The sequence below is a fragment of the Anser brachyrhynchus genome (assembly GCF_964034855.1).
Source record: "Anser brachyrhynchus genome assembly, chromosome: 18".
NCBI lineage: Eukaryota > Metazoa > Chordata > Aves > Anseriformes > Anatidae > Anser > Anser brachyrhynchus.
Window position 1 is genome coordinate 3164276 of NC_137711.1, and position 288358 is coordinate 3452633.

The 288358-nt window shown below is 39.6% G+C and overlaps 3 protein-coding genes across 12 annotated transcripts in view; 1 reads left to right on the top strand and 2 right to left on the bottom strand.

The window, feature by feature from the left end:
- Positions 1 to 10987: 10987 nt before the first annotated feature.
- Positions 10988 to 174313, bottom strand: CEP112 (centrosomal protein 112). Of its 9 annotated transcripts, none has more exons than XM_080560593.1 (27): positions 173581 to 174311; positions 172619 to 172739; positions 171406 to 171596; positions 170467 to 170633; positions 164286 to 164382; positions 162951 to 163022; positions 156273 to 156320; positions 156058 to 156132; positions 143284 to 143370; positions 141303 to 141402; positions 140117 to 140235; positions 138850 to 138993; positions 134874 to 135028; positions 134414 to 134543; positions 133908 to 134000; positions 132950 to 133009; positions 130159 to 130238; positions 115633 to 115768; positions 112078 to 112185; positions 100161 to 100343; positions 74763 to 74993; positions 58130 to 58192; positions 54151 to 54300; positions 29407 to 29496; positions 15086 to 15187; positions 12738 to 12802; positions 10988 to 11426 (listed from the first exon to the last, which is right to left on the bottom strand). In XM_080560593.1, exons 2-27 carry the CDS (start codon positions 172716 to 172718, stop codon positions 11423 to 11425), a joined length of 2850 nt encoding a protein of 949 aa, XP_080416719.1. In that variant the 5' UTR covers positions 172719 to 172739; positions 173581 to 174311; the 3' UTR covers positions 10988 to 11422. The 9 variants fall into 9 exon arrangements, 8 of the variants coding, with proteins under 8 accessions (XP_080416719.1, XP_080416717.1, XP_080416718.1 ...); XM_080560591.1 differs by having other exon boundaries at positions 156058 to 156135; positions 173581 to 174307; XM_080560592.1 differs by lacking the exon at positions 173581 to 174311 and adding an exon at positions 173396 to 173543 and having other exon boundaries at positions 156058 to 156135.
- Positions 174314 to 178194: 3881 nt separating this feature from the next.
- Positions 178195 to 185135, bottom strand: APOH (apolipoprotein H). The gene is made up of 9 exons (XM_080560613.1): positions 184990 to 185135; positions 184539 to 184654; positions 183759 to 183935; positions 182878 to 182974; positions 181413 to 181489; positions 180648 to 180836; positions 180150 to 180329; positions 179430 to 179627; positions 178195 to 178600 (listed from the first exon to the last, which is right to left on the bottom strand). Exons 1-9 carry the CDS (start codon positions 185007 to 185009, stop codon positions 178530 to 178532), a joined length of 1125 nt encoding a protein of 374 aa, XP_080416739.1. The 5' UTR covers positions 185010 to 185135; the 3' UTR covers positions 178195 to 178529.
- Positions 185136 to 197768: 12633 nt separating this feature from the next.
- PRKCA (protein kinase C alpha) overlaps positions 197769 to 288358 on the top strand; it is a 154317-nt gene continuing 63727 nt past the window's right edge. The window contains exons 1-3 of one of the 2 annotated variants that reach the window (XM_080560601.1): positions 197769 to 198117; positions 200932 to 200963; positions 256178 to 256260. In XM_080560601.1, the coding sequence (XP_080416727.1) occupies positions 197945 to 198117; positions 200932 to 200963; positions 256178 to 256260 (288 nt within the window). In that variant the 5' untranslated portion in view covers positions 197769 to 197944. The remainder of the gene's footprint in view (positions 198118 to 200931; positions 200964 to 256177; positions 256261 to 288358) is intronic. The other variant, XM_080560602.1, reaches the window with a different exon arrangement.

Consider the following 288358-nt stretch of genomic DNA (forward strand, 5'->3'; position numbering starts at 1 on the left):
AGGATCCGGCCCCGCGCGATATTTGTGCGTTATTTTCCTTGACAGCTGCGGTGCATAGTGGTAAGTGCATGTTTAATTCATTCACAATTTATGGTGTAATGAGAACAATGAGTGTGTCTGAGGGAATAATTGCTTCACGGCGGGGAGCTGGAGAGTTCAAGTTGGTTGGCACCTGGACTTTGAATCGGGGCCGGCGGGGATTGGCTCCGCCGGCCCCACAATAGCACTGGTAACAAAGCTGCCGGGGACGGGGAGGGGGCTCGCAGCCACCCCTGCGCTTCGCCGCTGCCCGCCCGAGCTGCCCGCGCCTTTCCCTGGGCGTGCGGGGCCGCCGGCCTCGTCCCAGCCGCTCCCCACAGACCTCTCCAGCCCCACCGTGCTGGGCACCGGGCAGAGCTGCGGGGGCGCTGAGCTGGCCCCTTCTCACCCTTCAATTTTGCAAGCAATCTGCAAAGCCGTGCCCCCTGGAAAAATGTTCTTTTATCCCACCCCCGCCCCAAAGACCTCTCCAGAGCTTGGTCCTGGCCGCCCGCTACCGAAAACCTCCTTTTGTCGGGGAGGGAAGGGACATAGGGAGGGGGCTGACCCCTGGCAGCGTCCTCAGCAGCCACATGGAGTTTCGGAGGCCTCAGAGGTCAAGAGCATCCATATGGAGGGCCCGGCCGCGCCGCGCGTCTCCCAGCTGTCCCCACGGCAGCTGCGCTCGCAGCCCAGCACGGCTCCCGCGGGGGCAGCTCCCCGAGGGGCCCTGGAGCCCGACGGCCTCGGGAAGGCTGCGGCCGGAGCCGTGCCTGGCTCCGAACCCTCTCTGGGGCACTAACAATCCGCCAGGCTGAGCACCGGCAGATCGCGTTATCCACCACGGGTGCTTTCATGCCGTGTCCGAACGGGGCCGGGTTTAGAGCCGGCAATAAAGAGACGCCGACAAAGCGTTGCTCAAGCGGCGCGAGGTCTGTAAGAGGCTGTGAGCAGCTCGTGCCTCTTGGCACCCAGCGGAAGCGCAGATCTGATTTCTCCACCAGACGTGTCAAAGCACGAGCAACAAATCTTCCGTGCCACAAATCCACCCCGAGGAGATAATCTATCAAGACGGGGCTCTTGGACAGAGCATCACACTTCGGAGGGGAACGGGCTTGTAAAGCGCTTAGAGAACCTCGGGTGGAAGGTGCCATGTAACCACAGGGCTGTTGTTCATTACGGCCCTGTTATATTGGGGATCTGCGCTAGAGACTATCGGCGCTCGAGCTTTTCCATACAAGGACCGCACGGGATGGAGCTGGGACTCCATGCCCGGCCTCCATATGGGAAAGCCGTGTGCTGGGGATGTGCTCGCCTTGGACATCGTTCAGAGATGCTGAGCTGCGAGTCCTGGTACACATTAATCCCCACGCAGGGCTCGACAAAACGCTTCGAGCATGGATGTAACACTTGGTAGTGAGCGGAGCCTGCTGTTAGCCGGGGCAACATCTGGGTGTGAGCAGATGCGGGCCATGCGGATGGGCAAGGCCCTGCGAGGGCTTTCTGTTAGGGACCCGGAGGCATTTTGCTAAGTGTTTAAATGCCTTAGGCGCATAAATTCAAAGCTGTCACTTGAGCTGGGAACCTGAGTCAGGCTGAAAGGATCAGGACTTCAGGCTCCTGCGTCACACAGGTCCCTCTGAAAATATCCCACCTGTCTACATGATGGAAATAGGCACAGATAGGACCGGGAGACAGAGTTTAAGTGCAGACAGAAACACGGATTTGCAGTCCTGACAGCGAGTCGCGTTTTATCCCATCTCGTCTGAGGTTAAACACAACGTTCTGTCAAGCCACATACGGAGGAAAGCATGGTTTGGCAGCGGCGTCTTGCGTAACCACGGCTGAACATGGCATACCTCCGCGGGGCCGCCGCTGCAGCAGCGCGATTTGCATCGTGGGGAGCGACTGCCAGTGTGACTTCCATCTGCGCCTTAGGAACACCGAGGGAGCAGAGTAGCTGTGCGTACACCAGCCCTTACGTCCGCCCTGTAACGCCGCATCTCAGCACAGCAACGGCTGTTCGTTGTAAGCGCGGGTCCCTCTCTGCACGGGCAGGAAAAACTGCAGATGCTGAGTGCTTGAAGAGAGATGCTACCAGGACGCTGCCTGCATCTGCCCTGGGCAGGGAAGGCTGAAAGCAAGGTGTGGCCGCAGGCGTAAAATGGGAACGGGGCTGGGGTGCAACCCCCTCGCCCTCTGCTCCGTCCCTTCCACGATGCTGAGCCAGCGCTGTGCTCAGCCATGGCCAGAGCCCCCCAAAATCCCACCTGGGTGGCATTCAGACACAGCCTGGAACCAGAGGAGGATTCAGACCCATCCCCGAGCCCAATCTCTTCTCCCGTCTTCCAGCATGACAAACCCAGCCCAGATGGCAGGTCAGGATACAAATAAAACCACCCGTAATTGCACGTGGTTAATTACCGAGGGTGGTTGGGTTTCTTGGAGAACATTAGGTTGTGAAGAGTCTCAATCAGAGAGCCCTTGGGGCAGTCAAATCAAAGCAAGCATCAAAACCTAGAGCTGTTTTGAAAACACAGCTTCAAATGCATACTGCGGCGGGGCAAGGCTGCAGCGGCCTGCCCAGCGAGCAGCACGGCGCTGGAAGGGCTCCTGCTGCAAGGCCGGGCCACACGCGAGGGCAAAGGCTGCGACCTCTGGGCCACAGACATCTGCAGGAGCCTCCAGGGAGCCCCAGGACTCCACCGAGGGCGATTCCAGCCATGCCACAGTGCCCCAGGCGAGCCGGGGAGATGTTTCCCCTGCCCTTCTCCCCGGCCGACCTGTCTGCGTGCAGCTCTGAGGCTGGGCTTGCGAGAGGTGTGCTTTACAGAATTGTCCTTCACCAACTTGCAAACAATTAGAAGTTAATTTGGGAACGTTATTCCTAATAAAGAAGTTTAATAAATAAATAAGTTTTCATAAACTCACAAAAAATTGTGAGTGATAATTGCAAAGTCTGCACGTATTTTTAGACAGCCCGAACCAACGCATCTTGTATTATCAGCTTTTTGGAATGACGTAGCAGTGTTACAGGCAAGGACAAGGTGCAGGGAGGGTGAAAGCAGCACTGAGTAAAATTAAAAAAACGCAAGTGAAGAAAGAAGGCGCTGCTTGGCCTGGCAGGGCCCCACGGGCGTTCCCAGCTGGGGAGCGGGCGCTGCAGCCCTGGCGCTCACGCGGGGCGCCGGGCGCTCAGGCCCATCTGTCGCGGTGGCATCGGGCCAAGACACAAGCAGGCCAGATCCTGCACGATGCTCAGGCTCACAGGCCAACTTCGCACTGCCTGTTGCAGTGAAGAGGGCTCACCTCAAGAACAAAGCCTAAAATACGCCTTAGCATTGCCTAGAGCGGAAGGATCAACCCCCAGCCTAAAATACATGAAAGAAAGTACGCTGCAGCCCATTTCAGACCCGTGGCAGAGGGTAAATACCTTGATTCCAACCAACATCACAATGTAGTACATCGTGCGTCGCAGCAATCACAGACCCACTCCACGTGGGAAGCTGCTCTACCTGCACGAAAGAAGGCAGAGATGTGCCCAAGCGCTCGGCCCCGCTGCTGTTGGGACAGGGTGTGGGGCGGCAGCTGGGCCTCGTTGTAACCGGAGCTGGTCTGCAGGTGCCTGGTTATTTTTTTACTACACCCAGTATTTATATTTCAAACTGTAGCACAACCGCCCAGCAGAGTGGTTTATGGCACCCATAATGCCGGCACAAAGAGCCATGTCAAATGCCTGGCAGAGCTGCACCAGAGCCACCGCCTGCGTTGGGGTCGAACCTTGAGTTGTGGGAACGGGGCTGCAGAAGATGCTCCATGGTCGGCTGCTCTGCTCCCTCCCTGCTGCAGAAAGGGGGTCTGCGTGTTTGCTGCCCTCTTGTTTAAATTTCTCCCGCTTTTACAGCAAGGAAACTGGGCCACGTCCAAACCCTTTAAACTCAAAGATAAACTTCCAGGAGATTGAAGTTGGCTCTGGGTGGGAAGCCGTGTGTCCCACTGCTCCTTGCTCAGGAGCGAGCTGGGGGAAACACAACTCACGAAGGCCCACGTGCTGCACTCTGTGCCCACGGGAGGCTCAAGGCCCTCCCTCTACACTAAATGCCGCAGCGACAGGAAGGTGATTTTGAACGGGTTGTGTGACACAAGCCCCAGGAAGGGGACCAGTTGGCCAGATGTGCAGATGTGAGCCCAACGGGCCCACTATGTCATGGCAGATGTGTCTCGCTGCTTGCTTTGCGCTAATTCAGATGCAGCCACAAACAGTGCCCTTCCTTCCAGCCGTGCCCTGAGCAGCACAGCAGGTACACGCACTTCGTGCCTGCCTCCAGCAGAAGGCCATGTCCACCCCTCATGTGCCCAGGAAGAAGCCAAGAGAGCAAGGGGGAACCTGCAGGGACAGCCATCGGGGCAAAGCACTCATGCAGCTCCACGTCCCCAAACCTGCACCAGCTCGATGCTGCTGCTCACAGCATTTCCTGAGCACAGCAGCACCAACCCCCTGCTGGAACCTTTGCAGGAGATGGCAGTAACATAGGTGGTCCTCCAGAGCGAGCTTACAGGGCTTGGGCTACAGCCAGCCGCGGTCTCCTGGAAGTTTGAGTTTAAAGGGTTTGGACTAGGCCCAGCTCCCTAGCTGTAAAGGCAGGAAAAGTTTAAACAAGAGGACAGCAAATACAGTGACAAAATTGGATCTCTATTACAAAGTCATGGAAGAAAATGGAGACTCACGGTGCGCAATTCAAAAGTGCCTGCATATCCTTCTGAGAGAGGCAAAGTAGGTGGTGGGACCGCTGCCACCCCTTGCAACCTGGCTGTTGCCTTGACCGAAACCTGCCTGTGTAGTTTCTCTATCACTTTAGCTATGAGACAGCTGCATTAAAAATGTTGCATTCCTTTTCTCTGCAAACTGATCAGTCCTATGGGTTACTTTGAAAAAAAATACAAACGGTCAAATCATTTGTTTTCTCCAGGCGTTGTGCAGCAATCAGTGAAGAAAGGTTGAAATTTCAGAATCATTTTGAGGGGGCCAGGTGACTTCTGGCAGGGGCAGACTCCCTCCCTGGCTATCCCAAACCCTTTCTCCCTCACAGCTCTCACAGCTCCATGGCAGTGACCTCCTGGCACCACCACCTTGAAAAAAAAACACCTTAAGGACAGGCAGAGGCTCACCTGAGGAGGGCCAGGGCCTCTCCTTTGGAGCCAGGGCTGAGTCCCCTTTGTTGAGGGTTTTATCACCTCATTGCATGGAAAGCTGGGTGGGGCTTTTTGTTTAATATTTTGGCAACTTCAGCTACCATTAAGCCATTAGCTCTGCAGGACTCTGTCTCCTAGTGGGTGGCAGGTTTTCTTCCCTCCTGCTTTACGGAGAATTACAGGCCCCGGTGAGTGATTTTGCTCTGTCAGAGCAAATTGCCTTCACTGACCTAACATCTAATAAAATGGAAGATGTTTCTCCAATTATTTCAAGTGCAAAGCACTAGATTTTGTGTTATTTCCACTTACATTTGAAATATATATATAGAGTGTGGATAAATTGAAACAACCTAATTTTAGGACTTCTAGCAATTTTTCCATAACTACCTCTAACTGTAGTGCTCACGCTGCTCTGAAGAAACACAGAAAAAAGGAGGAAAAAAAAAATAAATCTCCTCAGCACAGGTCACTGACAATTTCAACTCTAATAGACAACTATATTAGGAGCAGTAATTAACGGTAAATGGAGCCTTTGAGTGTCTGGTCTGCTCCGGATCTGTGCCCTCAGTGAGGCCTCGGTGCCCAGCGGCTAAATCATCTGCTAAACAGGTTTTTAGTGCTGTAAATACACCGTGGGCTGGGTAAACATGTGCTGGGGTGACTCGCCCTTTCTGGTGCTCAGAGCACCCTAAAGATGGTATTTTGCTGAAATAGCTACAGACTTTTGAGAAGTATTTACATTTTGTACAGTGCTAGTCTGGACTTTAAACGATTTTTCAGGTCCCTGAATGCCCGAGTTTCGTGTTAAGTACCCAGTTTTAGCAGCTTTGTGGCAGGTCAGTGAGCTGAGCCCCAGGTTCCCTAGCTGCAAGGCAGCACCCTGACCAGTAAATCTTGCACAAATAGGCTAAAAATCTTCATTAAGCAGAGAAATGAAGAAATAGAACTCACGTTTCCTCACTCCATTTTACCAACGCGTCTTCACACAGGCCCAGCTCTTACTCTGTTCAGATAATCCAGCTCTGAATTTCACTCGAAGAAAGCAAATGGGGAAAAGCAACAGGGGAGGCATCTGCCTGCTCAGCCTGCAAAGTTCTGAGCTCGCACTGTCGAGGTTTCATCCAGCCGAGCATTACCAAGAGGAACCTCAGCTCCTTCTAGGAGCAGGCCGCGTGAGGCGGCCTGTCATGGCGCCGGCACCCAGCACAGCCAGGCCCAACGCCTGCTCCTGGCCCCCTGTGCCTCACTGAGGAGCCCGGGACGAGCAACATTTCATCCCCCGCGGCCCTGGGAGGATGAAGGAGAGGGGAGGAAGAGTTGATTAAAATCAGAGTTTTCTCTGTAGATCCAAATCTATACTGAAATTAGTCAGCCAGTGACCTCATCCAACAGCGATGAGCAAACAAGATGACAAGCAAGTGTCGATAAGTCTCAGAAGACGTAACATCATTCCTGAGCACAATTAAACACAGCCTTACAAACATTCAGGCTCTGAGTGCTCATGAAATCCATATGGAGTCATTAGCCTTCTTAGGTCTGGCTTCCCACCACCCTCAGATGCAGAATGAGCGCCTGGCTGCATGCAAAGTCACCAAGATTTAGGTTGGCTCTGAATTTAAAGAGAAAGAGCCATTTCTGAGGAATCCGCTGCTAAAATACTTTCTCTGGAAGAAGAGCGGTCAGCTGTGAAGCCACGGGCCATCTCAGACAAACTCCCTAACAGACTTGCCACATCTTCAGCCTTGTGTTAAAAGGCTGACTCTGTGCTACACCTAACGGTGGGGTTCAGCAGTAAGGAAGCCAGCAGGTCAGTGACTGCTTCAGTATTGCACCTTATGGGGTGGGTGCCACCCCTCGGGCGATACGGACTGTCACAGGCTTCGGCTGGAATAAACTTCACCTCTGATCTACAACAGCTTCATTGCAAAGCCACTGGGAATATGCACATGTGCTGTGCCAGACAGTGAAGCAGAGGGAGCGGGATACACCTGGGGCCGCCACAGAGTACAGGAACCGTACTGGCTGGCTTTACAACACCTGATGGTCTTCACTGGAGGTTCCTGGACGCCACAAGGCACAGAGATGTTTGGTATATACATAAGAACACATGGAACCCCACCCTTGTGCATTTTATATGACATCTGTATTATTAAAATAAACTGCTGTTAAATTAGTGGCGGAGAGGAGGAGAGAAAAAAGAAACCTACCACAAGAAAAAGAGTGGGGGTTACTTTAATATCCACTGTTTTCAAAACTCTTTTTCTTCACATTTGTGTTTTAAAGAATAAATCAGCTGAATCCCACTAAACATGTCCTGCACCCTCCAAGAGTTCTCATCGCTACTGGTCACATGGGGAGAGACAAGGGCACTATTACACAGTCCTTAGTTTCAGCTCAGGATCACTTTGATATTTCCTGTGGATTCTAGGTCCAGAATTTCACTGATTTCCTTGAAGCCTTTGGGCAAAACTGGGCAAACTTAACTTTAGCATTGGCTTGGCTAGTGAAGGAAGCACAGCGTGTAATGACTGGTAACGAACAGGAGGGATTCACAGGATAAGGCCTGGATCAGCAGAGATCTGAGGCCCTTTGCTCATGGACTGCAAAGCAAGTGCACGATGCAAGGTCTTCACTCTTTTCTGCTATCATGTTTGTCTGTAAATGCAGTGGAGATCATCTCATGGTAGCAAATGGTAAATAAATGATATTTTGGCCAGAGGCTTGACTTATTTATACTATTACAAATTTCAAATACCATGAAAGAGAGCTGCATAATTGCTATGTAGAAGTGTTACAAACTGCTCCCAAACACAACACATGCACGTTCACTTGCTTTCTCACACACAAGTTAAATTTTCACAGGATCAGATCCTTATTCACGTCCTTCAATGCTGTTTCACAAAAAATAATTTCTAATTTAGGGAGGAAAAGTTTTATTTAATTATCTTCTTTTCTTGATTTGAGTTGACCAACTGCATATCATCCACTGGCTTTATCAAAGAAGCCACCGGTACAAGAGCACATCTAATTTTAAGCAGGCTTTAGTTGGCAGACTTAAAATTGATCATGCATTTTAGTTTCAGTAACTTGCAATTTCTTGCACTCTTTGATAGCACACTTTAAAGAACAAGCCTTCTTTAATGACAAAGGCTTAAAAGAAATGACCCTTCTGAACAAAATATCAAAGCTTAGAACAGATAGTCCCTCAAAAAAAAAAGTCTGAATTAAAATGACCTTGTGTTCTGAAACTTTTTCATACAATATCTGACGTCTTACTTTTCCTTTGTACCCTCAGAATGAAACCAACTATAATTCAGTAGTATGTGGTGCCTCCAGTACATTTTGTGATTTGGGAAGAACTTGCAGTGCGTTAAGATAATTTAAAAAATAAAAATAATCAGATCCCATATATACTCTCTGTCAAGACTGCTTGTCATTAGTATCAAAGCTGTGTATGTTTTCCAGAAAATTCAATAAAACACTGTAATATATTAGAGCAATCACAAATATTTCTTCTAGTTACAGTAAAATCTTTTTCTGTGCAGCAAAATCATTCCTCAGTTTGAAACCACAGTTTGCAGAGATTTAGGGGGTATCTGCTGTGCTGCCCCCATCACAATTACAATTAAAGCACTGTTGCAGGACAAAGCAAAGGGCTGGGAGAAGGATGGAGGTTGCGTCCCTTTTCTTCCGACTGCACCAGAAATGAGCCTATTTGTTACATATGACACAAGAACTGTGAGCAGCACTGAAATAAAGTTTAACCTTGACTCTAGTGAAGAACATTATATAAAAGTGCACAAAAAATGCAGGATGGAGTGAAACTATCTTCTCTCATACAGCAAAATTCAATAAAATAATAATAACAATAATAATCCGCTAGAAATGAAGTTCTAACCATACTCTAGCCAGTTTTGCCAGAGCTCGTTTTACAGGCTATGAAGCCAACTGCTGGCAGCTGGCAATTCCTTACCTAGCAGGTGAAAAGAGAGACAGAGAGCAAGTTCCGGACAGGAGAAGCTCTCCGACCTTGCAGTTTAGACTCTACCTGTTACATAAGCGATCAAATAAATGCTAACAACTACAAACCCATCCTAGGCAGTGTTGAGTTTAATTGCTAATCAGGTTTATAAGCACCTTCAAAATGGTTCTCACACTGTACTTGATGTTAGAGAGTTTGCTAGAGTTTTAGAACTCCCAAATTGACTAATTCCTACTTTTCCCAAACTGTTTTTTTCCATCATCAATTACATCAGCAACCCAATCCCATAGAAAAGAAGGAAAATCAGGCCTGAATTTAACAAACTACGCAGGGAAGAGCATACAGAGGAGGCTCTGTGCGTTACCTCATGGATGTACCCACCCTCAGCACTTTCAAAAGCCCTATAATCACCCAGTTATCGTGCACAAACGCCAGCAGAACACCAGAATCAAGATCTCCTCATTTCCTCTGTGCGTGAGAAGGGAGATTTCGCTATCCCACTGCCTGTTGTTTAAGGACAAAGCAACACCCAACCAGTAAATCACAGCCCGCAGCTCTGGGAGCTCTCAGTGCTCCTTCTGTAGAGCCGAACCATCGCTGCCATGCATCTCCCTGAGCAAATACATTAAATTTTACTGCCCACAATTAACTGCATGTATCCTAACAAATTCTTCCTACGAAAATTCACCATTGCCCCAGGCGGGGCTTTGTGGCACCTGCCGCAGCACTTCCTTCCTTATCAGAGCCATGACAACCCCTTATCTCTAATTAGAGGAATCACCTGTTGATTCAAGGAAGGTGGAAAACCTGGGCAGGCCCAGGCCGGGCTGACAAGCAGCAAAGCACCGAGCGAGGCCGGGGCCTGCGTTTGGCAAGGAGCTCTCTGCCAGCGCTGCCAGGAGGTGGGGAGAATGGAGCCCAGCCTGCCAAAGCCTTTCCTCATTGATCTCCATGCCAGGTGGAGATAAGAGCGCAGCTGGGGCTCAGCAGGACAGCCACCTCCTGCCACAGGCACTCAAGCCGTTGCTTGAGCCGTGCACAGGACCCTCTGGACCATGGCACTGAGCACCGGGTGAGGGAGGACAAGCGGCCGTCCCCGCCTGCGGGGACAGGGAGAGCTCTGCTCCCGCAGCCAGTGCTGCAGCTGGACCTCGAAGAGAGGAATTCCTGGCCCCCTCTCAAGCACTCAGGCCATGAGCTGTGCCCTGATACGAACGCTGCCGGCAGCACGGTGCCTAGGAAGAAAATGGCTATTCTTGTATTCAGCGTATCTAAATTTACAGATTACAAATGTACTCGGGTACATTCTTGCTCGCGGATGGCCAAGAGATAAGGAAGCTCTGTGCTGGGGAGGCAGAGAGAGCTACGAGGATGGCTCCCTGTCCAGGTCCTTTGGCTTTCCCCCACTTCCCACACCTCATCCTCTGAAAACCCTGGGGCACCTGCTTGGAGGTACCAGGACGTTCAAGAGAGCCTGCGCACGCGCCCACACAGAACCGGGGCCGTATCAGTTATGACTCTTTTTCAATAACGCCGCATAACTGTGTTATCAGTAAGTGACAAAGGACTTTCCTGTGACCGGTGCATGCAACCCCACTGGTAGCTTTATATGCTGTTAACTGGCAACAGTGGCTGCATTTGTCATCATGGTGTTCTCATTCATGCTACAATGCTTTCCTTGAAATACAGCACGGAATATTTTCCCAGTTAAAAAAGCCATAAAAAAATATCATATGCACTGTGGCTATTTAAGTGAGTGAGATGCCCAAGCAGGACAATAATGGCAAAACAAAATAGTACAAAATAATATTTTAATATTATGTAAACACATGGACACAAAACAATGTCAAAATATGTTAAAATATCTTGGACAATAATAATAGAAAATGGGATTTTCTTCATGTATAAAAGTGAAAAGAATGGTACTAGGAAGTAATAACAAAAATATTAGTAGAGGAAACTTTTCCTCTTGGTAAGCAAGCACAGAGTCAAACACACAGTATATCAAAAGTATAAGTCTGTAATAAGATGATGATAAAAGGTAATGGAAGGAAAATACAACTAAAAAAAATCTGGCACGAGCAATGGATGTGTTTCCATGAACTTCACTGCATTTTGTATGCTAACAAAACAGCCACTGATCTTTGCATTTTAATTACAAGAGCCAAATCTTCAAACCTATTCAAAGCAGTCCATTTGGCAATCGAAGAAATCCAACAGCTCCAGCAGCTACCTGAAAATTAAGAGATTCTCATTAGTTCTATCTTACTGTTCTTGCTACAACACACAACAGGCTGAAATCACGGTTGGGCCCTGTCGCAGCGGGCTCGGTTACGGCTGTGACCACATCTGCAGCCATAGGCACAGGCAGGCTGAAGTTAGTTCTTCACTGACAGATGTCCAGTGTCAGCAAAAAAAAAAAGCACAATTTCAGTGAACAAGGGTCTGGTAACTTCAAAAACAAAATTTTGCATGAATGTAGTCTTGGAAAAATATTTGATCAGGACCAGAACTTCTCTGAACAGAAGCACAGAAGCTCCTCTCCTGCTCGCTCTGTCCCCAGCCCTTCCTCTCCACTGGGACGTGCACAGGGCTCCTTCCACCCTCGACTTTTGGTCACTTGTGACCAGGCCTGCTCGATGATTATTCATCGTTTTAAATAGCTATTTTCCTAACCGTGAAGACACTAACTCAAAAAAATTTGAGACAAAATCCATCCCTTTGCAGTGCTACTGCTGTTACTGGAGAGTCTTGAAACTATATTACAGCTTTATATTTACCTAGTTTTCTTTTTTTTTTCTGAATTTACCTACGCTGGACATATTACCAAGAATTTATGACATTTTCAGCTTCCAATTAGCTTTATCTAATTCTTGTTAACAAAAAATTTTGGATTAACATTTTCAGACAACTTCCACGCTGTTAACATCTTTACAAATGTCCAATTATCTTACACATTTTTACACTAATTTTACAAGCCCGCATTTTTATTTGCAGAACACCTCATGTGCAATACGAAAGTATCAACAAAGCCAATAAATATAAAAAGACGGAGTGAGTTTACTAGGAAATTTCCTTTTACTCACCTATCCATGTGAATCACTTACTCTAAAGGCACAGCAAGTCTTTTTATTGCTGCAGCACTTGCCATAATTTATATTGGAGGGTGTAAACGTTTGAAAAAAGCTCAGGCTCATGAAGATCCGGTACTTTGAAGATGTGATCTGTAATATTATGCATTGCATCATTGTTTTCTATCTTAAAAGGAGGTGGCATCACCGCAGAGCTGCAGCTGTGCACTGAGCCACTGTCTCATCATGAACATCGAGGCAAAGCCCAGACTTGCAATGCACCTGCAAGTTCTCTAATCTTGCTCTAATAGTACTGACTAAGCACTGGGAAAATTCTCAGACGCTTGTTTACTGAAAATAAGGATCTTTTAAAACGGCAACCATATTTGAGTGTTTTAATTAAGCCGTAAAACTTCAATAACTGGGATCTACAGGTGTGAAATGGTACAAATTAATCAAAGATAATCACGTACCTCCTGGTGCGGTAGGTATTCAGCTCGGCCTGTAGGGCAGAGGCTCTTTTCTGCAGAACATTTACCTGTAAAATACATCCCAAATGAAAATGTTGTACAAAATTCTAATAAATAAATCTGCACTCATTTCATAATGGTGTTTTTCTTGCCTATCGTGCCTAAGTAAATGCAATAACATTTTAGCTGCGTACTGGAATTAATCACAATACTTTATAGAAGATTGTCAGCATGGCCTTCCTGGCCTGCATATCCTCAACACACCAGCTGCACACTCCCTACTTTAAGAACAGAGTCAAAACAGTTTTGAAATTCAGCTTGCGGTAGCATATCGATTACGCGAGGGGTTGGGAACTCCAGTTGCACCCTCAACGCCCATACGAAGCCTGTGCTCTGATCCCTGCACTTCTCCTGTGGTGTGAAGATACTCACCTGTTCTGGATGGGTGTGAAAATTAATGTTTATTAATACACCGTGGCCACTTTTGGACAAATCAACAAGAGCTGGCAATTGGGCAGCGTACTTTATATTTAGCAATGCTTTTCAAAAACTTTGCCTAAGCATCCAGTATTTTCTTTTTGTTTATTTTTATCACTGCTCGGGCTTTTACCCAGCCCATGTTCTTCATCCTCCTCCAACAATAAATAATCCTGACAGGTGCAGAGATTCCATTGCCCTTCTTGTCTGATGTTTCGAAACAGGAATTTCAACAATTTTCAAAGACGAGGACACCTGTGCTTCAGAAAAGAGCCCTGCTTACTGAGTGGTCTGTGACTACAGCGTACCACTGGAAATACAGCCAGCAGCTATGTATTTCTGGGATAACACCCAGTTTTTAGTGTGTGTAGTTACTTTTACTCTTTTGAAATGCTGCTGATGCTTACAAAAGCCCTGCAGGTAGATATCAGATTCTGCTTTTTTTAACTCCTTAGAAGGTGTGATACTCTTACATTAGCTCCAGTGTAACGCTTCCTACTAGACAGTGCTAACGGTCAACCACACTTTAAAAATAGCTTTTTACTATCAACTGGAAATAGATTTCCCCACTTGATCCTTAACTCTTTATTTCCCACAAATATTTAAATGAAAAAGAGCTTCACTTCCATTAGGAATCCCTTGACATGTGGGCAGAGTGCCTGTAACATAGTGTTGAAGTTTTGGCACTAGCCGCACATAGGAATTTGAAACTTTCCCCTACGAAAATTTCCTACTTCTATTAAAGGCAAACTTTGTCAGTGAAGTGTCTTGTGCTTGGAAGAAAATGCTACATAATAACCCTTATGCATTGTACAGGAAGGAAGGAAGGAAGCAAGGAAGGAAATAAGGAAGGAAGCGGAAAAAAAAGGCAATAAAAAGCAAATACATGAAATTACTAACTATCTCCGTAGAGAGATTGCATAAGAAAGAGAAATTGAGAGTTTGTAGATCTATAATAGCTTGAAAAACGGTCCTTTAAATTGGTATAAGGCGTGTGCTGGTGTCAAGCCTAAACATGCATGCTGTGTCCTCAGGGCTTTTGCTCTTCTCTGAGCCCTGGGCAGCTCTGAGCCACCACCAGGACTGCCACGGTGTTTCCTCATTTCTTCCCTTCAGCCCAGGACAGATTCCAGTCCTTCCGACCCATGCCTAAAAGCAGTCCTGCACTGGGCCATGTGCCAGCACTGCCTGTTTTTTTTGGAGTACTGTTATTTGACATCTATGATCACTCCTCTTTATTGTTATTTATCCTTCCTCAGACCTTTATGTGTCTGCGAGTTCAGGCAATGATGATACTTTGCTTTCTTCCAGCTCCTAATATAATATAATATATCCTAATAGGACAGCACCAAATGACTTCTTTGGGAACCCCACACTAGAAACATAACCAGTTTATTATTTACAACGTAGTTCCCTATTTACAATGAGATTTTGATATTTCTGTTAGCCAGTTTTATGCCTGTTTCATATAAACAATATTGATTCTGCGTTACTGTAGATGAGCTAGTGTTTTGAAACATTTAAGAGAAAGCATTACAGAAGTCCATTAGAATCTCTTTCTACAGGAAAACCTAGAAATAATACAGTAATCACTGGGACTACTGTCTTAAAAGAAATATCTCACTTGCTTCATTATATAGGCTGAGAAGAGAACAAAATGATTTCTCACTCTCTTTCGCATCCTTTACAAGCATCCTTTAAACAATTCCTCTAGGAAAAACAGGGTAAGAAAAGCGAGAGCAAACTGTATGCTGTATTTGAAAGGCTGTGAAAATGCTACTGAACACAGCAATATTTTCTACTTTTGACTCTCAAGTGGAACAAAATCTGGCATCAAAAGATACAATATGATAGATAAATGGATAAAGATTTACCTGAGATTTTAAAGATACAATGGTGTCTTCAAGTTCCTGTCTCAAAGATGCTGGCATCAGACTTTTGAGTGTGTTTTCATATTCTTGTCGTATATGGGTCATCTGTAAGAGAACAGAAAAATACATAAAGAGACGGCTACTTTTGGAAGTTAGAGAATAACTTTTTTGCTTCTTTTGCCCTATTTGGAGTTCAAGTAAACTCAGAATTGTTAGATCAAGAGAAAGTTAAGAAGAGAGAAGAAAGATCAGCCAAGACCTGTAAAGAGCAAAAGCGGAATAAAAGAGGAAGAAAGGAAAAAGAAAACATGAAAAGGAAATAGTCATGAAAAGGCAATGCTAAGGCATTTGCTGGGACATAGTCAGAAGAAGGAATACTACTAGCTTTCCTAAATCTATCTCGGTAGAGCATTTAAGCAGACAAACTGCAGATCGTTAGTCAGCAGGTTTCTAGCTCACAGAAGTTTCTTTTTTGTCTTTAATGGGATCTTAATCAGGTCAGCGTGTGATGTTTGCCCCTTACTCCCTTAGACAAGGTGACTTACTGTTTCCCGAGAGTTTTTACAAAATTTCTCAACCTCAGGGATCTTTTAAGGCATTTTTTTGTTCACTGTGCACCCATTTTTCATTGCACTTTGCATCTTCCTGAATTTCATTCTTAGGTGATTGAGGGATATGGGCAAAAGGTTTCATGGCCTGCCAGTACCAGTGCAAGTATTTAAAAACCTGCTTTAAAGTTATTATACACAAAATCTGCAAATTGTTCTTTGCCCCTTCTCACAGATCATGGTTCAATCATGCTTCATGAACTAAGGCAAACCAGTTTATCTAGTAGTTTTACAGCGTATTGCACATAACCTGATAAAGATACCTGACCAGTAAGAAGATTCTGCCTATTTCATCACATAAAATAGCAATATTATCATCTGTACAATTAACTCTCTTCCCATAAGGTGGATACAATTGTATTCTAAAGTGAACTACCAAGTGGAGTAGCACGTGTTAGAAATTTGCAAGTAAACAATAGGCAAAAATGTTAGCTTGTTTTATTGTACAGCTGGGAGACCTCAACCAACAGGTTCCAGCATCTTCGACATGTTAGGAGAGGAGATGTTTGCATAAAAATCACTACAACTAAAGAAGAACATTTTACTCTGTAACCTTATCCAACAGATGTTGAATTTACAGTACAAAGTGGCGTTAGGTGAGGACAGCTCAACTGGAAGGATTGTGCTTTGGTACTCTGTGCTGTGGCTGTACTTGCTGAACCTTGGCGCATGAGGCCCGAGAGCCTTGCTCAGCTTTGCATCTCGCAGGACTATTTGCACGCCTTATTACTTTGCTGAATCAGGGCCTCACATCTGTACTCACCTTCCAATAGGATTAACTGCTTAATTCAAATTAACCAAGCACTTAGGTGTTTTTCTGGATTAGCAGCTGAATATGTAAATAAAGGATGAAAGGGATTCAATATCAGATTAATTTATGAAGTATCTTTAAACTTTCAAATTGATTCTTTTTTCCGATGCATCTACACACCAATGCCATTTTGTGCCGATTCTACTTTAGATACAAAATTTCTTAGATCTGCCATTGTGAGCACAAATCAAAACCTCGGTCTCACATCTGAAGAAGCCGTAAGATCTAACTTCCAGCTCCCAGCCTGCTTACACACATGCTCACACACGTGACGACTGAGCCCAAAGTTCACCCAACAATGTGCCAATTACTATCTTCTGGAGAAAGCAGGGCATGCCAAGCTACGCATTATGCTCAGTACAATTATCGATGTAAGAGGAATAAAACAATCTGATGAAAATTTTGTCTGTGAGTCATTCCAACGTGCAGGAAGAAATCTCCAAATCTCTATGCAAATAGGCAATTAGAGGCTTTCCTTGTGAACTGCAAGTGATGCTACTATGCAAATACAAAGAAATAACAGGAAAAAAAACCACTGTAAGACAGGAAACCTTGTTTGAACTCTGCTTGTATATAAGCCAGTGATCAAAATTTATGCTTTTTAAAGTTACTCCAATAAACTTATTCTACTCTTTCTATAAAGGCTTACAAAGTTCTGAATAGGTGCTTTGCCAGCATAAATACTTTCCGAGCCAACTGCTCATTTGGGTGGGGACCTTGATACAGCAGAAACATGTATTTCAGTTAATTCACATTTCTTACATTTGTTCGTGGTGAGAAAGGAGTAGAAACAGGCAGCTAGAACCGCAAAATGCTTTTATTTCCTCACTGTGAGCGATGAAGGTATATTTCACACGTCCGAGGGTCTGGATGGCTATGCTGGTTATAAATCTATTCCCACTGCCAGCCACGTTCAGCGGAGGCTTCAGGCGTGGGACGGCTCGGGGAGCTCTGCGGGTGCTGGGCTGGCACCGCCGGTGCAGCCTGGCCTCTCCGTGTGCCACAGCTGAAGCCATGGGCACAGCGCTGCCACTTCCCCCGAGTTTTGGGAGCCCCTGAACACTTGGGCTTGTTCCCCGTCCCTAACTGCATTTGAAGTCAGGACAGACTCCCTTTCACTGCATACGGGCTTAGTGCACGGACCCAATCCCATCCACCACGAACCACCTTTGCTGCACAGCTTTGCGGTGGGTTTGAAGAAGCCCCCAGGCAGACAAATGTCCCTTTTAATTACTCAAACTGTCTACAGGCCACGTTCACTTGAGGTTCAAGGCTACGTTCGATCCAACACTTCCTACCACCTTGCTACTACACTGGGGTGACCCAACCAGCAAAGAAAGCCCGGCTTTCAAGCCAAACTTGCCCTTAAGCTCCCCATTTACAGTCAATGGGGACGCGAGGAGCTGACCCCGGTGTAACACACTACACCATGACCCAGGGACCTGGGACTCACACCAGCTTCCTCGGGAGCCAGGCCCGCAGCAGGGACCCCTTACTGTAATTTTTCCTAGAGGAAAGTCAAGAAGGTTTCATTCTAAATAGACACAACAACAATTTGAATACAGCTCCATGAGTGAAACAACAATGATCTCATTGAGCGCGGTCATTTGACCAGGTCGTTGTTTTTAATAGATTAATCTGCGAGTGTCCTCCAAAGATGTCGCTTTCCCAGTGCTCTTTAATGCTTGCTGTTAGCTCTGCAAAGCACCAAGGGGATTGTTGCTTTTTGATGAAGGTGTTTCTTGGAAAGTCAGGAAAAACACGTACTGTGCTTTAAAATACAGTTATGTATGACCGGGTCGGCTGAAAAAGGAGAAAGAAAACGAGAAGCAAGCCCTGGTAGCAGAAGTATTGCTTGGGGCTGGTCTCTTACTCGGTTTTGGAGAGAAGACGCACTTCTTGCAGTGCAAACTGTTCTTTGGCATACAACTGCAATTTGTTTGTTCGCTAAGACAAAGTATGTTACTTTCAACTGTGCTCACTAATAATTGCATCACAATAAGATGAAAATAAGATCCCAGCTGTTTCCTGTCATAATCTGATAAACAACATGCTGATATTTTTGGCGGAGGTTACTATCAAAGTTTATTGACCAAGAGATTAACATAGTGCATGGCAAAAATCTGAATCACTTCTTAGAACTGACAAATAACACATAGTGGGCTAACATACACTGATTTTAATCGGGGAAGGTTTTTTATTTTTTAACCTTTATTTTTGACCAATGAAAGCTACGTCTGCAGGGATTGTGTGTGTGCATGTGTGCCTTAAAGGCTTTTTTGTTCTTTTATAGCCTCAAGCCGCCGCCCTAGGATCCACAAATACTGTGTCTCCTCTTGTGCTCGAAAGATGTTTAAAATTGCAATTCTTCAGCCCTCAGGAGGGTTTTAGTCTTCTGGATGAGGATAGCTCTATTTCATTTACTGTTGTGTTCATTTTCCTTCAGTCCTGAGAAAGCCTTTTTAAAATTCATTTTGGTGAGTTGATTTAATCCAAGAACCCCCAGGAAGGTTTTATAGCTTTTAATATTAAGCTGCCACACTGCTCTTTGTTTATTCAGGTTGGTGGCTACCATATGAGGTTTAAAGTTTTACCATCAATCATCTTTGGTGTCAGTAAAACAACCGAAAGCTGAAGTTGCCATGCAGAGATCACCTATGGTTAGTCACAAGAAATTAGAATAAAAAGGAGAGAAATCTTCACGCAATTATACAAAGTGATACAAAAAGCAGGGAAGTTGTAACTGCACAGACTACAACAAGATCTTGTCATAGCTGGTAACCAACCGCTCCCAAAAGAGATAAAAGTTGGATTCAGTGCTCAGCAGAGAAATACAGCACTGAGTTTCCAAGCCGAGCAGTCAGGCCTGGCCCAAGAGCTTTTCAGTAGAGTAAGACAAATTTCACTTTTAATGCTTCTCCCCTGTGCTTTGCTCTACAGCCACAGCCACACCTTGTCAGATTTAGGTTGCTCACAGCCAGCTCTCCCTTTCTTTCTTTCGAGAGATCTGTGATGCCAACTTTATCATCCGGAGCATAGCGGCCCTGGGGACTCCAGGTAGTGCAACATCCCCCTCTCAAAACGTTAAAAAAGAACACACCACAAATGCAATCTCCTCCAGATCTCCCAACTGTAAATTACTTGATTTGAACCAGAGGAACATAAGGGAAATGCAAATGAAACACTGGAGTAAATGTTGCCAAAGCAAAGGAAGCTACCACAAGAGAGTTGTTGAAGTTCCAATTAAAAAAAAAAAAAAAGTCTCGTCTTGAAGGGCATGAAGTTAACTTTTTGTTTATGTCAGATAAGAACTGAAAGGCAGCTCACCTAACTTGGGTTTTGTGGTTTTTTAGTATCTTAATTTCTGCCTGCTTGTAATATTTGTGAAGGAGGATAATTCCACGTGTGCCAGGAAATACTAGGATAGTGACCAAAAGGTATAATTAGGATCAGGTAATTATTATCAAATTTTCTCCACATTTCAGGGGAGTAAGATGAGATAAGCTATTTCCTGTCTCTCTCAAATTCTTTCCTGCATTATTTGAAGAATGACATGTGGCGTAAAATGATGTTATAATGATGTTCAAAACAGAAATCTCTTTAAAAAGTTTGTGCATCTGTTCTGCAGAAGACATGAAAGATGTGTTGTAATAAATCTGAAGACAGGTTAGGGTACCAAAAAGGGAAAAATAACTCCTTCAGCCTTAGGCAAACCATTTAATCTCTGACTAAAGTCTCATCCTAAATGAGGATAATAATAATATTGCACAGGTCAACTTCATTCAGGCGATGTGAGGATGGCTGAAGTAATTTTCGGAAAGCAGTTTGAAAAGGGCAAGTGAAGGACAAATTACCACGATGCCATCCCAATTAAACAAACAAAACAAAACAAAAATGCACACTCAACCTCCCCTCCCCCCCAAAAAAAACCCAACCAACCAACCAACCGCCACCAACGAAAAAAATTATCAAAGTAATGATTAACTTCAGTCTGTTTCTGTTCTCCCTAATTGCAGAGCCTCCTCTGCTTCTCAGCACTCCTAAGCCCTACGTGAATACAGCTCTGCTCCCCCCGAACTGCTGAGAACTGTACGGGCGCCTTCCTCCTTCGGCCCGCCTGGGGAAGCTGGGCCATCCCTGCAACCAAGGAACAAACTGCACCAAAAGCTGCAGTTCCTTTCCTTAAGGTTCTGATCTCTCACAGTTCTGCTGTGGAAGAACAATTATGGCTTGAAATCTTCTCAAACAATTTTTGATAATGACGAACCAAGTGATGTATTAATTTTTTTTTCAATGGAGAACAAGGCCACTTCATTTGTCATTTCACAATACAGGCAAATACAAATATCCGCTGCTTTTCAGTCCTCATCCTCTCTCGTTTCAGCCAGTGGGAGCTTCTATTCTTACTGTGAAATGTATGTTGAAATATGGTTCTTACGCATTTAAAGAAATATTATGCAATTTGATACAACCGTTCTCAAGTTCTTAAGGAAAGTAATGAACACCATAAATTGCACGAACACGGTGTGGCTAAGAACAGTAACTAAGCAAGATCAGCTGAGCAAGTTGTTTTGTCAAGTGTGCACCATGTTGTTCTCCACGGAGAAAATACTGCTGGAGAACCTCATCTGTTCTGACAGTTTCAATAAAACATAAATTGGTAGCATAGCTGTCCCCTTTGTTTTTCTGTCTTTAGCTAGTAAACCATTTGAGCGTCCAAAATATTCTTGCCTTGGTGTTTCACTAACCCGCAGGGACCGCCGGTTATGCCAAGCTGCTCGCTGCACACTGAGCTTTCTGCTCGGTTAGTTTCTTCCAACCTGCGTTCAAGAGGCCTTATTACTTCAGGGGTTTGTATTTTGATATCTTTCTGTTCTTAACCAAGATCTCCCACCTGGAAAATCCTCTGTTTGCAGTTAGGCAACGCGAGCCTATATAATTCATAACTGCAGAGGAAGGGAAGTCAGGCAAAACTTTTAAAAAAATGCAGTGGGCTGCATATGGCAAGAACAGCATTCTTGGGATTACGCGAGTTGGAGAGGAATAAAAGCTTTCACTGTCAACACCATGGAACAACCAGGAATGCTGTGGCTAGAAAATTCACGCTGTTCTCTCAACCTCCCCCTCTGAAGGGCTCCTCTATTGTTCCAGTTGGGATTTGGAGGATCCCTGACTTCTCCCCTCCTTCGAGATGACTCAGTGCAGATGCCATCCCTGTCCCTGAGCGGTATTTCCTTCAGCTCTTGTCAGTGCCATCCTTTCATCGGCCGGAGAGGTCATAACTGCGCAACAAGTGGTCCTCCTCGTGTAAGAGCAGGAATCGAAAGCAGCCCGGGAACCGTGGGGCCAAATCTGAAGACACATGGTACTCATTTATGGCTCTGTCGATGGCAGAGAATTTTAAATAGGCTATCAAGATAATTAAGTCTGAAATAAAGCTATAAGCATCTTTGACACTGCCATGGGAATGTATTTCTGTATTTCAGTTTTACATTCCAGCATGTGTTACCTTCTACATAATCCTTTCCATCCTGGGGTGGTTCAGCAAGTCAAGGTTTCGGTATCTGATAGGAGAGGTGCTGAGTGCTCACTAATGACGGCAAGAGCTGACAAAGCTCAGCAGCGTGCGGGATTAAGCTCAGTATTTTCACACTGTCTGTGTGAACACGCAAATCTTTGTAGATAAGCTACTTTTACTATCACCATTTCCCCTCTTTCAAGAAGGAAAATTTAACCAGCATCTCAACTGGAAAGCAAGCTGCCGGATTTACGAAGCATCACAGCTGGTAAGTCTATAAACTTTGAGCACAGGTGAGCAGGGTAGCGCGGGAGAGAACTACGGCGGCACCTCCCCAACCTACTTCTGAAAGATGGCACTTGGTGCTGATCAAACTGCAAACAAAATAATACTTTAAAATTCAGATGATGTTAAAATCAGCATTAAGCTGGCCTTTCTTCAGTCCTTTCCAGTTCCATCCAAGCACCTCGTCACCTGTTAAAAATGAACAGGGTAATTCGCTAACCGACCACACGTCACCGAGAGCCTGACCTGGAGATGCGAGGTCCGTGTTCTTTTCTGCTGTCATCCAGCTGGCTCCTCCATGCAGTGCCACTTCTCCTCTTTTAGTTCCCTGCATTAAACGCCACCATCACTGTCCTTTGTAGTTGTACTTAAAACTACCCCAGGCACACTTGTGATAGAACACAATTCCTTTAATTGATAATGCGCAAGCAAGCCACAGATGCTCTAAAATGATATGCTGCTCTTTTATAAGTAAGCTTTCTTTCTCATTCACTCCTATTTAAGACGAAGAGCTAGAAAACTGTCAAGTTAAAATACTCTCTAATTCCTGCATGCTGGCATATGCTTCTATTCTTCTTTGGCGAAAATATTTTTTCTCCTTTCAACTGTTTGTTCTTTACTTTCTGTGTTAGTCTCTCTCTCCAGCTGGCCACTTCATTCCAATAATTCATTCAGTCCTATGAAGTAGGCATACATTTGTGTTTTTTCCAGTTGTGTCTGATTACCAAAGCTAACATTTGATCGCTGACTTCCACACATACATTATCATCATCTACCTCTTTTCCCTTTGACAGTCTCACAGTTGGTGAGAGCCTTCTCTCCTGCAGTTCCTGCCATATGGAGCTCCCGGTAACTTTCAACTCTATTGATTTCCAGTTCCTTTCAAATCCCACCTGAAAATTTGTTTTTCTGTGCTTGAATCTGAGCTGCTTCTTCCTTCTGCTATTTTGAAACTTTATGCTATACAGCATGCCACATTCTGTTTAATTCTGCTTTCCTTTCATAGTAGGCTGTTAAAGAAAATCCTATACAAGACGCAAAATATGGCAAATGCAAAGTTCTGATTTATTGTAACAATCTCAGACTTAATTAAAGATTGGAGGGGCACTATTGTATCAAAGTGATTAACGAATATAACAGTGGAATTGTATGCATGGTAGGCATGAACCTACTAGAAGTAGTAGAATCAGGCTCCAAATAATGACAGTACTGATTTTATGGTACCGTAGTCAGCATTGCCATGCACCTACAGCTGCACCTATATCCGTGAAAGGTCCTTCATGAAATATAACCAAGGTCAGCGTCATTCTTCCTGAACAGCCTCCGTCAGGAAGTGCCAAATAAGAAAGAAAATGTAAGAAATAGATGTCTTTGTCTGCATATGCCAAACAGACAGACCAGCTGCTCTCACTTATATCAGATTCTTTGCTGCTTGTATGTGGCCCTCCAACAACTCCTTTTCCATGAAAATATTTTAAACTTTAAATTTGTCCACCGTAAGTAGTCAGAAAAGAAATCTGCTGTCTGCAGATATTGAATCAGTAGATCTTCAGGTGCCAGCCTGCGGGGAGCTATGCCATTCGGGCTGCTCTTTTACATTTTTCACAAAACGTATACTTTTCTTGAAATGCTTTATGAAAGGAAAAAAGCTGAAGTATGCAGTACCCTCCTGTTCGGGGTGCTGGCAGAGCAACAGATGAAACAGAAAGGAGAGAAGCAAACGGGCACGGAGGGAAGGACCCTCCCTCAGCACCCGGCGCTCTCCAAACTCAGCCTCCCCGGTACGTGCTGGTCGCATGCAGAAACCTCAGGAGCTGTTTGAACGTGACATTATTCGGTGTCGATCTTCTTGCAAGTCACAGTAGAAAATTCTTTTGGATTCTCACCTTCTTCCCCACTGCAGCCCCGATGCCAGCGCAGGCTGCCCGTGGGGTTAACTGGCAGCTGCTCCGCAGCCAGCGCCAGGGCTCCTCGCTGCGAATCGCTTCTGTGGTTAAGATCGTTCAGATCTACACTGAGCTTCCCATTTCTGTGGGAGCACAAACGGGTCTCTGGGGGAAAATTCTGGAAGGATGTCAACGCCGTGGGTTGAAGCAACCAGAGCAAATGGCAGAATTTCATCACCACCTCCAGTGCGTGCTTACTGTTTGTTTCTCAGTTTCCAAAGGGCTCAGCAGCTCTGCAAAACAAATACTGTCTGAATCCTCTTCACCTGCAGATTGGCCACAAGGCAAAGATTTTAATTTAAATGCCCAACCTAGAACCACAGAATCATTTAGACAGGCAAGGACCTTTGAGATCATCAAGTCCAACTATCCACCTAAACTACAGCTAATTAACCTGGTTTTAGATGACTCCAGCGTGTTCTGAGAAAGACAACTCTTTGAGAAAGTCTGGAGATCCAAGGATCACGTTTTAATCATGAGAATTCAAGGCACGGGCCCTGGCGTTTGCAGTTATCTGAGGCACCTGAGCTGGAAGTCCTCATGCGACAGGGACGAGGCTGGTTTGGAAGCAGACTTCCTGCTGTGGCTCACCATGGCCAGATGGAGGAAATTCCTCTCCTTCCATGTCATTTTTCCAGCACATACATAAAGCTTTGGCAAAGTCATGGGAGCAGCCGTGGAACTGTAAAGGCAGGCCAGGACAATGGAAGTGAGGGCAAAGATTTTCTGTGAATTTTCTGTGCGTTTAACACTCTATGGTATATTTGAAATAAAAAAATATGGAAAGATGGACAAAAAGCCCTCAACAGAAGGGACAATATTACTCAAGCCTTCCAGCCTTTGTTGCCTTAAGAATTATTTGGGGCGCATACCCTGGACATAGGCTTATCTTGCTCATCTCTGTCTTACTGTTTCTTTACTCATAGCTCCTGAAATCTGCAGACAGTAACACCATTCCCATCAAGGATAAGGTGTGGCAAATGTTAGAAGTTCCCTGTGCTACACAGCAGCTAAAATTTCAGAATGATGCATCACAGCATTCATCTGAGAACAAATATATTTAGTTGGCATGGAAACAGTACGTTAGGCTGAATGTGGTAAATATCCAGCAGTCATAAAATATTGAGCAAGTCAGAATAATAAACATTAAAAATGAAAACTCGCTGAATGCTTTTGAATCATAGCTCTTTTACAATTATCACTCCTGTTGTCATTTGAACACAAGTGAAATCCACTTAACAAACTAAGCCGTTCCATTTTACTCCAAATACTTCTAGAGCATCGTTATTCAGATAACTCTTTTCTCCCTCTTTAATAATCTACTTGAGAAAAAAGAAGTTAAAGGGCGGGAAACCTATATTGGCATTCCCCTTCCTTTGTCAGTAATATTCATGAATTGAACATAATTGATTTTCTGTTTTCAGAGAATCTCTCTCCTTAAGTCTCTAATTGTGACTTGGCAGTTTGGAAGACTATTCCTATGGCTCGAATACCTGTCATGATGTTACCTTGATTGTTCATGAACACGACAAACTTTTTTTCCCCCTGTATCATCCCCTTATTAGAAATTTTGTGTCATACCCAATCCAGCCCTATAGCTACAAATATTAGACCGAGGAATGAAAAGAATAGACGTGCTCTTTCTGAAGAAAATCTTGCATCCTTTCATGCAATTATCTAAAGAAAGATTACTGGAGTTTCCTACTGTTCTGAGTTGTGTTGATTATCCTTACCAAAAGGAAATTGAAATTAAATGAGGTATTTTAAAGAAATCTAGGTAATAAAGCAAGAACAAGATCACTACCATGATTTTTTATACAGGCCCCAATTCAGCAAAATTCTTTGCACATGCTTAAACTCCCATACTCATTGAGGCACATGCTTAACCTCTTACTGATGCGTCATATTTAATTACACATACACAGGATGTGAAATCTGCTGTATGAACAATTTGGATTTTTTTTAACTATGACTGACAACCGCATCAAGCTGTATAATTCACGGAAGAGAAACATTTTTAATAGAACGAAAGGCATTTCTGTCAGATATCTTGTCTTGCATTAGATCCGCGCACATATCAGAGGCAACCACGCAATACACTACAAGAACTATACTGCAAGTATGGTACAGGAACATAATCTAAATGGGATCAGTTTCCATATTTTACATATTACTGAGATATAAGAAACTTCATCATTGGTTTGCAAGGAAAAGGTTTCGGTGCACCCAAATTTTCTAGGAACCTTCTTAGACTGCTTTAACTGCCTAGGGACTATATATCAAGAAACATACATATATAAAGCTCTATATTAAGGGTGAGTTACACTTTATTTACTGCTAGCTTGTCACTTGCCATGAATGCACTTACATACATCTCAAGAGGTCAGACATCTAATTTTCGGAAAACATCCAGCATTTCAACATGAAGACAGACGATATAGCCAATTCTAAGACTCAAGTCTAGAAATAACAGTACTGACCATGGGCACCATTGCCCTATATAGGCATGCTTAGCAGAGACTGGAGATCCTCTGTTGAAGGGATGCAATGATTTAAGTTAGTCAAAATGGGAATAAAAGGTAAAAGTATTGGAAACAGTACAATGAAAGAAAACTGCTTTTGACAAACGTACGTTCATTGGGACTGCAGCACGTCATTCGCATAACGTTGCCATGCTGCAGCACGACAATCTGTCCCACTGGTGAAATGACACAGACAGACCGTGATTGCTTCTACTCACACCGTAAGAAGATTGAAAAAGTAAACAGGAATAAACACCAGTTCACACAATAACATGAAATCCTGGAATGAAAAGGCTCCATAAAAACAAGAGCTCCTCAGAGCTGCAACGCCACGCTCACCCCCAGACAGCTCACGGCTTGCCATCAGAGTCCTCCTAACACGCTTCTCCCCTGCTATTTACGGGACAGTTTATGTCAGTGGGTTGACTCTGCCTCTCCGGATAATTATCATACGGAAAGGTTAACTCTGTGCAATCACCAGAGGGTTACTGGCACAAAGAGCTAAGCTCTGTGGGTCTGCCAGTCACTCCTGGAGCCTGAAGAGTTATAAGGACACTGCACTGAGAAGAGACAAACATGGAGCACTGAGATACCACCCAACTAGCCATAACGAGAAACAGCTTTTTATTTTTAATTAAAAGCACAACAAAATGTTTTTTCATGTCTCATTCATTTGTTTGTTGTTGTTATAGAATCAAAACACAAGATTTTTCCTTTTAATGAAAAACAGAAGCTGTTTAACCCTCTCTCCTCCTTATTTACAGACATGTAAAAGCTCAGAAGAGTGGCCTTTGTAACAGTGCCAGTGCAAATTTTGATGTTTTATGCAATCCTGACGCAGGGAATATTTTGTAAAAGCAAGAAAGCAAGTTGTAAGTTACTGCCTTAAATATTTCGGCTCCCTAATCAGCTGAGGAGTCATCAGCTGCTGTTAAGGCTTGATGAACGTGCTCACAGGTAGTCTGTCCTCAGCATAACGATGGGGAATACACCAGGGCTGTCACCTTTGCCTTTTTCTTCTGGACAGAAAAGCGTAACTAGGGGATCAACCAGTCACAGAGGAGACACGCTAACAACTTGCAAAATGGGTGTCTGCCTAAAAAACCAAAGGCACCTAAGCAAGAACTGTCTCAACAGACGCAGCCTGTTCAGGAAGTCTCAGTGCAGGAGTGGCAGGGGCAGCACTGCGGAGGCACTCGGATGGGAGCACCACCACAGATCCCCCAACACGGTACTGCTTTGCCGAAACAGCTCTGAGCTGGGTGATGCAGCAGCATCATTTAAGTAACATTTCTGATCCATTTATACTGAGAACTGTTCCCTCCCAGCAGAGCTGGTCCTTCATTAAATCCACCCGGGCAGGATATTCCTGCAGGTGGGTTTGGACACAGAAATCTCCTAAGAGAAGACCTCTGAGGCAGAAAGAATAGTCCACGCTGCCAATCCACGTGCTTTTACCTTTTTCCTTGGTATTTCATCAGTCATTTTTTGTTTCTCCTCCTAGATACCCTCGCAGAAAGGGTCAGAAAAAATGCCAAACAGCAATACCAAAGATTAAAGAAAAAAATAACAAAAATAAGGCATTTGCTAGAGTACCGTCACTTCACAGCATTCAGGCCAATGTTGTTTCCCTGGAGGAACAACTATGCACCAAATAGCTAATTTCCCTTCTTTTCTGGGAGGCTGAAGCTGAAATGCAATGCTTGTAGGCCGGCCACCAATTACACTGAATTCCCCATTGCAGCTAGGGGTGAAGTGGCCCAGCATCTACGTCTGTGAGGCAGAAGTGGAGAGAGAGAAGCAAAGCTTATCACTGGTTTTCCTAAGCACAAGTACCTGCGGGTAAACATGGGGGGCGAACGAGGGCTCCTATCCGCAAGCAGGCTAATGACAACTGGGGGGAAATATTTGCAATTCATCATGATTCCTTTTACAGCCACCCCAAGTTACTCCACATTTATGGATACTGTTTGTGCACCGCCAAATGAAGTTCTGAAATGCTGCAAAACCTCATTTGTATTGGAGATCTGTAAATCTGTATGCGATTCAGATATCCACAACCTCGACATTTTCCTGAATGCATCGATTTAATCCGGTTTAAAGGCAGATCATTGGCTTTCTGTTTCAATACCACTCTGTAAATTACATGCACTCTTTTGCTTGAAGCACACTAAATCTCTGATTTCACTGAAAGTGTCCACATTAATTTTAGCAGTATTAATCATATGGAAGTGTTTACAGACAACATGCTAGGACAATGAATGCATAAGATCAGCAATAAAGATTATTTTTTTATCTCAGTTATTGTCCAATTATAATTCTCTTAATACAAGCCATTAACAAACAGGTTAGAATAGTCCCAGGAACCTATGGTAAAACAGTGCAGTCACTGGAAAATAAATGCATCATTTAACAGCTAGAATAGTTGAAATACCAACTTGAAACAGAGAGCAAGAGATAAGTATTTGCCTGTAGGGCTCAGACGGTTTAATTCTCTTTTATTAACAAAAACAGAAAAGAAAGCTAGCTGAAAATTTTGCAGGAAAAGATGTGCTTTTGCTTTGAAGCAAGGTATTATTTTTAACCATCGAACCCCCTTGCCCAAGGGGAGAGGACTGGGGAGAGCAGCCCTACCTGCATGTGGGCCTGCAGCTCCTTGTGTTGCAGCTTCTTCTCTGCGGTGCGCGCCTGGCTGCGGTAACTTTCCGCTTCGTCCTGCAAGGCCTGAAACAACACCAAGGGGTGCAAAGCACACGTGAGAAACGTGGAACGACACAAAAACTCACAGGCAACACGGCGCAACGATCAGTTGCGGGATCTCTGTCAGGTTTTGGTTCGTGCCTCATTTGTGCAACCTGTGCTTCCCGGGAAGGCTTTTGCAGTGTACCAAAAACTCTTCCTCAAAGGCAGAAGAAGAGCCCTCTGGAAATCCCTGGCTGGAATTTCAGTGAAATCGCCTTCCGTGCTACTGCAGTGGGAAACTCGCTGAGCCGAGGGGCTCCCCTCCTGCCCTGCAGTGCAGTCGAGCATGTGAGCAACAAACGCAGCATAAATGGCAATAAATAAAGGGAATATTACGATCGTGTCACTTTACCACAACCATCCAGTCTCTCTTTAGTTCAGAAATAATCACTTCTAAACCGAGCTCGTAAAATACATTGACAAATTTATTTTGTCATTATTGTTCTTCTTATATATTTATTTCTATTATGGCAGCCCCTCAGAGCCTTGATCTTTTTGTTATGTGCTTCACAAAAGAAAAGTCATGCCCCAAGGAACTGATAGTCTGTGTTATTTCTAACAGATACACACCAAACAAACAATACAAAGTTTCAAAGATTTTTTTTTTAAAGTTTCCTAGCCATTGTTGGATGTTTGAATACACACTTAACGTTTACTTACACACTTACTAAAAGCTTAGTTATGTTGTCAGCCTGAATAAAGGCATTGTTAACAGCAAGTGCTGACTTGAAGCAAAGTGCACAATGTGGATGTTAGATTGACATCAGCACAGAGGCGGCTGTGGCAGCAGAAAGGGAATATTTTGAGCTATCTTTTGTATGCCAGGAAATCAGGGCACAGCTACCCATCGGCTGAAAAGCGCGGAGCAGGGTGAGGACCGGCTCTGAGCAGGGACCTGCCCTGGGGATACGCTACCAGATCCACTGAGGTGCCTCCGGGGTGGCTGTTTTAAAAGCTGAGCTGCTCGGAGAACTTGTGCGGGGTGTGCTGCAAAGGAGGGACCAAGAGTCCCTGGGGTCCTGGTGCCTCTTGCAGGACACGTGGCGTGGTTCTTGTTCTCATGCTTCCTTTCTCATTCTCCTTCGCTTCCTCAAAGCAGAATGCCCGTTCGTAAATCAGGATCATGAAAAGTACACCAGTACGAAGATTTAACAGAAAAAAACCCTTGCTCCTTCCACAGCACTGAAATACTGTGCTCTCAAATTATTTACGGGATAAAATTGCTATGGAGATAAGATAAGAGGACTACTTATGATAGATCTTGCACATTGTTTTGAAGTGATGCCAGGCATTAACTTTAAAGTCTTATAGCTATAAGACTATTACATGTTCCAATGCCAAAAAATTTAACCAGACCCAAGCATGAACTTCAAATCTGCCCAGGGACTTTTATGCTATCATCACTTCTGAGAAATGTTAAAATCCAGTCTTGAATATATGACTGATCTTCAACACTCAACAAGTTTTGCAGTACCATTCATTTGCATGAATATGATTAAACATGTGTGAATTGGAGGCTTTTATTTTGTACATTTAATATCGTAACTTAAAATACAAACAAGCCGACCTTGTTTTAAAACTTAAAGTGATCAGGTTGTGCAACGTGGAAATGTAACACACAAAGAGCAGGGCACTCGGTGTATTGGAAAGATCACTAAGGACCAAAGTAATTTGACAAAATCTTCCCGCAACGCCCAAGTGTCCAGGCATGACCAGTACAGGCCAGCTCTGAGCAGCATTCACAGAGCACACCTGGGTAAACTACAAAGTCAGATCTGCCTTCTGCTGCTTCCACGTGACCGGGTTATAAAATCCAAACAGCTTGGCACGGTGAAAAATAAGGATTCCCTCCAAGCACTCAGGAGCAAGTTTGACTCTCACACAACTTTGAAGATGACCAAGGCGTAGCGTATAAACACATCCACTTCTGAGTGTATGTGCATGCACTTGTCTCAGAGAACAGGTATCTAGCACACTCCCTCACGGAAATCCACAGGTACTGAATACAAAACGGATGGATTATTTTTACTTTCCTACAGCAGACAAACATACTTTGCAGAGCATAAATTGAGAGGTTCCCCTATAACTGAGGGTTTGTGATGCATCTTGAAGTAATTTCATTTGGGAAATTCAGATGACACACAGTCTTTGTTAGGTCCACCTACTCTAGGCAGTATTTGTCAGCATGGCGCATACATATTCCATTTCACTCAGAGAACAATGTCTTAAACAAGTACAATTTAAAAATATATTTTTTTAAACTATTGCATACAAGTATAACAAACTATGAAGTCTTATAATTATCCATTCATCAGTTGCTGAAAGCAATATACTGTGTGAGTTTACAAACTTTTCCAATCACAACTAGCTGTTGGCACCTTTTGTATTGGGGCTGCAGAAAAGACTAAGGCCTCCAATCAATCACAGATGCTTTTAACTTTACCATTTTTTGACTATTGATGGTGAACCTAAATGTGTTGCACACGGGCTCTCCTGCCAGTCACTTTGTAGTTTTGTTTATAAAGGCTGCCCTAGGAGTAATTCAGAGTGTTCATTTGGATATTTCAGCCTTCGACTCTGCACTAGGACAACCTAGCAAAACCAAAAGATCAGTACTTGATCAAAGCCATGTGAAAAAAAAAAAAAGTAACATCAAAATCTCATGGTTGCTGTAGATTCCTGCATGTGACTATCTCTGAAAATAGTAATTAGAAGCAAGCAAGATTGTTGCCCATGATTTTAATTTTCTAGGAGGAATCATGATGGCTGTCATGAATAATGCACCCTTTCGAAGATCACATTGAAAAATGTCTCTATTGTCAAAAAAGCTTAACATGCAGTGGTCAGAGGCTGAATGCTGATAGCGATTCCTGAAGCCACCCACCTCCACCAAATCTTTCCTGTGTCTGACAGATAAGTTTTCACCATGTAGAAAGCTCTTAAAAACAGCAGATGACTTATCCGAGGTACGCCAGAGAACATCTCTTTTGTAAAATTAAACAGTTTGGTTTGGTTTAGAAATGCAGTTTTTATTCCACAGCTTCAAAGTGTCAGGTTTTGCCCAAAGAATAACAGTGCTTATGGTTAATAGCTATTGAGATGAAGAAAAGACATAGAAAAAAGTAAAAAAAATTGGCCAATTTTTGAGTGTCAGAGGTTTTTTTTCCCCTGAATGGAAAACAAAGCCTAACTTAATAAGTTCAGTTTTTCCAGGTACAAAATTAATCCCCTTCTCTCATCTTTGCTAAGTTGGCTTACATCACTATTATAAAGACAGTATTTTTTTTTCAGTTAAACCCGCTTTCAAATGCCATGTAAACATGTTTGCTGTTGAAAGTCTACACCATACCTGACCTTGGAAGTGCTTTGTGTTGGCCTGAGAACAAAGAAATGAAATGTTTTGCTTTCCAGCCCAGATATCCTACGCTTTGAAAAGCACTTAAAAATGTAAATGAGATAATAAGCTCTACTGCAACAATGTGGGTGAATTACAGCTGTATAAAAGGAACATTCATTTGATTTATTTCTAAAAATGGAAAGGATCCTAAAATAAATGTATAATGTAAATGTTTTGGTCACATACGACATTGGGAGACATGAGAGGGATGGAAGAAAAATGTAATGGTTTTGAGAGTATGCCACTGAAATATTGCTGTCATATTTTGGGACCTCAAGTGGAGCCGGTGGATGAGTCCAGTATTGTCACTGTGATAGATGACATGTTTGGTTACCGGCTGATCTGAAAGGAGAAATGAACAGCTGAGCTTCATTTCCAGCGAGGCACTGTTTTCCTATTATTCTATTGTGGCTTGATTATCATCAGCAAAATGGTTAATTAAATTTTATTTCAAACTCAACTTTGCTCATGGTAACTGAGAGCACTTGGGAGACAAGAGAGAGGCACATGTGGAACGAGTGCTGAGCTTGGCCTGTGCAGCTCGCAGAGATGATGATGCATGAGACCAGAGGAATTCAGCCTGGCTTCTGGATGCCAGACTGAGGCTGCAAAGGATTTCTTAAAAAAACAAACAAAGAAACAAACAAACAAAAAAACCCCTAAACTTGTAAAGTGTATAGTCTTGACAGGGAGCCACAGAGAAATAAAAAGGTATGATGCCAGCATTACAAAATCCCCTTTCATGGCAGGAATACGTTTTTGGCATTAGTTACAAGGCTTAATCTAAATCAACTAAAAGCGGGTAAGAGAAAGATTTCTACAAATCACATGAACAAGTATGAAATGGGAATATATGAAGGATTTAGTCCTTAACACATGAAAACTGATTTGATTATCCTATAATCATAGGATATTTCAAAAGAGAAGTGCTGGATTCACTGAAAAAAAATCAGTTCTGGAAGAATTACATAAACAGAAATCATAATTACTTTGAATTGCTCAGTATTAATCGTTACTGTGGTGATGCCGTATTTACAAAAGGTGCAAGATTTCTTCTTCTTTGACCTAAAATAATGTCATATTTTTGGTGGGCTCCTGAGTGTAGACAGGGCATGATTCCTGCTCCCATCACACCAACAGCAGGTCTGGGATCACGATGAACCTGGTAGATGTCTCTCTTTGGTACTGAGGGTTGAATAAATAAGGGGTATTTACATGGAAAGGAAAATCTTCTAAAAATGTTAAAAAAAAACAAAACACATTTTTATTTTGAAACTAAAAGTGTCTGCAGAAAAGTCATAGAGTGTCGTGCTCAGATTATGCCAGGTAATAGCCCAATCTTTTCTTGATAGACTTATATAAATCTTGTTGGCTCTAACAGCACCTCTGCACACACAGATGTGCATCTGTATCAAGAAGAGACTTCAATATTTATGACCAGTGCAAAGTTAATACTACTACTAAAGGTAGTAATAGTTAGCACTTTTCATCTTCAAAGAATTTTTCAAACATTACCAAATTAATATAATTAGTTAATGAAAGATGCAGTAATAAAAGCTACCATAATTACCTACTGTAGTTTTAATTATCTCCTTACTAATGTGCACAGAAGAAGGCTTCCACTTTACATCCTCAAAACATGTGCCAACAATAATTTTGAATGCAGGCCCCTCTTTAAGTGTCTTCTAAATTCAAATTACATCCATTGATGTGTTTTCTCTCCCTGTTCATGAGAAGAAAACTTAGCTCTGGAAGCCTAAAGTAAATCCATGTGAATGTTAACAAAAATTAAAGCAAATTTTGTTTCAGAAATATATATGGAGATGCTTTACAATTATGTTACAGAAATGCCTGATCTTGAGTACCTTTATCTCTCCATGCAGCTGTAAGCATGAGCTGTCTGGGCAAAAACTTCTTTATACTAGGTGGTCTCACAATTTACAGTGTCAAACACAACTCTTATTTAAAGAAAGCAGGCCAAGTATCCCATCAGAATTAATCTCAGGTATTTATTTTCTACCTAACGTTCTATACTCACATATGTTTTTAAAGCAATCATTATCTCCTTTAAAGTATTTTATGGAGATCAGCAAACGTGTTTGGGTTTATTCCTATTAAAGACAGAGAGTGAAAAATATTTATGAAGATCACCAATGTAGGTCCACCAGTAAGAGCAAAAAAAGTGTATTTTTAAGATGCAAAATACTGATGTTTGGGCCAAATTGTGGACGCATCATCACAGGGTTTTTTTTTTCAGTAGAGCTTTGTCCACTGACCCTGCTCTCCTCGGACACGCTTGTTCTCTGCGCTGCATTCCAGCACATGACTGCCTGAAAACCTCTGTACTTAACTTCTCCCTTGTTTTTGGTGGAAAGCAAAGGAAATCTTATGGTTTTAACCTAATACATATGTTTGCTGTTCACATATGGAAAAATTCCTTTCTGGTGGGAACTTTTTCGCTGTTGCTGCAACACACTATATATCCAAAAAGTCTCCTTTGATGTTGAACTATTGCTCCACTACTCATTATGCTACTGATTCAATATGAAAGGCAAAAATTCTGTGGCTTTTGTTAAAACAATAGCTTTGTTTTTGCAAACAAAGTTTTCCACAACCTATATGCAGGGGCCAACACTGCTGCAACAGAAAACTAAAATTTATTATTTTATACCGAAAATAGTTATGACATTTAAGAACTCAAGCTATTCTTTCATCCTATAGGTAACATTACAATTACTATTATGACTGGACAGAAAATTTATGCTTTATTGTTCCCCATGAATAGAAATTAAAACACCGTGAGCAATATGTAAAACTTCTTGAACACATTCCTTCCCGTGACCTTCTAGCCTTTTGCCATCAGTTCAACTTCATTACCTGGGTGAAGCTGTTAATAAGTGGGTATGGGTGAGGGAGGGAGAAGTCCTGCAAAGGCCGGCTTGTCCCTGTCCTACACAATGACAGAACTGCAGATCTGGGAATTCTCATGCCTAATGTATAAAGTCAGCTACTAAGCGCTATTTCATGAATAGTGAACATGAATTACAACATGGGATGAAAATGCAAATGTTAGCACCTTTTTAAAAGTGTCCCTGAAACAGCTGGTTGCCCATTGTCTACTGTCACTATAAGGAAAAAAAAAAAGTTCCTTTGGCCAGGAATCAGATAAAAGGGGCAATTTCCAAAGGCACAGATGCCCACTCCCACTTGGAATAACATGAACTCCCATATACTGAGATTTGGAAATCTGGCCCGCTTTGCTGACATTGCAAAATGGGAGTGGAGATCTTGCAAACTGAGCCCTCGCTGTCGGCTTTGCCCATTTAAGCACACACATTAAGCCGTTCCTTACTGAGCTAGTCTCTCTTGCTTCTAAAATTTGCCAGTAGGAGATGCCGTTGTGAAGTACAAGAACTTCTTCCCTTCAGGGAGCGTGGGAAGAAAGAAAGGGGTTCAGGACGGAAGCGAATAATTTGGCTCGAGGACCAAAATTAAGTCTCTCCAGTAGCAGTGAAAAATTTTGCAAGTAGGTCACTTAACCTACACAAGAAGCACATATCCAAACATTTTTCCAATGTGGTAGGGTCTAATGCTACACACTATTTGAATTGTTCATGATTTATAGGCAGGAGATTGACTGCCAGTATATTTTGTGTTTTGGCCCTTGAGTAGATCATTAGCACGAGTTCCTGAGCAGTCCCTTAATGACTTCACACCAGACGTCATCTAGACCAGGGTCTTTTGGAGATTCCCAAAGTGCTGTTAGTTTTGTCAACGTGCAGCCTCTTTCCTGCTCTGTTCCTTTAAGACACCATTGTGTTTTTGGCATTTTCTCTACATATCTAGTTTTGGTGATCAAAGTTTTTGGACCATTCTTTCTGCCGAGTCTTCAGCTATATACCCCTAAAACACACTGACGCCACCAGCGGAGCTACTCATGAGCTTAAAACTAGGCAAGGGCCCAAGCATTTTGCTGAGTCTGGACTTCACCACATTGCACTATAAACTGAATTCATTTGAAATGCAAAGGGTGTCATGCACAGAGCAGTCCTGCAAAGACAGCGATTCAAAGAAAAGAGCCGGATAAACCGTAACGTTCGGCATTCAGTTCCGAGAGAGCCAAGGAAAGAAGCATTTTCACTTTGTTTTTAGTGGCACAGGTGACAGGACGGGGGGAGGCGAGGTTCAAAGAGCAGCAATAAACTTGCTTTCATCTGGCTTTCTCAATGAACCACAAAACCCAACAAGCAGTTGCCATGTGCAAGCATTGTTTGGTCTATTACCGGAAAGTTTTCAGGTTGTCGCAGTGAGGTCATTCTGAAACCCTGTCAGCTGGGGAGATTTACTGTAAGATTTACCTGGAGTATCTTGTTTGGTTTTTCCTTTTCTGCTGCCGACACTCGTCTCATGGCCAAGAGCACCTGCATGAGCTCCGGCTGCCGCGAGGACAGCGGCTGAACTTTTTCCCCCTTTCACTCTCGGAGGTGCAGACAGAAACACCGACAGTTCGCGTATACCAGATAAAACGAATCTTTTAAACCCAAAGATACCATGACATCTTAAGCACACACTTATGAAGGAAAAGTTCAAAACTCCATTTTAAACCACTTATGAGGGGATTTACCAAGATTCTGCCTAATGTTCAGCTGACGCATTGTCAAAAACATTTATCATGAACCTTTTGAAGTTTCATAGCTCCCCCCTAGTTATTAAAAAGGGAACTGCAGAGTTTGTTATCAGCCTCGGAGCACACAGAAAATACTTCAGGTATTTTTTAAGCCAACCTTTCAGTCTGATTTTGAGACTATTATACGAAATAAAACATCCCCAATCAGGTTACCGCCTGACATGCTGAATGACAACGTCGAACAGAGATACCTGCTACGCCTAATCGAGCCACGAGACGATCTTCATTTTCTAATTTGCTTTTTATTAAAAACTTAGCAATCAAAGGAAATGGTGAGGAGTCTGCCACTCCGAGAGCAGGTTTCCTGTGAAGACCTGACATCTCAGCTTCAACATTTTCAGATTACTTCTTGAATTTTTGATGCTATGTCATAAGAACAAAATGTTGCATCAGTGGAGATGCTATGCGAGTGAAAAATTGCTATTGTGCATACAAATTAACAAGTAAAACATCTGGGTTTGCTGCTTGCTGTATTCCTACTAACAGCTCTGCAAAAACAAACACCAGGGGATCTAGCAGAGTTTCCTGAACATCTGACTCATGATAAAGCATATTTATCAATCGCTTGCTGAATAAGGCAATCTTCTCGCTGCCGGGGGCTTCATTCCCAACCCGGTTTATCACCAAACTGCCACTTTAAGTGAGTGTCCTGAAACTTTACACCTGGAGACCCGATCAGGGTTTCAGCAGCCCCCCGGTGCTCTACGAATGTCTCCTTGAAATGCATTCCTTGTCACAGATGCATGAAGAGCTGGTAATATAAACATTTCGAGCAGGCTTTACAAATCATCTTATTTTGCTACGCTCTTTTTTAAAAGTAAATACGAAAGGCTGAGATATGTCTAATCAATAGGCTAATCTGATTCCCAGTAAGAACAAAAGAAAACTATTTATTTTGTGCAATGAACTAGCAGGCTGCCCAACACTGCTGGAATTCTCCCCATTACAGAAAATAACACACACTCCCTTACACACATGCACACACACACACACAAAAGAGAGCTAATAATGTCTTTATACCTTTCAAAGTAACCTTAATCGAAAATATTAGCTCACAAGGCAAACCACTACTTTTTGAACTGAACAAGAGCTAGCTTGACTCACCAGCGCCTGCACATTCAATACATGTAAGATGTGAGAGGCAACAAAGTAATATCTTCTAAAACGATGTCTCTGAGCCAAAAACGGGATGATTTTTGACAGAGGAGGATGTACGCTTGGAAACTTAGAAATTCTTTCATTCAAAGTTTTGAAAAAAAAAAAAGACCTCCAACCCAATTACATTTGCAACAAGACATGATAGTGCAATTGCTCCTATTTAAATGTATATGCAAAAACTGAGCATTTTTGAAGCTTGTTTTTTTTTTTTTAATCGTATTGAGATGAAGCTCATTTACTTAAAAAGAAAAAAATGAAAAAGAACATCCTCTGCAGCTGGTCAAACAGATTACGAAACTCTAATCTCACTAGCCTGAGGAAAACAAAAACTGTTTTTCAAGTATCTATTTTACAGAGCACTGACTTCATACTTTTTAAAAGATGCATTAATAGAAGTGATCAGAACATCCCAGAATGTTTCTGATCTAGTTTAATCACATGACATTATGACAGAGATGCTTGCTGTCCTAATGCCAGTGATTTTAAACATTTCTAAAATCCTTTACATTCATATTTTTTCAAAAAATTAGACATGGCTTAAGATCTATCCCAGCTTCTTTAGAAGTTTTTCCTCCCATTTTAGGGCTCCAGAATACTCATACGAAATATTTCAGACAGTGGGACAGACACATGCACACATAGCGAAGAACAATGTAAGGCTCCCCAACCTATTTAAGTGTTTCTGGTACCTATTTATTCAAAGCATTTTACTCCCTCTCCTACATAACTCCTTTCTGGGAGCACCCACCACTGTATTTTTTAGCTCTAATCTTTTTCTGCTGAACTGGAATCATCAATAAAAAATTAAGAATTTGGGTAGTTTAAATTTATTGGCCATGCTTTCCTTAAAAGCAATTGCTTACAACAGATATTTGGCTTTATAAAAACGTGCAGAACGCATACTGGATGGGATTTTGATCGCATATTGGAGGGATTTTGCCTGCAGATTCCCAGCAGGGCTGTGCCCCCTCCGAGCTGGCTCTGCTCAGCTCAGACGGAAGGGACACCTGGGCAGAGAGCACTGCTGCGCACATCCCTGCAGGAGGCCACTGCCTGGCTGCTGGTACAGCAAGCCCCTGCACTTCATTTTTTGACGCTGATAATTTCACCATCATAGGTCAAATTAGGCACAATTTATATATAGGTGAACTAGGAAGAGGACGAGAGGGGAAAAAGACTTGCCAAAGCTATTTGTGCCCAAGATACATTTTTTGTGGAATGTCGAGGGCGCTCGTCACACTAATGACACGGCAGGTCTGATTTCAATGGAGTTTTGACGTAGTTTTTTTCTCGGTTAAGTCTTACCGACCCAGTTTTGAGCTGAATGATGGCTGAAAGACGGTGCTAATTCAGTTAGCTGACCTTTTTGTAGTGGCAGAAAAGTCACGTGTGGAAGGATGGGGACTTGGGTGCCACCCAGCAGAAGTTTTTCTTACTTGTGACCCTAACCAGCATCCCCAGATATCCCCCTGCCTTCCTTTCCAAGAAACTTCACAGGATCGTGACAAGGCAGTTAAAATACTCTTGATGGTTCAATCTCTCACCTCTCAATAAGAGAGTAAGTAGATTTAGTATCAGTGCCACTTACAGGCAGAAATGTGGCTTGCATTACATTGCTGATGGGCTGAAGATTGTACAGGCTACTTGGTGCCCTGGTGCCTGGTTGAAACGTGATTTACAAGGAAAACAAAGATGAAAGGATAAAGGATGAAAGGATCAAGAAAGCCCAAAGGCTTCTGTCAGAAGTGGTACCTTTCCACTTTACTCCCTTGCTCTCTACAGGTGTTTCTGGATTCTCCATCAGCCTTTATTCCTCACGTGGCCTAAAGCAGATTTGAATTCATTAAGACAATTTTTAATTCGAGGCAACTTTCATACATTTAAGCCCAAGCTCCTCTCGCTTTGTTGATACTATTAGGTGTTTTCCACATTACAGATGAATTTATGAAAAACACATCACTAAAATATAAAAACAACCTGACCTATAACTAAGTAGAGGAAAATGTTGAGCCACTGCAGTGCCTGTACCTTCAACTCTATTTATGTCTTGTTCTCACCATCTCAAAATGATATACCAAACCCAGAAACCACAAATAAGGAACACTTTGCCTCAGATCATCATGGGCACTACGGGGACAAGGGGCACAGTGACCGCCCAGACCCCCAGAACAGAAATCCAGCCAAGACTAAGTGAGACATCACCCCTGGCCCAGCAGCAACTTAACCTCATCCTGCTGGAGGGTAGGAGAGTATATTGAGGAAATGCCCCTAAATCTTCAGTTTGTTCTTGTCATCTTTTCTGGGTGTCTGCTATCAGATATCATGTTCCACAAAACCGAGCCCGATGGACTCTGGTTTGACGCAGTACAGCCGCTGCTATTTTCCAAACCTCTTTGGGGTTTATCTTCTAGAAGACTTTCAGGCCTCCGAATGACAACTGTCAAACCCCACACTACACTTCAGTCATCATCCAAAATGCTCTGAACAAGGAAAATATCCCAAACCAATGTTCTTCTGGTTTCAGAAATGCTTGGTGAGAACATTCCTGTGCAGGTAGAAAAGGCTACAAGAGCTTGAATGGCTGAGCACTGCTCCATCAATGCTAAGTGAAGGCCTGCCAAACCTGCTTGGCACGTCTAAAAGGAAGGCAGGCTCTTTTCATTTTTCTTTCTTTTTTTTTTTTACGTGTAAGTAGTTCCAAATATTCTTATATAGATGACATTTTTAAAATGCAAAAGCATTAAAAATAACAGAAAACAGATCAAGTTCTGAAGCACCACCGGTTTCTCATTTGGGCAGTTACACACTAACGGCTCTCGTTAGACCTGCGCAGCACGGAGAGCAGAGCTTTCCAGCTCCTTCACGCACACTCAGAAAACTATCCCTTACCACAAATGAGACATAAACTGCAGGAAAAACAATATATGATGAAGTACGAAAGAACACAGAATTCCAATATTGTTGAAGCGGCATAAATCTTGATCTAGCTTCAGGATCAGATAAGAAGCAAAAAGAAGCTTGTCCTCTGCAGAGGTTTTGCAAACAGCACGTTGCAGACGGAGGAGGCGCAGCAGCCCTCACCCATCTGGGAAGGAGGCTGGCTTATTGGAGACAGGTGCCAGCAAATGAGTTTGCAGCAACGTCAAACTTGACTTGCAAATGCACATTTCACGCTATTTAAGATGGAGGGGAGACCTAGTAGAGGACATTAGCAAGGAAAAGGCAGTATTTAACACTAAAGGAAGGCATAAACATCAGCAGTGACAACTTGGACCTCTGTTTTCTTTGCCAATCGATCTTTGTCGATCACAATCGACACAGATGTGAGCAGGTGGGATGCGTTATTCTGGTAGGAGTGAGAAGATGAAACATCAGGTGTGAGTCGCTCGTTGGAGCTTAGAGCAGAGCTGTGGTCAAAGGTGTTTACAGGTATGCAGACAATTAAAATCCACTGATATGATTCAAATTGTTTCCCTTCCCTTGGTAATTGCTGTTTTACCTTGCTGAGTTACAAGTGCAATGCTGTAAAGAATACAAATGCTACTCACGTTAGGAACAAAAAAATAAGGAATTTAAATATACCCAGAAAAGCAATGCTTTTTCTGAAGGCAGATGGAGCCTATACGCATTTTAGATTTCTCCTTCAAGCCACCTGCAAAAGCCTGGCTTGGTCCAAGCCGTGCAGGTGTTCCTGCAGGTATCTCACATTTGGTAGCCCGAATTTTTATTTATACAGTTTCATTCTGACACTCCCAAGCTTCTCTGTAAGTAAACAAACTCACTTTTCATGTTCAGTTTTCTCTTGTTTGTACTTTCACCCTCTCTTACATAACAAGCTTGGAACAACAGCAGCACAGACAGCGCCCGGGGCTCCTGGCATGCGTGCCGCGGGTAGGACAGTCGCCTGCGGGCACCATCGCTCCTTGACTAAGCACATCCTCTTCCCGGGCCTCTTCCAGTTCGGATTCTGCTGGTGGGAGGGTGGATGCTGGGTAAGAAGAGAGTCCCAGCAGCACCAGGAATAAGAGGGCCAACGTGGAACACGGCAGAACACACAGGGGTACCCACGGCAGTCCCCGAGCAGTGACGTAGAAAATACAGAGGAAAATCTTGCAGTGCTTCAAGCTTTAACGATTGTTTGACAGTTCTAATACAGACAGATAATGTCACTTTGTAATCAGGTGAAAACGTTGCACTCTTGAGACTGTGACTCTCCGTAGCCTGGGTGAATTCTGCACTGCCACTGCTGCCCGTTCGGCAGGAGGACAAATCCTGTCTTAAACTACGGCGTATCTGCAAGAAGCTTCAGCACTGACATGCCCCAATTAATTGTTTCCCAGAAGGGACCGTTTTGTGTTGTCCTGCGCAAACTGGCCCTAGAAGGATGTCAAGCCATTCATTTCCCAAATAACCTGAACACGAGCCCACGATGCTTTCTTCCCTCCCTACACAGCAGGCGTTATTCCTTAGTGATACTCTACAGAGAGAGCAAATCCCGGTGCAAAACTGTGCTACAACTTTACGGCAGATCCCAAAAAAAAGGGAGTTAAAGGTACACTGAATGTTTTGTCTTCCAAAGCTGACTCAGACAGGTTTGAAACCCAGATCTCATGCTGTGCTGGGCCAGGAAAATGGCACGTTCAGGGCAGAGGTTTCCAACCTAAGAATACTCGTGAGCTGATCTGATGTGACTCTTCCCCTGCCAACAGTCCTGGCAGAAACCTAAACAGGTTCTGGAGAAGAGCTGCTGCTGCAGGCAAAGGAGGAACCATGAAAAGCGTTGCCCTGACCTGTGAGGAACTGGCCTTTTTGCTTTGAACTTCAACAGATCTTAATGAATTCTTCATAACTGGCAATCCAGTGTTTTCACTGAGGACACGGCTCTCCTGGGGTGCCAAATGCAGGAGTCACATTAGAAATACAAATTTTGGGTTCTCGTGAGTGGTTGGCCAAGCTTGTGAAGGCAGTTCCAGCAGGTACCTTCACCGCTACCGCAGGTAACTGGTTCTGTTGTATCAGGGGATCAGATTCAGACACAAACACGCACCAGTGTTGAACGACTGTTTCATAATCATTAACATATTGCCAACTGAAGTTATTGACTTCGGTGCCGTGAAAGCTTGAACTAAAAATAAGCAGTAGCAGTTTTAGTAATGGAAGAAGTTAAAAAGTGGTTGTGTCAGAGGACTGCGGGTTTTGTTGTGCTTGACTAATCTGACTAATCTCTGTTTTACTGCTTTTCCAGTCCTTTCTTATCTGGCAGTTGCAAAGGGAACTTTTGCCAAGAAGTTCATTGAGAGTCCTAAATCTTATCCTTTAGGCAACACTCGTTTCAGTTTCCTGGGAATAAATGTAGTAGATAGACTCCTGAAGAAGAAAACAGGTGAATTCTTTAAGCCCCATGAAACAGTCTCCTCAATGGAGGACCTCAGGCTTTTTGAAGAGGTCAAAGATACAAATCTCCTGATGTCTGCACAGAAGAGCGAGCTTATGAAAAAGCTTCAGCCTTGAGGTTTCCAGTCTTCGCTTCAAGCTTCAACCTCAAGTCTAGTCTTCCTAATGCATGTTTTCAAGGCTTAACAAATAAGATATTTATTAAATTGAATCCTGTTCATCAATGAAAAGAATCAACACAATGTGGGAGGTGCCTGAATCAGTAACAGCACACCACTCCTAGGGAAGACCTCCCAAACGCCAGTGCAAGATGGAGCATGCAAAAGGCTCAAAGAATAATGCAGATTGTCAATGAAACCAACGTAGTTTTTTGCCTTATGTGTACTATATGAACGCATACAGTTTTCTTTCAACTGCACGGTAGCAAGGTGAACCAGGACTAAACGAAAGTGTTTACAGTACAAATTTTAATGGGAAAAGGGGCAAAATATGATATACAGGAATAGAATATCTTCTGTTTCTGGACTCTAGTACTATTTTGGATGCCAATAGTACAAAAAATTTCCACTGAAGGGCAAGTCAAACCAATTTCCCTTGGGATGAAGGCATCCGAAAACTTACTGAAGTTATTATATTAGTGCCTACGCATTCTTTAAGCAGATGAACTGCTTCATTTTGAATCCATGTCAAGCCACAAGAACTGGCTGATAATAACATTCAATTAAAATGACCTGGTTCTTCCAGAAAAAATTTGGCTAACTGCTCCAGCATACATTTTCTAGCAGGGCACAATAGAGCGATTGATGCTGGAAGGAAACAAGATAGGTTTATATCTACATTTGGAAGGGTCAGGTTTGGTGACAGTATTTGTAGGTTTAACCTCTTACACAAATTTGTCAGATAGATGAAAAAGGCACTTCTGCTGAGCTTGAAACTGTGAGAAAGTCGGAGCTAGAGCTTGCAAATATATAAGTTGTGCTAATTAGACAGATGTTTTTAAAACCCCAAACTTTACACTCAATGCATATTTGTGTCTTTTGATGTACTTGGTGCTGCTTCACACCATGCAGAGCTTACTGAGAAAAGCAGAAGCTGCTCCCCTGCTAGGCTGTCTGGGTGAGTTTGCCATCTGATCTACTGAATACGCAGATAAAAGTCCTCGCATACTTTTTTCCTTTTCAAGTACAGTACTGTAACTTGGAAAGTTCCTTTATTCTCAACTCCACTGATGCAAGAAAGTGGCAAATATATAGCCGCTTTGGCTGCTTTCCTTTAGTCTTTTTTTTTTTTTTTTTGTAACTAATCTTTTACTACTCAGGAAACTATACATATTTTCATCTGTATGGAAAATAACGCTTTATAGAAAACAAAGGCAATACCTTCCAAAAATTGTGCGAGTGCTACTGACCCCTCAATTCTACTGCTACTCTGTCTTTAAATACAGATAAATAGTTACCCTGCACAGCTATCAGATTCACCAGGTTTCTCTTGTTACTTTCAAGAAAGGCTCAACTATTATGCAAAAAATTGGAAAATTTAATAAGCAGATTTCTATTTTCCTGTGATCTGCCATTCAAAAGTGTTTGCTAGTCATTTTTTAAAAATACTCTGATATTTGATCTGCTAGAGTTTCAGAGCTACATGCAGAACTGGAGAGCCAGCAGAAAATTGTAAATGGAATCTGAAGATTTCTAAAGTCAATAATAATTTTGGCAAGAACATTTTAATGTATAAAGCTGAAATCCTCGGTGGCTCTCTCCTGCTGATACCCCTGGAGCAGCTAGCATCACAATTAGTACAGAAACGATAGCAAACTGTATTAGAACATACAGCTTTGGGAAAAATATTTACACAAACACTGGAAATCATGTCGGCATGCTGGGATAAACCAGTGCATTCTGTTGCTATTTCATCTCACTCCTGGGATCAGCCACACCATCAGAAAGATATCTCAGGGAAATATATGCTGATAAGTAGACCAGGTCTGCATCCCCAGATCTCTATTTGCCAAACCCCGCAACTTGCGTTACTTTGCCAGGCTTTAAAATCTTTACTACAGAGTCATAAATGTTTGTGGACTATGGAAGGTTTGCTTTGAAGATGTCATTTTCCCCAGCAATCTTTTGTTGGTTGAATATATAGTTCACACATATTGTGTTTCCACCTACACGGCTGGAGAAGCCCTGCAGTCAAGGCTGTTCCAGGAGCAGGGAAGGAGGCTGCGTTCCAGGAACTCACTGGAACTGGAACAAAGAACAGCCCTTGGAAAGTCTACACAGTCCTATGCACAGACTGTTTTACAGATGCCCTGCGTTTGGAGGACATTAGACACTTGTTTTTATCTTTATCTTTTTTTTTTTCTCCTCTTTGAGTAAAGTCCCAGGCTTTTGAGCGCAGGCTCTTCCTCCCAGGCAGTCTGCCTCGTAACTTCTGGATATCTCCCCAGCTCTGTCTCTCTAAGCACCACTTTCTCCTCCTCATAAAAGTCCCTGTGCTCTTTGGAGAGAAAGCGTCTTTGAAATGAAACAGTACAGTAAATTGTAACTGTCATGGCAGCTTTAAAAAAAGCTAATTTACAATTTCTTATATTGCAGAGAAAAAACATCCTCTGCTCTTCTTTATTAACTGCACAGGCTCATGTTGGTATTATTTAACACTCGTTAATTAAGAGTGTTTTCTCTGTACCTTTCTCATAGCCTAGGACCCCATTCAGTGTTATTACTCCAGTTCAGTCAGTCAAAAACAGTGATTTTATGGCTTGCTTTGAATTTCTTTTTGCCATTTTTCCAATGCAAAATTACCGTAGTCCAGCTCATTAGAAGAAATTGATAGCTTAGCTATATGAGATTTTATATTTTGTTATGCATTTATGGAATCTTTAATTCCACAGTTTGGAGACTGGTAGATGTAAGGTGCCCTCCCTTCAGGGCTGAGAAAAAAGAACGAGGACTTCATGCAGCAAAGTGCCTTCTGCAGGGAAAGCAAAACACTGAAGACAATGGCGTAGGAAAAATCCAAACTTCTAAACCTGCCGGATAAAATTGGACTGCAGTTCAGAGGCTAGGCAAGCACTAGTTCTAGTCTTTTATAAAACTTGTAAGTATGATTTTGCTGTTGGCCATGGTAAGTTCTTCAATGTGTTGAGACATGAAAAGTCGAGAAAAATGCCAGAGTGCAAAGCTTGCTGCGGGAAAAAAAGATGACTCAATTCTTTGTCTCACAAAGCATGTCAAAGATATTATAAAGTACTTACAGATGCTCAGCCACTCAGATTGCCTGATTGGCTAAACATCTGAAACCCTGTAATTTTGAAGAGAAGGTACTATGCTTCAAACAATGAAATAATTTGTGGCAACAGAAAAAGATATATGATTATGAAAAGAAGATATTTTTTTTTAAATCAGTCAGTTGCTATTAATAACTTTAACAAAAAGGTAAACCTATTTTTATTACCATTTATGATTGTGTTGATACAGCTTTTTAAAGATAACCTTGTAATGGAATCAAGAGACAAAACACAAGCAGCAGTCAATAAGCTTGGGGCTAAACCCTCATTCCTCTTACGGACTGAATTTGTGTGAAACTAGTATTCACATAAAGACAGACTGAAAAACAGGTACTTCAGAGCTTGGACCCCATGTAGAAGAGAAAGCAAAACCATAAAAGCCCTGCAGATTTCATTTACCTATCCTTTTGGAAGACCTGACTTCCTCTGCTGATCAAACAGGATACAGGAAATTATGAGCAAGATAATGTTATTTGCATGGTAAATTTTCATGACTACTTTACAATGCTAAGGTACAAAATTTTATATGTTGGTGCCTTGTAATTCCCCGCTAATAAAAGACACTGCAGAGTTATTACTATTATTATAGACTAAAGTCAGCAACAAAGAAATAGAGATCCATGAAAAATGACTAAATGTATTTAACATCAAGATAGTCCCTTAAAAGTCTTTATTTCACCATGCCAAATGATTTAGGATGCTAATGCTTAGCCTCAAAGGCAATTAGATGGATTTGAGATCCCTCTGGAGAACTTTGTGACATACCCAGCTCTGAAGATCTTCAGTGACTGACAGAATTTGGCATGTCTGTGGCCATCGAACCATCACAAACTGTAATGCATGTTCTGGCCAGATGTCTTATAAGACCCGAGTCAGTGTCAGCTTCAACAATGAAATGCTGACATCATTTTACAGGCGCTGTTAGCTTAAAAATATTCATCTAAATTAAAATAAAAAATTACAGTAAAATTTCCTAAAATATTTATAAATGATGTGAGTCTCATTGGCAAAAGTTTATTAGGCAGCTATTCGATGGCAGCCTAGATTATAAGAGCTACCCCTACAGCATCAATGTGTGCTGCAGAAGAGAGCAAGTTAAGACTTACTTGACAGAAAGTCACTGAAATAGCATGTCTTCACTTCAGCTTAAGGTTTAGGTTTCAGTTTTTAGTTTACACCAAGCTTTCAGTCTTTTTTTTTCCTAATTAATGCTCTCAGTGCTATCAGTTACACATGGCCGTAGCCCTCTGAACAGATAGCCATTACAGTCTTTCTGCTGAAAATACAAAGAAAATGCTGAACATGTAAATTGTTCCCCCCTTATTTGCCACAGCTTGGAAACTTGTCAGCAGCCTTAACAAAAAGAACTGAACTGGCCTGACTTTCTCAAAGGGGTCTGACCAGACTGCAAGTGTACTCGTTAGATGCGGTTTTAACACTGGGCTATCTCATTTCCAAAACCCACTCCAACCGTGGAGCACCGCACAGTTTTGTTACTGGTTGGATCCTGAAACTGTTCTCACAGAAGGGACTGAGGCACTGATCTGGAGCTCGGGAGCTGGATTTAATCTCCAGCTTTGCCACAAAGCCTGGACAAAGTCAAGGCTCTGCGTTCCACTGTCTCATTTCTACGACAGGACCAAAAATGCTCCTTTTCTGTACTCCAAATCAGGTCAATTTAGGTTGTATGCTCTCTGATGTATCTTCTCCCTTCATAAGCATTAATAAAACATCTAGAACACTGACAGCTAGCTTTGCTTAGGACTTTGAAACCAAGAAAATGTAATTAGTTATTTCTTATTAAAAACATCATTGGCAATTGCAAAGCACAATAGTGGTACTCCAAAAGGTATTTTGAGGACAACAGACTAAATACTTCTGCAGGACTGCAGTCACGCAGTTAATGTTTCATAGCTCTGACATACTTTTTGTTTTAACACTAAATATTATTTGTAATTACAAGTGGAATTTGCTAATAACAAAATATAACTAAAAGTAGTTTTTTCACAAAATCTTTAAGAACATTTTTGCTGATATACTGCATTTTAGAGGGGCTTGTAAATTCCATCGGGATATTTTGCTAACTACTTTCCGGAAACAAAGATATCAGGTGCCCTTAAAGAAACGTTCTGAACGCTTTGAACATCCCAAGCTTTAAAATGATTTGCTTTACTTTTAGCTGGAACCAAACGTGAAAGGGAAGGGGGATTAAGCAAACCGAAGAAGAAGGGCATGCAGCCCTGGTGCCGCAGGATGCGGGCAGAGCGGAGAGCACCGAGCCCAGGAGACCACGCGCTCTCCTGACAGGGAAATCTGCTGGCACAGCATGCCAAAACAGAGCAATATCCCTGTAACCCCCCCGGCTCCCCAGTGGAAACAGCATTCCGGAATAAAGGAAACTGAGTACCCCACACGAGGGCCGACTCGCGTATAGCTATAGCAGAGTATTTTGGTATAGTTGCACCAAGAAATTTCACCGTGTTGATAAACCCTCAGCCCAGCCTTGGCATAGAGGAAGTGATTTTCTTGCTCCAAGGTATGGCAGCATCTGACAAATATATGATGATGTTGATGAGCACATTAGTCTGAACAGTTTAAAACCAAAAGTTTTCTCCTTTGTTCTGTTACGGCTATAAAACACACTATTGATTTTTTCCCCCTCAATATTTTAAAACCTAACAAAGAAAAACAACTGTTTCAAAATTTTTTCACACGAAGGGGAACATTATTATATGACATTCTTTCCTAGAAATCTTTTAAGTTCTATTTATTAACAGAATTAATCTGATCATAATCTGGCTGACAAACAAAGTGTTGAAATATGTCATCTTCAAAACATGTTTTGCTAATGAAATTTTGGTGTTAATTCAGGGGATATAACAGAATCCTAGAATCAGTAATGTGAGCCAAACAACAAATGTGGTTCCTCTGGCAAAAAAGCATCATTCTCTCCCTTTTCTGTTGTGGGTTTGTCACTGCGTGCTCTCCATCATCCATTTCTTTCCAGAATCTGCTTTTTGATGTGGAGTCCCCACTTGGCCATCAACTTATACATTAAAGCGCTCTGAACATTTTGCAGTTCTGCAGCACTTTCAATCCCAGAATCCAAATGGATTTCATAAAGAAAAGAAAAAAAAAGTTAGGATTTCATAAATAACCTGAAGGTATCTCTACAGTGCAATCAACTTCATGCTGGAGCTCAGTCCAGCCAGTAACCACTGCCAAGTGTCGGTAAAGTTAGGTAAATGCCCTGACCACTTGAGTGTGCTGAGCTCTGGGTTGCTGTGGCTAGATTGCTATCAGGAAGCAAGACAGCTAGTTTAAATTTAGCCTTAATAAGTTTACACAACACTTACATCACCAACACAGCTCCTGCATAGGCATTCTCAAGAGTTCAGCACCCAAAACCTTACTGAGAGGTGCCTTCTGAAGTGCCAGCAGAAAGCATCACAAATGGGTTAACAGACATTGCAATTTAAGCAGCTTTTCCAACCATCTGCAGGGCATGAATATAATTGTGCTCTCAACTAATCCTGCGGTCTAACCCAATGGTTCCCAATCTTTGAAGTGTAAGTACATTACAGGAGAGGCATGGCACAGGGACCAGGTGGGCCTTGCTGCGTTTGCCCCATGCCAGGCCAATTGCAGCATCCTTGTACTGTGCTCCAAAGAGTGCAAGTCCTGGAAAGTTCAAAGCAAAGATATCCACCCGGCAGTGAACAGCGAGCTGTGCTTCTGGGACTGCTCTCTGTGCCAACACTGTCGTAATCCCAACAGGCTCAAACTCAACAACAGCAAAAAGGCAGTGGCAGGAGTCACCTAGTTGTTCAGCGCTTTGTCAGACCACATCTACTCAGATATTTGCTGTTAGATGTTGTAATTTGACGGCATCCAAACCTGTTACCTTATAAGCCACAAAAAAGGAAGTTCCTGAGCCAAACTTTTATCCTGATTCTATGACTCTGACAGCCCAAACTTTGACTTGCCCTAGGCCAGACAAATCACAGCGCAATACAGAATGCCAAGTACTTTAAGCATGTCTCAAACTGACCCAAATTGAGGCCATCTGAAGCCAAAAAGGGTTCCTCAGATTGGATTTTTAGGTTGTCAAAAGAAGCAAAACGTTCTTAAGTTTCATTTATTCTTTTTCACTAATGCTTAAGATACTATTAAAAAAATCAAGACAATCATGAAATAATAACAACTTAGAGTCAGGAATTTGCATTAACATCAAAATCATGTACTATGGTATCCACATCTGGATATCACTTTACTGACTAAACGTGAAACTTCTCCGAAAGCCAGTTGGTTTCTGTAAAAATGTATTTCTCCCTTTGAAAGGAAATAATAATTGGAAGGTCTTACAGGAAGTCACCCAATACCATAGAAAGGATATTGCAATCTGTTCCTCGATGTTAGTTTAAATCAATGTTATATTTAGCAAATGCCTGTTTTTCAATGACAGTCTTTTCAATAGCTTATATTAAGTCTTCAGAAAGGATTATGCTATATTAAGAATTGCTTTGTCCTTAGATGTTTCTTTAATCATCTCTCATGGTCTTCAGCTTACCCTGGGTTGGATGTTGTTCCCCATCTCTAGTACATCTAGGATTCCACTTTCACCAAGAACAACTTTTTTGCCCCAGGCTAATAAAAAGCCAAGTATTTCTACATATGGTCGTCTAGAAAATATGTGTGGTTCGTAAAAAAAAACAAAAAACCAAATGGTTGAATATTAAAAACACCTTCTTCTGCTTCCAGAAGCATATGCAGCAGTTCACCTTCTTAAGAATTTTCTGTTTGGATATCTGGCTTTCAGTACATTTCCATTAAGTCAGTGGTTTCAAAGGAAGATTTTTTTCAAGTACAATACTAATGATACTAAAAAAAGTTCAAGATCTCCAAGCATAATATCTCCTACAATTTATTCCCCAAGTTGACCAAATCTTAGAAAACATACTTAGAGCACTGGAGCTAAAAATTCACTGGGCCACTACAAAGATTGTGCAGAATTCCCCAGGTTTATATGTATTTCATTATATTTTGAGTCATAATGTCTACATTAAGCCTATAATAGCTGAACACACATTTACATGGGGAAGGATTTCATACAACCTATAATCATTACTGTTCAAAAATTGCTGTTATCAACAGCTGAATTACTTCCACTAAACGTAATTTAGTTTAGTGAATCCATAAATTCAACAGCAGCATTTGCACCATGTGCTGAGAAAAAAAGCTGGCAAACAGCCTGAAATGTGTTTTTCAAATCTGTAACTCAAGGAGGTATAAAACATGATAACTGTTGAGTATCGATATATTTCTGACTATATGGAAGACTACTCCACTGTCACAGGGTTTCTGTATACCCCATTGGCCACTGGAAAGCTGGAGAACTAATAACGCAATCTCCTAAGTGGCAAAACCCAGCCTATACCCCCAAATAATGTGACTTAACTATGCTCTATTTACAGATCCTAGATAATAAAAGCTACCTCTACTGATTCAATTTGGATAAAATATTGTAGCTAGCATTTATATGTCTATACCTTTGACAGAAGAGGCTAAAGAACGGCCAGAACGAGAATTCTGTTCCTCAATGAACAAACACAAAGAAAGGCAGACTTGTTCCTCGAGAGAAAAGTACTATTAAATGATTTATGAAAAAAGTAAAAAGAACGCGCTCCAGATGATGAGATAGTAAGGTCAACCTAATTTCATTATGCAAATCACTCAAATACAGAGGACAACATTAAGTGTACCATAACTGAACAACGGACAGGTCCAACATGTAAAAATTCCCATTGTTTCTTTTTCAGCACAAGAAGTTAGAAAAACTGTAGGACTTAAGTTTTTTTCACAAGTTTCTAGATTTAACAACGTAATTCTTTGTTTGGTACTAGTAAATGTCCTTACTAAGAAGAAAGGCATTTCCTTCTTCTACACAATTTTAATGAAGTGTTCTTGTTTTCAACCCTAGCAGATTGCACAGTTTCAAAAAATCCTCCATTGCCCATCACTACTCTGAAAGAAAAAATGTTTAAAAAAAAAATTGTAATTCTACTTGCTCCAGCAGGATTCTCTGCAGCCACTCTGAATCAAGGTGTCAAAGCAGCGACACAATCTGAATATTCAAAATCAGCAGTATCTTAAAGCTTCTTAAAAAAAAATATATATATATATAAATGTAATTTCAAAAATACTTGATTCCATTCATATTTACCAAAGACTTTGCATATAGTTTCCAGTGGAATTTGGAACATACTTTCCTTCATTGTGTCCTTAACCATGAAAGTTGCCATCACCTTGTGAAAACCAAACCAAAGCCGGTGTGATGCTGCTGGCTGTCAGGTGGTGCAGCTCCAACCTCGTATTTTTCACCTTTTTTTCCAAGTACTGAAAGCACCAAGTAAAGGTGCTGAAAATATGTTAAAATATCTGAGTCAACATTAAAAGAAAGAGAAAAGGAAAGTTTCAAGTATTTGACTGAAGTGGATGGATTAGACTTGCCAAACCCAAATTTTTTATGCAGGCGTATGATCAGCTAGAGGAAAGAGAGCCTGAGTCATCCAATACATCAAAGTCAAGGTCCAGTGAATGGAATTAGCGAGTGCCGTGCGAACAGGAATGATACCTGCATTCATCTGCCCGCTGCAGAACTTTTAATTACACTAGAACAGCTAGTAGCATCAGTGACTAAAATCCCCAGATTACCTTGATTGCTCTGTTATTATCTGTAATCAGCTGCTGCTTCTTATCTTCAAACTTTTGTACAACTTCCTGGAGCTGCTGTTCCGCGGCAAGCTGCTGCCGGCTGTTCTCCTCTGTCAGAGAGGAAATGGTTGTCTTAAGTTCAGCTATGATCTAAAAAGAAAACAGCATGCTAAATCTCTCTTCAGTAACAGGCATGTACTTTGCATGTTCTTATGCTTGGTGAAACATGGCATTGGCAAGCACTGCTGCACAAATTAAGCATTTTAAATTAACATATTGCACACCAGCAAGCATGAAATTTCATACAGAGAAAAGGAATATAGCAAGCCTGCGGATGACAAAAATTGCTGAACACAACATATTTGGAAGAGATTTCCACTACGACATTCCAAAATATTTACTCATAAGAACAAAGCACATCTGTGATCTTCAGAATATAGGATTTTTCCAGTTTTCCACTGCACTGAAAGAGTTTTGCAAGTTTACAGAGGGATGGTGGTGTTTGAATTCTAAAACGATATGGAACGGCTCGATATTGTAGAGAAGAAAAGGCCCCAGTGTACACACTGGGCTGAAATGTTGAACTTAACGGTGAAATTTCTGAGCTGCTGAAAGGAACGTGCTCTGCTCAGCAGTGCAGTGGGGACCTGATTCAATGTCCAGGGCCCTTGCAGCAGACCTTTCGCGTGGTTCACTCGTGACTTGTTGAAAGGTACTGGTTTCACCTTTTTTGTCACTGTGGGAAGTCATAACCAAATAAAAACCTGTAAATAAGCCTGAAGGATTTTATGCTGACGTGTAAGTAACTCACCAGCAAAGCACTTAAACATACAGAGAGTTACTGAAGTTAGAGTGCATATCCAAGCTTAAGATTAAGCTGCTGTAGCAGGAAAATACAGTCTAATTCAGAAAACACCTGAGCACACAGCAGTGCAGGGAGAGAACACCAGAGCACGCAGGCTCATGTGCTTGCAAGGCCTCCTCATTGTCACGGAGACGTCAAACTATACTAAGGGCACAGTTATTTATTTATTTATTTATTTTAAAAAGGTGCTTTTTTAAAACAAACAAATTAAAAAAAAAAAAAAACACAACAACCCTACTAGTAGGATAGGACTGATGCAGTAATACTCTACAAGTGAAGGTACCAGAATCACTGGGAAAGAGGAAAAGGAGTTAAAGAAATAAATTCAGAGTAAAGTTCTATTATGTTTTACTAGCCCTGAAGATCCTACAGTGCAATGCAGCTTATGAGTAAAACCTAGGTGGATATTTCCACATTTCTTTTCTAAAAACAAATACATGCTAAAAAAGATAATACACCAATCAAAAGGAACACTATTTGTTCTTAATGCGATCAATGGGCCAAAGGTTAGAAATTACCTGGATAGGTGCAACTCTTTACACCCTCATTAGGCAGAATTCAGCAGTATCAGCTGTTTTGCAATTTAGATCATCATTTACATGATGCAATTTGCACAAATTTGGCTTGTCTGGGTGTGTAACAGTGAGGAAGTAGGAGAAAAAGTGATGAATCATAGGAATTATTAAGATAACTTAAAGGCACAGAAGCCTACACCATTTTGTGTACATCCTGTTCTGTCACTTTTTAAAAAAGATAACTAAATAATGAACCAAATAATATAATCAAAGTGAGATTTAAAGCTTTTACTGGGTTAAGACCCCAGACTAGCATAGGAATTCTGAAATGCAGGCAAGGGACTATTAGCATGAATTGATGGAGAAAGATCTGCTTTGTGCAGTACTTTTCAGAGAAAAAATCTGTTTACTTTGTATAAACTTCAGAGGAAATTTCTTGAAATATCTTCTCTGTGTGGGTGTTAAAAGTGAATGTTCCAAGAGGCCACAGAGCGTAAGATTAGACGGATGCTGTCAGCAACACAACCACAAGAAAAGTTGCAATTGACCTATTATTAATACTGAGCTAGAAAAAAACTATGTTCAAGTAACTTTAGGGATTTGATTCAAACCCACAAAAGTAAAGAAATTCAGACATCAGGGTGAAACTCCTTTATTGTGCCAAATAGCCCTGACATATGATGTATGTGTTGTGTCTGCCACAGAAAGCACAGAGGGATGCCAGGTCTGGTCACTGGGTCCATCTCTCCCCAATAAAGAGAACAGTGTATTAGTTACAGCAATGCCTAGCTTAAAAAAACATGTCTCCAAATTTTTCCATTTGAGACTATTCTACAGGCCAATAAATTTCAGCCTGACAAAATTTATTATGACATTTAGGTTAGATATTTATTACCTTGCCCGGTGCTACCTAGCTGTTCCCACTGTAACAATTAAAGCAATTTCCCTCGCCCCTTGTTTAAAAATTCAGAAATGCCTGAATTAGCCCATCTGTAACAAATGGACCAAGACCCACTTTTGTTCTGGCACAGACAGGCTGACTTTGGATTATGGTCATTAGGCACGACAATAGTATAAAAATGACAAACAAAAGGTAAAATGGAGTTAGCAATGAAAAGGATCTCTTCCTTGAGGTCTGACAGGCATGAAATATTACTTTTGGGGTTTTACAAATTTTCTGCTATTCAGGTTCAGATGGCAGAATAATATAGTTTTTGTCTTTTTATAAGACTCTCAACAAATGAGTAAAAAGGCATTTAGGAGAGGATTCTCTCTGAAGGACTGCAGAATCATGGAACTGGAGAGGTTGGGAGGGACCAGCTCAAAGCAGGGTCACTTAGAGTGGGCTGCCCAGGACCCTGTCCACTCACATCTGGAATATCTCAAAGGATGTAGACCCCACAAGGATGGACACATCTCTCTGTGTGCAAATAGATGTGCAGAAAACACACATTTATTTTTAGAAATTTAATGTAACAACATATTTACCAATGATCCTGATAAATGCAGTCTCAAAGAATATAGTGTGAAAAAACAGGGTAGTCCAATGAAATTGCTCAAACCATAATTCTGGTCAAGTTTGGAGAGAATGAGGCCCAAATGTAGCTGAAAAGTGGAAATTAAGAGTTTTAAAATTTTTTTAAGTGTTTTGCAAACTTTAAAGTTTGCAGTTTCTTGTCATTGTGTCACTGATCACTTCTGTCTAGTCTGGAGGCTCCTAACCCCTTTATTATAGTGTTTTTGTTGATTTTAGAAGTGTGGTAGACTATTATTCCTACTGCTGAAAACACCTTTGAAAGTATAAGGAAGGCATTATGCAGTGGCCTGGAGGAATGAGAAGAATGACACCTCCATATAAATCCTCATGGCAATTTTCTTATTATTCAAAGCTTAACTTCTGGTTGCATCTCCACCATTTTTCACACTTCAGTACTGCCTGTCAATCAAAAAAGCTGAAACATTTAAAAGTCATCCTGCCCTATCATTTTTGCATATATGCAAATTCAGCGTACACTTTCATCTTTCATGTTCTAAAGACTACCCTGAAGAACAAAAACTCAACTCAAAAACAGTTTGCTTTCAGGACACTACATTCTTCCAAATGTTATTTTGGGCAAATATGCTGAACTGGCTGGGAGCAATGATAAACATCGAACCGGCACAGTCGGGACTGGAGTCCTGTCATCAGCTGCGTGGGCAAACACCACCTTGTCCCACGAAACACAACTCCTGATTATGCAAGGGCTCCTGCCCCTCCAAGCTGTGCTGTTCTACAAGGGCTGCCTGCTGGGGCACTTGGGCTTCAGTTCCCACCGACTGTGGAGGACTCGATCCTCTTGGGATATAAAAAGAAGAAAGCTCAAAACAAAAAGAAAAAAAAAACCAAACAACCACAATCATTTTTTCTGGTTAGTTGGATGTTCTGTATTTTTTCTAAGGTTAACATCTGTAAGAAAGACTTTGTATGTTTGATTTGGGAAACGGTTATGGCTTCTCTTGATCATAAAGACCTACACTTCAGAGCAGGAGCAATTACACTTTTCATCAAGTCTCCAAATCAAATGAATCCATGGGAAGTTCCTGTCTTCTCGGTACCTACCTGCGAGGATTTAGCCAGCTTCTGACTGTACTCCTTTTCAACCTGCTTCAGCCGGCTGTTTGCCTGAAACACACACATGCACAAAAGGAGCCAGATTAGCAGGGACGAGGAACGTGTACAGACACTTTGCCACCGAGCCCTCTGCCTGGCACCTCATCGGCATGCCTATCACTGCGCCGCCGGGCCCCGCGCCAGCTCCACCGCCCTTTTGTGGCAGCCAAAAAACCACAAGGGCTCGCCTTTGATCTGGGGCCAACTATTCATCACTTAAAAGAGGGGAGAAATTGTACCTCTGCTGCCAATTATTAGAAAAACATAAAGACTTCTGCGGATTAAAAAAAAAAAAAAAAAGAGAGAGAGGGAGAGAGGAGGGAGCGTGCGTGTGTGCGCGGCAGGGGGAGGCAGGAAGGCGGGCTCCGGTTTATCAGGGTGACTTCATCTCTAAACGAAGGCAAAAGGGAAGGAAAAAGTCCCAAGCTCCAGCACAGGCTGTAAAAGGGTACAACACGACATGAACTTCATGGGGCAGCTCGATGTCTGTACCTTCCTTCTGTCCAGTTTCACATTCCTGCTTTTTTATTTTAATTTTTATTTTTTACAGGTTGTGGTTAAGCTGAAAATCAACCCCAGTGTGCAGCTGAGCCAAGTGGGATCTCTCAGACACACAGCTCCCTTCTCCAGGCATTTCTTTCAAAACTCAAAGATAAAGAACAAAACCGAGTGAAAACAAGGCTGCTTTGTCGCAGCGGTGTCCAATCAGCAGATACTTTCATAATTCTGGGGAAAAGTAGCTCCAAAGGTTTTTCCCTCAAATACTTTATTTTCAATAACAATGAGACAATAATAATTCAAAGAATATTTTCCATTTAATTTCAGGACACAACTCTGATTCGTATTTTTCTAGTAAAGTCGACCCCGCATTACATGATAGCCCAGCACCCAAACGCTGTCCTCAGACGAACCGCTCGGCGCTCTCCTGTTCTTGGCTCTCAGATTCGAGGACAGGTGTCTAAGGAAAATATTTTCTTAGGGGACAGGGTATTATGTAGCTGAGTTCTGAAGCAAATTTAAGCTGATTAACTTCTCAGAATCTCTCTGACCTCATGTTAAAATCTTTGATCTGTCCTCCTTAGTTTCACGGCACAGCACCCAGCACCCGCTCCTTCAGGGCCAGCACGCGGCTTTGGGGGGGCCTCCAAAGCCTCTGAACCCTGCTTGGGTCCAGCTGCAAGACTGAAACTCTGGTTCTGCAAACACGAAGGATTTCAGTCAAGCAAACGGTTTTATTGATTTTCCTGGAGTACAATTTAGGGGCTTTAAGTTGCCGACAGTGTTTGTGAAGCACTGCTGCAGAGCATGATAGGGCTCAAATCGTCTCATGCCATCCACGCAGTTGGTGGTGCAGCTTAAAATAAGCATATTACAGCCAGTTAAAAATAATCTTAAAGTTTACATGATACTGCAATTCAAGATCTTAAATCCCTTCAAATTCCAAGATTATGAAACATATGGAGGTCTCTATATTTCATGTGCTTGTTGGTATTAAAAAACAAACTAAAAAAGTTGGTCAAAACCAATTATCAAGTATGTGCCTAATTTTCAAGAACACTTTTTGTTTTGTTATAAATAGAAATAACGACACAACATACTAGTTTAAGATAATATATACAAGAATTTTGGAGCACCAGACAAATTAAATTCCACTTTTTCTACACCTATCATTTACAGTGAGCCACAAACAGTGTAAGGGCTCACATGTTGGTGGGCTGCATAACTGGAGAGCAGTAACACAGAAGCAGCTATGTCAGACAGCTCTGTCCTACATTTCTCTTTGTACTCGGGCTCACCCATGTTAACACTCTTTCCACTGTATTGTCATCCAGTCTCAGATTACACTTTACCAGCACTGCCTATCATAAAGCGATTGAAAGTGCCAGTTTATCTTTAGGAAAAATGTAAAAAATAAATGACAGTAATAGATTAAATTACTGCTACTCCCAGAAAGCAGAGATACCAGGCAGCAAGGCGCTGCAAAGATCACATTACAGCTGCTCTCACTCAGCTTGCCTGGGGTAAAAGTCTTCGTCTTTCATGAAAGCAGCTCTATAACCTCCTGAACCCATACAAGAAATCCCAATAAATAACAAAAACACACCCCTAACTTTCATAAGCAAATTAGAACTTGTTTGTTCACACTGCGTAGGACCAGGGCAACCTGAGCTAGCCATGACAGAGGAGGGCTGAAAGAGAGGTGCTGAATCCCAGCTTTATTCCTGACTGAGGACAAAGAAAGTGCATCCTGCCATTTCTTTTAAGGACAATTAACACTTTATTTTGTAACGGCTTCAACAAAATTCCAATTTGTCTCCAAGTCAACAACAAACTACAAATTCTTGCATTTACTTGCTGCCCCAACATCCTTATTTGAGGGGCCTGATTTTCAGAGGTACCAAAACTCCCACTGGAGATAGCTAACATTAGGTAAAACTATCTAAAATAGGCAATCAAGACTATATGGACATCTGCTGACTTCAGCCCTTCTCTCCAGATCCGTAACACTGTACAGGTCTTGCATCATCACAAGCTACACAGAAAGCAATTTCTGCAAGTTGTATCCCAGTGGTCAGCTGGAAAGATCTAATTCATTGCAACGCACAGGAACGCTCTTTGCCATTATGTTCTTTTACTGCAGAAATACCAAACTTCTTCCTTTTTCAAACCTGCACCTAAACTAATTTAACACCTCCAGGCTACCAGCTGTTGCTTTGCAGCCTAGGGAGGCATAAACCTGGGGCACATGTAGCACTGCTATATATTAAAAAAAAAAAAAAAAAAAAAGGTATTTTTACTTACAAAAAAAGTAAAGACTGCAAAGTAAACATGTAGCTGCGCACAGTGATCATAGCTGAGGATTTATATTACATTTATCTTGACAAACGAGAAGGTTAAAAATGGCATGGTGTACACAAGCAGCAGGTTCCTGGGCTCCTCCTTTTGTAGCAGGCTGCTCGGCTCGTGCATTGTATGAAGCACAGGCTGCCTCTGTGTTACTTTAAGGGCATTCCCTCACTTTCAGGTTACATGCTATTTCAGAAACATAATGAATAAAAATCCAACTGGAAGGGGAACATTTGGAAGGTCAGCCAGTATTCATTAAAGTCTAACTCTTTTTATAGCAATGGGCAGCACTGCAAATATAGTTAATGGTCTTAAACGGGCTTTCCACGTGTGAGAGGTAGCTGCTGAAATTCCCGCTTGGCAAAAACTTGTCAGAAATATCGATTGTAATATCCATTTCTATAATAAAAAGGTTTAAATTGGATAAGCCACAGAGGAATCCCACTGATTCAAAAATTAACTTCTGTTTAGTTTCACACAGTTAATACGCGTTTTAGCTAAAATTATCTGATTACGACAATTTTACACACAGTTACTCTATATTACAGAGTGAGGACTTCTGCATTAAAAAAGATTATGTCCTTGTTGCAGTTAATTGGTTTTAAAAACCAACCATAATTCTATAACAAGCCTTAAAGCATCATATTGTGGTTGCTGAGCAAAACTGCACCGACTTCAACAAAACATTTCATGTAAAAATTAAAAACGGCATTAGCACTACAGATGTGGTATCGGAATTAATGGATGCTGTTCGAACACAATCTGATTTTCAGTTTTTCCTTTCATGAAACGCAACTGTGTTACTAAGAAAAAAGTAGCAAAGGATCTACCATGACAGGTCCGTACTCCAAATGCATACCATGTCATGCCCTAATTACGGAGTGTCAAGTGCACTGTTTTTAAAGTATTAGAGGAGACTCAGGTCTAATTCCACTTGATGGAACTGGAACTTTTGCTGCGTGCATTACAGGCAACCACCTGCTGAAGTCTGACCTGTGGAGGTCTACCCTGAAGCTGCAGAGAGCACGAGGGTGACTGTGCACACAGCGTGCTTGCAGCCTGTTGCTCTTCCAGGGAGTCCCTCCTTCGTGGGCAGCCTGGGACAGCCCAGGACAGGCCAGCTGTGGGCTCGGCCACCAGCCACGTCTGGGCACACGTGTCCTGCGTGGCAGCTGCCCATCCTGGGGCTTTATGGACACCTCCGGTGCGACAGCAGCTGCCGCAGCACTAGGGGGTTTGCAGGTACGTGAACAACTTTGTCATTCGTCGGCATCTAGGACGTCTTGAACGTTTATCAAAAATGCAGCTGTTAATTTTTTTTAGAATGGTACAAACCTGTGCAAATCTTTCAGCTTTGGAATGGTGATTTTTGGAAATTAGAAATACGCTTTCAATTATGCTACAAAATTAATACGAAAACGAACTCCTGCAACCCAAGTGCAGACAGAGTCAAGCACGCCTAGTGAAATCCTGCTCATCTATACATGAACCAGCTAAAGTCTTGTAGTGTTTTAATTTGATTTCAGTCTTACCAATACAAAACCACCAAAAACCTCACAAACATAACTCTTGTGAAGTAGAGAGGTATACATATACACCCGTAGTCACTAACGGAGAAGCAGATTCAAGGAATCTGTTTAGGGTACTGGCTATGAAATAATCATTTTTCAAAATGCCTGCAACTAGCTAAATGATGGCCATACACAAGCTGATCCTCCATAATTAGGTAGATAAAATTGTACGCAAACTGGGGAAAAAAAAAAAAAAAAGGAAAATCAAAGGGTAGGGGAAGGAGAAGAAAGAAAATTTGCTCCGGGGAAAAAGCAACTGTTCTCTGATGTGCAGCAAAGAATTTAACATCAAAGAACTAATGTAAATGGGGCCCATTTACCTTAAACAACAACAACAAAAAAAACCCAAACCAAAGCAAAAACAACAACATGAAGCCCACCACCAGAATATTTCTGTTTAAGTTTGACAGCATTATGCTTTGCACCAAAATTCGAGATTATGTAATTTGACAGATGTCAAAAGAAAATGACCTTCAGAATGGCTAACTGTAGCAATTTTTATTACATTAAAATTCTCCATACGATATCTGTTAAAACTTCAGAGATCAGCAGATCACTTTTTAAATTCATCTGATTGTACCTGAAAGTTTCATTTCTACCTCAAATCCTGAAACATGTATTTTTCCTTATGTGCCTCTAATAATGGCTTCCTATTCCAATACCCTTTCTTCCTCCTGCTCTTCCCACCAATCAGATAGCAAATGGAAAGCCAAATCTGTGTAAGAGTGAAAATAGCATACCAGTTCAAACATGTAATTTGAGCCACCAAAAAGACTGTTAAAACTGGTTCAATATCCAAAACGATGTTAACAGAATAATTAGTCAAGTACCAAAAGACTTCAAGGCTTTCCAAAATGAATGACAGAAATCCCAACCTGTCATACTCACAAATCCTATTAATATTCTATTTAACATTCCACTTTTGTAGGTCTATAAATCTTTTTCTTCCTTTTTTAAAAAACATACATCTTCACGGAAAAAAAACAATCACCCTCTCATTCATGTGCCAAGCGCTTTTCATTGGGAAAAAAAAAATGAATAGGAATGGATTTGACCCTCTATTTTCATGAAGAATTGCCTTTCTGCAGTGTATTGCAATTCCCTGCTTAATGGGGGCCTCCTGAAAAACTGCTTGTGCAATTTGTGCCTTAGGAAAACTCTTATTTCCAGTCCTTTCATTTGAACCAATGGCATACTTTAATCATTCTGAAATTAAGTACAGAAATTAAATACACCCATTTAACTCTTCCAGTAATTCTTCTGTGAGACTCCAGCTTCACTGGTGGCCAACGCCATAGCTGTACGAACCTTACACTACAGAGTAATTACTAGCTGCACCTAAATGGATTTACTAAGTACCTAAATATTACCCAGCTTCACTAACAGTGACTTCTATTCAGTGCTGCAGTGAGACAGGCACCTTACCTAAAACCAACCGCATGATTTGGCCCAAAACATAAGCCTTGTATACATTACAAGGCTTTAACACCAGATTAATACTCTAGTCTTTCCATATGAAACTGTTCAATGCCTTAAGTTTATGTTACACGAAGATAGCACTGATGTATGTGTCAGAAATTTGAAGGACAGACAGCAAATTATAGTTTAAATCTGAAGATGTACCGTGACTTCGGCCAAAAAAGCTTGGAGGCAGATGACTTTTATGTTATGGCATGGTTCCTTCTTTTGCTCACCATTCTTGTAAGATGAAGTGAGTGAACCTAGTGAAGATGTTGAGAATGAAACGCTCTCTGTGCAAGGATACCGAAGCCTAGTTCTCCCTCAGTTATGTATTTAAATCTAGTACTCTGCAAATACGTTCCTGAATTATGGTCTTAATATCTCCTGGTTTTCTTCTAACTGAATTTAAATGGTTACTTAAACTGGGCTTAAGACATTATATCAAGAGCGGTGGCATTTTGTTTTTCAGAGCCTTAACAGTTAAAATATGTACCCAAAGGGAATGACTGCAGCTTTTGCAGGCTGCCTTTGCTCATCAGCAACATCGGGCACCTCTGCTCCAAGGACACCTCACTGCTGTGCGCATCCCGCCTCTCTCCCCCACTCCAGCACAAAGATGTTTACAGAAGAGTTTGTATCACTCAGGCCCAGATGTTTCTGGTACACAAACAGCTGACGCCCAGTAAAAGCACGAAGGGATAAGGCTGCTAAACATCTTTGATGATTCAAGTCATAGCTAATGTTTCCTCCACAACTAGAAGGCACCAGTACCGAGATGTGACCCTGATCCAGGGGTTGACTCGGTTGCAGGCTTTACAATAAAGAATTCCAGCAGAATTCAGAGATCTCTGAGGCCCATGCACTTTATCATCTGATACTAGCCAAGTTCATGAGCTGTGACTTTTGCCAAGGAGAGACAACAAGGCTCCTGAAAAGACTATAAAGAGTAAGAATGTGATTTTTACTTTTTTTAGATTTGCTATTGCTGTTCTAAGTTGAACTGTGTAGCAGTAACAAGCAAATGATAAAAAGATAAGGACTAGAAAGAAATCCTAAGTATCATTCTGAGAGCAAATCTGTTTTATTAAATAGAAGGAAAACTGGAAACAAAAGGACAGGCTGGGTATTGCTAAGTTACATCATTAGATGACAGCCCAACAAAAGTTAAGCTTTTACAGTTGGAAAGACAAACATTCAAAGTAAGGCACAATCCCCTAACAAATCTACAATCTGAAGTAATCCGTGTTCCTCAGCAAGATTATGTGGGATTACTTTCTGTAGTTTTAAATACAACAAAGCTTCCCCAACAGAATGCTGGAACTTCTCGGAGCCAGAAAGCATTACTGTACCAACAACTAGCTGCGCACAAGTCCAGCAAAGTCCCAATTAAAAGGAGAATGGAATATATTGCTCAATCATAAAAGCAATTAAAAGCATAAATAAGACACTGTGAGACACTTAATATTCCCAATGTTTAATTATTTATCTGTTCTCCGTCCTGCAGCTGTAGGTCAGAATTAACTCTTGTGAACTAAAGGCAGGAGAACTCTTTTGGGGATTTGTACCTTATTCACTTTCAAGCAGACACCCAAATTCATTTCAAATTCACACAAGAACTGCAACAGTTTCACCTAAATCAGATTTTCTACAAGTTAAACACCCCTCCTACACTCAGATGTGATTGTGAAACTACTTTGATCTCTGTTCCCAAATTTATTGCTCTGTGTAATCCATGACAAAATATAATGTGATTTACTGTATCTCTATATGACAGCCCAGCAGCTGACAGAACTTAATAATTTAGCATAAGAAAAAAACCTTCTGGCACCAAAATATACAAATCATAATTGAGGCACTTTAGTATCACATTACAATGAAGCGCATGCAGACTGATCACAAGAACTTCAAAACAATTAGAGTTCTTTCTCATTCACTTAATGAAGGTGGGTTTCATTCCCTGACATGCTCTGCAGCTATCAGCAAGTCGTTTTGGAACACTTTTGTTTCTTTACATTAAAGACTCCGAAGGACTAATAACACCGTTTTACCCCCCTCCCTGTTTCCCAAACACTCCTTTCCCTCCAAAATGGAGGAAAAAAAAAAAGCCACCTGCAGCACTGCTCCATTATGGAGATAGGAAAAAAGAGCAAGTAAGTATAAACGTCTTCAAATTGTGCCAGAATTTAAAAATACAATAAATGTGTTTTATGTTAGCTTGGTCCTAAATAACTGAACCTTCTTTCTAAGATAAAGGTATAGTGAAAAATTTTGAGATCTAAATGCCCCCCTAAGCAGATATGCCAAGGACATGTTCCATGGGGTAGCTTCAGCTCACGTTGACTTTCACGTCTGGGGTCTTGAGAGACTCACTGCATACGGGGCACATCGCCTAAGAAAGTTTCAAGAAAAGTAGGATTGTGGAGCTCCCTGGCATGGGATGCACGAGATATTTCTACTTACTACTTCCTAACTCCAAGTAGCAAACAGCAGTCACTGCTGGCAGGTGGAGCAGACAGTAGATTACCTACAGCTGCCTGCATTAGGGAACCCCCGCGAGATCACCAGGGATCACCGCAGGTACTGCCTCCCAGTAACAGCACATCAACTGTAGGATTGGTCCTACCTTGTCTAGGCACTCAGACCAGATGGTATTCATCCAATAATTCTGAAAATTATTTCATAATTAATCGGCCTAGCTGTTTAAAAAAACAAAAACAAAACCGAGTAATCTTACATTACAATTAGCTACTACACTGGAAAATAGCCAGTGGTTTTGCTAATATTCTACTCTGTGACATAAAGATAAGTAAAATCGATCATATTTGAGGCATATCTGTTGAATTAAGACAAAATTAATAATAATGTTTCAGTTTTCTTACTTTTCATAAAGAAAACTCTACCTACATGCAGTCAGCTTTTTCTGAGATGCATAGTGGTGGTGGTGGTGGGGGGGGGGGGGGGAATGAGGTAATGATTGAGTTGGGCTTTAAAAATATTGAACAAAGTTAAAATAATAAGCAGTTGTGTATTACAAGATAAATCTGGTGTACTACAGTTTGGATAGTGAAGAAAGGCTCTGAAAACTATCGAAAAAATAATTAGAAGAGTCATCCTGCAACTGAAAAAAGCCTCCTGCACTCCATACTCAGAGAAGTTAAGACTGAAACAGTCGTACTAAAGGCATCGGTACATCCTCCAAGGTCGGGCTAAGGGGCCACCAGCCCACTCTCCTCCCCAGAGGCATGGGAGATTACAGCCAAGCTTCCCAACCAGCCAACTGTAACTGATGTGATAGGGAGTGAATAAAAGTGCACACTGCAAGACAGGTCAGATGACAGTTCTCCAATTTTAATTGTATTAATGCTTCCCCTGTTGAAGGCTATCTTTTAAATTACATATTCTGTCATAACTTATTATTTAGCTCAATCATGCCTCTTGCCTGGTTTCTGTTTCTTAACAGTAGTACCTTGGGCATTTTAATGTTTAACCTAATGTTATTTGTGAATAATGTGGTGCTTGCTCTCTTCTCCAAACATTAATTAAGATGTTGTAAAGTAAGTCTAGTGTCTGTGGATGGATATTTTTTTCTGCAATGGTACTGATATCAGCTATCCTTGGTTACCTCTTGGACCAAGTTTATAAATAAAATTGGTGGGCAGAAATCATAGAACGGCCTGGGTTGGAAGAGACCTTAAAGATCACCTAGTTCCAAGCCCCCTGCCATGGGCAGGGATGCCAGAAACCTTACCTTTTGTTTCCTAGTTTGTTTTTCTGGATGTTCCCCCGCCCCAACCAAAGGAGGTGGGAGAACAGTAACTCTGCGTATGGGTAACTGAGCCTATTGCTCTGAAATAACACCAGCAGGGAAAGAGACGATTTTTTTTCAGTCTCATTTGAGTAAAATATCCCTGAAATTATTCTACCATATTTTGCTTTGCATTTGGCTCTGTTGACTGAAGGCTCTTCCAAATAGCTCCCCTGTGGGATGATGTAATTCCTGTGACCGTGCTCCTTGTCCACTATCATCTTTCTTTCCTTGGGATGAAAGAGACTGAGCAGGGCAAAGGGGGACACACTAGAGAAGAAATTGGTTTTTCTCCCTTCTCTGTGAGCAAAAATGTTATTGCAGAGTTGTTGTCTGCTGTCCTTCACAGAAGCAGGATACAGACATTAAGTAAGTGGCACTTCTCATGAAAACATATACTAACTTTGCTCGATCTTTTCTTTTTTTTCAAATACATTTCTTTTCTCTTGATCTTTTAGGCTTTTGGCAGGATTTCTTCAATAGAGCCAAACTACTAAACTCACTTTGAGTAACATTAGCTGGTAGATCACTAACACCAGCATGTCAAAATTGTTCAAGAACTAACAGACTCTACAACACAATAACAACAGAAATGTTACTACTCTGGAACAGGCAATGGTTTTCAGATGATAATGAAAAAAAAATAAAGAAACTCAGGGAACATGCAACTCCTCTTGGTAAGAAGGAGATGCTCTTTAGATTATTTATAACTAAAAGAATCTGTGTAATACAAAAACACTTAAAAATTTTTAGTATAAAAAATGGCACACGTATGACAACTGGTGGAGATCCTGAATGCATTCAGCACGGAGAAAAACATATGTCTACACTATAATTAGATACAGTTTAATGATATCATTATACTCAGAAAGAATACATGTCCACATTTTATGGCTGACCTACTTGCCCCCATGTAAATAACCAGGGTATCACTGCAAAGTGTATGAAAATAGAATCTGTTTTGTGAGCATCCAGTTGAACTTTCTATACTATCACTATTAGTGTTCAAGTTAATGAAGTGAAAGATGTCTCTCAGATCAAAGTCTCCATCGTGCTAAGAAGTCTAAGCAGGAGCCTACAGAATTGCTGCAGAGATGTCCAGTTCCCAGAAGGTCTTCGATACAACGATGGACCCAGTTTTGGTAGCTAATGAAATGTAGTTGGCAGAGAAGAACAACAGCTAGAGAGACTGCATTCAGTGGTGTAAGCTAACGAAAAGCATGCAATGCTTATTATTATTATTATTTTTTTTTATGAGCAGAAGCAACTGCTTAGAGGAAACTCAATACTTTTAATAGAGCATCTCTTAGAATCTCTCTAATTTCTTTGAAGATGTCATATTCTTTTCCTTTTTTTTTTTTTTTTGGCCAGGATTGAACAGTATGACATCATCTGCACGAGTACTGAGAATCATGCCAGCATAGATACTGTGAAATAAAGATATTTCTACATGTGCAGTATGAAAGTATGCCCAATGAATATGTCCAGTTGGACTGCACTCCCAGGGCTGCGCTTGCCGGTTAATGTATCCAGCGTCATGAAGCTCGGTGATAAAGGAAGGACTGAAAGGTCTGTAGGGCACATTATCAGTACCTTAATTGTAAACTGTACGCAAGTACAAGTTCTTCAATAAATAAACATCCAATCATAAAACACCATCTGTACATTTTTTTCCCAAGAAAAGTCCCTGCTACAAAAAACATCATATTAAAACATTATTATACAGAATAGTTAATCTTAATCAGGGAAGTAATCACTGACAGAGTATATTTATACGTATTCTTTCAAAAATACACATACACACACACATACATATATATTCTTTCAAATTTAAATCTTAACTTCAAATTTCCCGGGCATTGCAGTTTTATATGGACTTCCCACCAGATGTAGGTGGAACGATTGTAACAGGTATAGACGAGAAAACACTGTAGCTGTCATATGTTATTTGAAGTAACAGAAATCTCAGAGTATAGCTAACTGCTACATCATTAAAACCAACCAGACGGATTTGCACAGCTCTGGCCAAGTTACATGCTATGTTGGAGTCCCATCTTGGTAAAATGAGCCATTTCACAACTGCATCAAATCAGATGTGCAGTCCAGAAACTAAAGTGCTGATTCTCCCCCCCTTTTTTTTCTCTTTTGACTACAGCTTCATCCTGTAATCAAATAACATGTGTGTTAAGAAGAGTCAATACACAAGAATGTAAATTACTTCTCCACAAGAAAAGCAGCACTGAAAAAGAATTAGATGTTCCTGGAACCTGCATAAAGAATTAACAGGATGAGTCAAAAACTCTCTATTTAACTACAGAAAAGAAGTCAATAAAGAGCTGAATGTTGAAAATTATTTAGAGGAAAAAAAAACTTTTTCTCCCACTCCAATTTACTCATGTACACTGCTCAGAGAGCTTTTTTATGAGGTATTTTCAGCGTTCCAAGGTTGCTTCCTTTGAGCATTGTTAGCATGTCTACTGATCTGCTAGGGTCATGCTTTCTGAATGCTCATTTTCTTTGCCAAGAAAATACCACAGACAAATGTTACAAACAGTTGTGTTAGCCAAGCTTCACATCTGCACACACTTAGAAATGCAGTTTGTCTCTTTCTTTCAGTAATTTCTGGCAAACCTGAAAGTGCCCATAAGCTTTGTGGAGCCTGTCACACCTGGCTGAGGAGTGGTCCTGCACGTGCTGCTGACGCAGCCTACAACCCACCTGTCTCCCTGCTGCTGAAACTCCTCATTAGCAGAGCCTAAATGCAGTAGTATGTCTAGTACATTCATTTCTTAAACAGTTTATTTCGTCAGTGAGGTGTGACTTCAAATACTAAAAATTACCATCATATCTGAAAATGCTATAATCACCTGATGCAATGAAATTCAGGCAAACTAAATCTATATATGAACAGCTTTAAAAGCAACACTAAATCACTATGATTGAGTACAAGCGTTCCTCTGAGGTGATATATAAGATTCCTTAACTAACATACAGTAAATACTTTGGAGATATTGTCAAGCCGTTTTTGTAAAAAGATAGATAATAGACATTAGGAAAGTACTGAAGTCATAAGGACATAAGTAGTTTCAAATGCTCCATGCTGTCGCCTTGAATTTTGTCTGATTTATGGCCAGCAGAGTTTATCCGACCTTAAGCACATTACGGCTTGTTATCCGGATCTGATAAGGCGGCTCCGTGTTCCAATACAGGTGCCATGTTACGACTCACAAGGTGAGCAGTAAGGCGATTACGGGTGATGGGGCTGTGGCACCTGACCTAGCAGAAGGCTAAGGAAGAACTGCCGCTGCCCGGTGGAACACCTTCTTCTGCATCAAGCTACCAAGTACACGCGGAGCTGCTCCTGCACCAGCTCAGCCCTATTTCGACATAACATCTGTGGCTCCAGGGTGGTAGGAGCCCTGCTTAGGAAAAGGAGGAAAGATTGATGGAAGGGAGTTGCCTGCCCTGCTCTCCCTTCTGCACTTCTGAGTCCATACCCCAGCCCTCTGAGGGAACAGGACATTTGGGACAAGGAAAAATGCCCATCAGACCTGTGTATGCCTACAAGCCTTCCGCACGCCTCTATCTTCAGCAATGTGGCTCACGTGATGGGGAAGTAGACATGCAAAAATGAACAGGGAGTCTTTAGGTCAGGTCCAAATCAGGAACAGCTCAAGAAAGAGGTCTGCTTTGACAGAACAGCACTAAGTTACAAACACGCAAGCGTACCATAGTGTACTCAGCCAAGAGCAAATTGTAAGAGCCTGTCGAAGATTTTCAGTCCTGGGCAGATGCTCCACAGGAACCCAAGTGCTAGGGTGGGAGTGTCTCTGCCCCTTCCCCTGGGGCTGGATCTGGACCCTTTCAACCTGTGGTTCAGCAAGAAAGGCGCGTGAAGCTCAGGGCTACAGCCCCCACGCTTTTATAGGGCTGGTAGCACTGGTCAGGAACACAAGCAAATTGTGGGGAGACAGCACGGCTGGGCCCTGCCCCGGGGAGCAGGAGGTCGGACCTCCAGCCCCAAGCCTTCCCCACCCTGGTGAGATGGAGCCCTCGTCACCTTCTCAGGGACCGTACTGCTCATGGGGTGGTGTCCAGCCTGGAGAAATCTCAGAGGTGCCCCTTGGTTGTCCAACCAGGTTCAGCAAAAGTTAAAACATACATATTTACATCAGCTGTCGTTCACTTTCTTACAAAGTGGTATTTAAGTGAAAATAATACCTGCAAGAGAGGGGGTCAGTGGAAAATTATGGACTGCTCCCTTTATTATTTTTTCCATGTCAATAGATATGTTTATTTTTCCTATAGTGTGGGTTACACGGTGTCATTTGGCAACCTGTTAAATATTTTCCCGCTTATCATTCCCCTACTGATCGGGAGATGCAATAACTGTCAGAAGATAATTGCTTTTAGAATCACAGGTTCAAAAACATTACTGTATGATTTTTATTGAGTAGCTTTCTGGCATTGTATGCTGTAATCTCTAACAAAATGAATCAAATAAAATATTAAAATAAACAATGTCCTATCTTCTCTATTGCTTAAAATCTCAACTTTAAAGTAAAGACTTCAGTAAATTACACTATGTTTACCTAAATATTGAAAAGCTGTCTACAAATACTAACAAATATTTAAACGTCCCGTGTGCTTGCAATGAAAACCTTTTCTCTAATCTCTTCTGCCCATTCTCCTTCCTCCCATCCCCACTGGAGCAGGGCTACAGGGAGGACAATACCACATAAATCCTATGTCTTCTTTTACCCACCTTTATTTTATTTTTTTTCCACTCAAATTTTAGCTTTTTTTTTTAAAAAAAAACAGTCCACAATTTCACAAAGGAATACACACAGAAATCAGTATTACTCACAAAACAGCCCACTGAGGAATGAGATCCTTCATGTGGGAATGGACTGACCTTCAGAGAATCTGGACAGCCATACGACTATTTCCAAGCCTAAACAGTGAAATTCAGCTTCCTCTTGGATTTTTAAACAATCTTTAAAGACTTGGCAAAAAGAATTCAGTTTGGAGGACAAAACTTTCTCCCATATTGTCCTAAATTTCAGGGGAACGAGATTTGCTTGTTTTAAAAACAAGTTTTAAGATTCATGCTGCAATTAAGGTATTTTAGTCAACCCCCTTCAAATAAAATCTCCATTAAAATTCTGCAGATTTTAAGAGGATCAAGATTTGAAACTGAGTTAGTGGAAACTGTTACTTTTGACCTTTATATGGAGTTTGCCCTTTAAGCTACTTTGACTTTGTAGCCAATTTCCACAGCTCTACATTTGGAAGACAGAAATGAAGAAGAACAGTAGAGGGAGATTTGATGGTAAATGCAAGGTATTTTTTCACATTTACGACAGACTTTCCAAAAGACTTTTTTTCCTTGTTCTCTACTCAACATGTGCTCTTCTGATTAGAAGTAAAAAAAAAAAAAAAAGTACGCTAAGTTAAAAAAATGTAATTTTTAATAGCAGTTAATAGTGCTTAAAATTAGCAATTTTATTTGGAAAAAATAGAAAAATCCAATAAATTAAAAGAAAATATTTCTGACAGAAATGACAATTCAAGTCTATTAAAGATATTTCCCTATGAAGGATTATTTGTAACTTTAATTTGAGGATGTAAAGAAGTTAACTTTTCTTTTGCTATACTACACATGTAAAAAAAGATCAAAGAAAGAAAAGAATTGAGATTCAAATTCCATTTTTAAGCAAAAATGACAATGTCTTCCTGAGTTAAAATTAATCCTTTAATGATGAATTTCAAAGGTTTAAATACTTTCTGTGACCTTGGCTTTAAATAATTATGCCAAGCAGAGCTTTCCTTACATTCAGAAAAGATTCTGAATTGTTGATCACAGCCATTTTAACGGCTTCAGGCTGGCTGATTTCCAACATAATCCTCCAAATGCTGTTTAAAATTACAGACCAAGAACCTGACGCAGGTAAATGAAATGTCACTTTCACAAAGGCTGTTCAAACAGTATATGCAGATTGTTAATTTATGCCACTGTACATCACTGGGCAATAAAACGTATCATTTATTACATTAACACATATGAAAGATACTTCAACAACTATCAGCTCACATATACACCGTTAGTCTACCATCAATATTGAGCAGCCGTTTTTAGTTAAGTCTTTGAAATAAAACTGACATGTTTTAGTTCATACCATCCCTAATGTGGAGAAACATTTCTATTCAAGGAGCCAGTGAAAGGGGTTTGTCAGGAAGCTGCTGCGAGCGCAGCGTTGAAGCAGCGATACGCGGTGACCCGGCTGAACAGAATGGGGAGGGAAGCCTTGATGAAGTTGAAACGTTAATTTTTATTTTCAAACCTTTCACACAGTACTTGCTCATCTGATGCACACAGGCAAAAGTAGATCAGCCATTGTTAGCCACTAGACCCAATTTCCTTGCAGTTTTAGCCTGAGTTTTTTCTCCTTAAGAACTTTTCCTCATTTTGAGGGAGAAAAAGTGTGGTTAGACAGAACCGCCCTTTCTACTCTATCTAGTCCAATAAAGGAAAAGCAACTAGCCTAGTCCTTAGATGGGTTTCCCTTTAAAGTCATCTGGATTTTAAATGTCACGGCCATCCCACTCGCAACACGGCCGGAAGGTGCTGCCCCAGCAGCACTCACAGCAGACAGCTACAGCAGCGATTGCTGCCATTGCATCTTCAAAGACAGGTCTTTCGTTAGAGAGCCACAGAATTTCCATTCTCATACAGTGATTGCAGCATCTATGTCACATCTACAACATACTACCTTTTGTTTTCAAATCAAGTGACGCCCTAAACATTTTCCGTTGTAAAGCTTTGGTTATCTGACTTTTGAGGTGATTGCTTCCCTTTTGCTGAGCCACAAGAAGCAGCCCTGTGTGATTCTCTTACCTTGTCCAAGGCCTTCTCTGTTTCTGCATCATGCACCTTTTTCAGGTCGAGCAACATTTTTTCTGCATCCACTTTCAGCTTATTCACCACCATCTCGTGATCTCGAGCTGCCCTCTGCTTTTCCTCTTCCCTCTGAAGGCTCATCTCCATCAGCTGTTGCTTGCGCTGAGCATTTACCTGAATAAGCTCTTCCCTCAGCTTGTGGATTTGGCTCTCCATCTCACACATAACCTGAAATGAAGAACAGGCAAAGTAACAAAACAAGAACAAACAACAAAATACTTCCCTCAGACAGGCTTTCACCTGTGGTAGGAAGCTGACTCTACAGATTCTATGTCCCTTTCCTTGTCTTCTTTTCTTGCTCTTCCCCTTCTCCACATACACAAAGATGGACAGAGCTCCCTCCTACCCAAGGCATGGCTAGAGCAAGGAGATTTACCTTTTTGGAGGGGGTGACCCCATTGGCGAAGAAACTTAAGTTTGTGGCCTATAGTCACTATATATAATGTCTTTTTTCCCTTAAGAATTCACCTATCATGTCGTAATGAGACATGAGCATATCATCAATCATTTACCAACCACTGCTACAGATTATAGACCGCATCTCGCTGCAGTGTGCTGATGTGCACAAGGAACACGTCACAGAAAGAGCTCCTTCAGGTGAGGGCACCAGCACACACCGAGAAAGGATGACACTGGCCAACGCAAAGAACCCTTACAACTCTGTCACACTCTTGAAGTATACAGACTATACACTGCTACTTTACCGTAGTCCATTAGTTCAGATTTACTCTTGCATATAGCTCTCATTAGTTACTGTTCTAACTGCATTTTGTCTGTAGCTTCTCAAAAGAAATTATAGGTGCATTGCATCTGTGACAAAACCATTGTCTTTCCGGCTAATCGTAACATATGAAGTTGAAAAGACATGTTCTCTTTCATAAACATAGTTCTGAAAACAAGCCTTTTCACTAAAGACCTCACACAGTAGTTCTCCCTTTTTGTTCCCACCTCATAAGCGACACTGCAGTTCCCTGGAATTCTTGGGATGTACGGGATGACAATGAGATAAAATACTGACATCCTACCAAACAGATGTAGGTGACTCAGATCAAGCTTATTAAAGGTTTCCTAAGAAAATCTGCTTAAAACTAGCATATATCAAAAAAAAAACATTGCCCTGGAGTGCTAGGTACTGTTTCTAGAGCTGTGAAGTGCTCTCTCCAACTATTACTGTTCTTCAGACGTTTCCTACAGTATCTATATTCAGCTAAACCACTTCTTTGCAGTCTCTGAGAACCATGTTACTACAAATCTTTGACAAAGAAAGATTCATTTCTGACCAAAGTTGGGAAATTAATGACTGTATCAGAAATAACGCCTTGCGCATTAATGTACGAGGAGAGATTGTTACGATAATTACTGTGATCCGCGAGAAAACTGAGTTTTGAAAGTCTATTTTTTTTAAACTATTTGAGCTATGTGGTATAATAAAAGACGTGATGTCTCCTTTCAAACCTTCCCTTGTGTCTTTAGATTATCACAGCTGTAACATGTATTAAATATTAACCATCTCAGAAACTTATCACAAGATTGACTTGTTTCCATGCTTTCCTAATTACTCATTGGCATTACTCCTTAGCATGTCAAAGGTAAAGTTTTGTGCATGCACAGAATGAGCACATCATTTGTATACAGAATTATAACAAATTCCACATACTTCAGCCTATATCAGCATTATTTCAAACATATGCTTCAGATTCTGTGATCTACACTAGATCCTTTCCCGATCTTTTCCTCCATGCGTTTATTTTTTTTTCTAAATCTGCAAACAGTCTAAAATGCAAAATACACTTTAGTTTGCAATTATACAGACTAAAATGTAAAGCACATTTCAGTATATCATTATAATCTACAATATACTTCTACAATTCTTTCAGAAAAATATTTCACCTTAAGATCATAACAAAATGTTTCAGTAACTGAAAAAAAAAAATTTTTTTAAGAAAAGCTTCCTTAAGCTTGATTTTTTCCATAAGTGAAACTTTAAGACATTACATCGCTCAGAAGATTCCTAAAAAGTTTGATAAAATATTTCAGATAAGGAGCCAAGACTCACTTCTTAGAATACAAGAACAAAACATTCATACATCATATTACAAGCCAAGATAGAGAATGGGTGAATTCCTGAGTCAACTGTTATTTCCTTCTGCTTTACTTCATTCTATACTCAATAACTCTTATACAAAGACACAGGAAAATTCAAATAGCACAATGCAGCATTTTCTACTGCCACATGGCAGTGACAGTGCCAAGCTTTCAGATTCAAAACTGGGGAGCCAAAAGATAGAGGGCTGAATGTTATAGGTAAAGTAATAGTAATTAATATGTAAAAGAGCATTAATGTTGGGCCTAATAGATGGCAAAAGCAGATTTGGTTCTATTAGGAAAGAAGAAAGAATCTGAAGACAGGGTGATGGCAGCGAAACTAATGTGATTAAGGGAGTCCTTTTGGAGCAACTTCACTGCTAGTAAGATGATGTTAAGAGACATCTAATCTCTCCAAAGTGACTGGGAAAAGCTTACGCTGGGGATCACAGGCACAGTTCTTGTCTGTAACCTTAAAATAAGGCTAGTTTTCACAGCTAGATTTTTTTCTCCATAAACAAAGTCACTGGCAGAAGCAGCTTACAAATGACCAACTTGCTGCATAAGACAACTTTCTGTGGCATGGGCATCTTAAAACTACTAAAAGAAATGAAGCCCAAACTTTCCATCACTAAGACTCTGCTATTCCACATGCCAGGTCTCATAAAGTATTATTAGGCTTAGATGTGGGCAAATTAGTATTGGCAGGAAAAATTTAAAAAATGACAATTTTCTGTTGTGGAAAATCCATGAAATATAAAACTTCAGAGCAATTTTATAGCTGGTTATATCTATGTTTGTGAACCATGCTGACCAAATTGCATGCTCCAAACAATAACTTGGGTGCAAGACCTACTGTGAGACATACACAACTTCAATACTCCACCAGAGCAAATAACTATTGTGCTAAATGGAAGGCTTAAACATAAGAAATAAAGATTTCACAGTATATAGTAGGTTCAAAATGTTATTGCTACTTGCCGGATTTAGGAATCAGGGTTAAAGCCTTTTTTTTCAGTGGTATGGGCTTGAGTAAATGAAATGAGAGATCCATATCTCTTTTACAAAGAACGCTGAAGGATGGCATGCCATTGCAGCACATCTCAAACAAGAAAGCATTCTGTAAAGTGATTTAAAGGAAAACAGAGAAAGAAAATGCTAGCTTACAGAATATCCCAAATGGAACAAAAACACAAGCATGTAAAGTCAGCTGTGTGAGAGGTAGAGAGTTCATACGAATGTATATGGCATACTTGTATGTACGCTACGTGGCACGTATGACAGTCCTATAGATGAAGAAACTGCTAGCTGAGATGGTGATTTCTATTTCTGTTTCAAAGGAATAACTTAGAATTCTAACTAAGAATATTTGTGCTGAAATAGTGTCATAAAAAGGGTGGGTCAAAAGCCCACAGCAATTTGCCTGTAGGGAAAAAATAGACTTGAAAGAAAAAAAAGAAGGTTGCTCACTCACTCTGGCCTATTTAAAATGCCAATAAATGTACTTCATGTTATTTGGAAGGAAAACATGTGCTCTTAATTTTAAAAAGTAAATTGCATAAGAAAATATAAAGCTGGCAAAAAGTTCAAATTAAAATCTGTTGCTGAAGTCTGAAACTCTGCTACAGTTACATGCAACAGAGATGAGAAATGGACCGAATGACTACAGTCCAATTCCTTTTGTTTTTCAGGAGCTTCTGCTTCAACCTCTTGAAGCATTTACTTGGATCAGTTTCTAAGGAAGAGGCTGGAGCATGACTGAGTCTTTTCTACTTGGTGATGGAATACACGGGCTCCCTCTCAACGTATTACACAGCAAACCACATCCACCCCATCACCACACATAACTTTGAAATGCCCTCAACGCCGTTTGAACTCACAAAACCAAGGAAATGCAGAGTTGAGATAAAATCCAATCTTATTCCCTGTGGCTCAGATCTAGAATGATTTAGGTGTTGCTTCAGCAGCTTCAACAAGTGACTAAGCTCCCCGCAGATGAAGTTGCAGAAACCTTTCATTGCTGAGGGTACTCAGGCAGCTGAAAGAGAATTGCACTTTTAGAACCTACTGCATTTCTCAAGTGGATTGTGATACCTCTTCCAAATGAGTTTCAGAAGCTTCCTGTGGTGGGCTAACTTGGCTTCAGCTGGAGACAACTGCACAGGTTTCCATTTGCAGTGCTTAATTTTGCTTGCATGTAACAAACCCCCAAACACCTCTGAGCAGTTCCATAGACTTAGTTCAAACATGAAGTGTTAGGTTAGATGCTGACAATTATTCATCCTAGGATTATAACCTAAAATATTAGCCCATAAGCAACAGCCCTACTGGAATCACTGCTATGCAGTTTCTGCCTCTGTGCGCTGGTACTTGCTCAACGTTTTCTCACCTGGAAGAACATTAAAATTAGTGCACTCGTTTGAACAGTGCGCTATGTGAAACCATCAGCTGCACCCTTCTGAAAGGGAGACTTGTTTCTTTGTGTCTTGTTAGGCTGGCTGGATGTGACAGAGATGGATGAGGTATACATAACATTTGTTATTGGATAGTGGATTATTTTTGAAAGGAGATCAGTCCAGTCAAGGGAAAGGAAGTCTGCAGTAAAAACAAACCTCACTTTGATGATGAAGAAGAATTAAAAGGAAAATAAGGAACAAAGTAGAAACCAGTGATTCAGTGGTGACAATGACTCCCTTTTACCCTAGATTAGTGCAATGTTCCAGAAGAGGTGGGAGAGCATCCCATCCGAGTCAGCACAGCAACTGGTGACATATTTAGGGTAAAACAACTTAGACAGATTATCTGTTGGAAATGGGGAATCTGAACCACTTTAACTTTCTTATTAACAAAAAAAGCTTTGTAAAGGGTTGAGAAACGGGACAAGTTTCTCTACCATCACACACACAAAAGCAGTGCACCTAACATAAAAGACTACTAAAAAAGTAAACAAATGGTATTTGTTTGCAGCTCTAAGCTAAGAAAAAAGTACAGCTGTAAGAACTTCAAAGATGCCTGATGTTGGTTTGTGTTTAAACCAAAATTGGTTTACATTAACGAGTCTTGCTACTGCAGTTCCAGCGAGTCACAACAATCAGTCTTACACTTGATCTCACTGGCTTTTGGGAACCATCCCTATGATTTTTACCATTACGAGATAAAAGAGGCAACAAAGTGCAGCTTCTAAGGGCCAAGCACGATCCCTGTGGCTCTCTGTTCTTTTCGTCCACAAAACATCCCACTGAGCCAGACTCACTGGGCCCAGTACGCCTGCTTTTCTCCCAGCCAGACGAGTTTCATCTGGCCAGTTCAGCCAGCTGGCAGATAAATGTGTGGTTCCCTTGTAACAGGACAATGACACAAAAGGTACACAGCAATGCCAAAACCAGGAATCTGTTGGTTTAAGCTACAATCTAAATCTAAAAAGCTCAAGTCCAAACCAATACTTTAAAAACAGCTTTGAATTAGCAAGTCATTAAAATGTAGTAACTCAAGATTTTAATGTCATATATCTCCATTTTAATCAAGTATATTAAAAAGATTTTCTATACAATGACAATTTAAAATAAAATATTGAGAATATTATCTTTTTTTTTCTTGTGATTGATAAAACCAGTAATTTGTAAATAATAGGAAACCTTAAATGTATAGGTAGAAAATAAGGTTGGGAACATGGAAGTGTATGAGACACTGTTCAAAACATCCTATCAAAGCAGTAACAAGTAACAGGATCTCTACAAGACAAATTGCAACATATAAAGAGCTGAGTTTTTAAGGAACATCTTTTAAGGAACATCAGCCAACCATCCTAATCACAAGGGGAAAACAAATCTAAATGAACAAATCTAAATTAGGGTAGTAACTGATGAAGGAGGAAGGGAGGGTTGGGAAAGACACAAGGAAATAGAACCAAGATGGAAGTTTCAAGGTCATACACAGAAGATATTAACATGAGCATAACAACGCTTGGCTAATGGTGGTCAGATTTCTGCAGTTGTTATTTTACTGTTGGAGAATGATTGAAAGAATTCTTCCTGGATTTTTGGTCAGGAAGTAACGTTGGAAGCAATGCGAGTACTGCACTGATTTGTAAAGAAAACTACTTCCGCAAATGTCACGGACATTATCACATGCGTAATGATGTGGCAGAGCCAAATTAACAGGGATAAGTAATAAACAGCTATTTAGCTTTCACAGCACAATCTATTACACTGTCAAGTTTAAATGCCTTTGGGTAAGAACACAGACCCATAAAAATTGTAATTAAGGGAGCAGATAAATAAAATAGTGTGAAATGAAGTGAGAATGAACAACAGTTCAATGACCAACAGGTAGGTTTCACCTCCTAAGAGCACTGATAAGATTTTCAAAAAAGCAAATTATTCTGGAGGGAATCACTGAAGCACAGTGATTCTAGCACTGAAGCACAATTAAACCACAATCTACCACAATTAAACATAGTCTTGATCGCTAATCTAGTGCTTGCTGGAAATACTAAATCAGCAAAACTAAAACTTCAAAACAGAAGATGCATGAAACACTATGTAAACATTCATGAAAATGCATACATAAGTTTTCTTGTTCCTGAGGGAAGAAGATTCTGTCCATGAAGTTGGTGCTATTGCACAACTGGTTAGATAGAAGACATCTTTACTTTAAATATTAATAATTTCATCCCATAACTGAAATATATTCATATGTTCACAAATCAAGTGTTCACAGTTTTTAAATCAGACTGTATAATAGCAATTTTAGGTATTCTGTAGGAAAATTGTTACATAAACGAAAGGTGTAGTCACTACGCTGCCCAGCATACAAAGAGTAGCAGCTCTCTAGAATAAAACAGATGCACGTTCAGTGTCCAAAAAAACCTTATGTAGAAGCAGTGCAGATGGCAACCATAATGCTAACAGTAAAATGTTTGCTGTTCAGCTGTGTAAAATCTGCGTCCCCCTATTACAGGGCTTATACAAAGGTATATCAACTCCATCTCAACACAATCCCAGATTTTCCCACCTCCACAAATGTACCTCTGACATTGTTTTTGAAAACATCCACCAGGACTTGCCAAGTGAGGTGTTGAGCTGCTAACTTACATATTTATTCTATTAATTTTAACAGCATTAAGGTGCTTTTAAACATCAAGAGTCCTTTGTAAGGTTCTTTACTCGGACTGCTTTAACGTTGTGTATGCTCTGAAAAATGCCCAACATTTGTGCATCTGCTAAAAGTAAACTCTGATCAACCTTGCTTGTTTTGTACTCTGCTAGGGGCAGGGGCAGATTAACACCACCATACCTGTACAGTGCTGCTGGAGGCTAAACATCGCTCCACTTCCAAACTACGGGCAACTTCATTTTGTCTTTCCCAAACTCCTGCACTTGTCACAGTCCCAAGAAAAGTCCAGCACCATTCCAGACTAGATTTTAGTTCTTAGTAACGTAGAATAAGATTAGACAAGATAGAGCAAGTACAGCTTAAGCATTTTACTGAAACACAATGTGTTGATTCATGAAGAACACTAAAGAGAAGTTACCTTCTGCTTAGCTCCACTTTCAATAAAAATTCATGAAAAAGAATCAAAAATACAAATTTGTATCTTTATTTCCAAAGGAAGTGCACTGAAATAGATCTGGACTTTTAAAGAAGGCAGTTAGCTGCCTAAGTGCCAGTAAACGTCAATGGGATTTAAGCTACAAACTATTGGGCTTTAAAAAAAGGGGGGGAGGGAGAGAGGGAGAAAGAAAGAAAATCAGACATCCATTTCACAGCTCCACAAAGAGCTTAAAATTAACGGAGCTTATTTTGATTTCTTAATTTACATAAGTATATTTGATTCTAATTTAGTTAACAGCATCTAGAAAGTAGAACTTCATATAGGTTGGTTATTGCCACTGCCTGCCTAATAAGATGATTTTTAGACAAATGGAAGAACCTCAAGCCTACATGGGGGAGAGATGAGACTGGAAGTGAACAATACAGGACAATGGTGAGGGAAAGGATTAGTCACCAAGTTGAAATTGAGAAACATGCAAATAATTTTTCCATTTAACAGTTCAATATCTAGAAAAGACTTGGCCATCTTGCCTGGAAGACAGCTTCCAGATGACTTTCTTATAACCTGGTTTACTACATTTGCTTTGAAATAGATTACCAAGTCAAAAAATAAAGTCATACAGCTTTCTTTTCTCTCTCTTCTTTGTGTATAAGACATTTACATTTGTATTTTTCTATCTACAAATAAAATGAGTAAGACTACTAACAGACCCACCTGGAAAGGACTAGTGGAGGACTCACTTCCTTGCGTCTTTCTACTACGAAATTTAACAGAGACACTCAGCTAGGCACCAAACAATCTGCATAACTGCATTAATGTCACCGAAGTATAATGAAGACGCAAAACATGCATCCATAAAGATATGCTTAATGTTGTGATCCTCTAAAAATATTTTTGAGGGCAGAATATAGACAAAGTATACAGTGGCTGAAAAATAAAAACCTATACCTTGTATCAGTTTTGCTGCCTCATACAACAAACCTAAAGATTGATGAACATTACACCAAACACGAGTGCATTCTTCCCTGTTTTCTTCTGAGGAAAAAAAAGATTTTCTGTATTTCAGGATGTGAAAGGAAATTATTCCTCTCAGAAGAATGCTACGGATGTATACAGTTCAGAAAAAACACTGGATCAAAGCTTGTGTTGAATGTGAAAAGCTATTGATATTTAAGGAAGGATAGGACTTTCCTGCAAAGGAATACATCAATGGAGGCTAAAGATCTCTGCAGCAGACTGGGAAGAGCTACCCATCACTTGGATCAGAGAAGCTGGACACAGAAATACTCTAAGGATAAGTTTGTAAACAAATCTTTGCATCTAAATTTCCATGTATTAAATTTAAAATCATTAGCATTTCCTGAACAACTTGCAATCCTGATTTAAATGCAGACGTGATGTATTACAGATTTAAGGATTTCTACAGACATTCATCTCTGTGAAGCAGCAAAATTAAACATATCTTTTCTAATTTGTCCCCAGAGTAGGTACAGGAAATATTGTCTATGAGAAATGTCTTTGCCCTGTCAACTAATGAGAAAACTTCACTGAAAGTAGGAAAACAACAGAAAAACATCATTAACTCATTTCTCTTTTGCATGTCTTTGTTTAAATTATTGCTCAAAGCAAATGCATCTTTAGAGTACTCCAGAAACGTTACCCTATACATCCCCCATGAAGGTTTTATGGTGACTGTAATGGAAATGGAATTGGTTTGAAAACTTGACAAAACACACATGAGACAAGATACAGATTAAAAAAAGAGTAAACAATCATATCTCCCATTTTCAACTTCTGAGTACTTGTAGAAGGGCAAACTCTGGGCACGAGGTCCTGCTCAACTCACCTGCCAGGATCTCCTCAACAGGCAGCTGAAGCACTCGAGGAGGGCTCTAAGTGGATGATGCCATCCAAGCCCTGGCCTGACTGTTAATCAAGGTGAAAGAAATTCTTCTAAACTCCAATGTAATTGCACAAAGTCAGCTAAGGAACCTAACAGTGCTATTCTCTGGCCTGATGACTAAAGACGAGGTAAATGCACTAGCCTGTTGTGTACTTACTATTCTGCTCTGCTAAAGAACCTAACACACGAGGAAACTCTCATCGCTGATGCCATGCTGCTATATTGAAGGTGACAGTCTTTAACCAAGCATGAAGTCCTCGTTCTGGGTCTCACGAATGGCAATATGTGTGGGCAGAAATCCTGAAGACCAGGAGCTTCAGAAATTTAAAAAAAAGGTGTAATTTACTGGTTTAGACTTCAAAGAAATAGTCACCTTCTAACTTTCAAAAAATATTTCTGCAAGGCAGTAATAGAGTTTTTCTTCTAATCAACTAGTTCAGGTAAATTCTTATCTGTATCTTAGCTGCTTACACTAATCAGATGCAAAATTAAACAATCAAGTGCAGATTTTTACTTTCTCCTTTTTGAAGTGAACTCCACATTGGAAGAAGCATAAGCTAGCTGACTATCTTTAGTGTCAATCCTTATATCTAACAGCTAAATTTTGTCACATCCAAGTGAGGATGAAAGTCCTAGGGAAGGAAGTGTGCACTCCAGCCTAGCTGTCAGGTTGGAGTCAAAGGCATCAGCTGATGGCACCTTTGGTGTACTTAATGCACACACATACAAGCCCGCACTATTTCTAGCCTCCCTTTCTGCACCTTCATCCTCAAGAGCTGCCTGCACTATTCCCGTCATCTCTGCAGTGGCTCCTCTGTGTTCGGAGACCTTTTGGAAGCATCATGCTACCGCTACCAGTTCTGAAAGACAAGATCAATCCCAGGATGATCTGTACAAAATAAATAAGGACTGGGTGCATAACATTTTTTTCTTGAAATCAAGAATACTTTTGGCTGAGTATCTTCCTTTGGCACCTTTACATTGATGTCTATCCTTTTCATCCTTCTCCGCTTGTCCTTGAATTCAGTTGATGCCACTGTCATTTCGGAATGACAAATAGGCCATCGCATCCTGGGGCAGGAGTTTCTCCAGACCTTTTGAGTCTACTGTATTTTACTAAATGTCACCATATAGTTTAAATATAAATACATACTAAAGTAAATTCTGTGAAATACCAGTAAAATAACCCATTAAATGAGGCCATTTATACAGGACCATGTTTATATTCAGTACACTCCCCTTCCCTCCACCATCCCTCTGCCTTCCCTCGAAATAATAATAAAAAAAAAAAGCTCCAAATTGCATTAAGAGATAAAGAACAATGTATTACTCCTGAACTGAATATTCTGGCAGGGAACAATGGCTGTGGGGAGCTGCTGACAGTTGACCAAAAGCAGCAGTCCTCCTCCTGTACAACAATGAAGCACAGTCCCTTAAGAGGACGTCATTTGCAGACTTTTGAAATCTACTGCTTTTACTTTTCTGGAAAGCATCACTGTTTTGAAGGACACAATCCGATTGTTGAAAAGTAAGAAAATATGTCTATGTACCACATTTCAACTAACATGAAGCACAAAGAGCAGGGAACTATTAAAGAGATTATTTCTTGGGTACCAGGAGATGATGTTTTTGACAAATAGCATCTGATGAATTTTTGAGAGATTTTATATTTCTCCATATGCAAGCCCAATTATTGCACTAATGAAGGCTACTGCTATAAAGCAATAGCAAAGCTGTCGCTGTTAAGCCTCCTTGAAACTCGTGTACAGAAAAACAAACATTGCCTTCCACATAAATGGCTGCATTAGAAGCCATTACTGACTAATGCTGCATCTTTTCTCTCAACCTCTGATGCAAAAGATGCCAAAGACATTTTATCACAAGGGTATGTTTGCACGGTTTTAGAAACAGTAGTAATCTAAGTACCCGACACAATACTCAGGTAGGGCAGGTAAGAATTAATTGGTACATTCCCCCCCCACCCCCCCCGAGAATTTCAGATGCTGAAACTGTTTTTCCCTTTATTGAACCAGCTCGGCCTAGACCGGCTCGTCCCGCAGTGACATGTATATTGAATACAAATCAGACAGCATAGCTTTAAATCTGTGTTGCAGCTCTCATTTCCAATTCGAGAACTGTACTATAATCATAAGCTTCTGGTGGATGAAAGGAAATCAGCTCTCTGAATATTAGCTAATGCCACATTTGCAAGTCCTGAAGAGATCTGTGCTGTTTAAAAAAAAAATAGATCATTTCTCGTGAACCTATATATATGAATCGCTTTGTACTGCTCAACTGATAGAAGCGATGCCTGTGCTGGGATTAAACCCTTTTCATCATAAAACCTCATCTGGTTCGGAGTCCAAGTCCATCAAACCTTTTCCCTTTAAAGTCCCGCCTTTGATTCTACATCAATTTATTCAAACCGCAGCTGGGTGGCTGAAAACGAAAGGACAGCATCATTTAAACCAACCATGTTCCTAACTTGAAAGAAGGGCTATAATTAAAAAAATGGGCATAAAAGAATGGAAATGGGATAATATTTTTTAATGGTAGTTCAAAGGCCGACAGATGTCAGAGCCTTTGAAGATGTCAGTACACTGAGCAAGAAGTTGCCATTAAATAGTTTGCCTGAGAGGTGAAGCAGCTTTTTAATGACTGAAAAAGCCCTTGCAGACACATCCTTGTGTTTTTAATTTGTCAGAGTTACTGCAGTATTTTCTGATTAATGACACATGATTATAACTGCATAGCATACATATTTTTATACTTGGTTAAATGAATACTTTATTCCACATTCCTTCGGTGCCAGATAAGAACAGGAAAGCTTTACTACAGAGTCTAAAACTATTCAGATTGCTCAAATATTTATGGTAATTTGAGGGGATTGACCAGATACAGAGCTACTATGTGTTGCTACCTTTTGTTCTTTAATGGTGCTATTACTACTGCCATCACAATGTGCATGCATTAAGCGAGCATGTGACCAAGCAATGTATTATACCCTCCTTGTGCACCAAACAATCAGAGCTTTCATAATTCACCAGCGAACAATGTCATCAAATCAAATCAAAATAACATTTAGAAAAATTTCTCCATTGATCCTAAACAATACAAACAATGGCTGCCAATGTATTGTAAGCGGAAAATAACTTTTCTGAGAAAAAACAGCACATATTGCTAGGAAACATCACGTTCAGAAGAAAAACACCAATATTTATAAATGCAGATAAAGTCCCCATCTTGGGCTGAGAAGATGCTCCTTCGTCTCTCTGTTAACATGTGCGTTTTTTCCCCCTCTCCTTATTTTCACTACGAATGCAAACTGTAGTAGCCCAAACCCCAGGAATAATTTATTTTGCTCCCAGGAGCAGGGTCTCAGATCACTACTACAATCTTTTACAGCAGGGTGTGAAGCTGAGCAGGTACAAGCACAGGGAAGCACCCAGGCCCTCAGGAAGTACAGGAAAAGCCAGTACAGCATGCCTTGTGTTGGATCACGCCTTGCAGAAGTCACATGAAAAGAGTCATTACAAAGGAATTTGATTAATGTACTATTCTTTCTGTTGTTCCAACCTAGATTCAGTTTATTAATTAGATCATAAAGTAATAGAAGTATGATGGACTCAACTAAAACCTAACGTACAGAGAAATGGGAGGAACCTTAGAGCTTTGTGAAGTCAGTTGCTGGTTGCACCAGAACAGTTAAAGCATTTTGTAAGTCCGACTGCTCTGCTTGTTACAATCCATACCCATCAGGAACCTTGCAATCACCGTGCTGCCTACCACTACCGCCATGAACCTCCCAGAGGGGAGGAAGGGAACTGTTGGATCCTTGCTGCTACTCTGAAATTTAATTCTCCCAAAGATATTCAATGAATGAAAACAGAGTCCTGCTAGGAACAAATACAACTACGTTAGGACCCTACTATGAAGAACATGGAGAAGCAGAAAAGTTTCAATACAAACAATTGGAAACCCAGTTTCCATCTAACCTGCAGCCTTCCTTTTCAGATAACTTCACTTCAAAGGTAGTTTTACCTTACAAAAGGACACAAACCCCAATCTGCTGTGCATCAGTATGATACTTGTCTTTATCATGAATCTCATCAAGATTTGAACCCTCAATCTGCGAGGTTATGTTATGCCCTTCTGCCACTTTTCCTGGAAAACGAAGTAATGAGCAAGCAACCAGCATGATCAGGTGGAAGTGGCCACAGGGAACACCCACCACGGGCAGGGTGTCACCCGAGGTGACACCCAGTGCTCAGCCTCTTCCACCCACACCTCGGGAGCGAAAGGTGTGAGACGGGCATGCTCTGGAGGTAACAACAGAGGGGGAGCGTGCCCTGTCCGTCTACTCCACTCCTGTGGCTGTTAATGCAGAAGTTAAACAAAGACCTTTTACTTTCTTTTCCTATTTAGTTATTACTTTAGCACTGTGGGAAAAAAAAAAAAAAAAAAAAAGGAAAAGAAGGTGGCAAATTTAAAGCAGTTGTAATTTTTGGCTGAACAAAGGCACTTCTCTAAGCTGTGAGACTTCCTGATGAATTTCAAATTAATTTCACAAACTAAAGGAATGTTACCTACAGAAGATGTACCAGAATCTCTTATGAATAAACATTACAAGATTCTTCTATAATGCGAAATATCAAACTGAAAATAATGTTTTGCTACAGAAACCCACATAAGCAAGCACAGCCAAGAGATTCAGATTCTATCCATTAGAGGGCAATAATACATATACACACATACGTACACACAAAGACACACTCCCACCCACCTGACTGGCTTTAGCAGGAAAACTAGCATTTTTTCCACTAAGATTACCAACAGCACATTGACAGTTTGGCCTGTTCCATTCTCACCTCTCCATCCCCAAGATTGGTATCCAACAGATCAAGAGTTGCAATAACAAATTATTAAGTTTGCTTTTCCTACAAGGAATTCAATAATAATATTTAGGTTTAGAAGGATTACAGTTAACTTAATAAACGTAGCTTGTATAGGCTGAACATCCAGCATTTATATAAACATTTAACTTATTATAATGGTTCCAAACTTTTCACAGGAAATACGTTCTCCATGTGTATGCATTCCACCTGAAGTCAGACACTTTTCTATTCAGTCCCATAAGAAACCTGTGATAACAGCAGCAACTGCAGATGTGGCAAATACCCAGTAGGTTTTAGATGCCTTTTAATGCTACAGACAAATCACGGAAAGGCATTTTTATTCTGTCATTGGTAGAGACACTTGAGGAGCAGTTCATGTGCTATGTCATCTGCTTTCTTGTTCAAAACACGTCAAACAACCGAAACTTCATTGTTTCTCATGCATCCTCAACCATCTGCTTGCTGCACCCACCTCTAATATCCTACAAGCACATTTATGTTGCAAGCTCACTGGTTCAGGAGATGCTGTTATGTATTTTCACTAACCCAACATACACTCAGATCCCTGAGAGGACTCCTGCAATGCAAATAATTACCACCAGCCCCTAAACTACTCCTTGTCAACACCAAACTAGTTTCAGGATTGCTGAGTTTACAGTAATAATGACCAGTAAATCCTACTAGCATACAGACTGGATTAAATTGTTATTTCTTTAAATATTACTTTGCAATGATCAATCCATATTTCATTATGGACATTCAGGTAGTGACTTCAGCTAAAGGCTAGTAATTTCTATGAGCTACTGAATAAATATTAACTTAATATTATACTAGAGATTTAACTGAAGGCCCAAATTCAAATGGAACAGGATGAAGACGTAGAATACTGTGCTGACCATGTATGCTGGACAGTAGGCATGCACCCCTCTCAAAGAGGCAGGCACCTAGAACTTGGAAATCCCAAACGATACAGCAGGAAAACATGCATCTATTTTGAAATATTCCAGCGTACGGTGCATTTACAGTGGCTGCTTTTCCAAAAATCAATTTCCACTCTATTTCTCTTCTCTAAATTCATTTTACAGATGCCAATACACCAGAAAGCAGAGACTACAAAAGAATTCAAGCTGTCAGAGACAACTTTAGAAGAACTGTATCACTCGTACGAAAGACTGGAGTTCACTCTTCCTGGAATCTTCAGATCTGTTTCAAGTAAAAGCACTGTGTCGTTTTTTTTTCTTTTTTTCTTTTTTCCCCCCTTTTTTTTTTTAAAAAAAAAAACGCCCTACATCAGTGTTGTTTTTATTAACTCTGAAGAGCAACTTTAAAAACTTAATATGAAATATTTGTAATCAAGCCAATATTTTAGTGGCCAAAGATAAAAGTTCCCTTATTTGCAGTACTTCAGGAGGGCTTTCATATATGTGAATACAATGAGATATGTAGTTTCAGTTTGAAATATATTGTTTTCTCCATTAAACAGAAATCTACGGCATCGTTGACATCGATTTCTGTCATTTTGTCATGATAAACACTAAGGTATTAAGCACCTTCCACATCATGCAGCCAGGCATGATTCCAATTAGTGCTGAATAGAAGACAAAATGTCAGTCTAATAAGCTTCAATTTGCAAAGACTTTGAACATTTGATGATATCATCACTTTGCCAATCACTTCTTGTACTTTGGCTTCTTTTCTTCCATATCACCTTCCCTGTCAAAAGAAAGTCTTTCAAATCTCCAGAAGCTGAAGACGTGAACAGTGTCAGTCACTGGTCTGACTGAGCTAAGAGATCCAAAAATGACTCCCCGGTACATCAGAGAACTATGATGTGCACAATATTCCCTCAAAGCTAATTTGCTGCCAACATGTAGAGTAATTGGGGAAAAAAAGTCTACTTTAAAGGCATACTGTGAAAAATATTTTTTCTCATGAAATCAACACTAAAGACCTTAAATCACTGTCAGCGTCTGTGTCACTCTTTCCAAATAAAGGAACGGCATTTATTAAAGTAAGATGACAATCATGTCTTCAAAGGTGACTGGACCAAAGAACAGCTCTGCTGTCCGACTTCATATGAAAACACTCACTTTATTTTATAATAATGTAGTTTCTTTCTAATTTGTTTCTTATTAAAAGAGGGCAAAAAAGCATATGTGATTCTGTAAACTTAAATGTACATGCCTAGCACACATTCAATGCCAACAGCTGGGGAGATGTGGAGCTTTCTCTACCTGGAACTTGCCCAAATGCAGAAGCTAAAATCCCTGCCGTTACCTGGCAGTGAGGGAAAACAGCATCACCAAATGGCAGACGACAAACCAGGCTGGGAAATGCAGAGCGAGAGACAGCTGGTCCTGCCCTAGGCTCAAACAGCAGGCCGGAGCAGAGGGCCCGCTCAGAAGAGGAGAGCAAGGCAGCGGTGTCCCCGAGCTGGCTCCCGGAATGAGGTGGGTTACAGAGGGGCTGACCCTCCAGCAGACGGGTTAGCAAATTCCTAACATCTGAGGCAGAAATTGAGACAGAAATTGCTACAGACACAGGGCTTGCAACAGCTGCGAAGCTGAGTAACAGCGAAGCACTCAGCCCGGTGTCTGTGCCAGTAACATCCTCTTCAGACCCACAGAGGACCCGTCACGGTTTTCCCCCCGCACCACCACAAAGCTCCTCTCTATGAACCGGAGGAAAGAGAGACGTCTCCCATGTTCTTCCAGACTAAAGCAATAGGCAGAGGAACGAGGGGATCAGTGGTAGGGCGCCCAGGACAGCGCAGTTTGCCATAAGCACTTCAGCTGCAATTTGTTACTGGTTTTCCACTTGAAGGTTTCTCTATGATTCTTTAATGTGGGAGTGTGTGGAGCTTTATGGATGGTCTCATATTTCTCAGCTGACATATCTTCAGCCAAAGTATGTCAGCTACAGGAGAGGGCAAGGCTTTTCACTGGCTTTGTGATTTCTCCTTCCCCCATCACAAACCACATAAAAGAAAAATACAAATAATCAGATCTCCAAAATTGCTATTTGTTACCTCATCATGAAATAGTCCACTGGACCCTGCAGTGGTATTGAGTAATATCATTACTTAAACCATAAAGAGGCTGTATTTATTGCTCAAAATTGGGAAAATTAGCATCCATATGGATCCTATTGTTTTAAGACCCGTAATTCTGCCAAAACAAGTGGTGTTAACATTCCATACTACAGATTGTCATAATTTCTCTTCTGGTCTTTCAGTCTTTCATTTGGTACTTATAATACCTTTGAATTGAGTAACCAAATGGATCATAAAATCTCTCCTATCAGATAAATCATTTAACAGCTAGACTACTGTTCAAATTTTGATTTACGGTGACAGTGAGTGAATGGAATTAGCATCTGCTGACCTAAGGAAGAAAGACTAAACTGATTTTGGCTAAGCTTTTTCCAGAATAACATTCAAGAGAAAAAACACTCTCCGAAAAAATTTAACTACTTAATTTGCAATACCTAGAGCCTTAGCTAGTAGCCACACAGAGGACGTCCTATCCTCCACCCCTGCAAAACGTATGGAGCAAAACCCCATGAAATTCCTTTCCAGGCATACAAGGAATAAAAAGGTCACTGGGAACAGCCAACACAGATATACAAAAGCAAATCATGCCTGACCAAACTAACCACCTTCTACAATCAAACAACTGACTCTGTGGTAAGGGGAAAACTGCCAACATCTTTTATCTTGACTTTGGTAAGGCTTTTGGCACAGCCTTTTATATCACCTGCATAGTCACACTCTCTCTTCAGAGAGTGGATGGGTGGACTACACCGCAAGAGGAGAGCTCACTGGACCACTGGGTTCAAAGGACAGGAGCGGAGGCAACCAGCTGCAAGCAGCATTTCGCAAAGGTCAAAGCTGGGGCTGACACAGCTCAGCATCCCCATCACTGACCTGGATGACGGCTACAAAGAACCTCAAGCAACACCGGGGGCAGCATCTCTTGGGGGGAAGAGGTCGGTATGTTGCAGAGCAGGGCTGCCATCCACAGGGACCTCAAACTCTGCGAGCTGGAGGAATGGACCTCTCCAGGGCGCTCAGCACACTGGGTTTGTTCAGCATGGACAGCAGAACGCTAAAGGCAGCAATCTACACATAGCTGAAGACAGAAATTAGAGGGAAATTGCACAAAAGACAACGGCAAACTTCTTGAAGATGGCAGCGAAAGGATGAGAAGCTACAGATCCAAGTTGTAACAACTGAAATTCAAATTGGATATAAAGGAAAAGATTTGATCAGTTATTACTTTAATATTCCTTTATATAAGCTTAATTTCAAAATTCACACTGTGTATAGCTTATTGTCTATTGATCATTCATTGCAACCATCACACCCAAACCTTGAATGCAAAGCCACGCCTAGTGTGTGTTAGAAACTGCCATACATTAAGATCCTTTAACCAGCTGATGAGCAAGACTGGTCTTTTCTATTTTTTTTTTTTTTTTAAGAGAAATTATTCTATATTAACTCTTCTGTAGGAAATAATCACTTTTTCCTAAACAGGGGGTACTGGCGTAAAATAGAAGTATTGCCACATGATATCAACCCTGCCCCTTCTCCAGTGAAATTGTATACTCCATCTTTTCAGCTGGCAATATTTAAAATTTAAACCAAAAACAATATATAAATGTTGATTACAGTGTAATAACTACCACATATATTCAATTTCATATCGTATAAACAAAGTCCATTTTGCTGAGAGCTCCATCTCAGAATCAGAGTTCATACTACGTGATGAGCCAGTTTCTATGGCAACTGCTTTCTCTTTTACACACGCTGTAGCCACACAAAATGTCAGCTCTATGCTAAGCTAACTTAGCATTTTTAATCAGCAAATGACAGTTTATGCACCATTACATATGGCTTCCAAAATCGGCTTTAATAACAATTTCAAATGCTGAACAGCCTGAAATATAAAAGGATAGAGGAGCGAGTAAAGTCACACCTCCTGCACTGAATTCCCCACTAATTCCAGTCGTATCATAAAAAGTGAGAGTCAAGCAAAAATGTGGAAGAGATCAGAGATGATCACCCAGTGCAGCACGAGAAGGCTTTGATGGTTCCATTAAGCGAGGAAGTGGCAGATGTTTAGAGCCTGTTCGGTAGGCTTTTGAAAGGCAGCTCAAACAGAAGCAGCAGCTTAAAAGTGGGGACCAGGAGCAGAGGGCTCGATGCAAAACAACAACCGTGGCATGGCGGATTCAGCTGAGAAGAGAAGGGGAAGATGTGCAGGAGGCTAAGACCCTTCTCTTGATGGGGAGGCCTGATGGAGGGATTCACGAGCCTCAGCTCTGTGTGCTTCTGTTTTTTTTAGAGCAGAGGCTCATTTTTTCCTCTAATCTCAATGACTGTCTATCCTGCAGCCCAGATTATTTCCTTGGGATACTGATGGGTTTTGGCCATCCGTACTCAACTCTCAGCTGATCAGTTCAGAGCTCAGTTTGAATGGCTCTACAGAGCCACCAGATCTGGCTCACCAGATCCCTGATTTTAGTAGATATTCCTCATCAGTGGATCCAGCCCCACCCTGACCCAACCTACCAGGAATAACAACCTAGAGAAATCACGCAAGCACTGTAATAAATATTTGGTGCTTTTTAAATATGTAATAAATATTTGGTGCTTTTTACCTCCGTCATATTCGTTGTTCTGCTTTGACTGGTGGTAAATTAAATACGCGGCAATAAAGCTAAAAGCCTTTGTTTAAGAAAGGCTGAAAGGGAACTGCTGTCTGTCTACAGAAGTCTGACTGTCAGCCCAAAAGCTACTCTCCAAGTAAAATATAACAAACAAATATTTAGATTGCAGCTCCATGATTTAGATTGTTTGCAGAGAAAGCTTGCAAAGCAAACAGAGCATTTCTTCTCATGCCAAAGACATCTTCTATTGTGAAAAGAAAAAAGTCAAAGAAAATATGAGTCATAGAATTTATTTACTTAAAATTGTATACAGAAGTGACTTCAGTAGCACCAACAACATCTGAATGTTTCACAGGCTACATTTATCTGTTCCCTCCAGGCACAATCAAGTAAACTGCTTCCACTGATACTGGAAGAGCATCTCTGTGGAAACCAGTGTTTGGGGACATTAGAACAACTACCTGAAGTGCAACGGAGTTGATCAGTGATTTATCTGCACGTTAACAGCAGGTTCTTTCAGATCAAAGTTTAAGAAAGTCTCCAGTTGTGAAACAAATGCTCCCAGATTCCTTTAGAGTGAGTATAGCAATGAAAAGTTCCTGCTACAGCAGGATTTATACGCAAAAAGAAATTGTGCACGTGTTTGGGTATTTAGTTATTATTAAACAATTATACAGCATTTCTATTAGTTTCTTCTGTATTTTCTCTTATCAATAGTTGATAAAGCCCTCCATCAGGCAAACATATGCGTGTATGTATCTAGTCAGCATATATACACACACACACTACTATCTATGTCTCTATGGGCTCAAACAGCTCAAAATTAATTCAGTCAAAGGAAGATGCAAAGCAACAGTTGTGGAAAGATCACTGGTTGCAAGAGCAAAAGGCAAATTCTCAAAGATCATCCAGAGGAGAAGTGAAAGGATGGCCTATGCTGCAGGCCCTGGGGAAGGAGCTGCAGATTTGCAAGAAGGTAAAAAAATCACGTGATGGTGAAAGCAAAGAGGATAACATCAAGTGCAAAATGCAAGAGAGAAAACGGGAACATTTTGGCCATGGGAAAATACCTTATTAACTCTTCTCATCACCTCCAGCACATTTTTTATTTATTTTTTTTAATATGAGAACTTCCATTTTCAGTGTGTGTATTTGCACATCTTTAGAAGCGCTTGATGTTTTTTCTCCCAACTGGTAACGGATTATGAAGAGCCCTAAGACATGCCAAACGCCAATGATATTCTCTTATAGCAGCCAAGTTTTTGAGATAATAAACAGCTATGCTAAAATTAAAGACTGTGACATCAGTGACAAAAACTGACAAAGCGTGCCTCAGTGTTCGAGTTATTCTTGACCCAATTATGAATGGATGAAGATAGTGGACTTGCCAATTACAGTGCAACAGTACCTGAAGAAATAATTCAGTTTCCTTAAGGAACTTTTTTCCCCCTCTTGCTTTAGTGCAAAGCGCTGTATTTGAAGTTACAGGGGTAGTTTTATTCTTCTTCTTGCCCAAAGGTCAACGGCTTGAGAACAAGCATGAAAATGATCCAGCTCTGTACAGCAGCTGGAACATGAAAAATCTTTGAGCTGGTTCAGGGCACGTGTCAGATGCTGGGGAGAGAATGACAGTCACAGGATAAAGGGAAAGTCTAAGGGCACAACTGGCACAGCTACCACAGCCTGTTTGGCATCGGCTGTTAAAATTTTCTAACCTTGCTAACTTATTTCATGGAAAAAAAAAAAAAAACAACATCTACTATTCTCTGTAATCAGAAGTCTTGCTTCAGAAAGCCTCTGATTCACTAGCAAGGTTCTAAGGTTCTTTTGATTAAAACAAAAGGAAGATCTATCATCCAAGGAATTTCCCAATTTGTGAAACGATGAACGCACTAACATTATTTAGAGGTGGAGAATGAATGATCAAATTATAGCTTAAAAATATTCCTAAAGAAAATCCATATAATATCAAAAAAACTAAATTAAATACAAGTAGTGATTTAAAACTAGTGTTTTTTTAAACAAAATTCCCGTGTTATTACCTATTATTTACGCAATAACAATATTACAGCAGTTCATAGGAAACATATAGGACTTAAATGACTACAAGAACACAGCATGGTATAAAAGCCTTTGTACTGCTTTGACTTTATTGACCTACATGTCAATTTACTCCTCCCCAAGCATTACAACCCCAGGTGAAAAAAAAATATCAAAGTAAGCCCCCTAGAAATAGATAAAACCAAGAGCTAAAGTGGAATGCAACTGTTATCCAGAAATTCATTAGGAATACAATAGGCGATCTACTTAGATCAAGTTCCTTTTGCGGACATAAATTGTATTTCAAAGAAGCAGTAACATTATTTTATATTTTAATATCTGGCAAAGCACTGAAATCTTAATCTTTATGCTTTGGTTTCAAGTAAAGCATTAATAAATGTATTCATATTTTAATAATATTTAATGTTTTTGTATACTATCTTTTAGGGTAGCTGAAGACCTACATGAAAGCAAAGACTTTGGATATGAAATAAAAAATGGATCTTTTCAGGAACAGGATAAGAAATTGTTCTGCAGTACTCAGTCAAAATGCGTTTCTCAAACATTTCCATATTCTCATATGGAAAAGCATTTATAAAAGAATAACAGTGAATACCTTTAATAGTGCTTTCACGTCATTCACCTAACATTGAACAGATAGGTCCTATGCACCCAGATACTCATGTGTGGTTAGCACTAATTATTATTTAAATTTTTTGAAATACACAGCAAATCTACTTTTCATTTAGCGAAGCAAAATGGCCTCCTCTCCTTTCTCAAAGCATCTTCACTGTAATATAAAGAATTCCTAAAATTACTGCTGTCAAACATGGTTCAATAGTAACATTTTTATTTTTTTTAAATCAAACCTTGTCTACACACACTCATTAAATCACTGTGATATCTTTGTTAAGAGACTGACGAATGTTTCATCAAGGACACTGGCCATTAGTCCCATTAGATGCCCAAAATATACATTACATTTTGATAAACACATGCAAAGCTTTTTTTTTTTTTAAATCAAAAATATCTGCCATAATTCCGTAATAGTCACCAGTATTGTCTATTAAGCTCACTGCAAAGACAAAAGTGAATTCTAACACAAAGACCAGATGAATCAACTAAGAACGCTTTATTTTTCAAAACAGAAAAACAATGCGTCCTTGAAAGCAGATAGATTCTTACTTGAATTTAAATAAACAACAGCTCTTCTAGTCAAAGGCAATTGCATTTTTCTTCCCTGATTTACATTTCATTCTCATGGCAGCAACACTCAAATGACTGTACGGGGATATTCAAACTACAAAGAAAAGCCCTGTAAAAAGGCCAAAGTTTTTTGCTATTCAGACTGTTTAGATTTTCATAATAGCTCCCATAATTTCCAGCTCTTTACACGGCACCTGTAGTAGCATCATATATCCCATTGCAAACAGAAAGCACAACCAAACTTTGGGTTCCCATCTTTACCAGAAACAGCCCACAACAGAACTAAATAAAGATATACTTACAAGACGCCTCCCAGATTCTCTGAATGTGCTTAAGATAGTCTCTTCACATTTGTGTTCGGGGTTATATAGAGCAACAACTGTAATGAACGCTGGCGTGTAGACAGAACTCAAACTGTTTTTTAACCTGAGAGATACGGCTCTGTCTTTGTTTGTACGCAAACACATCAGGCATGTAGGTGAGAGGATGGTACAACTTTGCAAAGGCACCCGCAAATAGCTATATAGTTAAGATTAATCTATCTTAGGCCAAATAAAAAAAAAATCCAAAGATAAAAAGCAGTCCCTTTAACTGTTTAAGTCATTCTTACAATAAAGCGAAGAATAAAGGGCATGGTTTAATTTTTTCAGAAGCTACCTGAATATCCTCTTCCCAAGCGTTCCCACAAAATGATCTGTCATTTTCCTTGGAAAACCATAATGGTGGAAATGGAGAAATAAGTCTTGGCTCCGTAATACATCCCCCATCCTCCCCCAGCAAGCGGCTTGTTTTCCAACAGACTTACTTAAAGGCAGATTTCGATAGTCTGAGTCGTCCAAGGGTAACGCCAAAAAAATCATTAAAATAATAAATATTCAATTTCACTTAGCTACATTATAGTTTTCAGTAAAATAACAGCATACTAGTCTACAGGGAAGTAAAGTGAAAACGCCTCAATGCCAGAGTCGTACATCTCATAGGGAAGGCAGTGGTGCGCGGAAAACATACGTCGTTAAAGATGCCTTACCAAAAATGTCCAGTTTTGGTATAAAATAATCCTTGCATGATAAGCAATTCTAACGCTGATTAGTAAAGATTATTTTCTGAATACTCTTTAAACTATGAAATCACCTTAATTTTTTTAAATGTTGCCATTGTAGGCCTTTTTAATATAGGCTCTTAAGAAAATACACCATGCCATCCTTACAAAATATATTGAAAAAATGCAGTAAGATTTTTTTTTTGAACTGAAAACTAATAAAGATCATTTTCCATGCTGACAGTGCACATTTCATCCAGAAGTTTGAAGAGTCAAATGCTACCCCAGCTGGGGGTTATTCTGCCAAATGGCTTCCAACAGTGACCACAGAGATGGAGGATGGGAGGGGTGCGTGTGTGTAGAAAATAAACGTGATGGTAAGCAATCCAAAATCCACATCGTCTTATCAAATATCTGACACACATAGGCAAACACACAAAGCAAATCTAGAATACAAAACTGAAACAAAAAGACATGGACAAAATGAAATAAAGCCATTTGTGAGTTACCTGCAGAGATTTGAAACAAAAAAAAAACCAAGCATACGAATGAAGCAGACATAATTCATATGGATTTGCCCAGGAAGGAGAAAAGGAGGGGTGACTGTGAGGGCTGAGGGGGGGGAGAAGAACAGATACCTTTTTTCTTAAACAAATCCATCATGAAAGAAAATGAGACAAGATTATAAATAGGCCGAGTTATAGCGCACCATGGGATTTTTAATCTGGCTACCTGTGGTTTTTGCAGTTAAAGCCCTATTCAGTAGTGGAAAGGGAGGGGGAAGCGGGAAAAAAAAAAGAAAAGAAAAACCAAAATCACGTTTATGTGCCAGTTTCGCAAATGATCACACAGCGTGCATCACCAACAATGCTGGCAAACAGGAAAGACTAATTATTAGCATTTTCTAATAAGCGTACGCCTTTGAAACATTATTGATCATTACCTGTCCGTCTCGTTTCCTGCATTCTTGAGTTTTACTCTCGTGCTCTGCCATGGCAGCGCGAAGCTCTTTTTCCAGTTTCTCGATTTCCCGTTCATGGTCTCGGACCAGGCAGTCCTTCTCTGCGTTGTGCTGCTGGAATAGGTGCGTCTTCTCCTGTTCATGCTCCAGCTTCAGCTCCACTATCTGATTGGACAGTGAGGAGTACAGTTCATCAATAGAACATCCTTGTCGTCATGACAACTCGTCTACAGCTTAATTTTCCCCTTAATTTCATCAAGTTGGCAATTTTATTTTTACGTCACTGTTACCTCACCTTTTAAAAAGCCACCGTTAGCGTGACAGAATTCCTCCAGACAATTCCAACAATGGCGACAACCGAGCAAATCCAGCGCATCCTTAACCAATTTGTTGGTACAAATGTCGGAGCGTTTAAAGAAAAAAAAAAATTGCACTGTCGCATTCTGCGAACGGTCCCCCCGTACCCGGCTGCTGCTCATCCGCAGGGCTGAGGATCCTAAATGGTTAATAGCCAGCCTGCTCTCCCCTTTGCTCAAGTATACACACGCAACCCCCCCACCCCAGCAATTAAATCTTTTAAGGATTTCTTGATGGTTTTCCAGAGCGAAAGCTCTTCCTTCAATATTCAACACCGTGGTATATACAGTTGTCCTTTTTTATTTTTTCAAGAAAATTATAAAAAAAACAAAGCTCTATTATCCCGTTGTCAGCTACGCTACCCCAACATAAACAGATGTATGTGTTCCAGAAGGGCACCTGCTGTGCTGCAAGCTTGCACCACGGTTTCATAAGCAGCGCTCTATTCTCAGGATCCTTTCCCAGTCCGCACCACACTGGATGCTGTGACCTTGGCCAGCCCTAGCCTCTCCCCGCTAGACTGAATGGCAGCCCGAGACCAAGGGCCTGGTTGCCGCAGCTTTGATACTAATCCTCCCCGCCTCGCACAATGGCACCCTACCTGGCCTGCACACTGGAGCAGCCAGGCGGCCTTTGAAGCAGGTGATGAATAGGGACGGCAGGAAGCCGCTTCCCCACTGAACTCCGGGCCACACAGCTGCTAAGAACAGTCACTTGGATTTTTCTTCAGTTTTGGTGGATTTCGGGGAGGGGAAGGAGAAGAGAGGAAAAAAAAAAAAAAGAGGGGGGGAGAAAAAGAAAAGAAAAGAAAAAAAACGCCCTTATCGAGAATATGGTGGGGGTATTTGCAGCGTGAGAATCCGGCTTCAAAAAAAGCCGTCGGGAGGAGCCGGCTCAACGTCGGGCGGTTTGTGCGCCACAGCGCCCGGCACCTGATCTTAAAGCTGCAGCAGGCAATTCCGGGAGCGGGCCTCAGCCCGAAAATTAGCTGTTTTCATGGCTTTCGGCTTAAAATTTGAAGCATAGTGAAAAGCAACCTATTCTCACCAATTACGGATCGGAATATCCCAAATTTGAAAGTAAAATACGTGATCCACGCTACGCGGCCGGGAGCGTCCTTCCAAAAACAACGTGAGGAGAACAGCCGCAATATTCTATGGTTTAACACATCTACATTATTTAATAACACCGAGGGGCTCATTAACACACATCTGAAGTTACCCCCAGGAGGGACACGTTATCCGCGCCAGGCCTAGGATCGTTACGCAGAGCTCTTTACCTCAGGTTTTTGCCCAAGGTTTGAGTACAAAAATGGTTTCTTTTCAGATGCTTCAGTGTCCTTGGCGTGTCTAAATGGAAGTATTCTTGCTCCCTAAAATAATTATAAAACCTTTGTCTGATTTCTGAAAAAAAAAGTCTGTCATACATTAGATCTGATTAAAAAGAGATCGTGCTGACAAGAGAAGTCTTTCTATTCAAACTTTTTTTTTTTGATTTCTTAATTACTGCATTTTCTGATGGTTGGGCCATGTAAGGTCTGGGGTGAGCAAGTTTGTTGTGAGGAACTTCGATTATTTCAATTTTCTTGTTTTTAGCTGAAGAAAAAAATGGTAGCAGGCAGAGAACGTTCTGGAAGGAGGCAAGGGACAGATCCTGCTTCTTCCACCAGCTACAGGAGGTGTGCATAACAGGTTTACCCAACTAAGGTAATTAGTTATCTTAAAAAATCTCTTCAAGTATAACTTTATATTGCAGATTCAAAGTTTTCAAATTTAAAAGGGGGAAGAGCTAAAAAGGGAACAGTGCTTCCATGTGCAGGAGGGGAGTCCTCACGGCCTGACATGGGAGCAGAAACGATGGCAGTGGGAAGCAAGGTGTTTTGTAAAAGTCATATTCAGTGACAAAAAACCCTCATCACTTAGAGTATACCATTCCCCATGATGTTTTTGCTTGGCTTTTTCGAGACTTCTGGCAGAGAATAACTAGAGAGAAAGGATGGGGATGACAGCATTTTCTTCTCTCAAGTTCAAATGCCTACAAAACCCATCTTTCCAAGCGAATATTAACAATCACCACACATTCATAAGCAACAAAATGAGCTTTCCTGTACAAATAACATGAAATGACTGAGTAGGCATTTGACTATGTGGGTGAACACTCACTGAAACTTCTGTTCTCCTAAGAACTACTGCCAAGCTCTACAGCTTCTCTTGTACCCCTCCCTCTCTCATTATTGTATTGAGTTGTGTTGTTGCTGCTGTTTAAAGGAAAAGAAAAAAACTAACGTACGCTAACAAAAGGAAAAACACCATGCTGTTTTGCATCAACAACCTGACTTTATCACAGAAAGCTGCATGAAAACTATGTTAAGTCTTCATAAATCAGTATGGATTCTGTCTCTGGGGTAGAGCACACCTCTGCAAATGATAAAACAAACCACATCCTTTAAAAACTGTTAGCACGTTGAGATCTCTCTGCACACCATTTTAAAATCTCTGCTTTTAACTGAAATTTTGCAGTATGCCTTTACCTTGCAGAGAAGGCCAAAAGATGACAAAAGTATTAAGAAAATGCTAAAACAAACTTATCTGAGAACTGTGATCATCTTCTGCTATTCACTAGCATAAACACACACAAATTGCCGAACAAATCAAGCGGTGCAGATCATGACCATCCTGCACAGGACAGTGACAACCTCAGCTACCCAAAGATGGGCTTCCAACCCAGGCAGATGTAACTGCACCTACGTGTGGAGGTACTCCAGAAGAACCTGTTAAAACAAGAACCCATCAAATAAAGAACTAAAGCGAAACCCTGCTGCTGTTAGCGCCAGTTCACCTTGTGCGTCTGGAGAACAAAGCTTGCAGTAAATAGCCTGCTGATTGTATAAGATATCTTCAGAAACCAAATACTTGTAATACAATCAACATTGACAAATACTTTTTTAAAGACCCTAATATAGACAAGAGCTTCTACTACAGAGTTTTTGTTTTTACATCATACAGCAAGTTTAGGCTTTTCAATTTTAGAACAATTTCAACTTGTTCTCATGAACAAGTATGCTTTTGAAAATCTTTTTATAGTCCCCAAAGGAGCGAAAGGAAATTAGTTAGCTCACTACCTCTTTGAAAAATGTAGCCACTACCATAAATATTTGACACCAAAGTATGAAAATTCATGTAAATTTATGTCCACAATCTAGAAATATTATAAGTAACACCTATATAAAATATGGGTTTGCATGGCAGGATGATTTTATTAGCACTGTTTTGGCATGACTGAACTTCTTAGGGCCAGAGAAGCCACCAGTAAATTACTTATGTCATGCCAAAGAACTGAACTAAAGCTTACTCATACAGCGCACCCACAGCACATCTATTTTGCAGCAATTTTTACTTATAAACATTTAAGAGTATTTTCAAATGTTTTATTGGAGATTTTATTTCCCATTCCTCCACTGGTAAATCAGGTGTCTTCATTATAATTACTCTGCCCAAAACCCACTCTAAACTCTGACCAGCACTCTGTACAACACGTGATCTATCCCCAAATAACAACTCTGGTAAAATCTAGCGTTTTCCGTCTCCTAAGCCTATAAATAAATGTGCATGTTTCATGAGGATATGAGGATTACCCATCCCTGCAAATACACTGCTTCTAAAGTAATCTGATATAACAGACTTGAGGATCGAGTATTAATCATGCTGGGCTCTGGCTTAGCATAACTTTGGGTGGAAAAGAGGAATCTTCATTGCAAAGCAAGGGAGCATACTAGAACTATATTGTAGCAGATAAATGGATTTTACAACTTCAAATTTTTTGAGATTTCACTATAATTTTGAACACAAAGTACTCCCAAGATAAAAGAACTGTAATGAACAGAGGACAAATGGGGTGCTGAAAAATACATCAGTGCAGACCCCTACGTTACCACTAGGGCAACAAACACATTTGGGGCAATGTACGTACAAACACATTTGGGGCAATGTACATACATGTAAATGCATTTTACTTTATTTCATTGCAAACTACAATAACTTAATTGACATTCATGTGTTTCCTGTTACACTTTACCTTATAATCAACCACTAATAACTGTATTTCAACTGCAGACTAAGAATTGCATAAAATTCTTCAAAAGATGCAAGCAGGTCTTTAGCATAATTACAGTTTTACTTATCCTTTCTACAACAAAATGCCCGAGTAGTCTCACTAGGTGTATATAAAATGGCATATCTGGCCAGTAAATTTTGATTTATAAAGATCTTCCAGAGGTAATATTTTTAAAGCATGGGCAGCACAAACATCACATTGATGCTCTTATCTTCCCAGTCATCCTGCCATGACTAAATTTGCTTTTAAATCACCAGAATACTGGCACTGAAGTTGCATCCCTGTGATTAAATCGTACCTAGCAGTGGGACAAATGTCACGAGATCCCACTGCCCTCCTCAGTCTACCTGTCCCAAGAAAGCCAGTGTGCAAAATATTTCTTTCAAAATAATATACCTTTAGTCATTGCAAATGCATGTTTGCAGCAGATTCTAGTACAGAACTTACTGTACATTGTCTTTCTTTAGGGATTCCAAGTTTATCCAAGGACCTTCTTTGAACACTAAGAACCGACTTTGCAGGCTGACTTGCTATTTACTGCAGGCATCAATTTATGATCCTGGACTCGTGTCTCCTCTCCCTCCGCCCCCCAGAGCTGGCTCTGTTGACTATACAGGGAGCTCAGGCTTTTAAGTATGAATCACACACAAGTTAAACGCCTGAAGGAGACAGTGTAAATACCCATACGTCTGATTAACAACTCTGTAAACAGCAGTGGTACAGCTAGAAGATTTTCACCCTCTCTTTACTTGGAGGTTAAATTCATATCCTTTTCCCAGTTGTGAGTCTTAGCTATATCATGAAGTGAAAAGTTGATGCTGATGATTGAAGGAACTATTCCTCAGATATTCTGAGCAAATGGCATTCATCTGTGTGTTAAAGATGGTTCAAAGGAAACATTCATGCATCCTGGATTAATTTATTAAATGAAATTTATGCAGCTTGTTGCTGATGACATGAAAAATTTAGAGCCTCTGCTAACGTGCTCATTTGGCCTCCATGCAAGAACAGACCGTATTTCAATTATCTTCGACTATAGACAAAGAAGAGAGGAACAAAGCTTTCTACAAAGATGGTGTCCTTATAACTAAGCCAGCGTACTAAAAATATTCAGACATTCATGATCCATAACTGAACTGTTTAAAGTACAGCTAAGAAATGGCTGCAACATTAGTCTGTTTGAGTAATAACACATTTCAAAAGACTGTCTTTACAAATGTTTTCTTCACTCGAGTCAATAGCAGATCAGTCAAAAGGAAGCTAGAAGAAACAAAGAGGAAGAACAAGGCCAGAAGAAAAGCTAGGACATAACTGCAGTGGCAGGAACTCCTAACTGAAATCAGAGGTACAGGGACAAAGAAAGCCGAACCTTCAGCTTGTTATCTCTGTTAACACACCATTCTGAATGCCTCTGAAGACGTGAGCATGAAACTGGAGTCACAGTTTTAGGTGTACACGATACCATTTGGTCATTATGTCTTGTGGTAGGACTGATGATGTTGATAGCAGTTCCGAAGACAAGAGCACCGGCTGGGAGATCAATACAGCTACACGTAACATGCCTAATAAACAAGCCAGAACTGTAAATTTACCACCCAGCATAGATGAAGCATCTTGCCCTCCCTGCCTCAGAAAGGCAGAGTGGCCATGGTGGAGGCAGAAGTCAGTAAGGAACCTTGGCTCCTGAAGAGCCAACTCATGCTCCGCTCACCCTTCAGCCCACACCACCCCAACTGACCCCTTCTGCAGGGCTCTTCTCTCCAGTGCTCCTGATCCACAGGTCTAAGCCTCAGTTCTCAGCCTGAATAGCTCCAGACTCCATTGCACAGGCTTTTTACAACTACTCTCAGATTCACAGCCAGTACTTATTTTCCTGAGGGACTTGCTTTCCAAATCTTAACCCCATTCACAGCAATTTCTTGTTTTCCCCCATACTTAATCCCCACTTTTTATTCTATTCCCCATCTAAGCTGTGTTTTCGTCTTCTCTCACAAGGTCACAGCCTCTTTCATACACAAACTGTTCTGGCTCCGTTTCCCAGGGAGGGTATGGAAATTCTCAGTAAGATTCTTCAGAGCATTTAGCTGCTGAACTCCAGAAAATCTGAATTAATCGATGTTTATTACCTAAATACACTTGAGTAGATCTTCAGGAGGAAAAATAGAAAGCAACACACTCAGGTGAAAAATTCCCTACCTCCAACATTTCAAGAAAATCCTGCTACAATTTTAACAAAAGCAAAATCGACGTCATCTCAGCCTTGATCACCCAAACACTGGTTAAAATCTTCTGCCACAAAATTAAACAGCTAAAAGTTAATATGGGAGATGCAAAACCATTAATTTAAGTTAAACTTCAGAATATTTTTATTTTAAGAAACCAAGCATGAGATTCTGTTTGTAACCTTCATATTAAATAGCACTGCTAGCACTGTGGAAGATGTTTGATTTTAAATATATGCACTTATGCACAAAATAAGGCTTGCAATTACAAGCTTTGTATTTTACCTCCACGATAACTGCACTCTTTTTTTTTTTTAATTAACTCACTAAACAGATACAAAAAAAAGTCATACAAAAAGATAAACAATGTTCTTCCTCCTCTCCTTCTATCTTCCTCTGCTCTAAAACACTGCTTAAACGAGAACAATTTTCCTGCACTACCTCGAATATCTGTCCTTGCTGCTGGCAGGTAAGATTACAGTCATGCTTTTTTCACTTTTAACCAGCTGATTCTGCACTTCTTTACTTCCCTTTCTTTAATATAAAAGGCATATTTTGGAAGGCACCACACCTTTGCATTGCTCCAGACTTAAAAGCTTAGACTAGTTCTCTCATCTTTACCATGATTTCAAAGAGATTTTGTTAAATACCCACTAAAACATTTCTGAAGGTGTCCTGTTGCTTTCCTAGTTGGCTAACAAGACGACAACCCTAATTATTCCTTCACAAGTTTTACAGAAGTCAGCACTCAACAATAAATGTCGCAAGAAAGGATTTCCTGAGATACAGGGAGATTCTTCAGCTATCACGTAATACTTTTCCTAGCTTTCCACTTTGCCATGGAAGCATGAATAATTATTATTTAAAATGGAATAAACACAGTTAAAGAAAAGACAAACCAAAACAAAAAGCTTATTTATAAATTCAGGTTGGCATTCACTCTCAAAGTACGTCCATAACTCGGCAAGGAACACCACCCTGCTATGACAACAATTCTTCAGCTTTTTCATAGTGCATTCTCCCTGCTAGGAAAAAGAAATCTCAGACTTCAGCTCTCTCACTAGCCTTGCATCTCCACTGTTTCACAACCCCTCAATCATAACACTTCAACAAATATTTATACCCAAAGATGAGTGTAACAGTGATCACAGGGGTACATATATATTTTTTTTTAAAGGACAGCTAATGCCATTTAAACATTAAGATCTCCAAAAGCCACTGAAAAGGTTCTATTGATGACAATTTATGAAAGTGTGCCTGAAACGAAGATGAGTACATGCCTCACCCTGCTGGGAAGTGTCCTTGTCTGAAACCTTGTTCCACCGCAAACGCTCTGCTGTGCTATCATGGCTTGTTCTGAGAGCTGCACCATGTTGGATACAGGAAAGCAGCATATTCATTCATTTTTCTGGCAAATTTGCCTCCCTAAAATTTGTTATGGCCAAGTTTGGGCACAGACTTTTTAAAAAAAATATTTGGACTAATGGCAAGTGATTGCAGCAGAAAGTCTTCCCAGGTATTTTGAGCTAAACTGAGAATGTAATTAGAAAGTGGGGCGCGGGGGGGGGGGGGGGGGGGGGGGTTGGAGAAAAGAAAAGGGAGGGGGGTGCTTGCAAAAAAACAAACAACCTTTTTTCCTGTGCTGACGGTGCCATAAAGCCCGGCTACAGATACTGCAACCATTTCAAAGGCAGGAAAGGCTGAGGCCTTCACTGTGGTGTCCACTGGCTTTGAAGTGCCGAAAGCAGCTGCTCCCAGCAGATAGGAACTGTGGTGCTGTTGGAGTTATTTTTTTTCTTCAAAATATACTTTCAAATCTAACAGCTGCAAGTAGAACAAAGTTGAACTAAAGTATATTTAAAGAAAAAAAAACCACCAGTTTCTCCCTAAGAGTGTTCTCAGTGGATACTTCAAAAGAAAGTGGCACTGAATCAGATGAAGCTGGAACCACGACCGACACGTGACAGCTGAAACCAAATACTGCAAGATCCCAAATTTTCTTCTTTGCTTTTTTTTTAATAGATTCCAAAGAATTTGAATAGTTAACAAAATATTAACTTCCATAGTTTATTTTTTCTTTTTTTTTCAAGGAAAATTAGAAATGTGAAGGCTTTGAATAGTTATATATATATATCAATATTCTCATCTGTAATCTCTTTGAAATCAATATTCAAGAAAATTACAGTGAAGCACAGATAACCATTCATATAAAATGGATGGATAAAACCACAGCTCTCAAGTTCTCATACTTTCAAAATGCTTTTCAGTTTGGAGAATAGGTTCATTTGTTTTTTTGTTATCAACATGATTAAATTTATGGACAACTGAGTTGTCCAGTAGGCTGCCAGTGCTTCCTCTGCCACTCACCATGCCAAGCTGCCCAAAATACATTTGAAGGTCAATTTTCCTTCTGTATATAAATCCAATTTTATCATTATTCAGACACTTGAGGCAGAACATCTCAAAGCAATTGCTGCTTTCTCAGGTAGCCGAAGTATCCCATTTGTAGCTGGGTGCCTATTTCCTGACTGGAAGTCTGCTAGAGCCCTGCTGAAGCACACCACTAATTCTAATTTACTGCTCAATTTAAATAGTCTAAATCAGTCTGTTCCTCTACAATTAATGTCTGAAGAAGTATGCAATAAAACAAGGCAAGGAAAAGTCTGCTTCAAAGATTTTGTAGAAGTCCTGAAGCATAAATAGAGAGAAATAGAAGTTGGAACTACTGAAGGGAAATTTTTAAGAGTGGAAGAACTGAGCTCATACTGTTCTGTGGCTGCACTGAAGGAGCCTTATACTGCAGAAATGACAATACAAAAGAAGGCAGTTTCCAGTGATAATGCATTACAATCTGCAGGAAGGGTCACACATTTCTCAGGCTTGCAGCCTTTCAATGAACGTTCTAAATGAACTATGATCAGAAATAATAAGAAAAAAATAGGGCATAAGCAGGATTCCTCTGAGAATTCTTCTGGGGCTCTCATTATTTAGCTGTTTAGTGTTGAAAACCTTTCCCTGCGTTTCAGTGATATTTCATAAAGTCTCACTGTTCTTTCTTAGACTAAAAAGTAGCTATCCTAAATTAAATCAAATTGAAGCAGCAAAAAACTCTTTTCAGTGGAAAATGCTCTCACTGATGTTTATCACAGTATCACTATTGTTACAGAACAACAATATAAAATGATTCAAACAAATTTTAACTACCACATTCATTTCTCGCTTCTTTTTTTGTTGTTTGTTTTTAAACAATCCTTTTAATCCAGCATCCGGAAGCTCTAAATGTGAGGCATGAAGATACAAGAAAACAAATAAACCAAACCATGACAGTACTAGGCTTTGTCATTTTCCTTTAGTGTACAAAACCAGTAAAAAGTGCTTGGGAGAAGACCTTATCTATGGTATCTCTTAACACGCACACGGAAAGAAAAAAAAAAAAGAACATTTGTAGGTAGGAACAGGAATATTGTAACATGCTATGAACGGCAGACTAGTGTTTATTACTATAGATCATGTTCCTAAACATGGGAACAAAATCTTTGAATAAATGCTTACTTGTGACTCTAAAAGAGTAGCACAAATTATAAGAACTGTAGAGAAAAAGGTGATCCAACCAAAACGCTGAATTGATGCCAACATGAGATCCCATAAAAATGTTCACCTTAAGGTAGATGCCCACCTAACCCCAACACTTCCCATTGTCCTTCCTTCAGAATGAGTTTTAATTGACATGTTAAGCTTCATCTTTAATGCGACCAACTACTGCAGTGTCTTTCAGACAATTTCAAGAAAATTGATTCTCATGAATAGCAATTATATTACAGCAATTGTATTTCTGATTTTTAGCCTTGATTCCAGAAGTTCTACTAAATTACAGGAGAGGTAGAGTTCTTACTGTTCTTTTGGCAAGTGGGCTCATCTGCAACACAACACCCATGAACATACACACATGCACTTCCCAACAACTCTGTGAGCTGGGCTATTCCTGAATCATTAAGTAGAAGAACTGGAAGTATTATCATCCAGCAAAACAAAGCACTTGTGCAGATGTATCTGCTACACTGGACAACGTCTCACCCTTCATCAGGTGACAGCAATTAGTAATGTTGACAATTCTGAGCAAGGATAAGGAAATACTTGGATCTGAACCAACCACAGAATCATCGAGGCTGGAAGAGACCTCCAAGACCACCTAGTCCAACCTCTGACCTAACACTAACACGTCTTCCACTAAACCATATCACTAAGCTCTAAATCTAAACTCTCTTCAATTAAATTTGAGAGCCATGCAGAAAATATTGTTCCTCACAAACAATGCCTAAGTTCCCTCTCAGCACCTTCCTAAGCGATCCCATTTCTTCATTACTTGAAAAAGTTCCTGGCTGGATGGACCACAGCAGGACTTGCACCATAAGCAGACAGCAATATTTCATTCTCCCACAAGCACGGAAGGTAAACTTGGTGAGGAAATGAAGCCACATTTCCCTGGTGGAAACGTAAACTTACATCCACACAAAAACATTGATAAGAGATAACTTCACGCTTATGGACTAACTGTATCATTGCTGTACCACTGTATGGTTGGCCTTAAAGTAATCATAAAAATGTTCAATCCCTTAACAGGTGTTACCAAACACACAGCACTTTGACTAGCTACCACTTGGAACAATTGTTTTAGCTCTCAACCTTGTAACATGCAATAATTTGTCTGCTTCTGTTTGGTTTTTTCCCTTTACACTTCACAACACTACTGAACCCAAATTTCTTGTTTCCACCCACGTTTCCTGAACATTTCACAACCCTGAAATTATATTACAATAAAGAAAATCCCTACCAGTAGGCCAAAACAAGCATTCATGTGAACACTCCCCATGTAAAAAAATTATAAAAAGAATAAAGCATTGATCCTTGGCAAGAAGAAAAAGAGATAACGTTAAATAATTTCAGCCGGTCATTATGAAAATAGGTGTTGCCACCTGTAAGCCTGGGAAACTATTTGCAAGAGGCAGATGTACAAAGGATTGCAAAGGGGAAACAAAAATATTTTCTGTTTGGACTCTCTCTCCTCCATCCCCCAAGCCATCAATTCTGCATACCTATAGAATGTCAACAGGAAGAAAAGCAACACACAGCGAGATCAGGATTTAGCCACAGGAGATGACCTACATCTGTCCCTCCTCCCCTGCACCTGGAGGAGCACACTTACTGACCTGTTGCTCATATCTTTGCTTGAGCTCTTCCAATTGCCAGGAGAATTCTTTGGATTGCTTTTCCCGGAGCGATTTTGATCTGCTTAGATCTGCTTCAACCTTTTCCATCTACATAGTAAAAGAAAGAGAATATTTAATTATTTTTTTTTTTAAAAAAGGCATAGCTTGAAACATTCTGACGTTTCTCATGTTGTTTGCAAACCATCAAAGACCTGAACAGAACTCGCTGAGAATAATAATCGTATTATTTGTATGCTGTGAAAATGAATATTCAGTGAATATAGCACTATTAGTAACTTACAGATATAGCTATCACCTGTATGATGTCACTCCCTGATTACAAAGTATTGGCTTAATTTTTCACTTGACAGTGGTAAACATGCCATTCAAATTAACTGAATATTTTTATAGATATATTTAAGACTCAAAAATATTTATTTTAAAAACATATTGCTTATGGAAATTCAAGGGAAGTAATGCGTGAATCAGTGCACAAACTACACATTTAAAGTTTACATTAAATCACTTGAAATTTAAGTAAAAATAACTTAAAAGAGAATTATTTGGCTGCAAGTAAAGTTCCCTGAAGATAGTCATCACCTATGAATAATGAGCTTCACAGATTCCAGCACACAGCATCAAGGAAGCAATTTCATAACCCAATTAACAAAGACTTTTGTATCAAAAGCACAACTGTTAGCTGTACATCAGGCATGTTTCCAGGGGAATATGTATACAGTGCTATGCTACAGCGAATGCTCATCAACTATTTTAGATCTAGGTCCCAACACAGGCAGCGAATGAACTGTCTCCCTTAAAAAAAAAAAGGAAAGGAAAAGGGGTATAGCTGTCAGGAGGACCAGTGCTGCCGCTCGTCCATCTGCTGTACCAAAAGAAGAAACGCATGAATTCCTGAACCACAAGCCAAAATCCTGTTTGGCCTAAGGGAGTGCTCTGTCTTCAATAGATGTCTTTGCCAATCGGTCTGGACATCACTTCTAAGCCAGATAAAGAGCAGAAAAGGCAGTACTCGGAGTGGGAGAAGCATTTTACTGGAAAATACTGCAACAGGAGAGGAAGATGTAGGACTAGGAATTGTCCAGGTAAAATAAAATAAACTAAAAACAGAATAAAACAGATCAAATCATCTTTTCAGTAGCCCTTGAACCTCAATGGTATCATCTGCTATTAAGAAATGGGGCTTCTGCATAAATGTATTGTGATTATTATATTTCATTATATAATTTTATTATATCATGAATATTAAATATTTTATGAATAATTTCTTCCACCTTCAAACTTATTTAAGGTGCATCTCCATAGCCATATTTTACTCAGCTCAATAAACATAAAAATAAAAGGCCATGATATTTTACACTAAAGGACTACTTTTTAAGAAGGAAAACATTCTTAAAAAAATAAAATAATATAACTGTATGCAGAGATGCTTTAAATCTACAGGGTTTTTGTGCTTTAATCATTAGGGGAAAAAAAAAAAATCATGTTTCCTACAAGTGCAAGGAAAGCTCCTGATCATTATTTTCCAAGCCCAAGAAACACTAGAGCTGAAGTACCACGGCATAGTCTATGTACTGTGTCTTTTTGCTAGCTAGTATTAGCAAAAATGGGTATCTTGCAGTTAAAAATGTATCACTCACCCATCAAGGGGCATCAGGTGATTCTTAATAATCATGAGCTTGACAAAATAGTGAGCAGATGGCAAAAAAAAAAATCAGAGAGCCAAATGAATGAATCAAATATTGATTACAAGAACTGAAAATGCCAGACCTCGTTCTACTTATCTCTGTAAGCAACTTTGCCACACACACTTACACAAAAATGGTTCTGGAAGCCCAGTATTTCTGATGTGGTTAAGAGTACAGTGTTGCTATAGCTACTACAGATTTTGATTTGCAATACATTCCACCTAGCTACAAAAAAATTCTTCACTATGTTGTAATCTAACAGGCGATTTATCTAAAGAGTATGTGTGCATGCAGAAGAATGAGAAAGGACAAAGCTACAAAGACAGTTTCAGTACTGCTTCTCTGATGTATTTCCTTGAACCTTGATTCCTGTAAAACAGTATTGCTCAATTGTATAGTAATTTACAGTAATTTTTAAGTGACAGTTGACTTTGTAAGTTTCAAAAGTTTACACCTCCCCCCCCCCAAGGTTAATGAAACCATTATCAATCTTTCTAGAATTAGACTAAATATTTTATTTCTGCTCCAAAAATGATAAAGTCGTCTTGAAGTTGGAGAAGAGCCTCATGGCACAGTAAATGACAGAAACTGACCTTAAAATTGTAGGATTTGTTCTGTTGCCCTCAGAGATCTAGTTTGCAAAAACACACACTGCTTTTATGTGTTTGCTCTTGCTTTTTTATTTCCAAACTATTATTTGCTGTCTGCACAGGTCTTAAAAAATAAATCAGCAACACAATGTCTTACTTCCTTTCTCACTTTCGTCAAGGATTTTGGAAAAATCAAAACTTCACAAGAACAACAAAAGGAAATTTGTTAAATTACAAGTACATGACAAAATATTCTTCTAAGATAATTTCTAGCACAGTAGGTTTTCTTCCCACAAGCTTCTAAATTCATAGTAATTGTGAAACCCATATGAGAAGTTAGTAATTTGTAAGGGGAAAAAAAATCTCAGTTTTAATCACCTCCTGCTTGTTTCAGATATCTGTCACTGTTTTAAATTTCATCTATTTTCGATTTTTGTACCAATAAAATAATTCTCCCCTGTAAGAGAGCTCTTTTCATTCCAAAGAATATTAAAGCACACACTATTTCTGAGAGCTCCAATGATGCTTGGTAGTAGGTAAGTGATATTGATACCTTCATACATCAAACTATTCATATTTTTATATATCGATTGATCTTCATGTGTGTGTGTATATATATATATATATTTTTTTTTTTTGCCAGCTCTTTGGGTTTTGGAACACTCCTAAGGAAGACGAGTGAAGCTTTGTGACTGAAACTTTTTTTTTTGATAGAAGTTTTACCCCTGTACTACACCATCACCATCCTTAGAAATTTCATACAATATTGGATTACGTAATTATGCATAAATTCTCACTAGTAAATCTCAGGGAGAGAAAAATGGGTTTTACTGTCATCTGCCCATGGATGACAGCAGGCACAATGGCTCTGCCCCACGTAGGCTCAAACTGATTACAAGACCTCGTTAACAGAGCCCAGAGTCGTTCCAAAAAGAGTAGGAAGAGACACACATTTAAGTGGAAAAATTATACACGTTGTTCTGCAGGGGTGTATAAACTAACACTTTATACTCTCACTACTGAAAATCCCTAATCAGTATCATAACTGCAGATATCTTTATAACAATGACAATTCTGGCTTTGTTAGAAAGATGAAACAACTGCTAACATCCCTTTTTGACTTGCTACCAAAGACACTACATTGTGAAAGATTTTGATGTAGCACTATCAAGTGAAGCATGTTTCTGGCATTATAAGATCAGAATATGCTATCCTACTGAGACAGAGTTTCAGAAAGGCTGGCATTGTGACCTCCTCACCTGCTGTTTCATTTCAGCATAGACTTTTTCTGAGTTCAGCTCCACCTGCCGCTTAAACTCCTCCAGGGCAGCATCTGCCTGCTGGGCCTGCAGCCTCTGTACCTCTGTCACCCGAGTCAGCTGCTCCTCCTTCTCCCTAGAAAGTCACAGAAAATTTTCAGAGTTCAAGTATCAAATAAAAGAACAAGTGTGCTAGTGTAAAAGAAAGGCCTTTAACCCTATCAGTTTAAAATAGTATTCAGATTTCAATTTCCTGTCCCAGCTTCTGCCAAACTTCCCTTAGCAATACTTTGAAGAAGGGAATAGAAGTCTAGAGTTATTTTCACTTTCTCCTGTTGAATTTCACAAGCCTAAACATAGTGTTCATAGCCTATGACAATACCTCTGGCTTCAAAGTCTGCATTGACGTGAATGGTTCACTACTTGGTCTACAACCTCCTTCTTTGAAATCTCACCCTAAGAAATGTATTGTCCCACTAAAATTTAAGTGAATTGCTTTTAGCATCATTGTATTCCTCTATTAAAACCACAAAACACTTATCCCAGTGTCACCTTTGCTCAGACAAGATGCAGGATTATTCATTACTTGGCATATATCAAAACACACGCAGTGTTAATGTGGGACTTGTGGTACCTTCTGAACCCATCAGAAATCCATAATGCTGCAATACCTGTTCAGCCTTTAAAGTAATGACAGATGTTAAATTTTTATGCAGAGATGGTTCATATTAACAGCCTATACTATTTGGCATATCAGTGTCAAAACATACGTAGAAATTGGTTCGGGCATCCTAAGACGTCACAGTTTATCAATAGTAATTCACGTATAACATTTTATGTACATATATGCACACAGATATACACACACACCCCTAAAAAAGACGTCTTCATACTGACACATCACAGAAGAAAATTCTGATAACCCATACATACTTAGGAAATGTTGATGCGATTCTTCACATAGAAGACAATCAGGAAGCATTGTTAACTTTCTGTTTTCACAGGGCAGCAGAGTTGCCTGACTGTGTCAAAACACACGCGAACACCATGGTGCTATCAATGGACAAAGCTGGCTCTACCAGTGGTTTATAACAGAAGACACATTCAAACAGACCTGTAGCTGACATTTTCATTTTACAGGCAGAGGAAGTACCTCATGATAAATTTCCCATTTTGACAGAAATTATTTCCATATAAAACAAAGAATCTGACACACAAGAGATGGAAAAGACCAACTAATTCATCTAGTCTGTCACCTTGCCAGCACTGAACTAGCTGTTACAGCACTGAGCAAGCCTTTTATAAAGGTCAGGAAGCTGCCAATCCCAAAGTTACAGTATTCACATCCTCTTCCGTGGTTTTCATACCAGAGTTTGACAATGGGACAAAGAACATAATCCTACATCTTCACAAAGTGTCCATTTGCTGTGCAGGAGAGCAGGGTAATTCTATTAGTAAAGAGATCAAAGAAATGCCACAAGCCCTGAATAAGTATCTTACTGTTTACTTTTTTTTTTCATTATGCACATTTGAAAAAAAATAATATATATATATATATATATTTGATTTTGGTACCCTGCTTACAGATGACAAAATTCAGACATAAGGAGATAGATGTTTTCATTAAGGAAAAGGAAAGTAACTTTTTTTTTTAATCAGCATAAACTAGACCAAAAAACCTGCATCACATTTAGGTGTTTATTGTTCAGGTGTTTTGCATATGTGTGTGTTTTGACAGAAGAGTGTGTTTCTAAAACCTTTATTCAAATTTGCTAAGGTACATCTATCAGCTTTACACAAATACACTGTATTTCTACTGCCGCAATAACTGCATTTGCTAAACTTCCTTCAGGAGAAAGAACTCTGCATATTAATCTAAGTTACCATATTCTCCATTAATTTATGGGACTATACGAATTACACAGGAAAATAAAACTTGTTTTTTTTTTTTCTAAATTCAACTGTTATAAAGACCATTTAGGACCTAAACTTCTACTACAGAGGATCTGAAATATCATAACCACAAGTACAAAGATCCTCAGTCATTTCTCAGAACGTGCACACCAAGGATGCCTCAAAAGCTAAACGTGACACGAATTGTTTGATGAGTTACTGATGCATCAACTCTAACTGCAGAGGCATTTGGCTTAATTATCGCCCTGAAGTGCAAGTACTAGAGACAAAGCTCTATGTTCAGCAGCTCCAAGTTAACAGCTGCTTGATACTGAAGTACAGCGAGCACGCCATTCCCTTCCCCCATAATAAAATCTACCAACAATTCACAGAAATGAATAATAAGCAAATGAACGATCTTCTGAGCCCTAGACACAGCTCAACATCCTGAAAGAGAAGATGGGAACAGGGCAGCAGCGTGGTGCAGCGGCAGAGCATTGCCTTAGAGAAAACACTGAGAGGGGAAAACTCTTCTCCCAAAGATCCTTAGTTAATTTATGGGTGCTGGAAAACACTTCTTCCTCCCCACAAAATGCATCTAAATACTTCCAACTCCATGCTGGAAACAAAACCAAAACCAAAGCTTATTCAAACACTGATAAGTGTCAAGAGGCACTGGAAGAACATCTTTGGTCTAGGCAGATGGAAACAACAAATCTGAACATAAAAGGACAAGATGTCAGTCCTTGTGCTGTTAGTGAGCCTCCAAATTTATGCATCTTCTTCCAGAAGAATATATTTTTATTTTGAAATATTACAAGGTAAACTTTTCGAAATCAGGTTTTATGCACCATCCTTTCATTTAAGGACTTAATCCCATGAATAGATGTAACATCTCATTATAACTAGGAATAAAACAACTTTTTTTTTTTTTTTTTTAAGGATGTGGGAGCTAGCTGTCTACTTTTTGTGCATTTAAGATTTGTAGAGAAGCTTAGAAAACATGCACAACAATGGACTGTGGTTCACAAATATAAGAAAAGCTTCACTTTTTTTCCCCAAGACACTGAGCAATGTGCCTAGCATGAAGCACTAAAATATTCACTTTGAAGATTATTTTTTTTCAGTTGGACTAGTTGTGGGGCCGAATACAATACAATTACATCATTTAAATCCCCTAAAGCTGAGCTGGCTTGAATATAAAAATAGGGTGAGTTTACTCTTTGGCCCCAATTTAAAAAGCAGCAAATTCCTCTTGTTTCAGTGTATAAAGGATATGTCCACGGAATTAGCAATCTTACGCAGCACAAACCATCTCAGTGAAAGTGTACTATGAAGTCCAGAATTGCAATTTCAGACAGCAGCACTCTGAAGTGTACTGATAAATGGAAAATACAAACATCTTAAATACTTCTTCATGCTTAATCATAAATATTTTCCTTGCTTCGTAAAATGTCTTCCAAGAGGTAACAACTGAAACACAGTGAGACACTACAGCATTGCGAGTCAGGTTAATGAAACACAGGGCAATCCAGCGATTTACATGGGGTTAAATAAATTCAAGATGTTCCAGCATAGTATGAACCAGCAGTATTACTCACAGGGCTCTCAAGGCCAAAAGGTTCTCACCAGTCCCTACACGACAGCAAGAGCTGACCAACACCAAACAACAGCAGAACATTCATACAGTCTTCAACAAATGAAAAATATTTTAGACTGCATGTAAGCATACACGTGTACAGAAGGCGTATCCCCATGAGCTACACACGGACAACCTCTGCAGACAGTTTCACATCCCATTAGCAAATCTGCACGCAAACACCCCGGGCATAGCTTAGAGGCTTCTCAGTGATAGGAAAAATTACTAGATCACGAGAATCTTGACGTTTATTTTAAATAATACCAGGCTTTAGGTCATGAATGTGCAAATTCTTTGACAGGTCTTCAAACACTTCTGGCAGCAGTGAAAACCTGCTTCTGTCCAAACAGACCTTCGTTTCTTGAGTTTAGTGGAGCACAGAATGGGAGCATGAAATTTCATTGATAAGGATGCCCTTTACCACTGAATAAGCTTCCAAAACTCAGTGGCATGTATAGCAAACAACAGGAAACTCCAATTATTAAAATGGTGAAATTCAGTTTAGAAGATATAACGCTTTCCAGACAGTAGCGAGCACATTGCTCTGTAAGCTGCATCATGCCTGCTACACCAGCATCTGGAGGTTAGATTCAGATGGACTCTACCAGACGGACAGTCTTCATCTCTCACACAACACTATCACAAAACTATCCCTGCGTTCATACCTTCAGATAAAAACAAATGGTACTTAACTGTTTCCCATCATTTTGGATTAAAATGGTTGAGGATTAGATAGGAAACATCTAATCTGTGATCAAAATTAACGATTAAAATGAAAAAAAAAAATTGAGGGCTTTCTTTTTACACTAACCTGGGTTCAAACAAAGTCAGTTATCATTTGTATAGTCCATTTAGGTTATAAAAACTATGTAAACATGTTCCTAAAGATGATGACGACTCCCTGGACAACATAAAACACAGCATACTAAGTAGCGAAAAGCAACCTTCATCAAAACATACACAACCTTCCCATACAAAAGAAAAATTCGGGACGGCTATCTTAGTATCTTTACAAACACAGGAGTACCCATCCAGAATCCGGACACGTTTCCAGACAAAATATCGTATAGAAGTGAACTCAGGATCCTGCTGCCCGACCTCGGAGAGCCTCGCGTGGAGGCGCCCTGTTACCACCCTCCCCACCGATGCAGCAGTTTATCGATTTATAGCCAAATGCAAGATTGATGACACTACTACTCGGCTGGTGGGATAACCATTAAGAAGAACACTCTGCACAACAGCCCCTCTAATTTTGTTTTTAGAACAAAGACTATTTCAACTACATAAACAAACAACACACTAAGGCCTAAAGTACCATGTACTTGGATAAAGGAAGGGTTGCTGGTTTAGTTTACTGCTACAGAAAAATGCTTCAGTAGCAGTAACAACCCTCTGAAATACACCATTTTACTTCTCATCCTCCACTATGTGTAACAGGCAGTGATAGTTAACTAACAGCTTTCCATGTAAATTATAGATAGGGCCTAAGATGTTAACTACAGCTAAGACGGATGCATCTTACTATGGAGGCAGTGATTACCAGCAAACAATGAGGAATAACAATGCTCTCCTACAGCAAGAGCGCCCAAACATATGGAATATGTGCATAACGCTTCTTTGTGGTGTGGAGAGGAAGAAAGACAGTGTGAAGTCATTCAAGCGGAATGATAACTAAACCAAAGCCAGATCAAAGGAAGGAAGAAGAAAGACTGAAATGTGAAGCTGAAATATTTATTGCCTTCAAAACATCATCCCTATCCTGTCCCTGGGCACTTTAATATTTCGAAGTTGTTAGAAAGCATTCTAACTTGTTTCATCATTTCAAAGAAATAAAACCAAAAATATAAAGTAGAGAACAATTTTATCTTTTACTCCCTGATTTCCAGTATAAGATGAGCTTGTCTTTATGAGAAAAAGCATGAATCCACTTATAAATTGTTTACAGTTTGCATAATTTGAGATGTTAACATCAAAAAGCTGGTCTGCATTCCTTCAAGTAAGCTGTAACAATGAGTGATATTTACAATGCAATTATTATTTTAAACTATATACTTATGTTTTAAATAAATCATGAGATAACATTAACAAACTAAACCACTACTTAAAGCTGTTAATGAATTTAGAGTAAATACTCCATGTGTCTAGTATCACACTTCAGTAAAATAAGAAGAATAATGCATTACATTCAAAATTAATGGCTCACAAGTTAACCAGACATTGGTTAAACACACTAATAATTATTATAACTATTTCTCATTATAATAATGACAGGGTACTGTTGTGCTAGGTGCTATGCAAACAGAATTAAACAGCAACAGCAAAATGATAAATGAGATGTGGGTTAAAAGCCTGGATAACCGCTGTAAATGTGGTTGGAAAGGAAAATGTTATAACTTAGCTAAACTTTGCAGATACTGTCTACAAGATTTAGATACATCACATACAAAAGGCCACAGAGGCTCAGTTATCCAGAAGGGAGGGTTAGGACACAGATTAATTGTTGTGGCTTTTACATGCTGAGATGACAGCAAAACCTCAGCCACGAGAACATGGAGGGGAGAATCAGAGAGACAGGTGTAGATAACTGCTTTGATTAAAGGAGACAAGGCTGTAATTAAAAGGCAGACCAGAAAGTCAGCAGCACAGATAGGAAATAGATTCATGAGATCACCCAGAGAAGAGGCGCAGAAAAGGAGGAGATAGGAATCAGAGAACAGTGCTGTGCCACAGAAAGCTGGAGGGCAAATAAATACACCATCCAAAGGACAAACTATGGAAGAGATCACTAAGAAGAGCCCCAGACAAGACGAATCATTTAACACTTGCGAAGAACAGCCCAAGATGTTATGAGTGACAGTGCCAACAGTGGTTGGCAAGTCAGAGACGATGAGGATTAAATAACAGAAGTAAGACTGTCTCCAATTTTTCCCAATATGGAATTCAAAGTGAAATATCGAACTAATTACTTCAGTTTAAAGCATGCCAAGTTTATTATTTCAAAGAGGTCTTTATTGATAAAAACAACCTGGGTCAAAAAGCCTTTATTAAAATAAGTTTGCCCACCGATCTTGCTTCTCTTCTATCCTTAGACAATCACGGCTACACCACCAAGTACTACTTCTGAATGGGCAAGAGTCCAAGAAGTAAGCACATCACCCATGCACCTGTACAAGAAAGTGCAAGGATCCAGTATTCATTCAGGCATTTTCTATGTCTAAGGCAACTATTTTTAGGGCTAAAATAATTGTATTATTATATTTTAGGATTCAGAAAAATATCCATGTTGTAAAGGACTCAGTAGTAACTCAGTACTGAGGAATGATGAGCACCTATTCGGCTCATCAGTTGATTCTTCATGTCCACTAGTGTGGTGGACATATTTTTTCACATTTTTTTCAATAAAAGCACCTGCAGAAATACTAACTTTCATACCTCAGTGAAGGTTGCTTGTGCTGTTGATAAACCTGGAGGAAAGTTGCACAAAGTACGCAAAAAGTAACCTCAAGATTACCAAGTGTCATTCAAGTCTAGCAATCAATTATCTAACAACAACTGAAAAAGGAAGAAAAACATTTTGTATGATTTTGGTAGGTAATTTTTAACTGACCCTAAAGAGGTGACAGCCTGAAACATTTTACGCTCATTAGAAATCAGTAAGTGATTTCAATGATCTAGAAGACTTTCTTTGGCCAACAGAAGGCTCTTCATTCCATCAAAGTTTTTGGCACTGTAGCCTTGAAATATTCTGCCCTGAATTTAAAAGATGTGCTAACGTTAAAGGGAAGCTCCTTGGAATAAGGGAATGATTCTGACATTTGTGTTAACTATTTATATATTCACTCAGTGAGGTCAAACTCTACAGCCCTTAACTACATTAATTATTACAACAGCAGTTTACATCAGTTAACTGAAGTGTTATAGTGCTACACACTGAAGCTGTTCACCTAACAAGGCAATAATTTTCATTTCATACACCTATACTTTATATTGAAGCATTTTCATTGTTAATATCATTAAATATGTCATACAATACATCTATAATCATCTGAAGGGACATAACAGTATATGCTGAATATAGACAAAAATTAAAAATCAGTCACTTTTCTTTTTGTACAACTGGAGTTTTCTTTAAATACATATTTCATTGTTGGCAGTAGGTCTCCAGAGAAACTGGTGAAAGAAAATGAAAGGTTGTAAATAGTTAATAGAACACTTTAGTTTTGCTTTTAAGTGAGACTATTAAATAAAGCTACCACATTTTTTTGTCCTCTGTTCATACTTTACATTGTGCCCCCTAGAGTGAGGGTTATGTCAGCATGTTCACTAGAGCTAAAGGAATGTTTACAATATGCTGGAAACTTTGACTGTTTTTGCTCTAAAAGGTTTCAGATGCTCAAACAGAGCACCAAGTGGAGAACAGCTGGCTGTTTTTCCACTGATTCTTAGAGGGAAAAAAAAAAAAAAAAACACACACATACACACAAAACCACCACAACCCTGTCTTAAAGAGTAAGATTATATCCAAACTGTTCAGCCACTTAACATTACCATTGCTTTTAAATCACAAGGTTTGCCTTTTTCACCATATTGCAATTGTTGTAACAAGACAACATGAAATATTTTTCATAAAAGAGAATGATGAACACAATGAACATGAGTATAAACTCTTAATGTTCTTTATTGCAACATTTGGAATTAAAGACAATGGCTTCTCATATTTCTTTAATTATTTCCTGCTTTAAATAGTAATAGCTTTTCCATTCCTACACAAAATTCCTCCACAAACAAATACTTCATTTTCAAGGAAAAATGGAATTAACTACAGGAAAACAGCTACACTTGGGCAATTATCCTAAAAATATTAACAACAACAAGCAATTATTCAGAATCTGGATTGAACTTAGAGCAGCAAAAAAGAAAAAAACAAAACAATGAAACCTTGTGGTTAAAGTTATCACTCCATTTGTTTATCATTGTATTGATGATTATCATGCAGTTGTATTTTTCTGTATGCAATGGCATTTTTCACATCCTCCGCTACAGGAAATCCATACAATATAATCCATACAATAATATTTTGAAGAGGAACCCTTTTAAAAATAAAGTTCTCATAGGGTTTGGTATCATTAAATTCTCAAGATCCTCCACAAATCACAGTTGATTTAAAATACTAGTTCAAATTTCAAATTTAACCTTTTAGAAGTGCTGTAATCCAACATAACATTACATGCTAAATTATGCAACTGTAGCCTGCAAAAATAAAAGAAATTTTATTTGCTGCTATTTATTCTATCTACTTCTGCCATCTATCTTCTGGATTCTACTTATCCTTGCCTTCACCCATTTCCTTTTTTTTTTTTTTTATTAGTGCAGAAGCATTATGTATACCATCTACTTATCTCAGACTTACGTACCCTCATTTCTTTTAGTTTGTCCCTGTTATAACAACGTAGGAAAGTAATATAAAGACCAAGGGGATTTTGCAAAAGATTAGTATTCTAAGGGACTAAAAGACCCTTACATAAAAACTGGTGCTAAAATTCAATACATTTTTTGGTATTACAAACAAAGCAAAAAGAGCCTTTTAGACCAAACAACATCTGGGCCTTCACTTCACATATGAGAGCAAGCTATACTATGAAAAATGAGTCATTGCACAGCCATAGTTGCAGGAAAAAGTAGGAGAGAGATTCAGCATAAACATTATTTTTTCTGTGTACATGTGCACAACTGCGTATGGGGAAAAAAAGGTAAATTGCTTTTATTTCCATATTGTATTCAATTTTTATTGCCGTGAACCACCTTCATACCGTGCTTTCAGGTGAAAAGACTTTGAAACATTTTGGTCTGCCACCTAAAACAAAATCACAAAATACTTTGAAAGCTGTACATGCATGCTTAAAAAACCTATTCTAAAAGTACAAATCTGCTGATAGGTAAGAGCTGCTCTGTTTTTTTCTAGAGAGTTTATCCCCTCTTCCTTCCCCAGGAGAGTTTTAAACAAGTTCAGATGAAAAGGAGTATAGAAGCACTGGAGAAAAGAGGTGTTGCTAGTTTCTTATGTAAACAAACAATTTTATTGAGTGACTTTCAATAAGCCAGCTGCTAAACATTTGCTCTGTATCATCACCACTTGCAAAGTGCTGAGATTTGGCTCCATTGGCAGGTTTAAAAAAATGAGAAAGATTATGAGGAAGAATGCTATGCAGCATTTAACTGTGAATAGTGTGGACGTATTCCTTCACAATTCAATTTTCAATTGCAACATCTGCACCTCTAGAGGTAACGTTTCAGTTCTCCTAACATCACTTTGTAAAACTCGTTTCCTTCAATTATACTTCAGAATAGATGAGTAAGAACTCAGGAAAGCTATATTTCAGTAGTATAATGAAAATATTAATTTACGTACGAGAGATGAAAACCAACCAGCATTAAATTAGATCCTATAATTATTTCCAGTATGTGAGAATCATCACAACGTTATCCTGAGAAACCAGCAGCAGGAAGGTCTGCATTTCCATGCAGGTGACAGATGTGAAGACTTAGGAAGAAAGACGATAACAATCTCTTATATATGCTTATAATTTATTCTAAGAAGTCCCATTTTGAGACAGACAGACTTGATAAAACTCGTGAAGTCATAAAGGTATTATGGACTCCAGAAGTGAACTGAAGACATTAACACTGAGGCATCTAAATATATGCTGTATTCACACAACTCACATTAAGAAAAACTGTAACTACATACAATCAAATCAATCATCCCTATCCTAAACACAACTATTTATTTATTTATTTATTTAAAAAAAAAAAAGTCATTTGTTAGGTTTTTAGGAAAAGGTCATAAATCCTCCACCCTCAATACTACTGCTGGGAACATTACCCAAGTGCAGATCAGCTAAGTGCTCCAGAGATGATCACTGAAATAGAAAGAGTAAAAATGGTCAAAGAGACAGGCTGACAGCCTTTAACATATATGTCCTAGCCTCATTTTTAAATCACTTCAAGGCCGTGCCTATTTCCATTTTCCTAAATTGCCATAGGTCTCTGAGCTTCAACGTTTGAATTCTTCAGTTAAATGGAAAATATTTCCCTACAGCCTACTAAACTAAAGTTATGAAGTAATCAGATATTAAAATACTAGCAGAGGCAAAACAAATATTTTTAATAAATTGGTGTCCAGATTTCACAGACAAGACACTATAGATCATTTTAAAATCTACTCTGGGTAAGTGTTGTATGTCAGCAAAATCTTTTCTTTCTTTTCCATGTAATTTCTTTAGCAAAAGGTGAATATAGATTATCTGCTGTATTCAACTCATTATGGAGTGTGGCAAATTGTAATATAACTATACCTCTTTAATTCTTATTCCTCCACTTAAAATAAAAGATAAGTACCACAGAGATTTAGCCTATTTGTAACCCACTCTCATTACATATTTTATGCAACCAAACTAAAGGGATTAGAGGAACAACCTTTCCCACTGAGTAATTACACAGAAGCTTTCTACGTTGTTATTATAAATATACAGTTTAAATGCTTTTCTAGAAAAAAATAAGAAAATCCTTGGAGCACTTCTTAGAGTCACTTTTGCTATGAGGCAATGCCTGTGACGTGCATTGCTAAACCAAATATAAAATTTCTATCTAAAAGTCACCACCAATAATCATGAGTATTAGAGCAAAAATCTCTTGCAAAAGATTTGTTTCTGACAAAGATTTCTGCCATGAACATCAGAAAAAAAACCAAAACCTTCCATAAACTGTGTAAACTCCTTCAGTATTAAACCTCTGTCAGCATTATTTATCCAAAGTGAATGATACCTGTAGAAATAAGGATTTTACTCTTTCACAAAACGCCTCAAATCACTTTCATTGTGCATCCATATGGATGTGTTTGAAACTGCAAAAGAACTCTCTGCTGTCACACCACTGAAAAAATAAAAGTAATAATAATAAAATCACTAAAATGCTTACCACTTCCCTTTGTTTGCAGCTGCCTAGCTACTCAAGATATAATCCTGTGGCCATTTCAGAATCAAAGTGCATTCAGATCAAAGTAGTTCATGAGATATCACTGATGTACCTACTGGATTCTGAGTTGCAATTCCACAAGGCATCATTTCTATTGAAGATGGTGAACTATATTTTCACCCATCTCAAGGAAGATAAGGCTGTTTTCTAAAGATTTACTGTGTCTGCTTTAGCCTGTATTTACTTAATTTGATTCTGCCAATAGTCAAAGAAATTCAGGAGAACAAAGCATTTTCACATAAAACATTGTATCTTTGAATTCATTTTAATAGCAAAAGATTTTTAAATCAACTAATTTTTTGCAGCAATGTAAAGAAACCTTAAAGAACACATCCATTTTTCTGATAAAACTATTACTGCTTACTGTATTACTTATACAGTAAGCTGGTGCTTATTGTATATAAATGCATACATATAAAATCTTTATGTTGTTCAGATGTAGAATCACAGAACGGTTTGGGCTGGAAAGGCCCATAAATAGCTCATTCCAACCCCCTGCCATGGGCAGGGACACCGACCAATAGGCCAGGTTGCCCCAAGTCCCATCCAACCCGAACACTTCCAGGAATGGGGCATATGCTGGTGCTAAACTAAAGGTTTGTTTTCCAGAAAGTCAGCCTTGCAGGATTAGCAGTTCTTCTGTACCAGACTCACAGTGAGTCTCTTCCTAATATTCACGTGTACTGACGTTACTGATAAAGTAGCGAATCATCTACGACATAGAATAAGCCATTTACATCTCCGATTAGTGTGTTCTGTAGCCTTTATTTGAAGAGAAAATGAAAGCAGATGACCAGACCATCAGGAATATTAGTCCTTCTCATGCCAAAAATACCTTCTTGTCAACTTCTTTTAGTGATTCAGTTTCAACAGGAAAGCAGCCTCTGCATAGCCTTTCACAGGAACTAATAAAGCAGAGGTTTTCTACCAGAGTTGAAATCTGAAAGAACTGGTTAAAAGAATATCTGTTGGGTTTATACTATGGCACTATACCTGCCAGTAAAATATTTTAAATCTCTAGGAGCCCAGATCAGCCCTGATGATTCTTCCAACGTCTGACTCCATCCAGACAAAAACAAAGCTCATTTTAATTTCTATTCCATTAAAAAAAATAATTACTTATTAGCATTACTAATTCCATTACTAACCTTAAAATTAACCCTAAATCACTTCTATAAGACAACCAAAATGACAGTAATACAGATTCGCTACTGAAGAGTAAACGATCTCCAAAATTAAAATGCTTACCTAGAGGCTGACCCCTCCTCAGGTTCAGGCCAAGGACTCATTCATAAAAGCAAAAGGTTAGGACTGGCCTCCGCCAACATGCTCTGAACTTTGTGAGCCCTGAAATATCACCAGAAAACTGGGTTCTTGAAACTTCAGTCTTTCACATCCTTACTGTAACCCAAACATTAAACCTAAGCTAATTACAGTTAAGGAATCCAAAATATATTACGACCTCCTCAAATATCTAGAAAGCTTCTCAACCCAGTGCTGTTACCTAAAAATTAGGTTCAAAATCTCCAACCCACTAACCCACTTTACTTGCCTGAAGGGAAGCACTACCATGTTTACTCTGCAAGAGGAGCACCCACATAGGGAATAAGTTCTGAGCAGTCAGTGGCCTGAAAACTCAGACTTATTGTATTAAACATACACAGACTTCAAAATGAGATGTTATTTGTAAGCCATGGAAGATAATTAATGCAACTACATTATCAATGAGTCTGATGTTTCAATGTTAAAAGACATGTTTAGTTGGTAAACAATAAAGTCTCTCAACTTATACAAAGACAAATAGTGTAAAGAATTTGAAGATTAAGTGCTGAAGTTTTTATTAATGTCTGTAGGGACTTAAAATAGTCTCTGTTGATCATAAGTACCTATGAGATTATTGAAATAAAGGAAAAACTTCAGCCCAGTGACCTGTATTGAATAAAAGTATCTTCACAATGCCTCTATCAGCTTACATAAGATATATTACAATATTTAACTACATAGTTTTCACACACAAATTCTGTTTTGTCTCAGAATAATCTGTTTGTCTTATAAATATTTTCCATAATTTTTAATTTAAACTGGATAAACATATGGAAATATTTTACTTAATCAAAAAAGGAAGAAGCATAATAACAAGAGAATCTTGTCATGTGTGCATCTGCTGTATGTAGACCACGCCTCTGCTCAGAAAATATCAAACTTGTTCTATCCTGATTAGTTTTGTGATGTACAATGGTCAGCAAAAAAGCTGTTCCAAGTTCAGTACTGAAAAGCGTCTTCTGTTTGTGGTAGACCATCTCTGAACCCTGGCGACATTTGTAAAATAATGACTGACACCAAAACGTGAGGTATCAAAGAACAGAAAAAACATATTAAAGTTGTGATTCAAATACCCATAAATTACAAATACATTTACTAAACCAAATTCAAATATAATTTCCAAGATTAAAATCAATACTGAAGTTTTTCCTTAACAGACTCGCCTCTCTCGTGGCTTCTCCTAAGTCATAAATAAATACCTTAAGTACTGAACAGGAGGTTGCACAGAAAACAACATAACAGACCACTACATTAGAGTCTAATGCAATAAACAAGTTTTCAAATGTATCCCTTCCAAAATAGTCCAAAGCAATCTTTTGTTTGGATTCTTTGCCTATTATGTATCCGCCCTAAAATGAAGACTGTTTCATTTATTTGACAGGGAATGATCAGCTGAAATCACTAACTTCGACTCCATTTTGTTCCTACCACTTAACAGATCGACAAACTTGGGTGGTTTGCTTCTTGCCTTGGTTTTTTGATTTTTATAGCTAAAACCCCTAAGACACAGCTTTACAGTGGGAATATAACCCAGACAAATTTTGGGAAGGTGGTTAGACAGCACACAGCATACGTCTATCTAATAAGTGTGACTAAAAATTTACAAGTGTTTCAACAATTATTCCATATTCACTTACTTCAAAGTCTCTTGCAGTTTGTGAATTTTCTTTTGAGCATCCCCTCTTTCTTTATCAAGATCATTCCGGATGCCATGAATCTACCATTTGAAGGAAAAAAATATCATATTTTAGGTAAAGCAAAGCCTGATAAAATGTTATTTTAAATTATAAACTTTATTTTTCATATTTCTTTTGCACTGATATAGATAACCGTTGACATATTTCTAAAATTACATAAAGTGACAACAATAAGTATTAACAGAGAGGCATGTGAGTTATTTTGTGTGATCCTGAACATTTGTACAAAAACTATAACCAGATACAGCACAACGTTCGGACCTCCAATGAAAAAGCAAATCTCATTTTGCTACAGCTCTATGTACGTGTTTACTATATCGAAATCTGAAGTGTTAGCCTGTTTCAAAAAGCCTAGGTATTGGCAGGCTGTGCATCAGAGAGTAAAGAAGGTGTTACCAATCCTGACAAAGTTATATACATGTAACAGCTGGCTCAAGGATAGTTCTCAGTAATAATCTGTCACCGTTCTTATGCTGAGCTGAATGTTTGCAAAACAAGCGGTAGATTATTTATAAAAAGCAGGTGTTTCCTTTGCTTGTAAAACCATTTAGCCTAACTGGTTCCTGATTCAGCAGATAAGCACATTTAATCAAACAGTGACATTTAGGGTTACTACCTATTATTTGTTTGATGTTTAAATATCCTAGCAGGCAATAGCCACTGTAGACCAATAAAGATTATTAGATAATGGGGAGGTACTTAAGTGAACAGATTGCATCAGGGACTTCATGACTTCTCTACTTGAAGGCAAGCTTGGTTTTAGTATTTTATGGGCCAATCTATACGATTTTATGGATTTGTATCGACAGATTGTTCATGTGTATTTTTTCCTCTCATCCTTTCTTGAGTTTTTTTTTTTTTTATTTCCAAAGCATACTGTTGCATCAGAATTTCTGAGTATGCAAACTGCTATAAAATTATCTATTAAAAAGAAAGGGTCTTCTTTCTCGTTTACTGATGCACAATATCTCAACTAAAGTAAGCTTTATCTTATCTATAATAGAAATCAAATAACATAGTTCTGCAAGAATGGCAACACCTATTTTTAACCTGAGCTGGAAATGACATCTTGAAATATCAGATAAATTCAAGTTTGAAACTTGTGAACACTGTAAGAATATGATTCCAAGTAGGTGTGCTGTTACTATCAAATTACTACTATAAGAAACATGAACATATATGTTGACTTCATCTTGCACCAAGTTTAATAGTGCAGATGTGAGCCATTCAGGGGCATTTGGACTTGGTACATTTGAACATCACCAGCCACATCTGATCTGCATGGATCTGATCTGGGAGGAAGTGATTTATTGCAATAAACCAACATCCACTGTACTTCAGTAGCCAGAAGTTATCCAAACCATGCTAACATACTTTTATTTCAATCAGCAATATTATTTCAATCCTAGGCCTTTCTTGAAGCCAACATTCATAAAAAACATAACTTGGTCTAAAAAGACAAACAAAGGCTAGGATTAGAGCAAAACGTATCTTGGAACAAAAAAGAATTTAATTCAAGTCAGCAGGAGGCACTAACTCAAACCAAAAATCTCACTACAGTTCATGTAGCAAATGCTACTACTAAGCGACAAGTCGCTATGATCACAATTCATCATTTTACATTATGTATTTGCCACATTTTGAAATGATGTTTGAATAACACATCCTTTCCAGTAAACAGTCATCTAACACACTCTCTTACTAAACACTACATGAGCTGAGTACATAACGTCACTAAAAATGAAGTTTAACTTGAAACCTATTGATGTTTAAAGTCTGAAAGAGTAGATAGCATTTGCAAAGTGCTTAGGATGAAGTGCTTTCGAGAACTACACTTTCTAATTTAAGTTTCTCATGTAAAAACAATGCATATTGACAATATATAGAAACCACATTCAAACCACGTAGCCATACAGAATAAAGATACATTGGGAAAAAAGTACAGAAGAACATATGGAGACTGACAACAGGTCAGGCAAAGTTCAGCTTAGTTCATTGTTTTTTCCTCTAACAGCAGTTAGCATCAGATACCAACAAAAGACGACTTTATAAATAGGACAGGCGTACAACAGCACTTTGGTAATGCTCTCCCAGCCTGCATAATTTGAGGTGATATATCAGCAATTAAATGGCTGCACTTAAATCTTCCTCAAATTTGTCTAATTATTTTTCTAACTCATGAAATGCTTGGACTGCACAGTACCCTATAAAAGACTTTCACAGATTCACTAGAGATTGTTTGAAAAAGTTCATTTTGAAACCGCCACCTGCTAATTTTGGTTAAGGCCTCCTGTTTCTCACACTGAGAAACAACAAACAAGCAACCCATCTCCAGAATCTGTCACTACCAGTTCTTCATTTAAACGGCAATAGCTAAGACAGACTCAAAATAATGAAAGAAATACAGTGCACTGAAATACAGAGCACAGAAATACAGAGCATAGAAAGCACTGCACCCTCGTAGCTGTAGTGAATTCCTCTCAGAGGGGGAGCGAGCACGCATTCCCAATTCAAAACACTGATGCTATACTTGCGTGAGATATTTTTACACCTTTATCCCCATTTGAGATAAGATTATTTTTCAGACTGGCTGTTACATTTCATTTTTTGCATGTCCTTGTTCTACAAAAAAATTATGTTGGGGGATGATTTTGGAATTTAAACCTTTACCTGTTGCATACAGCAGTCTTGAAAATGTGCATAAGACAGTGTATTTTCCTGAAAATATTACCTGCTTTTCATATACACGCTCCAAGTGAAGTTTGTCCTGTTGAAGTTTATAGTCTTGATCCTGCAAATGAAGAGGTATTTCTAAATAAACAAATCACATCTTTTGTTTATTTTAAAGCAGTCATTATCAGTCACATCCATATTTGCACTCCATAACATCACTAAATACTTTCAAATTGACATTTAGCTGTTATTTTCAATTATGGAAAACACACCACTTTATTTAGTGCTTCATTAGCTTATAAAGGGTATCTAAAAAGATGTAAAGTTACAGGACTTCATTTCATGATCATAAATCCAAGATGTGAGCAGTACTCTTAGATTTTACTCAGAGAAAAATCTTTGACAAAAAAAATCCAACCAACAGCAAAAAATATCCCGCAAAACCATCTCTAAAGTCATGGTTCAAGCTTTGGAAGAGAAAAAACAACTTGCTCTCCTGAGCTATTAAAATGCTATTCTGTACTACATCAACTCTGAAATGAAAGACATCAGAGGAAAAGTAGATGCCAAAACATGAACAGGCTTGATACGTTATACAGACGTGGAACTCATTATCCTGAGATAATGAAAATTGAACCGAATTGTTAAAAAGCAGAAAAAAATTTGAATCGTAAAAACGTATGCTGATTAGACAGAAAATATTTGTAATTTTGACATGTTTCTCTTTAATACAGACACAGATTTATACTGTTGAATCACATTAAAACACATGAATTAAGACAAATAGTCGAAAAGTTCCTGTAAAAATTCTGCTCTTACCCATAAAATGATCTCTTCTACTCCTACTTTTTAATCAATCTTAAAGCATAAGGTGACACCCTATGTATTTCTAGGAATAATATACAATATGCATCCTCATGTATTTAAGTGTATTTTACTATGGCTATCTAAAATTTCAGATCACTGAGGGAAGTACAAAGAACTGGTCATTCCTGAGAGAGAAATTCAGGGCTCACCCTCAGCTGTTGCTGTCTTTGATGTTCTGAATCTTGTAACTGTTGTTTTAATATACACACACCATGCTGCAACTCTTCAATCATATCAGATGCCTGTAAAGATTTAACAGGAAGAATCTTTGTGTTATTAGCTCTACACGATGCATCTTTTGCCTTTTTATATTCACTTCTCAAAGGTGACTAAAAATTGGAAAATTATTAACGTAGGAAAAAAAAAAGAGTTTGTAACTCCAAATACTTTACATCAGCCCCTATAGAAGTACCACTTATATATACACATAGACACCCACCCACCAGAATTACTAGTTAGCTTCAGATACTTTTTCAGTCAAATTTGGGAACGAAAAATTCAGTTAGTTTTTTGGCATTTTTATTTTTAAACTTATGCACATGAATAACTTATGCAACTGAACATTTTCTGGGATTTATTCATATGCATTACATTTATATTGAGGAGACCGCTTCTAAAATAAACTTTTTAATTCCTGTTATAGATGGAAGCATACCTTAGCTGCAGAGAGAGCATGCTCCTGTTTTATAAAATTTATATCAACATCATATTTACTTTGTAGTTGCTGAATGTTCTCCTCATATTCCTGTACAATACGGTCCTTGTCTTTTTGAAGTGAGCTGTGCCTGTAAGTAGTAAGCAAACAAAATATGGAAATTGCTTTCATATTTTGGCATTTTACCTGCTCAACTTCTATTTTACAGAGTTTACATATCTGACTGTATCACGTGCTTGTTGTAACAGAATTAAATGCTTATAAATAATGGAAAGATAATTTATTTATGATGGTCATTTGGGTCAGTTCCAAAATGAGTTTTCCATCAATTAATACATTTTAATGAAAATTCTCTAAAGCAAATTACCATTCACTGAGTTCTTGAGTGAAAACAATTAATGTTTGAAGAATATGGAATTTCCAAAAGCAATGTTAAAAACAGCAACCTCTACTTAATTACCTTGCTTTCACTTCCTGAAGTTCAGAGCATACCGCCTGGTAACGTTGTTCTGCTTCAGTCTTTTCTTGAGATAATCTTTGACGCTGTAAATTACTATTTTCAGCCTCAACAGTCAACTGCTGCACACGAGCCTCGAGATTTTTGACCGTCTGGTTCTAAAAGAATAAGTCATTGTTAAAAAACACCAGAATAAATCAGCATATACCCCTGTTGTTATCCAGTAGTCTAGAGCAGCAAGGTTCTTTGGTGGTCCAGAAACACAGGAGTTACAACGGCAAATCTGTCAATCATGACGGTAAGTATGTCATACATACATACATAAACCAAAAAGACAACACAAAACTTCAAAACATGGATATATACACCAACATCACCCCCCCAAAAAAGAATAGCGTCTTCTCCACTAAACATAACAATACATGCACCCAATTTCTAAATTATGCATCGTTTAAAATGAGAGAAGACAGATATTTATATCAAAATTGTAATTGATGATAATACACGTAAAGCATTTATAGACCTTCCATTAACCAACAAGTGTTATCACTAGCCTTATGCACAACTTGCATGTAAGAAAGTATTTTGGGGAAAAAATATATATAAGATTTTACTGATTGTTATGGTGAGGAGCAGCTATAGAAGTCTGCTAGGAAACATAGTAGACTGCATAGCATCCAGTTAAATCTGTAGGTTTCTCACGCCAAAATATTCTATCAAGTACTTTCACCATCATCATACATACTTTTGTCTGTAAGCATATCAAATTTCTAAACTAAAATGCAGAGCAATGCACTTAGGTTGCTAAATTATAGATTTTAACCAATTGTTTTAAGTGTACACTTCGGGAAAACCACATCCAAGGATGTAAACCATAAGATACAGCAATATATGGTATGGACACAGAATGCAAGAGCAATGATTATAACACTAATGCTACATTAACAGTGCAAATGCTGTTCAGTTGTGTTTCAAATCAACTAAAAAATATTAACTAAAAAAATTCACCAGTCATCTCATAAGGTATGTATATCTTCTCCATTTTATTACTGGAAAAGTGGAGGCAAACAGGGAAGGAAAGCATGTGCAGGAATATAGCAAATACACAATCAGGACTGAGACCACGTTCCTCTAGTATCTGCTGATATACATTTCGTTAATCCACTTCTCATAAACATATCATATGTTTAATTACAATGATTTTCTTTCGATATATTATAAATATTTCCCCCCCCCCCCCATTTAATTTTAACTCCTAATATAAACAATCTTGAAAATGAGCAGAAATAGAAGAGGCAGGTAGCACGAGACTACTATTTCCCACTCTTCCCTAAATTTATGTTAATATGCACAGAAATGACTGAAGTATTCCTCAGGAGGTTAGAGTTAAAAAATAAGACACAGCTGTCCTTCCAGGATGTACATATCATTGTTATTTTTATATTAATAAAGGTCTGAACATGAGGGAAGTGGAAAAGTATTTTCACCCTCTGTCAAGTAAAAGAAAAACCTCAAACATCTGCCCTCTCGAGTGAATGCCCCAACTGCCATATAATTTTAAATGAGCCCGTAAAGCAAGAACCTCATACAGTTGGAATGGTTACCTGAACTTTGGCCAGTCACTTAAGATATTTTATGAACATAGCACAGCAAATTTTTCCATCAGCACAAAGTCAGTTGCATAGCATGCTTTGTTGTTGTTGTTATTTTGTTTTTAAACAGTCACATACGTATCATATTGCCAAATATCACAGTTCCTCCCTGCGATCCCACCCCTTCGGAAGTTAAGAGTTCAATGCACAAAACCCTGCTTATGAGTTCTATAGTATTAAATTGTTCAGCCAATTTCACTTGCTAACAGCAATGGCATTCTTGACAATGTGAAATTCTGAACAAGAAAACTCTGAAATACAGAAAAAAACAACACAACCAAGAAAGAAAGAGAATGGAAAAAAGAAAACTAATTTCCAGTGACAGTCTAGTCTTTCATCTTAAGCCCTGCCTTGAACTGTACCTTGTTTAATTATTAAATCAGAAGCTGCTCAGCAAGATCTGTCTAGTTTTGATGGTTCTTAAATTCAATCTTGCTGACAGACTGTGTCCATTTTTCTTTGTATTTACTGTTACCTATGACATGAACTGAATGTTAATTTTTAAATTCAACATACATTAATAAAGGGATAAACTTTATTTGACATTGTCCTTTCACTCATTCAATTTTCTTCATACATCATACTGATAAAAAACAGGATACTTGCTAATTTCTTGCTTTTTACACTCTTTACATATTGAATTATTTCATATTTGTCATATTCAGTTCCTCATATTTTCTCTTTTTTGCAACACAAACACTTTCACTTGATTTTTCTGTGCAATTCTGCAATTGGGGAAGAATTTGTTTCTATTTGTCAAACCAATGGTCATCACAAGTGAGTTTTTGCATACAAGAACATCACTTGAACACATGACAAGAAGTGGGAATAAAAGTAATGCTTTAGGTAAGCATAAGTTAAAGAAACACTAGAAAAGTTATCTCAGAAGGATAAATAGAATTCAAATCTTGCACTTTTGAAAAAAAGATAGATATTGCTTAGAAAGATTTCAAATCTATGATCCACGTCAGAAGAAAAAGAATGAGGGCAGAAAAGTATTCACAAGATAATTGAACAATATGGTTTAGGCTGATGATGCCTTACTACAAATTGTTGTATAATTTACATAATTACAAACCTTGTATGCCTGCACAAGACCCACTTAAAAGGTCTGGTATAGGATTACGCTTCCTTAGAGAATAAAGTTGAGGTTGATGATTAAATCTCCCCACCCATCTTATCATCATCACCAGGAGACATTTATCTATGACACCAATTATGATTACAATGTATTTTTTAAAGCTAAACAAAGATCAAAAAGATTGAGGCACATGATTAAATAGCATCTCTAGACTATAAGAGTGCTTCCAGAGTTTTATAGACAGCTTACAAATTTCCAATTGAAAGAAAATTACACTTTTGCAAAAATAAACAGGAGCTTCAACCAACCCTGTTTCTGTGAGATGAAGCCCAGAAGAAACAGAAAATGAAGTACAGGGACAGAGGCCTTAGCTAAATCCACATATCAGCACCAGGTTCTTCCTTACTAGACCAAAAGCAGGCTTTGGAGGCAAAACTCCTGCACTTGCCATCTACACTGCTTTAGTTCACAGTGCAGAAGTCTCAAAGCAAAGGAACTGGATTCCTTTTGGATACAGCTAAATTGGAAGATGTCAATCAGAAACAGACCTAATGCCCTCCAGTCATTAATTACTATTAAATCAATGTAACCAGGCTAAAGCTAGCCTGAAAGAGCCTCTGAAGCATGCTGAGCATGGACACTGGTCCTCAGTACCAACGGCTTCATTCTACAAACATGCTCACGCAGCATTGGTCTTACTTGATCAAGCAAACCTAGCTAACAGTAAGTAGCTTGGTAGACAGGGCAAATTACACCTGATTACACTTTTTTTCCTGATTATTCTAAGTAAGAAGTGCAGTAAATTAAAATACTACAAAGATTATTTTTTTTAAATCTTGGTATTTGATCTCCAATCTAACAGAAGCATTCAGTCATTTGAAGAGGAGATTTGTAAGTAAGAAGTTGCATGTATCTGTGGAAGTTACATAAATCTTTTTTTACAGTTTACAAACCTACAAAGATGGAAGTTTTGCTAATTTGACTCAAAAACAGCAAGAAATGCTAGAAACAGCCCTTCAGTACAAATACTGATCTGCATAAAACTCATTGAAGGGCTGCACTTCAATGTTCATTTCCAGTGGCAAAAATCTTTGATTGAACTAGCTGCCCAGTCACTGTCCTTTCCCAAGACAAGATAATTGCATTTCTTGGCCCAACAGTATTTATGTACACTTTTGCATAGATACACAAAATTCAATTGCTTAAAAAGACACTTCCTATTGTCACATACTAACAAAAAACTTACTGTTGACTTTATTTGCTCCAGATAATCTTCCTCCATTTTGCTAAGACGAGCATTGGTGTCCTCAAGTAGTTCCTGCATATCTTCTGTGTGCTTCTTCCGAATATTAAACTTCTCCTTCTCCATTTCAGCTACAGCATTGTGAAGCTGCACCACAACAACAATAGCAAATAGTAAATGGCATATAAAACTAGCACTTTATATATACACTGTTTTCACAGTATACCAACAGAACACCTGACAAATGCAGGTCACACCTCTATCGTCTATAACTACATAACTGTCTCACTAAAAAATTCTATGACTCTATTAAGCAGTATTTTTTTTTTTTAACTTATTGTATTTCCATCGTACTTCACACTACCATCTTCTTCAAGATAAATGCCGCTCCAATTTAACTTTTATAGTTTCATTAGATTAAAATTAACATGAGCATTTTGTCTTCTTGTTTGTATTCTTGCATCGTGGATGATAATTACAGATGACAATCACAATTACTTGCAATGTAACTACCAAGAAGTGTGATCGCAGGCCGAAAATAATGCTTCTCTAAAACAAACAAACAAAAAACCCTGAACACTCAAGCTTCTAGGTCTTAAACACATAGGACAGGATTTATGATTTCTCTCTTACAAGACAAGAATTAAAACCAACATCACTTCCAGATGCAGGGCTGGGAAGAAAAAAAATTAAACCTAAGCAGCATACTTCATCTACGAAGGGAAGCATTCTGCCCTTTTTGTGACCCTCCCTCTCCTGAGAGGGGTAAGCAAGGCAAATACTGCCAATAATTTGGGCAAAGGTGAAGCTGTTCTGCAGTAAACATGCTTCTCTATGCTTTGCTGCTGCCTTAAGTCTAACAATAAATAAAAATACCTTGAAGAATTCACGACCCAATGAGAAAGTAATAGTTCAAAGGAATCACGGTGACAGCAGGTAGCAGGAGGTTTACCAAGATTCAAATTCCATGTCAGGTCAACCAGAAATAAACACTTCCCTATTACCTCCAGCAACTTGCCAGGAGGACCTGATGAAGCCCAGGAACAGCTTCTAGAGTGACCAGCTGGGTGGGGGCAAGTGACTATGGATGTGCAAGAGAGTCAGCAAAAAGAACCTTGCAAGATTACTCTAGATGTAAATAAAATCAACGCAAGAGAATCTCCCTAAAAGTAACATGCTTTCTATTATATTTATGTTTTTGAAGCAACAAAATGTATTATCCCAGATACAGACTGTAGGAATCTTTCAAACAAAGCATTATATTCATTACCCTTTTCTCCCACTCATTGTTCAAAGAATCAGTGCTTTGCTCACACATCTTCTTTAACTCCACGATCTGCTTTTCCTTTGCTTCTCTGATGACTTGTGACTCACGAACAAGGGTCTGAACTGTCAAAAAAGGGAAAATAAACAACCATTCAGGGGATACCTTTGGGACTTTTCACTGTTGGCAACAGATGCAATCAGATTAGAAGTTTTCCAATTGACCTGGCTTTCTGATGTTTTCTGCTGTTAAAAAAAACTTAATGCATGTGCTTTATAACTTAGCACTTAAATTCTATGTCACTAAAATAGTGCAAGGTGTTCTCTATTATATTCAGAAAATATTTCATAGTGAGGTTTTCCTTACTCTAGCAGTAAACAAACATCGATAAAATTCCTTAGAACCTAAAGAAAATAGGGATATTTAGCTGATTTCGTATGCATCCAGAAAATATTTTCATGCAGGTTGAGTGACCAAGATATACAAAAAAGTTAATTTCCCAAAATTTCCCCCAAGAGAAGCACTGGATTCCTTGCAGGACACTTTACTTAGCAAGGAACAGGAAACAATCTACATGGAACTTTCTCTCTTTCTGCACCTAGGTCACCAAACTTGTGCATTATTTTACATGGTGGTTCCATCCTGAGTGTAAATACACTCCAAGGAATTCTAAAAGAAATTAATACTCAAAAACTGCTGACAAGCCACACTCAGATGGGCCAAGTTTTATACGTATGACATACTCAAGACTACTGCTCATTTTTGAAATATCTTGCCACAATAGTCTTAAATAAATAATACATCGTGGTTTGCTTAAAATGTACTGAATGTATAAATAAATGAACCTTGAACCAGAGATCCCAGAAGTTTTGAATAAGTGGCCAAAATATTTCAGTATCAAATTTTTTTTTCGGTAACGCTCATGAAAGCGTGTAGGCATTAACCATAAGCACACACCGCCTCTTGGAAAATTTGCTTTGGCAACTAGACAACCAGCAAAAACAACCAGGCAAGCCTCTAAAATCTAAAGCAAAAATACAGGAAAGAACTGCAAATGAGGAGGAAAAGTATGCTTGCACCTGGAAGGAACACGCAGGCTCATGACCACAAGGATGCAGTACAATATCACTATGTAGAAAAAATAAACAAAAAACCCAGTACAGCAACCAACAACTGTGAAGATAAAAATCACCTTTTTTCTCCAGTTTTCTAATCGTCTCCTCAGCTTCATTTTGTTTCGTTTTGTAGAGGGACTTCAATACCTCTATTTCATCATTCTTTCTATCCAAAATCTGTAGCAAAGATTCACAATACTTTAACAAATTTCCAAAAACACAAAGCTACAACCAGTGCACACTGATAACTGTCAACAGAGCTGCCTTCAAGATATCCTTAGATCTTGCAGGTTAAGCAATGAAATATAAATAATTTTCATAGCTAAGACTGCCAAGTCATAAACAAAGGATTGATTTAGATAAAAGCAGGCACTAGGATAGATTAAAAAGACATTTCATGTTTTTTTTGGGGGGGTCTTTTTGTTTTCTTTTAAACTTGGGCAAATCCAACGTTGCATTTACAAGACAGAAAAATTAAGCAAATGCCCTGGAAGATTCTGGAAGTTTCACGGTTCTACGACTGCAAATAGAAATGATTTGTTTCCCTTTTCATATTTGTACTGCCTAGGTATACTTAAAAGCACCTCAATATTCCTTAAACCTGATGAGAATTTAAATCATTAGTGAGCTTCGTTACACTTTCTTTGACTTCACCAGTACTATTATTTGTAATAGACCAAGTCCTTCAGGTGTAACTACATTTACATTTCTGTACACGTTGATTTTGGAAAAAAATTGTTTGAGTATTTGCATACTTTGAGATACTATATTAATTTAAACTTCAAGTTTAAAATAAACAATCAACTCAGATTTTATAGCGGTGCCCCAAATCTCTCATCAAACAGATGCTTTTATCTTAAAACAATATTACTCCATTTGCATTAAACTTTTTTTTTGTCTTTAAAGATTGATATGACCATATTTAACCTTTTCTAAAACATCCGACACTATGAAACGACTTCAGAAGCTGGAATTCTACGATCGGTTAGAAAAGGATGACAACTCAAGGGATGAGAAAGCATTTAAACTATTTCTTATTCTCACAAAGCCGTTTCCTTTAGACTCCCATCTTTGCTAGCTAGTTATGCTTGCAGACTTTGAGAACAGATGAGCCAAAAACGCACCTGACCAAATATTAACATCCTTTCAGGAGGCTTTGATGTGTCACAGTGTTGTGTCAACTGACTTCCTCCAAATCTGTGACTCAGTCTTAAGAAACAAAACTGAGATACTCAGTAATGCTAAGCGTACGGTAGGACAAGTCATTGTGATCCCGATCCTGAGCACTGAGCTCCCGTTACACTCCTGGAATCACAGCGCGTCAGAAGGCACTTAGTACCTCACAGGATTTGACCCCACACATTCAAAACACAGTATTAAATGTAACAGAATGGTCTTTGATGGTCTTCTCGTAATCTTCCCCAAAGTGGTGTTGTGCAATACGATAAAGTCAAACCCAACTTAGCCCAAAGGAAGTGCATCTGGTGTCATTTTATCGCTGTGAATGGTTAAAAGCAACACACAGCGTTAATAATGTAAGAGCATAAAAAAACTATAGACCAGCCTATGCTTTAAGATGGTGTCAAACCAGAGACTACTGTTCTGTTGGTAGGAACCTGTGACAAGCATGCATATTGTCCTACTGCTATTTTTCACATTTTGTCCATAAAAATATAATTCTTTTCAATATTTTTGTGCACAGTTTCCTAAAATACAGGTGTCTTCTCTTTAAAAGAAAAATCAGAAGTTTATGATTTCATCAGCATACAAATCGATAGAAGCTGCTAGACTGGTAAAATGGGTTGCCTAGTTAAAACAAACAAACAAAAGTCACCTGGTATTTTCATATGCTTTCTGCAAGCATTTTTCTTTACCTAAGTTCCTGCTATCATAGAATATTCTGCATTCTTATCAGCTTATGCAATCTGTTATCTACAATCTTACTTTAAAGGAACATTAATTGCAATTCTGAATAAGTACAATTGTGAACAATTTATTATAGTCAGATTCTCTATTATTTTGTTCTATATATTGTCTCTGGAAAAAAATAGTTCTTACCTTTTGAACATCAGTATCATGCTTCTGCTGCAATTTAAGTTTTTCTTCATGAAATTTACCTTCCAATATTTTCATTTTCACATCCAGCTTTAAAAACAAAATAGAACCAATAAACAACTAAATTAAAGAATAAATTTCACTGATGTCCTTTGCGTAACCTTTATATTATTCATGCATGTCTTTGAGAAGGCAATGGGAAGTCACTAACAAATAACCGCTATGAAAAAAAAATTAAAAAAAAAAATCAATATTCAGTTTCTTGGTGTTTTCATATTTATCTGATAAAGCTGCTACAAAAGTTCTCAACCTAAAATATTTATTTAGAAAATGAATTTGTAAGATGTTTTAGTTGGCAATAAAAACAACTGCTACTGCCCAGAAAAGAGCTATCATCTTTTATTTAAATAAACAGTTAAGAATTAAACTTTTCATATTTGTGTTACTATACCAAGCACGGTAGGCAAGCTTTTATTCTTTAGGCAGGTGTGACATTTACACAAAGAACGTCCTTTAGCACAGATGCATGTTTATTTTTGTTTTCTATTATTCAGAGATTTCACATTATAAACACATTTCCTTTTAAAGGTTTCTTATAAAGGGATTAAGATTACGGCTGAATTTGATTGCTAAAATACATTTCTTGTTTCCGCTTGTTTGTTCACTGTAGTGTACTTAACACCCCCAACAACAGCATATTGCCACTTATTACTTATAGTCCAAGTTTTCATCTTAAAAGTATTTTTAATCTATTGCGTGTTTGCACTATGCCTTTAAAGCTTGCCTTCAGGACTCTGCAAATATGATAGCTAGTTTGTGCTTCTCAGAGTTCTTAAAAAAAAAAAAAAGGCAACACCTCTATTCACCTTCGTGCTGTTCCACTTGTACCTTTAATTGTTTCTCCTATCCAGGCAACAGAGCAGCCAGAAAAGCTTCCCCAGAATGACAGATCCCTGTAACCTCCCTCACGTTACACAGGACAGATCACAACCATCGGAGCACGAGTACCAACATCTCACCAAAAGATGTATTGAACCATTATACTGCCAACAGAAAAAAAAAAAATCTGCTTTCAGGATGTTCCAAGAGCCCACAGTGCTGAGGCCCGCCGGGCCTGCAGTGGGGCACCAGGCTCAGGCCATCGTGCAGCTCTCTCAGGCTCAGTTTTGGTTAGCTCGGCTAAGAACATCACCTCCAATCTTCTCAGCTGACAAACTCTAAAGGAACCAACAAGCATTATTCATTCCGCCCTTATTTTTACTCCTTTGACTTATCCAAAGCAGTCATTCTAGCAAGAATTTTTAGCTAACATATAGAAGAAACAAATACACCACAAATGATTAACAGCTATTATATTACTTTGTTGTATGCATCTGTTAACTATGACTTGCAGAAATACTTGAAAAAAATTGAGCTACAAAACTCCAAGTCATCATTCAACTAAAAAACGCAAAATGCAGTGCAATAAATACTGCGGTCCTCAACAGCTGAGCGCAGAAGAGCAGCGCACGCTGTTAATTTCCAGACTCCACACCCACCGATTGCCAGAGTACATGCCTGCTTATTACACCACATAAAGAGGCTTCTTATCTCTCAAGACTAAAGAGGCACATAGTCTTATGCAAATTATCAAGAAAATAAAGTTGGATTGACAATTAATCCAAAGAAAAGGGAAAGTATGCTTAGCTGCCAGACACCTTATCATCCAAAAATGAGCATCACAATAAGAATGCATGTTCTATTCACAAAATACATGCATATGTATATATGAAAAGAAATATATGCATATATCCTTCTAACAAAGTGACATTGTAGAAGAAAATCTCAGTACCCGGTGATAAACAAGCGTTGATTTTAAAAAACAGCGCAGTAATCCACTTCCAGACAGACAGTTTGTGAACATACCATACCATAAATAAATATGAAGGACATGTAAAAACACAAATACTAGAAACTAAACATGACAGAACCTCCAATCTAGTTGAATTACATTAAAAGCTTACAAATTACTGACACATGGCTATCACACACACACACCTATTAAGTACACACAAACACAATACATTTAAAACTCATTAACAAAGTGAGAACATCTCAGCTGACATAAATTAATCCTCTGCATTTTGCATCAGTTGAGCTCTGGCCCATGCCTTTATTGTTCTATACGTTGAAAGAGCATAAAAATGAGACAAACTAGAAGTCGTCTTCTATTAAATATGGACATATATTTTAAAGCGACAGTGACTGCTCTCAGCAACTTGGCTGTCTTTCCACAGGTTAACAGCAATACTTGAAGTTGGCTCCTGCTTCTAGTCATTAATCTTCCACTTAACAACTTTCTTGCACTTGCATTAGTTCTTATCAATTTCACTTCATTTTCTATTCATTGCACTAACTCTGGGAGGATGGACCTCCCCCTTAAAAGCGCACAGATTTTGGGACTACTTTCCAAAAAGGTTTGACAGCTTTGTCTCAGGAGAGCTACTGGCAATCAAACAAAAAGAATTGGAAAAGCATGTCCAAGGTACAGAAGTCAACTCTTAACAAAGGCAAGCACTGCAGTAACTAAATGAACAGTTTTTTAATTTAAAAAAATAAATTTAAAAATCTCTTACTTGAAAAATCCAAAAGACCAGCAACTCACCAGTTCAGGACTTGAAAAGGAAACCTTCAAAAGCAATCCTATAAACTTACAATGAAATTCTGAAGTTTCAGCACTCCAAACATTTTTCAGACCTGTGTCATCCACAACTTATACAATTTGGTCACTTCAGGACATACCATATAAATAAATATTAGGAAGCCTGATTTTAAAAATCTTTGAAAAAGCAATGATTTGTATGCACATCAAGCTTTCAGCTTAAGTTGAAACCTGTACTTGTAATGAGTATCTGATAAATAAATTAAAAATAAAATAATCTCCAGGAACAATACTTCCCAGTGCAATACTTCCAAGACACACATCTTCAGCATTTTTCATTGTAATCTCTGGAAATGTTAGTGTGAGTATTTGCTGTAAAAATACAGATATATTGGTTTTAAAACCCTACATTAGTAATTTCTTCTATGGAAAATTTCCAGAAAAGCCAGAAAGCAAACTTTTTGGCCCACCCTTTGGAAGTTGGCCTTGCACAAATTCACCGCATATGTAAATTAAAAAAACAAATCACATGATGCAAACACATTTTAAAAAGGGATCTCATTAAGACTGGGTTTGAAGCAAATGGGCTCACTTCACAACTGGGTGAAACTTCTCCCCTGCCACTTCAAAGTTTTAATCTTTGATTAAATACTAATTTAAATAAAGGCGTATCTTTGAAATTACAAGCATACTTAATTGAATCAATTGCATATCTGTAGTTACCCAAATGCCAAACCTCATTTGCTAAGTTGGTCTCAATTTCCTGTGGGACAGCACTTTATAACTTTTACATGTTCCTCTTTTATAAACTTCCCTTTGCATTTCAGCGTTTTACTTTATTAAACATATATGGAGAAACAAACTGACTGACCGCAGTAACAAACTAACACCTTCACAAGTGTTAGAGAAAACAGATAAAGACAGCTTAGAAAATCTGTCATTCACTTTGTTAGAAGCGACTAATTGCTCTGATGCTCATCAATTTTAATAGCTTTTACTACTAGTTCAGAGGCAGCAGAGAACATTAAGTTTACAACATGTTACCAGAGTCAAAAAAAAAAAAGTGTAGATATTGTGTAGATAGATAGCTGTATCAGAGAAGTTTCCAACTATGTATGAAATGCAGCCATTGCTGTAGCCTGAACACCATTCCTTTGGATTTCTGTCATTGTTTACTCTCCTTACAAAGAGTATGAGGCAATTAAACCCTAAGGCCATGTAAACATTACTGATGTCAAACATCTGTGCTGTCCCTGTTATTTAAAGCCATGGAGGGTGGTATCAACAGAACTGCTTTTATGTGCCTAGTCACACTTTCTTCCTAATTAACAAAAAAACAACAAAAAACACACTAAATCCAGCAAATAGTTACCTGAAGATGGATTTTCATCATATCACTGTCTTACATTTTCATAACGCGGGTTTGTTGCCATGAAAATTTAAATAACTGTCCAACTAAAACTGATAGAAACTAACCTGCAAGAGTCATAAATCTTTGGAAAAATAAAGGTGACATCCCAGCTTTTCCTCACGACAGAAGACACATATTCATCTTGTCACTATTTACAAGAATTTGTAGGAATACTGAAATACCTGATTTAAAAGTCAATCACTAAGTAAACTAAGTACATTAATTTGAGGCTGTAGTTTGGAGAGAGCTTTGAACCCCTGCTCACTGTTCACTTGTCTCATCACCGGGATCACCCTTAGGCCAGAGGGGCATCGCGAAGCTCTAACATCCATCAGAGAGGGGTTTTGGATATTTGACAAAACAGCACTTGTTTGCTTGCCAGATTTCTTCCAAGTCTATGAATATATGGGAGAGGGAGGAGGAGAGGAAAGGGGGAGGAGGATGTAAACAATAAATGAGAACTTCAAAGTAAGAGCTAACAGCGCAGAACAATGACTTGCATATCTTACAGTGTACGACAAAACTTATTTGTCTTGGTGTAACGCAGCTGCTTAAAGAAAGCAGTTCACAATGCAAAGCTTTGATATTTTCACGGAAGAGAAAGATTTCTTTAAAAAAACAACTGGAAACACAACTAGAACTTTCTACTGAATCATGTTTACTTGATTTTAACATCCAGGGTTAAAAAAATATACAAATACCTATAATTCATACAGTGTTTTAACCTATATGGGCAGGCCATGGCAATAGACACCACACCTGAAAAACACTCAAGATTATGTGTATAATCAGAACTTCATACAAAAGCAATTTGGAATAATGCATCTCAGATTATAATTAACAAAGTATTTTTTTTCATTGTGTTATTTCTCTATCTTGTATTGTACCCTCAAAAAAATTAAGATCAACTTCGAGGTGCATTAAACATTAAAATAAAATAAAAAATGTTAACATTTAGAGCAATTCAAGGGGCAGAACAACCTGAAAAGTGTCAAAAAAAATTACTGGAGAGGAAAAAAAGGAAAGAAATGAATACTATATTTATAGCAATTACTTTGAATAGAAATTTCTGCAGTATATATATATAATTTCTTTTTCTCATATTGAAACTACTCTTCCATTTTCAAAATAATTGTAAAAATTGTGCCTCCTGTTTTTGTTGCAATAAGCTGTCTGTAAGAAGCACACTTGTCACATGATATACACCTTAATATCATTTTTCATATTTAACAAGCACATCAAAAAAGATTTGTTTTCCTTGTACGTGCTGATAGTACTCTAGGAGCACATTGCACAGGAAAGTTTCGTGACACAAAGTCTAAAAGATGAAATAGCAGAAAAACTGTTTTTTGGAAGCGTCACGTCTCTCAAGCCTATGTTGTTCAATTAAACTAATTAGAGGAAGGATAACAAGCCAAGAAGTCTCAGACTTACAAGAAAAAACAACTCAGATCTGACATGGATGACACTGTTGGTAATTGTTCACCATAAAATCCCAGGAAGGCCAAAACCAGGAGAACATTTAAGCTATGGCAATGTAAAGCAATGTAAGTCTACAGACAAGCTTGTCTGTAAACGCCTTTACAAATAAATTAGCAAGGTATAAGGATGAATGTTTTGCTGAGAAAAATGGTGAGAAGTTTGCATTTCTCCCCAGGTTTCGACTTCAAGGAGTCTGACTTTCAGCAGCAGGAAGACGAAGCCTAGCCATGAGAGCCCCTCTCCCTGTGCTCTGGGTACAAAACCAGCGACTGCTCCATTTCCCTGAGCTTCACTTTGGTTCCCTCGATAAATGGGATTCTATACAATAAAAGAGGACTATTTTGAGTCCTTTCTACACATACATTTTTTTATAATATGTAAAGGAGCTTTTAAGTGTCGAGGCCCATTGTTTTTCACTGTTTCGGGTGCAGACATTTCCCAAAATGATCCTGTGAGGGCTAGACAGGATACTTTTGCAGCCTGTCTTTTTTGATTTCCAGGGCACTAATGTATAAATTAAAGGAAGTCATAAATAATATTTTTCCTAGTAGAACATTACACACAATAAAAGCAGGTTTTCCAGCTGGGATTCACATTAAGGTTGGGCTTTTTTCCTGATGTTGCTGTGCTCATCTTCCCAGGGTAATATAGATATCTCCCTCCTTCCCCCCCAAAAAATAAATGTATAACTTCATTTTGAAACAGCAGATACATAATCACTCCTTAAATAATAAACAAACTCCTTAAATAATAAATAAACTTCTGCATTAAATACCATCAATATTTCCATCCAACATAATGCCTAACATGGAAAAAAAAAGAAAGTGTCTTGGAAAGTCTCTGTTGCAAAGAGCTTACAGTCTCAATAATCCAGACAGACTGAAAGAAAAGCAGCAGACAAGTGAAACATGCAAGCCAGAAGTCAGAATGTAAAAAGAGCCTTTATATACATGGCATTTTGCCCAGATGCAGAGGTCCTTCCACAGGAGACTATGTTTATGATCTGGACTACATTATTTGACCTAACAAACATGTATACTTCCCTCCACATATCTAACCTTCTTTGTATTTGTACTCTTTAAAAACATGACAGCTACTACTTTCATTTACAATATTTTTACAGGGTACTGTTTGAAGAGAAACTAGATGCTCACCTACGTAAAAAATTAGTATGACATTGTTCCATTTTTATAGCCACTAAAAATGAAAGGCTTTGTCCTAAATCAAACCATACCAGCCCAGCTTTACCCTGTCAAGAAAAATGTCTGAGTTTTTTTTTTTTTAAAATGACACTGAACATTTGGTGTATACAGAAAAATAATTGCATGGATAATTGTTGGTATTTATATGTAAGAGTCATTAATCTCTTTTAAAAGAGAACAATATATTTTTTCATAGATTTCCAAGTTGAGGGTGGTGGGAATGGGGAGGAAAGCATACTGCCTTGTATCCCACCAACTGTTATAACTTGAATTGGTATTTTTACTCTAAAGGGTTTTTTATATAGCTAATAAACATAGTGTGTGTATTAGTACTACAGCACATCATATTACTTAACAGCTCTATTTGGGGTGGTAACCACCCCACTTCCATACATAACAAATGTGTCTGCCACTTGTAGAAGAGACTGACATCAATAAGTACCAAAAAAGTTAAAACTATGTTTAGGAATTGTCAAAGCTTATATATAGTAACAAATTATCAGATGCAATTATATAAAAGAGAGCTCAGAAATGTAACAAACTATCTTCAGTTGACAGCATTGAGAACTGAACCCTGCTGAGCCTTCTGAATGTGCCAAAATCATACCAATTTTAAAGGGAGTTAGTAAAAGTCTGAGTATAATGAAGATAGTAGATACTACTTGAAAAGTTCATATAATTTAATTCTGCTTAGTGCTATGCCTAGCAAAATAAATCATTCTATATACACTTAATCAACTGAACTTACTTTCCCAGTGTTATTTCATATTTGTTTATGTTATATTTCACCAGCTACTGAATTTTGTAGTCACCTCAGGATCTCCTAGAACAGTCATTAAAAGCACACTTCTGCCTTTATTTCACAATTGCAACATGTGAGAATAACAGTGTATGGTACCTACTTTTTCTACTCAATGTATTTTCTGCCATGAATAGCAGGATCTATACATGTAAAAATCAAACTTAAAAAGACAAAAATGAGACACTGAGGTAGAGATTAATCATGCAGCAAAAGATTAATTCCCAGCTGCTTGGCAACCATCTGGACATTTTACTGGTTAAAACGCTAGTTTGAATTGCTAACCTACCGCTTTGATCTTTCTCAATGTCTCCAGCACATATGTGCAATAATTAAAGACAGTTCACAATCTATTGCAAAAAATAAATAAATATACATGTCCATATATATCCCCATGACCAGCCCAATTAGTATCAGGAATTATAAATCACAAGTCAGTTTATGAAAACATGTCTCATCCTGATATACACTGTATGTCTCACACCAGTCTAGCAATAAAATAAGGTTTGGATTTTATTACACTACATTCTGAAGAGTTATCAAAGCAGACAGGATACGATTTCCTCATACGGAAGACAATGGACAACTTGCATATGTTCTTGGGAACAGGACATTCAGTCAGGAACCGTGTTAACAAGTCAAGATTGTTGCGTTTTTAAACTAATAGATCTGTGTTCAGAATGATAACCAGGGGAGAGTCAGTTTACAACTGAATTCTCAAAATAAATCAGACACTTCATTCAATACAGACTTCAGGTTAGTCCATAAAGAAGAAAATTCAAACAAACCAGAGAATATTCAAAGTCATAATACTTACTGTTTGGAATATAATATATATAAAATTTTTAAAGGGAAACGAAAGTGTTTTCAGAACCAAGCTATCATACGAAAAAGTTCTGGAAAAGTAAAAATCAAGAAGGAATAATTATGTCTTTCCTGCCTTTTTGGATTTTTTTGCCTCTTCTTATGAACCACATATACGTAAACAGAATTCAACATGCATTCTGGTGGAGGTTGTTGTTAAAATGTAAGAATTAAAATTTTTAACTTTTACCAGTTCAAAAACAGCAGGAAGTTTAACAACAGAAGTATGACTTGTACAGTTTTGGATGAACAGGGAGACAAAAGATGAACAGTAAATTAGGATAAGTGAGAATGAAAAACAGAGGAATCAAAAAGATCGTTGCAACACAAGAAGCTCCAAACTGACCGTGGAACTGCATGAAGCTCCAGTTACTGTAAATTTCAAGTTTTAGGCCCACCTATAAGTACCTTTGCAACTGAAACGCATTCAGAAAGTCAGAAACATTCTCCCTCCTGCTATTATTAGTAAATACCTCTGAGCTTAAAGTATAAGCAGGGTCACCAGCCACAGGACATGCCTAAATAGGCTCCTTCAGCCTATAAGCTCCTTCAGCCTTCCCAACTCCACATCTATACGTATTTATATCCATCCACTGTGTACATTTAAACTCTAGAAAGACGTACGTACACATGAGCACACATCCGCTTTTGTTTCATTATAATGTACAAGAGAGCAATACTGATAGATTTTATTACCATTCTCAGAAAATATGGACAAAATATCTCTCTTCAATGAAGAAAAAAAAAATCAAATCAGTGACGTAGCTCAAAGCACAATAATGTTGAATTGGTAAAAGCTTAATTTAATTACAAGCATCTTTCTTTTAGAATACTGTCTCCATGTAAGTTTGTTTATTGCTTCTAATTAACCTAGCATGCATTAAATGTCTCATTCACATATTTATATATTTTGCCATATAACCAAGCAATTAAGAGGAAGAAATCAAAACCAAAGTAATGATGCTCATTGATTCCTTCATAGCATTGCTGAAAGGAGAATACAAGGTTCACCTGCTGTTGAAATTATGGTTAATATAATTGTGTCTATAATCTGATCCATTTTGCTTCATTCCTACAGAGCATGCCCATCTCCTTCTAATTGGAGTGGCACATTTTTTTCTCCAATTGTTTTCTCATTTGTTTCTAAAACACCACTGCTATTCTCTGATAACACCAGCAAGCACTATTTATTCTTCCTCAAAAACTTCAACAACTTACTTTCCTCTCTGTCTTCTTTCCACTACATCCTATGCATGTTCCCTTTTGGTGAACATCTAGACCACAGCCCTTGTGCAATTCACTCCACATCAAGCCATAATCTCCTGCTGGTTAAGTGAGAAGCAAAACATATCTGCTTTCAACACGTTAAATTCAGGTCATTTTTAGCCAGACCAACACTTAACTATAACATCGTCACTGCAGCATGCTGATTTTATCTTCACGTAAATAAATGACTAGATGCCAACACTTTCAGTGCAGCAAAGCTATATTCATGGCTCGATGATCTTTACAAACAAAATTTATATCATTGCAGGGCTATTCACAAAAAAGGAGAGAAAAAAATCAAGATTATAAATACAGAAGTTCTAAATCTGTATTTTAAACATTTTTGAAAACAAAAAAAAAAAAAAAAAAAACCTTTCTTCTTTTTCATCTTTCATCCAGTCCTCAATCCATTGAAGTGAGTTCAGGGGGAAGAAAAGACCTTTTCCCCCCATTCTCTACACTTTAAGGTATCTTTCAATACTTAGATCATCTCTCCTTTTCTCTGGGCTCCTACTCACTCCATCAGTCCTCATTTCACATGACAAATTGGTGGAAATTATCCTGCAAGTATTCCATATCCTCTTGAAAATTCAACCACTGCCTTCCCCACAACTACTCCTCCCTGCAGTTGCACTACAACATCTACTCAGCTGACTGTAGAAAAGACAACCGTTTCTGCCAGATTGCTTCAAGATACACGAGGCTGGAAAAGCATGGGCACTGCAATACTCAGTCTTTTATCACTGGTTTTCTAAAAATCAAAACAGCAAAGTGATAAAGTGATAAAGTCAACAAAAGCATTGCAAACACTCAGTGTTTTCAGTTATCCTAGACAGATGAAACTTCCTAACAGTTATTGCACAATGTACTAACATTGTTTACAACATTAAATTTAAAAAGAATAATATCAGAAGATTCTTGTCTCAGATTCATTTAGACATCGTTTGTAGAGTCTAGTCTGCTCTGTGGAGTATTGGGTAGCACTCACGATGACCAAAGGTGAAGTTCAAAGGGAGGCTTTTTCCTATTTATCAAGATAAGCCACTCATACAATCTGTTCTGTTTTGCTGTACTGCTGAAAATTGATATACTCCTGTTTTGTTGCATCTTCCTTGTTTGAACCCAGGATTTTTTGGTAATGACAGTTTCCCAAATGGTTTAATCCACGTCTGAAGTATTTGGGGAAAATATGACTAAAAACCACTGCCTGATGATATTCACATTTTCACAAATCTGTGATGTGGTTATCATTGAAAATGGCCATGTGTTTAGCATTACAGAGTCAAAACAGGTGCAGGAATGGTTTATGAACAAAGGTCTAAAGGTTAAAAGCAAAAAACCACAGTTATCCTATTTTATGTTCTACTACAAAGAGGTTGAAAACAATTAAAGGTTTACAAAAAGCTCTTGTACAGCACTCCTTCTGTTAATACATTTACATTCTATAAATGAAAAGACTTTATTCTTAATTGAGCTTCACAAACAAAATAAGATGAAAACACATTTAAGTTTTCTACTTAGCAGCGCACACATGGTGATTGCGAAATACTTTCTATAGCCTTTCCAGTTTGAACTAGCCCACTGTAGAGTAACATTAGGAGAAAGCACTGGATTTTTACTGCGTGGTTTAGAGGATTTTTTCACAGGACGAGAAACCCATTCACTGAGTACTTTATATTGCTACTTGGCATGCATTCCTATTTGTTTAATTTAAAAATATTATTTAAATGACAATATCGTGCTTACAATTTATTTTTTAGTTTATTTTCACATCTTATGAAACCTTGCCTTGCCTCACCCTGAGGCAACGGTGGTTTGAAGACTGTCGATAGAAAGAACAGTGAATATTAGAACAGTGCAGAGAAAGTGAAATACATGTGTCATGCAACTGGTGTATGGCTGCTTGTTTATGCATCACATTAGATTTCCAGCCAGCAACATAAAGCAGAATTTCATATTCATCGTTAATAAAATAATGGAAGTATCTGCAAACCAAATTTAGCCTCCCTTGTGTCTCAGTTAAAGATGCTTCTGAATCGTCCTTGAAATTAACTTTAGGACCATTGTAATTCTTAAATATTCTTACAACATACCACGTAAGGGAGGGATGATTTCATGGGTTGCAGACAATGTCCTTTCCTTTCCAGCTCCTGCATATTTGCAGTCCTATGTAGGTTTAAGTACTTTTGGATAGCTGGTTCCCTGCATGCACATGATTTACTTTTCCAATAGCAAATGACTAAACCCAGAAAATTGAAGGATTTGAAGAAGAAAACAGAAAGAATGTGCGCTCTTGTTTGAAGAAGAAAACAGAAAGAACGTGCGCTCTTGTTTGGGTTTGGTTTTCCTCATAATACACATTGCATTTGCTTTACTGAAGTCTGGTTCACCGGCTTTCCAAAAAATATGTAATGCCTATATGATTTCAGAAGAACTCGTGCTAAATATAGCATGTTCAAGTTCCATCTCATGACTGATGTTCTAAATGAAATTGATTTATGGCAAAAATCATAGGAATACAACTTATCAGGCCTTGAGCTATGAAAACAGAAAAAACGATCACAAAACTAATTTTTTATTCTTAAAAGTTGAAAGTAAATAACATAGTATGAGAGAGTTAGATAAGCATGTTTTGATGCTGATCTTGCCAAATAATGTTCAAAAGAAATAGCACAAATGAATAAAAGAGGACTGGAGCTAGATGAGGCAAACATAGACATAACGTAGGCTTTAATAAAAACAAGTTTTATAGCTGCAGATTCTTAGAGGTATATAGAAAGTAAATGCACTAAATCCTTGTTAAGTCAAGGGTTCCATTGCTTCGGTTAAAAGCTATGTTTGGAAAATTCCTAGATTTCACTTTTCCACACAAAAAATTCCTTCGAAAGAATAGTCCATGTGCTCAGAAGGTCTCTTTTACTCCATACGTAATTGGAAAATACATTATTTAATGAAAAGCCTTGCCACTTCAGGGAAAATATTCTTATATGAGATTTTCTGGTAGAACAAACTGCTTTGTGAATACTTAAATTGAGAAGAAACACCCTAAATAGCTAATTTAGCTGTAATTCTCTTCTTTTCTGAAAAAAAAAATATACAAATAGCATCTTACCTCTTTCTCATGCATTTGAAATAGTGCTTGTTCATCACGAGAACTGCTACTTTTTCCTAGGCCAATTTTGGATGTCGTCTATTGAATGAGAAAAAGCAGATTCTAAGTTCAAAGTAATAACTCCAAGTAAAAATCATTCCTAAACAGAAAAAAAATATTAAGCATGTTTGCCTGTCCTTATAAAATATGAAGGGAATATAAATATAAATACCTACCAAAGACACTGGCATTGGTTTTTCCCGCAAATATCTTGGATTTTCTAGCTGAAAAACAAAGTTACAGAATAAGCAATCACGTCAGCATTGGCTTCTTGTTTCTTAAAAAGAAGAAAAAAAGATTCTCTCTAAAGATTCAAAAATGTTTGCAATAAAACTTTGGGTGCATAGTTTGAAAGATAATCTGTTTCAGCAAGCCTTTACTTAACTCAAACATGGTATCGCTCAATAGAAAACCAGCAAAATATTTAAGCATGCCTTTGGATGAATCTACCAGTTGAAGAACTTTTTTTTCCACTAGAAATTTTGCTAATCTGTGTACTTAATCTGCAAATCAGAAACACGGTAATGTTTCTGCTGTTTCTAGATTCAAAGGGTACCATGGCTCTAACTTTTTTTTAAAATTCTAGGTTAATTTCCCCATGCATAATTCTTTCTCCTTTTAGAACATTTCAACACGTTTTAAGAAAAGAATCAGAATTTAAATGTCCAGTACCACACTAATATCTTTTACAAGTTAGAGAAATAGACAATCTTCAGGAAAGACTATTTTGTGGATATAATATTGACAGAAAGTTTTAAAATTTTAGTGTTTCCTAATGCAAATGCATTTCAAATTGCACTTACAGAGTAAATATTTGAAAATTGCATGAACTTCAAAATACGAAAAACCTGGCTTACAGAAATTACTTCAACACAAAATAGCAAGTTGAAGAAAACCTCTTCCATGTTCTTCCCTGAAAGATCTAAAAAAATTGAAATATTTTTAAAATAGTTTCAAAATTTTTAATTGAAGTTCTGAGATCTTAAGTGATTTATCTGAATTTTGAAACATACCAATGACTTTGACATTGTTTAGATAACAGCCTACAAAACAATTCAGTAGGATTTGCTGCACTGATTTCTTTATTAAACCAGCTGCAGTTTGAGTGGAAATTACACATTTAAAAATTCAATTTTTCCAAACTCTTGTGGTTGTAAAAATTCAATTAATGCGTGTTTTAAAAGAATTAAGTAGCTAAATGCATAGTTTATACCAAAAAAAACAACACTTTATTCAATAAAGTTTCATTTAAATTAGTGTAAAGCTATAGAAAATTTACTGATTACAATGATTTTAACCTAGCATTTTTGAAAAATATGAGTGCATTGAAACTGTATCCACATATGTAAGTCATAGAGACAAAACATAAGGAAATAATTCATTAACAGTACTGTATAATTAAAGCAGCTCTTTCAATCACTGTTTTTAAGAACTGAATACAAACCATTGTTCACAACCCACTTCCTCTATCTTTTTAATTTTCTCAGACGATAGGACTCAAACAGCACATCACAGAGAATGTGTAATACCCAGGAAAACCTTTCAAGGGTATAATCTTGTAAAATGTGGCAGTGAGATTTGGAATGTGGTTGCAATACATATCTTACAACATTTAGTCTTTTTTCTAAAAAAATTAGAATGATCTGTGAGGCATGGCAAATATCAAGTGTTTGCACTTTCTCCAGTACTATTAAATAAATTTGTGAGTTGAATTTACCAGTGAAAAAGAGGCTTAATCCCTCTGAAATTTCAATTTGATACAGTATTATTCATTTCCTGTCCCAAAATATTATGTACAATTTCTATATGCTGTTAAAGAGTCGTCATATTTCACCCAGAAGTACTTGAAAATATTAGCATGTTTAACATAGACTTCCAGGTATATCATCAGAAATATTGGATAATACTGTTCATTGAAACTGAAAGTTTAATAACGTTTTTCTTTACCGTCAATGAGTTTACTAAACCAGATACATTAGGTCTTTCATATAAAGTTTTTTTTTTTTTTTCCTTTTTTTAATATACCACTATGACTGGCATGGCAAAAAACATGGGCAGACGGCAGTGAATAAAGGAATGCTGCATGCAGCTACTAAAAAAATTGTTAGACACAAGAGATTAGTGAGGAGAGAAATAGAGGAGCGAGAAATAGAGGAACGAGAACATCATGAAGTACAAGTACACAGAACATATATAATAATAGAAAAAAACCAAGGGTGAGATGGAAATGCAAAGTAGAAAAACCTGTAGAACAGAAAATCTAGGATTTTCTTTGGCCTACACATTTGTACCTGCAATACTATTTCATATCTGAAATTCTCCAACTGCAGTAGTATTACGATCTTTCTTCTAACTCACTTGGTTTCCAGCTCATATTGCATCTGTCCCGCAAGCCAAACCATTGCCTACAGACACCCAGCATTGAAGAAGGCTTGCCAAAAGCTCAAGGTTAGCTCCCTGACCTTGCTCCCCGACCTTGCTCCCCAGAATACCGAGCAGCAGATAATCCCGAACATGGAAAGCCTTCATCATTACCAGGTGGACTTCTGAGAAGGCTGCAGAACTGAATTTCAAATGCATAGATATTTTCCAAAAGTCCTCTCTCAGAGGGGAAAAGAAAAAAGTCACCCTTTACTTTTGCTTTTTCGAAAGCTAAAAATTAATGTAAATATTTATGATTAATTCAAATACTTTATCTGACCATGAAATTACGCTGTTTACAGTCTAAATAGCTAAGGTATATTCTACTTGTTTATAAGAAAGAAGGAAAATGTGTCTCTAATACTTTGTATGGCCTAAGTCTTGCATTTTTTGATTTTGTAACAGCAGCCATATGTGCTTTGAAGTTTAATGTTCCCACTTTGTTACTTGTTGTGGATTATATCCACTTAAACTGATCTGTAAACATTTAATGTCTCAACATTCATTCTTTTCATGCTGGTCTTCTGCAAAACTTCTTGTTCTCAAAATTATACCACATTAAAGAGGGAATATCACAATAAAGAATGCCCAAAAAAGAAAAAAAGCTTGTATTTATGAGAAACATGCAAATTTAAAAATAATAAGCAAAAGGTCAAAGACAAACCAAAATACATATGTATGAAACTGAAGGGCTGCCATGAGAAGAACAGTAAATCACATCATGCTTTTTTAAGAGTATGAACCAAATAAATGTCATCATGAAAGACATCTTTATTTGAACTAGAATTGAACTCTAATTTGTAAATACCACTTCTTAATAAAAAATGACATTTTGAATCTCTTTGTAGAAAATATTTTTGTTTCTCCTGTTCTGTTGGGCAGTTAGACAACAAATCATTTTTCAATTTGTGAGGACTGCCATGATCACCTTCCAGTACTCAAGTCTGCCTAAACCAGTAAATCCTGGTGTTGGGAGGGCTATAGATAATCAGATTCCCATTACGAGGGGAGAAAAAAAAATACTTTTAAAATAATCTACTTTATGAATACATACGCTCCTAATTCATGAAAATAAGTAAGGCAGAAATCCAGCATAAAAACAGATTCCAAAACTGAATTTGAGGTAAGTTAACCATAATTTTTAACTTCGATATTCTCAATTGCCATTTATTTTAACAAGATAGCAGACAAAACTATGTATTTTTAAAGTATACTATTTTAAAGCAATGAAAGCCATGAGTGAAGCATTCATTGGAAAAGTAAACTGAGCTAAAATGGTTCCGCATAATAGCAAGGATAGTGCAGAAAAAGCCTAAGTTTGAGCACTAAGGACTTCTACAAAACTCATCCTCAGGCTGTCAACTACATTTTACCCTTGGGGCTGAAAACAGCATCCAGGCTTTCTACCACAGCCCAGAAACTTATACCAAAGCTTCTGCTCTTTTGACACAGTAAATATCACAACAAGGACTATGGTAATGTTATGCTTTCATTCTTCCCCTTCCTAAGTCACATTTTGTTCTTCAGAAGATGTTTATCAAGGTCTATTTGTCTTCAATAATACACAATTGTATCTTATTACTGTTCAGTAACGGAGTCAGAAGGTATGTTGTATATATTAAGATGCAGGAAAAAAAACATTTAGATCAGCAGGCTTGTTGTACATTCTCCCTGTAAGCTCCTTCAAAGACAAAATGTGATTGTTTTCAAAACAAGGATGGAAAAACACACATGAAAGAGTTAAGAACACTTCAGATTTTGAAATGGTAAACAACTAAACTGAACCTTGCCCTAAGTTCTTACTTTAATCTAACAAACCCAGCCAGCCTGCTTGTTCCCTACAGAAATAACTGCTGAGTAGCTTCAGGAAATTTGAGTAAGGACATTCTTATCTAACATCATAATTTGTAGGGAAGTTCACTTTAATGCTGCTTCTGCAGTCTTAGTGGAAGGACATTAAAGCGCATAAAGATTGTTTGTCAGCATGAAGTTGAATTTATTTTTTGAAGTCACAACACCACTTGGAGTTCACTGTGGGAAAGTTTTTACAGTGTTGCTGCCCTCCAACACCACAACATATACAGTAGGTATGTTTATAGTAAGCAGACAGACTAAGAAACCAAACAAAAGATAATCAAATGGTTTGTACAAAAATGGTTGAGCTTAACTAGACTGGAAAGACATGGGCAGATGTGAACTAAGTACACAAACCAGGCATATCATACACTGCTGCTGTAGCCACCCAAGAACTCTGTGTTTGCATCTACTTTAACCCTGTGTTATATATAATTTCTCCAAACAGGAGAACATATTTCAAGCCACTGACCACAGAATTTCTTTGGCCTCAGTCCTGTTAAACCTTTATTATGCAATAACGTTTGCCACGATAAATCTTTCTGTACAAGACCTGAGTGTCCAAATTCTTTGGACTGAAGATTGCACATCGCTTCTGGTAAAAGCCAAAGAGATAACTCTTGTCCTGGCCAAATTTCAATAACGAAAAGTGATGTTCTCCCTGATTAAAAACCCTTTTGCTGTTTCCCCAGGGTACAATCTCTTTGTATGCTTCCTACCTAAGATGAAGCATTGAATTTCCTGGGATGTTTAAAAGACTGGCTTTGTCACACCTGAAATTGGCTACCATGACAAATGAAACCATACCAGAAGCATTGTGAAAAAACCTAAGTAGGCTGGGTAAGAATATGTAGGGGTCTAGTTCATTGTTATTCCTCTACATAACTTAAATTTTAAATCCAAAAATTGTTTGTGTACAACCTACAAGTTTAGCCAATACGAGGAGAAAACAGCCAGATAGTTTCTAAGGAAATAATTCCCTTATTCAGCAAGCTTATTTTCCTGACACTACATATATTTTATGATATTTAGTTACTTCTCAAGAAATAACTACAGGGAAGGTGGGCATGTCCCATTTATGAAGTACACTAAATTTGCAACAGCATGCAGAAGTTTATTGGCAGTTGTTAATAAAATATGATAGTTGAGGAATTTTTAAATATATTCTAAAATAGCTAAGGAATAACAAATCAAGTTCAAAGTAACAGCATGGCCAAAGATTACTTGAATTTGTCTAAACTCCTGGCTCTGACACTTTTCCCTTCAAACAACAAAACAATTTTTTCTTTTCTACATTGCAAATGCAACTTCAAGGCACGAACGCTTCATAGTCCCACATCGGTTTAGATAAGAGTCAATAACACTAAGAAAAACACATTTTTATAATGTATTTAAAATTAGCTAGTTTTAGTATTCGTTGTGTGAAAGGCAAATTTAATCACTATCAAAACTCAACTTTTTTAAAAAAAAACATTTAACCAAGGATGCCTAGAATACAAAGACCTTGAACAATAAAATGTTTGATAGAGATAATCAGAAATGCTGCAAGGCAAACGAAAAAAAAATATCTTGTTACTCATAAGAAGCAACAATATTAGCAAAGTGATGCAAGTTTTACTTTTCATGTAGGAAGTTCTTACTGCTAACAACAAATATCTGAACTCTTCGTAATACAGTCTGTTAAGCCTTGACCTCTTAGTGGAGAAAGCACAAAATTTACTAAAACTTTTCACACTATTTTTAATTAAAATTTAAAGTGTCTGAGCTACTGATGTAGGCATATCACAGAAGCAAAAACGCATTAGAACCACAAGCAGCAACTATAGCGCAATGTTAAATTCAGTATGTGACCTTAGAAATACATGACCTACATAAGGATTTCATGTTCCCCATAATAAAACTCATTTTATTCCTAAATGTAACCACACTTGTCTGTTCCTCCATGTTTTTAAATTACTCTGATGTCTACATCAAGTTTTTTGGAAACACCTCTGACTCCTACTCGAGGAATTTTTGTGCTTTCCTATTTTCTCCATCAGGAACAGCCCACCGCCTGGACTAAAGATTCTAGTTATTAAAAAGGAAGAAAAGAGATTAATGCACTGAAAAGCCTCTTGAACCTTGCCAACAGGAGGCAAAGCCTAACCAAAAATGTTAAGTTGCATTAATGGCTTACAAATTTTATATTTCTATATTTAAAAACAAACAAACAAAATAACACACACGTAGAAAGCCAAACTACTATTTATACTAACTTAAATTCAAGGTAATGTTTTCAAGTTTACTAGAAACAGTCTGTGTTTCTGCCAGAGTATGACATTTGGTTTTGACCATCAGGTATTATTTTCATTAACTTATCAGTAAATATATTAAAATTATTTCTTAGAAATAAGGCATTTGAACATTTTTCCTCTTCAGAGGACATATATTCATTATTAGCATTTTCAAGCTTTATAATTTCATTTCTGAAAAACTGACTCATACACAAAATTTTGACGACTAAATTCAGTGATGAAAACTCTTTAGTAATATAGTCTGCATTTCAAGCCAATAAATAAATAATGCACTTCTTATTTTACCCCAAGATTCCAACTATTGAGACGTGCTTCGAGGTCACTGTCATCCAAAGCAGTGGCTTTTTTATGATGGTCCTGAACATAAAAAGTCAAACGAAATATCATTAGAGCTGATAGCGACATAGTGCAAAAAAAGCTTCTCATTAAATTTGGTAATGCCTACTCTGCTCTTCCTAACTCTGTCATGGTACTTGTCACAGCTTTAATCTAAATAGCTCAGTTACCAGTAGCATAGTGTGCTAGCAAGGAGTTCAGAGGAGGATGAATCACCCTCCCACCTCACTTTAATATAGCTCTTTATTTTACTTACTAATTCCAAAGCAATGGCCTGCTCTACACAGGGTGTGTTCACAAAATAAATAAGACAAAACTCCATTCTTCAGGGAACACACTCTAGAAATGAGCCATACCTAACTGTCTTTGGCAGCTGATGGGAGAGCCATACAAGCTTCCAGTTTCACCTATCTGCAGTTCACTTCCTCAGGAGTTCTTATTTGCGCCCAGTAAAGAAAAGTAAGAACAGTCTATCTGAATTGCTCGCAAGTCAATAGCCCACTCCCAGCTGCAATTGTTCTAAGCTGTTCCTCTGATACAATCAAGAAATAAACGTGGGCAGATCTAGAATATACATACAGCAAATAAAATATTTCATGGAGGTGTGGGACCTATAAATGATGCACTGACTACAGTGAAGAAACTAGAGGAGATGGACTTCTCTGAGGTAACGAACACAGGATGTTAAAAGGCTACAAAACACATTTGTAAAAGAGAACAGCAACATCATATGTTTTGATAGCTTTAATTTTTCAGGAGTAATTTTAGTTTCAAATGCTTGCTGTTATACAATACCATTAAATAGTTTGGACTAAAACAGTTTCACTTGAAGTCTGACTGCTGTCTTTCAGTCAGATATAATGCTAGTTGTTGAGAGTTTGATAAAACAAACTGTCCAAAATTCACACAAAGGTCAGCTGTCATTAAAGAGAGCCAAATCCATCTATGCAGATTTTTTTAAAATCTATTATTGCAAATACAAGATGATGTCAATACAGCCAATTTGCAAAGCCTGTGGATAACAGCACGTCTGACATTAAACACACTATACTAAACATAGCTCAACCTTTAGGATGAATCGAGAGTATCCTACCAGAAATTTTTTCCTGTGCACAAAGGGCAGATGCTGATGAGTTTTAGTCCATGTCACTCCTTCCTAAATATCTCCATTTGTACACAGGGATCATGAGTCATGCACTTGGAAATAACAGCTTTACAGGAATATATAAAAAGAACTCATTGAAACTACAGCAGGTTTTATTACAAGAAGGAGAAGCAGCTTACAGACAGCGATGCAGCTAGGTTATCTTCATCTGTCCGGTGAGGAGGACTCGTAGACTGTGATCTTAATGTTGGCTTCCCATTGAACGTGAATCTCTCCCTGTTGTTATAATAAAAGTAAGCAAAAATAAAATAATTTTAATGCTTGTGGCACACAACAGAGCTTACCCTTAATAAGATCCTTTCTACGACAGTAGATGATTATCCAGATGTAAAGGTCAAAAATAGTATATATATATATGGTATATTAAGAAGTGTTTTTTGCATTTCTCAGTTACTACATTACTCAACATCTCTCAACAGATTTTAGAATAAACCTAAGTTCACCAAGAGGGCTGATTTAAGAGAACACGTTTTTAAGACAAAATTCCTAAGCACATGAGACAGCATAGGATAAAGTCTGACAACTCGGAGAACAAAAAAGGAATGATGATGCTGGTTGTCCGCACCACAGGGGAGTCTAGTCTGGGAATTCCTAAAAATGAGGTTAGCTCAAGGTATATCTTCATGTAACATACAAACCTGAAGACAAGGACAAGAACCACAAAAACAGCTCAATAGAAAAGCAATGACTTGAAAGGCCAGGGTGAAGAGTAACATGTGAAAGAAACAAGTCATATATATTACCTTAGCTGCACCTCATTTCAGCTCTCTTTCAGGGACTATAGTGATATACATGGGAGGGACAGTAAGAAAAGCCCAGAAAGCAATACAGGATATAGCACAGAATAAACAAGTACTCTGTCCAGTACAGAAAAAAAGGACACAAGGATGCTTTGAAAAAGCTGTTAACATAAAGCGTTTGCACAAGAGATTTCAAGTAGCAGAAGATACCTGCCATTCATGAACCTGGACAAGAGATGCCTCCCAGTCACAGAACAAGGAAAGAAGAGAACAGCAGCACAGAACAACAAAAACAACGCAAGAACTCCAAAAGTTTGTTAAACAGGTTGATACAGCAAAGGATCCAAAACGGTAGCAAAACACCTTTCAGCATATACTCGGGTGTCAATTCTGAATGTATTAAAGTAATTAAAGACTCCTGTTAGTCAATCCACCTTCCTGTGACTAGCTACATAGTATTAAAATCAAGTCAGACCATTAAAATGCCTTTCATTCTTTCCATCCGGCAGAAAATTAGACTGTAAGATATGCCAAAAGACACTGAGATGAATTAAGTGTTTATGAAGTGAAAGACAACCGTTGGATGTACAATATAAACTAGTCACTTCTAGGAAGACATACACAAGCTTTTCATGAAGCACACCAGCCCAGCTTTCATCACAACAGCAGGGAATTGTGAAATACAACAACTGGAAGCATATCTTCCCATCTAGCACCAGTAAACATGAGCAACATACATGGATGCAAAGTAACTATTACTAGCAGTAAATTAGATAAGTTTAGTTAGAAAAGACTTAGAGATAAAAAAAAAAAGCTGAAAAGAAACATAGTAATACAATGACTTTCTCTAGCATTCTAAATCATACATATCTTAACCAAAATTTCATTTTACACAAAATCATCTTACTAGAAGGCAAAGATTTGTTGTCTTTCACTGAAAGTCTGCACTTTTATCAATGGACTTTTCCAAACAACATTCAGGTTACCTAGCAATTAAAGTTTCATTCATTTAAAACAAGAAAGAAAAGAATTCATGCTCCTATCATCGAGAGATTAAGGACTATAGATAAATATCCAAACCAGCCAACAGGCTACCTGTAGTATTTTTAAATTGGAAAAAGGAATGAAGAAAATTAGATATAGTCTTAGTTCTGCACTTGCTATTTTGAAAGGGAACTCAAAAGGAAGTCACTTTTTCTCTATAAACAGGCTCTGCAAAGACCACTAAGGATGGACTGCAACTCCACTCTTTCCAAATGTATACCACCCATTCACTCCCTTTAGCTTTCTGCTACTGAGTCAGGCTCCAGAAAGCATAAGATGTTATGTAAGATTATTTATTTTTCCTTCCACAGCAGGTGAGTGAAGAATGGTCAGGCCTGACGCTAGCTCTCTGACCTGCCTCAGCAAAAACTGAACTAGCATGGGAGAAGGAAGCAATTTGCTGCTAATAAAAGAGATTAGTAAATAATTTCCTACTAGGAACAAAGTAAGGGAAACTCACTGGTTCCTCCCGGTATAGCACAGCCACACACTGACGTTTAACAATGTTTTTGAGGCATAACCTGTAATGCTACAAAAATACAGTAGAATTTTCCTACAGTCAGAAGGGTCAGATTTTTGTCCAAACCTAACCACATATTACTAAAACCTGTTCTCTCAAGTTTCATATTAAAGATGCAGCTTTCTAGCATCTGCTTGCTTGGTCTTAGACAAATCTTACTTGGAAGGAGAGCAAACATACTTTTTATTTAGCCAGATAAGCAGCTTCTTATGTAAAAAGGCAAGATCTTCACACATAGCATGTATATTGTAAGATAAAAATAATTGAACAAAGCTTCTGCATTTGTCTGCTTCTTTTAGAGGAGAGAATCTCGAATAAACAAACATGAAGAAGTTACTCATAAGCATGTCTCACTGGCATATCTGTTTCGCCTTGAGAAAATGTTTTAGCCCATCTGTAAGAATTAAGTCATGGTTGGAACATAAAATTTCCATCAAACTAAATATATCACACGCCTATGGACACAGCTTTCCTAATACACATTCTGAAGTAGAGAGACAAGTAAAACGTAACAAGATCCCCATCTGCTGGCTCTTTACAAACTGCAGATTCCAGAAGATTTTTATACTTAATCTCTTTACTTGCACTGACGGCACGTTCAAAACTACAAATTCAAAGAAAAACACAATCTTAATATAGACACTTGTAAATAAGTATTAAAGAAACTGTCCCCATGAAACATAATATCTGAAACATTCACCTTTGGTATTTCTTCCCACATAACTCACGCATTTAACATAGTTTCTCACTGCCTTAAAGATTAATTCTTGTTAATCTACAGGGATATCAAAATTTGCAAGTGCCAACACAAATTCAGGTTTCCTTATACACAGTTCCATTCTCAGCTTGAGTACACATCAGCAAAACCATGCCTATAGTGCTAGGTTTCACTTCCAGAACTCATTAAACCAATTACTTGCTTCTCCTGGCATGGTATAGTGGGCAACATGGGTCTCCTGAAAACTTACCAGAGCCTTGGAAACCAGCTGTTGATCACCACTGTAGATATTGCTAAAGCCCACGGTACCAAATAAAAAAAAAAAAAAAAAAAGTGAAATAAAGCTTCACTATCCTGCCCACATCTCAGGGAACTTTGAGAGACCTAGCTAAATATTGGGTTCAGATATGGAAGGGGAAAAGGGGTCAGGCTTCCAATATCCTACTATAATCCAGGTAGAGAAAAGGAAAAAAAAATAGTAAAGAACACAAGGGAGGGAGTAGGCAGGCTTGTGCCTCAGCCTTCCTCAAAAGTGGACAAGCACAAGCTGGATACAGAGGGAGGAGTATGCTGCCTCACATCCTATTCAAATAACACCCCAGCTGACACTACAAGTAAGGAACTCAGAGCAATTAGATGCTTTTTTTTTTTTTTTTTTTTTTAAATGCTGCAAACATGGCATGGTACAGGTATCAATGCCAGATTAGGTATTAGAAGTAATTTACCTCTATCAGCACAACTCCACATTATTAGGCCTGAATGATATTTCGGCATGGTCATATCAGGGTATAAGCAAACAGAAGACCCCTTAGTATTAATGTTGTAGGACTTGGAAATAGGACTGCTGCTCTTTAAATGACTGTTACAATTGCATAATTAATGGATACATAAGAGGAAAAGTTTCAAAATACTGAATATTAACATGACATAACTTGCAAGAGTGCCTGTCACCTGTAAAAATGACAGCTGAACAACTTGAAACTGCAAGACTGAGCACAGTGATAGAAGGAATGTGAAATGTACACTATAAACATAATTGTCCGTAAAACATAGCTAATTATAACACTTATGAAAAATATAACTGAACACATCAAAAAGCTTTAGTCTTCTGAAACAAAACCTATGAGCATATTCATAATGCAGTGAAACCAAACCAGAAGTTTCATAGAGAATGAGAGCAAACACTTCCTCTTGTACAGAGCTTACTTAGGGTGTGAATATAATTCAGAGCTACCTGTAACAGTGCTTTTTTTCTGCAAGGATTTGAGAGTTTAAACATTAACTAAAACGTCAAAATAAGCAAACAAAAGGCAAATCCATTCATGACTGAAATGCAGCTATGTAAAAATGAACATAGAACTTGATCATTAGTACAAAGTAGCACTATATAAGAAAAACTGAAGGAAAGGAAATATTTAAGAATAGAATGTAGATTAAATTTACCTAAGATTCCCACCAAAATAGGACAGAAAAAAAAAGCCTATGTAAACAGTGTTCATTGACCAGCTTGGTACATTTTTGATACTGCAGAGACATTTTTCTAAGCCATAAGGAAATCAAGACTTAATAACCTGATGCATTTCACCCCTTTACCTTCTTGCTTTGTAAGCTGGATAGAAAACAAAGAGCTCTATACCCAGTTGACTGGAAATACAGACGTTGCTTAAGCTTGCTGGCACCTGCAAACTTACAAAGAGGCTGTCCCAATGGATTGCAAGAACAAGATACAGATACAAATACTCAGGATTCTGGTGTACAGCTGCAGACGAACAATACTTAAAATTTTGTGTTGTCCTAATGGCAAACATGCAAGATACAGGCAAAGAGAGTCCTAGTCGTTAACACTGCATGATGTAAATCAAAATATATTAAATCAAACTCAATGAGAGATTGTACAGACAAGGACAAACTTATTGCAAACAAACCCACAGACAGCAGTTCTGAGATTTTATCCTCAAGTTTTGAAAAGTACAGCTTCTGACCTGTAATCCAAGATTCAAAAGACTAATGAGAAAAAGAAATTCTGCTATTTCCTAAAGAAGCCATCATGAAACACAGGACAAATAGGCCAAGAAGTTTTTATTAGAAGAACTATCACGCTTGCAAGAAGATGCATCAAATCCATAACCTTTCTTTCTTTGTCACAGGACAACAAAACTTGCTGATCTTCAGAGATACACTACTCAATTTCCTCCAACTTCTGACCATGAACAACAGAACGTTCTTTAAATTTACCACCCGTATGCTTGTTCCTGTTTTTATTCTCTCTAGAGAAAAACCACTAAAAACTATTTTACGTGAAGTTCCTTTCAGCATTATCATCTGAGAACATATTTTAAAAAATATTATACATTTACTCTCCCCAAGTTTTTTGTCATTTGCTTATTGTATGTTCCATTTATTTTAACTGCATAGAAACAGTGAGGATTAATCTACCTCAGCTTCATTAATTAATACCACTCTTGTATGCTGATGTACAGAAACTGGAAAGAGAAGACTGCACAGGAACTCCAGGGGGATAGTAACTGTTCTGATCTACTTCAAGAAAAATGTGGCCTGAGAGTCTTCAACTACATCGTCTTTTACCACATCACTTCTTCCTTCCTGCCTGTGCATTTGTCTGTGCTTCCCTCTCCCAATTAAGTATTTTTGTATGAATTCTGTCTCTTGCCTTGCGACCACTGTGCTTTGCCACCATAATATCTGAAGTCTGAAAAACATAATCAGAGTATCAGCTTATTTGATAGATGTTTAGAATGTCAGAACAATAGTTATTATCTACTTTCGAAGTCTACAGAGGATATACTATTACCATAAAGTGAGATAAGAACGTAGCAAAAATATGGACAGAGATCATTTAGGAAACGGGCTCTTTGGGCCATCTTTGAGTACCCATGGTAATCATCAGACCAAATCACTATAAAGCCTTCTTTTCAGTCACTGCTATATTTGCCAAACTGTTTGCCCTATTGATTTTCCATATTGTCTGTAACTGAAAGGAAAATAACAGGAAGGGGAGAAGATAGAACCATGAGATTTGGAAGATGACTTACAGGAAGTAAACATAACAGAGGAGCGAAACAACAGAAAAAGTAGAACAGTGATCATTAAGATATAAGCTATTAATGAAATTTCTGTATATAAAGTACAAATACTGTATTCAACACGAGCCCATGAGAAAGTGTAATGAATTCAAATTCAAACAAGCAGAGCTTATCAAGCCAAGTATATGTTAAATATGAAACAAATACTGAATAAAGCAAATGAAGAAATCTTACCCATATGTAAGTGATGTCGCTAAAGATGATTCTTCTTTAGAAGATATTTTCGACAATTCCTCATGTTTGGATTCACTGTTTCCTAGTTCTCCCATTACCCAGTCAGGTAAGCACTCTGGGCTACTACTCCGAACTCTTGGTGAATTTGGTTCATCAAAATAAATTGACTGTAGTTAAAAAATACATACAAAATCAGTATTATATTTACACAAATACATTCTTTACACTACTAATGTAATTTCTTGCAGGAATATCTACACTATATGAATTATTTTCTGCGTAAAGTCAAGGAGGTATGCAAATATAACCCTTCCTACACATGGGGATTAGTACAACAAGCAATGGTGTGTTTTCCTGTACTTTACTTCTTTCAGTACGGGTAACTTTAGTATGAGTTAGGACAGGTCCTGCACTTTCTCGGTAAAGTTGATACTTGCCACACTATATTCAGGTCTTCAGAAAACTACACGCTTTACAATGCCTATGAGAAATACCGTCACCTTTTCTTTCATAAAGTTTTAATGGCTGGAGTTCACAGCAAAAGGCAGAATGGAAGACTGCTTAAGTCACACCAGTCACACTTCCACACTCACAAGGATATCTGCTGTTTAAGACAAAATACAGCCTAAAGAGTTTAGGTTTTTTTATTACATCCTTTGAAAAAATTAGACAGAAATCATCTTCCTGTTCCTTCAGGACACCTATTTTTATAAGCCCCCTTAGAAGCTGAATTTTGAAGAAGAAACAGGTCTCTCATAAAAGGTTTTTGCGTATAAAGATATTTCTAACACTAGTTACAAGACGTACAACATAAATGTATCCAACACACAAATCCACTCGATTCATTCAAGTTTTTTCACATTTATGCCAAATCAAAGACTTTAAAGTATTTTCAGAATACTTTTAAGCAAGTTTAACTGATAAAAAAGTTACACTCACCATGTACGAAGGTAAAGTTTTCAGTATTCCTGGTTCTGGTTTGTGTGTAAAAGGACCTTCTAACAAACCCCGTTTTAGCATGTGGAGCAGAAGTCTTGCATACAGGTTCCGATTCTTCCTTCCCGCTACTCCTGTACCTGCTCCTGAGGGTTCGCATAGTTTTTTAATCCACAGTGCACATCTTTGTCGTTCTAAAATAAATTTTAAAAAATATTATATGCATATATATATATAATATTACTATAAATCAGAGAAAATTGAACACACAGAAATAACAAAAGCCATTACTGGTCACCCTGTTTTGGTAGATGTTTACCTTCTACACAAATGTTTAAAGCAAAGTCAACAAAAAACCCGAATGACTGAACCAAAGTACCTAGATTTAAAATGTCTTTAACAATAGCTCAGATTTCTGCCATTCAGAAATTATTTTCTATAGATTCACATTTACTAGAAGCTTACATGACTTCTAAAAGCAGCATGTTCAGATTAAATCTCTAATGATTACAGAGCCCACAAATGACAAAGATTTCTGAACTCCTTCAAATCATCAGGAACTGAGGGCTGTTACTCACTGCAAGGTGATGTATTTAACTAAAACATACAGCTTGTATGAGAAATAATATTTTATGAACACATTGAGTCTTCATTCATTCTAAAATTCTCTACACAAGCATTGTTGCCAGATAATGAAACTACTTATATGATTAAATATTCACAAATCAAGGCCTCAATTTGTAGATTGCATGTATTTAATAATAATAAATCTGTTCCTAATCACTAGCTTCATAAAACGTTATTTATGAATTGACACTTATATCATTACAAGTTCCTAACCCAAATTAAAAAAAAACAAACTTCTAAAAAATATTTGCAATTTGGTAAATGCAATCTCAGAATTAATGCCTTTTAAAAGCTTTTAGTTTCTACTCAATTTTAAAAACACAGAAACTAATATATTTACGCAAAATCACATTTGCAGTCAACAATATAATACAGGTAAGTTCAAAACAATAATAGCAACAGCAACCTAAACTTTTTTTTTTCCGGGGGGGGAAGGGGGGGGGGGGGGGGTATATATTACAATACCATGTAACTTCAGGCATTAAGCGTCAATTTAATCATTAAAGTGAAACAAGTACACATAATAATTACCAGTAACCTAGAGTTTTGTTATTAGTGTTTCTCTACATACACGTTTTACGACATTTACCTGACCTATGCTGTAGCTTTAGAACATGAGGCTTCATATCCACAACGCAGTGATCAAATTCTGCATCTAGTTTTTCCCACGTTTCTTCTTCGCCATTCATTTTGAAAGAGCGCAAAGTAACCTGCAAAATTATTCATATTGAAGTAGATGAGATTGCATACCGCTCTATGATGATCTCTATTCATCTTGGGCCATGCCAAGACATCCTTTGAAACTATATAGAAAAGGAAACTTTTTCATTAAATTCACACAAAAAGAACCGTAGTTTGCATTACAAATGATGTTCAATTAAACCTTCTACAAGAACACGCTTGTCTAGTTTTGAAAATAGCCAGCCACACAAAAAGGTATTCAGTCGGCACAATTTGTAAGAAACGGCACCTACGTTAATTTATGTAACAGCTACGTTCATACTAGTTTATCTTCCTTGTAATTAGCAAACTTGTAAACTTTTTTATTAAGAAGAAAAAAGCAACTGGAGGAAAAACACCAAGCAGACTTGGAAGTGGCACAACTAGCATGTATTGGCAGAATATTAAACATCCTGTTAAAACAAAAAGACAGCCAAAAAGGAGCTTTTTGTCCAAGCTCTCTGGCCACAGAGTTCCCAGGGGAGCAGGCAGGGTTTGCTGCGTGTTTCGGCTCCTGAGCAGCACTGGGATTTGGGAGAGCCGGGCCCAGCCCAGCCCACCCTGCAGCCGGCCCGGGACTCCAGCACCGTCCCCGCAGGGTGAGAGCCGCTATTTCCTTATTTCTCCTCCTCCTCCGGGTGGTTACCTGCGGTTTCACCGCGCGGCGCTGCCGCCTGCGGGGCTTTCCTGAGGGGATTTGCAGCGGCTGCCACCCTCAGCGACACCTCCCGCGGTGACAAGCTCGGAGGGACAGCCAGGCTGATGCTTCCCCCTGGCCACTGTCACCCCACCGACCCCAACCGCTACCCCGGTCCCCATCGCCCGCGTTACCTCGCTCTTTTACCCCGCAGCGCCCGGGCCCTGCCCTGGGGGGCAGCAGGCGCCCGGGGTGACACCGCACGGGAAGGGCCGGGCCGGGCCGGGCCGGGCCGGCGGCTCCCGGTCCCCCGGTGCGGGGACAGGCCGGCGGCCAACGGTTCAAACCGACCCCACCCCCGCTCCCGGCGGCCTCCGCTGACAGCCGGCCCCGGCCTGGCCCCTTCCGTTTCCGCGCTGTGCCGCGGGGGTGGCCCAGAGACGCGATCGGCTCCGGCCCGGGCCCTGTGGAGGCCCCGGGGCCGGCGGCGCCCTGAGGGGGGCGAGGGGCGGGAGCGGCGCTGCGGGCACGGCTGTGGAGGCCGCTAGGCCCCGGGGTGGGGGCGCTGCTTCTGAGGGGAGCTCTGAGAGGATTTTTGGGTTGCGGGTGGGTTTGGGAGCGCACAGAAGGAGCTGTGGCCAGTTCTGCTTGTATTGCACGAAAAGGAAACACACAAATAAAGATTCGGGGAGGTAAAGATGTGTGTTGAAGGCGGTTGTGCTGTGTTAAGAAATGCAGTTAGTGCCCGCGTACGCTGTGGTGTCTGGGGTGATGGATGTCACCTTGTCACCCCTTTCAGCCACCGTCCTGGAGGCTGCTGCTGGCCTGAGCCAGCACTCAAAGTCACCACACCATCACCTTGTGGATTTCCATGAGTGAATAAGCACTTGTGGAAGTTGGTGTGTCTCTAAAACTAAATTGCAGTCATCACTGTGCCCAACACTCTTCCCCCAATGTACACACGCATGCATAAATACTGATACCTGTTTGTGCACGCACTAGAAACCCCAAAAGGGTCCAGCAGATGCTGAGAGAGCACAAAGGGAGATGCAGGAGATGCCAGAAATTCTGTGAGGTTCACTAAGAACCTCATTAATAGGAGATGTGCCAGGTGCTTCAGCACTGTGGTGGAACCTGTGCTACAAAAACAAAGGTGTAAAAGGCGTGGGAGGCAACTCCGGGTTGGTTTGGCTGTGTTCCTTTGCTTATTTGTTTTAATTGTTGCTAGTTGGATATCAGCTGAAACTTTTTAGCTGTTGTTTGGTCCACGTCTTTGTTACGATCAAAATCAGTAATCAAAAATGCTTCCACTCAAAGCTTGGTGAAAAATGTTTGGCACTCTGAAATGGAAGGTCAGCAAATCAGAGGTAGCTTTTGAGTCCTGTGCAAAGTTTTTGTGGCTTCGTAGTGGGTACCACTGAGCAGATAAAATGACACTGAAATGGCAGGTGCAGGCCGAATAATTTCAGAGCCGATTTTAACTACATTTTTCCAATATTTCTAAGTAAATTTTGTTCAAGTATATCCTCGTAGATAATAGATCAATTTTGGCTTCATCTTAAACCACTTAATATGCTTAATATTGCTTATCTGTCTTATGAAGCTATCCTAAGAGCAGAAAAAAGGAGAGTGTTGTGGAAAAAAACAAAACAAAACAAAACAAAAAACAAAAAACACCACTTGAGAAGTCCATGCCCGACCTTTCTAAAATAAGTCAGAGGTTATGCTTTTCATTTTGTAGCCACATCAAAAAGTCATTAATTAGTCCAAAAGAATTAGAGAAACCTCCCAGTCCTTTTAGCTCTTCAGCCGCACAGCTCTTTGGCATGCATGTATGATTCTAAATAAAACTTCTGACCTCTTTGATTGATTTAAGTATTTCTCTTTCCCCAAAATCTGTCATTAGCCTACTGTGTATAAAGCATCTAAAGTGCTTTCATCTAGAACATGTAAACTTTTCAACTCTTCTAAGCTTGATTCACATGCACATATAAATTAAACAAGAACTTCTTAAATGTATGGTAGAAAATTGGCTGTATTATTTCTCAGCTAATCTCCAGCAGAAATGATTCTGTATCAGTGCTCATTTGGTGATGGCTATGACAGCTATACTGATTGCCTGCATAGATTTCATGTAACTCCTTCAATCAACATTTGCATAGTAGCAGTGCAAAAAATAACTGATGGAGTGGATTACAAAGATTATTATCTTTAAATTCTAAATTTAAAATAATTGTCATTCAATATATTTTTGAAGATATGACTACTTTCAATGTTTTAAAATACTGTGGATTTTTGCAACACAGACTCGCAGGAAACAGACTTGCTCAAACAGCTGAACTTGCATACATTTTCACTTCTGAACTACCACTTTGGATACCCAGATTGGGAATTTTGTAATCATTAGGAAATCGATCTGTTCAAGTTAGTCCAAATCACAGGAGACAGACAAGTGTTTTGTTACTGACTAGGCCGTGGGAGGCCCTATGGATGTACACATTTCTTTCCAGGTAGGCTTTTCAAGTTTTTTTTTCAAAAGGTTAGAATTTCTAAACCAAGGTTTTTGTATGTTGATGATTATTGATACATGTCTGTGGATTGCTTTCAGAGTTGAATATACCTCTCTGTCATCGTCATCACAAAACACTATAGTCTGAAAAAACGTATTTGCTGGTGAAAAAGAACATGAGGCAGGGCAGAAAACATTACCAATAGCAGCCAGAGAGGTTGAAGACTACCTGCACTGATTTGACAATTGCATAACTTCTGTCCAAACAGAAGGAAAACCAAAAGATTCAAGCAATGACTGCGGTCTTGTCTTTGGCCAAAGCTGCAGTCTGGACATTGTGAGTACTGATGTGCACTGACACTCCAAAGGAAAGCACTCCAGATACACAGTTGTAGAACACACCAGAAACAGAACAAATTCCCAATTTGAATTGCAAAAATATGTTCATTTAAGTAAAACACGTGGTACTTTTTTTCCCTCAAAACTCATTTCACAATGTTCTCTTATCTCTGAAACTGTCTCAGCAGGTTGCCACAAGTAACATGAGCACAGCTTACGGCATTCTTTAAAACATCTAAAAAAAAAAAGGCAGGTTTCATTCACTCACACCAGCCTTTGGAACACCTCTAGTTGCAATACATTAGTTTTCAGACCTTCTAAGCAAACCTTTCATGTCTGAAAAGTTGCAATTCAAAAACACTTCTCTACTTCAAAGACTTATCAGGTCACACACTCGCAGTGCCCTCCTCCCCTTCTTGCTTCAGGAGACTAGACAATAAATTCAGCGTACGAACATTGACTCCTAAGGGTGATTCTTTCAAGTAGTCAAATACTGCACATTCAGCTAGGAAGCAGGGCCAGCTGTCGTCATCAGTTGTCATCCTGCTGTAACTGGGATAACTTGTTAACATAGCTTAGAAAAATCTGAATGTTCCTGGGGCAACTGTTTTTGTGCAAAATACAAATCATTTCAGGGAAAAGTAGCATTTGCGTGGCAGCAAATGCTAGCTTTACTTATCCCAACTTCACAGTGTTTAGCTATGAAAGACAAGTTAATATTAAACTGTTTGGTGTCTCAGCTACCTTCCTGAACATCCTGATCCCAATGTTTTATCCACAAAACGTTGAGAGGAGATTTCCAAACAGATAGGTTCCTGCCAGATGATTTATGTGTTTATTAAAGGTGGCTATGAATATTTTGGCTTCTCAGATGTTGTTCAAAGATCCCTTTTAAACATGTTTAGGAAGCAAAACAGTGCACATTGTACCCACAAAATAGAGAAATTTACTCAGGTAACTGAAGAGGCTCTCTCTACATTAGAGAATTGAACTCCTCATAAGTGCAAGTATTAAACACTTAATAACACCTGCCTCAATCTCTTCTTGAAAATACAAAGTATAAGAACAAATGATTTGAAGAATACTGTTAAAATATTCATGTGCAGCCTTAAAAGAAGAAAAGCTAATAAGAGTACATTCAAAGGTTTTTTTAATGGTGGCTTTAGCATCTTACAGTTCTAGTTTGATCTTGGTGTTAATGTTAAATGGATCTTTTTAAAAGTTCTAAAGTAGCCTGATTACTGTGTGGCTTACTTCTGCTTCAAATCACAGAGGAGGATTTTATACTTCAGAGGGAAGCACCTGTGACTCGCTGTAATCTATTGCAGAGGAATATCTGTTGTACACTTATCACTTTCTAGTAGGTTGAAATTATATTTTTTTTTTCTGGATGGAAATACGGACATAAGCACAAAAATTGCCAGAGTGGATCATGTGATCTACCTGTATCATAAATCAAATGAAAAGTATAGTTTACTTCAGAGCTACTTACTGACCAGAAATCATTATTATTGCTCAATGGTGCATAGTTCTCTTTCTTTAAAAAGGAATCAGCTACGTTGCATAATATTTAAACAGTGGTAATAATTAACTGATGTTTAAAACAATCATTTCAGGTGAAGTTCAAGTCACGAAAACATAAATAGTTTTATTAATTTTAGCAAGTTTTTTTTTTTTTAAGAGTAAAAGAATTCTTTATCTGATGCTATCGATATTTAAATGATGATCGGACAGCTTCTAAACGCATTTGGAAAACTCAGTCTTTCTACTTACATAAATTCTGGAAAATCCTATGATGACCCTCTGTCTCTCTATAATTGAAGGTTCACTCCCTATCACAGGGGAAAGGAAATGGAATCAGAACCCAGCTAATTACTAATGATGAAGGCCTTCTCTATAAAACAGTTAAGAGCTGAAGGATTTGATTGAGGATTAGGTAATATTAAATAAGAACACACTATTGGCGGAAAATTACTTTATTCTAAAGGGGTTGCTATTGAGAAAATGCTTTACAATTACATAAACATTGGCAATATGGAAAGAGAAGTAGTGTTGTGGGGATGTTGAATAAGGCAGAAAAAAGAAGATGGAAGTTAATGGAAAAAGGCTGAAATAATGTGTCATAGCTTGTGAAAGAGGCTGCTAATAGCAGCAGTAGGGAAAACAGCTGAAACCGCGTTCTCAGAGAGTCCCAAGTTCACCTGGAATTTACCCTCACAGGACTTAGGTTGTCCTTTCTTACATCTCATGTTTTGCCTCAGTAAGGCATTTAGCGCTGTATTTCTTTTTTTTAACTCATTCGTGATCTTCACATGGTTTCATGTCTGATGGGTCCTTCTTCACAAGAGTTGAAAAGAAGCCACGTTCTGTTGAAAGCAAGAGGTTGAGAACTCAGGTTAAAATAATAAAACGTGCAATAGCTGAAAACAATACATCTTGCGGACACAGCTGGGTAAGCAGTGATTTTCTGCATCGTTGCAAAACCGCTGGAAGAAATACGCTATTTTAATTTCTATTTTAATAAAAGTTAGGCTACATCTATCTGAAGCTAAGCCAAACGTAAGGGAGGATGTTTTCACCATGGATTAGGCTGTGTTTTTTCCTTTGCTTACAAAACGAAAATAAGACTTGCAAGGAATATTGATAAAAACACGTGCAAAACATTTTGTCTTGCTGACAAACTTCTGTACTTAGTCTGTTTATTTATTCTAAACACCTGTGTGCCTGCAAGCCAGTTTCTCCAGCCTCAGTTCCTCACAATGGCTGTCAGCTGCTTCTTAATGCTTGACCCGATGTCAGAACCAGTCAGCGTAAAGTGGCAATACTTCAGCAGAAAATATATATATATAAGAGGGGAAGCGAATGCGCTCGATTTTCAAGGCTGAAGCCATATTTAGGCTCTAGAAGTTGATGTGAGGATTCGTGAAATCCCAGAACACGTTACCCATGGCCTGTTGTCTGGGCTAGGCCTCTGCATAATGCCTTCTCAGAAAAGAAGAGGGATTAAAGCAGGGCCCCGGTGTATCACAGAAAAACACCGCTGTGCGTTCTCCCCTTAGCTTAGGTCTTCCTAAATGCCCAGTAACTTTAGTACAAGACAGACAAACTAGCTGGTCAAATAGGGCTTGAAGACGAATTGTGACGTTGCCCCCCGACACGCACAGGCCGCTGTTTTGAAATTAGCCTGGCTCATACCTTTGAAACAGGCAGGGAGAGTAAGATTGCCATCCACGCACTGAACGGGCACAGTATAGGCACAGGACTTCTCTTTATTCTTGCAGAAGAAGGATACGGTTTCGCCATGCAGAATGCCTTCCTTAAGGTCACTCTGAACTCTTTTCTTCTCTCCCTCGTATAACACTACAGCTTTCTTAACTGGCATTTTACATGGCTCTGTAAAAGAGTACAGTTAAAAGCAATACATAAGGATAACTAGAGTGCCATTTTGAGAAATAGGTAGATTAGATTAGAAATAGGTAGATTAGATCCCATGATAAATTTGCACAAGTGACATTTGAGAATGAAAAATACCGTGGCCCACACATATATAGTACTTCTGCTGGTATTATGATGTTGAAGAACTTTTCACCCCTATGTGTAGGGACAGAAGTTTCTGGTGAATATCCAGCCCCAGTAAAATTTCTAATTATATCAAATAGGAAGAGGAGAGGAAATATTCAGACATCATAAATTTTTGTAGCTGATTATTGCAGTCAGTTCAGATACATCACGGTATGCCATGTTGAATGCAGGGAGCCATCGTAGGTTATCGAGGCCTTGAATTTACAGCTTCAGTTTACTTGCGAGAAGGCAGCTCTTCCACAAAGGTGCCATCGCTCATTAACAATCAGAGCAGTGCTCTTTCAGGAATATTAAATTTGATTAATTTGTTTCTAACAGCTGGAATATATATACCTTTACAGGTTGGCTTTGTGGACCAGTTTCCTGTCTTTTCACATCGGGAATGCTTAGGTCCTTCTAGCACGTATCTGGATTGGCAGCTGAAGCTGACGGTTTCGTTGTAGTGGTATGTTCTACGAACAGCAAAATTTAAGAATCCATTTTCTATTCCTGATGGAGCGGGACATGTGACAGCTGTGGTACAAAAACAAACAAGCAAAAAACGTTATCAATGCTGCAGTTCTAGAAGATGCAGTATTGATTTGGAAGTATACTTAAAACTTTCATGGCGATTCATTTCAGTCTCTTTCACAGGCAAACATAGAGGAAAATATTTTAAAAAACAATAAATAAACAATTGCATTCACAATTCAGACTTTCAGAATAACTGCAGTGTATGTTTTTAATAGCATTATGATATTTTTCTGTAAAAAAATTATGCATATAATTTGATATATACAGTTCTAGGATTCCTATTATATTTTTTAATGCTGCTAAAAGGAAGTTACTTACCCCTGCACTCCGGAATGCTGCTCCAGGTCCCGTTGGCCTGGCAGGTAGCTGTCTCATTTCCAATAAGTGCAAGGGGTGGTACACATTCAAAAATAATCGTGTCCATGTAGTAAGAAATATTTCCAGGTTTTACGTGACGGTAAGAAAGGACTCCAAATTCAGAAAGTGGTGGAGGTGGACAAGTCACGGCTAGAAAAATACTATATTCTTAGAATTAAATCTTAAAAATCGAATTGTTAATAGTATCACAGGAACAACACGCTTATGGCCAAATAAGCCCACAAAATACCTTATGGAAGTGTAGCTACCAAAACAAAAAGATCAGATTTAAAGTCTCAGAAGCCTTAGAGTACGTAATTCATGATTTTTTCTGTATTTTTCACACAATGTTATGCAATATATAGCTTTTTCAGTAGAGTGTTTATGCAGGAAAAGTTATAGCAAAAATATGCATAACAGTTGTAAAGCATGACAATGCCCTCTTTTTATATACCTGGAAAATGAATTTGAGTGGATAAGCATCTTACCTTCAGCTGTAAATAGCATCCCTGATCCTAGCCTTTCACACAGACCTATAAACTGTATTTCTCTGTAACCAAAATCCACACATATAAAACCAAACATATAAGCTGCTTCTTGATTTTTCCTAATCTCTTTTTGCACAGCACAGTAGGAGGCCTCTGAACAAGAGTATATGTAATTCTGAGCAGTGTAAAGCAGCCGTCCTGTAAGGATAGAATAGTTTTTTGGTATTTAAACACGTACGTTGACACTGTGGGACAGTTCCACTCCACTTGCCATCTGCCATGCATTGGCTTGTTCTTGTCCCAATGAGGTTGTAGCTGAAAACCAAAAGTCCTGGTTATCAGAAAGCTTAATGAACCTTTATATGAAGAAAAATAAACTCGTTCTTTGCAAAAAAAAGGTTTCCATTTCTCACAAACAGACTTAAAGAGTCCAGTTCTGAAATCCTTCTCTGATTCAAGCACTTATTAACCTCAAAGGAAGTTTAGATTCAAATATGAAAAATTGTTACTATTCAGGTATTAAAATTTTCTAGAAAGAATACTTGATGAAAAAAGATGTTTTGTACTTTCAACTCAATATTCTATTTTGATGTTACAATAATTTATATCGCTGGTTAATATTGTGGATATACGTAAATAGCGAGCATTGATCTTTGATCAATGATGTTAATGTTATAGGTTCTCAGGAGAAATTCCAGTTGTTTAGGGCAATTAGGATCAGTCTATTTGTAACAACCTCAGCACTCAATACCTAAAGGTACTGAAGAGCTTTATTTTACTATAATAGCAGAAAGCCCAGTTTAATTTACATATGCACTCCCTTTAAGTGCTTCTCTAGTTCTCTGTACGCATGTTACTACTAACTTACTTACACTGAGTTTTAAAGAAATGCTCCCTCTATATTTATCATTTCAATATCACACAGCTGAAGCCTAGTAAAATATCATTAACAAAATTAAATCAATTCAGGTCCCTTAGCTACACTTGATGTCAGAGCTGAATTTATTTATTCCTTCTGTTGCTCCTGCAGAGGAAGGAGTAACTGAGGCTACTGATGTTCTTCAGTGAACTCCAGACTGTGGCTCACTTAGGCTCTTTCTAGGTATGCACTATTTATTAATTGCTCAGCAAGTAGAATGATTGTATGCTGTTATCAACTATATCCCTGCATTTATCATAACTCTATTTCTTTAAATGCATCCTTGTTTCTGGAATCAGTAAGCAGTCTTCAGTAAAAGTGCATTTGGTCTAGGGACTAAGTGAGGATTAATCTCATGTTTTCATTTACTGAGCTTGGAAGGACGCAGAAACAAAATTTTCAGTCTGCAGAGCCTGACAGCATAACAACTTAGACAGTGATTATCCTTTCTCTGCTGTAGGATTTCATCTTGTGATGTAATAAGAGGATTTAAAAAGCAGGGGAAAGAGGTCTGGAATAAGTCTTTGTATAAAATCTCTGCTATTTTGATGGTTTTCCTGTCCGTAAGATGTTGCTTTGGAGTAACAAAGCCCTGGGATGTAATAATAGAGTTTGAACAGTAAAGGATCGCTAAATAGGGCATTTTTAAGTGTCTGAAGTTCAGGTGGGTTTTAAGGTGGTATTTTCTAAGTTCCCTGGCTAGTAATGCTCCCACAGGTGATAGTAGAGTGTAATGCTGTGATTTAGATTACTTATTTAGCAGCCTAAGAAAGGGAGTGCTTACCCTGGTTCACACGAAAAACTTAAAGAACTCTGGTAATGAGAGTCTATAAAATCAATTTTTCCATGCTGCAGCTGTCCAGGAGTGGGACATCTCTTTGCTGTTAATTAAAGATAAAAAGGATACTATTATTTCACAAGGCAGGAAGCTAGGATAGTGGAAACAGGTTGGTGATAAAGGGGTCTGGGTGCCTTTCAGTTTTTTCCACTTTTGTATGCTACGTTTCCTAAGTGTAAATACTATATATCTCTATTAAAGCATAGTAAAGGTAGCTTCAAAAATTTCGTGATTAAATCACTTCTAATGATTGTCTGCAATTAAATGATAAAAATGAGTGGTAATGGATACAATAAAGGCAGATGATGTTACCAACCAATGTGCATCACTTAAAGTACAAGCACTGCTGGGCTGAGCCAGATTAAGGTTTGCTTTGTCCGGATCCAGTCCCTATCACTCTCTGGCTGCAGAGGCATAAGGGAAAGTGTATGGAAAGCTCCTTCTCCTGTTGCCTTCACCTCTTTCCCTCCACACCCAGATTGTCTTCTGATGACTATTTATTTTTCAGGAGAAAGCTTAGAGCAATCTAAGTTTTTTACCTATTTTGACTCAGGAAAGTAATAACAAAAAAGCACCCAAAATACAGCAAAGCACACAACTCCTTGGCAGGAGGCAGCGGCTTTGCAGGGAGCAAGATGGCTTCTGCGTTTGTTTTTATATAGAAAGCTTAGAAATGCAAGGAAAGAACAACCAGAGAACGAAAACATATCGGTTTTAACATATCAGATCCATCACATGGACTATAAAATATCCTTTTCAGCTCAGCACACGGTATGTCAACGAGGTGGTGCAAAATTTGGGGGTAAGTTCTACTTTGTTTTACTTACGCAGGCACAGGAGCGTGTTGAGAGGCCACTTGCCGGTGGGCTGGCAGGTGTATTTCCTCTGGCCATTGTTGGGGACAAACCCCGGCCTGCAGGTGTACTCGATTTCCTCACCCACGTCGTACACGGTTTTGACCACATTGATTGTGGCGAAGAGCACTTCTGGTGGCTTGGAACAGACTGGAAGAGAGGAGACACTTCATAAAAAAAAATGAAAAATAAGTGGGCAGGAAGTTTGAGATATTCTTACCTCTAAACTGGAAGCACAAGTTCCTGTATTATAGCCAGCTGTTGGATGTCCCTATGCTGAGCTAAGTGTTCTTCTGGCGTCTACAGGTACCTGACTTACTGAGGCAAGGGAGGGCTGCAGTAAGCATCGGCAAGGAAAAAATGTATTCTTTCCCTTCTCTCTGGCAGCTCTATCGTGGCTCCAGTTAGACTTAAGAGGAAAAAAAGTGCTTTTCCTTGGATTTATGAGGTGTTCTTCAAAGTGAGGCAATTATGGTAAATGATATAGGGGAAAAAATGGGGCGAGGGGGACTAAGAAACAAACTAAAGCATTTCATTTTTAATCCAAGTTGGTTTGGTGGGGTCAGAAATTCCCCTCGCTGTAGAGATGAAGGAAAGGAAGTGAAAAAAGACAAGAAACAGCTTTCAGAGAACTCCCATTCAAAAACACTTGACCAGAACTATCCAAAGGCTTTACAGTTCCGTCGCTTTCTCCAGATTCCCTCCTTCACGCCCCATGGTAGCGGTGGCTATTGGAAAGTGGAAGACGCTTACCTCTTGCTGCAAGAGCAGAGTGGGTCAGAGCAGCCGCACACACGACCAGCACCAGGGAGTACATTGCTGCTGGTCCACCAGTTTCCCGAATGACCCTCAATCCAGCGTTTCTTTCCCTAAAAATAAAGGCAGCCACAAAAGGGTGGTTACATATTAACTCTTTGTATTTATTCCCACCCTGGTAAACAGAAGATAAAAGGGTCCTTGTGTAGCTGGAATAAAGGATGAAATAACCGTCACATGTTGCGCTGGTACATAATGCAGGAATTCAAACAGCAGTCTTGGCTGCAAACATCTCCGCTCCGGTTGTTTCTGCAAAGCATCTCCTGTTGGGACTGATGGCTTTGAGAAAACAACATTATTTTCTCAGCATCTCTAAAGGATGAGGATGCTTGGAATTCAATATTGGATCAAATAATAGAACTGTCACTGAGAAGCTTTTGTTTCTCACTTGAGCTTGTATGTTTTCATGTACCAAAGAGTGCTGAGAGTTATAAAGATCTTTTTAAGGCAAAACGGTTAGCATTGCAGTGACGTTGGCGGTGTTATATGCCTCCAGTGATAACACCGGCTTAATAATGATTTAGATGATGATGTGGCCTGAAACTTCAGGCTTCGTGGGCCTGTTTTATCTGATTCACATTGTCAGTTGTCATCTTTCAATTAATGGATAACCAGTTAACTACTGGACAAGTAGTATAGAGAAGGGTCACCATGCCAATGCTGCCAAAAAAAAGTGAAATAATTGTTCTAGATTGTGCTTATTTGCGATAAGGGCTCATATTTGAGTCATGGTTTTGGGTGGTATAAAAACTTGTTTTGATTCCCCCATTTGGGGTCATCAAGTCAAAACTTCACAGCTATCAGCTGATGTTCTGATCACTGCAATCCTCCTAATTTAGCAGATTTTTAACTGCAGGAACATCTCAAGTGCAACCAAAATAACATTTGTGTAATCATTGTTCCACAGTTTGGTGTTTCTAATCTAAGTATCCTCCTTCCCCGCTGACTCACAGCCTGCGAGGGGGAGTGAGGGACATTTGAAGCTCAAACGAGAAGCTAGGTTATGTCAAACCCTTATTGCTGAGATCTTAAATAGTTTGTTTATTTTTGCTTCATGAAGTTTCCCTGTTTGCATGTAAAACACAAACTTTAGCCACAACATTAAATGATTAGGATCATGCTAGTCTTCTCAGAAAGAAAGTGATATGAATGTCTTGCTCAAAATATTTACCAAACGCACAGTGCCAAAGGGCAAAGTACAACTGCTAAATCAACCAAGAAATATAGACTTTATTTTCTGTATTTACATCTGATTATTTTTCCATTTGTCACAGCCTAATTCTTCCTCTACAAAATTTCACAAGTATTTCAGTTTTCCCTTCCCACCACACTGCAATGCTGTAGTGAACTTTCTTGCCTTTGGTTTAAATCCTTCCTTAGATCCGCCTGCTATTCTGACTGCATTCTTTTCTGTGTTTAAAATAGCCCAGGAATAGATGGGCACAATTTTATCCGTTTACATGCTGACCATGTGAGCACTTCTCACTGTGCTCACCAGATGGCAGAATGTACTCTGCCATCTACCTTACAGCCATAAACTTGAGCTGAAAAGTTTTTCTTATGCTACTTTAAGAGACAGGGAGACATAATAGAAAAAGTGGGTTGAATGAAGGGCATGACGATCTTTGCATGCAGTTTGAATATCGGTTGTGTGTGATAACTTTTGCTACTTCTAAAATTGGAAGTAAAACTTTGAATAACTGCATATGAAATTGAAAGAGAAATACTTAAGTATGCATTTCACACAACAGGGTAATAACTGCCAGTATTGTGACTCTTTTTAAAAACGTTTTTCTGCAATAAGAAGCATCAGGATGTATGTTGCCAATAACTGAACCTTCTTCCGTACCTGGAGAAGAGTTGTTCAACTTGGCAGAGTATCAGCAACCAATCTATTTCTTTCTGTGCTTGATGATAATATGCAATTATTTATGTCATCTGGTTTTCCATCAAACCCAGCCCACTCCTTACCATGTATGCTATTTATTGCTAGTGCTTTCATAAACCCAATCATGAAATGGAACTTTGCTTTTATTTGGTCACTGACAAAACAGAGGGGACTGCTGTTCTCTGCCACAAATGGCCTTATACTCTCAGGGAAGAAACGCTAGCTGCGAGCAGAGGCAGGAGTGCAAGGACACACTGAGATGATATTGGCTAGCGTGATGTGCAGAGTATCAGTATCACAGGAGTCTGTTACCCAATTTTGTGCTAGCACAACCTAAAAGGAGAATATGTAGGAGGGATGCGAATGAACTTTGCAGAAGTTGTGTTGCCAAGACAAAAATATGAAGGGCAGCATAGCAGAGATCAAGAGCACATTTTTGAAAAAGATAGCAATTTAATGATGGAGACCGACATCGCTGACTGATCGGAGTAGTTTCAGTAACAAATAAGAGATGGGGAGAGGATGTGCCAGCAAAGCCTTACAAGTGAAGGTAAAAATGTGTCATGTTGAAGAGTTTAAAAACAAAAAATAGAGGGTTGCAAAAGAAAAATGATGACGAAAAGCACTCTATGCAGCAGCATTCTTCATTGATACCAGGGGTCAACTGGAGCTGTCAAGATGAGGAAAATACCTTGTGGTAATTGGGACGCTAGCTAATAAGGAGCCAGACAAAGACTTCCAGGCAGGAAACAGTCTCTCTGAGAGATATTATGCAGAAAGTTTGCAAGAACTAGCCAGACTCCAGGTCAGGTCACTGCGGAGTAACAGCTCCCCCAGCTAATGAGCCAGACCTTCCTTTAATCTGTCTGCCTGCTTCTCTAGCTGATGCTGTAATTTTCATGATATTGTAGGATATGTCACACCTCTGATCCTGCCACAGACTTTCTGTCTGTCCTTCTGGGTGATGAGTGTTGGGTCTGCATTATCCGCTGCTCTCAAGTTTTTATGAGTGTTCTTCAACCAGAAAATGCATGGCACAGCTTAGTCAGTTCAAAATGCAGGTGTTTCTCACATCACCAAGAATATATTGGTTAGGGATACTGAGATAAAATATTAAAGAGATTCGAATGCGTTCCTTCCTTATGTGCCAGCATCCACTTGCTGAGGCACTCTCCCTGGCATGAAAGCTGGGCTTGGGACTTGGTTGGACCAACAGCTGCATCCTTTTCCTACAAGGCTGAGATGTTCAGATTCCAGCGTCTTTCACTCTGATCCTCTTGCTTCACATGCCAGTCGCTGGGTGTTCCTGTGTACACCCACCCCTCCCTGGAGCACGAGGAGATGATGGTCGGGTGGCTAGCGGCTGGATCCCTGCTCCTCTGTGGGAGCAGGTGTTAAGTTACGGGTCCAATCATTGCCCTTCGTGTTGCCAAGATAGTTCTATTAATATTTGTTCAAAGTTCATTTATGTCCTGCACAAACATTTTTATCGCCTCCACTCAATACATCCGATATTGAAGTGAGTGCTCCACTGCACTGAAGAGATAACAAATAAAAAGTAAGAAGGTGAACTGCATCATTTTTAGTCTTAAAGAAAATTAATTGCATGTAGTTCTGGCCAACTGAGGCTGTTTCTGCTTCCTAAATACCAGTTCCATTTAATATAGAGCAGTATCGATAATTTAGATTTATGTATTCATTACGAGCAAAATATTCAGCCAGCCAGAAGCCAAGATCCATCTGCACTGAATCATTTTTCCAGTCAATGTTTATATTTCCTGCCTTTAGAGATGCTGAAAGTAAACACTTGGTAACTGATATTGACCTGGAAGAATGTCTTGGTGACTTCAAAAGTAAGCAGTGTCTGAATAACTCTTAAAAACATTGTTTTCACTTAGTAGCATATACATTGTTTTCACTTAGTAGCATATACATTGTTTTCACTTAGTAGCATATACATTGTTTTCACTTAGTAGCATATACATTGTTTTCACTTAGTAGCATATTTTGGGGTTAGATGGCACTTGGGTTTACCACTGATGTTCTGGGATGTTTTTTTCTGAAGTTAGTGAAATAATTATCATTTTAGTCCCAGACATTAAATCACTTCAAGCACCCACTGATTTACTGAACATCCAGCATTAGAATACCCAGTACTGCATTAATACCCAGTCCTTGATCTTTAAGGTCCCTTCCAACCCAAGCCATCCAGAGGTCTGGCAACAAGGATTTCTTCTGGGTTTTAGCAGGCCTATGCTCCCTCGCAGAGGCGTGAAGGTGTTCCAGTTTTCACATACATTAAACTCGCGGTGTACAAAACCAGAGAGCATTTTAAAGCCACTTCCTCCTCTCCGCCTTCTCATTTCCTGCACAGAAAATCCAGAGAATCTCTCTCACAGTTGTACTGTGACCCAAATATTGTAAAACAGTCTGTTCCTCTGATAAAACTTATTTTAAAATCTGTCTAAAAAAAAATCCTGCATTATATTTCTTCATCAGGAATGCTGAATTACGTAGACTTCAGGGCAAATTATCCTCTATGTGAGTCTGAGTCTGCAGTGAACAACTCTGCAAGGGCCTGTTTTTGAGACATGGGAATGCAAAGGTGCCGTAGCAAGCCACAGACCCTCCCACCCTCTTGTCTCATCCCACCTTGTTGCCTTTTGCCTCCGTGCATCAGAGATGCGCAGATGCCTTCAGGGAAGATGCCAGCCAGGGTAACAGGGAGGTTGGAGAAGACAGAGCGCTCTCCAAGCTCAAACCAAACTCATTCTTTTCACCCACCAAGCCTGAAACTACATTATTAAGATTCCCTTCATCATTATTCTTCTGCTTTCTATTAAGCCAGATGCCACAGGTTTCTGTGAGAGCCTCGCTATGCTTATTTATGTGTGTTGCCTCAGGTTGTCATCTTGTTTACAAGCTGGGGAGAGCTCAGACCTGGTCAGGACCAGATGCAAACTCTCCAGGGGAAGTGCAGTGCTGCAGGAACGCACTTTACACTGCCAGGACATCAGAAATGTCATTAGCATTCTTACCGCTTTGTGAAACAGTGGAGCAATCCTTGCTAGTTTTCATCCTAGATTGGCTCCATCCCTTCTGGTAAGGACTTCTGTGGGTAAATGAGAGTGCTTTTAAACTGGCTCTGTCTCCTTTGGCACATGGCCGTGATACTATCAGAAAGCCCAGCTAACGCCGGATTTATTTACTGCCATTCCTTGGTCTTCCCAAGCGATGGATAAGAGGACCAATAACCAAGAAGCTGTTTGGTATATTCATCTGCATTAGAAACTTCATTGAAAAGAGCATGTGTCTAAAAGCAGCCTAGAATCAACGTGTTTTGGCTGCATCAGAGGCTTCCATTGGTATCGCCAAATAAATCGACAGCTTCAATCTAGAGAGATCCTATGATCTCTATTAACCCATGGATATTAGCTGTTAAATTCTTTCTGGGCAGAAGTCCAGAGTGTTCCAGATGACTAAATCTACCTTCTTTATTATTCAGCTCCTGTGCTCTGTACGGTGTAATCAAAAAGTAGATAGATACTGATCTCCCTCATGGCCAAAGCCCAAACCTTCACGAGCCAGCCAGAGGCTTGTCAGCGGTTCACTGGGGCTTTCGTATGGCATTTCATCACTGTTCTTATACCTAACTGCAATCAACTTGTCAGTTAAATCCCTAATCCTGTCATGTTATTATGCCAAATCATCATTAATCAACACAAATATTTGACTATAATTTTTCCTGACATTTTTAATCTGGTATTCTTAGTAAATTTATTGCAAAAGCGAAAATTCCCCATTTTACTGTTGTCTGAAAAGGCTGAACATTCAGTCTCAGAACTGAAAATTTCACAAAACATTGGATCCAGAGGGAAGGCCGTCAGCTTCCACAAACTGATTTTTAAATGTACGTGCATATTCAAACTTAAGTTGGTGAGCTAAGGGCTACTCCGATAGGGAAGATTAGTTTGTCTTCAGCTAGACACTTGCGAGAAAATCCTGCTGCTTCGTAAGCTCCCTGTGCCTAATGCTCATGACATCACATCGTTCTGTGTCTGGATCCTGTGCACAGACTCATATTGTACCAAGAAGTATGGTGCTTTTATAGTGGGGACCATTAGAGAGTAGGAAGATATCAATAAACTAATTTCAGTTTGTGACAGCCTCTAATATTCAGCAATAAATCCAAGGCAAAGCCTTTCTAAGAGGAAGCAGATTTTGAAGGGGCCAGTATCAATAACTGGAATCAGATTTTCAGAAGGGCTTAAATTCTATTTAGACAACTAAATGAAGGTCATGCTTTCAGAAGTGCTCACTTTATTAAAGTAAATTTTTGTCATACTGGGTTATTTGGAAAATGTAGCTACCTCTTTTGGTTTCCAGAAGGCCGCTGAGCTTCTTTGACAGTCTTGACATGTTTGTATACAGCTGAAAATTTTGATTCTAGGGTTGTAATTTGTCGTTACCTAGACACCTTTTTATTGTAGGTTTGCATTTAGTTGGTAGTTTTATGTTTAAAAAAAAAAAAGTCAATTTTCTTTCTTTATTCATTGCACATGGAGAGACGAGGATGTTGCCAGCACTTTGGCATCAGAATGAAATAAAATTACAGTCGTTCTGACATGGCCAGAGCCAGTACCAGCGACATTCTTGTAAATCTGAGCTCTGAAAGGAGAAGATGTACAAATCTTTTGGAAAGAACAGGTCATGATCATCCTATGAAGTGCATAATATTTATGATACAGGTTGAATTTACTCAGAAAGCGCACAAACTCAGCAGCAAGAATACCTACATTTTCATTTTTCTTTATATTTCTAGAAACAGCCTCATTTTCCCACTTCATGTCGCCTAAGCCTGTCTTCATTAACAAGAGGGTCACTTTGTTTTTGCATGGATATCAGAGTGCAGTCAAGCAATATTAGTCCACTGGACGAGTTGGCTTAACCCTGCTCCAAACCTGTTCAAAGCGAGCTGGCTGTCCAGCTCGTATCTCACATGTGCTATGATGCAGCTGGAACAGAATCTGCTGGCACTTGGCTAAGGGAAGCCCTGTTATTTTTTTTTTTCCTTAGCAGCACTGTGGATAAGATGTTTTATTTTTAAAATTATATTTTCTGGAACAAAACAATTTTAAAACGTAATTCCTGGTGAAAGAGCATCTGTAGCATTTTGTATTCTCACAAACAGTGATTGCGGGCTGTTAAGGTCACCATGCCTTGTGGAACTGAGTGGTAGCGTGAGATTTACTTAACGCAACCTGAAGAGACGTTCCCTTGTTATGATATGTATTAGTCTGCTAATCTTTTCAGTCTTTAATCCACAATACTGGATTAAAAGACCAAAAATAGACTCTACTGTCTTTTAAGGACAGTTTCTGTTCTGGGGTTTTCTTTTTTGTTTTGAAAATGAAAATTCCAGAGTGGAATCAAATGAACGTTAGATACTAGCATAGTCCTTCCTTGTGTTATATTTTCGAGGCAGAGTATTTTCCCACACTTCAGTTTTCAGTTAATGGTCATTAAGTTTTTTGATTATTTTTTTCTTTTGAAATTAACATCAGCCTGCTTTGCATCAGTGTTTTCTCTTCTCAGTTCTTCTAAATTAAAGGAATATTTTAAAGTTGTGCTTGCCCAGACAAACTCTTGTCACTTCAATTACTAGCGTTCCCATAATGTAAACACTTGTGTAGAGCACAGACGGACGTGGTGCAATTGGAAATCATGCTATTGGGAGTGATATTTGGCTTCCTCTGTGTCAACAGGTCATAATAGAATGGCGGCATGCACAAAGAAGTGCATATCCTGTGTATTCCAGCTGATAGGATTGTTTTCTTCTCCGGGTTATTCTCTAGAATAAACCAACTGTGGTACGTAAGTTACAGTTCCCTTTGTGATAAATGATACTCAGCTGTCAAAAATGATATCTCGAAGTCCAGCGTATATACAACATCTGCTCACACCTCATCTTCACTTGGCGAAATGAGCTTGCTCTTACAAAATTATCACCCCTTTCAATAGCAGATCTGTATGAATATGATAAATAAAATACACCACACCGTGCTGTTCACATTGAAATAGTGTGAAATTTAACTTTGGTGTCACTGAGATGACATCACATGGCCCATAACAAGCATAAAGAAACTTTGTCCTGATGTAGCATGGGCTGTCTGATGCTACATGTATCGATATTCCAAACCAGCCGTTTTCCAGCTGTCAGGTAGTATAAAATAAATTATTTGTTGTCCTATTCAGTGTCAGAAAAGCACACTGGTGATAACAACAGACTATCAGGAAGTGTAGTGACTCTGCTTCCCCAACGTTTTGATGGACACGTTTTACTCTGCGAGGGATTGCATATGCACACACCTCCCTGCAAGTTTAACCCCTACCTGTACAGTTTACACTTGTGTTCAAAATGACCGGAGAAAATACAGGATTTTGAGGATAACTTTTCATCTGCAGGGATAAAGTAAAAATATATATGTATTTAATTTAAGATGAAAATGAAACTCAGAAAATGGTATTACTGGTGCAGGCAGGGCCCATCTAACCGAGCATTTTGTCTCCAACGGTGGCCACAGGTGCACACCGCAGAAGAAGCGAGAACAAGGCAAGCAGATACGATGCTTCCTCCTAAGAATTTCAGTTTCTGACCGCTTTCAGGTTAGGGAGTTTTCAGAGCCAGCTGTGGCCTGTGGTTAGTAACACCAACGTCTGTCCCTTCCAGAGACTTGCTCCCCCCGAGCCCCCTGTAAGCTGCTTGCAGCACCGCTGGTCCTTGTGCTTGGTTCTTCTGGGCAAGGGATTCCAGGGGCCGATTGTCCATGGCAAGAACCACCTACTTTGTTTCCTTTGAACCTGCGTGCCATGGTTCTCTAAACAAAGTAATAGAGGCGCTCTTGTTTAGCTGGTACAAGAGAGGTTTGTTCTTTTCCACATGGTTTGAGTGCTTTGTTTGTATTTCAAAGTCTGAGTCTTTCTGCCTTTTTTGTGTGCGTGTACGGTTGAAGACTGAAAATTTCCCTACACAAGAGAATTGTTCTGATGCACTCAAAAGAATGTGAATTACTTTTTGGAAGTGATATTCGTAATTTTCCAGAGAGACTAGTGGTGGGAAGGCCAAAATCTGCAAAACAACAATGATAGCAAATATTCCAGCTGAGGCAGAAATTTTTATTTATACAATCTAGAAAGACAAAAACCCATGAAACGTCCCAAAGGACCCCCATCACACTTCAGCATGTAACAGCCTCAAGCTCTGATTCAGCTCTATAAGTAGGAGATATTTCAGCATGCTTCTAATACACCTGAGATATGAGAAAAGAAAACAATAGGTTGTCACTCAGTATTCTGATGAGAACATTGATATATAAAAAAAAGATATACAGAACATTGAGGATAAAATATATCACCAGCCATTTATTTCCAATTCTATGGAGGGCTGCTGCGAGGATAATTCACAGGCAGCTGCCAGCTATCTGTATGACAGGGTTTTGCATCACTTTCAAGGAAACAGGAGTTGAAATAACGGCACCGTCTAACAGGTAGCAAGAAAAGTAGGACTTTACTTATTAGGGGGTGTCGATGAATTGCAATTTCATCCCTGGCAAATGATCGCTTATATCACATACCATTTTTTGTCCTGAATTTTTAAGAAGTATGCTTTCTGTGAAATTCTATTTCTCATAAGACTTTCTATGCTTCATCTTCTTCCTGACTGTTTTAATGCATACTCAAACCTTTGCATTAGCACTAGCATGTGTGAACAAGCTGTCACATGGAATACTTCAATAATAAAATCTGTCTACTGATCCAGTACTTCCAAACCTATAGCATGAGGAACTTTGAGGGGAAAAAGGCAGAAAAGAGAATCTGTCTAAGTACAGAAAGACACGGAGGTGTACAGACTACATGCACAGATGCAGAAAGACACAGATACCAGTGCTGATATAGGAAGAAGCAAAATATTTCTACCTCCTTCTCACCACTCCAGTAACAGGCAAACTAACGCTCACACGTGTTTAGGTTACCACATCCTACTTTTTTCTGAGTTTTGGGAAAGCTTAGAGTACATCATTACCAAAGCGACTGAATAAGAATAATGACTTTGGTGGGGAATGTGTAATAGGGTCTGGAAAACCTATAGATGTAGTGGACGTAATCTCCTAATTAACAGCTATTGGACAAAACGTGGCAAACAGACTTGAGAAAGGGAGCTTCAAGACTAGACTCTATAGATTTCAAAGGGAGAAACAAAGAACGTGTTGTACGGAAAAAGAAACAGCAAAACCTGACTTTGAAATTTGACTGAATCATGAATTTTAGTGGAAACTCGTGATTGATATTGATCTCTTTATGGCAAATAGTTCTCCCACAACAGTTGCCAATACAAATGTCTCATAAGCTGACTGTGGGGAAATTCATTTGAAAGATGAGACTGGATGAAGCAAATCATTTTTAGACAACATGTTTGCAATGATCAAGTAGCCCTTCCTAAAAGGGGTTCAGAAAATAGCTACTTGTTCCGATAACTCTCTAGAAAAGGAAGTGGTTGTAATTTGTTTTGAAATATAGGGAGAAATTAGGTTGTGAACTTCCTCATAGGTCTCCAGCAGGAAGTGATTCCAGTTTGTTGAATACTTCTCACAAGCAGGAAATAATAAAACAGAGCTACAACTGCCTAAGACACTGGTGAAGGTGTTCTTGGCTTTGTCTTGATTTAATCTGATGCTGTGCAGAGCCCATAAATCAGGACAGAACAATTCCTGCCCTTTTTGTTTAGGGAGGAGACATCTTTTTACTGCTTTTTGATCAGAAAGTCACAGAGGCAATAGCACACTGATCCAGCAAATGAGTAAAAAGAGAAAGCAGTTCATAGGCAGTAGAAATACTCTAAGAAACCACTTTGAAAATGGACACAGGTGCTTGTCCTTACAGAGCGGGGATGGCATTGATGCAAATATAGACAGGACTAGAGGAGCTGTGTGTTTCAGCAGTCATCTGAATTCTTCAGAGAATTCATACCTTGTCCAATGGGAACTTCCAGCGGGGATGAACTCTGTAGGATGTTACCCAATATTCATACAGGAGTAAACTTGTTATCAGATGACCCCCTAAACCGCGCTTTGGAGTCGGGAATTCTGAGAGCTGCTTGCTCGAAAAGCTGGTACTCCGATTAAATAACCGCGTATATGCCTGAACACAAACAGTGATAACGCTGACTCCTTGTCCAGATGGCCTGACTCAGAAACAAATTGCAAACACTACCCTAAGCAGAAGGGCAAGGCAGGGGCTGCTGCTGGGAATGTGCGCGCTCGGGAAGGGCTGGCAGGCATCTCTCCTCCAGTAATCTGCAGAGGAAGCGTGAGTTCCTGTATCACCCACAGGACCTGAATTCAGAGGGAAAAATGGGTGTTGAGGCGACTGAAAGCCTCCCAGCAAGAGGATGCTGCTGTTAAGACAGCACGTACCGAAAGTGTCTGGAGAATGGGCCGTGGCATCCTGTTATAGGTCACTGTGAATGTGTCCTGGGCATAGTGAAAACTTCTTGACGTTTAAAGATGAATACGTATATTTACAGATATCCATATATAAAAACATTGCTTAAGAGGTGTTCATCCAAAATGCAATAGTCAGGAGAGTTACACCTTACACACATCAAGGGAAGGTTACAGTGTCGAAGCACTTTACCTAGTTACCTGAGGGCTGCTGTGCACACACAAGGGACTTTTTCCCTTGCCTCAGGTGCCTGTTCAAAATGTACAAATAGTTAGTAGGGTTTGACATAAACTGATTGCTTTACAGAGGCAAAGTGATCCCAGCGTGATCTCGCAGTGTCACGACCGGCAGGGTTTGGCTTTCCCCCGGGGCCTAACGAGGCGATCAGCAGGTGCTGGAAATAGGAGCCTGGGACACGCGCCAGTGTTTCAGTGAATGAATCTTGACCGGAGTCACTCCTGGAAAAGCAACTGGAATCCAAAATGATTCAGCAGGTTTGTGAGATTGTAAGGAACTACAAAATGTACAGACCCCCCCAAACCTGGTGCAATGGGAGTTGTCTAATTCAGGCGGATTCTCCAGTTTCGGTAGCTCTGTTTGTAACACTGCACTAAAGGAAAGGAAATAAATACATTCCGTATTTCTTGATAGAGCACTTAATGAGAGTACAAAATGTTTCTTAGTGCTCTTCATGCTTTGGCATAAGTTAATTAAGACAAGAAAAATCCATTCCCTCTGAAGAGGAATAAGGGATTTGAAACGTCTGTGCATGATAGGTAGAAACCAGATGAAAAATCTTTCTTTTGTGTTGCATTTCCGATCAAATTTGAAAACAGTTGCTTCCAAAATAGGAATCTATGAAGGAAGGGCATATGGCAACAGCTTATAGGGCATATGGGCTGATTCCATAAGCTTAGAAAAAAAGCAGGTCTATCCCTGTGCCAGTTACTTGGAGACGGGCCACGGCCATACCAGTTCATCCGGGCTGCACCCAGAAAGCTGGGTTTGAAAATTAGGAATGGGACAGATAACATGTAACGAGTAATTTCTGTTCTGTGGTGAATGCCTGCGTGCACACCTTCTCCCATCAGCAAGACTCGAGTTAATTAGCCTTCTTTCGTTCTTGGGAAATAACAGATATGACACATACTTACACAGACGTATGGGTGTGCAGTGGGGTGGGGGAACTTTTACTGGGCATCCCTTCTCCCTAGTGAAAACTTGTGGCCGTGGGAATGGTATTTATTAGAAGAAGGGACGTTTAGGGCTCGTTCTCTTTGTTTAGCGCGTACGGTGCAGTTTCAGGTCCACGCGGCCATGCTTGATGCGCTGTTTTCCTGGGTGTGTGAAACACCGGCTGCACGCCAGGTGCAGGTCACATTTCCACGTCCAGGGACGTGTGAGCGCTGGGTGTGCAAGGCAAAGGGACCAAGGATTCCCGAGCGCCGCGTGCTGTGCGGGCAGACGCAGGCGAAGAGTTGGGCACGGGGGGCTGCAGCAGGAGACGGGGGCAGCCTGCGGGGCGAGGTGGGGGTAACGGGGCCTGGGGGCACTGCGCCCCTGGGGGCTGCGGGAGGGGAAAGGGCCGGTGCTGGGGAGGGGTGTCGGCGCCTGGGGGGGGTGTCGTGCAATGGGTGAGCAGTGTGCGCTGTGTGTGCAATGTGTCTGCAGGCAGGCAGCCCCGCAGCAGGTGCCGGCGCCCCGCGGCCCCCCCCCCCCCCATCCCGGTGCCGCCCCGCCCCGGGCTCGCTCTGCCCCCGCGGGCGGAGCAGGAGGCGGCGGGGCCCGTGGCCGGGATCCTCCTCCCGCTCCCTACGCCCCGCTCCGACGTCAGGCAGGAGCGGGAGGCAGCGCCCACCGCCGGGGCCGGGGCCAGAGGCTCGGCGGCCGCCGGACGGGGCGGACGGCGGCGGCGGCGGAGGAGGAGGAGGAGGAGGAGGAGGAGGAAGGCGCTATGGCCGACGTGTTCCCGGGCTCCGAGCCCGCCGCGGCCCCGGACGCTGCTCGGCGCTTCGCTCGCAAGGGAGCCCTGAGGCAGAAGAACGTGCACGAGGTGAAGGAGCACAAATTCATCGCGCGGTTCTTCAAGCAGCCCACCTTCTGCAGCCACTGCACCGACTTCATCTGGTGAGGCTCCCTCCCCTCCCCTCTCCGCCGCGCTCCGGGACTCCCGCTGGGGGCGGCCGCCTTCCTCCCTCCCTCCTCTTCCTCTCCCCTCCGGAGCCCCCCGGTGCCGCCGTCCCCGGGCAGCGCCGTTCTCCTCCCGGCCGGCTCCGAGCCCCCCCCCGCCACCACCACCGGGTGCTGGGAGCGCAGCTGAGCCCCCCCGGGGGGTGGAGGGCCGGTCCCGGTGTTTGGGGGTGCCCCCCGCCGTGCTCCCCTCCTTCACCTTGGCACCGCTCCGTGCCCCCCGTCGCAGCCCGGCATGGGGGGCGCGCGGTGCCGCCCCCGCCGCCCCCCGCGGTCGTCCCGAGTCCAAAAAAAAAAAAAAAAAAAAAAAAAGCCTGCAGCCGGAGCGAGGGCGGGGAGGGAGGGAGGAAAACTCTTCCTATAACCACCCACCTCGCTCGGCCGGCCGGGCACAGCACCTCCCGGCCCGGCACAGCACCTCCCGGCCCGGCACAGCACCTCCCGGCCGGGCCCTGTGCCCGGGGGGGGGGCCCCCGCTGCCGCCCCGGGGTGGCCGCAGCCCGCCGAGGGGCTGGGGGGGCTGCAGCCGGCCGGGGAGGGCGCCCCGCGTGTGCTCATGCGCCTGGGCACAGCCCTGTGCCTGCCCTCCGGAGTTTCCTTCCCTCTGCACGCCCAGGGGAAGGCTGTGCCCGCTCCTGAAACGCTTCCGATGGATTTGAGGAGTAAGGGGGGAGAATAAGGAGTGGGCGCCTGTAGAAGAAACAAGGAAGAAACAGGACGACTTCTTTGCTTTGATTTCCTTGGTTTGTGGTTTTCTCATATTTGGAGGAAAAAAAAAAAATAATAAAAAAGCGAAGTTCAGCGTTGGAAAAGTTAGGCACCTTGGGAAAGTGCCTCAAAATGAATCCAGAGCAGGCTGCGCTGCAGGTGTGGGAACGCAGCGGGCTTCTTGTCCGCGGCGACAAGTGGCACAATAAAAAAACAAAGCCAAGGGCTGCGGTGAGAAGAGGCACCTGACAACAGGATGGGTTTGAAAGTGAAAGGATATCCTGTCGCTGACAGGTGGCAAGAGGAGCTGCGCTCTAGCCCTTTCCTGCTAGCGAGGCTAGGAAGCTCCGAGCATTCATCAAAGGAGCATGTGACAGCTCTGAAACTTGTTTCGGTTCCCCGGCTGAAGATAGACAGGTCTTGAATAAGTGCCATGCACCGTGAAAAATGCTTCATCTATTTCCAGAACGACACGTGGCTATTAACATATGCTTTAAGGTATAAGGAATAGTAAAAACAGCCTTTCAATGAACTGTGCAGAGAGACTTTTTTCTTAGATTACACTTGACCATGGAATATTGGCTAAAATAATTCCGTGCCTCTCTGTCTTCTTAAACTGCCTGATTGGTTTCTGAAGTGCTGCCGTGTTTCCCAAACATTCTCCTTAAAACACGTTGCTCCTGCCCAGGGAGCGGGGTGCTGCTCCCTGCTGACCTGGGGGCGCTCAGCTCGGACACAAAGGGCTGGCGGGACTGTTGGAGCAGATACCGTAGCAATGCCCTTTACAACAGAGACCGTCTAAAAAGAAAAAAACAAACAAGACAAACAACCTAAAGCCTGTTTCGTGTTCTTAGTTCTGTTGTCCCACAATTGCATTTGCACCCTTGCATGTTACTTGTGTGAAGACAAGTGATAACAGCAACAGAGTGACATTAGGGTAGAGTTGCAGGCTGCCAAGTAAGCAAGCAACGTTGTATTTCTTCTGGGTTTCTTAGTTTGGGCCTATCTATAACAGTACCTGGGTGTCTTTGCAGTAGGAATTTAGAAAAAATGTGAAGCTGTGTAACATCCCTTTCCACCTGATGTAACAGCGTAGTAAAGAGTTTGTCCCTTCTCTAAATAAATTAATAAAAAAGTGGGAAAACGGATATACTTCTTAAAAATCACTTCTACAAAGTTCCTAATTAGACTGCGTGTTAGCTGCGAGCAGCCTCCTGCCTGGCTCCTGCGGTGCCTGCCTCTGGTGGGTTTCTCTCTTGGCGTAAGCAGCTCCAGCTCTCCAGATGAAAAACATCCTACAAAGAGGGAAAACGCAGAGAAATGTTTATAGGTCAGATACTCCAAACATTTATTTTTGTGGAAAGAGAATGTTGAATGTTTAAAGGCAAACAAATAAACACAAGCAACAATGGGGCAATTTGGCGCAGGTGTTGGAACTTTGGAGAGCGTTTCGGACACGGGTGTGTGGCTGTATTCACTGGGGAAGGACTGCGTGCACGGTTGTTAGAGAAATGAAGGAAGTAAGCTGGAAGAATAACCAGTATGAAACCAGTGGGTCCGTTGTCTCACTTAGATTGAAACAAGCAACCTCTTTAACCTGCCTCTGTTCCGTACAACAGGCTGAGGCACTGGTGTGCATCGCTAAAATTGGGACTAGAAACTGTTGTGTTTGTTTCCTAGGTCTTCTCTGGAGCTTGGGTTATTTTATATTGCTGTTAAGTATAGATCTGGCATTAAGTGAGTTGAAATATTATGCGATAGTCCCAGTTAATAATAATTGTAGATCCAAAGTAGCTTGTGAAATAATAATAATAATAAAAAAAATTGTTGTCAGAAGCTGGAATTATGTAGCCGGTGACAGCTATTGTTGTCTGCTTTGCAATGGGTGGGCTGTTCTGTGGTGTACATTTTTAAATCTGTTGCTATTTTAGCAAAATCTAAAGTAATTTAATAAGAAACTATTTCTACGTTGTTATTGATCAGTGAAAGGGAATGTTAACTAAGCATACTAAGACAGGTGTTTTTTTTTCTTTTTCTATGCAGGGGATTTGGGAAACAAGGATTTCAGTGCCAAGGTAAGCCACAAACGCTTTGTTGGCTAGTACGCTTTGTTGCATCTTACTCTGAAGGTAGCCAAAACTTGCCTGCAGCAGGAAGGAAACAAGCGTGGAAAATCTATGCAGGCATCTTTGCCTGTGTAAATTTTAAAGGAAGACAATTATTCAATTAAATAACTATTGGTATTTATATTGTATACAGTGAACAATCAAGTCATTGTGATAATGCGAATAAAAAGATGTTATCTTTCTTAAATCTCCTCACAGTAAATATCATATAATCTGCATATAGTGCAGCTTCTAACTTTTCATGAAAATAATCTGTGCAATTTAGCTTTTGCAGAGACCATTTTTTCACATCAGAAGCTCTCGTCTGTGTGGGCGTCTTGGAAAATGGATTCACTTTTTAGTCATATGGCTTCCTTTCATAACCCAAACTCCCTGTTTTTAATTTTCATACGTTGTATGTTTAGGAGGACCTTTGGTTTGAATTACATTTTAGGACAGGCAGCATTTTTCTCTGTTAATGTAATATTCAATTACAAAAAAATTACAAAGCCACCAAAAAAAAAATCACCAATTTAATAAATTCTACTAACCTTGAGAAACTGAAAACTGATAAAGTGGAAGATAACTATATGCATGCAAACCAGAACGTGAACTACTGTAATCTCACATATTCTGTGCTATTGCCAAATTCCTATCATTATTCAGTGCTTAATTGTAAAATAACCACACCCAACTATTGTTCTTCCTTTTCTATGTCACATGCTTACTGATGAGGCTTTTTGCTGTCCCTTCTCTTCCCTCACCTTCTTCCCTCCCACTTCACCTGCAGGTGTACCTTGTGTATGCATTAGCTCACCTTTTGCTTGTTTCATTCATTACATGTTTTAGTGGTCATTTGCTAACGCTTTAGAGTGTATTTGACTATCCTGAATGTTGTATTTACTTATTAGTTGATGAAATTATGGATTCTGTGGTATTTTTGTGAAAATTGATGTTAGTTGGTACTTCCTGAAGTTAAACCTTTGTGAAACCGAATGTAGATGAGGTGTCTTTCAAAGATGTTGCAATATATTTTTCTTTCTTCAAGTAGAGACTTGCAGAGCGACTGTGGGGCATGGCTAATACATACAGCGAAAATGTTGCGTGCCCTGTTAAGGCATGGTAGGAATGCAACCACGGTTTTACCACGAATCTTGCGCGCAATTTTGTCTCTGTTCCAAAATGTTACTATGAAATTCTGTGAATATCCTCCATTTTTTTTTTTGCTACTCACCACTTCAGAGCAGCACTATATGGGTCAGTCTGTGGTCCTCCGTTATAATGGAGTTGCATTTCCTCCTGAATCCCATTCAGGATGGCTGAGTGGTTTCTGGCTAAGGAATTATTTAGATGTTCATTAGAGATTTCCATTGGTATATAGAAAATAGTTGGAGCTGCGTTGAAATTATACAGTTATCGTTCTTATGTTTTGTAATTTGCACAGTGCTGACTTTCTTCCCTCTTCTCATCAGGCAGCTAGTGGCTCATGGTGCATGCAGTCCCCTGCCAGATTTAGTGTGGCAGTTCGTTTCCAGAATTTGGTCCTCTGTGGCTGGAATTCCTTCTACTGTTGTAACTGTAGCAATGGAGGAATAGTTTTGTCTGATAAGTACTAATCTTTGTGAAGCTAGCTAAAAATTTTAATCCAGTCTCATCTTCCCAAATGAGGAAACATAAGCAAGAATGAAAGCAATAGATCTGCCTACTTTTTTTTTAAAATGCATTATTATTATTTTTAGCGCTTCAGAAGTGATGTTTTCCAGGAAACTAAATAAGTTCTAACCTGACTTCTGTCCTTATGAGGGTAAGCTTCTGCAGTTTCTCTTTAATGGAGGACGTTGCACTCCAGTGTTTTTTCTCTGTATTTTTGCACAGTCAAAATCTATAAGAAATATGGCTGGTTTTAATTCCAAGTTTTATGATAATTTGTAGTAACTTATTGGTGTTGCACTGATAAGTTAAGTGTCTTAACTAATAAGTTCAGGAAGTGATGATTTGGGGTCTTTCATTTGTTTGTTTTTCTGAAATTCTCATTCGTTATATTTGATTGTAATCAAAGAGCATTCACGCTCTTGGGATGATAGTCTTGAAAAAATAAAAATTCCACGATAAACAGCTGAATCAAACTTTCCCTTCGGCTTTCTGAAGCTTCATTTGGGAAGTCACCAGCTAAAGCTGAAAGGATAAATGTAATGATTGAAGTCAGTGAGCATGTGAAGAATTAAATAAACCTGTGTGAAACTAGAAGGCAGGTTGCAAAACAAAACAAACAAACAAACAAGAAACCCTAGCTTTTTAGTTTGCTGCCTTTACAGAAAAGAAAGGCAAATGAAAGAACATAATGGAAATTTCAGTATGACATGAGGGAAAGGAAAAAATATTACAGTGGCAGTTCATGATATAGCTGAAGTCCTTGGTTTGTCAGAGTTTCCATTGTAAGAAGCTGTTTCAGCTCTGTTTTCAAGACTTGTTGTTAAATCTCCCGCTAGACAGAAACTTGACACCAGGCAGGTTTCAGAGGTGGGTGGTTTTGTTATTTCCAAAGTCGCTTTACGTTCCTCTGGTCTTCGTTACCAAAGGGAAGAGGAGAGGTCTGTAATTATAATGCACTGAAATTAAGTGGTACTCGACTCTTCTAGAATAGAGTAGTTCAGCTGGAAGGGACCTACGGGGACTGCAGGGAGCAATGAGGCCTCCTCTCGGCCTCCTGGCCTCTGGCCCAGACAAGCCGAGAGCCCTCGGCCTCTCCTCTCAGGACGTGCCTTCCAGCCCTCCGCTGGCTTCGCCGTCCTCCTCTGGATGCATCCAAGCATCTCCACATCCTTTTTGTACCCACACTGTGCTCGAGGGGAGGCCGTGCCATATTCTTAAGAAACCGCAGTTATTTTACAATGATTTGTGCCCACAGTTCATGATTTGATGATTCTTTCACCTAACTTAGTGCTTATGCATTATTAAATATTGCAGCTAACATGGTATGCTTTTATATATTTTAAAATCTTCTTTAAAAAAAGTGTCAAATGCAGTTCAAATGTTATTTTGAAACCACACCCTCAAAATAAAATATCTTTGTACATTTTTTTTTTTTAAAGTTGAAACTTAGATTTTAATCCTTAATGATATTTTTTAGCCATTAATACTTTTTCATTTGGGCTTGCTTTGAGCCTTGGAACATGTTTTCAGTTATATGTAATCCTTTTATATTTTCTGATTTCCATGCCTGTGTTTCTGATGTAGCGTTCAGCTTCAGCATTAAGCAAGAACCTTTAAATGTGTCCTGTGGAGTCAAAGAGAAAAATTTCCATTTATTATGTTAAAAAGCTTTGCAAAACTTTTTTTTTTTTAATTTTATTATTACGGGATCCCCATAAATTAGCAAAGGACAGCGAATTCAATTTTGGTATGGCTTTTAATGCCCTTAATGTAGCAGAGGTTCAGGATACAATTGCATTATTACTGTGCAATTGCTTAGCAAGAGACAGTCCAGGTCCTAAGTAGTTTTTCTTTCTTAATGTGAGTTTTCTAATGTAACTACTGTATATACCAGCAAATAGACATTCAGAGTTGCCACTTGGGTGTACAACTAAGTTGCAGATTAACTTTCTCCTAGGTATATTTTTCTTCCTTACTCCTATTTGTAGGATGCATTTTGCTGTTGTTGCCGGTTGTTGAAATTTGTGTTTTACAGTCTGTTTATACAAACATAAACTGTTCTAAAATACTGTGCTTTTGAAACAAGAGCTCGTATTCTGCTGGTTTGTTTTTCTGCTGGTTTGTTTTTCTGTTGATTGTCTTTGTGGTAGTGAAAACATGAAGGTAAGACTCTTCAAGAGAGTTATGGCTTTGTTTGGATTTCTTCAGCTGTCAAGCAGAACAGCAAGCTGTCAGGGGCACTGAAAGCTTTCTTCTAACATGCACCTGGAAACACTGCAAGGGAAATGTGAAAAATGGAATCATCTAAAACGTTTTTCTGAGTCTGCCACTGTACGAGCATTCCTCTTGTAAGAAATCAGACTTCAAATTAAGCAAGCTTTTAAGTTAAATTTTGGCTTCGTTTTTGTTTCGATACTCATTGTTACATCCTGAGTAGAATCTATATTTGTTCCTTTTGGTTTGATTTCTAAGAAAATTTTGTGGGTTTTTTGGTTTGGCTTTTGTATTGTTTTTGTATCTTTTTTTTTTTCCCAGTGAGCAGAGCACAGCTAATAATGATTCTTTAGGGTTTGAAGGAAATATGTGGAAAAACATGTATTCACATATATTCTGAGACTGATTTAAGTTTGGAACTGAAGGCCCAGCAAGTTCCTTGAGTTGAAAATATATTTAGTTGCAGTAATACAAATGTAATGAACTCCTGCTCCTGCTCAAGGGCCTGCTGTTAATCCTCTCCCAAACATGCAAGATTTGTAGTCGTTAACTGCACAATTTCCCTCTCTCACGTGATTTCTGCAGCATCTACTGAAGTGCAGTGTTTTGCTCTAGTCCAGCTCTGAAGTACGTTTGGCTTGAGGATAATAATTGGCCAAGGGAGAGGTTCACATGCATTTTCTAATTTATGTAAATAGAAATTAGAGAAATCAGTTAAAGCAGCTGATTATATTTAGCTAATCTGTGTAACTATTGCTCTTTCCAATTCTGTTCTATCTTCATTCTTTCAATTTATTTTCATAATATCTCTTAATGAATGTTGGATTTTAACTGAAGTAGCTATGGTAAGCTTTTTGGGACAGCCTGTATCATGCTAGGCGCGTTTCCTCATGCAGCTGGTGCTAGGCTAGTTACACATCCATCCTAACTACTTCAATAGAGATGGAAAAGGTTGGATTTTAGTCTTTTTTTTACTGTCCTTGCAAATATCGTAGCACTTGCGCGTTAAATCAGTGGTTGATTCCCCTCCCCCCCCCTTTTTTTTTTTAAATCTGCTGGTTCTTGACCTCTCTTCTACACTGAAAAGACCAAAGAACCCACTGGTGCCTCCTCCTTTTAAAATCTGTTTTCATTCAAAATGTTGTATTAAAGATCTTGTGGGGGCGTGTGTCCAGAACTCATTTTTAATGCTGTATCTGTGGTCTGAAGACTTAAACCGATGAAACCTGAACACCTGTGACCTGGTTTACATATACAGGTTTTATTAATTCTCAGTTCTGTTATAGCAGGCTTGTAGGGGAAGCAGCATAATTAATTCTTTATTGTGGATAGGTCAAGGCTTAGTTCTTAGTTTCCCATCCTGCTATTTGTGTTCCCTCAACAGTTTCTTGTTCATTTCACTACATTCGGTTTTCTTTGCAACAACAAAAGAAAAGTTAATAAAGAAAAATGTGTTACATTGCTGTGCTACTTCCCATAAAAATATTTTCTGTCTTCCTTACTTGGAAATGTTTTTGCCAAGGGTGGATAAGCTGCAAAGTTCCCCTCTCTGTGCCAGAGCTGTTTCTCTGGTATCATTATCATTTCTATGGTAAGAGCGGGTATTACCGACCGCGGTTTGAACAATGTGTGTGTTTTGCTGTGTGCTCTTTGTAGTAATTACTCATGTGCTACAGTTTACATTATCTAAGGTTTCTATAAGCCTGAGACTGAGAAATGAATTCCATGGAAGTTGTTACGAGTCCGTGGCTGCTGATGCTTTCTGCGTAGCTTAAAGGTCAGCATGAATTCTTTGGAGAGGGAGACTTAATATAGATATACTTAAAGCAGCTGACTTTTTAATATATTTCCATGCATTTAACTTGGAGGCATCTGTTCAATAATGGAACCCGAGAGCAAAACAAACAACAAAAGAAAACCAAAAACAACAACCAAACTGGGAGCACAAACTGTGTTTGTACACAGATCGTTTCCATCATTCCTCTGGCCAGCTTTGTCCTGCCCATTGGCCTTCTTCCCTCCGTCTAATCTGTGGACTCCTTCTCAAAGGACAATAATTCTAATGATCTGCACTTAATCTGACATGCAGATTACAGGCACAGAGATAGGATGCTTGTTATGCGTTTGTCTTGTCAGCTTTTATTTATCTGTTCTTCCCCTCCTTCAGCTGTCCCTTTCCTTCCCCTTGCAACATATGTCCCATATTGTGAGGAAACATGGGCCTGTTAATTGCCTGAGTGTAAGTCGCGATTCTGTTCCTGTTGAACTCTGACAGATCTTGGAAAAATTACTCGTGTTCCAAGTTTTTACTGAGAACAGCAGTGACAGATGTCGGGACTCAGGAGTTTTATCTGCAAGTGTGGTTACACGAGGAGCGCTGGTTTGGGCCAGGAAAGCTGCTGGAAAGGTGCATCCGTGTCGTCCCTGCAGACTGTGCCCCAGCTGATAGCACTGGGTGGCTTGGAGCACTTTTTGGGGAAACCAAGGAGAAAGCTGCGTTGTAGGAGCATGTCTAACGTCCTCCAGGTGCTAAAGGGCCTCCTGGGTCACACTGCGGCTAATCCGCCGCAACACCCCTGGAACACGGGTGGTGTGGGTGCTCTAGCAGTGTTTCCCTCTACAAAACTGTTCCCATCAGAGTATTAATTGGTAGTTAATGGAGATGTATACGTTATGCTTCTGGCAGTTGTTTTCTATGCAGGTCTGTTGCCTCTGAGCATCGCTGCTCTAGAAAAAGGTCTGTAGGCGCCTTCCTCAGAAAAGGGAAGATTCCCTGTTACTGCGGTCATGCATGCCACACACACACAAATAATAAAAAAATCTATGCATCAAATAAAAATGCGTGTACGATACACAATTCACTGAATACACAATTCATTCAATGTAGACCATGACAGTAAAGTAGAGAAATATGCCATTGTACTACTTTTTTTTCTTTCTAGAAAATTTCTTAATATTGTGCTTGTGCTTGGAACATAATTACATTTTATCTTGCAGCAAAAGTTCTTTGTTTAATTTTTTTTTCCTCTTGTATTACATTTCAAGGGCAGAAACATCTTCACCCTTCCCACACTTCTGACGTGAAGTTTTGGTTTGTTTACTTGAATTTGTTCGATATCCCAGCAGTGTGTTCCAGTTAAAAGAAACTGACTGTTCCAGTGCCCTGGGTGCAGTTCTGTGAAGCTCTTCAGCTTCTAATTAAACAAGTGGGAGTGATAGCTCATTCCGAGTTGACAGATAAACCAGTTTGAGACCTGGGGAAGATAAAGTTTGGCATATTCTTTATTTTCCCTCGTGTTTGAGTGTAATACTACACATCAACTGCTGCTACGCAGCCACATATGGTGTTAATTTTATACAAGATTTTTGCAAATGTAAATGACTTATGCCATGAGCGGAATTTAATGAAATGTTGGAAAGAGAGTTGCAGAAAGATGAAGAAAACAGATTTCCCTCCTGAGATGCATTGAGATTTATTTATTTATTTATTTTTATTTTGTGTGTGTGTCTGGGGGGGATCGTTTCTCTTCGAGGTGAAGGGTGAAAATAATAAGTTATTTAATTAATACTTCAGGCTCTATTCCCCAGCTTTTACCTCTGCAGTAGAAGATATAAAAGTCTGAGAAATGACTTGTGTATAGTGGGTAACAGGAACCACCTTTACGTGTTTGTAGTTCTTGTAGATGCTGCAGGTCGGAGTGCTGCGTGATGAGGTTGTGTAGGGCTCTAGAGTGCTTGGGAGGCGGTTAGCGGCTGTTAACCTCTCAGTTGCACATTTTGTGAATATTGCCTTCCGTGAATGCCATTTGTTACAGTTACCTTGCAAGCCTAATGCATGCACATGTATCTCTTGGTGGGTTTCAGTCTTATTTACTTTGATTTTTGAGTTACAATTTGATTTTATTTGATTTAATTATAATTACATGAATATTTTCTCATCATTTACAGTCACATGTATAGACTGTTGACACTGTCAGAAGGGTGTCTGTGAAGGGACAATGGTCAACTCAGCTTGTATCACCTGTTCATTTACCTCATGTAATAATTGTCAGGTTGTTTTCTTCATTTTTCTTGCTTTTTGTTAAGAAAATTACCCATCTTCAAAACACCAGAATAGTAATTTTAAAATAGTATTGCAACCATCACTCCTCTTTTCTTTGGTCTTAATAAAAAGAATTGTATAAAACTATTAATTATTGGATATCTTGTAAACGTTTGCATGTAGATAAATGAGGCTTCTGATTGCATTGGAAGTTGCAATTTTTATTCTGCAGCAAAATTTTATAAAGATAATATTTCTGAAAATTATTTTCCTCCAAGTGATCCTTAAAATGATAGAGTAATGAATAGTGAATATTGGTAACAATTTAATTAACAGTTGTCAAGTTATAAATCTACATAAATCTGGTGTTTAGAAATTAGCCTGCCTTATGCTTGCATTTCAAAAGCACTAATAATGTACATGAGTGTGTCTACTTGGTGTATGTTAAAAATTAAATAGTAACTCAGATTGGATCAGATACTGTGCTTCGTTATTTTAGTATTAAACATGGAAAAAGTACATGCTACAGGGTATGGATGGAGGGTAGACGTTCTCATTTTGAAAAGCTTTGAACTTTCCTGTGTTCAATGGTTCTCGGTCACTCTTTCCAAAGCACAAATATTTCACTCCTCATTTTCATTTAAAATTAATAGCATCTTAGCTTCCCCAGAATGTGTGATAAATGTGTTATTTTAGTTCTTGATTAAACAAAACATTTTTCATGTACTCGGATGAGTTGGAGGAAGCTTCTTCTTTCAACTTTCAGCCTGCCGGGTTTCTATTTTGCCCTTTACTCACCAGCACGTCTGCCAGAATCCACTTCAAAACATTGTTGTCCTGAGGAATTGGTCTTGTTAATGTTAAAGCATTGGTAACTTTTACATTTTGGTGAAGAGTGCAGGAAGAAGCCTTATCTTGTGGTCAGCTGTTGTGTATGTTAGTATTTCAGTGGCTTGATCTTGAGATTTTCTCAATTTAACGCTAAATCTTAGGAAACAATCGTGGTCTGAGTGCTTATCTTCCCTCCGCAGATAAGCTGAAACTAACTTCTGGCAAGTGCAAAACACTCCCCCTTGTAATTGCTTTCAGAGTTAAATGTCTTTGCAGTTTCACTGTTTCCCTGTCCATTGCAAAATTCCCCGTGCACAAAGGTTTTTGGTGTCCTGTCTTCGGGTACCCCTGGCTGTCCAGTGCCTGCCTCTTTCTTTGCCCCGTCCTGCTGCCCATGGGGCTGATGTCCCCGGCTAGGAGCCAACGTCCAGCCGGAGGTGATGGGATCTCTGGGTGACAGGGATGGAGGAAGGGACCTCATTGGGAGAACCCTGGGGATGTCCCTGAGAACTGAGCGTATTACTCAGAGCTGTTCTGTGGCTTCGAGAGGTAGTGGTGGGTTTTTGTTGCTGTTGTCTTAGGGATTTTTTAGTCTTATTGACGTGTTAAGCTGTACGTGGATCATAGGTAGAATTGTACCTGAGGCATTTCTGGTTTGGAAGTGTTTAAAGGGTGCTGTATCCCCCTTTGATCCACAGAGGATTTCTGTGTGTCTGAAGATGACATCCTGCTAGTTGGCGGCAGCTTCTGGGTATCTTGATTTTCTCCTATTCCAGATTCTTATAAAATTAATAGAAATCAACCGAACAAGCCCCTGAATTTGACTTAGGTTCTCTATGTTAGTTTCTGAATTGCCTGTGCAGTAGTATTCCTGATTTGCCTCTAAAAGGAGCATTGTCCCACAACACGGTTTCTAAAGAGAGCTTTAAAATGCAAGTGGGTATGTTTTAAACGTTTTTCTTAGCGGCATTGTTTCCTACAAGATCGTATAGTCATCATGTCAACTGCACAGCACGCTATCGTATTAGATGACTTTACTCTCTGCTGTTATGTATGCTGCTGCCAATTGTTTCTCCAAATACTTCTTCCAAGTGTTTTGTTCTGCCTTAGGTACCGGGTGCCTGACACATCTTGTAGGCTGTAAAGCTGATGCCTGCCCTTGCCGACTTGCAGAAGGCAGTGAAGCTTATTGCTAAGATTTCTGCAAAACTCAAGTCCTGCTTCAGCTTCCTGGGGCTGTGTAACGAGGAACAGTTCAGTTTTGATGACTCTATGAAGTTCTGTTCATTTAATTAAGCTCAAGCACGGGTTTGCTTGGCTGAACTTTTTTCAAAACCAGAATTGTAGTTTGTGTATTAGTGGTACTGCTACAAGGCCAGGTGTAATTTTCATTTTAGTATACAAGTACATTGTTACAAACATTTAAGGGTTGTATTTTATTCATGACCTTGCGTATTTTGTATTTGCATTTGGTGGAAGCAAATGTTTTACATAATTTCTGCGGGTTTGGCTACTATATAACAAGTATCCCTAAGACAAGAAGGTACCTTAAGTTCAGAGTACTTCTGAAAATCTGCAGAACAGAATATGGCAGGCTGCCTTAGTACCTGGGACAGATATAATGAAACAGAGTTTTTTTCTTTTATTATTATTATTATCAGTAATAGAGTAGAAAACAGAATAAGAACACTGTAAAATGCCCGATAAAGGAGATTTCTGTATTGGGAAGACATATCTTTGTCACCACTTCATTCCTTTCCTGGTTTCTCTAGAAGGTCTTTGATTTTTGTTTGCTCTCCATGCCTTAAACTTCTCTCTGGGTCCGTGGTGTTGTGCACATTTGCACTCATCTGCTGCAACTACAGCTCTGGTATTTAAAGTACCCAGTTGCTGTAATGGGCATACTGGGACACGAAAGTCCCAAGGCTTTTTACTGCTACTGTCATCTTAAGTGCTTTTGAATCCTGACAGCTGTATGATGAAATGTGGGTGGCCAGGTTAATGTTACTGCCTTCATGTTAGAAGACATTTAGTGAGCAAATTCATTGATGCGAGGCCATGAATTTATGGATGCGTCATAACTTTGGAGTATTGATTATTTAAGTAAATGTGTAACTGAAGATGGATGAAGGGAATAAGAGACTTCATCATACATCATTAACGTATTGGGGAGGTCTAATTGGGTTTATGTAGGTTTTTATAAACAAGCTTTCTGCAGACAGCATTGATAAATATGCTCCGTAAATTTCAATGAAGTCCTAAACACTCTCCATGAAGCTTATTTTGTGATTTAAATCAATACATTAGAAGAATACTAATTGTAGAACTTAATAGAGAATTTGATTTTTAATAAATCTTGTTCTTTCTTGGCTTTTGTACAATTTATGCAAATATTGACCTTTGAATTCTCGTTGCCTGTGTTTCACTGAGCCTTTGAAGGGTGTGTGTGCGTGTGTATGGTATCATCTTTAGGCTTTTGTTGCAATAATTAAAAGGGCAGTGTCAGACGTACGGATCATTTGACATCTAACATGGCAAAATGAAGAGTAAATTGGTGATAAAATCAGCAGGGTTTAATTTTAGAACCATCAAATGTGAAGTGTAGAAAATGGAAACGAGGTTGGCCAGCGGGCAGCGTAACTGATGTATTTCCAGATCTTCCAAAGCACAATTCACATCAGTCCTGCAGTCGGACTCTTTATAACAGCGCAGGATCGCATTCATGTTGAGCTAATAAATGTTCCCCTTAATATTTTAAAGCCTGGATCTTCCAAGCTGCTTTATGTGAGTGGATCAGTATCACAGTCAATAGAACATCTACCTATTCTGTTGTTCTATATGGAACACCTATTGGGATCTGACCTTAATCTGCAGTTACCACTATAGGCTTTAGTAGTTATTTTTATTTGCCGTGCAGAGATCTTCTGAATAACCAAAGCCTTGTATTACACAGATTTCTGTGTTAATATTTAGTAAAGCAAGACTCCCTTTTTACAGAATGTTTAGTAACCCACATATGCTGGTATGTGGACAGGTTATCCTATAATTTCCATATATTTTTTTCTGAAGTGGAAATTATTTGCATGACCTGGTATTCAAATTTTAATTTACTAGCATTATAGTCTCTTAATTTTACTTCAAAATATTATGTCACATAAATAATCAATATCATTTACATTATGCTAGTTATGCCGGTCTGTAAGGGCAGAGCTGTAAACTCCATCTGAAAGATTCATTGGATAAAATACATGCCCCACCGGGAGAGAGCGGCCGACTTGCTGACCAGGCACAGCAGTTCTCGTTATACACACCTCTCCCCTAACAGCAATGAAGAACCAGCCAGGAGAAGACACAACCCTTACTTCAGAGGTAACTCATAGGATGGCTTTGTCCCCTGCGCACGTATAATGCCTAAAACCTCTGGGTGAAATCACCTGGGCGTGCTGTTCTTCAGAGTTCAGCTGCCTATCAAAGCACAAAGCCTGGCCTCTGGGGACGGGCTTGCTGCCATGTCCCAGCTAGCGTGTCCCATCCTGCTCTTTTCCACAGTTTCTGTTGTGCTCAGTGCATGCGTAGTCCCCAGGGCCACTGCTGAGCACAACTTGAAGAGGCAGAGCTGGTGGTTTGTCCTGGACTTGGCTGCTTCAGCTACCCCGTGTCGTGCCTAAGTAGGTGGTGTATAATTGCTACCACGCTACACCGTGTTAATCCTGTTAGGAAAACCCTACACTCTATTTCTCAGCAAACAGAGATCTGCCAGACCTAACGATCCCAAGATGCCTATTTGTTTGCATTTTCCCTCATTTAAAAATAGTTGTCGATGGAGCAGAATACAATATACTTGCAATTTGTTCTTGGCAAGGAAGTCCTCATCACTTAAGACACAACTTTCCCGTAGTGCTCTTGGGTTGTGTGTGAGGAAGGCTTGGCCGATGTGTTTTGTGGAGGGAGGAACTTGCTCCTTAGGCCAAGTTGGGTCTGTAGTTGCTGGTGAGTGTCAGGGAGACTGAGTTCTTCCATTCAGGTTACCTTGCTGTGTGCAGTTAATAAAAATAAGAGGAAGTAGAACAGGTGATGGGAAAGTGAATGACCTTGCTTGAGAAAGTGATCAGGAAGTATTTTTATTTTTTTTGTATGTGCTATCTGTAATATTGATAAGAAAATGTTTTTTTTATTTTTTTCCCCATTTCAGGCTATTTTGGAACTACAGATCACTTCATTCTAGTTCTTGTTGTGCAGGCAAACTATTTATGCCTAGGTTAAGGCTTAAAAACAGAGACTTTTATTTGTTCCGTGATCTCTCTTTCAGCAGTCAGAAATTCATTCTGACCCGATGGTGAGACGCAGGGTAACAGATGCAGCCTTTGGATCAACCAGCTCCAGCTTTTGTGTTAACCAGTCATCAGGAAATATCACTAAATTACTGGAGTACAAAACGCATCTGTTGGAAATATGTTTAAGTCTTTTGTGAAACAGGATGGGAAAAACCTTGCTAGAGTGGGGAGCGGCTTTAGTACCAGCTGTGCTGGACAGCAAAGCGTGGTCCATGTGAGTGAGCTCGTCAGAAACCTGAGCAGACCTGCTTGGAGTTGGGCTCCTGTGGCTTCTCTCCAACTGTTTTGTTCTCTGACAATCACCCCAGTGAATTCTGTGATTTGCTTGGGTTTCTGTCAGTTTGAAATCTTCCTGTGTGCAAGTCGGGGGTCAGGAGCCAGAAATGCATCTGTGGCTTCCCGAGAGTTAAAGCTTGCAGTTTTTAGGTGCTTGGAATTCTTCATTCAGTCTCAGCCTCGCTATGTTGCCTCCTTATTTTTGAAGGAACATGGTCTTAATTTCTGCATTAAAAGGACAGCCGTAGGACTGCGATTCAACCCTTTAACATTTCCTTAACCCTCACCTTTGGTATTTTGTTAATTTGTTCTAATGGCATAATCCATGTTGCCGTGAAGACGGTTCTCAAGGCGTGCTCTTAAAACCTGGTGCCCCGAGTGTTTTGTAACAGCGTGTCCCAATTCTGAAGCCTCCTGTCCTGTGGCCCTGATACAAGCATCCCCAGCATCTTTCCTTTGCTGCAGCCTCGTGCTCTGCATAGATGCTGGGAATATCGCTCCTCAAGTGGCAGTTACAGCACCCGTGCTTTGCAAGGTGCTGAAAGATAATGAGTGCTGTATTCCTTGCTAATCCAGCATAAAAAGCCAGTTTCTTTCATCACTCTTGGTAATGAATCCTTCCAAAAGTTCACAGGCTGAGAGTAGAAAAAAAATCTTCTGCTAATGCGTCTTTTGGACTTGGGCTTAGGAGAAGTAGAACGCTGGTTATTGTTGAACATGTGCAGCATCTGTAATAGTCCTAAAATTAGGCACTGCTGGTTTTAAAATGTGAAGTACTTTGAAGTTGAGTTAGGATGTGGAAACCTCTCGGAATATCTTATTCGGTAAGTTGTCTCATGAGACCAGTTAGCCCAGAGCTTCTATTGAACAACTTAAAATGTCAAAGCTTCCTTGGCTTCAGAACAGCTGTGTCCAAAAGGGCTTTTTTGTTGATGGGAAACTCTCTGCCTTCTGTAGCAGAGTGCACTAAACCATTGGATTTTTTTTTTCTAATTCCAGGTTATTTCCCTGATAAGAACCGTTTGTGGAGATGGTGTTTTCCTTTAGGGTTAAAAAAAAAAAAATCTGCATACGTTCTCTTGAGAAAATACCGAGGTTTCTGATAACATAACTTGTAACTTACAGATTCCTGATATGTTTAAAAGGCAGCAGATTATCAGAGATCCAGAAGTTCTAGTTCTCGTTAACAAACGAGAACCTGTGTGTGCATACCCTTCAGCTTTCTTTGTGCATGTGCACTTGCAGACCATAACATGCTTATGGCACTCTGTGAGTTAAAAGTATCTCTGGTTTCCTAAACGTTGTCTTTACTTAGTAACTCTGCATTTCTGTCTTCATTCAAGATTCTTGAAAATCACTGAAAATGCAGCTGCGTTAGGTCTCGCTTAAGTGTTAGAGTAATATTTGTTCCACCCATAAAACAGTGAAACTTAGCAGTGCTCGGGTGATAGGTTCTGCCAGAATCAAGGACGTGAGATAAATGTGTAACAGACACTTTGTTTATGAGCGCAAGCACGACGCCTTGTGCAAAGATGTGTTTGTTTTTACCAGGATCTTTGTCCTGAAGAGTTTGAGCGCTGAAGGGCTGAGGCAGTCTGGGACAGAGCAGGGCAGCTCGGAGCAGCGCTGCCTGCTTCCAGCCCCTCCTGCCTTCGCCCTTGCTCTTTATTCTGTGGTGTGTTTTGGGGGAGCTGCTGCCTTGTTTCCAAGCCAAATATTCCAGAGGAGGTCACTGTCTAGAAGCAGGGTCACTTCACGTTGCCTTTCACTGAGGAATCATTGTTATAATTTAGTTGCCTTACCTGAAGGAGTTATCTCCCTCTTCCATCCAGCTCTCTGACAGGGAAGCGTATTCTCTTCTAAACCTCCTTTGCCTTCTGCAGGATGCTGCGCGAGTGAAGCGCTGTTGAAAGGAGAACAGATGTATAATGTATCCCTTTCTCCATGGCTGCTTGCTCTGGAGTAATCTGTCCCTGGGATCATCCGTTTAGCTGGCACTAATTCAGTTCTGTGATGAGTTTCTGTAAACTGCAACAACCCTGCCCATGCCAGACCCCAGCTTGTCACTGCTCCAACATTGTCATTTTATCACTTGCTTGACAGGTGTGAACTTGTATTCTGATTTCTTAGTTAAGATTTTATGTATTTAGGTTGGGAAGTCAGTGCACTGCTCCCTTTTTTCTAGTCCCTTTCAGGATCTCACTGAGGAAATCTGTTCGGGTCTAAGGGTTTTTGCACATCATTTTGTACCCCAGCGGTGTCTGCCACGCCGGCATTGTTAAATTGCAGCTGAAAGGCCACATGCAAGGGCTGAAGAGGTAAATTTATGGTTTAGTCGCTGTTATTTGCACTGTATTTCCGAAATTTAGACTCCTTCTTGTAGAGCATGGCACTGTTTTTGGGCCATGGTTAAGACAAATTTTATCCAGTCATGCTCTCAGAATCTTGTTATCAGGGCTGGGTTCTGTTTTCAAAGAAGAAGCATTTTAAAAGCTCGTTGCAGATGGCATTCCATCTTTTGCAGATAATAAGGTTGCAATGTGTGACCAATGTGTCTTCAGAAAAAATGGGATGGTGATGGGTACTGCCACAGCCTTTGTGGAACAGACAATGATGCAGCAAATCAATGTCTGTACGATTTTCATTTTCTTTCTGGTAGAAACTTGGTACAGCTGTGTCTTAAAAAGCCTGGAAAAACTATTTATAGTAGTGGATAGCAACAAATTCAGCATGCTATCACCATCTTTGGGATGTTTCCTTATTTGAAACCGATGGAATGAGAAAGATGCATTAAAAATACAGAGTCCAACGTGGCTACAAACCTTCTCACGCATGGAATAATTTGCTCACCTTGACATTGCTGCTTTCATCCTGGCATTGGCTTTTTCATCGTCATACCCAGAGCAGCTCCTTTGACCTCTGTTCGGGTCTGACGCTGCTTCGGTGGCCCTCAAGCTGGAGGGAGAGCACACAGGGTGTACTGGAGGGGGCAGACGTGTGGCAGGGCTGTGCTGGAGTGGGGCAATGGGGCCAGAAATGCCCTGCCCCTGGCGCAGCTCCTGGGGTGGAACTTGTATAAGGGATTTTCTTCTCTTCTCTTTGCTCCTCTCCCAGCCTGGCAGGGATTTGCGCCTGGCAGGGTTTACCTGCCCTGAGTTCCTGCCATCAGGACAGGCATGTGGAAACGTAGGAGAAGGCGATGAGAAACAGGAAGAGGAGAAGAGGGAGCAGGAGGAGCCTTGGCAGAGGGCGAGGGACATGAATGGGAGCTGGATGCTGCCGGGCATCCCGCTCCCGGCAGCGGGCGGCAGCTGCCTGCACGCCTCGCTAAAGGTCTCCCGTGTTTTTCGAACACTGAATGGCAAGCTGCAGGAAAGGATGTGTTCCAAGGAGCTAAAACTTCCACAGGATGGTGTTTTGCAAGTATTTGAAAAAATTCAGTTTTTGTCTCACTGCGTTTTCACAACTTGGATCTTATTTGAAGTGAAGCATTTCCTTCTAGTTCTCAGAGTCTTCAGCAAGGCCTTAGGTGTGGGCTGTTTTTTTTTCTTTTCAGTTGCTGATATTTTATTATTAGCAATAAGTGAAGAGTGCTTAGTGATATTTCATTAAAGACTACTTGCATCAAAGCTGTAATTAGTAAACGGCAGGATGCTCAGATTCTATTATTTTGCTTTGCCACTAGCTGTCATTTTAGCATACGCAAAAATATTTTAGCAGTGTATCCTGAAGCAGTTCTTTTGATTCTTTAAATGTTAAGTTTATTCAATATTATAACCAGAAATCAATTTATAATGAAATTCCATGCCGCTTGCATCTTCTCCCGGAAGACTTCATCAGATTCATTTTCTTTTCTTATTCCCAACAAATTGCACTCTGAGCTTCACCAGTTAGCTACATGGGTTGAAAACGACCTAGAAACCCCTGCCCAGCGTGTTACATTACAGCCTTTTATTTCCAGATACCTTACGCGGAAGAGTAACTTCCATGACATGCGGAGTAGGAGAAGTCCAGCACCGTTTGCAGGGCGCTCAGTGCAGGAGCAGGATGTGTTTCGTGTGCCCCGTGCTGCGTTGCTGTGCAGGGTAGGAGCTTCTCTGAGCAACCTGGTGCCGTGCAGTAAGTCAGACCCATTGCTGCAAGTGCTGGATGTGTCTGAAATACTTCACGGTAATGGAAGATTAGCGTGGTATGAACCCCCGATATTATGAATTCCTTCAGGCACTGCTGCTGAAACGTGATCGTTCCCTGATGGGCAGCGGAGGGATGAGGCCGGGGGAGCTGCAGGGGAGCACCCCCTCTGTTGTGGGGCCCGCAGCTTGGCAGTTTATTCCTTGCCTTTATTCTGTTAACAACAGTCCCCAGGTAACGATTTGAAAAATTAGCATTATCATAGAGTCCTGGAATCCTGGAATGGTTTGGGTTGGAAAGACCTCAAATCCCATCTCGTCCCACCCCCTGACCCAGCCCAGGCTGCCCAAAGCCTCCCAGCCTGGCCCTGGGCACCTCCAGGGATGGGGCACCCACAGCTTCTGCCTGGGCCAGGGCCTCACCACCCTCAGTGTGAAGAATTTCTTCTTTACGTCTAATCTAAACCCACCTTCTTTTAGTTTAAAGCATTACCCCTTGTCCTATCGCTATTTATTTACATATATACTTGTAGGTAAGCTACTTATAAGCATATACAAGTATATACTTATTATACCTGCAATCTATTTTGTTTCTCCTATTTGAATAAAATACTTAGAACATTTGGGAACTGGCATTTCAGAGCCATGCCATTTTTAGCTTGCGAGGGGAATTTCTCACTTTTCCCTGCAGAACACCTCTGCCAAGGGAAGTGTCGTCTTGTTGGAAGTGGTAGGACTTCGCATGTCTTGCTTCGGAAGATCTGGAGCAACCACTCCACCTCCCCCAGACATTAATTATTACTCTTTAGAAATAATTAACTGAGGATTGTTGATACTGCCAGCCTCATCTTGGTACCAGATAATCTCTCCTTGGGACTTGGCACATTTGCTTCTGTGCAGATCGTGCTGGATGAGCGTGAGCTGCCCCTGTCCTCTCAGACTTCTTCCTCCCTGGCAGTAGCAGTGGATTATTTTACAGGCTTAGGTGTTCCTTTTATGAAATTGTAGAAGAAATTAAAAACAAGATTTAAGACGCCTTGTTTCACTGCTGTTAGCACTCTCAGAGGTGTTGGTTGTTGCAAATTTTGACTGGACTCTGCATTCTCTGTGATATGTTGTTTTAATACTGGCACTTAATGCTCTCATGTAATTTTTTTTCTTTCCTTTTTGTAAGTTATCCTGCAAGTAGCTTACTCCAAGAGTGCTATGGCATTAAAGATTTATTATTCTGAATTCAGTAGTGGTGGTAATAAAAGCTATACGCTGTGGCCTGTTTTGTGGTGACCATATGTAAGATGTTGGGTGAAAAGAGCTTACTTGCCAAAAAAAGACAATCTCGGAAGAATCATTTCAGGAAGTTGAAAGAAATGCAGTGATTACGTTCTGACGTGAATAGAGCAAATAAGTTTTTATTTCTGTATTATTACCACTTTGTGTTACTAATTAATAAGTGTCTTGTATGTGGAAAAATTCCCATGGTCTGTTCCTGCTGTGATTTATTTTTGTCACCTTCGTTTACATGAATTTAGTTGCAAGGTAGTTAAATCCATAAGATTATTGTTGAAACTCAGTTTGTCTGCAAAATGGCTCAGAAATTTGCTACAGAATGCTCCATTTATACTGGCTAATATTCTATTTTTAGGTAGAATATTCCACAGCTGAAGCTGTTAATTCTGTCTTCAAATCTAGGAAACAGTTTTACCAATTTAACTTTTAAGACAATTGGTGAGTTTAAGTGCTGTCAGCTCTCATCATTTTTTAAGCTTACAGAACTCATTTATATTCAGGTTATTGTGTAATTATAGCTCTTAGAATAAAATAATATTCATTTGAAATCATAATTTAATCAAGCTTAAGTCACATTAGAAGAAACTTCTATATTTGCCCCCAAATAATGTAGTTCCTAATCTGAAATGCGTCTGTTTAGTTCTTGATCCTTTGTTTTAATTTTAAATAACGTCAAAGCCTTAAAACGGTTTACAGCTGAAGATTTCCTTTGTATTAGATTTTGGTGATGAGCCAGTGTCTCTGACCCTGTGGTACATAAGTACATAGCATTTATTTGTCTCACAAATGCACATTATTTATATTTGTATAAAGTTTGATAATATGGATAAATTTATGCTGATATATATATATACACACCTATTTTTAATTGTTACTGTAATTTTTGCTTCTCTTTGCTTTTGTTGGGCGCCCTAGAAGTGATAGATTTCACAATTAAAACGTAGGAAAACTTTGAAATGAGGGATACCAAAAAGAATGTTCTCCTGCTTGAAAGCCATGCACCAGGGAAATCAGGTATATCCCCAGATGACAATGAGTTGCAACATTTTTGGTGTTCTGTGTTTTCAGCTTTTTCATTTTCCCATAAAATTAGTTAGTCTCTTAAGTACTTTATATGAGAAAATCTTATTCTTGCTAAAAATAGCTGTGGTACTCATCCCCTCGACTGCATTTTGTTGAGTATTAGGTATCTCTCCTGGCTGATCTGTATGGTGCTTATTTTTAGGGCCTCTATTAATATCCTTAAATGTATGATGTAAGAAGAACGCAGTTAAAGTAGAAAACTTTAATTATTTTATTTGTAGTTTTCATTGTTAAATATAAGTGGAAGTCCATACCGGTGTTCAACACACGGTTTTAAACAGGGGAAACTGAGTGCTGGTATTTTGGGGATTTAAAAAAATTTGAATTTAAATACGAGATGAAAGTGCCTGTGTTTGTGACTACTTCCATTATGTGGCTGTTCTGCGTAATTTCATAGTTTTTGTAGGAACCTGCGTGGCCAAAGTAGTAGTTGACTTAACTGAGTGGGGAGTTTTCCAACAAAACAGTCTATGCAATGCTCTCTACATATGAGTATAAAGGTTTTTTGTAATTATGGCTGTTCTGAACTGTGCCTCCCCTTGATGCTGTTGCAAAACCTTCAGTCTCTGACAATGTGCTCTAGATTTTTCAGTGGGTTTTGCCATCCTTTAAAAAAAATAAAGGGAGAGCTTATTATTATAAATGAAAGTTTATGCTCTTTTTCTTCCCTTTCAGCAACAATTTCAGAAATTTAAAAAATGAAACAAAACACCTTTCTTACAGTGCTACAACTTGCTTTTATCCTGTACTGCCTGTTTCCTGATGTTGTTGTTTGACTTTGTTGGAATTAGTCAACAAATACTGAAGAGAGATATATATATATATATATTTTTTTTTTCCATCAAGTACCTGAAGACTACTGTTGTACATTAAAATGCAGCCTGTTATTTCAGCACTAAAACGCTCTCTATCATACTGTACATATTTTCCTTTTCACTTCTAATGAAATGCTTCAGTGGCCTTTATGTCTCAGAAGTGCTCGTATCATTTGTGACAGTGATCCTGTGTTAAACTGAGGACAAATAAGTGTATGTTTGTCATTAATAGGTTTAGGACGAAAACTGCAGATTTTCTGCCTAGCAGAAGGAGGCTGTCCTGGAATAGCTTTCCGAAGAGATTAGCAGACCAAGAAACCAAGTTTTTTTTTTTTTGAGATGACCTTCTGAAAGAATCTTGTTCTGGTTGCCAGTAGCAGCAAGGAGCTGGATTCAATTACCCTGGAGGTTCTTCTCAATCCTCTGTTCCCAATTAAGTAGGATTTTGCTATATTCAGCTAATAAGTTTTTCTTGAGCTAGTGAATGCTGATAATATGAGATAAAAATTAAAAAAATAAAATCCTAATTAGAATGTATAGAAGTTGGTGAAAATATAAAACTATGATGATATAAAGAGCCAAGTATGAGTAGAAAGGTTCTAAGCTTTTTTTACCAGATTTTGTATTTTTTCCTCCTTACATGATGTCGCTGTGTCAAAATCTGTTTTGTAGGTTTTTTTATATGATGCATTTCAGTAATCTTCTTGTAATCCCATGATAAACTGCTTAGTTTGATGGAGAATGGTAGATATTATTGGTAACATAGTTGGCCATGTGAAATCAGTTTCATTTTGTAACATGCTTTCAAAGGATATACTCTTCACAGCTGTGTAGCTGTCCTTGCATTAACCTAATCAAGCTCTTTTTGAGAAAGGAGGCATGTCCTGGATTAAATTCTTAAAATCAGGCCATTAGCAGCAATGCCAGACAAGCTATGTGGTTTTTGAGTGTTTAATGTTCTTGTGTATGTTCTGTGTTTATGAACCTTTGTCACTTACGTCTTTTTAACCTTTCACTGCTGTCTTGCTATAGAGACCTGCTTTAGAGCAATTACACTGGTTTTCATTTGGAGAATTTAAGAGCCTTGTAGGCAGGTGAAAGCTGCATACATTAGTCTCCTTACTGATGTCTTCAGGTCTTCTAAGCAAAATAAATGCCTTCCTTAAGTTGCAGAAGGACAATTTTGGGCATAAATACATCTCCTGAGCTTGTAAAACCATGCACAGAAGGTGTTTAAAGTCCATGTTTGAAGTCACTTTATATTCATTAGGATACAGCCTGCTCCTTTATTCTGCTTTGATGATTTCTTGCTGAATTTATTCCAGTCCTTTCATTTTCTTATTCCAAAGAGCTCGTTCCCTAGATATGGGGATTGGGAGCGCTCTTGTTCCTAAATGGTAGCTGTGGGGGGAGGGAGGAGAGCAGTTGTCTAAGGACTCTTCTTTGTGCTAAAAATACAGATGGGATTTAAACGGTTTGCTAGAGCTTATTTATTTCTGTGTTTTCTTTAAATATTTCCTCCGTTACCTGTTTCAAGGGATGTATTTTTTTTAAGAACTCTGCATTTATAGTGATGCACCCCCACCCACCGGGTACATCAGAAACAAACTTTGTGCTGTTTTTAACGTGCTCAGTTGATATGGTGTTGGGAAGGGAACTGCCCCGTGTCGTCTGCACTGAGACGAGGTCTCGCGAGGTGGCAACTCAACGGCCTCAGTGCAGGCTGTTTTCCCAGCTTTGGTTTCAAGTCGTACACCTTGTGCAGTTAGCTCCAGGCAAGCTGATGCTTTTCACCTACCTGCCCTGAAGCTGCTTGAAAATAATAGCAGACTTGGCTGATGTTTGTAGCAGAGCTGTAGTGTTGCTCGAGTTGTGACAAACACGCTCCTTTTCTCCTTGCGCAGGTGGGTTTGAATGTGTACAGCACACTTAGGTCATCTGCACAATACCTTACGTGAGGATTTAATTCTAATTAGTTTTAAGCCTTTGCTTCCGGTAGCTGAGATAGCTTGAGTCCAAGTTTGACCTAATTTTCGATTTATAAGCCCAATGAGCAAGGTCCTAGGTCCTAAAACTTTGTGACCCTTTGCGGGTCTCCTGGGAGTGCGCGGGGTGAGTTTGGGAGCAGCTCGGGCTGGGCTGCTGCTGCTGGCAGCACCAGTGTGTGAGCAGGAGCCCAGCTAAAAATCTATTTTAATTTCAAGCTCCATTAGTGACACAGAGAGAAATCGTTATTTGTTAAACAGAAAATAAGAGCTGCTACATTTTGAACCATTTGTGCTTCAAACTTCAAAGCCGGTGCAATGGAATACTGATGTGTTGATTGATCTTCACTTTTTTTCATGATTTTGTTAGCGGCTTAAAAATGAACCAGGAAAAATAACTAGACTTGCTTTAAAGTGAGAAAATGTACCGTGGGCAAGCACTGTGACATGAGCTGGGGAGGTCAGGAGAGTCGATGTGGCCCGTGCTTCGAGCTGTGCGTGTTGTGTGGCCTTTGGAGCTTGAAATAACCACTGACCAACCAGTCAGCAAGGATAACGCATCCAAACCAGCACTTACAAGCTTTTAGTACTCGGCAGTCATTTATTCCTTGACTCACTGGAGAATTTGATTGTTTAAGACTTGACTTGCCTGTTTAAAGTCAGCGTTATGTACAGCTCAGAGCAGATTTCTCTTCTGATGCTTGACTTTTCTGAGGAAGAGGAACGTATCTTTGGACTCGGCAGTTTTTTGATTATCGCCATACTTGTTTAATTTGAAAAATATACTGCTGGCTTTTTCAAGCCATTGAAACGAAGTGAAAGCATTGTATCCAAAGTAACTGTTCTTCGTGGTTTGGAACAGATCTTAAGTAACAGAATTCAAAATATTTGCATGTGAAAGCTTCAGGCCTAGCCCAAGTGCCTGGAAGGGGCTGCCCTAAGGACACCAACCCCTCTCAGTAAGGCAAGGTAATAGCAGGGTGCATTGGGTGTTGTAAATGATGCCCAGCCTTCCATTGTATCACTTTTTTTTTTCTTAAGAAGAATCTCTTTAGGGGACACTGTCCTGCCTCATTTTAAATTAGCTCGCTACTTTTTTGCCTCCAGAACCTCCGGTGTGTGTTTTATTCCGATCACACAGCCTCTGATGAGCTGCGGAATAGCTGGTACTGATCTCGAATCTGCAAGATACTGGACGTCATGCCTGTGACCCAGCAAGTGGATTTGCACAGGAAAAGTCCAGTCCTTCCAAGGAACTGGAGAGAGTAATTATTGCCAACAGTCCTCTATGCACTGCAGGAGATGCATCGTGTGGCAACTTACACTGAGCTACCCACTCCTGCGGAAAAAAATATTTGTGCTACCTAAGTGTGGTAGCTTAAAGGCAACTTTGGTATTGTTAAGTGAGCTGCAGTCACCTAAATACATCCTAAGGTGTATTTCGCTCAGGCTCCTCCCTAGCAGAGTCACCACAAATAATTACAGTAATATATACAATATTCATATGTATTAATTTGCCCTGATGCGGTTTTTATATAGCACAATTAAGACCTTTTTTTGAAGACATAGGTACAAGAAAGTACTCTCGTGCACTCTTTTTCTGTTATTATTGTTTAATTGCAAGCAGTTTTTGCATTTGTTTTAAAAGAAAATAATTGCTGTTTTTTTCCTTTGTTTTTAAATTACTTCTCTTGACAAGAATATGTTGTATCCCCTTATGGGTACACCAGGCAGTTTTACTGTTTTATGAATGTTTTTGTAGTTTGCTATGCCTGAATTATGTCTGCATATATTTGCATCTTGTAACATCTCTTAAATGTAAATGTTGTGGTGAAGGTAATGTAAAACATGGTTAAAAAACACCCAGCGCAATTATGGTGCTTTCAGCCTTAGAAAACTACGTCAAGCCATGCCCTGCTTAGCTGAAGTGTCGGCAATACAGGAAATAACGTGCGCTGACATTTTTTCTGAATATTAGGCAAGTATTTGTTTTAATGCATAAAAATCGATGTGGTCCAAGAATAAATGCCTCAGCTGGCCGGTGCCATATGTCTGATGTTGCAGCATCTTTGCCGTGGCCTTCCACAGACATGTTTTGTCAGCGCTCACAAAAGAAATTGCCGTTCTGGGTTGCTCAAACCGGAGCGACCGTGCTACGGGGATATTTTTACCGTGAAGTTTTGGCAGTTCTTATATGTGCTGAGTGTGTGACTGTTTATAGCAGCTTATGGGTTTATAGCAGCTTAATCCCGAGGCTTACAGGTGGCATGTTACCCTGGTATTCACTAGCAACAGAAATGAAAAAGGCCGAGCTGAGGCCAACGTGCAGCGGGTGCCCGCGAGGCTCGGGGCATCCCATGGAGCCGGAGCCAGCTGCAGCAGCATCGTCTGTCTGCGCTATCGAAGCACCAATTTTCTGATGTTTTTAGGTGTTCTGTGGTACGTCAGCAATGTAATAAATGCCAGTAATATGTTTAATAGTAAGTGCATTTAAAAAAAAAAAAAGTTGAATGCTTAATAAATGCAGTATTGCAGCTTGAAATGGAATAACAAACAGTTCTAATTCCAGAGATAACACAGCTTCCCTGAGCTTTACAAGAAATGGGTTAGTAATGTGTACCTTTCTCAAAGACAGGGAAAAGGGGGAGACAGTGAATGATCTAAGAATACAACCGAACTGTATTATTGTGCTATTACTATCTTCTCTAATTAATAGGTAAGCAAGTAGTACAGGCAGCAGCAGCTCAAGATGAAGCTTTTATCTGAGTCTTCATATTCTTTGTGAATATCAGTCAACTGCGCAGTTACAGTGGGCGGTAATGAAAGTAGAACTTGACATTTCTTTCCTTTCCCCAACTAATAATCTGACCTTTTGAATCACTTGACTTTAAAGCTGTGGAGTATTTTGAGAGTAAACTGTTCCCCCCCACCCCCAGCTTTCACTTTTCCATGAAACTGTGATAGAAAGTGGGCACCCAGAAAGAGCGGAGCTGGAGGAGACCTCTGCAAGTCCTTTCTCGTGGCCCCCTGCTCGAAGCAGGGCCGTCCTCGGGCTTGGATCCAGCTTCGAAGTTTGGTCAGCTTGCTCAGGGCATGGCCCTTGGGTTTGGGACATCCCCGGGGGCAGGGATTTCTCCTCCTCTGGCCAGCACAGGCCTTTTGTTCTAGAGGCTGACCTCCCTTGTCATGAAAGTCTTTTTCCTAATTTTTTTTGGAATTTCCCTAGTTGCAGCTTGTGTGCACCATAGGCTGCCTGATGTGCTTGGCTGCCAGCCACCACCCGGTCTGGTCCCAGTGCTTCCCATTCAGTCAAACTGGGCTGACCGCAGGCGTCTGTGCTGGCACCAGGATGTGAGCCGTGCGGTGCTGCTGCTCTGTGACGTGGCGGAGGCTCACGTACTTCAGGGCCGTGCTCTGCTCATGGCCTCGGGTGCTATGCAAAAACCCAGGGCCTGGTCCTGAGGAAATCGTTTGCATGAGGAGGGTCGGGTGGGTGGCTGGGATCTTTATCGCCTCTGCAGCTCTGGGTAGATCATCAAGCAACCGGCAATAAAGTCAATTTGAATTTTTTGTGTTCTTTCTATTTACTTTACCTGATGTTTTCCTTTTTTTTTTTTAATGATAGTATTTTTACCATTTTATTGCTCCTTGCTGAGCTAAATAACGATTGTTTTTTTTCAGTAGCTCTCTTGTAGAAATCAGGAATGGTCTGCTTGATTAAATAGTGTTGTAGTGTGTTTGCTTATAAACTCTTCTGGCTTTTAGCTGCATCTTGCACGTCCTCTGAGCTGTCACTTTCTTTGAGCTTAAGTAGTTATGTGACACTTTTCTGAGCTCTGTGGCCATGTGTCGCCCCTGCCACTCTGGGCTTTTGTTGCCTTGCTCATCTCAGGGGACGTCAGGGGTTGGTGAGGTTTTTTGATGTTGGCCTAGTGACTGAGATTTACTGGGCTGTTGAGAAGAACATTATTATCCTTTGGTTGCTTGTTTCTAGCAAACTAATCAGTGGGGTCCAACTAGAAATGTACGCTTCTCATATGGAAAAAAATATTTTTAGGAGGTAATGTAAGCAAACTGACAAAAATTGCCAGAACTGGTATAAAAATAAACTACTGGTTTATCCTGAGAATTTCATTATCTGAAAAATTTAGGCGACAGATTTCGTAAATCTGTAGTCTTTCTATATTATACCCATGAAGAAGTGTGTTGGTAGAGTTTCTTTCTACAGTAATTATCAGTGTTTTCCATGAAGTTGAACCTAAAATGCCATCGCTGGTGTGCTGAGCTTGGCCGGAGAAGCAGGCCGCCATTTGGCTGGCAGTATGTACGGACTGCCTAAACTCTGTAAGCTGCTTTTGCAGCCTCGGCCATATTTCTCAAAAGTGCTTTTATATGCAGCATTTCTTGTAGTGTGTTACAAAAGCATTCCCTTTTAGCTGTTTACTCATACGCTGAATTTCAGTTCTGCCATTCTAGGGTGCAACAGTCCTTGCATTTGATTTTACAATTTCTCTCATGCAGTGCATGAGTTAGAGAAGACAAAGGAGCTAGCTCCTTGTAAGTCAGATGACTCACAGCTCAATATTTGGGTCCAAAATGCTCAGTTGAGACACTGTCTTTGGTGGATCCACTGAAAATACTGGCTTATGACTAAAACAATACTCAGTCATCTTGTTTGCTTCTGAGAAACAGCAGAATTTTCAGATGTGATGTGAGCACAAGATCAACTTTGTGTTTCTTTCTTGGAAACGCATCAAGACTCTGATAAATTCACTTGTTCTCCCCCCTCTCGTATCTTTTCTGAATACCTGGATTGCTACCACTCTTCTCTGACTTTCGTACTGTGTAATGTCAGCTGGGATTTTTGATGTCTGAAATAATACAGATTGCATTTGCAAAATGACTTTTTCCATGAAACTAGATGCACATTTCTTCCTTCTCTTGAGAACAGAAACCAGAAGCAATACATTGCAGCTGAAATTAATAGAAATAAGTAATTAAATTGTTATTTTCTAGGTTTGAGGTACTTAAGATGATGTATGTATTTTTTGTCTTTATATTAAAAAATAACTATGCTTATTTATTTTAAAATAAAAAATAACCCAGAATCTTTCCTTAAGAGAATGAAGTTCATCTCTCCTGTTTTCTTTAAGTCTCTAAATTTTTCTTGGAAAGAAATGTGTGTATAGCTGCAGAAATTACCCTTAAGTATTGAGCTGACTTAAAAATCAAGACAGCATTTTGTCCCTGCCCATGGCAGGGGGTTGGAACTGGGAGATCTTTAAGGTCCTTTCCAACCCAAGCTGTTCTATGATTCTGTGTGGTGAAATGGCTGATGGCCATTCTTACTGCCATCGTGCATGATATGACATGCTTATATGGCCAGATTTTCAGCTAAAGTACTCCAGTTACTCTTAGTGCAGTGTCATCGTCTTTCCCATTCCTAGCTTTTTTTGTTGTTGTAGGTGAGCAGCAATTGTTTGCCGGCCCTGTGTGGGGAAGGTAGTAGTAATCTTGTGTCCAGTACGATTTTGTGTAACACGGTTCAGGAAATTCTGGCCTATCAATCCATTTATTAAATATTTATAGGAATGTAATTGTTATCAATCTTTATTAATTAATATTAATATTTAATTGAATTTCATGAAGATGAAATGCGCAAGAATGTATTAGCCATCCTATGAGCCATCTGTGAATACTTAACACTTGCTGCTGATTGATTGCTTTTTAGTCCATTCAAGCCAACCTTTAAAGGATTAATTGTTAGGGAAGAAATGGTTATCCCATTGCTTAGTAGGTGACTTTCTGCACACATGCATGTCTCTTCTTCCAGTTCTTCCCTTTCCATTTTGTTATGCACTAGCAGCTCTAGATGCAAGGTGTGTGGCTTCTGCAGTCCTCTGCAAAGACAGGCGTTCCGTCCACTTTAAGGTTAGCAGTTCAGAAAGCCTACATCTTTTGGTTTCGTTTTTGAAACTATCAGAGAGAGACAATGTTCTTAAGGACCAGAGTAACTACTGTGGTGCTCTGTGCAAGGACTGGAAATGTAACTGGAGTTGGACTTGGAATGAGGCTCGTTGGAGGGTAACGTTCTTTGGCATTGCCATGCGAGTAGGATTTTGGCAAGACGAGTTGTGTGCTTGTTTGTCAGCACATTTTTTACTATTTTGTGACCAAACTGTTTTGCATAAGTCAAGAAAAAGGTTATTTAGATTGGAGTACAAATGCTTCTCAACATTAAAAATACAAATGGCCTGAAACTATATTCTCTTGGTTCGTATTAGATTGAGCTCCGAGCCTTGGCAGGATTGTTTCTAGACAACTCACATTACTGATTTTCAGATATGGACATGCTTGCTGTTCACTTACAGCTCTCTTTAATGACAAACACTACTTGGAAATGGCTTAATTGGATTGCCTGCTTAATAGCATTAGGATTGTTGTGCTGGTTTAGCTGAGCTCTCACGGTCCTTTGCTGGTTAAAGAGATCAGTAAAGCAGCAAAAAGGAAAGAGAAAGTGCAGCTTTCAGGTAAGTCTTTTGCTCCTCAGAATATTGCTACTTGTAAAAGAAAAGGAGGTGTCTGTTGAAGAAGCTACTTATATTCTTAAATTGTTTGATGAAATTTAGCCAGAGCGCTTTGTTATTCCTTTCTGTCCACCAGCTGTATACTTAAACAGCTATACGTGTTTTGGGTTCTGGTCAGCCCAGGATGGACAGAGGAAGTGGTGCCAGCACATGAAAGACTTCCTTGGTTCTGCGTGCAGTCTTGAGCCTACAGCTGTAAGAGGGTCTCTGTCCGACACTACGTTAAAAACCTGTGGCAAGGAGGCAAGGTAACCTCTTGTTGCTCTTCGTCATTTTTAATGCATAACCTCTGGCAATACACGTTTTGCAAAATTTGGTGTTCTGAGTGTTCTAGGCCCTCATGTATTGAGGGGAGAGTTGGAAGAAATAAACAGATGAGTGTCATCGTGGAGTGAAGGATTAAGTGAGAGCAGTAGAGCATGGCATATGGACATTTTTATTGAGCAAAAGACTATGGGTTGGGTTTGTGTGGGGGTTGTGTTTTTTCTTTTCGTTTGACTGTCTGCTTGTGTTTGGTGTTTTTTTGTGTGTTTTTGTTTGTATGTTTTTGCAGTGGTGTTATTGTTGTTTTGTAGCAGGTTAATATTCCTTCCTGGCTTTCAAAAAAGTTGCTGCAAGTTGTTTGAGGTGTTCTCACCTGGTTTCCCGATAGCTGTGTTCATGTCCCTCGGCTTTGATGGATCCAAGCAGGGCAGTCTCTTTTCTTTGGGGTATGTTTCTGTATAACAGAGAAGACTTCATTGGTCGTGCACTTCAGTATGATTAGAGAAGAATACATGAGATGATAAAATACCCTTTTGTTAAAACTATATAATACATATTTAACAAAATTTCAAGAAGCAGATGGCTAATTAGGTAGTTTGGTGAAGCTAAGCTGATCATATGTTCTAGCTCTAAATAAAAATGTAACAAAACTCGATTTGAATATTTTGAACAGACTTACATAATGTTTTCTAATTAATATTAAGTAAAGCGAGTGCTTTGGGGATTGTGCATATTAATGCGACACAAAATTAACGTTCTGCTTCCGTCTGAATCAGCTTTGTCTGGTGTTGACTGATTCTGTTTTCTGAGGCAACACAAACTGAATGTGGTATTGTGGTTATCATTTCAGTCTGTATAATTCTTTAAAACCACATCTACAATGAAATTAGGTAAATACTAAACATGCGTGGAAAACTTAGTTATCTTTAATAACATTTCTATCTAATGAAATTCAAGGGCAATAACTCATTACACACGATAATTTAATTTTGCATGGTGTCTTTCAAGCTGTATGTCAAGTTATTTTGAAAGTTAAATACAGAAAAAAATTACTACAAGAAATCTTTATGAATAAAAACATTCAGTTACACAACTAATTAGAGGGGAAAAAAAGGAGATGAGAAGCATCTGAAATTCTGTTTTGAAAGTGAAGTGAATCTGAGACAGTTCACTGTGGAAATCTGAGGAAAGGCAGTTATTTCCCAACAGAGGGGATGTCGTAGGGAAGATGAACATGGTGCCGTATAAGAGGCGTGACACAGGAAAGAGGAAATTCATTTAGGCAAACAGAGAAAAGGAGTTTTAAAAGCAGTGAAGGGCAGCTTTGTAATTGGACCCGGGAATGCAGAAGACGTTCAGCTGCTCTTAAGCTTCCTTTCCTGAAGAATTTGGTTTCTAGAAACTGATCAAATTACATTGTACCATGTAGGACTCTTTGGATCAAATACTGTTGTATCTCTCACTTCCTAGAGTGTGCCATGTACCACATCCATGGTTCTGCACAAAGGCCTGGATAGGGAAATGTTTTCCTCATCAATGTGGTGTGCAGAAGTCAGCGGTTTTTTCTCCTCCCTCCTCTTCCTGATCATGCCTTTTCTTTTTGGTTTCAGAACTGATAAGCTAAATGAGTGTTGATTTTGCCTTTTTTTTTTAGCGTGTGGAAAGGCTAATGTCTATATGCAAAAATATAAAGTACTTAGTGCTGTCTTCGCGTTGCTTAGCTTGCTGTAGAGTTTTTGAAGGCTTTTTTTACAGGATGAGTTAAAACTTCTACAAGGACCTCAGAGTAAAACTGAGTTACTCCATGCTTGCAAACCAGTTACTTTCCTCTCTACAGAAGATTTTCTAAGTCCCAGTTGCAAAAGAACTCAGTGCTGTTGGCACACAAATTAGTGCGGCATTAACATTTTGTTTTTGCTGAAAGTCATCTATCGAGGCAGGGTCAGGAGGGGTGTTTGCAGTAACCTTTTGGCCTTGCTTTTTAGTGCCAGATGACTCAACGTGGCTGTTGCAGCAATGTACAGTGCAGTGTGGATCTTCTGAATGATAGGAGAAGAGGAGGAGAAGATATTTGCCTCTCTCTTTTAATTGATTTCCTCTACCCTTCTCCAACAAGCTGTCAGATTTGAATGTTTGCCTCAGTTTTCTTTGTCATATGTAGAGATAGTGGGCTGGTTGTTCAAAGCTGGCAGGAATCAGCACATATTCTGCCAGTAAGGAGAATTCAGTTACAACGAATGTCTTGGGATATCGGCGGAAGTGGTGGGATTCATGCAGTGAGTTGCATTTATAGGGCCATCGCCACTGAAGGAGCTGAACGCTGAAGAATGTGAGTGTTTTCCCATATGGAACTTCCCACAATGTTATTCTCTATAAATTTTGAGCCATTGGTTCTGTGACTCTTTCTACTTCGGTTTTATTTCTCTGATTCATTGACTTTGGTTTTAACTATCAGCTAGGACTGGCTGATATAAACTCCCTTACCATCTGAAGAGACTCTTGTGTGCTGGTTTTGTATGAACTCAGCTCTGGCATTTTTGCACAAAAGAACAGGTTGAAGTTAGAGGAATAACGTGAGTCCATACAAAACACCAAAGACTGGCTCAGTACACGTTCCTGTTTGCTCCTGCTACCTTGGAAACAAAGGATGGCATGACAACAAAGGCAATTCAGGAAAAAAGGTTAAATTTCACAAACATTAGAAACGTATTCTTGTGGGGAAACTCTTATCATTTCATGGCGTTTCAAGTTTTAGTGTAAGTAAAAATTGTCAGCATGTTTTTTGAACCTCGTCTTTGGTTGAAATTACAATATCTTAAGGATAAAAACTGTCTAACAACAATCTAACAACATTTTGTAAATGCTAATGTTTTAAGAACAAGACAAACAAGACAAACATGTCTCAGGTCTATCTACAGCTAAATTTTTTTGTCGGGACTATTTTTTATATTTTTGTGAGAAATTTGTGGTCAAAAGTTTCCTAGAAACAGGCCAAAAGTGTTTCTTGTATGGATGGAATTTACAGGTAAGGGACCATGCAACATTGGTTCTGCATGTACAGCTGCACTCCTAGCTAAGTTGCTGCAATTTTTATTTTACCCCTGCAGGGTTCTGTACCCTGGCGTGGTAGAGCAGTGTATTACGTGGCTTGTGCATCATCTCACGGAAAGACCTGGAAATTATCTTGATGCTTCTGGTCCATCTGTGTTCTAATGAGTCTGCTAACTAAAGCTGGCGTGGGTACAAGGCAGGGGTTGCCCTGCTCGTGTGCAATGCTGCTGGTGGCCTTCCAGGGATGACATTTTTCCTGATACTTCTCCCTGGTTTGTTTCTCAGACTTATATTCTGCAAATGCGTCTGTCTCGATTTCCATAATAACCCAGTTTAGCCAGGATTTTAAAGGCAAATATGTGCCAAAAATGGTATGCTTGAGCTCGCACTCAAGTCATATGTAGAAGAGTAACAGCAAGAGAGTTTTTCAGAACAGCCTAATTTTGAAATTCCTTTTTATAAGCTAACTTACATAGGTGTAAGTTCTCAAATTCATAATACTATGCTTTGCTGTTTAGTAGGTCGTTCTAAGGCTATGCCAAAAAAAAGAAGAAAGAAGGTATTTATTTTCTGAGTAAATGCTTCTGGTTTAGTTCTGAAGCTCTCTTTATTCCTGCTAAGGCAGCAATGAGGTGAACAAATAGTGTTTGCTTCCCTTTTCAGTTCATCTTCAAGAAGTGCTTTTCTTATTTGGTTAGACTTTTCCAGTTCAGTCACCTAGCAACTTCTGAGGGCCTTTGATTCAAACATTAATCTGTAAATGCACAAACAGTAAGAAAACAAGGGTCCTTAGAAATGCTGAGCTGAAACATTAAGAGTCTTGAAGTTAGCTTCTACAACTCAATAATAAGCCATTAGAATTATACTTTAATTCTTAAATGTGCATTTCCAGTAAGGAAACAAATATTTTTTTTTAAAAACCATTTGCAAGTTACCATTCAATTAAATGTACTTCGGGAAACACGCAGATACTACAATGTAATGGTGCATCTCACCGTATGTCCACATATTTCCTAAATTAGGATAATCTAATACTAAAACGTGTGTTTAAGCTTTTAGTCCAAGATAGAAAAAGCTTCCTGCAAGAATTTAAGTATTTGTACTTGGTCTTCTACATTTTCAGAAACACTTGCATTAATTTGATTCCAATTTTAACTACTGCATATTCATACTCAAGCATTTCTGCAAGTGTCAGAAATAAATTTGCCTTTTTCTTGCCCCATGACACAGCCACGCAGTACTGTTAGCCAGCAGATCACCAAAGGTATTAAAAGTCAGTATCAGCAGGCCTCAACCTATATTTAGAAAAAAATGAAGATGAAAGACGGCACACAGATTATCAAATGATTAAAGAAAAAATGTAAGAATTATTATGGTAGTATGTGGTATTATAGCATCCATCTTGGAACTGCCGTGTGCTGCGTTCCACCAGTATTATTTCATTTTAAAAGTTAGACATGATCACCACCCCTGGGACCCTATTGTCAATAACTGCATCAAAACCCACAGTAAATGCCTCTTTTTTTGTTGTTATTTTTGAAACAATAATGGGATTACTGATAGCCTGAGGAAGCAGAGCACAATACAGCCAGAGAGCAAAGCACAGAAGTAAATAAAAGTACCAAAATCAGCATGTTCCTCAAGACGAAGAAGCAACGATGCAGTCGGCTTGCATCATTTCGATTTTGCTTGTGTGTAGTGACAGTAAGAAAAAATGTGTAGCAATTGAAGTGATTTGTTTCCAAGTAGTCCGCGAGAAACACAAAACTGACAAAGTTTGCTGGGGGGCTACTTAAGAAGGATTTTAATCCAAGAATGTGCTTCTGCTATTTGAGAACACCTGAATGTTACTTCTGCAAAGTGTGATAATATGCATGATAGAAAAGGGCATTTGTATCTCGTTAGTATAAGTTTGAAATTCTGAATTGCTGAAGAAAACAAGCTGATTTTATTTAGTTCTTCCAATTTGCTTCAAGGCATTTTTCATATAAGGGGCTTCCAGTGCGAGAAGCTTTTATTTGTCCTCCGTGGTCGTACCTGTCACAGCAGCTTCGCGTCTGGGACTGAAGTCTTGATGAAAATGGCACACCGCTGGAAGCTGTCTGCTCAGCTCAGCGTAATGTGGCCATTGCTTCACGTCCTTGTTTCAAATGCTTGTTCTTTAACCATTATTAAATTAAAGCTGCATGCATAGTCTTCTGCACTGGAATAAGTGAGTGTTAAGCCGGTGGGGTCTTTCCTTACTGCAATGCTATGAAACATCAGTTCGGAGCAATGAAAGTAGTTTCATCCCCATACCTAACAAAATTCACTTATATTTTAGAAATACCTTATTAGCATCTACCGTAAAATGATGACTTTGTGGCAATGTATAAGAAAATGCTTAATCTCCCTCAGTAAGACCATTAATGATGGTCTGTTCTGTATGAATCACTGAAGTGGTTTGTGTATTGTTGAAGGGGAGAAATCGCAAGAGTCATCTCAGCCTCTTCTCCCCAGTGCTGAAAGACATCCCAGCCCCAAAATCCTTCAGCTATTCTGATCTCTTTGCAGATCCTTCTTTTCTTATTAAACTCATCATTTTCCTTTCATTTCTATGCTAGTGTCTCCCTTTTTCTAATAAGAAGCTAATTCCACCTAAGAATTGAAACTTGAAGTTTCTGTGGAGCACAGAATTCAATATACAGAATTCCTAATTAAGGTTTCATTATCCGGCAGTCAAAATTATGGTAGAAAATGTTATTCAGAATACTTTATAATGGTGAAGGACTTGTAATTCAACCACAAATAACAAAAATACTTCTTAAAATAGAAAGTCTTTGAAAGGAATAGTAATATCGAATTCTTCAGTTCCTTCCCACTCCAGTCGTTTCAGATTTGTAATATAGCCTCTCTAGAACGAAGTTTAGAACAAGTCTATTACTAGAAAATGTTCAGTACTGTGCTTACAGTAATACAAAATGTTGATTTAACAATCTCGACTGGAAATCAGAGTCAAGTTAAAAAGGGGACAAATCGAAATTAGCAATTCATATAACCGTATTAAAAAAAAAAGTCTGTTTTGCGTGTATTTTTTCATGAAGTGTGCTGTCACAATGGTTGTTCTGTACAAATGCTTTAAGTATTTTAAAATAAAATCTTATTTAGACCAATACTGAGACACTTGACGTGTTTCAGCGGAATCCCTTGAGAACATCTTTGCTGTGTGGTACCTAAATACCGGCCGCAGCACCCGCAGTCCCCGTCTGGAGCAGGCGCCAGCTCCGTGCCCCGTCAGACCCCAGCGGGATGCAGCTGCCAGCAGGCTCCTTACTGAGACCTCTCGCGTGACAAGATCTGGGCTGGCACATTAAACCTGTACACATCAACTGCTTCAGAAACCACAGGGAAGCCTTCCTGTGTTTCAGATGCAGACTTTTTCTATTTATATTTTCCTGGATTCATTTCTAGGATTTAATTGTTACAGCACAAAGTTTGGTTCAGAGTTTATCCTAACAGTTTTAGGATTTAGTTTAGGAAGCCAGACACTGTTCAGCAGCTTAGCAAACTACCCAAGCAGTACAGATACACTCCAAGAGAGAGACTCCTCTGGTGTAATCCTTCTCTGGATTCCCTGATGTGAAAGGAGCTGTGATCAGCCACACCAAAAAAAGGATTTGCTGCCTTAGAAATGAATACATTCTTGAGAACATGGTAAGGGAAAAATACAAGCATGAGGAGCCAAAGGATTGTAGTCATTATACTTTTCCAGGAAAGTACTTAAACTAGTCTGAAAGAGTATTATTCACGATGGGAGTCTGGTGGAGGAAAATACCCAACTGTATGTTCTGCAGTAAAATTCTTTTTCAGGCTGTCAAAGGCCGTGATTGAGATGTTCATACTTTGAATGAACGCGTTGTCCTTGAAGACAGCCTTGTTTTGAGCAGAATAAAAATAGTAGTTGAAAGGATGGAAAAATGTGTTATGTGTATGGAGCAAAGGAACAAATATTCTGTTCTACGTAGTGTGGCTTATTTCAAGTTTCTGTTATAATGTGGATTTGGGATATTTTTTGCATATTCTGTGTGCATGTGTGCTAGAACGGGATCATAAAATCCTAAAGTGTCTTCAGTGGATCAAAGATCTGACGAATATTCTGGCAGCAAAGTCACTGTGCTCCCACGGAGGAAGCGCAGAGGGAGAACACCAACTGCTGTGAATGGCTGCACCCTAAACCGAGGTGAGCCACCCTAAATCGAGGTGAGCCACCCTAAATCGAGGTGAGCCACCCTAAACCGAGGTGAGCTGTCTGTCCACCCTGGATGATCGGGGTGCTTCTTGCCTGTGTTGCCCAGGCCCTGTGGCTGTAAAGTCCTTGTGCTCTGCTTTGGTTTGGAAACCTGGGGGACCTCTAAAAAGCAGCTTTAATTACTGATTTTACTGGGCATTACACAGAGAGGGGATTGGAATAAAAGAAGTTAACATTACAAACTGCTGATCCCTTTTGTATAAAAACCTATTATTCAAACTGTGGAGATTCCCTAGAGCTAAAACTATCTCGTAAATGACACATGATATACAGTGTATGCCATAATTTTTTATAAGGTTCTTGATACAAACAATACATTAACAGTTTAAATGATTAAAACAAAATTTCATTAACAGGAAGCAATCAGTGAAATGCATCCTCACTTAAATCTGCTAATACTTTTTGGCTTTTAGTGCTCACTGACGCAGCAGTGTAAATTTGATGCAACGCGTGGTCCAAAAGCTTCTTAGGCTCTTTTAATCTTAAAATCACAAAATGTTGCATCTGCCGAATGTGTTGCTTCATTGGAGAGTCAGGTTCCTTGCTACAAATGAAGACCTCTGATGTGTGTGAACACAGATTTTCACCTTGAGACTCAAATTCTGTACCAGTTAATCTAACAACTACATTGTTAATCCATGTGGTGGCTGGCTACGTTTAGGCATTTGGCAAGCCATGCAGAAGGAAAATATGTTAATTGTCCCCTTGAAAAACAATACCAGCAGAAGTTATACCACAGTCTCTGGCTCCATTTTATTTTCACGTTGTCATTTCTAGTCCAGGCAGGGTGTGAGAGTGCAGTTGGTTTTGTCGCAGATAACATTTGTAAAGTTGGACACATCTGAAAATTATCAAACATCCTTTTCCAAAAAAACGTAAAAACTGTTAAAATAAAGACCGTGAAAATGTTAAATGCAGATTAAAAAACATACCTGTAAATAACGCTATTTAGCTTATTAGTATGTTGTAAAAACTAGTGAGATTCATAGATATAGCCACTACCTTTTCTAGTAGCAAAGAGCCAAAAAAAATCTCAAATCCTGAAACCAAACATTTAAATGAAGAGAGGTTTCCTGTGGATCATATTAAATCTGTGATAAATGCTCCTGGGTCTCAAGGAACATGGAATGTAGCTGCTTTTCCATGAAATTCAGTTGTTTCAATTTCGGTTAGAAAACTTATAAAAGATTGCAGCCTGGAAAAATTAGAGCGTATTTTTCCCATCAGATAGAAAAGAGGCAATTAAGACATCTTCTAGGTCAATGAATGAGTCTAGACACACTAATAGCCGCTAGGGAATTTGCATCTACTCTTTCAGTTTGCATAATATGTCCAGAATTTGGTCCAAAAAGGGAAGGAATGAACCAAAAATGATGAAAGTGAGTGTGCTCTACTTACAGGGGACTTAGGTCTGACAGTCCTTGCACACATGCTGCTTGGCCCTAAATGAGCTTTTTGCTACATTTCCTGTATATGCAGTGAGATGTAAGTTGACATGATTAAATGCCTAACAGCTCACTGTGTAGAAGGAAGGCAACACTTAGAGACAAGAATAAAGATATAACAGTTTTTAACCTGAAATCCCTAGGAAGGAAATCTTCAGTAAGTGTCCTACTAATGGGAAGCAAAAGGCACGAGGCAGTGCATTAGCTCTCGTTCGGTCGCGCTAGCATAGGGAATTCTCATTATCTGAAGCAGCGTGCTCAGACAGGCCAGCTCCAGCCAGGCAGCAGTGGCTGGCTCTGCGCACAATGCATGTACAGATTATGCTATTAATTTAAACCTTATTTTACTTCATCCAACATATAGGATGAGCTTAATCCACTCGTATCTAAATGCCATTGCTGTAAATTTGAAACTGAGAGGTGCGGTGAATCCTTTTACAGCCTGTGTGGAGAAACAGGCTCTCCTCAGATGTGATTAGTCTCATCCTAACGCATTTTCCTAATAGAGCCCATCTTTTCTGAGGGGACACCTGTCCACGTGATGCAGGCATTTACATCAGGACGTGATAAAGCACTTCTTTTCAAAGTAGTGCCTGCTTCCCTCCAAGCAAGGAGCTCAAACAGCTCTGAACTCCGTGAGAGCCTAAACACGTAGGTGAGATAAATCCACCGGTGTGCATTTATAAACTTGTGATAATCAGGAAACCCAATGCAATTCCCCCTCCCACTGTAACTTGGTGAATCATAATGCTTCAGTCAGGAAAAAAATGACTTTTTCTTATTTACGGATCAAAATCAGCTGTAAACGAGGCATAAAACCAAGTGATGCCTCACCCAGCAAAAGCAAGTGAAGAGCTGGGTTTGTGCTGTGACAGTAGCGTCCCTGAGCTTCGAAGGGCGAGCTCTGCTGACGGTATTTGGAGGAAGCCAGGAGGGTGTTAACCTGAATGTAAGTCCTTGTGTGAACAGAAATGCTTTTTTCTCTTAAAGCGAAACAGATTTTATTGTAGATTCCTCTCAAACAGAATGATAAATACGTACAGCGTTACTGGAAGTGGAATTTAAATGGACACTGTATGCCTGAGAGGCGAGTCGTGCTCTGAAAAGGCTGAAAGCCATTTGAGTATGCTGGGGTTTTAATAATTCCTGGATCAAACAACTATCCTGAAGTAGAAATAATTTTCCACATTAAAAGGATGGTATGGGGTTTCATTTCTTTTCTTCTTTTACCACAGGTGGTTTTTAAAAACCATTTAACAAAGCCTCACATGCAAGGTCCTGAAATGAAGAGGCCAGCGTAAAGCACAGGAGACTGACTTGTACTGTACAAAAGCTCCTGAAAATGAGCTAAAATAGGCATCACTGTAAGGCAGAACAGCGTGTGCCGTGGTCCCGAAACACCAGCAGTGTAATGGAAGCTCTGCTGGCTCGGGCTGCGTCTTGCTCCAAAACTTTCAGGTAGTTAATGCGAGGGAGAGACTCTTAGAAAGTTAAGCTATCACATTAATATTTAAAATTTCTAATTTTTGGCTTGCATTGAATGAGTGAGGAGTTTATAAATGCTATGAAGTATAAAGAGCCAGTTTTTGGGTCTATGTCAGTATTTTGAAAGGCGTAGATGTGGCCCTTTCATGCCAAGCATCGATGGCTTTCAGTACCCGATCTGCTGAATTCCCAGCGCCATATTTGTTCGCGCGGGAGAGTTCGGCCTCCTTTTTGTGTCTGCACATTCGAAGGGAACAAGCACTCTTATTTCAGAAGGCCGTAATCCATCATTGCTGCAGGGATCTTGGGAATAGTGACTTTTTGGTGCATCTTTCTACAGACGTGTCCTCATCTGCTTTGAAATAAGGGGTTGAGTGGGTCGTGTGCTGTGGAAGTACTTTCTTCCACGTGCTAAATGCTAGGAATGTGAGCTGGGATTAATGTTTTCTGCAACCTGTGTTATAACTTAAGTTGTTATAAACATCTTGCCATGAAAGTAGCTTAATATTTTTGCCTTACTCATGACAGCAGAAGTGGAATTATGAAAGAACTAAGGAGAGCTGAATAACGGATTCAACCAGAATTTCTTAGTAATATAATATGTTCTTATTAGATTAAAGTATTAAGAAGGGAGAAAAAGCTCAGATTTGCATATTCCTTTAATAGGTTATTTTCAGCTTCCATTGAAGCAGATACATTTTTAGCAGATTGACTTAAATGCCAATTGGGTAATAGAGCAAGAAAAGCCATAATCTTTCTTTAGAGCAGAGAGTCATTTAAAGCTGAAATAATGACTAATTACCACAATTGAACTTGTGAAACCCCTTGCATTTGTTAATAGACTTACTGTGTTAATGGCTCTGTGAATGGATGTAAAAGCCAAACTAAGAAAAACCTTGTGTACTTCGAAGACATTAATAGGGAGCTCTTGTTTTCCCCCACGAACAGGAGGGCATGAGATATCAGTTTACGCTGTGTAGCAGTAGCTTAAAGGAAAAGTTTTCAGTTTTGGTAGGATTTTTATAAAAGCTGAAAGCAATTGAAACAGTATCTTATTGAAGAAGTTTTGTATTCTGTAAAACAGATTTTTGAAAAGAATGAGATTCCATTGTGCAGTAGGAAAATTGATACTCAGCTCCTGATCCTGTTAATACTTGGTATTGCTATTATTGCTGGTAGTATTACTGCTGTTAGCTTTAGCTTAGCAGAAGTACACCCAAGAAAAGGAAGAAGAAAACATTGAAAACAAACAAGCAACAAAAACAAAACAGAAACCCCACCTCTCTATTCTGCAGTTGTACTGTAAAGCAGCGAGGACGTAGAAAGAAACAAATATAAAGGCTTTGAAATCAGGAGACCGGGGCTGTATCCTCAGCTGGTTCAGTCCGTGCTGTCAGCACTGCACATTTCTAAATGAATAGAACACATTTTTTCAGTTCCTTTTTTTTTTTGTTACTCATCTTTAATTTGTTCCAAATTCTGAGTCACTTTCATAAATCTGTTTCTAATGAGTTCTATCCAGTCAGTGAGTCGCAGAGCAAATAGATCGATGGGTTTCTCAGCCGTGCAAGTTCTCACCAATCACATTTAATGCAACTCAGGCTCCGTATTTCTTTTCCCTGGAATTTAACAATTGATATTCCAAAGCAAAGTCTTAGGCTTCCGTGCTACGTAATGCTAAAATAATGGAGTAGCAGATGGCTGGGGAAATGGGACAGAACCTGAAAGTGGAATTTTCCTCTGTCTGATCTGGGTTGAGAAGATGCTGCGCCTTCCTGGGCGGGCGCCGCGGTGCTGTGCCAGGGTCGTGGTGCTGTGCCAGGACCTTTCTGCAGTTCCCTGGCTGAGCCCACACGCAGATCCATCACTGCTTGTGCAGGAAGGGGCTTTGCTGCCTCAGCGGGGGAGCCCTTGATGTGACCAGGAGGGAATCCTGCAGTAAGTCAAAAAGAAGGGTCTGGCCCAGGGCCAGGGAGGAGCAGCCGCAGAAGCATTTCGTTAAGCAGTGATGCTGATTTACACCTGGGGGAGGTAGGTGTGAAGCTGCAGACTGACCTTCCTTCCTCTAGTCCAGAGTGGGGATGGGTTGGTGGTGGTTGGCCTGTGTCAGAGGAGAACTCTTGCTGCAGAGGCAAGGAGCTGTTCTAGGGTTGCCCTCCAAGTCCAGGGAGATGGTTTTATCCTAACCAGTGAAGAAACTAATTTCCCAAAGAAAATTCCTATGGAAAGACTCTGGCTGCAGTGTGTTGTGACCTCTTCACATCCTTGCTCCCTCTCTCCTGTCTGCATGCCAAAGACCTGGTTTAGTCTCATTTTAACACTGCACTGAATTTACAAACGGCACGTTTGCATATTAACCATAACAGCTTTAAGGCAAAGTTCCTGCCACACCAAAAATTCACGTTGTCATCAAGTAATACTGAAAGTTTCTTATAAAGCAGTATGTTGATGTACGATCCTATTGTTTGTGGGATTCACTTTTTCAAACTTTGTAGCCTGGAACTCATTACACCACTTCAACATATTTCATGTCGAATTTATCTGTGTGCGCCAGTTGGAATCTACTTGGAATTTGTTATTTTCCAGCCACTTCTCTAACAGTTTCACATTGTTTACAAGGAGAACATGCAGTCTTATATGTATCTTGCTTTCATAGTTTTTCTGCATTTTTTTTAACTCAATTTGTGAAGGATTTAAACACCTTGCAGCGTGCAGCATTAAAAGGCATAAAGTAATTGCAAATAAAAAACATTTTTGGCTGCAATAATGGACTGTGCATGATCAGAAATATTAAACAGCATTTAAGAAGTGTGGGTGAGATGTAATGAATGAGCTGTATTATATAAAAGTGCATTATTCAGGCTATTGAGTATGAGGTCTAGAATTTGAATCTTGCAAGGGAGAAAGTGGCTTTTTTTTAAGCCTTGCTCCAAACTTACTGTAGGATAATCTTTGTTGCTAAACTGAGACCTCAGGAGAAAAGTTGCCAAGTTGATCCATTAGGACTTAGAGGCAGCACTGAGTATCTGGTTTATGCCCTGGCTTGGGAAGTAAGAGATGCATAAACATACGTGGTAGCACTGGGGAAACTATGTAAGCAAGGTGACTTTCTGGATTGTTTAACAGACGTGGAGGTTTTGTCATCTGCGCTGAGTTTTTGCTGTTTTCCATCAGCATCGTATGGGCCTGGTGGAACAACAAGGAAACCTTGTCCCCCTGAAGTGCTTTAATTATGGCATCCGTGCCTTTTCTCTCTGTGGGCTCATGGGAATCTCTCGGCAGTCCTGTCTGTGCACGACGTTTGCTGGGACTGGATGCATGTTCTTGCGTTCGTGGCTGTGCGTTGCGTGCGTGGATGCGGGCAGTTCTGCTCCCAAAGCAGCGTCATTTAGAAACGTGGGACCTGACTGCAGCCTAGAGCCGAGCTGTGCTGCCCGGTAGGACGCAGCTCCGTGTTTGGTGCATTATGCATCTAGTGACTAACTGCTCCCAGATGTCGTGCTGGGGCTGGGTGCCAGGCCGAGGGGCTGGTTTTCCTTGTGTTTTCCCTCTGCCCGGCTCACCGAAGTGCTAGAAGAGCACTAGGGCTAAGCAGGGAGTCTGATGACACCTAATTTTTGCCATATACTTTCTCCTTCCTGCAAAAAAATGAAATAGGTCCATTTTAACTGACCCAAGTATCTAGTGGGGTGATTTATACCGTGCTTTTAGCAACAACTTCTCTTTAAAATTAATTCACCTACCAGCACTTTTAGTGGTCTTGCAATAATACAGCATCCCAGGTGTCCATGAGTGAATTGTGGAGACTTCATAAATGACTAATTTATAATGATGTTAAATACATCTTACAAAAAGGCTTGATTGCTTTGTTGCACTGTATATAAGAGAAGGGACAGTTGAGTTAGTGGGGGAAATAGTTATTTATGTCAGAATGTCAAAAGAAAGTGGTTTGAGCATTTTCTTTTCAAGAGATATTTGTGTATATTTTTTTTAGCACAAATGAAAAAAATAGAGCGCTTTCTTATTTTGCCTATTAGTAATCTGTGATTTTAAAAACTGTTGACTAAAGCTGAAATTAGTTTGACTTTTGGCTGTTTTCCTAAATCACAGATTTGAGGTGTGCTGATTTAGCTTTTCAGTTGCCTTTATGATCTCTTTTAAAGTGCTAATATGTCACGTAGTAAAATATTGAAGAAAAACAATCAGAAAAGACAGTAGTAACAGAAAGTAATTTACATCAGTTTTGGACTTGACCCTTTCTTTTTGTGTTTCACAGTCAGTAGAAAGGAGTTGCAATCTCAGAGCTCTGGTAGAATGCTTCTTTTTGGTTTCTTGGGCTTGAATGATGGCTTACTCAATTCTAGTCCCTCATTGCTGCTTGAAATGCTTGTCCTACAGTAAGCAATATTCTCAGACGAATGTCTGCTAGCATGTCGCTGACGTTTATGCCTCGCTTATTACTTACACTAATATATTGCTTTTAGTAAATGTAGGGCACAGAAAATAGTATTTACCTTGCCACATCATGAGAAAACTACTCATTCTGTGTGACATAAACTGAGAAATACTGTTTATATTGCTGCTTTAGTGAGCCAAGAAAAACTGCACAAATATGTCATGACCATACTGTGGAAAATGCTTGAATACTGTTCCTAGTGTATTTGCAGTCAAGGTTCTACCTATGATGTAATAACAAGACATAACAACGAGAGTATGTCATATGACATATATGACAGAACAACAAGAATAACTGTTATTGTTTTCTAAGAACTCAAGCTTAGGCTTAATTTTGAGGAATATTCTGAGATAAAGATTGAATTCTCAGAGTGTTTTCTGTGCTTGAAAAATGTTTTGATATCTTTGTCAACCATCTAGACAACCTGAAGAGAGCATCTCCATTCATTGACTTCGTCATGCAGGATGGATTGAGTTCTGACATTCGCATAGGTCGTTAGCACGTGGCTGCTCTATCTCGTATAAATCTAGCATAAGTCTAGGCTGCTACAGAGGTCTTGTATCCGTTTATGTGCTCCGGGAACATTCACATTCTGTACATCAAGCTAGCTCAGGGAACAGATCCAGCTAAAATCCAACGTTGCCAAAAAAAAATTGGCTGCATAAATATCAATACATAGAAGCGAGCAGACAGGACCGCTGGTTTTGACAGTAATGTGCCATATGTCAAATGAAAGTGGTCGTGTAACCCTGACTGAAGAAATCGTCGCTGCGCCAGCTCTGGCTCCCAGTGCAGTGTTGCCTTGAGTGTGCAAATGTTTGAGATGGCAAAGCACGGGGAGCCAGGATGCGGGAACTGGTCAGGGCTTTACACGAATATGTGGTGGTGAATTAGTAGACCAGGGGGTACCATTGGTTTAATTTGCCTGAAGTCATGCCCAAGTTGTAAGAGTTACAGTGACCGTACAATGAGAAATTCCTCTGACTGTTGCCATATTGGTTTCCTTGCTGCAAATCTCCCATCCTCACCTACTTCTTTGTTTTGAAAAATATTTTTCTTTGAAAGTTCTACTGCAAATGTAAATAATTCATTCGTAATTAAATGACCTGTTTCCATGGTTTCGTGTTTTGTTGTGTGTATTACCTACTTCGGAACCCACAGGCATTTCCTATAAATACCACTTTTGCTATTTGGAAAGAATTGCTGTAGCTTGTGTCAGTCACTCAGCCATGTAATTTTCATAACTACCAGACCTAAGAAATGAATCTGCTTCTTGGAAGTGAATAATGTGTCCTTCAAACATGCTGGGGAAAAAAATCTTCCACCCATTGGCTAGGGGTGAATGTTCTTAATTCTTTAATTGGTTTCTCTATGAGTTTGTTGTCTTAAGTGGTTTAAATTACTTTGGCAATAGATTTCGGACTGTAATTGGTCTAGTGCAGAGTTTGTTGTTGTTGATTTCCTGGGAGGTTGCTGTTACTTTGGGGTGTTTTCTGTGACTGCTGAGAGGAGGAAAGTGACATTGAAGCTTCTAGCAGATGACCCTTTGTAAGATGTATTTAATTGGATAAGACTTGCAACAAATATTGGCCATCTGTTGCATAACATCAAAAAAGTGGAGAGAAACAGCAACAGGAAGAATCTTAAATGAACAAAATAGCTTCAGTTTCATGATACGGTACAGTGCAAAGCAGGATGGATGTGGTTAAGTTGTAAAACCCCAGCCTGAACCCGTTGTGAAAAGTGTCCAAATCCACTATCAGTTGGTTTCATTAGTATCTCTCATGTCCAGAAGGAGAAGAACTTCTTTTTAATTTGTATCCTTTGAAAATTTCAGCCATGTTTATTGAACCTTCCCACTTTTGTGCTGTTCAAGTCATGCTTTGGGTAGGTTGAGAAAGGCAGAGAATAATTATTACCATGCAAGTCTTTGTTCTCTTGGCGTGGAGCTTGCAAGGCCTTGGGCAGGAATGGCAAGGGGCTGCTGGCACTTGGACCGTGAAACTGCAGTGGTCCAAAATCCTGGAGAAGAGGAGGTGAAAGCTTCATTCTTACAGGGTGTCATGAGCTGCTGTACTGTGACACCTTCTCCCACCATACGTCTCATTCCCTGCTTCTACCCTCTGCATTTTCTAGTGCACCACTGTGAAGGCTGTTTTGTATGAAGGCAAATGAAATTATCAAATTGTAGCCAATATAGACTAAATTATAAGACCGGAATTTTAATAATGATTACAATCCGGCATCAAATTGGGAATGTCTATATATCTTCTAACTAAAGTTACTAAGTTCTGCACTGCAAATCCAGTAATGCAGTGAATACTGCCAATTTTGTTATATCCAAGTGATTTGTTTTGGTGACAGGAAGAGACTAAATAATGATTTTCAATTTTTTTTTGTGTCTGTTGGGCACAAAATTAATATCTTTCAGTTTTAATGCAGTCATGTTAGCACAGAATACACCACAGAACAGGCCACAGAACTGATGAACTGTGCAAACAGGAATGAGCTGATTGTCGGAGTTAAACTTGCTATCCAAATGTGCTTTATTTAAACTCTTATGGAGATAATGACTAACATTAAACAATATAAGATTTTTTTTTGTGACAAGATTTAAGAAGTTTTATAATTATCTTTTTGATTTAAACTTCCCCAAGCTGAAAGGAACTGGAAAGAGCAAATGAAGTCACACTGATGGGAAGGAAGCCTGTCTGGGCTGGTATTCCTGTAGATCAAGTATCGTGATTATTTTCTTACCTGAATTTATGTAATTCTACGTCAAACATAAACGTTAAATAGCATCGAAATGCTATAATAACATTTACTTTGTGGGATTAGATCTTCATCCTTTAGAATGAACTGCTCTGCTTTTAAAAATAAATGGGCAAGGCACGAGTATTTTGCTTTAATACTTCTGAAGCCCCATTGCACTACTCTGGATTCATGATCGTGTGAAACTTAATGTCAAAGGATGCTATAATCCTTTTAATAACTTTTATATATGCAAGTAAATGTAAAATTGGATGATTATGCTTGTTCTGTTAGTAATGGGAAATTAATTCTCTTAGCACAATTGTGTCTAAGCAGGAATTACAGGCATCCTATTTCTATTAGTGTAGTAGTTGGGATATGGTTCTGTTCTTATTTTAAACAGCTTGTTCCATGTCATCTTGGCCTCACTTGTTCACATCCTGGAAGAAAAAAAAAAAAAAGAAAAAAGCAACAACAAAAAATCTTTTGGCAATAATGGAATTAGCATGTGGATTGTGTTTACTGGCAAGTAAGGTTCATTAATTTTGTTAGTGTGTTGTAAGGTTTCTCAAACACAACTGAAAACATAGACCTAAATTCAAAATACACTGAAATACTTCGTGTGCAGCTCTTGGCATCCAGCTCTGGCGTTTCACTTGTTTTTGTGTCCATTACGAGCCATGCTAAAGGAAGGAACTGTTTTGGTTTACAACCACCCGTAGCTTGGTATCATTAATCTGTTAAGTTAAGTGTCGAGAAAAACAAGCTATAAAACTCATAGTAAAATATTTCTCAAGCTCTGATGGTAAAACCTTCCAGCTGTTTGAGGACGACCTCTGTCTTTCCTCCGATTTCCGCGCTTCCAGCTGGGAACCGATTCAAACATGACCGTGAAGCGTGGCGCAGCCTGCGATAAATTGACCGTGGGGGTGGCTGAGCGTCAGGTGAAGGGTGAAGAAATCGCCTGCGTCCCTCGGATGGTTGTCTTCAGCAGGTTTAGCATCTTGTGGCTGAGCACGAAGGCTTGTGGCAGAGCTTGGGGCGTGGGAGCGATTCCCATGTCGGAGGAATGCCCATGCGATGCCTCTCGCTTCTACTGAGGGCTTACTTACGTAGGACCGCGATCGCTGTATGCGAGCAGCACTGGCAGAGGCGGTTCGCAGGGATTTCCAAAAGCTCTTTGCTTTCCGTTGGCTTCCTGCAAGGAGCCGTCCAGGATTCCAGCTGTATTACAGAATAAAACCCAACAGCTGCATTCTGGAGATCGGTTTCACGTCGCATCCTGTCGGTTCAGACAGGCCTGAAATACAGACAGCCTGTGCTGCTCCCTGCTACTCGCCCTCTCAGCCCTTTGTTTCTGCGCTTGGTAATATCCCAAGCTGAAGACAGCTGCTTTGTTTAAGACATCCCCTTTCTGAGGTTCAGCTCGTTGCTGAACGAGTGAAAAACTCGAAGGACTAACGCTCAGTCTTCACAGGAAGCATTTGTGGTCTTTGTGTTGTGCTAGTTGTTTAATTGCGAGCGCCGTGCCCTGCCTTGCTGCTGTGCCTGTGCACTGCTCAAAGCAGGCTACAGCAGGCACCTGCAGCGTCTCTGGTGCTGTTCTGCAGCCTGGTGAGATCAGGTTTTTAATCTACAATGAATTCGAGCCTACAGAAGTGATATAAAAAGTCTGGTATTGTGGGTCATCTTTTTTGTCATTGCGAGTTCTTGAAATAGCTATTTCAGTTCTGGTTTTGATAGATGGCTCCTGGGTTATTATTCTTTTATAAAATGGGACACCTCAAAGGAGCAAGATTAATAGCTTCATGAAATTTTAGCAAGGACTTTTCATAGAAATGGTGATCTCTGTCTTTAAAAAAGTACATAGTTTAATAACTGGGTTGAAACAGTGTTGAATACTTTGTATTCTGTACTTGAAAAATACTTTAATATTTTGAAACTCTTCTGTTTTGCAAGCATTGCAGCACAGTTTTTGGGGAAAAAACAATATAAGGTACTTTCTTTTCCTTGTAATTGAAAGTAGAAATGACAGATCTGGGAAATAGGCTATGTGAGATATTTTACTATATCCCAACTGTTTAAAAAATGTTCCATATGTAGCTGCAGGAAAATATTCATTGCTTTATCCCCCGGCATTGCTGTAAATGAAAATATGTATGCAGTCTCTCCCAGGCATGCAGGCTGTATTTGCGTACTGCTGGAGATCTTGCAAAGCCAGCTTACCGGCGACGTCCGTCTGTTTTGTACTTAGTGTAAAGGAGTTAATGACCTGAGGAGTTAAGACTGTCCAGGCGATCTGTATAATCCTTTCATGCAAATAAGATAGTGTTGCAGTTAACCATTACTTTCTCTTAAATTTTGTAAACCTTTGTAGTAGAGATTTAGTAGAGCCCCCAATTAATGAGCCCAAATGAACATGACAAAATTGAAAAATTGTGGGGAATGAATGGAGTATTCTGTAGGTCAGACGTATGAACCTCAGGATATGCAAGCAATTATTGGCCAGCAGACTCTTGGAGCTCACAATGAAGAATCAGCCCTAATTTATCAATATTGATTTCATGTAGGCTGTTTACTTGGACTTCAAGGTAGGTTTCTGATGCTACTTCGAGGACTGCAGAAATGACAATGCAAATAAAGACGATCCATGAAGCAGGCAATGTGTAGCACTGCAGGTTGGCACCGTAAGGTGCTCCGTGACCTGATGCAGCTACAAAAGAGTTTTAAAAAGCTTAGGGACAGGCGATGGTGACTGGGGAGAGGGCTGTTTTCCTTACAAACCTTGTTATCCTGGAACAGGCTGCATCTCGCTGGGCTGTGGGCTGTTTTAGTGAGAAAGGCATTGTAAATGCTAGGTGAAAAGATTGCAGGTATCAGCTACTCTCTTGAGATAGCCCTCTCTTGTAGACGGGGTGAAAGGCTGGCAGAAAAACTAGCTGATGTGTTATAAATTACACATGTTGGAAAAGTTAGGGTAATGCAATTTTTTAAATCCCCTGTGGATTCACTAAGTTAATAATATTCAGAGGAAGCACTTCTGACTTGTGTGTTTGGTATATAGTAAGCAGCCTCATTTATATTAAATACAACCAAAATAATGGATTTTTTTTTCAAGTCATAACCATATCATGTTCAGAACAAGAGAAAGAGGAGAGTTGCTAAATCATTCTTCTTTAAATGTTACACTTTGTGCTCTGGATATATTCTGTTCATGAGTTTACTTCATTACTAGTAAATTTATTTAAAGAGCAGTAGATATTAAAAAAATAATAATAAATGTAGTTAATCCTTAAATGACTTGTCTGTTTTGAAGTAGTACCCTGTTTCCATTTAATGTAATTGCGATATTCATTCTTAGAATGAACTAATGCATGCCATGTGACAAATTCATTCATTGCTTTGTGTCGCGCAGGAAGCACAAGAAAAAGTCAGCTCATAAAATGGGTCCCTTGGGGAAATTCTGTGGCCTCACTGAAAATGCAAAGCATGTAAAATAGCAACATAAAAATTATGCAGTGCTCCAAGCTACTATAGAGGCCCTTAAAGTTCTCTAGTACGCTCAGAGACTAATGCAGAAAGTGATTTCATGCTTATTTTGGTTTTATTGTAACTCCTTAGTCCAATTTGGAATCAATTCTTGTTCTGTTAGACAATAAAAGTAAAACCCAACAACAAATATTGTATGCGCAGAGTAATTTCCCCACTGCTGCCAGTCGGACTTCTTCTGCCATTTCCTTTGGAAGAATCAATACTCAAAACCTAGAAACAAATTATGTGGGCAAGTATATGTAGAGCTGTTGATGTCAGGCAAATAACTTAGTGTAACAGTGGAGACAAAGCTTTAAGGTTTATGTGCTTAGGTGTAAAGTTAATGTAAAATTTTTATGGTCCTTAGGATTTAAAAAAATCATAATTAGAGTTGGGAGAATTATCTTGACCACTACAGAAATAACTCAAAGATCGCTTGAAAAAGCTCACTGATTTCTCTATAGGCAATAACTGGCAGTTCAGTTAGACTCTCTTGGAACTGCTTGTTGTTTTTTTTAATAAACTTGTATATAATTTTTTATGTGCTCTCTCTGTGCAGTTTAATTTGTTTTATTGAATATATCTAGGGTATAGTATAGAGATACTCACTTCTATTGAGAAGTCTCATCTAGCCTGTTTTTTTGTTCATTTTCTTGTTTTTTGTTTTCCCAAAAGTGGGAGTATAGTTGTTGTTTTTTTAATATCTGTTGGATTTTTGTAAGCAATTTCAAATTGTAAAATGTGCAGCTTCTGTCCTGCTACTTTTTACCCCAGTTATCTGCAATGCTTGTGGCCGTAAAGCTCTTCAGATGCATGTCTCCACGTTGCGTAGGAGACTAGGGTTCAACAAGAGCTTTTCTCCTTTATAGATCATCTAATAGAGAAGATTGTTTCTTTTACTTACCGCGGTACTGTTTCATTTCTGTCTCATCAGTCTGTGTCATATATGAAAGCTACTAGTAACGGTGTATTTAGGGGATAAGTCCCATAATGTATGATACTGATAACCTTCGCACATCAGATAATTTAGAAAATAGCTTGAAATTTACAGCACTGCCTTGTAACTATAAGTGACTGCTGACTCTCTCTCTCTCTGTGTATATATATATATATATATTTAATAACAAGACGTTTTTCTCAGCTCTGTGAACTGACAGAATAAAGTTGGCCAGAATGAATTAACCTCCATTAAGTAGCATAAATCCCCAAACCGTGTGGTACATCTTCTGGTTGTGCTTTGAGAAAGCATGGAGTGCTCCTTGCCGTGCTCTGCCCTCTTTCCTGGCATCCACTTGGCATCTCCTGCTCCCTGCAGCCGTGCTGGGGATGGGGCAGCCAGGAGGAGCAGCATGCCAGGAGGCCAGCGGAGAGCGTGATCCCATAGCACAAGGCTGGGTTTGTTCTCTCCGTGCTCCCCACCGCCCTTCCCTGGCTGCTGTGAGAAGTATTTTTCTCCAGCAAGTCCAAAGCTGGAAAGGATGGAAGTTCACACCCACGGTATGCATACCCCAGATCAACATCGCGCTGTCGAAACATGAAAATACTTTAGTAATTTTCTTTTTAATCTTAGCTGCCAGCCCGGAGTTGCTTTCCAGCAGCTATGCATGATGTGTGCCAGCTCTCTTCTGCTTATACTCTTGTTAAAATGTAAAGCAACAAATTTCCTGGCAGTCTCTGCAAAGTAGTGTAATATAACTTTCATTAGGAGAAGGTGATGAGCATAATGTGACTTCTTAACAGCTGCAGTAAGTGATGTGAAGCTATTAACATCTTTTCAAAACAAGTAACAAGTGAAAGGTTACTTTTCATCTTTATTACTAAAAATGTCATGGTATTTTAAGCAGGTAATATTTTGTTTTCACTTATCTATCTAAGTAAATTTTTATTATGAATTCTCTAGTTATGTGTTGCTTTGAAACTAAGAAAACTCGAAAGATTCTGAAGTATGCTCTAGTGGATGACTTTAAAAATGAAAATTTAGACAAATTTTATGTATGGAAATGACTGCTGCTAACAAGGGATTTTAGCTCACTCTCATCCTTTAGCTATTAGGTTTATGATTCACCAAGAGTAGCCTATCCCACTGTTTATCTTTACATCAAATTATTTGGTTTTCACTTGAGTGTTCTCGAAAGGTGAAAGGTGAGACAGGAGTGATGCTTTGGAATTGCTTAATAAGTAACCGAGCTATGTGGAGATGGGTAACCCACTGCGAGTACAAATGGGAAATGGAGGAGAAAGAATGGAGACCGTCAGTGTTGAGGTGCGCAACCCAGTCAATTAGTAGGTGAGTAGAAAGGTTTAGGAAGTCGACTATTGCATATTAATAAGTGTGCTTGAAGTGTAGCTTGAACTCCAGAAGGACAAACGGGGTATCGTTCATTTTGGCAGCTGAATTGGAGTTTGCATTGTAGGGTGATTGGCATAGTTTTCATGGAAGTGAGTGGCTACGGGTCGTAGCCGTAGAATGAGGTGGTAGCAAGGAATGGCAGTGGTTCTCCTACACGTCGTGACACTTACTACATATCAGTATTAAAAGCAGAGTCAGCATTGCCTCTAGTTGAATGAATTCCTTCATACGCTGGGGAAGGCTGTCAACCCAGAAGTAGGGTCCGATTAGAGTATTTTATAAATGTTACCCCAAATAGATGCCCTAGCACGCAGACTTGTTCTAACCTACACTGTAGCTGAATAAAGGCAGAGCTGGACTAGCCACCCTAGGATCTCGGTTTATAAGAAAGACATCAGCAATGCAGCTCAGTTCTGCAACCTCGTCGGAGATATTTTTCCGATCTTTTGCATAGTTTATCTTGTGTTTCTGCAAATATGCAATCACTGCCCACAGAAGTAATTATTTAACTTTTTTGTTTTCTGGAGGATATAACAGGATTATTTTTCTTCATGTGATTTACTCCTGCAAACAGAAATCAGGCTGTTGTCTTCAAGAGTGGAAAGTTTGGAACCAAAAATACAATTTGGAAGTGAAACGTGTTTCAGCTGCAAGTAATATTAATAGTAATTGCCACTTAGTGATCTTTCAGTTGGTAGAAACAAACCATCAAAATGATAATTGTAGGATTGATTGGGATTTAGATTGATTAACAAACTAGCCAACCAAGTGGGCAGCATGCGTTGGGCCAGAACTCTGCCTCTTGTGAAGTCAGCAGAGCTGAACTGGAATCAGTGGAGCAAAGCCCATTTTACACCATTTGTCCGCAGAATAAACATATGCCATGTCAGAAATAGAACGGTTGGAAACAATTGCTGCATGGGCTCCTGATGAGAAATAGCTGGAGAGGGATGTGAGGGGGATCAGACTTCTTTACAGCCAGCTGACTTAGGGCTGTGGATGAGGCCAGTATGGCATCGTGGTGGGATCGAGAGTTGGATGCTGTAGTGCCACCAAGATGCTCGTGATAACATCTTTCCTAGCTCGCTCCATTGGGTGAAAGAATTTGATATTCATTATAAATGGGAAAGAAAACTTAAAGATTACACACGAAATAAGCTAGTTTGAAAAAGTGCAAGAATTTAACTTGGTTTCCACTGAAGCTGAGGAAGTTCAGTGCTATTTTGCTATTGCAAGTCAATTGAAATCTATTTGATTTTTTTAAAAACTCTCCATTAAAACCGTGGTTTTTTATTTATTGGAAACACAGCCTAATATGTTCAGGGAATGTATAATACACAGTTTCTCTACAGACTACTTTGGAATTTTCGTTATAATCTTCTGAGTCACTGTAAAACTTTGCCTGATAGTACAGTGTTTACTTCGAGATGTTCACCATCTTAAATCTAGATTATTCTGTTTCGCTCAAATGTGGACTGTCTGATTGTGAAACACCAGAACTAAACTTAACACTAAGAAAGAACCTCTGTAAGGGTGAAAAGCTAAAATACCTGGTTTTTGAAGTATGCTCTCTCAAGCAAATCATCCTGTTTATGTGGTTTTGGGGCATGTGTGTGACCTCTGTTGTGTGACAGCCTATAGCCTCCATCACAGGACATAATTAGATTAAGCTTTCCTTATACAAAAAAGTTTTTAGATCGTTCTTAAATTCTAAATGGGAGTCGTACTGTAATCAGAAGCTAATTTTCTTTTCTCATTACCTCCTGCCATTCTGTGATACGAGAACACTTTGTTCTCCACAAGAGTCTTCACTCAGAGCTTTGGTTTGTCACAGAAGTAATTAGCTAGTAAAGACATTGGATTTTCTTAGACATCTTCATCAAGGCATGCAGGTGAACAGATCTCACAGCCAAGGATGGGTGTCCTTCCAGTTTAATGTGCCTCATTTACAGTCCCTGCTCTTTGCACATTGACAGCCCTTCAGTTAGAGATGTGGGTTTGGATTCAGGAAATGCAGCTTCATAGCGTCGTTCATCCCACACCAAACTTTAATGCTATGGGCTGTGTTAAATATTAGAAAATTATCATTGTAGAGTGTTTAGATTTTTAAAAGTGCCCACTTATTTCCTCTAATTATATAGTTTACTTGATGTCTGCCTTTTTTGTGTGTCTATATTTAACATTAGGCTCTACTTTCTTTGACTGACTTACAGGTGAAATACTTGGCTGTAAGTTTTATTTTATTTCCTGCGTAACTGCATTTGTTTCAAAAAAAAGAAAACAAAACCTATGCAAGTCTAACTGTTGTTTTCCCTTTTCTCCCTAGTTTGCTGTTTTGTGGTTCATAAGAGATGCCATGAGTTTGTCACTTTCTCATGTCCTGGGGCTGACAAGGGACCTGACACTGATGTAAGTACATTGGCATTTGATATGCTGCTCTTATGAATAGTTTTATGTTGCTGCACCTAACAGTGAGAACACATTGCAAGCAATATCAATAAGTTCTTTATGGTAAATATTTATAATCCTAGTTGTTTTTAAGTGTTCTGAAGTGAATATTGAAGATCTATGGACTTTAAAGATTTATTTTTGTTAAGAAAATTAGCTACAGATGAATGTGTGACTGAGATCAATATTCCTCAGAATGTGACAACCCTGAGGTGCTTACCCAAGCTTAAATCAGTGTTTTATTTTTGTTTGCTTTGTGTTGAATGTATTTGATGCTAACAATGCCCAGGAGAAGCTGCACATTTTTCTGAGCTTGTTTGTGTATCTATCATATCTCAAGGTATAACCTCAAAGTTGACTCTCGTCTGTGTCCTCTGCACACAGGGATCTGTAGCTCCAGCTACGTGCCAGTGATTAGATCCAATCTAATCTTGAGCCAGCAGGCATATCTCAGATAGGTTGTTTGAAACTTGAATTATTCCCGTGCCTGAGATAGTACACCAGTCAGGATATACCCGTTCTATCTTGCCCTGTCAATACTTGCATATACAAGGAGCATTTTCAGTCAACAACCAGTTTTTACGTTCAACACATCTGCCAACATGGAGAGGCATATGTACAAGAATTTTGTGTCACCCTGCTGAAATAATAAACTAATTGTTTGTTCACATAAAAATAACATTTCTTTGGGATTTGTAAATTCCACTTTACGGTGAAGTAATTTAACATCTGCTTATGGGAACAATACATTCCAAGTGTTCTTTCTCTAAACGGCTCTGTTTTGTCTCTTATAACATATTCATGCTCTAGATTGTAGGCTATTATCTCCTCTGATGAAACACACCAGAAGACTTTTCTTACTAGGTTTTAATGAGCTTCTCATGAATTGTTTTAATATGCTAGACATGAGATCAATGAACAATATATGGGTAGAAGCTGCAAGAGGTTCTGGAAAGTTAGAGATGTTAAAAACTTTTCTTGTTTTTAAGCTCAAGTACAGGGAAATGTCCAGGAACTGGAAAGTATTTTTAAGACAGCTTGTTTTTTAAACACATTTCACATAATCTAAATTTAGGCACATAAGAAACGCTTAAGTTAAGAGCTGTGTGGCAGCAGACTGAAGTTGCTGGGAGAAACACTGCAGTCCTCAACACCCATTTCTTCTCTTCCTATCTTTCCCCCTGCCTTGTCCTCGCTTACCGGGAGGCCTGACCCTGTCATTGATCTGCTCCCGACTGGTGTAACTTTGTGATACTGTCCTCTAAAATCCTACTTGAAAACTTGGGGTTTGGGGAACTGAATTCAGAAGCAGATAGATGCAGCAACTTCGCAGCAGCGTAACCCATCAGGGCATTGGGTCAGGATGGCAGTGGAGGGAGACAGTTTCTGCTGTCCAGTTTCTCTGCTGTATCAAAAGGCAGATTAGATTCATAAAGATAGGTGACACGACTCCAGTCCCAAATCGTACGTTGTTCGGGTAGGTAAGCAAGAAGAAGTGAAGTACTTCAGGTCTGCACTAAAAACTGTTTCTCTGGTGTAAATGAAAGATGCTGCTTGTTTAACGGTACTGCTATGTTAATGATGGGTCCACAAACGTGCCATAAACTTTAGAATATGATGTCACAAAATAGGCATGCTAAATTTAAGTAGTTGTAATCATGAATATGTTGAAATGATTACAATAGGACCTTTGTTTAGGAGTTCCAAATGCAACTACGTTTTTAAGACATTGTCTTTCTCCAGAGATCACCTAGCTTCAATTACTACTATTTTGGCAACAGCTTAAAATGGAATAAATTTCACAATACTCTACATACCATTGCTAAAATCAGCTTAATCAGATTAAAAATATAATTATAACTGAAACCTTTCTTTTCACCTTTCCATCTCTTTCCGTATTCCGTTCTGATATCTCACAAAATGTTCCATTATTGATCTGTATCTCCAGACATCTTTTTCTTCCTGTTCACTTTCTGCTCTTAGCTCCTCATCTCAAATTTTCGTCATCTTTCCTCAGCTGCTCCTGCTGCAGCCCTGGTTACATACTGCAGTTTAAGCCTCGTGATGCCCCAAAAGTACATTTGCTCCAGCAGCGAGATTCAAAGCATCTGTGCCAAGGGCCTTGCAGCGTACGGGTGTAGTCACCAGCAGTGAAGGAGATCCAAAGATCAAGTCAGGGTGTAAGACTCTGCAAGTCTGGCTCCAAGCACGGAGCAGTTACTGATTACCTATAAAGAAGGTGGATGGTGCTGAGGTTTATTAGGCATGGTGAAAAGGACCAGGGAATAGGAAATGCCACTGTAGCTGCAATGCACTCCTCGGGAGCTTTGAGGATTATTCTGAGCTGAACACTAAGCATCTCTTTCCCTTTAGTGTAGAGCACAGCTCCTTTGTGGGAATTCATTAACTGAGCTGAGGTCAATTTTTCTGACAGGAGTCAAAGGAAGAGGCTTTGGCACAATACTGTAGTGGTCAGAGCCCTCGTGTGGAAGATGAAGCAGGGCTTGCAGGTGTTCGTGCAGCCTCCCTGCCTGGTGCAGCCAGGGAGCCGGTCTGCAGCCTGGTTTCAGCTCATCGGGTTTGTAGCAGGCAGGCTCTTGGTGCATTTTATTAGGCAGGTGCACTTCATTTGGCAGGCTGTGCTGCAGAAACAATCGTGAAGGCAGGAACAAGAAGCCAAGATTATTTTTCATACCGGTCCTTTTCTGAAAGCTCCTGAATTATTTAAACGTTGTAGGGAGGTGTGGAAATTGGCTCTGTCTGAAAGGTGTAGCAATTAAAGCAGTCTTTTGGACTTTGGAAGTTGTGGATTTGAACTGCCCTGAGCTACAGATGACTTTAGGCGTGGTTCAAGCATGCTGGCTCATTGGGGTGGCATTTGGGTGATTCTCCAAGTTTATAACCCTGTGTACACCTTCTGTATCAGGTGCTGGGCAGCGCCAGCACCGACGCTGTGCTGCCTGCTACGATACCTGCTTTTCCAGAACCTCTCACCTGGACTTTGGTAGGAGCCCTTTACATATCAGCTGCTGTCGGTACCAAACCCAGTGAAGGGCAGCGTTATCAGTAAAAGCCAAAGCAGGCAATAGTGCCTACAGTATTAATGCTGACACTCCTGCCTTCAGCCCAGCAGTCTTAGCAGCCGTCGGGCTGGGTGAAATGCAGCATCACCAGTATCAGTGCCAAAATGTTAGTGCTAAAGGGGGCCGGCGGGTCAGCAACACGCTGCTGTGCCTGTCCAGCTACTCCTCCTCTCAACACGGCTCATACCATTGCTGATTTGCTTTGTTCGGTCCTAAAAACGAAGCAGAACAAAACAAAACAAGTTTTGTTTTAATGCTCAGTTACGAAATAAGATGTTTAAAAACAAGCATTGTTGTTTGAAAACTTCAGTGGTGACACTTGTGGCTAGTTCTTCTGTATCTGCAATGAAAAGTTTGATTCTTGAATGGAAAATGATCATTTTGAATATTTACACAGAAGTGACATCTGAAAAACTCTTTTAAGATTAAAAGTAAACAGAAAATAAATGTTTTATTAAAACTGTGGTACATTAGTGGGTCCTATTAAACAAAGAGAATTGTAGAATGTTATACTTTAATTTACTGAAATGTTTGACTATAATGTCTGCCCTTTTACAGTTCAGTAACTTATTCCTATCCTAGTCAGTACAAGCTTAGTTCAGAAAAGTAATATACTGTGGAGCTTATCATAATATTTAGCAGATTTTTAAATATTTTAAAAGTCCTTTTCTAAATTGTTTTGTGCAAGTGCACCATTCATTTGCATATTCAAATTCTCCGGTGTCTTTGCCTTTCCATTAGTTGTAGGAGAATGCAATATTGCAGTTAATGGAAGAAAATTTCCAGAGCAGTGCTATACACAAGTTGCAGTTTTCTGTCTCTCTCTCTCTCTAGTCAAACATATTAAAAAAAAAAAAAAAAAAAAGAGAGAGAGAGATAAACATATCCACCTGCATAAATATAACTTCCTTATGTTTTGCTCAGGTGAGGAAATTTCTGATTTTTTGCAATAAGACATCTCCTTGGAAATGTGTTGTTTTTTTTTTTTTATTATTTTATTTTCTGTAAGCTTTCTCAAGTGGTAGGCGTTTATTATGAGAGACTGCCGTTTTCATCTCACAAAACGCTGTGTGATGTTCGTAGCGAGAGCAGTGCGGAGCCAGTAGGTCAGAACCAAGGGACGGTGCAGGTCTGCTGATGAACAGCTTGGAATATGCAGTGCTTGAGCCTTTCAGGGAGTATTGTTCTGATTCAATAAAAGTTACAAGCTAGCACTCACTGCACTTTTCACATAAAGCAGGAAATCCTCACAAATGTTTCATTGCAATAATTATCAGTTATATTTATTTTACTTGACAAGGAGACCCCAAAGTCTAACGGCCAGGTAGGTGCCTTGCAGCCAGTTAGCCAGGGTTAGAATAAAAAAACATTTCCGGGTACATGTTTCTCACTCAAACAAAATTGCCTTTTACAGCCACAGGAGTCAGTACTTGAAGGTGCGTATTCCCAAACATCCTGCGGAGGTCTGGGTATCTAGGACATGATGGCAAGGATTTATTTATAGATTCGTCTTGAGGCAGGATGGTATGGCATTTACACTACAGGCCCCGAGGGATGTGGAGGGTTGCTGAGCGGTGAAGTTTGTTAGTCGTTTGCAAAGATCCAAAGGGGGAAACCCTTAGTTTTTGTAAGTGGCGTTCTGACTTCCATGGAAGCTGAATGTGTATACAAGGGTGAGGGCTAAGCATATCTTTAATTTTATTTTTATATTTTTGAAAGAGAGAATTGGATTACTTTGAATCACATGCAAAGAGGTTTCTGTCATGTAGTTAAGTTTTTGTCAAAGCTCTTTGTAGCAGTTTCTTGGCTGCAGCAATGCCCTGAGGAAAGGCGAGGCTCTGCTGGCAGTGTCAGGAATTTCTCCAAACGTACTGGACAGTTGCAGTGAAGCTTAGTTTTAAATTCTGGATATTCAGAAAACGAAGAAAGATTTTCAGACTATGCTATGCACAACCCTTTTCTTATTTCCTAGCCTTTCTTACATGCCATACAGCTAAGTATTTAACAGTAAACTTTGACCATGCAGCTGTATAAAATCCTTTAATATGCTAAAAATAGTGGTGTACAAATATTGTCTCCTCGTGTAACATTTTTTCTGCAGTACTCTATAGCTGTAACAGAGAAAAGAAGTCATTATTATTACTTTCAAATTAAATGCCTTAATAAAGGTGCATGCAAAAAAGAGGGAAGCCCAAAATCCCCTCCTTTCTGTTTTACTCAGGTTAGCTGAAATGAGAGGTTATAAGAGCTGGGTTTGTGCCAAAAGGAAAATATTATTGGTGAATAAAGTGGTCTTCTCTGTGGCAAGTGCTGAAATGATGGTGCCTGGGGAGCAATATTTTGTTTCAGTTGAAACAACAAGAATTCAGACAATCAAAAAAATTGTAAGTCTCTAATGTCTTAGCAAAATACCAATACAGGAACTTACCTTATTGCTATCTAATAGGTCCCTGTAGTTTGAATAGAAAATATTCATCTTTTCCTCATGACCAGCTTTTATGGTAATGCTGTTGAGTACTATTTAACAGCTCCTGTATTTCAAGCCTGCTTCTGCTATACTCTACTTGAAGCATCATCTCCAATTCAGATTTATTTTTTTTTTAGTGTTCATAAAACTATTCTAAATTGTTGATGAAATGCTTTAAATTTGAGTAAACTACTGTAAATATATGAGCAACCTCTAGAATTGACTGTGGTGGTAACTAGCTTCACTAAGATGAATTTAAGGGACCACTAATTGAATTTCTTTCAAAAAAGATACTTTAAAATTGTTAAATCTTTTCTTTGTTTCTTAAAGAAAGGTAGTAACCAGACTGTTTTCAGAGTTAGAATTAAAATAAAACACCAGTACTTTAAAATACTGTCTGAATATATTCACTTTTTAAAGCAATGAGTCTATAAAACAATATAGATTGCACAAGAACTCAGACATTGCAGTCTCTGTATCAGCACTATTCTCCTTTCAGACTTGGAATAATATAGGATCCAAAGGAGGTTTATAAGCTAAATAAATAAATAGAAATTCAAAAGACAAAAAAAAAGGGAGGGGGAGGGGGAGCAAGTGACTCTGCTGTCGAGGGAGATTAAATCTGACTTTCCTACTCCGAATTGCAGTGAGTTCTTAATATTTAAGCACCTGGGAGAGAACGAAGTGATAAGATTATGCTTACGCAAAACGAACCAGCAAAGCCATCTCATCTCAGGCGGCGGGGTAGCTGACCTCCTGGATGGTGAAGGTGACATAGATGGGAAAGATGTTAAAGTGGATAAGCCTCTTGATATTGAAATTATTTGGGAGTTTTATTATCTTAAGCACATTTGGCAAAAATAAATCATTCTAAATTTGAACAACTGAGATTCCACAGGACACTGCAGGAGCCGAATATGCTCACGAGTAGCTTGGATATTGCGGTATCATATAGCTACACAATCCGCAGCTGACAGGAGGGCTGACAAGAACTCGGGAGGACGATACTAAAAGTTCAGATTTTTTTCCACGTATAATGGTGTGAGGTCATAAAATGGGGGTGGTGGATCAGTGTGAGCTGATGGTGAAGGCAGCAGCAGGAGCCAGGCCTCCCCGTGGGCCGCACGCGGCCCGCGTCTTACACAGAGGTGCTGAGGGGAGTGCAGGGATGGCTGAGAAGTGAGTACGCCGATTTTCGGTGCTTTTTGTAGATTTCTGCAGCCCTTCCGGAGGGGAATTTAGGAAAGAAGGGAAATGCTAAAGGTCTTTGAAGGTGCTCGGCTGCTTTCCGTGGCTGCTGGAGTCTAAGAAGGGATCGTGCAGGCAGCTTGTGGAGGGGGCCTTGGCTGCTGATCAGTGATGGCTTTGGGGGCAATGAGGGGTAAATGCTGCAGCAGGTCGCTAAAAAAGCGAAGGCACCTTGTTTGGGGGCTTATGGTGCTTTTCCAAATGGTGCTGTAGGTTTAATTTTGGCACTCAGACACTGCGGAGAGGCAAGATGAGTCCTGTGAGGCTGTGTTACGCTCTTCATGTTATGAGCCCTGTGGTTTTGGAATTAGAAGGAAAGCTGAACCTCAGATACTGGGCGGGGGGACACCAGTGGGAAACGGTCCTTTGGGAACGAGTCCAGAGGTTCAGCGGGACAGCAGTGGGCTTGGGCTTGGCGTTAGGCTTGGAGCAGCGCTCCTTGGCTGGGCAGTATTACCCCATGCAGCTCAGGAGCTGCTGTTGTGATAGAAATCCTTCAGGAGCCACACCGCTGTGTTAAGCGGGGGTAAATGGATGTAGAAATGGATGTAGGTGAGCTGTCCCGAGCCGTGTAGTCATCTTAGTGCTTTTCCTTTTCTGTTCAGTGCCAGGTGCTGAAATCTTCACTGATTTTTGTGATTCTTTTTTTTTTTCTTTGCTCATTTTTTTGTTTTGCTGGCTTTATTTATATATCCAGACTGTTTATATGTTAGGAAGACAGTTTCAGAATATTTCCAAGTTTTTTAAAGAAATATTTCCAAGTTTCAGAGTGAAAGATGAAGTTGTTTTACCAGTCTTTGCTGGGAATTTAAAAAAAAATTTAAAAACAAAAATAGTCATGAAAAGTGAAGGCAGTAACTAAAAGCATAGTATTAAGACTTACTGTAGAACGTAGTTAAAAAGGGATTTTAATCAGAAAGCTTTGCAGCCGTTTTTCCAGGGATAATGAAATGTGGCAGCAGGCTGCCTCTGATTTGCTTTTAACCATTTGGTTGTTTTTGCAGTGAATGCAACAATCATCTATGTTGAACATTGTGAGAGACTTGAACAACAAACAGGCATCACTGACAAATATTGTAGCCAACAAGAATTTTGTTCTTGCTAATCTGAGTTTTGGATAATAGGCAATCTTATACTAGAAATATTTTCTTTTTAATTACAATAAAAATCTGCTCACTTTATTACAAAAGATACACAAAGGCAGGCAAATCTGTCAAATAACAAAGTCTACTGCCTGCTAGAACATCAAAAACTCTTTCTTAAGGAGACTTTTATGAATTTTTTGATGTGATTCTTAAACGACTCTGATGCGATAAAATTATTAATCTTTCATTGTATACCCTAAGGAAAGAAAATATAGAAATCCCTACATGTATAAGTTGAGATATCAACTTACTGTGTATTAATCAGAATGACTTTGTCTACGGTAGACATTAGTAGATATTATAAAACAATTACAATGCAAACATAGCTTTTGTCAAAATATGATATTCTTTACTGTATTCCTACTTCCTTTTCCCCAAAAGCTAGTCCTAGTTATCAAAATAAACAAGATCACACTCAATGCAGTAAGTACTTTAAAAAAAAATTACAGTACAAGAATACTTTTATTATAAAACCAAACATTTCATTTCTTATGATTACTCTGACTTCTTAATCTCTGCAGAGTATCCAAAGTAGCATATGGCAAAATAAAAGTTTCATGCTGCTGGGGTATATACTTGTGTTTTTGATCTCAAAACCATACAAACTAACTGCAGGGAAGATTTACCTATCAAAACTCTTATTTTTAATTATGTAAGAATCATTTTTAATCAGCTATAATGGCTGATTTTGAAATGCAGATATTGGAGTATACTGGCAGGAAATTGCAGTTCAAACAGGATCACGCAAGTTAAGGATCCTTTTAACGACTGGGAGGGAAATTTAAAAAAGAAATCTCCAAAACCAAAAAAAAAGATGATGTGTGCATTGTGTGTACAGTCTGCACGGGCTCTGCTGGCACCTGCAGCTAGTTCATGTGCTTCCTTGAACCCCACTTCCTTGTGCTCCACCAAGGTAGTTCTTGGGCTGACTTTCTCAAAGGAGCTCTTGAAAAGAGCTGTGCAGATCCCCTCCTTCCCCTTTTTATGGACATGCAAGGTGGGTGACTGCCTACACCTCATGGCAACTCTGAAGTCACATTTACTTGGATCTTCCATCGCATCTTCAGTGGTTCAGTTCATAGGGCTGGCACCTGAGACACGGGGCAGGTGTAGTTCAGCTTTTCTTTGTTATAGCCTGAGATTGGACAATTCACAGCTTTGAAGGCTTTGGATTTATAAAGAATATCTTTTTGGTTTTTCTCGAGCCAAATCAATTCAATTGCTAAGAACTGCATCATAAAAAAATTGAGTTTACATTTTTCTTGATTTTTGCTGTGCAGTATACTGTATAACACAGAGGATCCTTGAAAGAGTTAATAATTGAAGAGAAAGTACTGCTGAGAGATAGGAAATTTATATAAATGATGAATCTAAAAATATCAGTGATTTTCATAAGAAGTTAGCATTTGAGAACAATTATTAGGCAGTGATATTATAGAAGGAGAGCTCTCAGCAAAGTTATTCCCAGTAGTAAAAAGAAATCTTGTTGATAGGGTTGCAGTTTTAATGGCAGTAAATACAACTGATTAAGCAATCTGCTGGCTGCTCATTTACAATCAAAACTTTTTTGAATCCCCAAAACTGAAGGTGAAGTTTTTCCAACAGCCCTTATTTTCCCTGTCCAATTGTCAGAGGGTATTTAGTTCTGCAATTTAAGTAGAATTTAATTATTTCCATGTCATCTTACAAGGAAACCCTTTCCAAAAGTTAGTTGTGTCAATCTTTAAGCTGTATGTAAATATTAATGATGTGATATTAGGGCGTAGAGGAGGGAAAAAGCGTCAGGCTTACTGATAATGTTTTGTTACGTGAGATATCATGTGTAAAATGCAACATAGCCATTTCTGTCAGGTTCCACCCCCACAATCACATGTTTATTAAAAAAAAAAAGTCTGATTATGGCATACTGAACTTATTAGCTGGGAGGAACGTACGCAGGCACAGACCACTGAGAAAATTTTGCAGAATGCCAAACGCTTTTAGCACTGTCTGTTTTTGAGGTGGCAGTTCTTGCACCAAAATTAGATGAAAGCTTAATTTGGAATAAAATGAGTGGGCTAATTTTGAAAAGCACTGTAGATCCCATATGCTACAAATAATTCTGGGATGTGTCACCAGGGAGCATACCTATCTTTGTAAATTTTTGGTGGCTGTTTCCTTGGGGTGCTGGGAGAAATTTGCCAACGCTCACTGAGATAAACTGGTATATGCTCTGTCTCTTAATTTAAATCACAACTCCGAGAAGCTGCCTGTGGGGCTGGGGGAACAAGAACCACTTGTGCTTTGTAGGAAGGAGCAGGATACTTTTATCATCGTGCTTTGATCACGGGCTAGAGGGAAGAGAGTGAGGGGAGGTTGGGTCAGACCCTTACCAGCAAGACAGTTGCCACTACCCTCCTGTTTGCTGAGCTCTGTTTTTCTGTCTGGTCCTGGTAAAGCCTTTGGGCAGCTTTGCATAAACAAACTCCGTTTTATGCTTGGGCTTGCTTTTGTCATTTGTTCGTTTCCTCTTCCTCTTAGCTGTCCATCACTTGTCCATCACTATGGACCAGGTAGTTCACAGATTTTCTTTAGGTTTTGGAAGAGATCAGATGGCCTTGAAATAGCCAGCGATATCAGGGAACATGTATTACATGATATCACTATCTGAAAATAATTATTCATTTTTATAATTGGTCAGATTTTTGTGACGTGCTGATGAAAGTTTATGCACACAGATTTTAAACCAACAGCGTATTATCTGCACTGAAGAACGAAATGCTGGTGCTTCCACTAAAGCACCGTTGTGCCAGTCATGATTCCTTTCATAATTTGATTTCAGCTATTCCCTTGCAGATAAACAGGAGTGTGACCCGTGTGATTAATGAAACTTAATCCTTAAAATACCAGCGATCGTAAGCTGAGCTCATAAAGTAAAAGCAAAGGCATATCATAAGTTCTGCTAATGAGAACTTAATAGATATAAGAGTCTGAGATTGATTTATTTGTTTTTCTTTTTGTCCCCATGAGGAGGGTACCTGCTGAACTAAGGCGTGAAAGAAATTTCTCTGTGTTGGGAAAACCGTTGTAGTCTGTAACAGAGCTACCTTCAGGTCTGTTTCTACGGCAACAGGAGCATCAGACCAGCAAAGAATGGACCAGAAAGGAGATAAAAGCTTCTATAAGAATAGTTACAAAAAGCATATGTATAGATTTGGCTACTTTTGTTTCCTCTTTAAAAAAAAAAAAAGAGTTTTATGAAATCTGGTTATTCTGGTAGCTATTTAAGTTGGACCCTATTGGTATTGAAAGACTAGCAGAATAATAACAAATGATTAACTTCATGGACATTAATTAAGAAGAGTTTATAAAAAAAAAAAACAACACTCAAGGCTGAGCTTACTGGAAGTGATACAATTTTTAAAGCAGTTTTTATCTAACATCTTAAAAAGGCATTTTCTGAATCTTAGGGTTTTCTCTTTTTTATTTTTTATTTATTGGAAAAGTTATTCTGAGATGGGTTATATATATTTAGTTTGCAAATAACCCTTCTTCCTTTCTTACTAGCTGCTTTATTATCAATAATTTCTTTTGGGTGTCTAATTGTGAAGTATGCAAATTGTAAGTTAATTATTGCTAGTCCATGTGGTCAGTATTATTCTTCTCTGTGTCCCTGTGTTGTCAGAGATTGGGTAAGACCATGTGAAGAGAAACAAAAGAATTTAAAAGCTCTTTTCTCCATCTCTTACGCTTATCACTGACACTAATTAAAAACACATAGAATAAGCGCAATTGCATCAGAACTTGACATTAATACTGTGATACTTCTTGAAAATGAAATCTGATCTCTTTTTAGCAAAACCTATTTTTATAATGTTTTTCTCATTTCAAAGAAAAAAATCTGGTTAAAAAGAAATTGATGCATATTTATCTGCTTTAATTTTATTTTTGAAATTAAAAATCTTTATTCAGAAAGAAAGAAACCTTTTGAAAATATTCTAGCCCTGCTTTTGCCCTTCAGATATTCCTAATGCATGGTTCTACAGATGCTTTGCAATGCATTAATGTTTAGAAGTCTGACTTTTGGAGCTTTGAAAGCAAGTATTATACATAAATAACACAGCAAAAGACTGTTGCTATTTTACTTTAAAAAGTTAGCATATCACTTTATGGAAGTGTGGCACCCCTTTCTTTATAGTTTTTACTTCTGATCTTTGTAAAGTATATAAAATGTGCACTGTCACATTTGAAATGTGCAATACTAATACAGTGATTTGGAAAACAGGGACACGATATAGTTGCACGGTCTCGATTTCTTGAAATGAAGAGCACTGTGTAAATCGTGATAGTTTTGTTGAACAGGAACTCAAATGAGCATAGGTGAATGATTACTTTTAGTCTGTTTGTTTAGGTAGCAGTTTATAAAAATTCTTATTTACCTTGTCCAGAAATAAGGCCAAAAAGCAGCCTTCCGGCAGAGCTGAGGTTAGAAGGAGCTGGGGACAGTCAGGCATCAGAATGTATATAAAACCTGTGCTAGGAAGGCCATTAGTATGTGCATGTCATTTTTATGAAGAATATTCTTTCACTGCCACAGATTTTTGTTCAGTAGTTTTCTAGATTTTTTTTCTAGAATAGCTTGAAATCTAGAATTATCCCAAATGATTTTCTTCCTGAGAAAACAATTTGAAATTAATTAAAGGTAATTTGAGCCCCTCAGTCCTTGCACACAACAGGCAGAAGACCTGGATATCTCTTATAAATAGCTTTATGAAATCCTTCCTTAGTTCAAATCCACTTTTATTTTTCAAGGTCTATATTAGTACCTACAGATTGACCTACTTACAAATAAATGAGTCATGTTGTATTGTTAAATCTGGAAGCCTAAAATCCCATTCCTCACCACACATTAACAGCATTGCTTTATGAACATACTAAAAAGCTTTTTACTTTGCTTAATTAAAATAAGAATTTTAACAAGCAGAGGCTTTATATGGTCGTCCTCAAAGTTTATTCATTTTGTCCTGTTGACTTTGTTCTGCAGAGTGAAATTCATTTCTCAATCTTGAGATTAAATTAAGTCAACAGTAATGTGTAATTTTCACTACTTCTTCATTAAGATAGAGCACTTCTACATATGCGGGTGCTAGTTAATATAAAAAAGGAAATAAGAATTAACCAAGGAAAGGTGGAAGCTGTCAATATGGAAGGTTAGAACTCAAGGAAGTGCTGAGGGTGAAGGAACAGGTGCCAATGGCAAATTGACGGCCCTGGCTCAGTTCTGGCCTCCAAGGGCAAGCTTTTTAGCAGAGGAAGCAGGAAAGAGAAAAAAGGGCTGTGGAAAATAAAGGAGAAATTAAAGCAGTCCTGTAACTTTTAGGAGATATGTTCAGTCCCTCAGAGTTTTAACATCTGTCACTTGTGTCCTCGTGTGCCAAGAGCATGATTGGGACCATTCATGAAAACCAAAAGAGCTGTGCAATCAACAGACTTTGTTCAATATCCCTGCATAAAGGGGATTTGCAATAAATAATATGAAAGACTGCAGTCAACCACAAATGGCTTTATTTTTAATGTGCCTAATTTAGAAACATGCCACACGGAGGTAAAATTAAGCAAAATAGAAATACACTTTTTTTTTTTTCTTCTGGAAGCACATTATGCAACGAGTGGGGTAGAAAATGTTCTATTCTACCATTCCAAACTAATCCTTTGCTCTTATGTGAAAAGGTGCAGCTGTTTACTGATCTTACAAGCTGAAATCAAATCAAAGTGTTTCCCAGTGCTTTGTATTTTGTAACAATAAAGCCTTCAGGTCAAACGAGGAGACCGCTGCTGTGCCCAGACAGACCCCGGAAGGCCTCAGGCCTACCTCAGGGAGGTACATTGTATACCTAAATAAAGTCGGAGGTGCGTTGTATACCTAAATTAAGTCACTTCAGTGGCATAATAGGCCAAAAATGGCCACTAAAATAAAAGTTTATTTTCAAGTAGTCCTAAAACGAATGAAGTGCCATTTTATTTTTTTCTCATTAGCTGTCATTGCGCAGCACTTTTTTTTAATTTCTCTGCTCCTGTCAGAGTGCAGTCCATTCGCTCAGGTTCATTACTGCTTGTTTTGCCAATACTGTTGGGATACGCTCCAAGAATTTGGGTTATTAGTCATTGCAGTAAATGACCAATGCATCTTAATCAATACAGGCTTCCAAAAATTAAACATTTCCTGAAGTTGTGGTTCAAAATGATCACATTTTAAAATAAAGTACCTCCTTAATACATAGATTTTTTTCTCTTCTGAAAAAGGAATCTTTAACATGACAATATTTTATGAATGAAGGCCTGTTGGTAAAATTTGCCCTACTCTAAAAAGGATATGCAATTCCTCATGGACACGCATTTGACATATATGCACAGATAACGTGCAGTCTACATGCCCCTTAATATTTGCATTCACCATTGAAGTCAGCAGGAGCTGCAAGTAGGCACTCAGAGCTTTTGGAAATGGAGTTTATGAATCACAAACACCAAATGTGGGAATGTGTGTATTATACCCGGTTTAAAATATTTCACTAAGACGCATGCTGTTTGCGCTGGCTTTTGTTCATGCAGTTGCATGCCTATTTGTGCATAAACATTGTCACTACATATCATTAAGTATTTATAGCACCTATATATTTGAAAAGCATTATATTTACACTGATATCTGAGTAGAAAAAACTCAGTACTGCAAGTAGTGTGGCTCAGCATACCGGTTTTGAAGAAACCACATTTCAAGAGAAGATTCTATAAACAAACGAAAGCTTCTTTGAATTGAACAGGCTAACAGTTGTTTTGTAAAATGTACTGGATGCAAAATACTGCTTCAGAAACCTTGGTGGTAAAGACAAATTTAGAAAAAGGTCACAGAAACAGTGGGTTTCTAGGCATTTCTAACATTAACACAGAATTTGCATTTATGTCAGTGGGAGTCTTTTCAGTGCTTAATGAACTGCACTTGATTTATGAACTTGATATTGAAGCTGTTTCTTTAACACAAAAAATAAGAGTAAGTAAGATTATAACTGTAATGAAAACTAAAGCGTCACAAATCTACTGTGTTGCATCTATAAAATTGAGAGTGCTTAGGAAAACGTTGATTGTGTAGGAGTGCTCAGTGCATCTTCTGGCAGGTAGAAATAGGTTCTGCCCTGGTGGTGGTGGAATGAGCACACCCTGCTGCTGTGCTAATAATGCTGAGTGATACCTGTGAAATTGGATAAAAAAAATTATAGTTTTAGTGGGAAAGGGAATGTGAAATGGTGTACTCCTGCTGTCCTGTTGTAGGAGACTCGAAGAGCCACAGCCCAGAGCAACGTTGCCGGCAGGGGATGCGCCAGGATGCTGTGGTGCTGAGCTATGCCTGTGCTGAAGTTGTGTTGAGCTAAATGTGCGCACGAGCACCGAACACTTCACTGTAAAAAAGCCTTACGCAGTCACTCCAATCATTTTTTATAAGCTTTGCAGTTTTTATATAACTTCTGTTCTTTCTGATTAAAGAGAGGTGGAGGCATAAATAAGTCCAGTGACAGGAAACCGTAGGTTACAAAAATTTGATAGAATTTCAAAAAATTAGATAGGAAAAAGTGTTTCAATTTGATTTCTCTGATGTCCAAACCCTTGTACAAAATCATGCAGTTATATCTAGTTTTAAAAAAATTGTTAAAGTCTGTTAATGTTATTCTAACTTCAAAGAGAAAAACTTAAAAGTGATGTCTGTCAATAAAGGGAGAAAACTAATAGGTAATAATCAAAAAAAATTGAATTAGGGCCTTGTTAATGATATTCCATAATTAGATCTTCTTAATGGATGGGTAGAATAATCTATTTAATTGTAACTATAGTTTGTGGTAGAGTACTATGCCTTATTGTATTATGTCTCTATAAAGAAAGAAGCAGCATTACTTTTGCAATAACTACATTTTTCTCAAAATGCTCTCATTTCTAAATTTACTAGACATTTCGCTAACTCTTTGTGAAGTGTTTCCTTACTTTTTCCTCATGACACCAATCCTTTGATGGAAAGGGATGTTTCACCAACCTTCTGAATTATGCAGCGTGGTTTTTCGGCCTTACGTATTTTCAAGTTTACACTGCTATCTAATGACTTAACCTTGACTGGCGTTCCATATGTTGAGATGTTCTTTATCTACAGCCTAATTAAATGAAAGCATATACTGTCTGTCTCTGATTCAATTAAGATGAATTGGACAGACTGGCCTCCTTAATGCTCTTCAAAGCACATTATTAGGCTGTACAGTCCCTTCAAGATGACTTGTCAGAGAATGAATCACAGAACGACAAAACGCTTTGGGTTTGAAGGACCCTTACAGCCCCCCCAGTGCCTCCCCCTGCCGTGGGCAGGGACCCCCCCACCAGTCCCGGCTGTCCAAACCCCCTCCAGGGATGGGGCACCCACAGCTTCTGCTGCAACTTTTCTGATGAGAACTAATAACATTGAACTATTTCAGTAGGATATGTTACATCTGTGTATTGTATATTACATCTGTGCTTTGGTAGCTTCCTAAATTGTAGCCCTATTTAAGAGATTTTGGGGCATCTCTCACTGACTGGATAGCACAAGAAAATCAGCAGAGCCCATGCACTGCTGGTAGGTTTCTAAGTTACATCCTGCCTCGGCTGGCATGGGCAGTCATGTGCTGTAAGGTGAGCTCTGCTTTTTGATTCTGTTTACTTAACTGGACATCGATTAGTCATATTTTCCTGAAGTTCACTGCAGTGCTTGTTTGCTCTCTTTGATTAATTAATTATGCTTCTAACACAGCAATTTAGCCTTTTATTTCTCTCTTGAGCCTTTACTTTCCTCTCACATCGAAGGCCTGACCAGGAACTCATCCTTAATGTAAAATCACCCTTTTTCCCTTCTCCACACATGCAGATGGTGTTTCAGTTCTTGCTGGAAATTGTCTCTGCAGAAGATGTTGCCAAAGTGTCTTCGTTAACTAGCTGGCAGAAGTTTTGAGCTATTGGCCACCTTTCCTTCAGATGATCACAAATTTTACCCTGCTATTTTCTTTTATTGTTTTTAGTGACCATTGGAGTTCCTTTGTAGCCTTCCTCTGAAGAGTGGGGACAGATGAGCACAGCCATGTGCTACGGGTCTTGTCAGCCAGAATGAATTTGTTGAGGTTCTGCTGATAGCTTATGCAGAGAGGGAGGTAAAAAGAAGGAAATAGGAAAAGACAGTTACATACACACCATACTTTAATTCTCCAGATTAATTTATTGTGAACAACTGTCCAACAGACTTGAAACATTGTTTGTCTTGAAGCAAGACAGTCCGTTAGCAGCATGGTTCAATGTAGGGCACCTTGTGAACTGCGCTTCCTCGCTTTGCTGGGTTTTCCTTTGGGATATTTCACTGTCCTGACCTTGCATAAACCTGCTGCAGCCAGAAAATCCTCTGCGATTACATCCTGAGATGCTGTGACTGTACAATAGTATTCCCCAATTTCCTTTAAAAGGTATTTAATGGTATTTTAAAAGCAATTGGATTATTCTGCAGAAAAGAAGAACATTTATTTGTTTGTGATACAGAACAACAGAGAAGGCACACAGTAATTTTGCTGGCTGTTTGGGTGGTTCAGTGAAGGCTGATGGAGTATCTGTAAGTACTTCAAATTGAAGTTTGAGATTTAGCTGCAAAATTCATCATCCTGCAGTAAAGAGGAAAATTTAATTTCATTGTCAGTACGTAAGATGAAAACTTACTAAAGCTAGATGTTACTGTGAGTAAATTGAATTTGAATTCATTAAGAGCCTAGAAACAATCAGCAAGTCCGTAATGAAACAGCAGCAAATGCAAAAGCAGGCATTTAATATTAGCAAAGGTCTTGGTGAGCTTGCTCCAAGCTTCTTACTGCTACCTGCTTATTTCCCAGTTCCTAGCCTGATTTTGTAAGGAAGCTGCGTATGACTTGTCAGGACATTCAGTCCACCCTGCAGCTTGGTCTTTGTGACTTAAATAATTCCCTGCTCTACCAGTTAATTCATTCAGCCGCTTCTCTCTCCTGCCTGCTCCCCCACCTGTTGTAAACTCAGGATCCTGATCCCTGGCCGGGCATCCTTGCGGCGCCTCTTGCAAGTCTCTCCATGGCCCTGCGAGATAAGGGCCCCTCAGTACAGGTGTTTTTACAAATTGGTAATTAGACACAGAGCAAATGAGTCCTGCGTCACACCGGGAAGGGGACAGAATTCCTGTTCTAAGCTCAAATTCTTCCCAACCTCCCATGTTGCAGAGCAAGCGTGTGAGTAGCTCTCCTTGCCTTCACAAAGCACTGTGAAAATAAATGGTTTCCTCAGGAAATGTTTACAAGGATAGTGTTTGTCCTTTTCAGAGGATAGGGGATTGAAGGTAGGGAGAAAAAGATTTATGATCAAAAAGAAATTGAACCCCTTCCTTAATAAGGGCTCCATTTGGATTATTGCAGCGTGATATTTCAGGCATTTATTTTAAGGCCATGTGAGAAGATAGTGGCTTTAAAAGATATTGAATATTTAAAAGTGTTCTAAAATGTTCCGAATTCTCAAGGGACAGATTAATAACTTCAAGCTAAAATATTTCAAAATAAGAAAGTTATATTCCAATGAGTTTTTTGCCTGCTTAAAATAACCCAGCTGTGAAACTGGAAGTACGTGGTACTAAGTGTTCTTTGTTCAGAGTTTAAAAATAATTCAAAACCCCAGAGATCTGGAAGCAGATGTCTGTGCTTCAGGATTCAGAGGGCCCCAACAATGGGAATATCTCATTGTCAGCATACTGATTTCGTATTCATGTGGCACCGAATTTATTTGCAGAAAAGTTTCTTTTTCCAAGGGTTAAGGCATAGTTTTTAGACATATGGGTTGGTTTGTTTTTTTTATCGTTTTTATTATTATTAATAATAATAATAATAATTTACTTAATTTTTTTCATGCTGTGTGTGCTTGGACTAATCGCTGTTCCAACCTGAATCAGCCTTCTCGGGTGTGTGATAGGGAACCAACCTGTGCAAAGGCATTAATCAAGGCGTTTTATCAAGGAACATTATAGAAAGCTTTAGGTGAGGGTTTAACATGAAATGTTTCTTTTTCTTTAACGCTAGAATAATGAATACTTTCTTGTAGTGTTTTTCATCCATAACTTTTGTCTGTTTTTCAGCCTGCGGTTTACACAGACAGCTAATTGTATATGTTATTCTCTGCGGAGGAGCTTTTTTAAACACGGAATCTTAGTTAAGAAACATTCTGTATTCATATTTCAGACATCATTTCAGCCTGTGTATTCAACACTTCTATGCTTAACAGAGAGAGCTTTGATTAAAAAGTACCTCCCTGATTCACAGTCTTTGATTAGACAGACACAAGAACATTATCCCGTTGTTTTTCACGTAGTTATTTAGTGCAGTGTCAAGGCAAGCTGAAAATAAACTCGTACTTAATTGTGTTAAATTAAAGAGATGTCATTTTTTTTCCAGGGAAGGACTTGAGTGAATAGCACAGCAAAGCAAACTGAGGTTCAGGTAGGCCCACAGCAGCCAGCTTTGTGATCCCCTGGGGTCTCCAAGCCCCTCAGCAGCCCCTCGAGCCGGGCTTGGCTTCGCCCCATGCAGCCCTTTGGGCTGAGCAGCGCTGGGAGCTGCAATTTGTGGTTTAATCCAGGTGGGACCTGAGGATGTGCCGCTCTTACCTGCTGTTTCTGGGGGGGAAAGCAGCTTTTCCTGGGGAATCAGCGCTGCGCACTGTGAAGGATGTAGGTAGGGCACTAGTGCCTGTCTTGCTAGATGTGCAGTATGTTGGTTGTTTCATGTATTTGGTTCTGTACTTTTGGGAACTAGCAATTTTATAGAAAATAGACTGCTCATTCTCTGTTCTGTAAAATCAAAGCTTTGAATATGTTCCGAGTCCGTAGGCAACCTGCTTTTTAAGCCCTTCCCATTTTAGGCTATCGAAGATGCCATGTAGGGTCCTGATACTGCAAAAGGGAAAAAAAAATGCAATGCTGCATATTTTGTGAAGTACTGGAACAAGTGTACCGCTGGTGAGTGCGGGGTCTGAAACCCACTGCACTCCAGCAGAGCTCAGGGAAGGTGTAAGTAAATGTTGAGGTGCAGAGAGGCTGCGCTGCCCCCAGAGCCAACTCCTACCTAAGCGCTGTGAGTATCGGCGGAGTAGCTGGTACTGACAGGGGAAGAATAGGCTAAGTGATCGGATAAAGTCACTCATACAATTTTAAATCTATACTTGATTAGCCTCTGTCCCTGCCCATCGATGATGAGCACAGATGAGTGTGATACGCTCGAAGCACCGGCCTGGAGATGGAGGGCAGCGATGTGACAGCGTCATCTGTATGCTGAAAAAACAAGTGCACAGCTGCCGGACTTTGTGTTTGAGTTATATCCCTCGATCACGCGTGCTGCTTGAGTTTTTTGGGGGGAACATTTGAGATCTGCTGCCCTTGCAGTGGTTTGTTGAGTGAGACTTCATTTACCTGCTCTTCGTTACGTGAAATGTAAAAGGAAAAATGAGAAAAGAGAAAATCTGGCTGACGACATCGGGATTAGGGCTGTGAGATAGCACAGCGGCCTCGCTTGCACAGGCAAATGTTGTGTTTGACCAAACCCGTTGTGTTTCTGTCTCCTCACTGTGGGTATTTGCTGTTTGTTGACAGCCAGCCCCGCCAGCTGCGTGATGTGCAGTCTCCGGGCAATAGTTCTGTGCTTCCCACGTAAAAAAATTTGGTAATGGTTAAAAAAAAAAAAAAAGTGGGAGACCTTTAGCATTCATTTTGGGGATTTGGGGGTCTAGAACAGCAGTTACTTGAAAAATCTTCAGAAAACTGGGTATGGCAGGAGAGCCTCTGTTCAGAGAATCTGACACGGCATGTCACAACCCAGGTTTGCTCCGACCTTTGAAACTGCCCAGATGACTGTAAGAAAGGCTCTCGCTGTGTCTGGCGTTAGCTAATAACTTAACTGAATTGTGTTGAACTGACTTGGGCTGTTTTCTGTAGGACGATGTATTTTGGAATACCAGGGGGTTGGCAGGCTCAATATTTACTCTGTTTGGAAAGGACTTTTTGATGAAAAATTAATAAATATCATCACTGTGACAATAAAACATCTCTAAATGCTTTAATATAAGCTTTGCAAATAGATAGATTACATAATGTAGGGATGAGGATGCGCCTCCCCTTGATGTGGAAAATGGACTGGCTGGTTTTGCTGCTTCTACATTAAAAATAAAAATGCTGAATAAATGCAGCATAGAGCTGTGTTTATACTTTGTGTACTTAAACTTTTATTAAGCTATGATAAAAGCCTTTTTTTTTCAATGTTGTCTTGCTGTTGCAGAGTAGCCTCATTTGTTGTGCCTGACATGAAATATGTAAAAAATAAAAAATAATAAAACAAGACCTTGCTCTGTCATGCTTAAAGTAGCCGTGGGAGTTGGATGGAATGAGACTTGATAAATTAATGATGCTAAGTGCTGAAGGAAAATGGAAAAGTGATAAATGTAAGTAGAGAGGTGCCAATCTGTAATACTGTGATTGATGAGCCAGGCACATAGGTAATGGCAGAAACTGTGGGCAAGGGTATAAAGCAATGAATTGAATTTAAAGCAATTGAATGAATTTGGGACTAACAATAACTGTGTTCACCAGAATAGCGAATTAATTCCATAGAAAAGCATGTGTTTAATACACACGTTTGTTTTAATCACTTTAAAAAATATATATGTTTACTTTAGGGGAGATAATGTGATTTTGTAAATATTTAACACGTTATTCCAGTTTATCTTGTAACTGTGTGTTTTGTTTTACTACAAGTCTAGTCTTTTTCTAACTGACACTTATTATGAAACTTCATTTTTGTTTGAACCTGAACTAATACTTTTTCTGTTTTTCAAATCATATTTTCTTAAATAATGTATTTTTCTAGATTTCTGTGCCAGATTCAGTCAGTCATTGTCAGTTTTTTGTTTGCTGTTTGTTTGTGTGTTATTTTGCTTTGCTCGTAGTAACCCGGGGGCACGTTGGTTAATTTTCGGCTGAAGCCTGTTGCAGCGCTGCATGCCTGTCTGAGGGCATGGGCATAAAGCAGTTGGCTTAGGTGCAGGAGCAGTCTCCCTAGTTTGGAAGGTGAGTTTGACTTTGTGTTGTTTGCATCTCGGAATAACCCCACGTTAAAGCAGGTCAGACGTCTTTGTCTTGCCACCATGTACGCATGGTGGGTAGGGTGGATGGCTGCTCTTGATGACAGTGGAAATTATGAAATGCACGGTACTGGTAGCTGCTGCTCACTCTGTTGGATAAAGCAGAACTTCCCTCTTTACCAACCTCAGCTCCTTTGGAGTTTGTCTTTCTTGTAATTCTGTTGTAGCAGGAGGATGTTACAAATTATCAGATAACTTTGAATCAGCAGAGCTCCAAGCAGTTGCCTTTCAATTCCCAGCAACCGATTTGCAGAAATTGGTCAAACAGTTTGTTCTTAGCAGCTTCACCACCGCAGTGCAGTGAGACTTCGGTGTTACTCGCTGCTAGACTAGCTGCTCGTCACGTCACGGTGTGTGTCCAGTGGCTGAGCTGAGGTTTCTCCTTCTGTAAGTTATATCCCAAACAATTTGTTTCGCTGGAATTAATCTGTAGGGTGATAGATGCAAAGACATCTACCCGTGGGTTGAAAAATGTGTCAAATTACAAAAGCACTGGCAAAGGCTGGGGCTGCTCTAGCAAACAAGTGCTTTGCATTATCCACTGCAACTCCTGCCAGGCTTTCTAGCTGCCCATAAATGCCGTGGAAGGGAGATGTAGAGTGCTCTAACTAAAATCACAGGGAAATTCACATTCAGGAGTGATCTTGACCAAATGTGTATTGTCCAGGATATGTGAAAGAGATTAAGATGTGGATTATAACTGAAAAAAAATATATTTTATTTTTGTACCAGGAATTGCTTTTATTTGCCCAGTTCCTCCTTGAGTTTGCTGGGCACGCTGTCACTCTGGTTGGGGCTGCAGAAGGCACGGCAGGCTCAGCCCCCTTCCTAGGTTGTGTCCGCTTTGTAACTTTACGGGTTTACTGCCTGTCTGGTTTGTCTTGCATCAGTGTGGCTAGAGGGCATTTTGCATCATTATTACTGCTGTGTCGTGCAGAGCACACAATCATTGGACGCTGCAGGAGAATACTTTGTCTACTTGATCCAGTACATCTTTATTTTTTTTGAATAGATAAAGCATTTAGTGTGTCTGAAATTCTTCTACTAATTTCTTTTCTTTTCCAAAAACTGAAACTGCCAATGAAGGGCAATATATGAGACATATTCCTCCTGCGTATGAAATTCTCAATGTAAACTGTACCAGAAGCATTTATATTACAATTTCAAGTAACTTCCTGCTAATTGCATTATATCGCAATCTAATAACTTGGAATATGCACATTATAACAGCGTTACCTGAAACAGTTAGTTTCCCTTAACATGTAAAAGTTCATCTGGAGGAAGTGTATTAATGCCTCCTTGTGTTTGTTTCTTTTAATGGTAAGGAGAGGTTTTGTGGGCTGAAGTGACTTCTGGAGACAAAATGTAATTTCTGGCTGCCTGGTTTATAAATATTTACTTAGCATTTATGTTTTTCTGTGTTCTGCGCTTGGAGTAGTCTGTTATGGAAGGAATTTTTTCCCCAAAATTTAATATCTTCAATTAAATTAAAAAAAAAAAAAAAGAAAAAAAAAAAACCTAAAACTTTAATTTCCTTCAGGTTCTCTTAGATAGGCTATAAAGGTCTAGATTGTCTCCAAGATGGGTGCTACAGAGGGAAGGGCATACATTTTACTGAAAAGTTTATTTTTCATGTGTTCCTACAGGCCTAACGCTTGACCAGTGCTAGCAAACCTGGTTTTCAAAGATCTTTTTTTTCCCTTCCTTGTTCCTTATGTAAGTCTGCTATATGTTTATCATATCAGATTTTTTTCTTTCAGCAGGATTAATATTGTGCAATTCCATTTGTTCCTGGGATTAATTTCAATAATTGTTTTTGATGCAGCCTTACAAAGGCTTAGCCAGCAGTGCTAGAAAAAGCCTATGTTGAGCTACATACTGGATTATAGAGGAAGGACAGTTTCTTCTATTCTTCTTTTTAAACATTACATTACTTGCAGATTAGGAAAAATGCAATTATTCTGCTCTGGCACATGCCAGGCAATTTTCATAGATGCGTTTTTTTGTGTTCCCAGACTGAACAAGGCACTGTAGGAACTTTTATGAATGTGACTTAAGATCTTTCCAAATTCTTTATTTCCTCACCAGCAGTATCAGCCTGCAGAGTTCCTAGCAAAAGGCCGTGTCTATGCGGTGAGCGATGCGATGAGCAGACAAGGGTCCAGCCTGATTTGCGTGATGTTGGCAAATGAATTAGAGTTGTGATCGTTGCGGGGACTCCCACCATGTGTTTGGACTGAAATTCATAATAGCAGGACAGAGGCGCAGCTTTTCCATTCATTTTCCAATCATTTCAAAATGGAAAAGGTTTTTCTCATTTGTTAAGAGAATGAAAAAAAGCTATTTATCTATTTCTCACTCTTCGCTTTTTTGCCTGTTATTCCTGGATATGTGTTTTCTGTATTAAATTGACCCAGTAGCCCTCAGGATGATGAACTTTAGAAATGATGTGTGCCAGCATTTAGGGCACCATTAATTCCTGCTGGCTGGGAGGTCTTGTGCCAAAAAGAAGGAAAGAGGAAAGGATGCAGAAGAGTCTTGCCGGTAAGTATGTGAAGCTCTGTAAACACAGAACAGGCAAAGCTGCTGAGATTGGTTCCGGACATGCCACACGTTCGGCAGTTTGTCCTCAGTTTGTTTCCTTACCTAACATCACCATTACAGGGAGATTTTAATATTTGGAGAGGTTTCCAGTGTCTGATAGGGGTAGATGCTGCAATGCTTGCTGGAGCTGTGCAGTCTTCATGGTCTGAGGCTCCGCTGAGGAATGTTCTTGCCCACCAGAGGTTTCTGAGAAATCAGGAGCAGGACTCGGAACTCGTCCTCCCTTTGGAAGTGCTCTGCCAGCAAAGCGCTTCTGTGCAGGCTTCCTTCCAAACGAAAAGCCTTCAGTGTGATCTGGGAAGCTCCTTTGCCATCAGCAGCCTTGAGAAAAAAAGACTGTTATTAAAGGAGGAGAAGGAAAAACATGTGGTATTGACAATTGTGTCTATGGAGCGGTCTCAGGATGGGCATAGTGGAGAGATCGAGCTAGAAAGTTATCTTCCAGTGTTCCTGAATGGCTGGGGGAGGTTTCTCTATCTCCATAATTTTTTCTGCTTTGAACAGCGCACAGTTAATTGCAAGGGATTAAATATTTATAGATCATATTACTGTGCAGTGCTGAATGCTGCAGGGATTTCTCCTAACGCTGCCAGGCGGCGGAGGCTCGTTCCCCCCAGGAGCAAGGCTGGGCTGGTGGCCCCGGAGCGCTGCTCCCAGGAGCTCGCTGCTCTTCTAACGCCACCACGGCTTGTCGCTGCGTCCACCTGTTTGATTAGCTAACCTCAAAAGGGTCCAATTCAGCCCAAGGGACGGCAGCTTGGTGTCAGTTTTTATTTTTAATGTAACCGAGCTCTTTTCTGTGGTCACGGTGAAGCATTTTCCTCCCCAAAGTAACGCTGCCTTTGGGTTTTAAAACACAAGTAACGCTGCCAAATGTCTGAGAATCAAGAGGCCGTGCTGAAAGCAGGCCTGTCTTTCAGGGGTTTGTAGAGGATTGCCAGCTTTTCCTTAAAGTTTTGGTATTGTTTTCTGAATTTATAATCAGCTAATAATTTTCCACTGCTGTGGAAAAATGCTATGGGTAAGACAGCTTGGCTGTGATCTGCCATCATAAGGGCAGGGTTCGAGGACAAACAGAGCATCTTGTACATTCAGGTGTACAATAATTTTTACAATTATAATAATTTATTATTTTATATATTTTTTCTTTACTCAGAAGAGTAGGATTAGTGACTTTTTCAGAGGAGGAGATACTGACTTTGCTATAGGAAATATGCCCCACGCTCTTTAAATGCTAATGAGTCTGTCTCCGTATTCCTTGGTCTGCAAAATTTAACGTGCCTGAATTACTTTTCTGAAGAAGGGTTATTTAGACATATGGAAAAACATCTGTTCAAGGCATAAATAAATAGTGTTTCAGTGGTTACACAATTTCAAAGACCATTCAAGGACTCTGTGCCTCCGTATCTACCAGGGTGTGATTCTGGCTGTGGTTTGCGGAGTGCAGCCTTTTTCATGTCCAGGTTCTGAGATAAGCACGGGCTTGGATCAAACCCTTCAGTCAGTAATGGCATTTGTATGTACAGTCCTTTGCTGGGGTTTTTGTCTCTGGAGAAGAAAATGTTAAGAAATGCCCATCTTAAGAAATGTCTGCCTACTTTATAGGTACTCGTTTCTGTGCTTCTGAAAAAACGGAGCTGAAACGAGTCCCCGTGCTTAAATTACACATATTTTACCCTCCTTCCTGCCCTGTTTTTGGTGATTAACAAATGTATAAAATATCAGGCAAAAATGAATTATTCAGTGAGTGACTTTGAAGGCAATTTGCTCAGGTGTTTTAAATTCATGTCTGTCTGTTAAGAAAATAAGAAATAAATGTAAAAAAGTCAAATAAGGAGCAATAGATCACCCCACAAGTTCTCGTGTGAGGAAGCTGCTGAGTCATGAAAATCGGACTGATTTTGAACCGAAATCTTCCCCGACCTTTCAAAAATCGCTGTTTCTGATTGTAGGCACTGTCAGTAGACATACCAAAAACTCTGCTCTTGTAGCGGCGACGCAGGATTGCAGCGAGGTTTGTCAGAAAGACAAAAATAACCCCCCCGATCCATGTCTCGGCACTTACCCTGCAGCGAAGGTGAGAGAGAGCTGTAGGGTATAGATGAGGCAGTAGCTATATATAGGGTCCGACACGTATCTCAAGTCCATGGCGTAATAGTTGTGAAGACCTTAATTCAAGCCACACAAGACAGGACTGGCTGAAGGCAGGTTTGGCTTCACAAATAAAATACTGGATTAATTTTTTTTTCTTTTCATTTTTGCAGTCGTGAAGTTTGAGGTCACAGAACCACATCTTTAAGTCGTAACATGCCAGAAAAGATCTGGAGTTATGGCTGTGATGGCTTCTGGAAAAAAAATTAAAATGTTTGGAGTCATACCTGTTCTTCCGCACCTTGATTCTGATTATTTCTTGGAGAAATGTGTATCGGTTATCTGTGTGAATAGCGTGCAAACCATGACAGATGTTGAATTGTTTGACCTGATACCTCTGCACTCGGGGTCACTGCTTTTACAGAGAGGCATGGGGATTTCAGGTTAGGTTAGTTTTCAGCCTTTATCTCATTTCGTTTTGTGCTTAAGTGAATGAAAGAAGGATAATAGGAGCTCCAACTAAGGATATTGGGAGAAAAAAATAAATCACATCACGTCTAGAATAAGCAAGGTGGCAGGTAGTGAAATTTTAAAAACCTAAAGAGAAGTTATTGTACACAAATAAATGAAGGTGGTTCGCCTGCGGCCTGATGTCCCCCAGCCAAATGACAAGGACAGCATTCCTTCTTTGTGTTAAGTCCTCTGCCATGTTAACGATGCCCCGCACCTGACTGCATTTCAGCTCCACTGGAAAGCACAGGAACTGCGCTGTTTTTTCTGCTGTTCAACACTTCAGCATGGGAATTTGTTTAAATTACTTCCTCCAGCTGATCAACGTTGAACTATGTATTGTAAAAAGTATTCTAGGTGTAAAGAATACCTTGTGTTTTAAAGGGTATTTGTCTAAAAAAATATATTGATAAAACGAATAAATAAAATATTCTTAAGGCACAGGACAGCTGTGCCTCTGTCTTTCCAGTACTCCTTTTGAATCCAGATCCCTAGCATCTCTAGACCATCCTAAAACATTCGCTTAAAACCTCTTAAAACTCAAGAGAAAACTAAGTTTTAAAAAAAGGGGTTATTACATTTGTAACTCGAGTTTTTAATTCATGTCTGTTTTGCAGTGATTGATACGCTGGAACATTTTGTTGAGTTGTATCCGAAACAAAATTTTGCTTCGTTTCCTCCTAGTCATGAATAAGTTTCTGACAGGATCTTTTGTTTACGTGCTTTCTGTAATTATACTGCAGTTTTTTCATTAAAAAAGAATATAAAAAAAAAGCCAGTAAACACCAAGTCCCTTTTGAATTTAACTGTATTGATAGTAATTAGGAAATTATAAATCCCTGTGAGTAGTGTCACGCAGATCTTCTTTCTCCATTTGCCAACTCAATCAAAACTATTCTATGCCAGAAGAACTTGAACAAAAGGCAGCAATCAAAATCAGTCGATTCAATGGCCACCTGTTTCTTTTAATTAAAAATAATAATTTAGTGTGAATTCCAGGAGGGACCTGAAAAATCTGCTGTTCAATCAGTTTTGAACTGGGGTGAAGTTCTCTTCTGTACAAGTATAGAGAAGGAAGTGGTTGATAATTGTCAATATTAACTAAATACGAGTTGTTTATTTTTTTTCTTAGTGTACTTTGAGATTAATAAAGCATAGAAGTAGTCTTTAGTAACAGTGATGAGAAATGGGATTTTTTGTTGCTATTGTCAGCTGGGGTGTGATTTTTTTTACAAAAGACTCAAGTTCTACGGAACTTGAGACTCGCTCCTACCTGTTAGTTTGGAAATCTGTCATGGAAAGAGCCCGTCCCTCCTCTTCTCCACTGCATCCGTGTCGTACAGTCTTAAAGCTGAATTTACGTATTGTTTGTGACTTGTATTTTTGCTTTATCTTGGTTTTCTTATCCCACCGCCACCTTTATTACCGTTGATTTGAATGCTGCTATTGCCTATTGCCTGTGTTAAGGTGTGTGTGGATGCCCACCTTGGAGATGTGAATGGGATTAACGCCTCCTTTAGTGTCTCAGCCTGCCCAGCAAAGCTCCTCATTCTGCCTGCAGCCAGGATTCCTGGGAAGAGCCGGCTCTGTGCCGGCAGGGGAGCTGTCTGCAGGTGGATGGCTGTGAAACACTAATTTGAGTTCATGCGTCTTATTGAAAGGAGCTCATATATTCATAAATTAACAGAGCTTACCAGAACAAACTCTCGCATTTTGCTTTTGAAGATTTCTTGTACTGTTTTGATTTTTTCCTCAAACTGTTCTGCACGTCCTTATTTCAGGGTGCCCTGTTATTTAATCAGGGAAGGTGGTGTGTAGTTTCCTACCATCATCCCTCTCCTCCTTCGCTGCTGGCAGCTGTACGCCGACCTGGGGCTCGAGGTGATGGAAGTCCGGCATGCCGTGACGTGCTGAGCTTCTCTTGTTGTGTCCTTTCCGGAAGGCAACAGCACTTCTCTACACTGTGGCTCTCAGAGGGAAATACCAAATAAGCTTTAAAGATTTGTACAGTTTGTAGTAAGTGGTGTGATCTTTAAATCGCTGACCTCATCATGCCACTTAATCATTCCTGAGAGTCTCCGGCTCCCTTTGCTTTCCCTTTGCCAATTACACAGCCTCGTGCAGGCAGGGACAAACAGAGCTGGGGACCAGCTAGGCAGCGACTTGATGCCATTGCTCTTCTGGGCTACAATCCTAGGAGCCGTATTTTAAGCCCTGGATGTTATTTCCAGCAGAAGCATCTGGCTCCTTGGTTCCCGGGCTCCTCGAGGTTGAAGCTGCTTCCTTGCAAATCCCCGCCTGATGTTCTTGTCGTCTCAACAGGAAAATAAACAGTGAGCACAGGAGAGCTGCTCGGGCAGTCGAGGTGTCTGGGTGCAGGCTTGGATGTTGTAGTCACTGCCGGTGAGGTGCTCAGGAAGGCTGGAGTCTGAAAGCTTTCCCTAACAAAACAGAAGTTTGCCTGAGGACGATGTGGGATGAGCGTGGGATTCGTTTCCACACAGAGGCAACGGGCTGGATTCTCCTCAGATACGTTTTATTAACTTGGTGTTCACTTGGGGAACGGAAAGCTCTTTTAAGTGAATATACGTGGTACAAACTGCAGTGGGTTCGTCAACCTGCTGGAGCGGCGTGGCTCACAATTGGCTTTAAGGACGTTTTGGTGGGGACAGAGGATGAGGATGTGGGATTTGATGTTTCTGTCCCAGTAGGAAATGGTTTCAATTACTGCAGTGAGAACAGAGCTGCCCTTCTTCTGTCTCTCACCACAAGGTGTGCACCTCCTGCACATCCCTGCTGCAGCGTCTCCCCTCCTGTGCTTGACAGAAATGCAGGCGGGCAGTACCGCCGTTTATGCCACTGACACGCAGGATTTTTATTTATTTATTTATTGTCTGCGTGAAGTACTTTGGGACACTTTAAGCTTACTTCTCTTTTATACGTTTTAACCTTGTAAATACAGACATTTGTAAGCATCCAGGCGGGGATGAAGGGCAAACCTGTGGTTCTGTTGTGGAGGCAGAAACAAAACCTGGGTACGCCTACATTTATTGACACCAAGTTGTTCCTTGGGTTGCAGGCCCTGATGCAACCTTAGGACCCCTTGCTGTGCTGCTGCAGAGCAACTTGCTGTTATTTTTGTAGTGGGAAAGGCAATTTTCACCATCTTTAGAAATATTTTTACACTCGCTTTTTCCATCATCTGCTTCTTAATGATCACAAAAATAGCAGTTCAGATGAGGAAAAAAACTTCCACTAAGCGTAGAGATTAAAAAAAAAAAAAAAACTTAAATCCTGTCTAAAGCCTAATTCATGTGTGTGTCTTGGTATAAATGACTGAAAACATTTGTTTTCCCCCCGCCTTGATAACTAGAACAGTAGAGGCTCCAGCAATGGCCGATCTGCTTGTGGTGGTGGTTAAATTTCTTCTGAAAAACCTCACCATTTCTAGCTGTGTCACCCAGAAGATGCTGAATTAAATACAATTTGGGTAAAGCATCACAGAATCGACATCAAAGTTGGCCTTAGAGATATCATTTTGGGGACACGGTTATTGATATTGGAAGTCACATACTCTGAAAGGACTTCGGTAAGCAATAACGTGATGCTGCTTTGTGTACAAAATGCCCATGGCTGCAACCTCGCATGAGGCGCTTTTTGTGTTTTATCCTTAAAAGCAAAGTGATTATTTAATGCCTGCAAAATTATAGTGGGTTTAATGTTGCCATCAATGGGAATAAAATACTAATCAAAAGGGAGCTTTTAAAAAGAATTCAGAAGGATAATAATCAGAAGCTGTTTTGTAATGTGTCGGAGCACAGTTTGACGTCTGCTGCTGGTTAACCATGCGCTTTCAATTATTTCCCACTCCCATCTTTGATCCAGAAAAGTGACGGAACGGTTTCTGGACAAGGGGTGCTTTCAGTTGGTGCTGAAATTGATTCATTTTTGCTAAACACAGCCAAAAGGCAGCGATGGTGGCAGCAGAGCTGCAGGAGGCCCAGTGCAGCTCAGCACCCACGGGGAGATGCCGCCGTGTTCTGCTTCCCTCTGCTGGAGCGAGGGAGGAATCCGGCTTGGGAGCAAATCTGATCCGGTTTGGCGTGGCCAAAGGTGTCTGGGGAAGTCACTACTGAATATCTATGGGTTTATGACCGGTTTCTGCTCAAATTTTCAGTTTTTCTTTCCGTAGGTCCACGCAGTGCACCTCTGTGTACACCGCATTGCCGTGGATGTCGGTCTCCCTGTAAGCATGCCTCAGCTTTGAGATTAATGAATAGGGGGTTGATTTTTCACGTCTCTTTGGGGTGTACATGCTGAATCCCTATTAATCTTCATAGGGGCTCAGTGCCCACACGTGCCATGACAGGCTCTAAAACTCATTTGTTGTGCTGCCATCGACTCGCGAGCCCTAGCTTTCTGCCCTTTTGAAGGTACTTCACAGGCAGATATTTCAATGTTTGTGATACTCGTTGCCCAGAGTTCCTTTTCCCTTTTAATTTTAATATATTGTATACAGCTCTACTTAAAAAATCTGGAATTGCCTTAGTAAAAGCAGAGAAAAGAAAAGCACTTTTCAGCATGAAAATAACAGGACTTTCAATATAGCGTGTCATTCATCACTGCTTAACAAGCACAGTGGTAATGCTTTCCCAATTGCTGCTTTCCCCCTTCATAATTTT

What these genes read in the sequence shown, in the direction of transcription:
- CEP112 (XM_080560591.1), bottom strand. Translation starts at nt 172,718, where the DNA reads ATGAATGGCGAAGAAGAAACGTGGGAAAAACTAGATGCAGAATTTGAT. An exon ending in TCAATAGTTGGAATCTTGGG is followed by an intron (nt 156,321 to 162,950) that starts GTAAAATAAGAA and finishes TTTGTTTTTCAG; the next exon opens with CTAGAAAATCCAAGATATTT. An exon ending in GCAGGAAACGAGACGGACAG is followed by an intron (nt 74,994 to 100,160) that starts GTAATGATCAAT and finishes TCTTCATTTCAG; the next exon opens with GTTATGTGTGAGATGGAGAG.
- APOH (XM_080560613.1), bottom strand. Translation starts at nt 185,009, where the DNA reads ATGAAAACATACAAGCTCAA. An exon ending in CAACACGCTCCTGTGCCTGC is followed by an intron (nt 182,975 to 183,758) that starts GTAAGTAAAACA and finishes TTTAATTAACAG; the next exon opens with CAAAGAGATGTCCCACTCCT. An exon ending in TCTCCCTGCCTGTTTCAAAG is followed by an intron (nt 178,601 to 179,429) that starts GTATGAGCCAGG and finishes TGCTTTCAACAG; the next exon opens with AACGTGGCTTCTTTTCAACT.